At 38.5% G+C, this 288,358-nt stretch overlaps 3 protein-coding genes, 1 non-coding gene and 1 pseudogene across 8 annotated transcripts in view; 2 read left to right on the forward strand and 3 right to left on the reverse strand.

Moving 5' to 3' along the window:
• NAA30 (N-alpha-acetyltransferase 30, NatC catalytic subunit) overlaps window positions 1-19,323 on the reverse strand; it is a 22,983-nt gene extending 3,660 nt beyond the window's left edge. Inside the window, exons 1-4 of the mRNA XM_066273107.1 lie at window positions 19,175-19,323; window positions 18,131-18,902; window positions 13,144-13,267; window positions 10,773-10,828 (exon numbers count right to left, since the gene is read on the reverse strand). Coding sequence (XP_066129204.1) covers window positions 10,773-10,828; window positions 13,144-13,267; window positions 18,131-18,901 — 951 coding nt within the window. The 5' untranslated portion in view covers window position 18,902; window positions 19,175-19,323. The remainder of the gene's footprint in view (window positions 1-10,772; window positions 10,829-13,143; window positions 13,268-18,130; window positions 18,903-19,174) is intronic.
• A 36,637-nt stretch (window positions 19,324-55,960) lies between these two features.
• Window positions 55,961-58,821, reverse strand: LOC136335417 (large ribosomal subunit protein eL36-like; annotated as a pseudogene).
• A 30,702-nt stretch (window positions 58,822-89,523) lies between these two features.
• Window positions 89,524-112,282, reverse strand: AP5M1 (adaptor related protein complex 5 subunit mu 1). Of its 5 annotated transcripts, XR_010731246.1 has the most exons (10): window positions 112,142-112,282; window positions 107,988-108,633; window positions 102,799-103,026; window positions 101,322-101,461; window positions 100,263-100,348; window positions 100,051-100,169; window positions 98,538-98,634; window positions 95,639-96,372; window positions 94,308-94,358; window positions 89,525-94,193 (listed from the first exon to the last, which is right to left on the reverse strand). XR_010731246.1 is itself a non-coding variant. In XM_066275967.1 (8 exons), exons 1-8 carry the CDS (start codon window positions 112,213-112,215, stop codon window positions 96,290-96,292), a joined length of 1,473 nt encoding a protein of 490 aa, XP_066132064.1. In that variant the 5' UTR covers window positions 112,216-112,282; the 3' UTR covers window positions 89,525-96,289. The 5 variants fall into 5 exon arrangements, 1 of the variants encoding a protein (XP_066132064.1); XR_010731245.1 differs by having other exon boundaries at window positions 89,524-94,193; window positions 94,308-96,372; XR_010731247.1 differs by lacking the exon at window positions 94,308-94,358.
• Window positions 112,283-112,651: 369 nt separating this feature from the next.
• EXOC5 (exocyst complex component 5) lies at window positions 112,652-158,640 on the forward strand. Its single transcript, XM_066275966.1, has 18 exons — window positions 112,652-112,913; window positions 125,900-125,994; window positions 126,601-126,748; window positions 128,589-128,783; window positions 129,551-129,615; window positions 133,469-133,497; window positions 134,872-134,981; window positions 136,970-137,014; window positions 137,123-137,263; window positions 138,436-138,518; window positions 140,237-140,446; window positions 141,512-141,659; window positions 146,711-146,819; window positions 150,725-150,845; window positions 152,541-152,627; window positions 155,558-155,666; window positions 155,863-156,078; window positions 156,737-158,640. The coding sequence occupies exons 1-18, from the start codon at window positions 112,887-112,889 to the stop codon at window positions 156,923-156,925; spliced, it is 2,127 nt and encodes a 708-aa protein (XP_066132063.1). The 5' UTR covers window positions 112,652-112,886; the 3' UTR covers window positions 156,926-158,640.
• A 42,236-nt stretch (window positions 158,641-200,876) lies between these two features.
• LOC136336770 (U1 spliceosomal RNA) lies at window positions 200,877-201,036 on the forward strand. Its single transcript, XR_010731590.1, has one exon. It is a non-coding gene; the product is annotated as a U1 spliceosomal RNA (small nuclear RNA).
• Window positions 201,037-288,358: the final 87,322 nt, after the last annotated feature.

Below are 288,358 nucleotides of genomic sequence, written 5' to 3' on the forward strand. Positions count from 1 at the left end.
GTTCTATTGATTTTTGTGATGTTTGGAATTTTTAGTAATGAAGACATAGGTTTTATACTAAAACAAAGACAAAGTATTTCTCTGTGAAGAAAAGTAGTGAGACAAAAAGAAAAAAAACAATCAACGATTTAATTAAATAAACCAGTTTTGAAAGTATTCACATTGATCTCCAACTCCTATTTTGTCATAATTTTCCTGGTGACAACTGCCATACTTGTACAGAGTCTAGATCAGAATCTACAACTACAGCCCTTGGGTCAAATGTGCCCACTGTCTAACTTTGTAAATAGTTTTACTGGAACACAGCCAAGTCCATTTGTCTATGAGGTTTACAGCTGCTTTCTGAATTCACAAGGATAGAATTGAGTAGCTGCACCCGACTCCTATCCACAAAGCCTAAAGTAAAGTACTCTTGCAGTGAAAATCTGCTGAACCTAGACCAAAGGTACCCAAACCTTACTGTTTCTACCCTCAGAGTTTCTGAGTATGTTTGAGGCGGGGACCAAGAATCCACTTTTTTTTTTTTAAAGAATGCATTTTTTAAAATTGCCAGATGATGTTGATGCTGCTGGTCAGGAGAGGAAATTCTGAGAACCACTATTCAGGCATTATAAAAGTATTAATGCCTTCCTGGGTTGTGTTTTTTATTACTAAACCAATTGTCCTGATGATGAAGAACTGATACTTTTGAATATTATGTGATTTTCTTTCCTGTATTTATTTTACATTCTTCTACCGAAATATCCCTCATCCCCCTTCCCAACTTTAATATTCATAGCTCTATTTGCTTTTCCATTCACTTTAAATCTACCTCATTGAGAATTCTTAACACAGTGAGTCCGGGTTACTGTCAGACATCATAACCCTCATGTGTTTGGAATGAGATAAAATAGGCAAATATAATTAAACAGAGGCCCAAGTGAAGCCTTTGAGTCTCTTCCTATTCCAGCACAAGCTATCAAAAAAAAATCTCACAGGAATTCAAGCAAAAGATGCAAATAATACAGAAAACACTACCTCAACTCATCATATCCCAAACTGAACTTATGATCAACTCCTCCTCCATTACTGCATGTCAGGACCATGATGTCCATCCCAACATGCCTCAAACTGGAAACGTAGGAGTTATCTTAGAACCTCCTTCCTCTCCAACCCGTTACATACATCTAGACATTGAGTATTTAATTTTTCTTGAATCTTTCTCAAACTAATCCTGTTCTTTCTACCCCCACTGATGCCACACTCTAGTCCAGGGGTCGGAAACCTATGGCTCGCGAGCCAGATGTGGCTCTTTTGATGGCTGCATCTGGCTCGCAGACAAATCTTTAATAAAAAAATAATAACATTAAAAATATAAACATTCTTATGTATTACAATTCATTCATTTCCTACCGCTCATGTTCATGGTTGCCAGTAGCTGGAGCCAATCACAGCTGTCCTCCAGTACAACACCAAATTTTTATTGGATAATGCCTAACGAACACGGGTCGTTGTATGGCTCTCAAGGAATTACATTTTAAAATATGTGGAGTTCATGGCTCTCTCAGCCAAAAAGGTTTCCAACCCCTGCTCTAGTCCAAGCTGCCATCAACTTTCACTGTAAGTACAAGAGCCTCCTAACTCAAAGGTCTCCCATTCTCTATGAGTAGTGTGATGTTCTTGTTAATTCCCTGCTTGTCCTCAAGATAAAGTCCTTAAGTTAAAAATAATCTAAAGAAATCTAAAAGGTCCTTCAAAATTTAGCCTCTACCTACCTTGCCAACTTTATGTCTCCCCTTTTGCTTTCCACAATCAACACTAACTTTCAGTTTCTGGAATCCACTAAGATCTTTCCTACCTTAGACCTAAGGTATTTTCTCTGTGTAGAAGAATGCTCTTTCTAACGTCCTTGTTTTTGGCCTTTTCTTGTCACTCCAGACTGAGTAGAGTATATCACTTTCCTTCTATACAACCTCACAGCACTCTGCACTGCTCTGCACAACTACTAAACTCGAATGTTAAACTCTCATTTAACATTTGACGAGTATAATCTCTTCTAGTTGGTGAGCTCAACAAGGGTTGGGATCATGGGTACTTCCTGCACAGCTGTTTCTTCTGCATCTAACACACTGCCTGATACATAGAAGTCTCTTCAATATTCTTTAATTATATACAATCTCAGCACCTTTTATTACATAAATTTTAAACAAAAGTAATACCAAGTTTTTAAATGACCAGAGTACTTAAAGAGAAAGCACCATCTTAAGGTAATTAACTATGTAGTTAACTCATAAAAGCAAATCACATGTTAAATACAAACTTCTAAAAGATCTAAAACAAGTAATTAATATTTCAGGATCAAAAGAAAATGTTCCAAAAAAGGCCTGAAATCAAAGCTGTACAGCAAACATAGTGGTTTAAGATAAAAATTTAAAAATCAACAATTTATCTCTGCTCTTAAAAAAACAGAATTTAATTTTTAGTAATGTATGCCACTCAACACTCTAGTCTGGTCAATATAAGTTTTCAGTTTCAAACAATCCTCTTAGGTAATTCTTAGAATTCTGTCTTAGGCCAGCACCTAATTACAGCTAAAACGCTTAAATTAAAACAATTAATGTGAGAAGAAATAAAGCTGCAACAATGCAAAACTTGGAACTGATTTCACAGAAATAAAAGGAGTGACAGTCTTAAAAAAAATAGCTAATATTTATTAAAGACTTACTGAGTGCTATGTAAAGAATTCCACATGCATTATTTAATTTTACATAAATTTGTTATTATGTTAGTCTCACAATAACTCTATAAATATTATTATCTTCAATTTACAAATGAATGGGACTCAAAGCCAGTCCATAAATCTGAACTAGAGCTTAATACTGTTCATTTTTCTAAACCTCCCCCCTGATTATTTTCCAAAGTAAAAACAGTGCAGCAAAGGGGAGCTCTAACCTACTTAAGACATGATGAAGGAGATCTAAGTACATGTTCATTGAGATTTGGAAATCTAAAATCTTCAAAACATCTGCAGATAACTTACAGCTATATAATACTTGAGGTTTTGAATTACATAGAAAAGAATTGCACAAGGGGCTAACTTTAGTTTAAATGAAAAGATTCACTTGGCATACCTACATTTTCTAAACAAAGAGATCATGTATTATTTGACACAATAGAAAATGCCAGAAAAAAGTAACTATGTTTTAATACTTAATCACTTACATTCTTATATTAAAAGAGAATCTGAATTTATACTGGAAATTCACTATAAAACTATTTTTTAGTCCACATCATGGGAATATTATATAGGAAACCAAAAGATAATGAGGTTATTTTGGTTCTAAAGAAACTTGGCAAAGTTGGATTCTACTTAGAAAAAAAGGATTACAGTGAAGTTCCACGGATTCTCTTAGCAACAAACCATTGTTAGAATAAACCAAATCATTACAGTTTAGCAAGTCTTTTTTAATATTATAGGCTGGAAGCTCCTAGAGGTAGGACAGGCTTGTTCACTGCTAGAAGCTAAGCACTATCTCATTACGGGTACTTCAGAGGCTACTTACACTGACATTGCTAATAAACACCTTCACTGCTCTTCATAACATCCCTTTCTTTTTTTTCTTTTTTTTGTATTTTTCTGAAGCTGGAAACGGGGAGAGACAGTCAGACAGACTCCCGCATGCGCCCGACTGGGATCCACCCGGCACGCCCACCAGGGGCGACGCTCTGCCCCTCTGGGGCGTCGCTCTGCCGCGACCAGAGCCACTCTAGCGCCTGGGGCAGAGGCCAAGGAACCATCCCCAGCGCCCGGGCCATCTTTGCTCCAATGGAGCCTTGGCTGCGGGAGGGGAAGAGAGAGACAGGGAGGAAGGAGGGGGGTGAGGGTGGAGAAGCAAATGGGCGCTTCTCCTGTGTGCCCTGGCCGGTAATCGAACCTGGGTCCCCCACACGCCAGGCCGACGCTCTACCGCTGAGCCAACCGGCCAGGGCCCATAACATCCCTTTAAGATTAGAATTACCATCACATTGCAAAGACAAGAAGAGAGACAATAAAAAGTAAAATGACTTGCCAACAATCACACAACTATATGATATAAGATTGATCTGGAAACCAGGCTTCTTATAATCAGTTCTTTAATTAGACTGAATTACTCAATCAAAAATCCTTGGCCCTGGCCGGTTGGCTCAGTGGTAGAGCGTCGGCCTGGTGTGCAGAAGTCCTGGGTTCAATTACCAGCCAGGGCACACAGGAGAAGCGCCCATCTGCTTCTCCACCCCTCCCCCTCTCCTTCCTCTCTGTGTCTCTCTTCCCCTCCCGCAGTGAGGCTCCATTGGAGCAAAGATGGCCTGGGTGCTGGGGATGGCTCCTTGGCCTCTGCCCCAGGCGCTACAGGGGCTCTGGTCGCAACAGAGCAACGCCCCGGAGGGGCAGAGCATCGCCCCCTGGTGGGCAGAGTGTCGCCCACGTGCCGGGTGGATCCCGGTCGGGCGCATGCGGGAGTCTATCTCTCCCGTTTCCAGCTTCAGAAAAATGCAAAATAAAAAAAAAAGGAAAAAAAAATCCTTACAGCTTATACAAAACTCTATTTTACTGTTCTTTATCTAGCAGCCTCAGTCTAATAGCCAAAATGTTTCCACTTAAAACTAAAAATCCTAAACATGATTATTAAACAAAAAATCTTAAAAGTCATATTGTACATTACCTTAAGATGTATGTTACTTTGTTAACATGTAACAGATTTATTATAGGTTATTTAAATAAATTAGGTTACGGCTGGTAGGAATGTAAATTGGTACAGTCTTTATGGAAAACAAAATGGAGGTGCCTTAAAAAAGTAAAAATAGAACGTTCATATGATCCAGCAATCCCACTTTTGGGTTTATACAGCCAAAGGAACGAAAATCAGGATTTCAAAGATATAGTTGCACTCCCATGTCCATTACAGCATTATTCACAACAGCCAAGATATGAAAACAACTCAAATATCCGTCAAGAAATGAATGGATCAAGAAAAAGTGGCATATATACAATGGAATATTGTTTAGCCTTAAAAAAAGAAATTTTGCCATTGTGTCAGCACAAATGAACCTAGAAGTGAAATATATCAGACATATAAAGAAAAATACTACTTGATCCTACTTATCTGAGGAAACTAAAATAGTCAAACTCATAGAAGCAGAGAGTAGAATGGTGGTTGCCAGAAGCTAAGGGGAGGGCAAATGGGAAGATGTGGTCAATTAAAAATGTTTTAAGCTTGACCAGGCGGTGGCACAGTGGATAGAGCATCGGACTGGGATAAGGAGGGACCCAGGTTCGAGACCCCAAGGTCGCCAGCTTGAGCGCGGGCTCAGCTGGTTTGAGCAAAAGCTCATCAGCTTGGACCCAAGGTCGCTGGCTCGAGCAAGGGGTTACTCAGTTTGCTGAAGGCCCACGGTCAAGGCACATATGAGAAAGCAATCAATGAATAACTAAGGTGTCGCAACGTGCAACAAAAAACTAATGATTGATGCTTCTCATCTCTCCGTTTCTGTCTGTCTGCCCGTCTATCCCTCTCTCTGACTCTCTGTCTCTGTAAAAAAAAAAAAGTTTTAAGGTCACATACTGCGTTAAGAAGTTTTGATTCCAGTGTATTCTCATCATATGAGTTAGTACTGAGTATTAACATGATGGTAATCGTCCCTTAACTCTAAAAATAATTTTAAATTTTAAATTTCCAGAGATAAGATTTCAAAGACATCTATAGCTTAAAAAGTAAAGTACTGCCTGACCAGGTGGTGGCACAGTGGCTAGAGCATTGGACTGGGATGCGGAGGACCCAGGTTCAAGACCCCGAGGTCGCCAGCTTGAGTGCAGACTCATCTGGTTTGAGCAAAGCTCACCAGCTTGGACCCAAGGTCGCTGGCTCGAGCAAGGGTTTACTCAGTCTGCTGAAGGCCCACTGTCAAGGCACATATGAGAAAGCAATCAATGAACAATTAAGGTGCTGCAACGAAAAACTGATGATTGATGCTTCTCATCTCTTTCTGTTCCTGTCTGTCCTATCTATCCCTCTCTCTGACTCTCTCTCTGTCTCTGTAAAAAAAATAAAAAAAAATAAAAAGTACTATTCATTGTGCTAAGCAATCACCTGCCCATTCTAATTATTTCATTAAAAAATATATAAAAGTAAATGAATACCATGTGGGCTCATTATTTTAGGTACACAAGTCCTACTTTAAAAATTAGTTTAGAAACTCAATGCTATTTATGTTTTCTTACTACTCCCCTCATGTAAAACACAAACCCAAGATGCTTGTCCTAGTAGCCACTGTAAGTCTGTCAGCCAGAGCAAAGCGTGCGCCAAATTTATGCTGATCAGCAATATGGGCAAGTATTTCTTATTCATGAAGCAATGAATCTACTTGTTTCTTTTTGATGCTATAACTTTTTAGTCAACTCCAAATATATAAAAATGAAAGAGATCTTTAGCTTAGCTGTTTTAACATGTCTTTTTTTTTTTTTTTAAGGGAGAGGCAGGGAGGCAGAGACAGATTCCTGCATGCACCTGGACTGGGATCCACTTGGCAAGCCCCTACCAGGCGATGCTCTGCCCATATAGGCTATTGCTCCATTGCTCAGCAACCCAGCTATTTTAGCGCCTGAGGCAAGGCCATGGAACCATCATCAGTGCCCGGGGCCAACTTTTCTCAAAGTATTTGAGCCACGGCTGTGGAAAAGGAAGAGAAAGAGGAAGAGAGAGAGAAAGGGGGGGGGAGGGAAAAGGAAATGGAAAGGGGGGGTGGGTAGAGAGGCAGATAGTCACTTTTCCAGTGTGCCCTGACCAGGAAGCATACCCAAGACTTCCACACTCTGGGCCAAAGCTCTACCACTGAGCCAGCCGCCCAGGACCTGTTTTCACATGTCTTAATTCCGATATAAACAGTTAGGAAAGTCATTTAAAGCGAAATAAAAACTTCTACTAGACCAGGAGAACATATCATTATTATTTGGGCAAGAATATAATTTACATTTTAACTGTTATTACTAACTTTGGTTAAATTTACTCTGAAGTTATCTTAAAATGACAAGTGGCAACCAAGAGCAATGAAAACATGACTCAAGATCACAAATTCTACAAACAGAATAGAAAGTTAAAATTGACCAGATTTGCATGGTAAGACTTCATAAAAATTTCCAAATGTATCTGTTAATAGGCTCATGTATTTTAAAATATCTATTTTTGTAGGAAAAAAATAGCACAACTAAGTAGTAGAAAACGTAATTTAAAAACCTTCTCAAATGTCTTTCTGATAATTTGTCAAAATTCCTTAACACTTTAAAAGAAAGGAAGGTTGGCCCTCGCTGGGGGTAGCTGAGTCAGTTAGAGCAAGCATCATCCCGATATATCAGGTTGCGGTTCAATCCCCAGTCAGGGCATACACAAGAAGCAACCAACGAATGCAGAACTACATGGAACAAAGTGATGCTGGAAACAAAGAAGTAATCTGTCAACAAAGACTAGTTCAACAAAGTACATTTAGGAACCATGTACTTGATGATAAATGCCACACTAAACTACAGCAGTGAACAAGAAAGGCACCACTGCTCTCCTTAGTGGCTAAGACATAGACCGCATACAAGTAAATTTAAGTGAAGTACAGCAGCCCCCCTGCCTGCGGGGGATATGTCCCTAGACCCATGGTGGATGTCTGAAATCACAGATACTACCAAACCCTACATACACTATGCTTTTTCCTATACACAAATACCTATAATAAAGTTTAATTTATAAATTAGGCAATTTTATAAGTACTATATATTTGTTGTTGCTATAGATCTCAACCTTAACATACAATTTTTTCTCTTTCCTTAAGTCAGGACCTTTCTTTCATCTTTTCACTTAAAGGAAGCACTTTATGGTTTCTCTTTGGCTAACCGAATTGCCATCATCACTGCTCCTGTGCTTTGTGGCCATATTAAGTAAAATAAAAGTTACTTGAACACAAGCACTGCAATACTGCATCAGTCAATCTGACAACTCAAGGTGGCTACTAAGTGACCAACGAGCAGGTAACATCCACAGTGTAGATACACTAGAGCAGTGGTCCCCAACCTTTTTTGGGCCACGGACCGGTTTAATGTCAGAAAATATTTTCACGGACCGGCCTTTAGGGTGGGACGGATAAATGTATCACGTGACCAAGACAAGCATCAAGAGTGAGTCTTAGACGGATGTAACAGAGGGAATCTGGTCATTAAAAAAAAAAAAAATCATTCAGACCTAAATATAAATAAAACGGAAATAATGTAAGTTATTTATTCTTTCTCTGTGGACCAGTACCAAATGGCCCACGGACCAGTACCGGTCCGCGGCCCAGGGTTTGGGGACCACTGCACTAGACAAAGGGATGATTCAGATGGAGCAGTACAGTGACCACACAAGATTTCACCACACTGTTTACAACTTATAAATTGTTTATTCCTAGAATTTTCCATTTAAAATTTTCAGACCACAGTTGACTGCCGGTAACTGAAACTGGAAAGCGTAACCACAGGTAAGTGGGGACAACTATATTACAAAAAGAGAAGTCAAGATATCTCAGGAAGGTTCAACTGATTCTGTCCCCAAGGATTAAAGAAAACTTAAAGAAGCAGAGGAGGACCAAGAAGCAACTGCATCAAGCAAATACATCAGTGAGAAATGAAATGGAGGGGAATGAAATGGCAATAATAAAGTAGAACTAACATGCCACTATAAAAAAATAAATGCTTTTATGGTTAAAACCTCAATGAAAGGGAGAGTAAAACCCTTAGAAAAATAAATGAGAGTTCTAGCTCTTCATACAGCAAATCCTTTATCTGAACAATGGGGGACACAGATAATTTTCTTAAACCATTATGGAAGAGTTCTCTAATCCAGAGGCAGAGCTTTTCAAACTGCAAAACACCATCCACTTAAAACCATACAACTGGAATAAGTTTATGAAACTATTCCCATTTCAATCTAAGATTAAGTGCTACTCACTGCTTCAAAAGTAAGAGAAATCAATCAGAATTAACTTTTTAGGCCCACAATGAAAAGACTATTTCTACCATAAAATGTAGCATTAATTTAGGATTCATCCTTGTAACTAAAATGATATAACCAAAATCTCCACATCATTCCACCAAACTTTCAAAAACAACCAATACTATTGATATTTAATCATTTGATTGGTTAAGTAAAGCATGTCCTACAGACAGTGAGTAGGCTAACTCAGACAAGGCTTAACCATCAGGAACATAATACTCCCTGCTCACTGGAAACCACTGTACTCAGTAGCAGTAGAGGATCAAAACATGTTATTATCAGGCCAAAAATTTCTCCAAACTATTATGCTACTTGGGCGAAGCCTGATTTTCTTCTTGATGAGCTAAGCCAGTGTGGCTATGGTCCAACACACAGACTTATACTCATAAACATATGCAAATTTTAGTTACCAGCCATGTAAATTATCAAGGTCACTGTACCTTTTACTTTTTGACATTAAAAGTTGCGAACAATATGAGATCCTCCACCATGTGTAATTATCTTATTTGGAGTAAAATTAAATATCCTTAAATCCCAGGACTTCTCTGTGCTGCCCAGTATGTCTGTAGGCCTTCTCATACAACCACCATTTAGTGTGATCTGTCAGAATACAAACTAATGTGAACAAGAAGCATGAGAATACTCTGTGGTAAATCTCTATATTCTGACATGGAAATGTATGCATGAGCTATTGTTAAATGGTAAAAGTATAACAGAAAAATAATGATTTCATTTGTATAAAAAAACAGTACACATTTGCATACAGGTGTGCTTAGAAAATGGGAGGATGCATATCAAGAGTAACAGTAGCTATAAGTGGAAAGATGAAGAGTTGAAGAGTGTGAAGACAGTGTCAGAGACTATACCAAAAAATACACACACACACACACACACACACACACACACACACACACACACACACAAAATGGCTAATAACTGCCTCTAGATTTGGTACCCCAAAAAAACTTTAAAAAAGTTATAAAGACAACTGTCACTTGTATTGCTCATAAAGTTAATAAACATAAAAATGCAATTTTGTTCTTTTGAGTTATCAATGCTATATAGATATCTATGCGTCCTGTAATTTATACATTTTCTCTCCTAATTAGTAGTAAATCTTAATATTCCCAACTATCATCATTATTCATTGACCACCTACCATGTTTAAAGCCCAGTGCTATAGCATACAAAGAAATTATGTCATTGGCCTTACAAACAAGCTGAAAAGAGATGCTCTTAAGTTAATACAGAGATAGCTCTACATATAAAAAGTGGTTGTCTTCCCTGCCCCCAGCCTTATCATTATTTAATGTTGAGACGTTTTTCAAATGTGAACTGTCCTTCACATGGGCTGATAGTTGGCTCACAGTTTAAAAAAAAGTTTTATTTAGAGAGAAACTAAGGCTAATATGCAAGTAAATTATAATACAGTTTGCAACAGGAGCTATCTTAAATAACTTAACTGGATAATAAATTCTCTGAATACCAATTATTTACTGAAGATGTCTAAGATTTCACCTTTACATTCTGACACAAAACAAATTTTACCTACCATTATCATCTTAAAATTTGCTCTAGGTCAAAACTCATGTGTGTTTAAATGCTATATGATTTCACTACAAGCTGCATCCGTATAGTAATAGTTTACAATAAAATCTGCAGTACAATTATTATGGGATATTTATTTTAAAAACCCAGCAGAATCCTATCCCAGGATAAAAGGTCTTAAACATTTAGACTTACCTCATCACAGTCTCCTTCAACCATGGCATAAATAGCTTTCTTAACCAAGTTAGTACCTAGAACATAGATCTGAGTATTAATGAAGGAATAAAGTAATTAGTTTCTTAAAGATGGCTAAATTAAAACATCATAATAGGCACAGAATGTCAAATGCTGAGTTCTACCCTGAATGCAGATTCAAGGATTATCTCGTGAGAAAAATTTTAGATTTAAAACAAGGCCAATAGAACCTACATATAGCAATGTAAGTTTCCTCTGGAAAGACCTAAGCCTTGACATATTATTCTATTTTCTCAGGTGTCATTATTTGCTCCAAGCAGGAGTTGTGCTGTTCTGTTTGAACAAGGGAGGGGAAAAAAAAACAGGCAAGATATAGTACAGCTGAGCAACCCAGAAACTTCTTGAGCTGGCCAGAACTAACTGTATGCATGACCCTGAACCAATTTTGTTAAAGATCACACAAAAACGGCTGTGATCCAAAGTGGGCCCAAGACCCTGGTTGGTTCCTACAAACCTTTTAGTAAGCCTGGCCAGACTGAAATCTGGCACTCCCAATAATGTCAGTGGTGTGTCTACAAATGTCTAGCAAAATGTATCCTAGTTTAGGGTCAGCTATATGTGGTACGTTATCGAAAAAACAACTGCCATATGTGATTTTAATAGAAGAAGTAAATCCAAATTTTATAAGAAATCTCAATTCTCAAAACATAAGCAAACACGCATTATATGGGCCAAACAAAAATGTCTGAGGGCTAGGATGCAACCCTCAAGCTACCAGCTTCTGCCCTCTGAAATAGCCAGACAACTGCCTATCATTTGCCATGAGTCCTTATCAGCTATATATTTTTAAAGCATTGAAGTCTCAAACTTGGCTTATTTAACAAGCTTGATTCATTAAAAATCTCAGTGGTGGCCCTGGCCGGTTGGCTCAGCGGTAGAGCGTCAGCCTGGAGTGCGGGGGACCCGGGTTCGATTCCCAGCCAGGGCACATAGGAGAAGCGCCCATTTGCTTCTCCACCCCCCCTCCTCCTTCCTCTCTGTCTCTCTCTTCCCCTCCCGCAGCCAAGGCTCCATTGGAGCAAAGATGGCCTGGGCGCTGGGGATGGCTCCTTGGCCTCTGCCCCAGGCGCTAGAGTGGCTCTAGTCGAGGCAGAACGACGCCCCCGGAGGGGCAGAGCATCGCCCCCTGGTGGGCAGAGCATCGCCCCTGGTGGGCGTGCCGGGTGGATCCTAGTCGGGCGCATGCGGGAGTCTGACTGTCTCTCCCCATTTCCAGCTTCAGAAAAATACAAAAAAAAAAAAATCTCAGTGGTAAACTATAACACTGTAAGTTGGTTAAACCTAATGTATTAAGTAAACCTATTCATAATGATTTCTCATGAAATCTAAAGGCTATATCTTAAATTGAACAATAACACTAACAGTTGCGGGGGGAAAGCTAAAAGTGACAAAACTGCTAGTAATTAAATACTGATGCATGCATCAAATATACTTTCATGAATATTTAGCTTTATAGTACATTTCAGAATTTGACATGTTCAGACAAGTGCTTGTCTACCTGATCTTCCATCTTGAACAAAGAGCCAGTAGGATCTAAACACTAGGACAGGCTTACGTCACAGTCACCTGGGAAGCTTTAGCACTGCTTTTAACAGGACAAACAAGATTCTCAGTGGGAGGGACCTAAGTACTTGTTTTTAAAGCACCCAGATGACTCTAATGACCATTATAAGATTAACTGAAAAATGCCAAAAAAGGCAGACCCAAGAAAGAGATGATTGGGAATAGTAAGAAATCTTTTTCCTTGCCTTCTTTGAATTGTTAATACAGGGGTGGGCAAAAGTAGGTTTACAGTAGTTTGTATGGGAAATAATACAATAATTAATAAGTAATAACACAAGAATAAACTCTGTTTGTGTACTAACTATAAACCTACTTTTGCCCACCCCTGTATATTTGGTAACTAGCACTAAATTGTGGTAACAATTTCTTCATAATTTTTGCTTTGGTTGAGGTCCACTTCACTCAAATATAGACAGCTGCTTGAGGGCTATGATCAAGTGCCCTTATTATTCTATCAAAAACAGCAATACTTAATATAACGCAAAGCATTTGAAGATAATTTAAAAAAAAAGTCTGGAAGTAAAAAATGGTCACCTGCTACTTATTAGAAAGACAATCTCTCAAACAAAACAAAAAATTCCTTTAAAACGTTTTAGAAATATTCTGATTTAAAAGCAATATTAATTTTCTTCACTTAGATTCATGCTCATTTCTACATATTTACATTGAAGTATTTTGCTTAAAAAAAAATAAGGAAAAAAAGAAAAATAACTTATGCATTCTTTCAGTGACATAATATTTTTCTTACCAATGCCATTTCTCCTGTACTTGGAATCCACGGCTAACATGGCTATATAACCTCTGCGGAACATCTTTTTGTGCATATCCAACTTGCAAACGATGGCACCTACACACTCCTCCCCTACCATGGCCTTAAAAATAAACAAAGAGTTATGAAGAACATACTGCCTTCAGGTACTGCACCCAGGGAAACAGCAACCAACCATTGGTCAGCATTTTTGAGGGAGGAAGAGAGCATGAGAATTCTAGCAAGAGAGCAGAAGTTTCAGAAATCTAAATCCCAAAGCTCCTTCAAATGTTCTAAATTTAAAACCTTTCAACATTCTTTAGAGCAGTGGTTTTCAACCTTTTTACCCTTGGGCACTGATGAAAATAGGAGAATTATTTCAGAGACCACTAAAGCAGAAATCACCCTGAGCATAAGTGAATTCAACTAAGATCACTGGGTCTATATTCTTCATTACTGCATCAGGGTGGTTCACTCTTTCACAGATAGCACAAATATTCTGGCGGACCAGCGGGTAAAAAACACTGCTTTAGAACATGAGTTTCTTATGCTTGTTATCAAAGCATAGTGGATAAAAATCAAAATTTTCTCAAGATAAACATTCAAGGGCTTTATAAAAGGTTTCTAATTATAATTAGCTTTATAAGAGGTTTATGATTATAATTATTTGCAATAAAGACCCTATATTTTTAAATTTTTGGAAGGAAGAATATGTGAAAAGAGATTTTAAAAGAAAAAAGCCTGTTTAGTAGGATATGATAAAAATACTGTGAAACTTGCTTACTGGCAGAGTACAATAACTTTAAATTTAATTATAATTTAGCTTTAGTAAAAGATAAGACAACATTTATACTTGAACAGTAGAGTTAGATTTTGATCAGAAAAAAATGTAAAAGATTTGCAGAAAAAGGATTGTTTTAAGGTATTCCTTCGATCCTACCCAAGGGGTTGTTTTTGTTATTGACAAAAATTAGATGTGCGATGGTCTCATTTTTAGGACCTCTTGAGAGTGTGAGTCACTGTCATAAATCTCACAAAATATCTAGAATTCAAAATCAGCTTTCTATTTTAACAAAAATGTACAGCCTTCTAAAGTCATTAAGATTTCCAACGTCACCATTGAAAATATGAAATGTTTTTAAAATTTTATCATTGATAAAAAGTTCTGGTAATACTGTATTCTGGTAAATATAAATAGGACAATAGCTCCAACTGTTTAACAATGTGTCAGCCAGAAATATTTGCTGTAGAGTCCTCTTAAAAAAATGAAAACTTCACATTCTCTCTTAATAAAATTAACTGTTCAGAAGAAACTATTTCAACAACAAAAAACAGAAATGGGTTTAAAAAGTAGTAAGTAAAGCCCAAGTTATACTTAATACTTATTTTAACTTGAATTTGTTGTGAGATTGTTTTAATCCATCATTCTAGAAACTGATCAAAAAGTCCTTGTTTAAAAAAAAAAAACTGGAGAAATCTTTTAGGCAACGTAATTCTAAACCATTTCAATGCAAACCTAAACCAGGTCAGAAATAGCCTCTTGAAGGAATATTAAATTCAACAATCCACACTAATTTGTTTTATCACACAATCCAAACCTCTTTTTGGGCCAATAAACCTCTAAAATTATTTTCATTTTCATTCATGATAAATCAATCTGGTGCTTTCAAAACATTTTGAAAACTAAAATTTTCTTTTTATATTAAGATCTGAAATATACACAAAAGTTGCTTGGTTGAACAATTCTGACAGCATTTTCTAATATGAAAATTCACTTCAAATATGTGTATCGTTGTGTGCGGGTGTGCACCAACTGGTACATCAGAAAAAGAAAGTTGGGCCTGACCTCATTAGCAAGAGAAAATAGAAACCTATATAAATCTATGGTACAAAACTGGAGAACAGCCACTCTTCACAGTTAATAAACCATCCAAAAGAGGAAAAACAAACATAAAACTAGATACAATACAGCTAGACAATACTTTCAAACTAGATATGCATTTCAAACAAATCTGTCCTTTGACCACGCAAGTAACAAGCAAACAAAGTATATTAGCTCCCTCTTGGACTAGATTGATTTCTTCCTAATTAAGAATCTGCAGGAGCTAGAATCAAATTGTACACATCATTTAAAAATAAAAGCCCAATACATGATACATTATAATTAAAAAGATGTTGGTAGTGAGGAAGGCCAATGCTATTTTTTTTCCTGATAAATATATACTTACAGGAATCACTAAACTGCTTGTCAATTTTTCCAAATAAAAGCTTCTGCACATACATTTAGAACTCATGCTATTAAATGTGTTCTTTTTTCAGATGGGAACTGAAATATTCCTGGCAAGATTAAGACTTAAATCTAAAGGTCAAAGGCTTATCAACCTATATATAGTAACTGAAAAATATAAATTGTTTGAAATACAGATTCCCAAATTCCCAGAATACTACAAATAGGAAAGAAGTGTTTCCCGAGGAAGCCGGAAAGTTAAATTTAGAATAAACGGAAGTACTATATACATCACTGGTAATAAGTTTAAGACGTTTGAAAACACACCAACAACTGAAAATATCATGAAAAATTAGGTAAGTACAGAGTAGTAATTCAAAGTGCCTTCCATGTGTATAATACTCTACTTTCACATGTTACAATTATTAGAATAATAAGAAACTGTCATTTCTATTAAGTCAAATAAGGTCAAGTATTGACAGTTTTCTAAGCTTCAACCTCATATATTCCATTTGATCCATTACATACAGGTTACTCATGGAAGCCAGGAACATTTTAGAGGTTTCTAACCACCTAAGATTAATGTTGCTGTTAAGGACTTCTGTGTCTTGATGGAAGTTTAACTTTGTAACACAATGATCTTCTCTGTATGGGTCAAGCATATGCTCTTTTTCAGGTTCTTGTTTCCATGAGGCCAGGCAACCTGGGTTCTAGCTTTACTTTCCTGCCATTAAGTATCTAGAGATTTAAACATTTTAAAGTCACTTTTTTTTTTCATTAAAAACATAAAGTTGACCTAGATTCTCTCTAGGATCCTTTACAGTTCTAAAATGATATGATTTAAAATAAACATACACACTTATATATATTTGTTTTAAATTAATTCTTATGGGAAATTAAAATGTTTAAAATGTCAATATAAAGGCCCCAGTGCCAGATGGCCTCTGATTGTTGAGCTATTGTTTTATGTTCCATACCACTAGATTCAAACTGGCACTAGTAAAATCTTACTTGTCAACCACTTGTGCATATTTCAATTTCTAGATACTCAAAATTTAATATTAAACAAACTGACTCTTAAGGACTAAAGTACAAATTAACTGGTGAACTGGGAGAAGTCTATATAAAATCAAAACTAAAGTTTACAGATTTCAAGCTTATCAGTCTAAAATGGCAGAAAGTTGAGAGTTCTAGGTAATACCAGAACTCAAAAGCTGGCTAAGAATGACATACAGGGGAGGGCAAAAACAGGTTTACAGTTGTTTGTATGAAAAATAATACAATAACTAATAAATAATAATAATACAAGAATAAACTTTTGCCCACCCCTGTATATACACCTATTTTCTGAAATTAACAAATACATACACTATTTCAATTTTAAAAGGTAACTCAGTTGTACACTTTTGTGGGTTAATTTACAGTTAAATCAATCTACAATTTTTAGCAATTACAATGGCATTTGATATGACATTTATAATTGTGCCAAAATATCATTTTCCCATTTTTTGATACAATGGTTAGATTCCTAAGAAGAGTTTCATAGAAAATAAAATAGTTCCCACAGTTAAAACACACTAAACTGAAGTTTAGAAAAGTGAACACAAAAAATAGCAGGGCTACCATTATTTATAATATGGAGGCTCTATTTTCAGATTATCACTAAGCTATAGAATCAAAAAGATGGGTTTCCGAAGTATTAAAACGTCTTGTTGGGAATTACCAAGAGCAACTAAATCAATGCTGAAACAATAAATAATGGTAGTAGCTTTTCCCTTTACATATCATAAAATACTCCTTAAAAGCATGTTGCCTTTCAGTAGAAGTCAATGGAAACAACATGCTTGTGAATACATGATACAAACATATACCTGCAGTTAATATTTAAGTGACAGGTTTCAAACTGAGTGAAACTGGTCAATATATTTGGAAAGAAACTATTCGTACCACAAGCACTATGTAAAGTTTAAAGAAAGTGTTCAGCTTAATTGTAGCCAAGTCTTTTTGTTTACATATAAGCAAAAAATTTCTGTCAATTATACTTAACAAGCCAGTGTTAGTGTGAGTATTTAGGCATATCTATAACGTTTCTTTAAAAAAAAAAAAGTTTGTAACAATTTCACAGTTTCCTACATTTCACAAAGGAGTTATTCTGTTCAAGTTCCAAGAGTTTTTCAACCACCAGAAGTGTTAGTAGTGCCTTCTGCAATCAAGCACCAGAAAGTAGGCTGGCTACAACTGTTAACTGTCCTGTTAAAGTAAAAGGAAATAATCTCCATAATTAGAGAATATGCTGGTAAGATTTAATTCTCCAATGTGGCCACAGCAAGCTACTGAGAGATTCACCAAAACATGTTTATGTATACACTCTTCCCTGATTATAGCTGTAGTTGAGAGATTAATAAGGTCTGTATCCGAACAGAATCATGTTCAAATTAAATGACTGCAAAGTACTTTGCGGATGAGGGAAAGTCATAAAAGAGGTTAAACATGATTATAAACTAATGCAAACAGGATACAAGACTCCCAATGTACAGGCCTGTTGCATTTACATCAGTATCAAGTTAACCTGGATCACGAAGTCTTACCTTCAAAAGTTTCATTAAATACCTAGGAGCGTGAACACGCACTTTCCATCAGGGAACGTACTAGGAAATGCAGAGGGACAGATCCACTGCCACACTCTGCCCTCACACTCCCTGACCTACACGGCCTGGTTCTCTCTGCTGGGCTCACCCTCTTTTCATTCCATCCACTTACCAAGAAACACAGCTGTGGCCAGTTGTGGATAAAATATCTATAGGTATAAATGGAGTAGGGTTCAGACAGATCTTTGGTGATCAGTCTCATGATATCGGGCATTTGTAGCTCGGATTCATAGCGGACGTAATGTATCGTCCGATCCTCCCCAGGCTCAACCTCCCTGCCTGAGCGGCTTCTTAAACTGCAGCTGGCGGTCAGGGATGAAGACAGCAGCCGCACCTGCTCGTCGTCCTCCTCCTCCGGCCCGGTGCCCTCCGCCAGTCCATTGCGGGACGCCGCGGGATCGCTCGCCGCCGCTGCCTCTGCGGGGCTGGGGAGCGCAGTTCTTGCCTTACTGGGGAGGCAGTGAGGGGGGCTGTCGCCCGAGTGTGCCCCGGCTCCTATTGTCGCAGTCGCTCTGGGGGCCCCGTCGGGGGTGGCCGCGGTCGTGGTCGCCTCGGCCGCGCTTAAAACCTTGCTCTTGAGAGAGGCGGCCGCCCGGAGGTGCCGCAGTTCGGGACTGATCAATCCGTTGAGCTGCTGCTGCTCCTGCGGCGGCTGAGGGCACCGGCGGCACGGATGCCCCTTGGCCGCCGCCGTCGCCTCGCCGCCCGCGGGACTCCTGCCGCCGCCGCCGCCGCCTTCGTGCTCCTCGTCGTCCTCCTCGTCCTCGCTGCAGCAGGCGAGGGCGGCCCCCGCCGGGAAGGGACAGCGGGGCTCAGCCACGGCCGAAGCCGGAGGTGCCGGTGGTGGGAGGAGGCTGCTAGGCCCAGGCGGTACCTCCGCCATCCTAGAGGCGACACAAGCCGAGAGGGGAGGCCATGAGACCCGGCAGACGAGCGCAGAACCACGGGGGCGGCGAGCGGGCGCGGGGGGCGCAGATGGGGGGAAACAAAGGCAGAAACCGGCCCTCACCCAGGTCTCCCCCAATTCCCCGGCGCCCCCCGCCTTCACGCTCTTCAGCGCCGCCCCGCCGCTCAGCCGGCCACCGTCCCCGTCCGCCCGGGCCCATCCGCCAGCCCTGTCACCGCTGCCCCTCCTCGTCCCCTCCGCGAGGCTCACCCCGCACAGGTCCCCGCCGCCACTGCCGCCACTCCTCTTTCTCTTTAGCCGCTGCCGCCGCCTCCTTCGCCGCCGCGGCCGCCTCCACCGCCGAGGCTCACACTCAGCCGCTGTCGCCGTAAAGCGCCTCGGCTGTTACCCCGGGTAAAGTTTCCTGGGCCTGCCTTTACGACACTTCCCTGCCTGCCGGCTGCCGGGGCCGAGGGAAAGGGGCGTGGAGGGAGGTGACCTGTGGAGGGGCGGGGACGAAGGTGTCTCCTGCGGCTTAGGGGGAGGCGCCGGCTGATGGGAGGGGCTGTGGGGCGGGGAAGGCGCTGAAGGCTTTGGAGTAACTTGCTCCTAACCGGGTCTCCTCGGCTTTGGGGCCCCTCGGTCCACGCAGTTAGCAACGCGGGGCCGGGGTGGGCTGGGCCGACCAGCGCTCCCGGTTCCCAGCCTGCCGCCCCGCGGAGCTGCCGCAAAGCCCTCTCGCTCCGGGCCTGCTGACCCGGCTGCATATACAAGACGCCTAAAAATGCTGTTCCTTAGCTAGGTCTCTAACGTTTGATCTACCCGGGGCGAGGTGGGGCGTGCGGGGCGGGGGGCCGGGGGAGCGGTTATCCAAGTCCCTAGAGTCTACGGCTTAGACGTGGAGCAAATCGGGAGAAAATCGAAGAGGAGCTTAAAATGTGAATTTAAGTTTAGTCTTTGCGCCTTTAAGGCAAGGGAAGGTGGACAAGTAGTCCTTCTTCCCTAAGGATAGCCCTCTTCACCCCGCCCAGGAAAAGTGAAGGGAAATTGGTTTACAGGTGTTAAATTGGAAGAGAGTGACGACTTAAAAAAGCACATTGCAATATACAGATCGTGTATTATAGAAATCTACATTTGGAACCTACACTTGGATAATATAATCTTATTGTCACCCCAATAAATTTAATAAAAAAGAAAAAAACACATTCCTAAACCTATGACACGAGTTGTAACGGGGCCGGAAGTACCGGTGAAGAAGCGTCCTGAACCTCCTCCCCACCCTCTGCCCGAGGTCCGCCCAAGCGGATGCAGAAGAGATAGAACTGCAGCTATTCACGTGCGTGTGGCTCGCTTTTTCCGCGCTGGTCCACAACTGATGGTTTTCAGCGTGTCTGTTCTAAGAGGAATGCAAGAATGTAACTCACTAACACATGGTGCAAATTAACTTTCTAAACAAGTGATTTGTAGAGCTGGTTAGGTGTTTTCAGATAGATGTTTTTAGAGATACGATTCTGTGACTGATTATGTTTGCAAGTTTTTGCCATAATCTAAACTGTAAAAAGTGGTGTGCATTGAGCATAGCTGCTGTTAGATACAATTGCGAGGGTCCTTGTCACTAAAGATGTTGAGGAAAATCTATCCATATAGAATTAATTCAATAATAATAAATTTGTTACTATGCACCATGCACTGTTCTAAGTATTTTACATGTATTTATTACACTTGATCTTAGCCAAAAGGCCGAGAAGCAATTCTACATATATCTATTAACTCATTTATAGGTGTCTAAAAAAACCTGTTTATAAATTTTTATAGAAATACTGACATTTGTGCACATATTGATGTAGAAGCTTATTTATTTTAGCCTTGTATATTATAGGAAAAAATAATTCCAAACCACCTAAGTATCTGTCAATACAGGAATGACTAAATAAACTTATAACACATAAATACTATAGAATAATATTGTTCATTGTCATTGTTTAGACATTGAAATAGATATATAGGTACTCTTCCAGTTACTCTGGCTGCAGTGCAAATTATCCTACAACATAGTGGTATCAAACAGCCATTTGTTATGTTCACAGATTCTGTGGGTCAGGAATTCAGACAGCACAGCAGGGACGCCTTTTCTTTGCTCCATTATCCATATGGCCTCAGCCAGAAGACTTGAAGGCTGAGAAGGGGAATTATCTGAAAACTTTCACTCGTGTTAGTGATAGATGCTGGCTGGAGGCTGGAGACTGGAGACCTCAGTTCCGTTCCATGTAGATCTCTTTGTGGTGTCTCAGTATGGACAGATTTGGGCTTCTTCACAGCATGATGGCTGGGTTCCAAGGATGAGAGAGAAAGGAGAGAGGGAAGAACAAGAAGGAGGAGCAGAGAAGGGACGGGAGGGCAAATTACATTTTATGGCCTAGCCTTAGAAGTCAGACAATGTCAACTCAGTTTTGCTGTATCCTGTTTATCCACACCATTACAAAATCTCATCCAGGGTAAGAGGAGGGGGAATAGATCCTACCTCTTGATGGGAAGAGGTACAGTTCTTAAAGAGCATATGAGACCAGAAGTTTTGCTGTGGACATTTTTGGAAAATATAAGTTTGCCACAGGTGCTTATATGGAAAGATCTCCTAAACCCCTTAAGGGGGTAAAATAAGCGAAATGCGTAATAAGTACAACGTGATACCATTTGTGGTTTTTAAAAAGTACAAAACAAACCTATATTTCCAAATGTTCACACATTGTTTAAAGATACACATTTTTCAAACGACATGGTTTATAAGTGTAACCTGGAGGTTCAGCCAAAGAAACAATCTGTTCAAATGATGCAGGAAAAGCTGACCAAGATGGCCCCATGCAATTCCTTAAGACATGTTTTAGGGCAATTTTTACTTACAGAAATTTTTACCACTCACTGACTGTGGAATATAACCCTCTTATAAGAAAGATGTGACTCAGGCTCTGGCCGGTTGGCTCAGTGGTAGAGTATCAGCCTGGCTTGTGGAAATCTCTGGTTTGATTCCTGGTCAGGGTGCACAGGAGAAGTGACCATTTGCTTCTCCCCTTCTTCACCTCCCTGCCCCCCCTCTTCCTTCTGACTCAAATGGTTCTAGCAAAGTTGGCCCCAGATGCTGAGGATGGCTCTATGGCTTCGCCTCAGGCGCGAAAATAGCTCAGTTGCCGAGCAATAGAGCAATGGCCCGGGATGGGTGGAGTAATGGCCCAGATGGGTAGAGCATCACCTGGTAGGGAGATCGCCACGTGGGTCCCGGTCAGGGCTCATGTGGAAATCTATCTCTGCCTCTCCACCTCTCACTTAATAAATAAAAACAAGAAAGAAAAAAAAAAAGATGTGGCTCTATTGTAATGAGTAAGTGGTTATAAGTCTTCGTGTTCTTTTCATATTGTCACTTGGCATTGAGCTTTCTTATGCTCGGGGGCTGACCTGCTGTTGCAAAATTATTTTCAGAAAGATGAGAGTTATAAAGACATTTATGAAGTCAGGGACTGAGTCTTCTTTGCATTGAATTCACACATCTAACACATCAAAGGCGACTTGTTAACTGTATTGACTGAATTATACTACTCTCATTCAGCAGTCCAGGATGTTTGTAATTAAGCAAAGTAAATTCTGGTCTCCTTACTAATTAATAAGCTAATAAGAGTTCTGATACCTAAGCTCGAGTGACTCCACTTTATATCCCAGTAGTGTTAAAATGCCAGTAATGATCTTCTAGGTCAGATGACATCTCTAAGAAATCTATACTTACACTTATGAAATTTTTTTCTTTTTTACTCATATTTCTGAGTAATATGTTGATATGATGGTAACATAGAAATTAAATTAGTTCTCTCATGATTTAGGCATAATTGTTTGTTATGAGACTTTGAAAAGACAACTGTCTCTATGGCAATGACTTCATAGGAAGGCATGGTCTCAGAGCAGGTGAAGTATAACCAGTGATATTCTTCTATCTAGATAATTGGTATGTTCATTGCTTTGTAATATCCTATGATGCCATAGCCACTTGTTTTTTTGTTGTTGTTGTTATTATTTTTACCATTTTCTTTGTTCTCTTTTGAACAACAAAAGGACACACCTTAATTTTTTAGAAGAAATAACTCTTCATTAAATGAATTAAGATAACCAATAGCAATTTCAAAACAAAATCCTAAAGCAACTTCCTGCAATTATCCTAGGAGAAGATTTCCTTCCTAATTTTTCTAACAACTAGATATTTTTCTTATTGGCTGGGTTTAGAGGGGAAATTTAGCTGTGTACTTACCTGAAAAATAACCGTGGGAATGAACACATTAATAATGGAGACATGCTTTAAGTTTCCTTGACTTCGTAGGATGACAAGTTATGTGCCATAGGCACACATACTGAATAATTTAAATCTTTATGTAGTTTTCTTTTGCGTGCCATGTGGTTCCTAATCCTACTAATCCTATCTATTATACATAAGGCCTTGAATATGAGTACCCTTAATTTTGTTTTATCCTAGATGAGAGAAAATGCATACATCAAATTTGAGGGCCATAGAATTTAATCAAAAACTAGATATTTGTATATTGTTTTACTACCTGTAATCATGCAACACTGTGAGATTCCCAGGTAAACTGCTTTAATTAACAATATGTTCTTCTTCCTTTTGAATTTTGGGGTGTGACAATCTGTTCCTTAACCCTCTTTTCCTTTGAGAACAGTGATTGGCAGTTCCAATTGTATACACAGATTTTGTATGTAGAACTGAGGATTCAGGTGAGTATTACGAAGCAGAGAGGATTGGTTCAATGGTCCCTATTTCTATTATTTTTAACCTCATACCTACTTTCATAACCTATCTGAAGACATGAACAGGCTTATTTTCATATTTCTACCTGGGCTTCTGTGTAATGCTGGAGAGAATCATATATCCCTACACAGTTTAAGCCACTGGAAGTTCTTGGTCTCCAACTTAGTTATGCTGTAGCTGTCAGAACTCTAGAATTATTTCATCTGTCTTCCAGGCTAACTGTATTCCACAGTGACTATTCTCGACCACTACTTGCTTCTTTCTCTCAGCAGATGACCCTGCCTTCATTTCACTAGAAAAATGAGCTATTTCAAAGATGCAACCTCTCAGCTTCCACTCCCTCCCCAAACCTATAAATACATCTATATCTGAACCTACACTTACCTCCTTCCCCACAGTCTTAGAAGGGAATAGATAGCCTGATTTCTCAAGACCAAGCTTCCCTCTGCCTGTGGGCTTGATGCCATCTCTTTCAGTATCCTTTGGGATCTGTTCCATCATTGTTTCGCTTTTGATTTTCTTTTTATTTTTTTCTTTACAGAGAGAGGGATAGACAGGGACAGACAGACAGGAACAGAGAGATGAGAAGCATCAGTCATTAGTTTTTCATTGCGCATTGCAACACCTTAGTTGCTCATTGATTGCTTTCTCATATGTGCCTTGACTGTGGGCTTTCAGCAGACCAAGTAACTCCTTGCTTGAGCCAGCAACCTTGGGCTCAAGCTGGTGAGCTTTTTTGCTCAAACCAGATGAGCCCGCACTCAAGCTGGCAACCTCAGGGTCTCGAACCTGGGTCTTCCGCATCCCAGCCTGACGCTCTATCCACTACACCACCGCCGGGTCAGGCTCTTTTGATTTTCAACAATACCTTTGGTAGCTACTGCCTCAGGGTTTATAAATGTGCTCCATCTGGAAATTTTCTGTTACCATCCTTTCTTCTTCTCTTTTCCACCACAGTGAAACTGCTAATTTGAAATAGGTAGGCATTGTCTCCACTCAGGTGCAAGTTTGCTCTTCAACCAGTAGGCTGGCTTCCACTTCAGCTCTTCCACTAACCTCTCTGTCAGAAATCACCCATTATATCCTAAAGGCTAGACCCATTAGACTCTTTTCAACTCTCATGCCCATTATTCCTCCATGGTACTTGATGCTGCTATGCCCCTTTGTAAACTCTTCCCTTGGCTTCTGTCATACCACTCTCTTTTGCCCTCATTCTCTGAACATCTCTCCTCAGTTTTTCTTGTTAATTGAAGTCTATAATTATCATGGTAGCAGCTAGCATTTAATGTGGATTTTTCATGCATTGGTATGTTATACGCAATAGCCCATTTAGTTATCATAATAACCCTGTGAGTATACAGTATGAATTTGTGGTTAAGAGCCAGACCAGAATTGGGTAACCAGCATATTCCTGAGGCAATCACTGGAAAGGAGCTGGGTTTACTCACATCAATTAAGCTTATTTGAGGCAGAGAGTAAGATGAGCTGCTTCTGCTATGTGTATGTATGGCTGGAGTGAAAGAATATCCATAACAAAATTGGGATTGCCACTTACTAGCTTCATGTTCTTGGATGATTTAATGTCTCTGGGCTTCAGATTCTTCTTATTGAACGTGGATAATATTACATGCTTCAGAGGACTTTGGAAGAGTTAAATGAATTAATACATGAACATGTTTAGTACAAATTACATTGTAAGCCTCCAGTAAAGGAGCTAGTCGTCCATCCCACCCATCTATATTCAGCAATTCTGCCACTGCTGTCTTCATAAAATGCAAACTGATAATAATGCCAGTTTGCTGCTTAAATGTCTTCAGTGACCTCTATTGCCTAATAATAAAATCTAAACTTTGGTTAGGGTGCTTTGGACACAAATAAGAGAAAAATCAACACAATCTAGCTTTAAAAAAAAATAAGGAAATGAATTAGATCATGTAAAACACTACCAGAGCCAGTGTAAAGTTCAGGGTTAATTGGTCCAGTGATAGTATTGAGAACCCGTTTCCTTTCTCTCTCTCTCTCTCTCTCTTTCCCTCTATTTATAAATTTAGCTCCATCCTAAAGCTAATTTCCCTCATAGTTATAGTGTGTTTGCCATAAAGGTTTGGGGCTGTTTTTTGTTTATTTAATTTTTATTGATTTTAATTTATTGTGTTTACATAGATTCAAGTGTCCCTCCGAAATATATCCCTCGCCCCCCGTGTTCCCCTCGACGTCCCTGATATGTGTTTATTGAAACATGCTCAGTAAGAGGAAAGGAGAGGCTTTCACTGACTTATGTGAGTTACTTTTCCTGAAACCCCCAGCAAACCTCTTTCAGTGTCTTATTGGTCAAAATTAGTCCATGTTATTCCTGACTCAGTCACGAAAGAGACTAAGTTTACCCCCATTTAGGATACGTGGGTGAGCTTCTTTGGAGGCATATGGATGTGTGGGAAAGTGGTGTATACTAAACAAAGTTGAGTTTCTGTTAGAAAAAAGAATGGGAGTGGATACTGGGAAGACCACATTCTATGTTCACTGCACAAACAAGGTCCTCTTGATGATCTTACCTTGAAGCACAAGTTATTTTTGCCATTTACAACTTCACAGTATTCAATTAATGATTATTGTATATATGAATGAATGAACTTTGAATGAAGCTACTACTTGTAGTTCTCAAAATGTAGAAGATGAATTCTGGTCTCTATGTCTGCTCATGCTACTACTGGTCCTAGAAATCATTACACTCACCACGCCTAATCAGTTTCTCTCTCTCTCTCTCTCTCTCTCTCTCTCTCTCTCACACACACACACACACACACACATACACTTCCTCACTACTTGCAAAACTGACTTTTTCTTGTTGTGAGTGCTTTAGATTTCAATGAGAAAACTTGTTTACAGCACTTCTTTGCATATATGCGGCTTCTTCTTGAGTGGAAGCCTTTTAAAGGTGGGAATTAAGTTTTTTCTTTCTTACTGACATATGCATAATACATTATCATGAATGTATGAATCAAAGATTGACCTTGCTCTATGCCTTTTCAGATAATAGATCTTTCTCTTGGTATAAATGCCTTAAAACAAGCTTATTTATATTAGACTTCTCATTACTAAAGTAATAAAAGTGTCTTCTAGAGTCTTAAGAGTTTACTGTGTCTTCTATGGTCCTTTGCTTGAGATTCTTTTGCTTAAAATAGTCACTTTCAGATACATTTTATATTATTAAAAGAAATACTTTGAGGCAATGTGTTCAATGACAACACCACAATCTACGTACACACGACTGACTGAATTGTTTGGGCTACAAGTCACCACAGCCTGAATGAAATGCTTTAGTGAAGAAATGATTTCATCATTGTGGGGATTCAGTCTGTGAAACCAGTCCAGGAAAGTGATTTTGTAGCTTTGATATCTTATTAAAACACAAACTATGTGAAGCAAAATGCTTGTTTCATTTTTTTCTGAACAAGAAAATATAGACACAATCCAGACACTAGAAAGTTAGGTTTACAAAGCACAGAAAGAACATAATGCTATGAATAGTGCTGCAGTGCTCACTGGGGATGTGTAGGTCTCTCATCCTAATATATTTTGATTTGTTTCTCAATATGTATACAAAACTCTAAAACTTAAATGCAACCATAGTAAGGTATTAAGAAGAATATGGCAACCAAGATATTTGTCATGTTATATTTATACACTGTAATGGAAGTCTCTGAGTAATCTATAAACTCACAGCTGCTTCTTGGAGTTCCCATAGGATAAACCTTTGAAGTTCGGGGAGTGGCTAATGGTTCCTTTGATCTTCTTAGTCTTTTTGCACTTCAGGGAGATTTGGAGGCGGGCAATTTTGCTTATCACTGTAACTATTGTTAAGCAAAAGAAAAAGCAACTTCCTAGACCTATTGAGATAGGTGGTGCAGGTGAGGGACTTTCCCAGGCTAGCTGTCTGAACTGCTGCTTCTGGCTTGTTTCAAGGGGTAATTCTGCCGAAGTTAGCCTCTCCCCAATCCACTTCAAGTAACTACATTTAGTTAATTGCCTGTAGCCTATCCTTCAGTTTTTTTTTAATGTCATTTTTTTTTGTACTCGGCATGATAAAATATGCATTATTTTACTTCAAAACCATTTCATAAAATACTCTATAGTGAAATTGTCTTCTCTTGAAAAAATATGGAAAACTCTAAACAAAGATATTTGGGAAGTCAAATTCAAGATGGTTATAGTTTCTAGTAGTATAGTTTCTAGGTTATCATCTTCTAGTGGTATCTGCATTAAAGGTCATTGCATTATTAAATCTATTCAGTATAAAATAGTTTAAAATATGTATGTGCTTTATGAAAAAATATTCATGCCTATCCTTTAGTCTTAAAACAATTTTTCAAACAACTGCCTACACATCAAGGAATTAATCTCATTATGAAGAGTTTTTGACAACTTTTGATATTGTAACAAAAGTAATGCATGCTCATTCTAAAGAGAAATACTGAAAAGTTTAAGGAAGAAGTGATGATGCTCAGAAATAATCACAATATATTTTTGATGCATTTCCTTCCAACCTCTTTATTATGTAAATATATACAACATGTACCTTTCTTTTAAAGTGAGAAATATTAGCTTATTCTGTATATGTAGTTTGAATATTTTAAAAAACATCATTCTATTATTAATATCATCATATTATTGTTATCACTTACCTAAAGATTATTTATAACTTTTATTAAATATAATTTATTTACTTCCCTATTGTTGAATGATTAGAAACAATTGGCCAAAAATTCAAAATTTTTTTCAGGAGGGACTTGAAAAATCTTTTGAAATATGTACACACATACACATATATCTGTTAATTGAGGACAAGATATAGGACTTCAGTGCTAAATTAAGAACTCGCAGCATCACAAGACAACCACACTCATCTTTATTTTGGTATGGACTTGCATCAATCAGAGTAGGTACCTTTTTAAAAAAAGTTTTGGGGCCTGACCAGGCAGTAGATAGAGTAGATAGAGCGTGGGACTGGGATGCAGAGGACCGAGGTTCGAGACCCCGAGGTCGCCAGCGTGAGCGCGGGCTCATCTGATTTAAGCAAAAGCCCACCAGCTTGAACCCAAGGTCGCTGGCTCTAGCAAGGGGCTACTCAGTCTGCTGAAGACCCGTGGTCAAGGCACATATGAGAAAGCAATCAATGAACAACTAAGGTGTTGCAACATGCAATGAAAAAACTAATGATTGATGCTTCTCATCTCTCTCCGTTTCTGTCTGTCTATCCCTCTCTCTGACTCACTCTCTGTCTCTGTAAAAAAAAAAAAAAAGTTTTGGGGAAGTTAAATATAGTCAGACTATCTCACTTATTCATCCATTTATTCATTCATTTATTCAGTAAACATCTGTTGCTTCCTGATAGGCATTGTGAGTACCAAGGTGACACAAGGCCTACTTAGCCCTTGCCCTCCCAGAGCCGATAGTCCAGATGAGGACAATTACACTAGAGAATTTAATAACATATTCAAAGGGCTATGATAGGGAAAGCAGTGATTATAATGGGTGCACATGACAGTAGCTGCTACATTTTCCCAATGAAGACAGCGTTTAACTATAGACTTGAAAAGTAAGCAGGAATTAGAGACAGAGTGGGTCCAACTGGAGAGTACACAAGAGACAAAGCCTGGTGAAAATCAGAAGCCTGGAAGGTAGAGTGAGAAAGCCGGAAGGGAGACTAGAGAAGCAAAATGAAGCCAGAAGCAAAATGAAGCCAGATCATAAAGGGCCTTGTCTGCCACCATAAGGAGTTTAAAGTTTAGCCACAAGGGCACTAGGAATCTGTTGAAGGTTTGCTCTTTGAAAAGATTACTCTCACTGACTTATGGAAAATGTGTGAAAGTGGGAGGTAAGGGAGACAGGAGATGTTGCAGAAATGCAGATAGGAAGACCAGCTGATTAGCTACAATCTAGCTGAGGAAGCCCTATAAAATGGCTGGAGATGAAATTCTGTAAACATCCTTCTTTTCATTCACTCATTCATAACATTTAGCTTCTTACCCTTTCAAACAGCCTAACAAGTATTCAGCATTTAATAAGTAATTGTTGCTTTGTTTGCTCTTTTATATTACCTATTTTTCTCTTTTTCCAAAGAATAAAGTGTTGGGAGAAACAGTACCCATCCTAAATACTTTTGCCACTCTTTTTGTGAGCTAGGGGCCCCTCCAACTTTCCTGCACTCAGCTGGATGCTACATCTTGAGCTTGTTGCTGAAGTCCTAGTTTTCTTTACAAAAGCCTTCTAAGCTTGCATAGACATCCCACAGAGAATTCCTGATTTCCATAAAGAGGGCAGTACCTGAATTCTGCTGATGTTAGGAACATGGAGACTTCCCACACTATGACAGTAATTCATATTCAACTTAAAAATGTGAAAAATACTGACAAGTGAAAAATAGAAAAAAAAGACATCATAGTGCCACCCCTAAATGACAACCTCTATAATATTTTAAGACATTTCATTTTAGTCTTGATTTCTTAAAATTTAATATAGAAAAATGTTATTTTAAAAATTACATTAAAATGTTAATAGTTGTGAAAGATTCCACTGTATGATTGTATTCTAATCTAATTCAACACATGGCCATGTTTAGGTTGTTACTGATGTTTGAGCTATAAATTATGCTATGATGAGCAGTCTTGGCGTAAAATTCTGCTCATCATAGCATAATGATGCATAAGGTACTTAGGAATGCACTCTTGAGATAAATTCCTAGAAGTAAACTTAATAATCCTTTTTAAAGGCTTTTAGTATATACTGCCAATTTGATTTACAAAAAGGTGTATCAAATTTACATTTTTAACAGCAACATTTAAGAGTACCTGTTTTAATTAGACAACATTAAAAAGAAAACTTCACTAATTTTTTAAACAAGAATTTTTTTCAAAATAATAAAAAATATTAATAGTGCTTTTATATACCCATAATAACTAAGTAAGCTAAAGGGAGAAACTGACTGCAAGGATATTAAGCCAGACCTATACTAATAGACTAATTGGCTGCATCTTCCAGAACATGGAAATATGAATAGTTAGTACCAGGGTATTAGTATTCCTTGACATTATTCTAAATTTTTCTTTATGTATTTACTTCTGTTTGAGTCTGCTTTTTCTTAACTTTAGGCCATAGTACTTTATAAATTAATTTTGAGATTACCATAAACCCAAACACTAACATTAACTTATGATCTATATAGTTTTGAATATACAGCTTTGAAGTTCATTTAGTAATGAGCTCATTTTAAATGGAAAAGTTAAAAGCTGAGTATTAAATTAATAAAAATAATAATGACTTAACTAGAGAAAACACAAGAGGGCAATCTTGCACAACAATAAAATATGTTTGCATAAGAAATATAATTCAACATTTTTAATCAATCAACTCTGATTTTGTTCAATAAACAGTCTTATCGTATATATTATTAACAGTGACAGAAAGGTGACTTTGCAAAGAAATGTAGTATCAACATCCATACAATAAATTTTGCATGTATTTGAATTATATTTTTTAATCCTGGAAAGAAGTGACTCTATTTTCCATTGACTACTACATATTGCTTGATTTCATTTTATAGAAAAGCAAGGAAATAGATCTGCTGTAGAAAGGACACCAAATATATATATTTTTTCTCCTGGATACACTATATCTATTTTTCAAAAATGAAAAATAGTTTGTTTTTTTTCTAATTAGGAATGTGCAATCCACTAAATCTCAGCAAAAGAGACTGTTTTTAAAAATAATAATAAATTTAGTAATAAATTGCTAAAAGAAGAGATTGGTCTCATGATCAAGAAACATATGATATAATCTTTTCTTTATTTTAATTTCCTGACACTTAACTAGAACTATAATTTATGTAAAATCACTTGGCCCTACAAATCCAGGGCATGAGAAAATGGGAGATCAAGACAACTGCATGCACCGTGCATGTGCAAATTCTCATCAATCTTGATTTTATCTACAAAGCAAACAGGGATAGCATCTGTGCAGTTGTACTTCCCACACTCCCAAACCCCACCTCAAACTAATGTGGAGTTGAGAGTGCCAACCAACATAGGGAAAAAAAAAGTAGAAGTAGATGTTTTTCTAAGTATACTGGTAAGAGCAAGCCTTAGACATTCCATGATCAAGTACCTCATACTTAAAAACAACATAGCATAGTAGTTCATCACATGCAGTTTGACTCCTTATTTTTTTCCACATACTAGCTGTGTAACTTTGGGCAAATTCCTAACCTTTCTGTGCCTTTTAAAAAAAATTGTATGATGGAAGACTTCAAAGTGGCTCTACTAGGAAAGGAGATCACAACTGGAAGAAGCCTATAAGTCATACAGAGAATAATGGATAGGCAGAGAAACATAAGTCATATACTTCAACAAGATAAGTCCTCATAAAAGGTCCTGGACAAATTGGAAGTAATCAAATTACCAGATGCAGAGTATAAAATAATGATTGTTAGGATGCTTAAGGATCTCAAAGCTACAATGGATGAACTTAATGAACACCTCAATAAAGAAATTGTAAGCATCAAAAAGGACATGGAAATCATAAAGAAGAATGAGACAGAAATGACAAACATAATATTAGGAATGCAGACTACACTAGAAGGAATTAAAAGCAGGTTGAATGAAGCAGAGGATTGAATCAGCGACTTAGAGAACAAGATAAGTGAAAACACAGAAGCAGAAAAACAAAAAGAAAAGAGGATCAAAAAGTCCGAGGAAACCCTAAGAGAGCCTCTGTGACAACATGAAGAGAAATAATATCCGCATAATAGGGATTCCTGAAAGAGAAGAGAAAGAACAAGGACTAGAGAAGTTCTTTGAAGAAATTATAGATGAAAATTTCCCTAAATTGATGCAGGAAAGAGTCACACAAGTTCAAGAAGCAGAGAGAACCCCATTAGAAGAGAACCCAAAGAGACTCATACCAAGACATATCATAATAAAACTATCAATGCTAAGAGATAAAGAAAGAATATTAAAAGCTGTAGGAGAAAAACAGTCAATCACCTACAAAGGAACACCCATAAGGATGATATCCGACTTCTCAACAGAAGGGATTGGCAAGAAATATTCAAAGTAATACAGAACAAGAACCTACAACCAAGACTTCCTTATCCAGCAAGACTATCATTTAAAATTGAAGGAGAAATAAAAAGCTTCCCAGACAAAAAAAAAAAAACCTCAAGAAACTCATCACACCAAACCAATGCTTCAGGAAATATTAAGGGACCTGCTGTAGACAGAACAAAACAGAAAATATATATATATATAGTAAAAGAGGAATATAGATTTAAAGAAAAAATGGCAATAAACAACTACATATCAATAATAACTTTAAATGTAAATGGATTAAGGGCTCCAATCAAAAGACATAGGGTAGCTGAATGGATAAGAAAACAGGACCCATACATATGCTGTCTATAGGAGACCCACCTCAAAACAAAAGATACACATAGACTAAAAGTAAAAGGATAGAAAAAAATATTTCATGCAAATGGAAATGAAAAAACAATCTGGGGTAGCAATACTTATATTTGACAAAATAGACTTTAAAACAAAGACTAAAGAAGGTCACTACATAATGATAAACAGAGCAATCCAACAGGAAGAGATAACCATTATCAATATGCACCTAATATAAGAGCACCTAAATATATAAAGCAGATTTCGATGGACATAAGGGGAGAGATCAACAGCAATACTATAATAATAGGGGATTTCAATACCCCACTAACACCAATGGATAGATCCTCAAGAAAGAAAATTAACAAAGAAACAGCAGAATTAAGGGACACACTAGATCAACTGGATTTAATAGATATCTTCATCCTAAAGCAACAGAATATACATTCTTTTCAAGTGTTTATGGTACATTCTCTAGGATAAACCACATATTAGGGCATAAAATGAGTCTCAACAAATTTAAGAAGATTGAAACCATATCAAGCATCTTCTCTGACCACAATGGCATGAAACTAGAAAAACTGAAAAACACTCAAACACTTGGAAACTTAACAGCATGTTATTAAACAATGAATGGGTCAACAATGAGATAAAAAAAAAATAAATTTCCTTGAAACAAATGAAAATGAGCATAAAACAACTCAAAATCTGTGGGACACAGCAAAAGCAGGCCTGAGAGGGAAGTTCATAGCATTACAGACATACCTTAAGAAGCTAGAAAAAGCTCAAATAAACAACTTAATCCTGCAACTAAAAGAACTAGAAAAAGAACAGCAAGTAAAGCCTAGAGGAAGTAGAAGGAAGGAAATAATAAAGATCAGAGCGGAAATAAATGACATAGAGACAGAAAAAACAATACAGAGGATCAATGAAACCAAGAGCTGGTTCTTTGAAAAGGTAAACAAGATTGATGAACCCTTAGCCAGACTCACCAAGAAAAAAAGAGAAAGGACTCAAATAAATAAAATTAGAAATAAGGGTGAAGTAACAACAAACACAGCAGAAATACAAAGGATTGTAAGAAAATACTATGAAGAACTGTATGCCAAAAAAATTAGACAACCTAGGTGAAATGGACAAATTCCTTGAAAATTATAATCTTTCAATAATCAATCTGGAAGAATCAGAAAACCTAAATAGACCAATTACAACAAATGAGATTGAAACAGTTATCAAAGAACTCCCGACAAACAAAAGCCTTGGGCTAGATGGCTTCACAGGTGAATTTTACCAAACATTCAAAGAAGAACTAACTCCTATCCTTCTCAAGCTACTTTAAAAAATTCAAGAGGAGGGAAAACTTCCAAGCTCCTTTTATGAGGCGAGCATAATTCTGATTCCAAAGCCAGGCAAAGACAACACAAAGAAAGAAAACTATAGGCCAATATCCCTGATGAATTTAGATGCTAAAATTCTCAACAAAATATTAGCAAACTGGATTCAGCAATACATGAAAAAAATTGTACATCGTGATCAAGTGGGATTTATTTTGGGGAGGCAAGGCTAGTACAATATTCACAACTCAATCACATAAACAAAAGGAGAGTCAAAAACCACATGATAATATCAATAGATGCAGAAAAAGCATTCGATAAAATCCACCACCCATTTATGATCCAAACTCTCAGCAAAGTGGGAATACAGGGAACATACCTCAACATGATAAAGGCCATCTATGACAGGCCCACAGCCAACAGCATACTCAATGGGGAAAAGTTAAAAGCAATCCCCTTAAGATCAGGAACAAGGCAGGGGTGCCCCCTTTCACCACTCTTATTCAATATAGTTGTGGAAGTCCTAACCACAGCAATCAAACAACAAGAAGAAATAAAAGGCATTCAAATTGGAAAAGAAGAAGTAAAACTATCATTATTTGCTGATGATATGATACGGTACGTAGAAAACCCTAAAGTTGCAGTCAAAAAACTACTGGACCTGACAAAGGAATTCAGCAAGGTGTCAGGATATAAAATTAAAACTCAGAAATCAGAGGCATTTTTATACACCAACAATGATCTGACTGAAAGAGAAATTAAGAGAACAATCCCCTTCACTATTGCAACAACAACAGAAAGAAATACCTAAGAGTAAATTTAACCAAGGAGGTTAAAGACTTGTACTTGGAAAATTATAAAACATTGATAAAAGAAATCAAGGAAGATACAAACAAGTGGAAGCATATACCGTGTTCATGGCTAGGAAGAATAAACATCATTAAAATGTTATATTACCCAAAAGCAATTTATAAATTCAATGCAATTTCTATGAAAATACCAAGGATATGCTTCAAAGATATACAACAAATATTCCAAAAATTTATATGGAACCAAAAAGAACATGAATAGCCTCAGCAATCTTGAAAAAGAAGAATAAAGTGGATGGTATCACACTTCTGGACGTCAAGTTATACTACAAGGCCATTGTACTCAAAACAGCTTGGTACAGGCATATAGATCAATGGAACATAATAGAGAACCCAGAAATAAACCTGTACCTTTATGAACAATTGATATTTGGCAAGGGTGGTAATAGCATACAATGGAGTAAAGACAGTCTCTTTAACAAATGGTGTTGGGAATATTGGACAGCTACCTGCAAAAAAATGAAACTAGACCACCAACTTACACCATTCACAAAAATAAACTCAAAATGGATAAAAGTCATGAAACCATAAGCATCCTAGAGGAAAACATAGGCAATAAGCTCTCCGACATCACTCACAGCAATTTATTTGCTGATTTATCTCCATGTGCAAGGAAAATAAAGGACAGGATAAACAAATGGGACTACATCAAACTAAAAAGCTTTTGCACAGCTAAAGACAATATGAACAAAATAAAAAGGCAAACCACACAATGGGAGAACATATTCAACAATACGTCTGATAAGGGGTTAATAACCAAAATTTATAAAGAACTTGTAAAATTCAACACCAGGAAGATAAGCAGTCCAATCAAAAAATGGGCAAAAAAAAAAAAAAAATGAATAGACACTTCTCCAAAGAGGACTTACAGATGGCCAATAGGCATATGAAAAAATGTTCAACATCACTAATCATTAGAGAAATGCAAATTAAAACCACAATGAGATATCACCTCACACCAGTCAGAATGGCGCTCATCAACAAAACAACACAGAATAAGTGCTGGCGAGGATGTGGAGAAAAGGGAACCCTCCTGCACTGCTGGTGGGAATGCAGACTGGTGCAGCAACTGTGGAAAACAGTATGGAGATTCCTCAAAAAATTAAAAATCAAATTGCCTTTTGACCCAGCCATCCCACATTTGGGAATATATCCCAAGAACACCACATCAACGAGTCAAGAGGAGAATGCACCCTCATGTATATGGCAGCATTGTTTACAATAGCCAAGATCTGGATACAGCCCAAGTGCCCGTCAGTGGACGAATGGATTAAAAAACAGTGGTACATATACACAATGGAATACTATGGGGCCATGAAAAAGAAAGAAATATTATTTTTTGCGACAACATGGATGGACCTGGAAACTATTATGTTAAGTGAAATAAGCCAGGCAGAGAAAGAAAAATATCATTATGACCTCACTCATCTGAGGAATCCGACGAACAACATGGACTGAGGAGTGGAATAGAGACAGAAGCGGGATCAAAGGATCCAGAAGGAAAGTGGACAGAGGGAAAAGGGATGATAGGCTGATAGGATGGGATAAGAGCAGAAAAGCAAATCCTGGAGGGAAAGAGGGAGGGTGTTAAGGGGAGGGGGACGGGAGGGCTGTACTGGAGAGCATGGGGGAGGGGAGGATGAATTCGGGCAGACACTAGAATCTATGTAAACACAATAAATTAATTAAAAAAATACAATCGGCCCTGGCTGGTTTGCTCAGTGGATAGAGCATCGGCCCAGCATAAAAAAATAAAACAAAATAAATGGCACAAAATGGTAGCTATTATAATTTCAGGACATCCATTTCAAATAATTAGAGGCTCCCAGGTATTGCATACCAGATTGTGAATAACTGATGTATTTGAAGCATAGCATATTCTTCACTTATATTTAAAAGCTGACCATGAGATTAAAGGAAATAGGTGGATCTGATTAAAGACTTTTCACCACATAGGAATTTTTTGAAAAAGGTGGAACAAAAGGCTCCATATAGTTAACCAGTTATTTAACACAGGAGGAAATTATTTAGCTTGAAGCACTAGATTTGTCAGTGCTTCAAAACCTCCTGAAAGTATTGTATCCATTTTCAACATTATTTTAATTCATTTTCCAAAAAGTAACCCAAATATCACATTGGACAGCATTATTGTTGTAGTATAGGCACAACAGAAAAGTACTCAGAAGATAATTTAAAAGCCTAAAGTACTTGGGAAATAAAATTCCCTAGTCAATCATGTTACCAGTGAACTAACTCACAGCTACATTTACAGTAGATAAGGAAGGAGATGTATCATTACAGAGATATTCTGACATCAGCTATGGAACACATTCAGCCTAGGTGAGCAGAGAAATTAATTGATACTACAAGAAACATAAATATTTAATAATCATAATTTTACTAAATTATTGTGTTCAGCTTAAGGTGCCCTATGTCCAAAAGGACAAAAAAGATCTAAGATAGCTTAAAAAAAGGCATAAAAAATTAAGAAATCTAGAAAAGAGGTCCTAGGAATAAAGGTAAGGATTATGGTAGTTAGCCAACAAAGGCGAAGTGAAGCTAATATCATTTTTCCTTTAAGGATATGGTGGAATTTTATGAAAATAATACTAAGCATAGTTAAAGAAAAAAAATTGTATGATGCAGTTATAATGGTATATATTTTGTGAGACTTAAATAAACAAAAATATGAATATATATTAGAGCAGTGTTTGGTACAAGCTAAGCTTTATGTAAGTATTTGCTGTTATGCTAGGGAGACTAAGAAAATCTCTAATGGAAATAACACAGATATCGGAATCGGAAATACAAACAGGAACAACTATTGGATTAATAGAAAAGTTGGCAGAAAGAATAAAAATTCAGATTATAACCATTTTCAAGCTACTCTTGGCTCATGGTTTTTCCCTCAGTTCCTAAGAAGAAGGAATTGGCAATTAGCAATAGCAGTTTATTGAATGTTGCATGAGTTTTGCTTATGTTAATCATGCAGAAAACCAAACCTGCTTTTTCCTCCACTATAAAAAGTGTTTAGTTATTCTAAAGTACTCTTATTTAATGCTCATAAAACTCTTTATTAAAGAGCCCTCGAGGTTCAGTGCTTTTATTGACAGGATCTGAACTAATAGCTATTATTTGAACAGTGGATTTAGGATATGGGTTTTCTGAGAGAACAAATGAGCAGAGCAGCACATTATAGAAGGAGATACTTCGGCCCTGGCTGGTTGGCTCAGCGGTAGAGTGTCAATCCAATGTGTCAAAGTCTCAGGTTCGATTCCAGTCAGGACACAAAGGAGAGGCAAACATCAGCATCTCCTCCCCTCTCTGACTCCTTCTCTCTCTTTCCTTCTCTCTCACAGCCATAGCTTGAATGAGCAGGTTGGCCCCAGGTGCTGAGGATGGCTCCATGGCCTCATCTCAGGTGCTGGAATAGCTCGGTTGCCAAGCAACGGAGCAGCGACTTTAGATGGGTAGAACATACATCAACCCCAGACAGGGGTTGCCAGGTGGATCCTGGTCGGGGCACATGCAGGAGTCTGTCTCTCCTCCTCCCTGCCTCTCACTTGGAAAAAAAAAAGGTACTTACTTCAGCAAAGCTTAGTTTTGTCATATGTCTTGTGACTTACAGTGGAAGATTGTTCAACCAAGTAACTTTCATATTCTGAAAATAGTCTCTTTTTAAAAAACCCTAAAACTGGAAACCCACCACATGAATTCTATTCCTACCACTGCCATTGCTGCATTTTGAGACCAGGCAAAGGATTCTCCCTGATTCTGTTTTTTTGGGTGAATTTCTCAACCCCATTACCATGGTTTCTAAGTAGTTTGAAAGTTGGAGTAGAAAGGTAAATGAATCAAAAAGTAAATTGTTAACAATAATTTTACTTTGCGTTATTCCATCTATATTGCAGTTTCAACTTTAGAGTGGTTAAAATTTTGCAATATCTTACTATGAAGAAATAATTGTAGTAATTTAAGTGCTTGTGCACATTTCTACAGAGATCATTTTGGAATATCAATGAAAGTTTCTGTCACAACCTCTTTCTACTTTAGCAATTCTGAGTGCCATTGAGGTTTGAGAGTGTGCTGAAAGAATTTTGCCAAGAAAGGCTGGATTGACTTTATTATATGGTCATTTTATCTTGGTGAATTACACGAAATCTGCAGCTTTAATTTCCCAAGTTCTGGCATTTAATTTCCAGGTTCTAGTCTAAGCGGATCAGACCAACCAAATTCATGAGTCTGATGTATAAATGTAATGAGCACTGTGTAAAAGGTAAATATAATCTTCGTACCCACTGATCTTAAGGAAGAGAAACAGCAAACACAATCATTGTACTACTAATTAATAAATTAAAATCTCTTGAGTAAAAAAGTGTCCTTGGAACTATAGAACATCAAGTAAATCATGAGGAAAGGCACAGTTTTTAGGTTTACAATTTGGCTTTCTTGTTTATTTATTAAATATGCATTACCATATCATAGTCATTTGCTGTTTCTGTCTCCAGTATGGAGGTATCTGTTATACCAACTTATAATTTACAATTAGCTTATTGGGGTTCTCCAACTTCAAACTGCATCTTCAACTTCTGCTTTTTCATACTTTTATACAAGGCACATTCAATTTTTGATATTTTTAAAGGATGCTAATACTACAGGTCAACTTACATAAGAATAAAAAGTTCTCTCAGCCTCAGAGACTTGTTTTATTGTGTTTTTATTTTAGTCAGAATCTCTGAATTTGTACGTTAGTTAGTAACCCTACAAATACTCATGGCAAAAACAAAGTAAACTATTTAGAAGTTAATGTATGTTCTCATCAAAGTCTTGTGCCTTTAAAAGAAAGGAACAGGAAACAGCCACCCAGCTGTAGTATAAAAATTCAAAGCAGCATTATTCACAATAGCCAGCAAGTAGAAACCACCGAAATGTCCATCAACAGATGAATGGATTAAAAAATGTGGTATATCCATACAATGCAGTATTATTTAAGATTCATTCATGTTGTAGCATGTATCTGATACAGATACATGCTACAACATGAATGAATCTTGAAGATATTATGCTAAGTGAAATAAGCCAGTCACAAGACAAATATTGTATAATTCTACTTATATGAAGTACTAGAATAGTTAAAGTCATAGAGGCAGAAAGTAGATAAGAGGTTACCGGGGCAGAGAGGAAGGGAGAATGGTGATTTACGGTTGAATCAGTGAAGAGTTTCTGTTTGGGATAATGAAAACGTTTTGGAAATGGATGCTGGCAGTGGTTGTATAACATTATGAATGTACTTGATATCACTAAACTGTACACTTAAAATGATTAAAATGGTAAATTTTGCTATCTATATCTTACCACAATAAAAAGTACAAAAAATAAAACTATGTGATAAGTGTCCAGATGCTGTCACTACAGGATGCCTTACATATCAATATTGTTTCTATTATAATGCTAAAACAAACAAACAAACAAAAATTTCTTAATTTTTCTCTTCCATCTTTAATCTTTCCACTTCTTTCATTTACCTCACAACTGTTTAATTTTGTCTTACACAGTATTTTCTTTGTGCAAGTAATACAGTATTATTACCATGTCATCATTATTATTGATTCTTAAATTGTTTCCATTGTTCTGATGTGCCATTTATATTGAGGGCTTGATATACCCAGTATTGGCCTATAAACATGTAGAGTAAAAAGAGATTATGTACGGTAGGATAATGCTGTTGACAGTGTAGTAGCTTTATCTAACTCTTGAGCTGTTGTTCTTTCCAGCTTGACCTTGAGTGGGTGCCTGAAATATGATGAGGTCCATGAAGAAACTACGGAACTGAAGATGAAAATGATCCTTCCAATACAAGAAAGATTTTTTTTTATTGGAAACATATGCCATACTTAACACCTACTTAGCTTTGTAAAAATATTTTAGTCACCACAAAATATGCTTATTGCTACATACTGGGAGCAAGAAAGACCTATTTTGATCTATAAGAGGGAAAAAACCCAATTCATAGGTTTCAGAATTAGCTCAACCTCTTAAAGAACTTGTTTTATGACTTAAAAGGATCATAAGAAAATATACCATTATTCTTGAAGTAATCAAAATTATTTCCAGATTTCTTTTATTATTTAAAATTCTTCTTAAATTTATTTTATTTTTAAAATAATTTCTTAAAATTTTTTTTATTGCCCTGGCCGGTTAGCTCAGTGATAGCGCGTCGGCCTGGCATGCAGGAGTCTCGGGTTTGATTCCCGGCCAGGGCACACAGGAGAAGCGCCCATCTGTTTCTCACCCCTCCTCCCTCCTTCCTCTCTGTCTCTCTCTTCCCCTCCCACAGCCAAGGCTCCATTGGAGCAAAGTTGGCCGGGACACTGAGGATGGCTCTGTGGCCTCTGCCTCAGGCGCTAGAATGGCTCTGGTTGCAAAAAAAACAATGCCCCAGATGGGCAGAGCATCGCCCCCTGGTGGGCATGCCGGGTGGATCCCGATCGGGCACATATGGGAGTCTGTCTGACTGCCTCCCCGTTTCCAGCTTTGGAAAAATACAAAAAAAAATTTTTTTTGTTTATTGATTCAAGAAGAGAGGGGTGGGCAGGGGGAGGAGCAGGAAGCATCAGCTTGAAGTAGCTGCTGGTCATATGTGCCTTGACTGGGCAAGCCCTCAGTTTTGACCACGGTTCTCAGCATTCCAGGTTGATGCTTTATCCACTGTGCCACCACAGGTCAGGCTAATCTTCTTAAATAATATATTTTTATTTACAAATCAAACAAGAAAATAAAATAATGAATAAATATGAGTTTCCCACCCTGTTCATATGAGGCAATACCTCCCCTCTGGAATAACCAGTATTAACTGGTCCACCCACTTTTTTATCTATCTAATACAAATAAATAAAAAATAAAAATAAATAACATAATAAAATAATATAGGTTACAAAAATGTAAGAACATAAAGACATTGTTTTATAACTTGATATTTCTCTCATTAACATGTTAAAATATTAAGGAAAATAGATTATTACTTAGATTTGATTTATATTATTTCTTATTTCTTCCTGTGGATAACTGTAAATCATAGAAAGTCATATTTTTCCTCCAAAGAGGAAAAAATATCTTGTTTATGTCTGTCTTGCCAATTTTGCTGCAAAGTCCTTTAGGTTGGAACTTTGTCTGCCTGATCTTTATAGCCTCAGAACCTATTGGCGTGCTTGGCCCACACAAGTGCTCAGTAAATGCTTGTTAAATATTGTTACTCAATTGGACAGTGTTTATTATCTTGACTTGGTAGAATGCAGTCCCAGGATGTGCATCCAGGCAACAACATTGCAGGCAACAACATCGTATTACACTGATAACACAATATGGGAACCTGACCTATCTAAGATAGGCTACTGCTTACCTTAAGAATGCTGGAGTTCAAAGATATAAATCATTCCCAGATAGTGTCTTCTCCCAGAGTTCCCTAATTCAGGGGTAAAGGTGACATTACTCTATGTCAGATTTCTGAAATGCACACCATGGGCTTCAGAATCCTGGGTGGCTATCATAAATGGGAGTTTGAAAGGGCCTTTCAGATCTATCTATGGCAGTATTTCAAAATATTTGTGTTCCTATGGCAATGTTCTTCTACAGCAGATGTAGAATTTTCACATTGTTTACAAATATTCTTTTATCTACTTCAAACAATGTGGCCTTGAATATGGTTGTTCGTATCTCTTTGAGCCCTTGTGTAAGTATCTCTAGAGGATAAATTCCTAGAAGTAGAATTGTTAAGTCAGAGGTATGTGCATTTAAAATTTTGATAGACATTTTTCAAATTACTCTCCAAAGAAGTTGTACTACTTTAATCTTTAATGATAATCTATGAGAATGCTACTTTTATTAAATCTAGGCCCACATGGTATATTATCAAACTTGGATCTTCTGTGTATCTCATAGGTGAAAAATGGTAGCTTGTGTTTTATTGGCATTGCTTTAATTATGAGTAAGGTGATATCTTTTTTTTTTTTTTAAAGAGACAGAGAGAGTCAGAGAGAGGGATAGACAGGGACAGGCAGACAGGAACGGAGAGATGAGAAGCATCAATCATCAGTTTTTCTTTGCGCATTGAGACACCTTAGTTGTTCATTGATTGCTTTCTCATATGTGCCTTGACTGTGGGCCTTCAGCAGACCGAGTAATCCCTTGCTCGAGCCAATAACCTTGGGTCCAAGCTGGTGAGCTTTTGCTCAAACCAGATGAGCCCGCGCTCAAGCTGGCGACCTTGGGGTCTTGAACCTGGGTCCTTGGCATCCCAGTCCGATGCTCTATCCACTGCGCCACTGCCTGGTCAGGCGAGTAAGGTGATATCTTTACAAAATTTTTATACCTTATTCTAAGAATTGCCTATTACTGTCCATTTCTCATTTTTTCTATTGTATTGTTAAGAACTATTCCTGAAGTGGTTAACGAGCTAACAGACAAAACGACATGTTTTTTAAGTAACACTATGAAGCTGTAAGTAGAGCTCAAGAAATTACTTTAGACAGACTGAACTCAGGGAGGTTTTAATGGAGTAGGTGCCATATGAATTGGGCATTGAAGGACAACAGTCCTTCAGTGATTCCTAGGGCTACTATAATAAAGTGTCACCAACTGGGTGGCTTAAAACAGCAGAAATTTATTGTCTCACAGCTCAGGAGGCTGAACATCTAAAATTTAGATGTTGACAGGGCCATATTCCCTCTGAGATTCAGGGTAGAATCTTCCCTTGCCTTTTCCTAGCTTCTGCGATGACCGGCAATCCTTGGCATTCCTTGGCTCGTGGCTGCATCAGTCCAGTTTCTGCCCCTGTCATCATAGGGCTGTCTTCACGTTTTCTCCCCTCTGTGCATGTGTGTGTTCAAAATGCCCTTTTTAATAAAGGCACTAGTCATAATGGATTAGGACACACTCTAATGACCTCATCATAATGGATCATCTGCAAAAACGTTATTTCCAAGTAAGCTCGCATTCACAGGTACAGGGGTTGACACGTCAACATATTTTGCAGGGGGTGGAGAAAAATTCCGTTTTAATCCATAATAATGGATAATATTTCAATAGAAAAGAAGGGGAGACAGTGCATGCTAAGTAGGTATTTTAGGAGAAGAAAATAAAATGAGTCAAGACTGTGAGTGGAAAGCACAAGGCATGTCCAAAACAATCAAGTACTTTGTTCAGCTTTTTGAAAGCATGGAGCAAGTGAGGAAACGGAGTAAGAGAGTCTTATGCCCACTGAACTTTCCAGGGAATGGGTAATTACTGAAGCTTTCAATCAGAGAGTGCCTGGTTCAGTTGCAGGGGCCTTAGGAAGATTATGCTGTAGCTGGGTGGGGGAGGAATTGAACAAAGAAACGAGTGGAGGCAGGAAGACTGGAGAGAAAACTATTGCAGAGGAATATAGAGAGGAAACTGTTGCAGAGAAACACAGAGAGGAAACTTAGAGAGGTCAGGCAGCAAACAATGAACTTGTAAAGACAGTGAGTTAGACCCTCTCCAGCTGGGGAACAAAAGAGCTGCTTGCTTTGATTTGAAAATGTCCATAATTCAGAGGGATCACCCTGTCCCAGCAGAAAAATTACTTAAAATATATCTATGTATTTCTTCATCTGACTGTTGCTTTATGAGTGGCAGTATTACACATTGGCAAAGGTTACATATGTTGCTCACTCTAAAAGCGGCCCCAGGGTTCTTTATGAGTCTTTGGAAGGCCTTTCTTCCTGTTTTTTCCCTTAGCATTTTCAGACTGACTTACCACAACATCTTAGACCAGAAAATGAAATTTGAAAAGCTCTTCTCCTTTAATTTTTTAGGAGCTTTTTCACACCTTTTGCTCAAAAGAGTGTAAAAAATGGGTAATGGGCAAGTTAAACAGTGCCAACCAGGTAGATATTATCTGCATCTGCGGAGGAAGCATGCACCCACGGCTTACCATTGTGCTTGTCTGCGATATGCTTGCAGTTAGGTAGGGGATCCAGCAACAAAGGAAAATAAAAGTCACCAGAAATAGATGAAAGATTCCATTGTATTCCGGAGCAGGGGCTTTGCACACTTCAAGATGTCCTGTTTTCTGCTCCAAGGAGAAGAGAAATTGAGTACCAATAAAGTATCAGTCATCTCCTAAGACTAGGTAATGTTCCTATCTGGGGCTGTTTCTTTTGAGATTTTCAAATTTATTTAGAATCTTCCTGGTTCTTCTTTACAAAGAAAGTTGTACTTGCTTTTCACTTTCTCCGCAATTGACCTTCAATGTCATATAGCCAATTGGCTTGATCCCTAGTCACTTCTGCTGCTGTACCATAACACAATGTGCCAACAGACAGGGAACAAAATGAGTAAAACTTCATAAGCCTGACATAGGTTACCCTGAGCATGCACTGTTGTAAGTAGCTGGCTGATAGTCAAAGGCCACCACTTTACAAGGAGTGGTAGAGCATCTACCCTCACTGGTAGAGCATCAACCCGGTATGTGGATGTCCCAGGTTCAATTCCCAGTCAGGGCACACATGCGAAGTGACCATCTGCTTCTCCCCTCCTCCCCCTTCTCTCTCTCTCTCTCTCTCTTCCTCTTCTGAAGCCAGTGGCTCAATTGGTTGGAGCACATTGCTTGGGCTCTGAGGATGGCTCCATGCCCCCAGATGGGCAGAGCATTGGCCCCAGACAGGGCTTGCCAGGTGGATCCCTGTTGGAGCACATGCAAGAGTCTATCTCCCTTCCTCTCACTTGGAAAAAGAAGAAGAAGAAGAAGAAGAAGAAGAAGAAGAAGAAGAAGAAGAAGAAGAAGAAGAAGGAGGAGGAGGAGGAGGAGGAGGAGGAGGAGGAGGAGGAGGAGGAGGAGGAGGAGAGGAGAAGGAGGAGGAGGAGGAGGAGAAGGGGAGGAGGAGGAGGAGGAGGAGGAGGAGGAAGAAGAAGAAGAAGAAGGAGGAGGAGGAGGAGGAGGAGGGGGGGGAGGAGGAGGAAGAGGAGGAGAAGAAGGGGAGGAGGAGGAGGAGGAGGAGGAGGAAGAAGAAGAAGAAGAAGAAGAAGAAGAAGAAGAAGAAGAAGAAGAAGAAGAAGGAGAAAAAGGAGAAGAAATATATATATATGTAATCTCAAGGTGGTTCTTGTGGTAAAACTGAATTCAAAACAAAACATATGCTAAAAATGCTTGTATTAAGACTAGGATTCTGGAATATCATATGTTCTCTTAATGCAATGTTATATATTCTAACCATTGATGTACTCATTGCCCTCTAGAAGAGTTAGATATCAGTTTTTCAGAGAGTAATTTGACGTAAGTTAGAAATGGCTTTTGTAGACACAAATTTACAGTTTATATATGACTCCATGCATAGGTGGGACATAAAAATGAGACTCAGAGACATGGAGAAGGGTGTGGGGGTTACAGGGTGGGGGTGAGGAGAGGGAGGGGGTTGGGGGAGGGGAGGGCACAAAGAAAATCAGTTAGGGTCCTGGCCGGTTGGCTCAGCGATAGAGCGTCGGCCTGGCGGTCCGATTCCCGGCCAGGGCACATAGGAGAAGCACCCATTTGCTTCTCCACCCTCCCCCCTCCTTCGTCTCTGTCTCTCTCTTCCCCTCCTGCAGCCAAGGCTCCATTGGAGCAAAGATGGCCCGGGCGCTGGGGATGGCTCCTTGGCCTCTGCCCCAGGCGCTAGAGTGGCTCTGGTCGCGGCAGAGCGACGCCCCGGAGGGGCAGAGCGTTGCCCCTGGTGGGCGTGCGGGGTGGATCCCGGTCGGGCGCATGCGGGAGTCTGTCTGACTGTCTCTCCCCGTTTCCAGCTTCAGAAAAATACAAAAAAAAAGAAAAAAAAGAAAGAAAATCAGTTAGAAGGTGACGGAAGACAATTGATGGGAATGCAGCATAATCAAATGACAAAATAACCTAAAGATGTTTTCTCTGAACATATGTACCCTGATTTACCAATGTCACCCCATTAAAATTAATTTTAAAAAGTATGTATCTTTAAAAAAAATTTACAGTTTATTCATTTATTCATCATTTTCATCACCTTTCATTTGTGGGAGCTAAAGTTTGCCCTAAGGTATTCAATTAGCTTTTAAAATAAACAACAGCAAATATCAGCATAGGAAAATCTACACCAACAATGTTTTTTTAAAAACCATAAATAACAACCATATTATATTATCCTGTATTCAAGAACATTGAGCCTGACCAGGCAATGGCACAGTGGATCGAGTTTCGGCCTGGGATGCAGTACACAGATTAGAAACCGAGTTCACCAGCTTGATCGCATGGTTGCTGGCTTGAGCATGGGATCATAGACATGACCTCATGGTCCTGGCTTGAGCCCAAAAGTTGTTGGCTTGAAGCCCAAGGTCACTGGCTTGAGTCCAAGGTCACTGGCTTGAGCAAGGAGCTACTCGCTCTGCTGGAGACCCTACCCCCCACCCCCAGTCAAGGCACATATGTGAAAGCAATCAATGAACAACTAAGATGCCACAATGAAGAACTGATGCTCCTCATTCCTCTCCCTTCCTGTCCGTCCCTCTCTCTGTCTCTATCTCTCTGTCTCTGTCAAAAAAAAAAAGAGAAATAAACGTCACTTTTAAAAGCTGCTTTCCCTTAAAACATAATAACAGAGAAGAAAAGCACTTAGGACCACCTTTTTTAGGACTGTGTGTGCTCAGGACAGAAAGACATTTATTCAAAGAAGTATATACGTATATTTTAAAGTAATAGCCACAATAGTAAGATTTGTAACCACTTCATGTGTGTCCTTTTTTTCCTTTTACCTCCGTCTCTTTTATCTACTTTTCTCTTTTTCTTTCATGCTCTCCCTTGACTTTGTTTTTTTCCCCTTTACTTTCATCTTCCCTTGTTAAATGTTTTTCCTCCCTTCCTTTCTCTTTTTTTTCTTGACTTCTTTCTCCATCACTTTATAAATATAACTCCACATGCAATATAATTATTTTATTAAATATTAAACATATTAAGTGGTTTAAAACATATAAAATAAAATATTTTAATACAACCTTCTCAGAACCCATGCTTGAAACAAAAGAATAAAGCTCATCAGAAAATTAAATTGTTTTTTTCTGCCTCTTTCTCATTTTACCTGTTTACAGACAAATGACTCCACCTTTCTAATTCAAATATCAGAAGGTAAGAATAAAAAGAAATGTGAAGCTACTGTTTAATTAAAGTCAGTTATAGTGAGAATTTCAAAGAAATCACACAAGCTTCAGTGATATTGTTTCTCTTACCTTTATATGACCAAAGATAACACATCTGACAAAATACTTGCCTGTACTTGTCATCCTTGGTTCATAAAAAATTGTGACATTATAGAATAAAAATACGTGGAGACAGAAAATTATAACAATCACATAAAGTTCCCTAGGAAAAATGGTGCCTACAGATCAAAGCAAAGCATTTTAGATACTAGCAAGGCATGGTGGTGACTTCAAAGGTTGTTCTCTAAACTGCTGTGAATCTGCTTTAGGTATAAAGCTTGCAGGAACTTGAGCATCCTGAAAATATTCCAGATTTACTACCCAGTTTGACAGAACGAAATTAAAGACGGATAGTTTGAAACCTAAAGCCCGGAAATTCATTTCTAAGATATTCCTTTCTTGAGGAATCTTTCTCTCAGATAAAAGTATGACTGGACACTCAACATGTCCAGGAGCTGAGTTTAATAAACTATAAATGTCCAAATGGAGCAAGAATGACAGACGTAGATGGATCCTAATTTGTAAATGCATTAAATGCCAAAGAGCACGCCAGTCGCCAGTCGTCCCTGATGTTCTTTCCCTCAGGCTCTGCCGCACAGATGTCTCACCACCTCTTAATCTCTTTCATTACTTCTGATCACATTGCATCAGGCTGCTTCATTGTCACCTTTCCTCTAGCTGCTCACTCTCTGGGACTCCTTCAATATGCTCCAAGGACCACACTTTTGTTATGAAACTGGGGTGTACAGTAAGTATTGCTCAGAATCGACATTTCAGTACAAACACAAAATACTTTTGTTTTCTTTTTTTTTTTTTTTTAATTTTTATTTTATTTTATTTATTCATTTTAGAGAGGAGAGAGAGAGAGGAGAGAGAGAGAGAAGGGGGGAGGAGCTGGAAGCATCAACTCCCATATGTGCCTTGACCAGGCAAGCCCAGGGTTTCGAACCGGCAACCTCAGCATTTCCAGGTCGACGCTTTATCCACTGTGCCACCACAGGTCAGGCACAAAATACTTTTGCATTGAAGTGGAACAAAGGTTCATCCACCTTTGTGCACATCAATTTCTCTCTTCCCCTCCTGTCTCAGTGATGTCATTTTTCCTTCTATTAACCTCAAGAGTCATTGCCCATGCTGTGCCCAGCATGTACCTACTAAGATTTACAAGTTTTTATTTCAATATGGTTCCCTGTCCTGCCAATAGTAATTTTGATTTTACTGTATATTGGGGCTTTTCACTCCTTTCCTCTCATATTATAATGTAACTCATCAAGCGTCTTACAATAATTCATCAATGAAGTAAATGTTTTCTTTACATATTTTGTTTACTCAAAGTAGAATTTTCAAATTAAGAATAAATTACTTTCCCTGGCTGGTTAGCTCAGTTGGTTAGGAGTGTTGTCTCGAAACAACAAGGTTGTGGGTTTGATCCCCAGTCAGGGCACACATGGGAAGCAACCAGTGAACGCGCGACTGAGTGGAACAACGAATGGATGCTTCCCTTTCCCCTCCCCTCTGTCTCCCTTTCCCTGTCTCTATAATAAATTAAACAAATAAGTAAGCCCTGGCTGGATAGCTCGGTTGGTTGGAATGTCGTCCCGAAGTACAGAGGTTGCCGGTTCCTGGCCAGGGCACATACAGAGGCAGCTTGATGTTTCTGTCTTTCTCTCTCTCTCAAGAAAAAAAATTTTTTTTTTTTTTTGCTTTTGTTAGCTGGAACACACACAAGTAAAATAAATACATGCGGAAACTCAAAGGAAGGTGCCAGGCAAACCAGAATGGTTGGTTGAGGTAAAGCAGGAATAGTATTTGGTCTCCTGACTTCAAGCTTAGTGTGTTATTCTCTCCACTCCTACTTTTATCTCAATAAAACTATGATTCACATACAGCACTGTATAAGTTAAGGTGTTCAGCATAATGACATGACTTGAATATAGTGTGAAATGATTACCACAAAATATTTAGTTAACATCCATCATCTTAAATGAATACAAAAACCAATTTTTTTTCCCTTGTAAGGATAACTCTTAGGATTTACATTCTTAACTTTCAAATATACCGTACGGCAGTGTTAACTATAGTCATCATGCTGTACATTACATCCCAGTATTTATTTATCTTATGACAGGAAATTTGTATCTTTTGACCCCTTTTCATTCAATTTTCCCATCTCCCACCCCCCACTGTTGATAACCACAAATCTGATCTCTTTTTTTCATAAGTCTGGGGGGGGGGGTTGGTTTATTTGTTTAAGATTTCACATGTAAGGGATATACACTATTTGTTTTTCTCTGTTTGACTTAATTAGCATGATGCCCTCGAGGGCCACCCATGTTGCTATAAGCAGCAGGATTTCCTTCCTTTTTATGGCTGAATAATACTCCATGGTGCAGATAATTTGCTTTTTCTTCTAACACCATTTATATTCTTGCGCAAACCACATATGGCATCAGCAGTTTGTGTATCTGTGAAAGGCAGAGGACCGTTAGATTTGGTAAACTATTCTTTTGAAATTTAGCATTTTTACTGAGCCCATTGTTGCTATGCCCTAAATAGAGTGGAGAAGTGAGCATGCCAGGCCATTCAGGACATTGAGGGGGCCTGAAGACGGGGGTGTTGTTTGTTGGAAATGGTTGCAGGGCTACCATCACAACGGATATTTCATAACTGATATTTTGATTGATAACTGAAATTTCAGGTAACCTCTGCGTCACTCCCTGCCCATATAACTAGTTTTATCTTCCAGAAATATTGAGACTGTTGTATAAATCAGAAAAATTTATTATTCACCCTCTAATATTATTTATGTCCATGTACTGTCCAACACAACTTTAAAAAGTCCTGTTTACACATCTTTATAAACAGAATTTAACTCTGGACTGGAGAAAGGAAGTCCAAATTACTTATTACAATTTGGAAATTTCCTTCTCTGTGATATGAAATTACTTATTAGGAGCATGACAGTTTATAATACCTGGAAAGTAGATATGACTTACCCATACAGTGTAAAGTAATGCACTATGCATAACTGAAGTCACAAGTTATAAATCATAAGTTTTTATACCTAATAGAAAAAGAAGACATATTTTCATTTTTAAAAGTATTTTAATAATCAAAAAACTTCTTGTTGCACTTATTAAAAAAGAGGTTTGATTTTTTTAAAAAAGATGTATTAAACATTGCTAAACACTCAATAATAATCTTTATAACAAAGGAACTTACCTTTTAAAACTATCTGATACAGGGAAAGCATTATAAATGTACAAATTTCTTTTAGTTCCAAACCTAAACTGCAGCTAATTTCTTTTCTTGGAGATACACGAGGAAGAACTGAAAGACCAAGATAGTCTGATAAATTTGATGAACTCCCCAAGGTCAATGATCAGGGATACATTCTCTAGCAATCAATGACTGGAGGCCTAACATCTGCTAATCTGAGCTACTATTTATATAAGACAGTCATTATCTTACTGGGTCTGAAAAGCAGAATTTCCTTTTAACCTCTACTGTGTCTTAGCAATTGCTGCCTGTGGTATGATCACCTAATAGCGTACTTTTAGCCAGCTGTATGTCTTCATGGGGGTTTGTCTGTCTTGAACATTTGAAAAAAAAAAAAAAAGGAAAGGCTAGTTATACATAGGTGATCTTGTTAGCTAAGATTTAAAGCAGACTTAGATAAAAGCTACTAGAAATACGATGTGCATTGTGGAAGAAAGGGATTGCAGATATAATAATGTGAAAAATCATTTAAAAATTATTTATGAAAACAGGTAAATGACTATGTTAGCTAGTGGTCACATTCTTGGAAGATTGAAGCTATGGAAGGTAATTACATGGTTTTACAAGCGGTCTATTACTCAGAGACAGGAGATGGTTTTTGCCTAATAGGCTGCAGGAGAGGAAAGGTGGTAGATGATAACCATGGAAACACCCCTGGGACACAAGTGGGTGCTCTGAGGGACTGTCAGGTGGCTAGTGCACACAGGCAGGAGCAGGCAAGTATTTTAACATGACCCGTCATGTCCATCGCTGTCAGTGTAGCTACTTCTAAATTGAGTTTTGCTTCTTGCCTATGTTTTTCACTTGGGAAATTCAAAGCAAGCCCAACAAAAGAACTTATGGTATTGGCATGGCTTGGATACTATGTAGAATACATAAAAAGAGTCCTGAGGATTTAGACATTTAAATCAATTCATCTGCTTTATTCCTTGGGGTCTTTATTATTTTTTAAAGCCTGCTCTGTTTTTTATTTCCTGAAGTACTTGTTCCTCTGAAGTTTTATGTGAATGCTACCCACATAGCCATAAAGACATGGCTTCAAATTCATGTAATAAATACTTGTCCTTTGACAGATAATACTTTTGTAAATAGTATCTTTTCTCTTTTATATTAGATACCTGAGAATCTGGAAAGTTTCCCAAAAACATTTTCTTCTATGTCATAGCTCTCAGCAAGGATGATTATGCTTATTATACTTAAAAGAGGCAGAAATGGAAATTATTGAAACAATTTGTCCAAATGATCTAACAAATTCACGATTGAGCTATAATTTAGCCTGACATGCTAGGGCCCTATCTTAATGATTTTTGCCACTGTTTGTTCATACAAAAGAATATTGATTTTAAGGCGCTCACAACTGAGATGTAGTTCATAGTTCTAATAATTTTCTCAGTAATACTGTTTTATTTTCTCACCTGGAAGTAAAGGAAAAAAATGTGTAAATGTGTTTAAATTATGTATTTTGGTAGTACAGTCTCTAGGTTTTCATAAATTAAAAAAATACATAAGATGGAGGCTTAGTCAGGAGTCAAAACAAGAAATTTAAAGTATTAACATACAAGATCCTTTTTATACATTTGTTTCTTGGGGGAATAGGAAAAGAAATCACTAAGTCTCAAGTAGATAGTGAGACTGACCTCAACAGTAGAACAAGTACCTGTGTTTCTATCAAGTAAGCCAAAGCAGTGTTTTGTTTTCATTATTGGCTAGAATTTCAATATGAATTCTTAAATTCTGAATTTGCAAATGACCGTCTTCATCAACGAGTTCCTTTGCTTCAGCTTTACTCTAGTAACTACTTGTAGGCATAGATTATTCACATTGAGCAATGATCACATATTCATTTTCCTAATCAGTGGTAGTCAACCTGGTCCCTACTGCCCACTAGTGGGCTTTCCAGCTTTCATGGTGGCTGAGCAATCAAAGTATTGTATAAATAAAAAGATAGATTTAACTATAATAAGTTGTTTTATAAATATTTATTCTGCCAAACTTAGCAAAAATCCGACATAAAGTACTTGGTAAGTAATTATTATTATATGCTTTAACTTGTTGTAATTCTGCTTTATAAACTTTTTAAAGTAAAGTTACTTCCCTACTTTATAAATCACCATTACTGTGGAACCAGTGGGCGGTTAGAAAATTTTACTACTAACAGAGATATAAAAGTGGGCGGTGGGTATAAAAAGGTTGACTACCCCTGCCTAAGATAAAGAGGGGATACAATAAATTATGTTAGATAAACTCTGGAATACTAAAGAATTATCAAGGTTGTAGTCAGACTTTCATTTTTATAGAGCAGGTAAAAACAATTTTTAAAAATTATTAATGGAGTTTGACCAGGTGGTGGTGCAGTGGATAGAGCAGTGACCTGGGACACTGAGGACCCAGGTTTGAAACCCTGAGGTCACTAGTTTAAGTGTGGAATTATAGCCATGGCCTCATGGTTTCTGGCTTCAACCTTGAAGTCCAAGGTTGCTGGCTTGATCCCAAGGTCGCTGGCTTGAGTAAGGGGTCACTGGCTTGTCTGAAGTGTCCCTCCCTCCATCGAGGCACAAATGAGAAGGTGCTGGAACTATGAGATGATACTTTTCATCTCTTTCCTTCCTGTCTGTCTTTCCCTGTCTATCCCTCTCTCTCTCTTTCTCTCTCACTTGCATGCTAGTGCATGCATGCTAAAAAAAAAATTACTAATTGAAATTAATACAACTCAACAAAACCTGAAAACAACTGTATAATTAAGCATATACAAAGAAATAACACCTTATTCAAAAATTCTAACAGAACATGTAAATTTATATTGGCCTTAACCTTAATGACAAACATACATTTAAATACACAGTTTATGCCCTGGCCAGTTGGCTTAGCGGTAGAGCATTGGCTTAGCGTGCGGAGGACCCGGGTTCGATTCCCGGCCAGGGCACACAGGAGAAGCGCCCATTTGCTTCTCCACCCCTCCGCCGCGCTTTCCTCTCTGTCTCTCTCTTCCCCTCCCGCAGCCAAGGCTCCATTGGAGCAAAAGATGACCCCGGCGCTGGGGATGGCTCTGTGGCCTCTGCCCCAGGCGCTAGCGTGGCTCTGGTCGCAACATGGCGACGCCCAGGATGGGCAGAGCATCGCCCCCTGGTGGGCAGAGCATCGCCCCTGGTGGGCGTGCCAGGTGAATCCCGGTGGGGCGCATGCGGGAGTCTGTCTGACTGTCTCTCCCTGTTTCCAGCTTCAGAAAAATGCAAAAAAAATAAAAAATAAAAAAAAATAAAAAAAAATAAATACACAATTTATTATTGTTAAAAACCCCAGGATCATGTTATTGACAATTATAAATAGTAGCAAGACAAACATTTTTGATAAACACAAACTATCATGCAAATACAATTTGCAGTTGTAGTTTTTTTATCAAAGTGTTTTCACATTTATTATATTATTCTCAATTTCAAAATAATGTCTTATTTTATATCTCATATGTATTCACATAATTAAAAATATCTTTTTTAAAAAATCTCTTTCCACTGAAGAAAAACCAAGCAAATATTCACAGACCCTTCTCCAAATTTTTGGAAACCTAAGTTGATTTTCAAATGTTGTTTGTTATTAATTCCTTTTTCACAGTTTCTACTTTCCCTGGTTTTAGTCTGTGGAATACTGATACTTCAGAAAAATCTTATCCTCATGATCATAATTCTTTTATTTTTTTCTTTTCTCTTTCCATTGAATAGGGCCACTTAATATCTTCCTTGGTGAGTATGGCATATTCTTATTTGCGTTATTATTACAGCAATCATAATGTTCTGCAGCAAGATGTCCACATTGTACTATTCATATTATTTTCCATATTTCCTTAATTTGTACTTTTCATTCAGATCATGAAGCAGAGATAATAAAGATTTAATAAGAAATCAAGTTTAAAATCAATTGTGTCTACTCTATAATAAAAGCTGTGTCTATTTGTTCCAATTTTCAAGATACCAGAAATACTATATGCCATTCTTTATGTTTTTATTACAATTGCTCCTTGCTTGAAACAGTTACAAAAGTATAATGATATGTACTTAATAGCTATTATTGTAAGCAAAAAGTATTCTTTTTTTCTGACCAGATTTTATTACACAGAGAGGGGATGGGACTCAGTCCTTCCTGGCTGCTGTCTTTCTTACGGCTGCAAGGACATTGATCTTCTCCTTTCCTCTTGGCATGAACATGTGTCCCCATGGTTTTCTGGATGAATTTCAGAGCCTTCTTGTCCTCAGGGACCTTGAGCAGCTAGCTCCATGGTGTACTGCTCATAGGAGGCAAAGCCACGCACCTCTCAGATCATGTTGGTATGAACTTGGCGAGCTTGGTGAGGCACCTGTGGTAGCAGTTGTGTCTCATCTTATTCATGTTTTTGGTCACCTTGTGGCTTTTCTTGAGGCACATGGCCATGGGGTAGTGCAGGGCCCTGATCCCTGCTCCTCAATGGCTGATGTTGCAGAAGGGAAGGAAGCTAAAAATACTCTTAAGACGCTGTCTGCCTAATTGGCATCAAAATGTCCATATGAAACCAGAGACCTACAAGATGATAACTTGTTTTATTTTTGTGCTTCTTCATTTAGTCTTTCCTTTGCTAAAGTTGCTAAAGCAAACATCTTATTTATTTCTGTGATGTTTTTACAGAGACAGTGATATCAGCTACTTCTCCAAAATTACTGGTTTTATACAATCTTAGAATATGTGTTGAGCCTGACCAGGCGGTGGCGCAGTGGATAAAGCGTCAGACTGGGATGCAGAAGACCCAGGTTCGAGACTCTGAACTCGCCAGCTTGAGCGCAGCCTCATCTGGTTTGAACAAAAGCCCACCAGCTTGAGCCCAGGGTCGCTGGCTTCAGCAAGGGGCTACTCGCCCACCCATGGTCAAGGCACATGAGAGGGCAATCAGTGAACAACTAAGGTGTTGCAACACGCAATGAAAAACTAATGAATCTCTCTCCATCCCTATCTATCCCTCTCTCTCTGACTCACTCTCTGTCTTTGTAAAAAAAAAAAAAAAAAAAAAGAATATGTGTTGAGTCCATTGGCTTATGATTGTACAAGTTATATCAAATTATAATCTATTAAGTATTATAATACCTATCATTCAATATTTGTGCATTTTCTATTCTCTATGTTCAGTTGTCTAGTCATACTCAGAAATCAGATTACCTACTACTTTATTTCTGAAGTCATTTTGCATGAGAATTATCCAGTTGTGAATTTCCATAGAAATTATCTGTTTCAAGGGACTGACTTGTATCTTCTAGAGCCTTTTGCTTCCATCACTGACCTTGGTATCCTGTACATGTCTCATGATGACTGTCATGGTCCATACTGAAGAATTGTGTGATTGACCATGAATGTCACCTTCACTTGTTTTATATTTTTTAAATTGGACTCTATGAATGAATTACTAAGCATATGTGGATTACTAAATCTACTGCGACATGGCTATGTTATTGATACTTTCACACCATTTTTTCTTAGCAAGTTGTGGGAATGAGTTATCGGGGTACATTTTAAGAGACAGGAATAGTTAGTTGCAAGGGTAATCGTCCCAGTATTATAAACTATTTAATGTCTATATGCTACAGTCACAGACAGTATTTGAACTTAATCCGGTGCTATTTCCCTCTTGTTCAAATGAGAAAATGGCTCTCGTGGGAATTGTTTTGACTGTTTCCACCTGCCACCAGCTATTAGCAGATTAGAGCAAACATTGGGAGGTGGCGTGTCATCTAAGTGAACAATAGCACATTTGTTTGCCTTTCTAACTTCAAGGATATTTGAAGGTTGATTTTCAAAGAGAGTGTTTTGTGAACGTAAAAATAGACAGACACTTGACCAGAAGAAGGTTCTTCCAACCCCATAACTACAAATAAGAAAGAAAGCCTAACACAACAAACCCGTTCACTTTGTGTCTTCTGTTTTAGTGTGCTGAGGGTCTCCCCTACCCACAGACATTTCTTATTCAGAGAAGACCTGTCCTTGAGATGCCCAGGATTACACTGGAACTATGAACAGTGGTCAGCAATCTTAACCTACAGCTGACACAAGAGAAAAATCCAAAAAGGGAAGTGATGAAATAAGTGCTTAATCTCTCCACAATTTTACATTCCATAAAGTACTAAATTGCGCAGACTTCTTGATGTTGTTCCGGCATTGACAATCAACATAATAGCAGTTAAATCATTTTATAGGTGGTTTTCCTGGAATTATTCATGTCCCCATTACATAATAGGGATCTTCAGAAATCATGCAACCGGCCTTTATTTTGTTTTCTGTAAAATGAAAAGAAAAATAGTGTTTCTTTTCCTATATAATAGGATATTCCATACAAGTTTAAGAAATGTTCATTTAAGAAATGAACCCCATGGGCAGACAGTTCTTCCATAAATATCTTATTATTCTCGACACCCATGAAATAAAATGCTTTTTTACTTACTTCTTATTAAGAAAAACAAGGATATTTTTTAAAAGTTGATCTACCATGACAACTGTCAGGATACACTCAAGAGCGGTCTGCTGGATTTTACAGTAAATAGTAAATGGATAATTGAAAGAGTCTGAGTTGTCAGTGGTTATATGGGAGATATAAGTGCTACTATTAGAGGCATGTGGCTAATTCCATATGCCTCCAGGAAAAGGAAACTGCATTTGGCTTCAGTTATTAAAGGAGGAATTATTTTTAACAGATGTGTCATGTCTCATTTTATCATTCATTAAAAAAGAAAAAATGCTCAAGCTTAAAATTGGCGAAGCCTAAGAAATAAAATCTCCATATGAATAAGCATTCAAACGTATACAGAAACAAGGGCTTTCAATGACCAGAGTCCAGTCTTCTTGCTGTGGAGAGTTTTCCAGAGGTCCAGAGGAGAAGATGTGGCCAAGCTTCAGTGAGACGCAGGTGCAGCCGCTTGTCCACAGAGAAGGAACAATTTCGGGAGTTAGCCAGCATTGGTCTGGCATACCCCATGGTGACTGCCAGTCGTTCGCAGGCTTTTGTTTGTTCTTTGTGTACTGCTCAACTCAGCTTGAGCCAAAAGAATCAGCTGCTTGAGCTGGAGCCTACCTTTCTGTAGAGAGAGTAACGTTTGATGTTTCTGGACATTTTTGTAACATGTAACCCCTACCCCGAGGTCCTGCTGCCTTACCAGCACTTCTCACATGAAAGTACAAGACTCAAAAAAACGGTACCTTGCACACACTATACTTCCATTGAGGACACAAGCAGAGAGCGTCTTCTGACAGCTGACTGTCCATCTGGTGTTTGATGTGGTGCAGAAAAGCACGGTGGGGTAATAAGGGAGCTGAGTGTTTTTCTAGATGGCATTGCTGACAGGAGACTCCCTGGGGCTCCCTGTCCTTCTGCCCTGAGCTGCCTCTCCCCACAGGATGGCAGAGGTGCTCTTAGTGTAGCGCAGCTAAGCTCTATGTCCCTACCTGGCTTTTCATTGATTTGCAATGTCTTCATCACAACAAATATTTCAATCCTTTTGTTATGGCGCTGTCAGCATGAATGCATTGGAAAAGGTTTCTGTTTTTGTTTCTTTTCTTAACACCGATTCTTTTGCAACTTTTATTTGTGTCTGAAATTCTCTTGGATTTTTATTCATTTGGAGACATTTTCTAGCCTCTCTGTTCTAGAAAATGAGGAGGAATATGGATGCTAGATAAAAAGCAATCACTTGGCAAACTGTCAGGCCAAAGATAATTTTTTAAAACTTTGATGATCTTTTTAAGTTCAGTTACCAACGTACACATCACTATATTATACAAACCCAGTTTAAGAACTATTCAGACATCTTTCAAAACAACGACATTTGAAAAAAATTTTTCTTGGTGTCTACAAAGATGTTTTCACTTTTGACAGAATATTGTTACTTTAAAAGTAATAAACCACAAAGAAGCATGATTATTCAAATGTCAGAATTGTCTGAATTCCCTTATTACAAATAAAATGACTATTTTTAAAACAATGTGAACACCAAACTTACAAAAACCAATCACATACACACTTTAAACATAGAAAATATTTAAAATTTTATTTTCAATCTTAGTGTGTGACCTGAAAATCAGCATCACTTAAGATTGACTAAAGAGAAGTACTCAGACACTGTGACTTGAAACGGAACAATTCTCTGAGCTGTGATTCTTAGGAGATTTATTCCAGGAGGAAGGAGAGGAGCATCATAAGGAGTAGCTGGCCTGTCCACTGATGTGGAACACTCCTTTGGGAGAGATGAACATTTTGCTGCAAAGATGATGCCAACCTTTTTTCTCTGTTTCTTTCCATTCCTCCTCACATTCTTTGCCCATTGGCAGTGAGAGTGAGGCCATCATTATTAGCCATGGTTTGGCATCTGGTTTCAGGGATCCTTTAGTTCACAAGATGGGAGAAAGTCCAGAAATGATCAAACTCAGCCAAGCCCACTCTGGGCCTTCCTCCAACCTCCTATTTTGAAAAAAAAAAAAAAGAAAGAAAGAAAAAAAAAAGCCAACTGTTTTTGTCCTTTCCTAGTAGACAGAAGGAAACAATGGGTTGGCTATTCTTGCTGGTTGTGAGGCCAAATCAGTTGGATGTGGGGGATAGCTATGGTTGCTATCAACATGGAAAAATGACTGATAAAATTAAGGTTTCCACAAGTGAACTGAGGCTACTTCTTGGATATTAGGACATTGCTATTTGTCTTATTTAAAATGGAAAAAAAAAATCTCTTTCAAGAAGCACAGTTTTAAGAGACCCAACGAGGCATCTAATATTTATAAGTAGGCAGATTGAAAGGTAAATCAAGAGAAGGCACACAGTGGTTCCTGTTCCCACCACTCTGTTTAGAATGTTTTTGTTCTCTGCATCTACTGAGCAGTTCACGGATTTGACCTACCCTCCAGTGAAAGCTAAAAGATAAACAAGCAAAAAAAGAAAAAATTGTACCACTACCATAGTGGTTTTTCTTCAAATTTTGAATTTTTTCCTTAAACTGCCTTATTTATTTATTTGTTTGTTTGTTTGTTTGTTTGTTTTTACTTTTCAGAGTCTTTGGATAGTTGATTATTATCCTTCGTCCAGAGTTTTTACTTATATGTATTATCTTCAATGGGATATAGAGAAACATATGACGTATTATCTTGGCCATTTTAGACTAGTGAGATTATGTTTTTTTCCCTCTGCTTTCTATTTTCTAAATGTTTTATAGCACACCTTCTTCAACCCTTTAGATTTAATTTTTTCTCTTTTGAATCTTCGGTTAGTTGAGTATTTTCTAAAGGATCATGTAGTTTATGACCATTAGCTACCATTAAACCAGCTAGATTGCTTTCAGCTGCAAGAAACAGAAATTACCAACTCAGTGGCTTAAACAATAATCAAACATATTTTCTCACATAATAAAAAATCCACAGGAAGGCAGCTACAGGGTAGGTTGCCTCTGTAGCTCGATCTCATCACCTGCCATCCTTATGTTAGGCTTTGGCCTCGGGCCGGTTTCCTTCCTGGTTTCACGGTGGTGGTAGCAGGTCTAGGAATCACTTCTAGACACAACCACAAGAAGAGGCTTAAATGAACCATCTCTTTCTTTCAGTTAGTTGTGATTGTAAATAACAGGAAACCTAAAATAATAGTAGCTTAAGCGTGATATCCTTTTTGTTCTTTCATCCATGGATTCTATTCCCAAGGTCATTTAAGTAGTTATTTCATTTTCAGCTATCACATCCACATTCCACATAGCAGAATAAAGAAAAGGAGAAAGAGTAGGTAAAAGGCATGTGTTTCTCATCTAATAAGGAAGATTCCCAGGAATTGCCACACTGTACTTCTGCTTTTCTCCTATCAGTCAGAATGTAAGAGGCCAAAATGCACTATGCAAGAGGCTGAGAAATATATTCTTTATTCTGGATGGCTATGTACAGAGGTAACTTTTCTACTTTTATGGACTAAGTAGAGCATGCATAGTAGGGAACAGTCACTGCCACCTACATTTTTTTTTTTTTTAGATTTTATTTATTGATTTTAGAGAGAGGATAGAGAGAAAGGCAGAAGAGAGAGTGGGAACCATCAACTCATGGTAGTTGCTTCTCATATGTGCCTTGACCAGGTAAGCCTGGGGTTTTGAACCAGCAAACTCAAAATTCCAGGTCAATGCTTTATCCACTGCACCACCACAGGTCAGCCACATTGCCAAATTCTTGTACCTCTCAACAAACTTCCTCAGAAGCCACAAGCAGATTTTCCTTTATGTCTTATCAACCAGAAGAGAATTGCATGTCCGTGCCTAAGCCAAAATCCTGGCAAAGGAATGGTACCTCCATAATTACCTTATATTAATCAAGATTCACCGTCTAGGTTTTGGGCTTAGGCCATCCTTCCAGCAGAAAGGCAGATAGATACCTGAGTGAAGTCAGATTTCTTAGGAAGGAGGAAGGAGTGTAGAAAAGGGAGGGGTCCAGAGTGGATCTGGTAAGCAAATCACCTGCATGCTCTCTCCATGGAGTACAACATGCTCATGTCCCTGACTTCATTTTCAGTGCCATCGAAATGTTTTTCTGTGATAGCCCCTGTCACCTTCCCATTTCTTCACAGCTGCTCATGTGGAGGATGAGAGAGGAAAGTGGAAGAAAGCCCAGTAAAATTCAATTACTTCTAGTGGCTCCCACAACATGCATTCTCTCCTTCTACCTAAGTGTTCATTTGAATTAAATCCTGGATATTGAAGTTATTTTTATTCTGAAGTGCAGATTAGATAAGTGTCTCAGAAAAAAAAATGTGTTCCTTTCTTACGGGTGACTAAGAGGATCCTTAAAGAGAAGAAAGTGAAGCAAATAAGTTGGCATTTAGAATTTAGGGTGTTTTGATTAGTCACTTCCACTCTTTCTTTGTCATACACAAAAATTCTGGGGAGGAAGGAAGCGAGCATGTGAAAAAGGATGGATGGAAAAATTAGATGGAAGAAAATGGTGATGAATGAAAGTAGGAGAAAGAGAAACAATAACAGGGCATGTTTGTGAAAGGGAGGGAGGAAGCTGTGTGATTTTGTCACTATTATGTTGCTATGGTAATGAAGCAAAATTAGGCTGATATTGCTCTGTTGTTTTTGTTTTAAATAAGGGACCAAAGGCGTGTTAGCAGAATGACAAATGAAGTCTTTAGTAAACCAAAAGGACCGTATATCTGTATTTCATCTAAAAATTCAATACAATTTTTACAAGGACTCCCACATTGCATTGACATAATATCTAAAGAAGATTCTGAAGACTTATATAATAATTTTGAAGTTTTCTTGTGTGAATTAACTTTGAATTAAAATTTCTCAGTTATAAAATATATAATCACTGTAGGAACAAGGCAGATGATAAAAAAATAAAAAATAAAAAGATGTCTGAACCTATTCGTTAATGTTTTGATGTGTGGTTCTTCAGTCTTTTCGTTTATATGTTTTCACCAACTGGGATTGTACTTTATGAAGGTTGAATGTTTAGGTTAATCCCAGTTTTTCATTGTCTTAGTCAGGTTGGGCTGCTATAACAAATTACCATAAACTCAGTGGCTTAAACAAGAAACATTTATTTTTTCTCACAATTCAGGAGGTCCAAAATCAAATGTTAGCAGATTCAGTGTCTAGTGAGAGCCTTCTCCTTGATTTACAGACAGGCACCTTCTGGTTGCATCCTCACATGGTGGAAAGCATAGGAAGAGGCTGAGCTAGTTTCTTGTCTATTCTTAAAGGGCAATAATCCCATTCGTGAGGTTTCCATTCCCATGATCTATTCATCCTCCAAAGTTCCCATCCCAAATATTATTATACTGGGGCTTGGGGCTTCAACATCGGAACTTTGAAGGGACACAAATATTCAGTCCATAGCACACTGTTATAAATAAGATTTTAAGAAAAAAAATGTACATACTTTTTTTTTTGGCATATTGTCAAAAATTACCTAGAGCTACTCTTGACACATTAGAAGCCACATGTATTTCTTTTTGCTGAGACACTTATCTAATCTGTACTTCTGAATAAAAATAACTTCAGCCCTGGCCGGTTGGCTCAGCGGTAGAGCATCGGCCTAGCGTGCGGAGGACCCGGGTTCGATTCCCGGCCAGGGCACACAGGAGAAGCGCCCATTTGCTTCTCCACCCCTCCTCCACACTTTCCTCTCTGTCTCTCTCTTCCCCTCCCGCAGCCGAGGCTCCATTGGAGCAAAGATGGCCCGGGCGCTGGGGATGGCTCCTTGGCCTCTGCCCCAGGCGCTAGAGTGGCTCTGGTCGCAATATGGCGACGCCCAGGATGGGCAGAGCATCGCCCCCTGGTGGGCAGAGCGTCGCCCCTGGTGGGCGTACCGGGTGGATCCCGGTCGGGCGCATGCGGGAGTCTGTCTGACTGTCTCTCCCTGTTTCCAGCTTCAGAAAAATAAAAAAAAAAAAAAAAAAAAAAAAACTTCAATATCCAAAACTTAATTCAAATGAACTCTTAGGTAGAAGGAGAGCATGCATGTTGGGAGAGCCACTAACAGTGACTCTTGAGTCATTCAACAAATAGGAGTTAACATTATCACTAAAAACCATACCTAAGTGTGGTGTTTTCAATAACTGTTTGTTGATTTATCAACTGGGTTGCTCTTCAAATGTTACAAAAGTTGCCTGGGTCCAGTTCAAGGGTATGGCTGGAAGGGTAAATAAGTCTCTGCCAGAGGGTTCTAGGTGGAGTTGACTTTTCTATGGCTTTCACACCTGAGGTTTTACAGAATCTGCATCCACCTATCTAATCAGAATTTGGAGATGCCAACTCACACAACTACAGCCAGCAGAAATAGCTGAATTAATACAAGTTCTAATTGACAACAATGAATATAACTGCCGGAAAGATGGTGCATTCCATCTGCACAACCAATATATTCTCTTGGAGTCAAACTGCCAAAAAGAAAATCAGAAAGTTATTAAAAAATAAAATCAGATAAGATGAAAATGTGTATGCAGCCTTGCCATTCAGGTAGATCACTTCCTTTCCTGACCAGTTAATACAGTCTATCTCCAGTTTTGCTACCAAAAAATTCACTATATAACTTTTTCTTTTCCAAACACACTTCCCAGATTACCTTGATTGGAATTGTAGGGGTTCTTAATTGTGGGAATTTAAGTCACATTTTACAAAGTCTTGGTTAACTTTTTCATGTTCATTATATGTGTAAACCCCTGGTTTAACTCTAGGGGTTACTGAGTGCACTTCTCATTATCGTTATATTCATCAATGATCCCTGTTGGATTGGGCATTTTACTGAAGGTTTCAGTCTATCTATTAAAATACTTACAGAATAAAATTGTAAAAGTCACAAATGTAAATTGAAAATATTATTGCTGGACAAATATCTATTAAATACTTAATGAAAAAAAAAAAGTGAAATAACTCATCAAGTCCAAGAACTGTAGATTTCCCTAATGGCATGGAGGAGCTGTGATTTTAAAATTGTGATAATGTTCACCGGCATTTTCTGAATTTTCTAAGGGTAGAGGAGAGGCTTTGGCTCAGAAACTCAACCTTGGGTCATTTTAAAACTATTTGGTTTGGGACTATGCAGAGGTGGTGTGGGCAAGACAACTGAGAAACATCTGAACTAGGACATGTTAGGGAGTATATGAATATTGAGATCTCAGTTCAAGGAATCATTCCTGATGGCCATGGTCCACCATCAGGCTGGTCTATGTCATTTATGAATTTCTTGTGATTCTATACAGACCAACAATCAGACCAAATATGATGAGCCTTGTGACCCAGACTGGATAAGGAAAGTTGGGATAAGGTTGGTACAATGCAGAAATGAACAAAGGACTGCAGACTGGAGTCCTGGATGAAGTTGAAGATTAGGTCAAGTGCATGTATGAGATTGAGAGTGGTAGAGATAAGTGTGGAATGGGAGAAGGCTATGGTAAGAGAATGGATTTCCTGAGGTGGAAGAATTCCAGAAATATACATTTTCAGGATATAGTCATGAGAATGGATTCTTATTCAGAAAAAAAAATCTTAGGTCTGTGCTAGGGACATTTGTAGCTTTAAATAGCACCACTTCATCCTTTGGGATATAATCCCTCAATGTAAATGGTACTGGTGGAAGCTGCCAATCAATGCAGCCCACCCTCTTGGCCACAGAGTTGGGCATATTATCCGAGCAATCAGAATTCTTCCACAGGATTTTTTAATACTTGGTTGGGCAAATGAACAGCATAAGGAAGAAGGTAATCCCTCTCTTGGGCACTGACAGGTGAAGATATAATCCTGGAACATTGCTTCAGTTCACTCCCAAATCTTTGTCTCTAGTTCTACTCTTCTTTATCCTCTAGAATCCTTTAGACATCTCCGTCTGAATGTCTCCTTAACCATGGCCCAGAGAGAATTCTTCACTTTTCCCAACCTAAATTGATCTCCATCCTTTGTTGTTGTCCGTGGCACCAGCCATTAAGCTGGATGTTATCCTTAACATTTCCCTCTGCCTCACTGTCAAACACAATCAATCGCTAAAACCTGTTGATTCTACTTTATAAATATTTACAAATTTCTTCTTTTCTCTCTATTTTCACTGCTGTAGACTTAGTACAGACTTTTATCACAAGCTCTTAACTGGTTTCTTGCCACCAGTCTTAAAAATCTTAGGTCTGTTTCCCTCTGTTCCCACCACCCTCACACCCTCATCCGGGGTAGAAGGAGCTTTTTCCTTCAGCACTTCAAGCCAGGGCTGATTCTTGCTCCCTCTGAGGCCCTTTCTCTGGACACAGCTCTGCTCTCCAGCCATGATCGACAGCTTGCTGTTGCCTGACCCATCCATGTGTTCTTTCCTGCTCTAAGCTTTAGCTCAAAGACTGTTCACTTTGTGTGAAATGCCTTCTTTTTTTCATGCCTAACTCTTATTCATGCTTTAAGATGAGGCTTGGGTGTTGCCCCCTCTGGGCATCTTTTTTTTTTTTTTTTTTTTACAGAGACAGAGAGAGAGTCAGAGTGAGGGATAGACAGGGACAGACAGACAGGAATGGAGAGATGAGAAGCATCGATCACTAGTTTTTCGTTGCGCATTGCGACACCTTAGTTGTTCATTGATTGCTTTCTCATATGTGCCTTGACCATGGGCCTTCAGCAGACCAAGTAATCCCTTGCTCGAGCCAGCGACCTTGGATTCAAGCTGGCGAGCTTTTTGCTCAAACCAGCTTAGCCCGCACTCAAGCTGGCGACCTCGGGGTCTCAAACCTGGGTCCTTCCGCATCCCAGTCTGACGCTCTATCCACTGCGCCACCGCCTGGTCAGGCTGGGCATCTTTTGGTGACATTTTCACCATTGCCTCCCTGGCGGAGATCATCCAGGCATGCTCTCTGCTCACTGTGGCACATGCTAGCAGAGGATTCACTGCTCTGCTGTGAAAACAGATCTGTTTGCCGTTCCTCCCCAATAAGCTGCACGTTCTGTGAGGGAAAAGACCGAGAAGTTCATATTCTATTTCCTGCCTTGGAGTCTGACACATAATATACGTGTCAGACTTAATAAATACCTTAATAAATACCTATCAAAGACTAAACAAATGAGTGAAATTCCACAGAAGAAAAGTCCATGTCTCCTCTCATCTGTCTGGGACCATGGACATGGGCTCCGAGCTGGGATTGGCGTCGTTGGGTGATGCGCCTCTCTGGTAGGTTTTTATAAAAACCATCCACAAGTAAGTCACGAAACAGAAGTATTTGGTGCTGGAGGTGGTAGGGTGGGTGTTCAGAAAGTAACATGCAAAGCTGAGAGGTGTTTCCACTATCATTTTTCATAATCATTTAGGCTCTTTTTTCCAAGCCAAATCTGATTTTAGTGCTTGCTTCAATTTCCTTTTTTTCTTCCATTCTCTGTCTCTGCCCCCATATGTTAAAATGGTCTCCCCTGATTTTTCTCCAGTTTATTTTTCTGATCACTGTACTTAATGCTTGTGGGATTTACACACATTTAGCAAGTCGGCTTGACTGAGGTTTTCTTTAGTTATATGACATAACAGTTAAATATTTGATATTTTTGAATTGCTGGATTCAAAATACTGTTGGGAATTTTACATTAATTTTTACACATAGATGTTCTATAGATGGTCAGTCTGCCTTTTATCATTTCTCAGATGTTTTCATATTTCTTCTTGCAAGTGATTGTTAAGGGTGTTTTTATTATCTTCCCCTCACAAAGGAAAATAGGTAAGAAACCCATAAGCCTGAACAGTAAGCAGCAAGCTGATGGTGAACTTTTCAACTAGTGAGGCTTTTCTAGGTTCTATTTTGAACCACAGATTTTATGCTGTGTGTGTGTACATATATATTTGTATATAAGTGTGTAAAGTATAGCTACGATGCATGCTTATTGGGATGTTATATCAAAGCACCCTCAAAAATATTCTTGACTAGTGTTAGGAACAATTTTGAGCTCTGGGGAGAATTCCTAGGAAGCCTCATTAAAAATTATTGGATGAGCAGATACTGCTTTTTCATGTCAAGTATTTATCACAGAATTTTAGCTTTCTTAAAAAAAAAAAAGGTGCTCTCAATGTTTACCACTAAAACCTTTTGAAACAATTCCTTTCTCAATTACAGTTGAGAAATAATAAAAATTCTAGATGATGAACCCATGGTTTATGATTACACACTAGAGAAGAAATAATTCTGGAACTGATGATGATGCATTTGAATTTTATGGCGGCTTTCCCTGTCAGGTGGAGGTCTGAGCATCCTCACAGATTTCTGTCCCCTGCTATTCTTTCCCACAGCCTTCAAGAACGCCTGTCCTGGCAGCCTCGAGCTCCCGGTAGGGGTTGCTGTTGTCTAATACAAGGCCTATGGTTCTCACTAGAATTTGGTTATCGTGCCAAATGATTTCTAACCTTTGCCCTTTCCCAGGATTTAATCTGTTTAAATTGATATTGCTTATTTGCTCTTGAGTTTACTGTGAATTTAATCTTCTGTTACTGTTTAATAATCGAAGTGCTATTTTGGTTGCTGCCACTGCACTGATTAGCATTAATTTCCCCCCAGAATGTGTTCAGAATATCAGTGAGCTTGTTCAGGAGAATGAATGATAATTTTGTTGTTTTAAAAACAGTGAAATATTTGATTACTTTATAAAAATGCGTGAAGTGAATTTTGATGAGACTCGTTCTGAAATACAGCTAAGACTTTCAGAGGAATTAAAACATTGGCCTTAATATATAAGTTTTGCCTTTAAAATTTTATTTTCTTGCTTGTAGAGATGCATTATATTTGCATTTTTGAGCCTGAATAATTCTAATTCCATTTTTATTGTACAAACCCAAGAGGAACATTTACTTTGTTTTCACTGATTAGTATACAATCATTCTTTTCAGATAATACATGGGCCATGAACCATAATATTATATTCCTTACTAATACATTTTGGTACAAGTATTTACATGAAAACATAATACATCAATGTAATGACTTTCTCAAATGAGTACATTGCTGCCGTGAAGCAATCACCTTTATTTAAATACAAGTAAAATTCATTAAATTTTTCTCAATTAGCAAAACAACTTTTTCAAATGAACTAGTGAAGTAAAAAACATTGCCTGTTTTATCCTAACCCAGCTGATTTGCCTTTATTACCAGATGCCTATTTGGAGAGAAGAAAAGAAAGGATGTTTAATTTTAATAAACTTGATGCCATGCTGACTGCTGGGGGATTAGGCATGGTTCTGATGCACTGAGTTCTTTTCAGTTGGTTTCAAAGTAGAAGTTAGGTTTTGAAGGCAAAATCTTTTGAAGCAAGAATACTACCTTCAAGACTCTCTCATGTTGAAAGGACGAACTTGCAGACCCAAATGAACAAATCATTTGAATTGCAAAACTCATATTTAACAAAAAAGTATTTTATTTTTCACTTTTACTAAAAACATTTCAATCCCATCATAAATCTAATAACCAGATTCTGTCATTTGACACAGACAGCTGAGTTGAGCCTTGTATCTATAAATACAAATGTAGCTTTTAGGGGGAAAATACAATTAACTTTGAATTCACATTTATGTAGTATAGATTTCAGAATAATTTAACTTAAGTACCTCTTTCTGAAGCAATTTTTTATTTCTAAGGTTGGCTAGTCATCGTGTGTGTAGAGTGAAAATGTCTCTCCCTCCCCTTAATATAGGTTTTTAAAAAGTGACACTAGCTATGCACACACTGAATGACTCAGAGTATGGCATGTAAAATCTGTTAGGTATTTCTAATAAAAATGCAAAGACTAAGTAAGAGTGGTAACTATCCTATATACTTATGGGATTCCTGCTCTTAAAATAGTTCATATCACTAAATCTCATTCTTGGAATATCTGTTTAGCATTCTCCAGATAGATTATAAAATGTTAGTTAAATAACATTTCTAAAGGTATAAGGTTAAGCCTGAAAATTCCAATTTCTAGTACTGTTTTTCTAGGATAAGGAACAAGTAATATGGTCTCTGTCTTGTAGTAAGGTGTTACATAAAGTTTACATCAATTCCAAGGTAAGTTATCACTATCTTTCTCCTTTCCTGGTATTCCAAATAGCTTTTAAATTGGGGGAGGTCCTAAAAGATCACAATAAATTAGGGGTGTGTGACATTTTCTAATGAAAGGAAGCAGGATCCTTGGAAAAAATGGCTGATTATAGGGTTGAGAAAGAGACCATTCAAAATGAACCTGGAGCATCCTGTAGTGCCCAAGAATAAGGAAGTGCTCAAAAAAAAAAAAAAAACAAAACACAAAACAAATAAACAATTAGGCATATTAAAGGAAAATAGCAGTCAACTTAAAACAGCTACCAATTTAGGAAACAAAATACAGTGTGTCCCTAAAGTCATGGTGCACTTTTGACTGGTCACAGGAAAGCAACAAAAGACGATAGGAATGTGAAATCTGCACCAAATAAAAGAAAAACCCTCCCAGTTTCTGTAGGATGATGTGGCAGCATGTGCGCATGCACAGATGATGACATAACACCGTGTATACAGCGGAGCAGCCCACGGCCATGCCAGTCGAGATGTGGATGGTACAGAGGAAAGTTCAGTGTGTTCTGTGGCTCGCTAAATTAGAATCCGTGACCAAAGTGCAACGTGAATATCAGTGTGTTTATAACAAAGCGCCACCACATAGGAATAAAATTACTCGGTGGGATAAGCAGTTGAAGGAAACGGGCAGTTTGGTGGAGAAACCCCGTTCTGGTAGGCCATCAGTCAGTGACGAGTCTGTAGAGGCTATATGGGATAGCTACCTAAGGAGACCTAAAAAATCTGTACGTGAGCCCACATCAAACTGCATTGAATAGGTATGAAACTAGGAGAGTTTTCCTTTTATTTGGTGCAGATTTCACATTTCTATCGTCTTTTGTTGCTTTCCTGTGACTGGTCAAAAGTGCACCATAACTTGACGGACACACTGTACATAAGATAGGATTAAATTATAATCCAAAGTATAAAATAAATATCCAGGAAAACATAATTGAACAAGTAATAAATAAATAGGAGAGAAATGCTCAAACTGAGGGGCATTGTACAAAATACCTAACCAGTACTCAAAATGGCCAAAGTTACTAAACACAAGGAGAATCTGAGAAAGTCACAGACTGGAAGAAGTTAAGGAGTCATAATAACTAAATATAATGTAATAACCTGGAATATAATCTTAGAACAGGGAAAAATTTGTGAAAAAGAATAAACTGTGGGGTTTACTTAATAGTAATGTGCCAAAAATGACTCCCTTGTTGTGACAAATGAATTGTTATAAGATGTTAACAATAGGGAAAACTGAGTGAAATGTGGATGGAAGCTCTCCATACTATTTTTGCAATTCTTTGTTATAAGTTCCCAAGAGTATTCTAAAAGTATTCTAAAATAAAAAGTTTATTTTTTTAAAAAAAGTTATTTTAAAAAATGTTATTTTTAAATTTAATCACAAATCCATACTCAGTTAACTTAAGTTTGAAAAATGGTGGCTTGTTGGCTATGTGCTGGAGGAGTCCAGTGGCAGAGTAGCTGGATAAATCAGAACTTGTTTTTTCTCTCTGTATTTAACTCTTAGCTCCTGGATGTTAACTGCATTCACTCTTGCAGCACATGGCTGTCCCCAAGGTTCAGGAAAAATGGCCACAAGATGCATGAGTCATACATTTATATTATTCTGATAGCTTGCCAAAGAGAGAGAGAAATCATCACCCCTTCTCTGGCAGTGAAGTTCCAAGAAGAACTCTGGACCAACTTGGGTCACATATCCTTCTTGATCCCCGAACCTCACTGTGGTCAGGAGGTAGAATACTCTGATTGGCCAGGCTTAGGTCACATAGGGATTGTGAGGTTGCCCTCACTTGTACTACATAGATTGTATTTATTGCTTAATTTTAGAGAGAGGAGAGAAAGAAAGAAAGGGAGGGGAGGAGCAGGAAGCACCAACTTGTAGTAGTTGCTTCTCATATGTGCCTTGACCAGACAAGCCTGGCATTTTGAACCAGCAACCTCAGCATTCCAGGTCGACGCTTTATCCATTGTACCTCTGCAGGTCAGGCAGAATCTATTTTCTTGCCTTTTCCAGCTTCTAGAGGCTGCCCACAATCCTTGGTTCATGGCCTCATCACTCTGAGTTCTGCTTCTTTTGTCATATTTTCTTCTTTGACTGACCCTCCTACATCCTTCTTATAATGACCAGAATAATCAAGACCCTAACTTAGTCACACCTGCAAGATCTCTGTTGCTTTACAAAGTAACATACAGGTTTTAGGAACTGGGACATGGATATTTTTGGGGAGGCCATTATTCTGCCTACTACAGTAGTATGAAATAAAATAATGTCTGTGATGTTCTTAGCATTGTGCTTGCCACATAATAGATATTTGACCAATGCCAATGTGCAATTTTTAAGTTTTAACAATCCATATACCTAACTATGCATCCTATCTTGCATTAAATTCTTAGATGTTAAATATCCTAATGGGGGGTGGAATACATAATGTTATGTTTGCAAGGACACCAACCTAATAATTTTTTTTTTTACATTTATGAGTATATGTACTGACCTAAGAAGATACTTTCTGTCCAAAAAATAAAGGACAGTCCTTGAAAGGCACAATTTTAAACAGCAAAATAGTTAACATGACGTTCTCTTCAGTTACTCTTTTTTTTTTGTATTTTTCTGAAGCTGGAAACGGGGAGAGACAGTCAGACAGACTCCCGCATGCACCCGACCGGGATCCACCCGGCACGCCCACCAGGGGGCGACGCTCTGCCCACCAGGGTCCGATGCTCTGCCCCTCCGGGGCGTCGCTCTGTTGCGACCAGAGCTACTCTAGCACCTGGGGCAGTGGCCAAGGAGCCATCCCCAGCGCCCGGGCCATCTTTTTGCTCCAATGGAGCCTTGGCTGCAGGAGGGGAAGAGAGAGACAGAGAGGAAGGAGAGGGGGAGGGGTGGAGAAGCAGATGGGCGCTTCTCCTGTGTGCCCTGGCTGGGAATTGAACCCGGGACTTCTGCACGCCAGGCCGATGCTCTACCACTGAGCCAACTGGCCAGGGCCTTCAGTTACTCTTTAATGAAGACCAAATGCAGCAAATAGGTTTTAGAAACTTTTCAGAGAATGCACAATGTTCTAAAGAGTGTTACAGCTTATAAAAGATGGGGAAAGGGTTATTTCACTGTTATGTGATAGGAGGTCAAGGTTTGGCTTACAGAGGTTTGTGCCTCAACAAATCTCCTCATTTGTATTTCCCTGGTCCCCAGAGTGACCCAGTATCTTTTTTTTTGGGGGGGAGGGTCCTGTTGACTCCAAATTGTAGTGAGCACAGCCTAGTGGCCCTGAGTCAGAATGGTGGAGGCTGAATTTTAATGTTTTTCTTCTGGTTCCTTATACTCCAAGAACTTCACAGTGGCCAAACAAGACTCCCCATCACTTTGAAGAAGGTGTGTGGTGGCCTCACCAAAGATTCATGAAGCTCAGTTTATATATCTCAAGAAAAAAGATTAAGGCTTCACTAATATTAGTGGGGGGGGGGGAGAGTCAGCACCCATGATGATACCTGAAGGGGTCAGTCTTTGCAGTAATGAAGTTTATATTTGATTTGATGGGCCATCCCAAGTATGTGTTCTTTGTGATTAATAATAATCTTTGTTTAGTAGTCCCTCTCCTGGGAGGGAATACTAATGTAATACTCACTGAGTTTTCTGCTACTGGCTGGGAATTCTCAATAGGTCATAAATAAACTACCACCACATAGGAAAGACAATACGATTATAAATACTCCTACTACCTCCAATTACAACGAGAGCAACAATTATAAGGCTGTACTCCAACAGCCACCCTAGGGAGAAAATGAGAGAAAAATGTTCCATTAGCTTAATGAAGGGAGCACAACAGAGCTCCAGTCGACTTCTCTCACTATTAGCACCTATGGTGTTCCCCAGCACAGGGGGAAGCTCAGGAGGCAGGGAACAATTAAATTTTCTGACAACGAGTCCCTGCAATGTATGCTCCCCGAACCAGAAGGAAATATTGCAAAGAATCACATTTACTTTTTTTTTTTACTTCTTCCTTATGAAATTTGAGTAAATCCTTTGCTTGTGCAAATGGAGAGAGTCAGGACCAAAAGTCAGTTTCTGCAGATGATTCTCAGTTATTGTTAGTAGGTTTGCTGGAGAGCACACATCAACTGAATGGCCTCGTTTGTGAAACGGGAGGATTAAGAAAGGTGGAAGCAGAGAAGTGTTCACACCAACCTATTAGGGAAAAGATGTATTGGATTAATGTGAGTAATCTAGCTGCAGAGTACCACAGTACCTGTGCTAGGAAAAAGACCACAAGAGGAAAAGAAAAAAAAAAAAATACATGTGAGGGTTCTCCCTCCAACTGCCAAAAAAAATGAGGTTTGCCTTCTGGAAGGTGCTGTGTTAGAGGAAGGAGAGGTGGCCTCAGATTGTGACTTCACCATTTTATGTAGTAAAACTCCAATTTTCCTCTTCTGCAAAATGGAGGTGCCAAACCTCCATGGGTTATTGGGAAGATTAAAGAGAAAATGGCTAGGGATTAATCGATGAACAGAAAGTGCTGAACAAATGTTAGTTATTATTATCTATGTTCAGAACCAGCCTAGAACATTATGAATTTGTATGTGTAAGTAAATATTTATGTGATAATGAATGCTCTGAAAATTTTCTTTTATAGACTAGGATTTAAACTTTACTTGGGCGGTAGACAATGAAAAGTTTCTTGGTTTCATCACCATTTAGGAAGTAAAAAGATATTTGTGCAATTTGAAGATGTCTCAATTGCTCTACAAATTATCTATAAATATATGGATAAAAGTGAATAAAGAACGGGATCTCCCTTTCCCCTTCCCATTATTCAGAGCACAAGGGTCTTCTGCTTAGGTCAACTTCTTTACCAATGAAGCAAAATATGACTGATACTGATCATGTCAATCTGCTCCTGCACCAGTCAGCCCAGTACGTTTGGGTCAGGACTGGTTCAGCCAAGAACCTTCTCTCTCCCCATTCTTCCCTGGAGTTCACACCTCCAGGAATTGGGCAACTTCTCAGTCGAAACACTCTCAGAGGAATTTCTTGTATTGCAAATTTCCAATTCTGATTTCCAACATATGACTGATAGAAAGCAGAAAAAGAAAACTGGCCTGTCCAATAGCAGACTGTATCTTATTGAGAAGTAGTATTTCCCTAGGATACTGTGTTTCAGGTGTTATTACGATTAGTGTCTAAATTTTGCTACTGTGTCAGAGGTTAGTTTACAACTGCAATTAGGCTTTAGTTGTTTTGTGAAATTACTGCCTTTGTTTTTAAATCATTCAGTTTGTATCAAGATACTGGGTTTGAGAAGTGGGATTACTTCTCAGTTACACAACTTCACCTGTTCTTATGACACCTGCTGTCCTTGTGAGAAGCATAAACCTGGTCACTTCTCTCCTGAAGGGTGTGGTTGTGACTTTTCACAACACCTGTTGCTCTTTTCCTGATTACCAGAAAGTTCACTTTTGCCACCCCCAGCACCCTCCTTTTTGTGGAAATTATGCATTCTATTGTAAAAATTGTACCTACTTCCATCCTCCCAAACTCCTCATTTTCACCCTTTCCTTGTTTAAACTCCAAAGAATTTAACCCTACCTGAAAGACTACCTCTTTTATTGTTATGACCTTGTTAAATGAGCATTTGTTAAGTAGAGCCCCAGGATGTGGGAGAGTGAGTAGAAGGTTCAACATAAGACCTCAAGGGAAAGTGAAACAGAGAAGTTTATTATTCACTGGTCCTGGAGGAGGTACAGAGAAGGCCTTGAGGGGCCACAGGGGTGGGAGGGGCAAGGCAGGGTGCAGGCAGAGAGAGCAGCAGAACCTGGAGCTCATCTTTATGAGGGGCCACAGGTGGAGTGCTTTGGGGTTCCTGGGCTAAGGCCTGATCAGTCCATTGAAACCAAAAAGAGTGGGGTTTTGGTAAGCTCCATGAGGTTGTTGAGAGCCATGTCACAAATTTAGGCCCTAGACGGATGGATGGCTTAGTTGGTTGGCGTGCCATCCAGAAGCACAGAGGTTGCCGGTTGGATGCCTGGTCCAGGCACATACAGGAGCGGATTGATGTTCCTGTCTCCCTCTGTCTTCCTCTGCCTCTCTCATTAAAATCAATCAATAAACATTTTTTGGAAAAAAAGAATTTAAATTTATTTCTGACTCTGGCCTGTTATCTAGGGTATGCACCTACGGGAGGGGCTAGTGTCAGATCAAGTCTTCTGCAGGTGGCCTGGCCACACACAATCATATCACAGCAGCAATATTCTGGAGTAGATTAGCTAAACACTCACACTTACTTATTCTGTCTTTATTTTTTATCTCCCTTTACATAGTATAAGCCCCATGGAGACAGAAAGTTTTGTTTTATTCATTGTGAAATCCCAGTCCCTAGAATAATGTCAAACATAGCAGATGCGTCATCGATAGGTGTTAAATGAAAGATTCTGTGGGTAGAATTTATCAAAATCTTTTCTATATGTGTGTGCATGAGACTCAACCAAGAAAATTCTGTAAGAGAAAGACTTTTATACTTCCACAGCTTCCCTTCCTAACCATTAGCCTTGAAATCATTGTCACCACCTGTAAAGCCAGTATCCACAGCCACCATCACAGCCACCTGGCCCATGCAGGTTCGCATTGGATTCGGACAGACGGTAATGAAACAACAGAGCCACAAACTGGTGGGCCATTATCTTTTGCACCCGGCAAGCAAGTAAAAACACACACTGGGCTCCAAAACTCACTCATTCAGTGCTCATAAAGCTACTGACTTATCCGAGTTTCCTAGAATCAAAGGTTTCTAACCTCACCTGTCTCATTCACCTCTGTTCTCCAACTCTTTCTCTCTGCACAAACTGTGCACAAACTGGCTTCTCCTTCTCATTCCACCATCTTGCCTGCTTCTCCTGGCCTCCTCCACGTGGCCTTACTCTGCTCTCCTCTCTAATACTAATCTCAGGAACCAAGAGAGAGCAAGCTCCCGGTCTGCCCCCTTTTATAGTATAGAAATCAAAACCTTTAATCCAATATACAAACAAGGAAGTCTCTGATATAAAGTCACTTATCTGAGGCATAATGGGATTCCTTATGAGACTGTACCACAGTACATCAAAAAGGGTGGGAAAGGCTTAGTCTTAAAACTAAGCCTTAGGCTATAACATCCCTGCCTGCTTACAGCCTGTCCCCCACACCCAATGCAAACTATAAGCGAGCAAACATATATATCATATTTACAAACTTATTTGACCAACACTGGGTGACGGGCTTCTATGTGGGCAGCACCATCTTTAACAAAGTGAGCATAATATATTTTATCTGCCCAATACCACCATCATTTTTTCCTATTATTAACAATTTATCTCATCTGAAATTACATGGCTACACATGATAAAATTTAGTTTATATAACATTTGGTTTATATATCTATCTATATCTTTATCTATCGATCTATCGATCTATCTATCTATTTATCTATCATCTATCTATCTATATACAGTAGGAGCAAAGAAGATGTGGAAGGGACCTTAGAGATCAGTCAACTATCTTGTCTTATTCCCATATTTTTCAGTGGAGAAAATTGATAACACTCGGGAACAAAATTATTTTTCATTTCCTGTTGCATGAGATTTTTGAACTGTTTCTATATATTTCTGCATTGCTGATTCCAAATCTAAAATTTGTTTTTTGGTGCATGCTCTAATTTTTATGCAATTTTAATTTCTTCTTGTTACAGTTAATGGCATGCATTGGTTTTTAAATTGGAGTTAAAGGGCAATGACTCTTGGATTGAACATAACCACAAGGCAATTAATGTTTTACAAACACCACTTTTACATAATTGTAGTTGTTTTTAAATGTAAAAAATTATTATCTGATAAAACACCCTCTTATTTTGTTTTAAGATTGAATCATGGCTTCTTCGAGTAGGCGTAAATGTAAGAATAGTCCTGACATCTTCTGTTATATATGTGGCTGTTACACACTTCAATGTCAAAGGTGCAATATTTCATCATTTGTGATACATGCATATATTGCCTATTTTCAAGTTCCCCTTGGTGATCAAGACAAGAATTGGGCTCCTTATATTGTGTGTCATAATTGTGAGGAAATGCTTTATGACTGGACAAAAGGAAAACACAAAGGAATGCCTTTAGGTATTCCCATGGTCTGGTGTGAACCTAAGGACCACAGCAGTGACTGTTATTTCTGTCTGATCCATACAAAGGGCATTGGCAAGAAAAAACAGCATATGATTGCATATCCTAATATTCCTTCAACAATATGACCTATCCCACACTCTGAGACACTCCCAGTTCCAGTTTTCAATGGTTTTATTTCTTCTAAGGATGAAGAAAGTGAACATGGTGACCAAGTGTATTTTGATAAGATGCATGAGGAAATGGTTGTAGAATCTGAAGGGTCTTCTTCTGATGCCAAGCAGTCATTAACCTCTCAGCAGTTTAGCCAACCTGAATTGAATGACTTAGTAAGAATGACATAAAAATTGTCCTCAACTTTCTGAAGTATGAGGAGCATAACTGGATCATTTGTGTGTATCTTAAAATGATAAATTTCCTGCTAGGACAACAGAGAGGTTTCACAAAGTATCCTTGCTTTCTGTGTTTGTGCGACAGCCAAGCTCAGGAGAGACACTGGACACAGAAGAGTGGCCAAAATGTGAAACTCAGGAAGTAAGGATGCAAAATATTGTGAATGAACCTGTAGTTAATCGAGACAGGATCATTTCCCCCCCACTTCACATCAAACTTGGCTTAATGAGCAGTTTGTTCAGGTTTTGAATAGAGAAAGTGAATGCTTTCAACATATTATTTCTGCTTTTCCTGCCTTGTCTTTCAAGAAGATAAAAGCAGGTGTATTTGATGGATCTCAAATTCGAATCCTCATATGTGATGAAGAATTTGCCAGGAAGATGAATAAAGAGGAGGAAGCAGCATGGCAGTCTTTTGTGGCAGTTACAAAGAACTTACTTGGCAACAAAAAAGCAGAAAACTATGAACTTCTGGTTCAAAGGATGCTGTTGGCTTTCCACGACCTTGGGTGTAACATGAGCATTAACATTCACTTCCTGAACAGTCACCTTGATAAGTTTCCTGAAAATCTTGGAGCTGTTAGTGATGAGCAGACTACTGCTGGAGCATCAAACAAGATGGTCCTCAATAAGTACACAAATGAAAGAGCTACAAATGCAAATTTTTGCTTGAATAGAATTTAAATAAGTTTTGCACAAATTTTATTATTAAAATAAGTGTTTTAATATGTTCTATTTCAAAATTGTGAACAAATTTTGATGCAATCATATCTTTTAGTGTATTAGTGTATTTGCTGCATTATATAAATTATTATATTTTCACAAAGATGATGCCCAAGAAGACATTCTACTTCATTATGTTAAACTAAATGTTGAAAACTTTGCAACAAGATGAAAACCTAAAATCTTGAATTGCAGAAAAAACCCCGTAGCTTACAGAGAAAAACTAATGTCAGATTTGAGACCAGCACACTCGAATTATGTAAGAACAAGTGTTTTTGTGGATGCAACAAAAATTTTGTTCCCCAGTGTAATGTACTCATGATTGATTGCATAGCTACCAACACTGACAGAAGCTCAAGGTTTTGTTTTGGTTTTAGAAGTCTTGTGACTTTATAAAAAGATTTGAAAACCTGTCTTCAGCAGGATAGAAGCTTCCATAAGCTCACAAGCACTAATTCCTCATTTGTTGTCATAAGATAATCATTTGGGCTAAGTCACCTTATCTGAGTGGACCACATGAGTAAGGAGTCCTTGATGTAGTATAATCTGAGAGGGAGTACAGAGGCCCTATAACCCCAAATACAGAATACCTCCAATGTCATATATTGCACCACTGGCCTTTGCACTAAGCTTTGCTCACTCTGCAATCCTATTTGAAAAACAAATCCTCTGAATGGTGAGACAAACAGATTCCTAATACTTTAGTGGGGACACAAACTTCAAAGAAAGACCCCAGAAATCGAGGACCATGGGAGCACTGAGATTCTAGGTGTGGGAGAGAACAGAGTGGAAACTAGAAACATGTTCAAAGGTAAAGCAAAAAGGCTAAGTGAAGTCATCTGCCCACTGACAGCCAGCTTTGAGTTTCCTCTCCAGTTCAATGTTGGTTTGTTTTGTTTTGTTTTTTGTCTTTTTTTAAAATGTTCTTTATAATGTAAATAGTGGGATATAGTGCAGAATAATCATGCATAAGTTATGTTGTGTAAGAGTGCTGGGATGCAGTGATGGGGTTATTTAACAACTGTTAATTTTACTAATGGATAGCACCCTAATATCTCCTACTGATGAGTACGTAAAGTGGACTCTGAGATTGGTGAGGGACACCTCTGAGTGTTTTCTGCAGTTGAGATATGTACACAAAACAAAGCAGGTTTTGTGGGTAGAGATGAAATTAGGGTGGACAGTGTTGTATTGCAGACAGAGTGGTTCCTCCTGATAAAATCATAAAGGGGATACCGCGTCCATAGAGAAGCTAACCACAGGAATGAGATTGACCAAAACTGGATCTGCTTTTTATTATCATCATGTGCCAACAATTCTAAACAGTGATAGTGATGAGACAATCCTCTTTCAAAGTTTTATTAGTCTAACTTCTAAGCAATTACAAGCAGTCCCCAGGTTATGAATGAGATAGGTTCTGTAGGTTTGTTCTTACATTGAATTTGTATGTAAGTTGGAACAGGTACATTTGCCTATTAAATGCAACTTAGGCAGATATTTGTCTTAGCGTAGTATTTATTTTTACCTTTCTGTGCATATAAATACTTAAACATCTTCAAATACAATCTTAAACAGTCTTGGATGATGCAGAAGGTGATAGACTTGTTGGAGAGGATGGGATTGGTGTTAGATTCTGCTGCTGGTGTCAGTTTCTTGAAGTAGCATCAAGGGAGGTTTGTACAGAGCTTTTCTTTTTCTCATAAATGGCCTGTAGCATCTCAGGCCTTCAGTAACTGTACAGTAAACTTTGGTGAACCTCTCTGTGTCAGGATTTTGCCCTTCTAACTTTGCTATTCCTGCTTCAATGAGACAAAAAGCATCAGCGAACTCTTTTGTAAAAAACTTTATCAATTCTGGTCCTGTTTTCTTCCTAAATGCTATCATCTGCTCTCTAGTTCCACAGGGTCTTCATTAGTTAGTTCTTTGCTGTGGGAGTTGAATAACTCTATGGTATCATTTTGACTGATTCCAGCTGCAGTCGATTACCAATAGCCCTTATGGTGCTCCATTTGTAAGTACGAGCTGTATGTGAGTTGGATGTTTGTAACTTGGGGACTTAATGTGTACTGTGGCAATTGTTGATTTGAAGAAAAATATATGAAAGTTTCAAATTAGCACAAAAATTTGATAATTTCTTCTTTCATAAACCTTGCATCTTGCATGTAAGTTGATTTGGAGAAATCCCAGTTATACCATTAGCCTCTACTTGGGCTGGGTTGTACACCTTTCTCTCCAGAGTCATAATGATGGCAGATCATGAAAGCTTGCTTGCTCTGAAGGAATTTCTATCACTAAACTTTGTAGTATTACATAACCCTATGTTTAAGGAGTATATTTGAAATGAATAATTTAGCAGTGATTTGAGAGATGAACAGACAGAACTTTGATTTGGTCATTCTTTGCAGTTTTTATTACAGTAGAGAAACAGCATGCTCACTTGAGATGTAATGGTTTTGTTTGATAAGTGTAAAACATTATTTCAAACCTCAAATCTTTTACTAAATTTGTTATTTTATTATTTGTTTTAAACTAAAAAGTAACTCAAGAAAATACAATGTTCAGTCAGCGATATAATTTAGTTGTCTAAATTGAAATTTTTGCAGATATTTTGGTTTTGTTAAAATTTACTTATCAGTTACTGTAATGTTGTTATGCATTACCATGGCAGACCAATGTGTAAAATATAAATTTGTCCCTTTTCAAAATACATTCATGTAATTTAAAAGTATTAGGGTGTGACCCTGGCCGGTTTGCTCAGTGGATAGAGCATCCCAGGTTTGATTCCCAGTCAGGACACAAAAGAGAAGTAACCATCTGTTTCTCTGCCTCTTACTCTCTCCCTTCTCCCTCTCTTCCCTTCTCACAGCCAGTGACTTGATTGGTTCGAGTATTGGCCCTGGGCACTGAGGATAGCTTGGTTGGTCCAAGTATCAGCCCCGGGGAACTGAGGATAGGTCAGTTGATTGGAGCATCAGGCCCTGATGGCGTTGCCAGGTGGATCCCAGTCTGGGCACATGTGGGAGTCTGTCTCTCTATTTCCCCTCCTCTCGCTTAAAAAGAAAAGTATTAGTATGCTATTCCTTATTTGTTCTGTAATAAATAATTTTATTTTGCATTTTTACTGGCATGATTATGATATATGTATACACACACACATATATATGGTGTCCGTGTATATATATGATATACACACATACATACATACATACTCACTCAATAAAAGACAATTTTCACTATATGCAATCCTTTTCTGGATATAATTCTTATTTCTTTCATGATTATTACTCAAAATAATTTTGTTATATGGAGGTGATGGGTGTTAAAAATAACCCACTCTGGGAGTCACACACTCTAGGTATGCCACTAATATCTACTACACTGAGATTTTCTCCCAGGATCTGTAGTAACTAGTTGCAAACTTACTTGTACGTTGGTTGATTTTTATTACTGAGCCAGCAATGGCCTCTATAAGAACAATTTGAGTTCCATTTTTAACTCCATCAGCAGATAAGAATTCTTATTATTGTAATTACTTTGTCTTTACTGGTTAAATTAACAGTCAGCTCTTGGGGTTGCTGTGCAATATGCGATATTATTTCACCTACTGTGTGTTCAAAGCAGTCTTGTCACAGTAACAGCATGCTGGCATAAAAAGCCTTATAACAAGTAGGTAATCCACGTCTTTTGTGAATTAAAAGGAGGTAATTATGTCAGCCTTACTGCATTCGTGGGTGAACCGCTAAAAATAATAGAAGCAAAAATGTCAGGAAATGTTTAATATTAAGTAAAACCATCACAAGATTGTCAGAAGCACGAGAATGACCTATCAAAAACAATTTTTAGTTTCTCTTACTTGAGTACCCTAATTAGAATATAAAAACACATGCACAAATACTTTTATTTTTCTTTCATTTTAAGCAGTCCCAAGCCTATATTCATAATACAGGCACAATTGCTATAATTTTCTTGTCAAAGTAGATCTTTGCTATTAAGGACCCCCAAATTATTATTTTTATTTAAAAATTTATCTTTATGCTTAATACAAACAGACTTCAAATAAATCCTGATATTGAAAATATTTTGGCTCCCTAGAAAGGTAGGATTATGCTGTATGAAATGTGCTTATTATTGAGAGTCATTCGAAAATGAACACACCAGAACTTGCGAATGAGCTTCAAAGTATTCTCTGGTTAACTGTACGCTTAACTCCATGATTCAGTCATTGTGTCAATTCTGAGAATTCCCTTTTCTTTATAAATGACCTTCAAACTATGTGGCATATTCTTCCAAATATTTGATTTCTTAAAATTGAGTCCCCTGAACATAAGATCATTGATTAAGCTAGGTAAAGTGGTTTTAATTAAAAAAGAAAAGAGGCAATCATAAGGTTTATTTTTCTTCTGTAGCTTCTGTATTAGCTTTGAAGGCTTTTGCAAAGGAAAGTTCTCAATATTTTCTAACTGCGATGGTTTCACAAGAATCATCTCTAGAGAAGACTAATTTCAAAGACAATATCTATTTGAATACACGAACTGGTAGAATTGCTAATGTTGTTAGTGTTATTATTTTTTTTAAAAAAATAGTCAAATAGATTCTAAAGGATTTTGAGGTAAAGCAGTGATTGGTGGCATAACTATGTTAGCTGTGTTTGAGCAAGAATGAAATGCTTCAAGTTAGAAGTCACCAGAGAACTGTCTGACTTAGTTTTGGGATCATATTAAAGTTTCTCTAATCTTTGTCTCTTACATTTTTGCTAGAACATTATTGGCGGTGGATTAATAACACTATTTTGCATATGTAATTATTTTTAACCTTTTCCCAAAAACGATTTGAGGAAACTAACAATAAAATATATAATAATATAACATTAATAACTATCAATGTAATATGAAAGTATAGTACAATAGGATGCAATAGGATAAAAAAATAAATAACTTGAAGTAAAGGGAAAATAAAGATAGAATAGTAAAACATATACAATACAAAGACGATAACCAAAAGTGTATCTGAAAATGCTCTGGAAAAAGGACATTTCAGCTCGCAGTTTTAAGTTACCAAAGCAGAGAGGAAAATTACCCGTTACAAGAATTATATGCCTGAATTCATTTTCTTTCTGTGTGTACACGAGCAAGAGAAGCAGTGGGGCTGGTTAGTGTGACTAGATAAAAACCTAAATCTGACTCTGCCATTAACACAGGCATTTAATTTTTCTGTGCTGCAGTACCTGTGGGGACTTACTACTTTTCTTTTCCCTACTTTGCTAGCACAGTACAAAAAATGGAGTGTAAATAATTGGGATCTACTTCCAGTTCATAAGTCTCTAAGAAAATAGAAACAGCTAATATCTTATTCCAGGGAGAGGCAAAGGAGACATAGGAGCATCATCTATGTCTTGTTCACTTTACATGTGCTGTCATTTAGTTCATACACCAGTCTTATGAAGGTTTCTATTTTACACAAGGACCCTGGGTCCAAGATTTACTCAGAAGCAGTTTGAACTGTGTCTGCCTAACCCCAAATCCAGAGTATATTTTTCCCTAATGACACTGCTTATTAACTCCTCCATAGGATTTCCTGAAAAACTGTCATTAAGTAGCATACTGAAATTATCCCTCTTTTAGATTTTCTAAGCATCAATCTTTGACTTTGAAAATGCCCAAGATGGATGTGAGGGCGATCTGGCTGCGACATCTGTCACCCCATTGATCGCCAGGGTTGATTCGGCTGATCTGGCTGGCTAGGCGGGTGTCCCCTTCCTCCCTCACCGCTCCATGTGCGTCCCTCCCGAAGCTGCGCGCTCGGTCGAAGAGGACGACCTTCCCCCATAGAGGAGAGGACCGTTCTTCGGTCAGGAGTATACGAGTAGCTGCGCGCTCCCCTGCTAGAACCTCCAAACAAGTCTCAAAATGCCCAAGATAACTTTAGTACACTTACTTGAGTTTCAACCTTCCTGTTAGCCACATAGCACCTAAACTATTTACTCAATATTTTTTCTTTATGTATATTCATTTTAAAATTTAAAAAGGAAACTTTATGTCACAATTAAAGCCAGTGTTTGCTAGAAATAAAATGAAGCATAAAGAGAAACAGTAACTATTAAAAGATGTGAACCCATACAACCCTCAGGAAGCTCTCGGACACCACCCACTGGGCATGTGTAGAACTGGGAAGTTAGAGAGCTCCACCCCTCCTAGGGTGTAGGGGCATGGTCTTCAGCACAAGTTTCCTGAGGGTCAGAGGGGCTTGGCATTGTGGCAGAGACTCAGCCCCAGAAAAGGTGAAGAAATATGCCCACAGCTATTAGAAACTTGCAGCTGCAGCTTGGAGTACTTTATTCAATAAAACTAATTTTGGCAAAAGGGCTGATCGAATGAAATAAAATAAAATGTCCCTATTCTATGAGAAGAGAACAAATGACTTTCAGACTTTTAGCATTATTAAGATTTAAGTGCTCCTGTCCTAAAACTTCAGATTTCTAGTAGGCTAAATTTGACAACTCGAATAATGTTTCATTAAGTCAGTCAAGCCGTCTGACATTTAAAAAAATTTTTGTCAGTTAAATCAATATTTTCCTATTATTTTTAGAAAAACAATACTTCAAGAAAATCCAAGAGATAAACAGCTTAGACTTAAAGCATTTCTGTTTTCTTTCAAATTGTAAATTCTGGGAAAACAAGCACTTAATCATTATTTTTTTCCCCCGGAGCCGAATACGTTACATAATAAATGAATATGTTAGACTATTCTGAATGCGTTCATTTCCTTACCAGACATCAAACTCAGGTTTAATCTGGTTTACCTTATGAAGAAATGACTTCCACTCATAGCAATTAGTTATAAATGGCGCAGACCACATCTTGGACAATATAAAGAAGTTAATTGAGCTCTATTAATAGTTTGCAGGGTATCACTGCATTTGTTCAATGTTCCTGTGGATGAATTTCAGTTTTATTCAATCCCACTTTTGGCAGACTATAACTATTTTTTTTCAAACCTTATGTGAAGTTTGAGTAAATGTCTTTCCATGAATAATGATGAATTGTTAAACTTCAGCAAACCTTTATAGAACACTCACTCTCACTTAATTCTATGGCTGTTTTAACTCCAACGACCCATTCAAGCAACAGAGTAGGCATTTTTGCAATATAATGTACAAGTGAACATTCAGAACCAAGGTCAAATGGACAATTTATATAGTTGTGATAATTTGAAGGCATAATTATCTAATTATAGGCAGAATAGTTGCATGAAAAGGCCATCTTTAAACTTTGATATAAAAGGGAATGAATATTGATTGAATACCTATGCACTTAGAACTTGCTATCATTCAATGCTCACAATAACCCTTAGAAGCTAGGGGGAAAGTGAAGACCACAGAGCCTCACTGACGTAGGACCACCCAGCTTGTGAACAGCAGAGGTGGGATTGGAAGTCAGGCCTGTATGACTTCAAAGATTGCGTATCTCCTCTATACCACTCGGCCTTCATGGATGATGGCAACTCTATTTCATCAGTATATGGGAATCACTGAAAAGCTGTGGCTTTATGGGGTGAGGGGAGTCATAACATATCAGGTCCTATTATATTGAAAATCAGGATTGACTCTGGTGAACAGTGGGGAGCTCACAAAGCCATTGTAGGGTGAGATCCAGAAAGGAATTTCTCTAAGATGGGAGTGCCAAAGCCTTTAAGGTTCACTGAAGCAGAACTGCAAAGAATGTGACCTATGGTGGCAGCTACTGCAGGCCTTGGCTGTTGCCAGTCTAGCAGGTGGAGCCAAAGCTCTGCACAGCGTGTCTGAAGGGCAGTGTCATAGTGACACAGTCTGAATAGTGTCAGAGATGGCAATCAAAGGGAGAAATCACCTGTGCTTCATGTGCAAACCGCTGTTTGCACAATGGACTTTTATACACACGTGCAAAACAATCACTAAAACATCGCTGACTTGTTTTAGGTGGGAAAACAACCTACTTCATTACATATTTAATATTTTGCTACCTTACTGAATCAAGACTAAGCTTATTTTGTTCCTGGTGGCACTGAGAATACAATGACGTGAGGATGAATGTTGTCTTCAGGAAGTTCAAAATATTGGCATGAGAGATGGAGGCAAAATTTGTAAACTTCTAAATATATATAAAACCAGAGTTCTAGAGCTCACATTTTCTTTATATACATACATACACGTGTATGTATTATATATACACTTAACTGATTCAAGGCTAAGAATGTGCTCCAAGGTAGAAGTCCTACCGTAGGTAAACTATTCTGAACAAAATTTGAGCTTATCAATTAATACATATTAACAGATTATATAACAACTCACTTATATAGCTTCCTCATAATCCTATTTAGTCATTGCATTTTCTTCACTGGTAATGCAGGGATCAATCTCATACTAGCACATGTGAACATGCATTCAAAATTATCGACAAAGGGAGGCAGAAGGGGAGACAGCGGGGCAGTGTACATTTCATATGTAGGAGTGCCTTTGTATTTCTGGGTACATTAGGCTGGAAATTAAATACAGTAATTCCTTTCCTTAGAAATACATATTTAAATACCGAAGCCTCAAACATTTGGAAGCAAAAAATATTCCATTGCTTGCTTTCTCTTACCATAGAAAATGTTTAGGTTTCTGGGATTCTGCTTGTCAGGCAGACTGTGGCTAAGATGTTGCCCCTAGGATGCCTTCTTTCCTTTGTCTGCCTGGTGAACTTCAACCACGCTTATTTGGGCAATCATCCTAGCAGTTATGTACCATTCAAAATCAGGCACTATTTTTTTTTTCTTTGTCTCGTTCTAGAGTGGCATATAATAGGAGCACAATTAAAGTTTAACAATGAGTTTTTATTGACCAAATTTAGGTGTCTATTTTAACTAGATTACTCAGCAGTTTTTAATTCAAAGTCATGCCTTATGTTTGAGTTTAGGCCTTAAAAATGAAATAAAATCACATATGCTACTTTGTTTAAGAGAACAACCACATATTATGGGCATGAAGCCACTGATACATTAATTAGAAAGTCCTTTTGCCATTATTAGTTAACAAGCTATAAGCATCACCAATCACTTCTGGTTACTTCCTTAACAAAAGGAGAGTTAGTGGCTTGCCATTTGCTTTATTTTAGATTCAAAAATTGTTTTTTAGGTTATAAAAAAAGATTGAAGTTTCTTAGGAAAAAATGTTACTGATACAGTTAATTCACATCTTTGAAACAATTTTTATATAACCTTTTTGGATTTTAATTAATATGATGCTCTATAAATATATTATTCACAGGGTAAATAATGAAGTATCAGCTAAAAGGTTTTAAGAGCCTATAGTATGGGCTAATAATCTTTGCAGTGACAGATAAAAAATTTTAGGCTGAAATATGGAAGACTGATAACTGTTGTTGAATCTAATAAAATAGTTCTTCAAAAATTAGTCCATAAAAGATTACAGAATTCTGAATTGTATTCAATAACACCTGCTAAGAGATCAAGTAAAATATGATACATTAATCCATTAAGTTACTTCTAAATGCAACTTAAGTTATATACTTGTATACTTCTAAAATGCAACTTAAGTTGTTCATTTTAGACAGGAGAAAGCATAAACTTTATCTGAATTTTTAACTAACTTTTCCCATATTTTACCAGTACATATTAAATTTTTCAAATGTCAGATTGGCATCCCTGTTTTCAAGTGCTGTCTAATCTCTCGATTTAGTTTTTATGAAATAGCTCAAGATAATTGCTCACAAAAGCTGTTATCAAGCTGTTTCTCCAGTGAACATATTATATCTTCAATTACCCACTTCAGTAATTTCACAATTGTTTTTATTTTTTAAATTTATTTTGAATTTTTCAGCTTATTTCTTATACATTGTAGTTTCTGGGAGGAAAGTTAAAAAAATGTATATGGAAATAATTGAATTGGTTCTTGGCCTTTTGGCTAAAATCAGGTGTGGAAATATATAATTGGAACGTATATTCAAGCAAATATTTTTAAATGGGATACAATTCCCGAAGACAGAAATCTTTAAAAGGTAAAGTATTAAGTTTGATACTTGATATTTTGAAGATAGTTCATTCACACTTAAATACCCTTTATTTTCTAAAATGTACAAATAACATTTTTATTATCACTCATGATCTGTAATAGCAGAGAGAACAGCAGGTTGAAGATGCAACAAATATTCTTTGAACACTTCAATAAACACAATGTAAACATTCACTTTAACAATGTTTCCTTTGTTAATGCAAAACAGAGTGCATTTTCCCCTTCTGGCTGAGCTTCATCTAGCTGAGTAGCAACAGCAGAGTGCTGAAAGAATTTTTCAACAGCAATTTGCTTGCTCTAATTTACTTTTCAAGGTTGATGATCAGGATTCACTATGTTGCTTGCAAAAAGATTTATTTCTATTAATTTGTTCCAATCGTTCCTCTTGTTCTCATCATATTTAGGTTCCGTGGCAGCTTCAAGTGAATCAGAAATGCCACCACTGCTTAAGTTCTATAGTTTTACACACAAAATGAACTCCTATATTCTTTAGAAAGAAATCTGTTATGCCCATTGAGAAATGAGTACTGAAATAAGTGACTTAATGTGAAATCTTTGCCCTTTGCTCTTCAAACAGAAATACTTTCTAGTCAATAGACATATGAAACAGTAATGCCAGAGCAGTATCTGTTCAATCCTAATTTTGTTTAAATAAATTCTAAGTTTTATTTTAGCTGAAACACACTCATAATTCATCAATAACATTAAGAAATAGAACTCATATAAGTAATTTAAGATTTTTACATGATGCATAATGAAAAAGGCTTATTTCAAATGTATTAATATTCTAAAAATATTATGGGAAATAACCAAGTTATTCTCCACATCTTCACTAAATTTCAAAATAGCTCAAATTTTCCAATCTCCATTCTGGAAGGGATTTTACATTAGTTCCAATGTGTATAGTTCCAACATTCAGAGTGCTAGCTAAGTGATTAGGAAAATTTCAATGGTATTACAGTCTTCACAATGAACACAAGTGTAAAACAAGTCAGGAAAAGAAACTCTTCCCTCAATCACCTGAAAATTAACAAAGTTAACAATATAAAATAGGTCACATTTATGCAGGCTACGCTTCTAAAAGGGAAAAATCACAGGATTTAAAATGAAATATAGTCATTAATTATCTCTTCACAACCTGCAGAGGGCACTCAAGTCCCTTAAAAGAAAAAGTAAACATTTTAAGAGGAATAACAATTATTCAATATTTTCATTTTTGTTACTGAAAAGTGTTATCTAAACCTATTTTTAGAAAACTATCACTTAGAAAGACATTTAAAAGGAAACACACTTTAGCTTTAAATGTTTAATAGATTATTAAAATATACAAAATTTCATATGTCCTATTGAAAACACAATTCAGCAGGTGGTTTTGAGCCCACGGTCATCTGTAAATGCTGGGCATCATATATTAACACCACCCTGTCAACAATTATGCAGATTAGCCAGAGCCTCAGAGAAGTCAACCTGGACCTCCAAGTACCCTGCTTACAAGGCAGCAAACTAAACAGATAAGGCATTGCACTGCTACAGGCTATATCTGGACAATATTATCATATCCATAAAATGGCTTTTGAAAAAAATTAGAAGCTATCTTCAGCTCGTAATCATTTTGTAAGAGTAATCTCATGAGTTCTTTGGCAATTTATATTTTAATGAAGTTTCTCATTACTAACATTGTGTTTGGAGGGAAGATCAAATGTTCTTCCTCTGACATGATACTATTTCGTAAGAAAACCCACCAAGTCACACACACTAACATATGTATTATATACATTACATATACACACATGTATATGTTTTATATAGATCCTGTGATGGCATATTTCGAAATATATTGCAACATTTTATTAACTAAATAGTTACTGCATAGTGAATTATTAAAAACACTAGTTTCTTAGCAACATAGCCAGGGGATCCTAACTTTCATCTTTTATTTTTTCCTGATCCTAAATTTCTGTGATTAAATAACTTGCTATCAAAAGATACCTGAAAACAGGTTGGTTACTAAACTGAAACTTGAGAGGCTGGTACCAAGGTAAATTAGACATGTAGTTCTTTAAAGGAGTCACTGTTTTAATTTCAAAACTGGGTCACAAAAGATTCTTGAGCCCAAAGAATTTATAAGAAAATTATGTAAATGCATAACTTGTATTGCAAACTGCTACTAGAATAATGGACAATTATAAAGCATTATAAACACTTTATAATAAAATTAATCACTAATAATAATTTAATATTTAAAAATAAATTTTGTTAAAAATCATTGCTTTCTTTTTTAAGGATCTTGAAAGATATGAAGACCAGACCAACAAATTTGATATCTTATCAGATAAATACTGACATTTATAAGTTTTTAAACATGAAGTTTTTGAGAAACTAGCATAAAACACATCTTAAAATTTTATTCTTAAAATGTGCAAAATTCCATAGAATATTTAGAAGTTTTAAATTTATGAAAGAGGTACACAGTTAAATGAAAAGGCAGGAAAATAGTAAACAATACTGTGGGAAATGGTTATTGTGATGATTTAAAATAATTACTTAGAAGTGTTTTTGTAATGGCATCATTTACCTTTATAAACAAAAATCTTCACTGTGAAAATGAATGCAATTATTCTTATGATGGGTACATAAGTTGTTTTCTTCAAGAAAGAACAAAGTTAACAAATATAGCTTTGAAATCAGAAGTCTTAGGATGAACAGTGTGTTACATGTTTTCCCCAATTGGATTTACCACATAGCATGACATTTTTTAATGGGAAGAAAACTATGAAGTTTAATGATACAGAAGCATTTTCTCAACTTAACTTGTAGCCACTATTTTGATTTTTGAGTTATCTCAGAGCCAATAAGCATACTCTCCAGTACAAGAAACAAAACTAGAAGATAGCCTTAGAATGTAGTCTTTGTTTCTTCTTTCTTCAAAGCCTATGTTTCCAAAAAGCATTGTCAGGCAAAGCAAAAAGAAATGTTTGTTCTATTACGTAAGAAATAAACTTCATTTGGTATTCAATTGACTTTCTAACTTAGCAGACAGGACTTTACATCTTCAAATACTGAAAATAAATTGCATTCTTGGCCCTTGCTTTAAAAGGTTAGAGAGAATAAACGCACACCCTGGTAGTGTTCTAGTGATCGCCCTAATCTCAGTTGCACTTTGTCAGAACGAGGTAACTGGTAGTTAAGTGAAATACCCTAGATCAAAGGGGGATTAATCACCAACTGAATCCTTGCTGAATAAACCTGTCATTCAAGAAAATTATTTCCACTGAACTTAGCAGAGGATTGAAGGTATTTGCATAACAGGGACTGACTACTTCAGCCAGGTTAAAAGGTTCAGAATTCATCCTATGTTTAGCTTTTTGCCTCCTTTTCCTTTCAGCAGCGTGGTACAATGGTTTCTAATCTGATAATACAGCTAACTATCTAAATGATGTCAGAACAGGAAAGTATTGCAAAGTTTGGATGAGGGATGGATCAATTTCACTTTCAGTAACTCCTAAATCTGATTTGTTGGAATTTAAGATGTAATCCTAAAAAAGTCCCTTAAACCTGAGGACTGTTTATTAACATCCCTTTTCTGACCTTTGTCTTAGAAACAACCATTCTGCTGTGGCAGCAGTCCCTGCAGAGTCTGGATGAAAACTCGAACTACCTACCACTCAGGCGTGGTGCAGGAGTCTATGAATGTCTATAGTGTGGTCTGAGATACTATAATAAAATAAGGGGAAAAAGTATTTGTTGTTATTAGTATAAAACGGTGCTTTGAGAAACCTTAAATTATACAATATATATAAATTCACAATAATTTAAACTCTTAATATATAAGAGTTGGTGTAAAAATCTTAAATTTTAATCAAGAAAACATTTTTAAACAAATACTTCTCTTAAGAATTCTGGACAAGTCTATTTATGTCAAACCTGATATCGAAATAAATTATTTTTAGAAAAATAAAAAAATGCCCACCTCTGTAAGGGTACTTCTGGCTTTAAAACGTTTTAAAAATATTGTTGAGAAAAGAAGGGTTTTACCAAAATCATAAACCATCTTTTCTGGAGCACATTTTCAGAAATCTAACACCTTTTGTACCTTTTGGGTCTACTGAAGAATAATTACCTATATGATAGACATCAGATTTCATAATCATATTTTGGCACTAAAAGGGAATTTAGCAATTTTGCATCTAGAATAGGTCTAACACCATCCAAATCTTTGGAAGTAGGTGCTCATATTCATTGCAAACGCAAAGCATCTTTCAAGTTAAAAATGCAAAGAATAGTTATCAAAGAAAATGAATAAAATCCATAGTGAGATAATTTTTTAGAAAATGATTGAAGTTTTAACCCAAGAAAGGACTCTTAGAGTGTCTTATAGCTTAGAATAAGAACATGTCAATCACGATTAAGCCTCTGGAATCGGAATCCCTTTGAAATGCAGCTGTTTCTTCTTTAATTGTGGCAGCGGTCTCTGAAGAAAAGAAAGGTCCAGCCTTAAAGATGAGTAAGGAATACAAAATAGCTCAGGATTAGTTGTGGAGTTCAAAGGTCGCTAATTACACTAAGGAGTTCCCAGACACAGGGAAAACATTAAACAGGTCACCTACCGAACGGGAAACAGACTTTGTCTTCAGAAATTATCCTGAAGTGACAGGTTTCTAGACAAAATCAAAAGCATCACAATGTGTCCAGCTGATCTCAACAGGATAAAAACATGAGTTGGTTTTAGTTCTGTAGTGTTATGTTAGAATGGAATGGCAACAGATGGCATCAGGTTGCCCATGGCCCCTACACTTTTCCAGGACTCCCTGGATTTTCCTCACGTTTCTAGAAATGTCAAATCAAAGATTCATTGGTTTTTCTGATTGTTTCTAAAGAAAGTATGCCCTAGGGGACTATTATACTGAATCTCTGCCTACTTATTAGACAAATGAATGCTTCTTGCCTATCTTACTGTACTTTGCTAAACATTTATATAATCAAGATGTCCAAATGGTTCCATTCATATTAACGTAAGTTAAATGTTAAGCTTCCCTTGAGTTTAAGAGAGATTAAATAACTTAAGGGGAATAATTTTTTTATTCTTTCAAAGGGAAGGTTTTTACTACCGATTATCTATGATTAAGCTAGAATAACAAGTTCAAGTCCTGGTCAGGCAGTTATTTCATTTCCTTTGTTACTTGGGATAATTTGAACAGAGAATATTATGCTATGATAATGCCTTGCAGAAAATGAGAATTTATAATGAGTAGGATTGACCTTAATTAAAAAATCATATTTCAAATCCTAAATTTATATGCTATATCCCTTCAAACTATCCTCTCGTTCAAGGAGTTAGCAGCTTTTTCTAAGCTTTTCCTTAGGCAATTCATTAAAAAATAAAAGCCAAGATAGAATTTAATTGAATACTAATCTGTAGTGAATATTTTTTCCATAACACTTCTACTTCTGTTCTATAAAAAGAAACTTGACATGGATTAAGTTTTAAGGATCTTGAGATTTCATCTTTTCTTGAATGGTCACTTAAAGTCCAACTTGACAATAAACTGCCTTGAAAACAGTAGGACATATAATTGTTAAAACAGATAAAGAATAAAGAATATGACTAGATGGTTCCTGAAGAAACCAAGAGAATAACTATTAGTGAGAATGAGGCATTTAAAGAAAATATGCTACATGAGACTGAAATACGATTAAATGATACACCCTATTCACAGAATGACTTTTGAATCTTACCTGCATTCATTAATGAATTTAATAAAAAATAAATAAAAGACCAATATTTTACCTAAATTTATCTTTAAAAATTTGGCTGCACACAGTAAGTAATCAGAAAACACTATGCTCATCTTCTGAAGATATACCACCTCTTTTACTATTCGTATTGATGCCCTAAGAAAATTGTTATTGTAGCAGATTAATATGATAATAAACTTACCTGAAAAGTAACTCTAGAACAGAGATAAACATCTTAAGTAGAATTATGCATATTCTTTATAAGTTCATTGGATAGTTATAACTAAGGGCAGGCTACTATTTAAACAATTTCCCTTTGTTTTCATTGGCTGTTTTTCCAAGAGAGTTATAGTTGTTTCTATGTGATCTCTGGCATTCCATAACAACAAAATGTTCGAGGAGCTGAGTATTCAGGTTTGGAAGAGCAAATAGTTTATCTTGCAAGTCAGTTACAATCCATCAGGAGTGGCTGCCTGTAGCTCTGCATTGAAGAGGAACGTAAGCCTGTATCCAGGAAGCTCAGTAGAGAAATAGGGTTCGGATTGATTAGCCATGTCTGCCACAGGCGCACGAAGGAACATGAGGCAAGATTACCCAAGACTAGTTCTAAAATGAGCCTGAAATGAGTCATTTTTGGTTTATGCTCTGAATCATATGTGGGTAAAATCAAAGAATAATAAAACTAGCGACATTTGTCTTTAAAATACTGACTAAAAATATCAAACATGAGCATTTTTATAATAAAATCATTCAATGATTTCTCATTCACAGGTTATCCATATTAAAAATAAAAGATTATGATTTAATTTAGGCTATGTTACTATTGTATAAATCCTATTTAAACATGAGCTAATTACAGCAGTAATGATCCATGTGTTATTGGAGCAGGGGCTTTAGAATTCCAGATGTAATAGTCAGAAGAAATTAGTTTCCGGTCTGAAAAAAAGGGAAGAAATGATAAGATTATATTATATTAACAAAAGTTCAGCAAGAGAGCAAGTCATGTTATTTTAAAATCATGGAAAACAATTATTTCAAGGAAGGCAATCCTTTTAAATATTCATTTTATCTTGACTTTATCAAGGCATCATTATAACTTTTACCATTTTAAAAATGTACTCATTAAATATTTAAATAATCTAGCTTTAAGCTTATTTGTGACAAATTTAGGCCAACATCCTTCACTTATGCCAAATCTTTTCCCTCACATTTTCCCTAAATTGTTTCTGATGAACTATTACTTCCAAGTACAAAAACATTAAAATTTTTTATTGGTTTCCCTTTTGTAAATCTGACAGAGGTCCTGATTCTGATTTTGCAAATTATCCTCTACCTATCCAAAGTTTCAGTGGTTGGAATAAATACCCAACTTTCTAAGAATGTTTTAAAAAGATTGCTTCAGTGGTTTCTTAAAATTCTGATCAAATTTAAGCTTTTTGCTTTAATAGCTTTGTAGCTTTGGACAAATGACAGCCCGCTTTGAACTAGTTTTCTGATACATAAAATTAAGATAATGCTCATTTGGAGCTTACACATGTGAATTCTTATTGTCACATACATCAGTAAATATCCAGTTCTGCCTTTTTTTACCTTTCTTCTTCATACCCTTCTTCATAATGAAGAAGATATAGGTAGGATAGGTGGGATATACAGTATTACCTTATCTCCCCGCCTCCAATTTGGGAACTTAGTAACAGTGAGAGGCACACAGCATATTGATTAAGTAGCCAGGCTCCAGAGCCAGACTACTTGGGTTTGATTCCCAGTTCTGCCATGGGACTAGTTATGGGACCCTAATCTCTCTGTTCTGCCAAATCCTCATCCATAAAATAAAGGTAACAACACTTAATAGAATATTGTAAAGATTAATAATGTTAACACATAAATACTTAGAACTCTGCCTGCAACACAGTAAGCCATAAATGTTAGCCATTATTATTTAAATGAACATTTTGCATTCAGTATCCCACAGATATATAAAATTAAGATAATGCTAAAATATTGATCTGTTTGAGTTTAGAAAAAAAACATTATAAAGACTATTCTGTATATATGCATCTCTTAAAAAAAACAGACATAAACACAGTATAGGAGAAAACAGGAAAAGCCTTTGGGAGGTAAAGAATATGACATACTAATTACATTACATAGAATTTATTATTACCCTTTACAAGTAATTGCTTAGCATTCTAATTATTTTGAAATTTTCAAGTGAGAGGCCCTATCTTTCTTTCCTATTTTAAAGACTCCAGTCCTTCACTTAAAAAATACTTATCTAAATATAACAGCTTTATTCTCCTTAATATATGAGGCAAAATGTTTCTGCTTATGTTTTGCTAATCCTACCTTATTCTAGCTACTTTTCTGTTTTATGCCACATATGTATGTGTATTTGATCTGAATTAAATAATTTTGAACTCATTTATAAATTGCTTTTTGTCTCCCAATATTTTCATATATACTATATACATATATATTTTAACAACCAACAAACTCACCAAAGGCAGGAAACCTTCTTTCTACTGCCCTCTTATTTGTAAAATAGAGGGCACTAAATAATGCTCATTGACCACATTTGCTAGAAATATTAAAATGTTAAATAATCATATCTACATTTATTGAATCCATGCTACATGCTAAGCATCATGCTTGGCCAATATAATTTTATTTAAACCTCATAACAATCCTGAAGCAAATATGTAATACTATTATTTCCATTTTATAGGTAAGGAAACTAAAACTTTGTAAGTTCACTAAATCGTCTAAAATTATACAGATAACAAACTGTCTGAGCAGTTGTCTGTCCAACACTAAAGCCCCTAAATAAAAGTGTGTATTATACACAGAGCAAAATAAATCCAGCTTTACACAAAGGCCCATCTCTATGTCAACACTCGCTCATCAAGAGAGGTTCATAAACAGAAAGAGGCAGAGGGCAATGTAAAGTCCACAAACTGTTACACAGAATAGGATTAGGCCAGAATTTTTATAATTGGGATTATTCCCTGATCTCTTTCTGTTACATTTTAATTTTGCCTTAGGTAATAACTGAATAACACCATTTTAATTCCTTCTAGTTAGTATGGATCTACACAACTTACGTGTACTGATTTTTGGTTTTCCTGATGCAAAAACTTGAACTGAATGCTGATCTGCGTAACACCCAGTAAGTGTGTAATCTAAGATCCTAAAATGAAGCTAGAAAAAGAAGAAAACTGTATCAAATTGAGGTAATTTTTTTGGTAAAAATAATGATCACATTTTCCCTCTTGATGCAATTCTAGGAATTTACTTGACACAGTTTGCAAAATTACAATCACAAATACTGAACCTGAGTACACACATACACACCACTTCCCCTTTGCATTTGGGCCACTTCTTTGTAAGGGTGGCATTATGAATCCTTCACACATACCAGGCACCTCACTAATAGGAACTCTAACCCATACTACAAAGTATCCCTATCATATAATGAGGAAACTGAAGCTCAGAGGTGAGGGCAATTAGCAACCCAGCATGTAAGAGCAGAACTGGCATTTGACCTTAGACCTGATTGATTCCAAAAGCTGGTGCTCCTTACCCTATGGTAATATTCGCTTTTACCTCTAGGGCTGTGTGATTGTGATATAGTCAGATCATAATTCTTCTACAGGCAGAAACTTATACATCTTCTACCAAAACATAACAGTGCAATTACTAAAGGAGAAACGTCAGTTTATTTTTGGTGTTTAGAAGAAATGAGATGCTCTACTTAATTTTCTGAAATCACCCCCTCTCTCACCTATTAAAACTTTTCTAAAATATAATCCATAGTTCCTGAATTTAATTGATAATGTGGCATCATCAGTATAAATGCCAATTATTATGCTGCACTATTAGAAAGGGCCATTAGTACCTTCTCTGAAAGCACAGCGCCGGGTGCCTGAATCACACTGCTATTCCCATTAACTACAGAGTTCTATAGCTTACGGAGCTCCAGCTCCTTTCGCTGTGCTCCTTCCTCTTCATCTCTGCTGCTGAAAGCCCCTGATTCTGCAACATCCTGATATCTTTTCTATACTTTTTTCCTCCTATCTCCCTTCCCTGCAAAGTTCTCCTATTTCCCAACTTTCTCCTTTTGATTACCAAACCAACTTATCATTTGCATAGAATGTAATTTTCAGATCTTTGCAATTATTTTCCTGTTGCAGCTCATATTATTTCATTAGTAAAGAGCTTTGGCTTGCTTGTTGTGACAAGGCTGATTTCCACAAAACTAGACATTATAAAAATAAATCTATTCTAGGAACACAAATATGTAGTACATGCTTTCGATTAAATTGTAACTGATTAGGTGATGAAAATGAAAAGACCTAATCCCTACCTTTGAAAAACATCCAATGTAGTAACATCCCATATTTTTTCCTGAAAAATATCTGAAAGCAGGAATTTTTATAATAATCCTTGAAACTAAGCTCATGGACATAGTTGAAACCAAGAGAAAGAAATGAATACCCCAAGTGTACTTCTAGCTTCATTACCATTTCCCCTAATGCTTTTATGTATAGATTTCAAGCTCTCTTCTTTGAGACTATTCTATTTAGGTTTTCCTGCTAGCCATACACACATATTTACCTTTAAATATGCTGTACCCCCAATGCAAATGTGGTCAAATGGCTGCTTCTCATGGTTCTTGGCTCCGAAAGTTACAGTTCCAGAAAGATTAATTTCCATTGATTTTGGGAACCTCTGTCCTAAAATTGAAAACACATCAATCGAATATCCTAAATTAAGTAGATTCTACAGCAAATAAATGAAAAATAATTAATATACAAAACCTGGCTCACCAATGATCCAGATCAATAAGCTTTTCTCTCGAAATACTTCAAGCTGGCCAAAACTTACTTTGTATTCCACATGTGTGATTGGACCTCTTTAATAAAGGAATACAATGCAAAAAAAAAAAAAAAAAAAAAAGAAAGAGAATCACAGGTTCAAATCTTGCTACTGTTACTTAATACAAGAAAAGCATAAAAGCATTTCTATATTCAAATTTGCAGAACAGAATAGACGAAATAATATTTTAAAAAATGTCAGAAACACAGTAAACATTTCTGGTGATAATATACATTTTGTTATTAATTCTGAAGACATTGTTGGTGATGACATACATTTCATGATCAATTCTAAAGACAAATATAAACTCATAGAATACACTGTCACATCAATTGACATATTAAAACTATGATTTTACTACACATTTGGATAACTTTTGAAAATAACTATGTTGTAGAACAAGTTTAAAAGTAGAATTGATGAGAAAGTACAGTTGACCCTCGAACAACACTGGTCCCTACACATTCAAAACCATGTTGTTCGAGGCTCAACCTTTTCACTCCATGAATGGGAATCCAAAGGTGTGGAGGGCCAGCTGTGGTTAAGTTTTTTTGTTTTGTTTTGTTTTGTTTTTGGTTAAGTTTTTGAGGAGTTAAAAGTTATACATGAATTTTCCCCTGTGCCAGGGTTGGTGACCCAGCCCTTGACTGGTTCATGGATCAACTGTAATCTTATGATATGATTGACGTAATTCACTAGATTGTCAACAGTTGGGCTTGATGTGTATATAGAGTACAGAATGCTAGAAATAAAGCCAGAAGTGAAATCCCTGAGAAAGCTAAATTGGCTTAAGTTTATATTTACTAACAAGTTTAACCAGAAAAATGAAGACACAATTCAAGGTAAAGATAATTTTTATGACTATATTGTGGTTTAGAATCAACATTTATTTGAATAACATATAAAAATCTTAAAAATAAGGTGAAAAACAAAGACAGGTAACTTATTGTAGCAGTGGAAATGTACAAAGGAAGACAGAAATCATGACATCATGTTATTTTTATTCCTACCTATTGTAAAAAGGTATATGAGCTTCACAGAATTCAAAATTATTTTTCACACTTTCATGAAGTTTTAAATTAACTGTTATTTTTAGTTGTAATTCTTCTTCTTTCATTTGATAAAAGCCCAAAATTGGTGGGACAGGAACCTGGAAATAAACATAAACTTTTATATAGTTCTCAGGTTAATGGGTCTAAAATATCAATGGTGATTGAGAAAAAAGTCTTACGGTAAATACTCATTATGTACAGATATGTCTTTAAGACTAATGAGTTACTTTAAGTTGTCTGGATGCTCGATTAGGGAACTACATTCATTATAAGGGCAGGAATGCTTCCAGTCTGTCTTCGGAGGTGAGAAAGGTATGCAGTACATCTTATATTCTTTTTCCTACTCTGGTTTGTCCAGGTTCCCTTCCTTCAGGTTCTCTACGACCTGCAATATAGAAGATGCATGGACACCCTGCCCAGAGTTCCTGCTGCCCGTTCGTATATTGTGACACTTCCCTCCCCGTTTTCCCAGCTCAGCAGTAACTTACTAAATTGGTTATCAATGACTGAATGAAAGGGAGACAACCTGTAAGCTGGGGTGAGCCAATCACTATTTCTGGTACATCTGAAGGAAGAAATAGGAAAGAACTGCTTTTATAGTATGACAAGCTAGTGCTGGAAAACCTGTGCAGACAGAGAAAGCAGGTGGAAGAGAAGACTGAGAAGCAGAGATGAGACACACTGTGTAGACCTTGCGTATAGAATGATTTTAATTTTAATTTTTTAATTCCAGGTCCAGTATGGCCTGGGTTTACTTCCTATCCTTGAATAACAACGAGATTGCCTCTTGCATTCTCAAAATAAATGCCCTTTACTTAAGCTAGCTTGAGTAGGTTTTTCTAAATTACTGATTGACAATTATAACAAAAGGCAAATGGTACAGTAAAAAAGATACTGACTTTTGGAGCCTGAAATTTTGGGTTCAAACCTAGCTTCTGCTACTTATTGTTACATGACAAGTCATTCAGTTTCTCTGAGACTCTCTTCATCTGTAAAATGGGGCTAATGATACCTACTCATTAAGGGTTTTAAAAGTACTAGAGAAAATGCCTATAAAGTGCCTAGGACAATGTCTGACACACAGTCATTATTCAATAAGCAATAAAAAGTTGATTATATGTTTGTAACAACACTTGTCTAGGATTATTGGCATTTTTACATGTTCAGAGTTCAAACCATGACTAGATCACACCAGGATCTTTTTTAAGACCATAACTTCTTATTAAAGAACATTAAAAAAATAACAAATCCCATGAATTAGAAAACCATTCAGTGCTGTTAAGAGACACTAGATATTAAGAGGCATTCTATTCAAAGAACTGAATTTTCATCTTCACTCTTCAATTACTGTCTGGTAAATAACTCATGAAACGTTTTGATTCAGACCAAATATATAAATGATTTGCAAAGTCTCAACATTTCCAAGGTTACTTACCTGGGAAGTGTAGTAGCATAAGTTGAATGACTCTAACGGTGGAGTGAATGGAAATTTGTAAGGTCCGCTAAATGCAGAATCATCCATTGCATCAATGCTACTAGAAGTCAGAATGGCAGAGTCAAGAGAAGTCACACAAGGATGAACTAGAATATCCTGAAGTGGAGATCCATTGGTGGGGAGACTCAAGCTGATGGTAACATTTGGCATGATTCCTTCTAAATCACACTGCAATACAAAAGGAAACATTACTAAGATCTTAGAAGCATATCTTCAGCGTGAGGCTTTTGAATTTACCTGAGTCATTTCCTACAACTTAACTCACTTTTCTCTCAAGATTTTGTTTTCTTTGCTTTCTGTTCTCGTTACAAGTTCTATCATGCTCTCAGACACCCAAGGTGGAGACCAGGAGAGTCTCCCTGGAGTCCTCCTGCTTATATTCAGAACCCTTAAAAAGCTATTTTAAACCCATTCCTGTTTAAAACACATTTTTTTCCATTCCTGTTGCAAACACATTGGTATTGGCTCTTATAATTTTTGTCCTAGTCTTTTAAATGTATTTAGAATTTATTCCTCTAATCAATCCACCTCCATCAGTATCAAGTTACCTTAATGAGGAATAATTCTAATTAGATTGTATCCATGCCCAAAACCTTTCAGTAGTTTCCGTAGTTTTGGATTCCTTTTAATACCTTTTATTGTTTAGCTCCCACCTACCTCTTTAATCATTTTTTACCCTGCCACCGATGCTATAGACATATTGGATTCTTGAATTTTCCTGAATAAATTATAATGTCTTATACACCTTCAAGCTTTTATTTATTTATTTTTTTCTTTTTGTATTTTTCTGAAGTTGGAAACAGGGAGGCAGTCAGACTCCAATATGCGCCCGACTGGGATCCACCTGACACGCCCACCAGGGGGCGATGCTCTGCCCATCTGGGGCATTGCTCTGTTGCGACCAGAGCCATTCTAGCGCCTGAGGCAGAGGCCATGGAGCCATCCTCAGAGCCAGGGTCAACTTTGCTCCAATGGAGCCTCGGCTGCAGGAGGGGAAGAGAGACAGAGAGGAAGGAGGGGGAAGAGGTGGAGAAGCAGATGGGCACTTCTCCTGTGTGCCCTGGCCGGGAATCGAACCCGGGACTCCTGCACGCCAAGCCAATGCTCTACCACTGAGCCAACCGGCCAGGACACGCCTTCAAGCTTTTGTATGTGCTATTGCCTCCAGCTACAATCTTTTCTCTTTGTAACTGCAGCTCATTTGATGCTTTGTGAGTCCTTATGTTTTGTATTGTCCCCTCCATAGCCTCCTGCTGCAATGCAGAGAAGCCCAGCATCTTTTTTCCTATGTGGTCAGGCTTGCCAATGAGAGGTACTTAGGACACTTGCATATGGAAGGGAAAGAAAGAATTGTAGGAAGGCCATGGAAGCCAGATTTGACAGCTTCACAGACCTGTTTTCCTTCACATCTAGTGTCTAGCACACTGCTATGCACAAGAGGCACTCAAAAACTGTTTGCTGAATGTATACTGTTTTCTAATTATGGAGTCTATCTTTGTTTTCCATTCTAATATGAAATGTTTCACCTTTTTGTTTTATCTACTGCTTGACATATGTGTAAATTCAACAATGTATGTTCTATAAAATGTAAGCACTTGGAAAGCAAGTAGACATATAATCAGCACCATAATTAGTATCTTACAAAGGTTTTGGTGACAGTTACAATATCAATCATATCTGAACATAAAAATACCAAGTAATCTTACAACAAAACTTACAAAATATATTAGTGTTTCAACTTCTAAATCATTTGCTACTTTTCTCTCGTTATATGTGAACTAGCAAGAACAAAAAAAGTTTTGTTTCTGACAGATATTTATGAAGATAATAAAGTGTGCAAATATTAATAGCAAATACTATTAAAATTTTTAAATATTCAGTTTGTATTTATTAAATTAGCTTCTAACATTCTTCCAGGGATCAGAAAATTGCAGCCATTATGGAAACCACCAACAAATTATCTGCTTCCTAGGCATTTAAAATACTAGATCACCAGTCATTTACTATAGAGTGAGAACATTCATTTTAGAAGAAATCTATGCATTACCCTTTAAACCAATCTGGCAAATGTAAATGTGGACTTTTAGCTAGAAATGATAAAAACAGAAGAGACCTAGGAACTTATCTGATTTTAAAAATGAGAAAAAATTTTAAAAATTAGAACTTTTCCAAAGATATGTAAAAAATTAGTGGTAGAGTAGGGAATAGGACTTGAATCTGTTGGCTTTTGGTTGTCTACTAGGACTAAGATACAATGAAGATAATTACTTCCACTTACATAGGCCTAATAGAACTCCTTTAAATACTAAGCTCCTAAAGTACTTAAAAAAATATTTGGCTAACAGATATACTATTTACATACAAGTTTAAAGAAACATTTAGTATGTGGATTAAGGTATATCCCTACTCTTTATTTTTAGAAGAAAGGTTTTTAAAGAAGAAAGTTTTCCATCATAATAATTTGTTATCAGACAAGAAATAGGAATTAATCCAATATTCTCATATGCAATAAACTAGGGTCAGCTTATTAATGAGCTGAGACATTTAAACACTATGATCTTAATTAATAATAAATTATATATATATATAATATATTCCCTATTTGTCACAGCAAGAAAAAACAAATGGTGAATTTTCTACTTTTTTTCTACTTTTACCTTATAAAAAAGTAGGATTCAACTACTTTAAGACTTACAAATAACATAAACCATGAACACCTCAATTTTGGAGCTATTTCCAATACTTCTAATAAAACTTATTAACTGCTATGTATTTTTAATCATGATAAAAGTGAGTTTAAAACAAAAACTCTTGGCCCTGGCCGGTTGGCTCAGCGGTAGAGCGTCGGCCTAGCGTGCGGAGGACCCGGGTTCGATTCCCGGCCAGGGCACATAGGGGAAGCGCCCATTTGCATCTCCACCCCTCTGCCGCGCCTTCCTCTCTGTCTCTCTCTTCCCCTCCCGCAGCCAAGGCTCCATTGGAGCAAAAGATGGCCCGGGCGCTGGGGATGGCTCTGTGGCCTCTGCCCCAGGCGCTAGAGTGGCTCTGGTCGCAATATGGCGACACCCAGGAGGGTCGCAACATGGCGACGCCCAGGATGGGCAGAGCATCGCCCCCTGGTGGGCAGAGCGTCGCCCCCTGGTGGGCGTGCCGGGTGGATCCCGGTCGGGCGCATGCGGGAGTCTGTCTGACTGTCTCTCCCTGTTTCCAGCTTCAGAAAAATGAAAAACAAAAAAAAAACAAAAAAACTCTTAGATCACTTTAAAGTTAAAAGGGAAAAGAAAGACCCAATTTGTCAGCCAGGATTGTTCTACATCTCTGTTCTTGAAATCACATTTGGCCCTAGCTGGTTGGCTCAGTGGTATAGTGTCAGCCTAACCTGTGAATGTCTTGGGTTCAATTTCCAGTCAGGGCACATGGGGGAAGCGACCATCTGCTTCTCCACCCCTCCTCCTGCCCATTCACTCTTTCTCTCTTGCCCTCTGGCAGCCATGGCTTGGTTAGACAGCATCACCTCAGCTCTGGGCTCCATGGAGCCTCTACCTCAGGTGCTAAAATAGCCGAGTTGTGAGCATGGCTCCAAATGGGCAGAGCATTGGCCCCAGACCGGGGTTGCCTGGTGGATCCCAGTCAGGGTACATGTGGGAGTCTCTCTATCTCCCCTCCTCTCACTTGGAAAAGAAGGCAAAGAAAAAAAAAAAAAAAAAAGGGAAAGAAGAAAAGGAAATCCACTTTTATCTGTAGGATTTGTACAAAGTCACTTAATATTAAGTTTGAGATATAAAAAATTTATATTCATTAGAAAATAAAATATCAGAATAAAGATAGCTGAGAATATTAATATGCACTATAACAATTATACCTGGATGGTTTTTATTTTGGATCATTATTCAACATGGTACTGATCATTGCTAACTGTATTGTTATTTCATTGTCTTTTCTGATTTTCTAACCAGAGAACCTTACATGAACTCATTGACTTAAGTAAAACAGGAGCCTTTAAAATGGTTTTAGATAGTAAATCAGAGGCTTGTCAATTTCACCCCTTTCGAAATGGAAAATAGACATGGTGGTTTCAAAATATTTTCACAAATGACTCTTTTTAAGAGGCGGAGTTTAATTCCATCTCCCCGGAATTGTGGACCAGACTTAGTGAGCTACTTCTAACGAAAAGAAAATGCTGGTAGAACTGATTCTATCTAACCTCTCAGTCTTGGTAATAAAAAATGTAGCTTCTACCTGTGCTCTGTGTCTGTCTCTTGTCTAATCATTTGATCCACAGGAAACTAGTCACTAGGCTGTGAGGACATTCTTGAGCAGCTTGTTGAGAAGCCCACATATAATATAAAGGAGCTAAGGCCACGTAAGCGAGCTGCCCTGAAAGCAGGTCTTTCCAGCCCCAATAGAACCTTCAGGTGGCTATTGCTCCAGCTGAAATCTTTTTTTTTTTTCATTTTTCTGAAGCTGGAAACAGGGAGAGACAGTCAGACAGACTCCCACATGCGCCCGACCGGGATCCACCCGGCACGCCCACCAGGGGCGACGCTCTGCCCACCAGGGGGCGATGCTCTGCCCATCCTGGGCGTCGCCATGTTGCGACCAGAGCCACTCTAGCGCCTGGGGCAGAGGCCACAGAGCCATCCCCAGCGCCCGGGCCATCTTTGCTCCAATGGAGCCTTGGCTGCGGGAGGGGAAGAGAGAGACAGAGAGGAAAGCGCGGCGGAGGGGTGGAGAAGCAAATGGGCGCTTCTCCTGTGTGCCCTGGCCGGGAATCGAACCCGGGTCCTCCGCACGCTAGGCCAATGTCCAGCTGAAATCTTGACTGTGATCTTAATAGACTCCACCCTAGAAATTCCAGCTAAGCAGCTCCTGAAATCCTGACACACTGGAATGATAAGGATATTGTAGTTCTTTATTGAGACAATGAGCAATTTATTACTTCGCAATACATAACGCAATTAGTAAGGACTGCGAAAAGGTAACTAACCAAATTTGACATGAATCTAACATCTGATGACTGCTTTTTATTATAAAAATAAAAAATGTCATATAACAATGTAAACTAGAGTCAGTTTTACTTTTCTCCATAGATGTTAAATGATAAAACAAGTACCAGAGAAAAATCTCACCTTGCATGTGACAGTTCCAACTACTTGCCATGTATCTGCTATATCCTGTTTATCATATTGCATGGATTTTACCTTTTCAGTGATAGAAATAGAAACTTGTGGTTTTCCTTTGTATGTTCCAACTTTCCAGGCTGGCTGTTTTTGTGGATGAGCCACAGAAGCTAAATTAATACTGTCCAATGAATTCTGTAAGTTGGCATCTAACAAAGTTCCAAACGGGCAAGCCTGCAGAAGCAAATCAGGCAATTGGCTCAATTTTGTGTGTAGTTCAGCGTCATTTTTTTGATTTGAGTAAAGAAAATCCTGTACTCCAAAAAGAAGTTCAAAGCCTTGTGAAATTGCACTGATGCTAATTAATGGTGGACGAGGGGATAAAGTTTGTTCAACTAGTGGAACACAAGCATATACTATGCCATTCTTCAGAAAAGCAACAACTGGCCAGAGTTCTTCACCTCCTACTTTAAGTCCATAAACAGATGTTTTATTGATGCGAGAACAGCTATCACGACTCTCCATGAAGTCCTTATCTTCATCCAATAATCTAAGCTCGAAGAGGAGTGATTGAAGAAAGGGACCATCTTCAGGAATAGGCACATAACTTGCTCCATTGAAGACTCTGGCCCGTTTTTCAACAGTTGGATACCTTCTGCACATGGAAACAAAAACATTACAAATGATTCTTCCAAGTAAAATAAAAATGGTAGAATCCAAACACAAAAACAAACTCAAAAATGAAGGTAAACAGTAATAACAAAATATGCAATAACAAATACATACACACTCACAAAAACCACAACCAAGAAAATATATTACATGTTATGTTCTGACTATAGTAACTGAATGTTGCATACTTGCTATATTATCTCAACTGATAAAGTATCATTATCTATTACTAAGAATAATTCAATTTAGTTACATTTTTTAAATAGGTACAGTACATGGTTCTAATTAGAAATCCTAATCTCTTGGCCATTCAGATTCCCATCTGGCTGGCAGAGTGTATACCTGAACACATTTTAGGTATCTATAAAAACCTTTTTCCTGATTCCATCTTAGTAGAGTAGGAGCAAAAGAAATGGTTCAAATTAACCCTCTACCATTTTGAATTCATTAGCTGAGATGATACAATTGTAAAAGGAATGTCCTATTCTATTCAACCTATAGTGAATAACAGGTACCCTGAGTTTTCTTGCTAACCTCCACAAAATATATGAGCTTTTCAGTAATACTGGTTTACCTCTCTGGCCCTGGAAGATATTATGAGGTAATGAAAAAAAAAATCTGAATTATCTTTTATGATTTGCGTGCTCTACACTGAATGGTAAGTTAGTAATTCATCCCCTTTCGGGGGGGAATCAGAATAGAAGGTGCTTTTTGTTCATTTACAAAAATGTTTCTTGGTTCCAAAAATACATGCTTTCCCTATTCCTTACCTCTCCATTTCACAGTCCAGAACAGAATCATCTATTGGTTATTAAATTCTATGCAAATCACCTAATTTCCCTGTCTTTTTTCTTATTTGTGAAATAAAGGGGTGGCTAAAGAACATACCAGTAATTCTCATCAAGGACCAAGAACACACCCACCTGGCCAAAAGATTTTTTTTTTTAATTTTTCTATTTATTCATTTTAGAGAGGAGAGAGAGAGATAGAGAGGGGGGAAGAGGAGCTGGAAGCATCAACTCCCATATGTGCCTTGACCAGGCAAGCTCAGGGTTTCAAACCGGTGACCTCAGCATTTCCAGGTTGACGTTTTATCCACTGCGCCACCACAGGTCAGGCTCAAAAGATTTTTTTCCCCACTAATTCTACTAATAAAATATTGATGTTTACTAATATTCTTTAAAAAGAAAAATAAGAATGTATTCAAAGTTATCAGTGTATTAGTGGAACTAACTCATTTACATTCTGATGCATTTCTTGGTTAGAAGGGGAAAGAATTAGCCAGCACTCCAGTAATGGAGTGATAGGTCAATGCTATTTCTTTCTCTGAGTTTCTGAATAAGAATAGTCAAGAACTTTGGACTAAACTCTATTACAGTGCCTTATCTCCTAGTTACCTAAAGAATAATTAAAGTTCTTAAGCATAAGAATCTCACAGCTAAATGTAAACATAAGATTTTAATCTGGGACCTTTACAATGTTTCAATATGTGCTCAATAAATATTTTTGTTGGATGACTCAACCTGCCATTTCAGATTTAAGTCTTTTCTAAAATATTAATAGGACTATACCTTAAATGGCCCTACAACTATGAGGTACAATACCAACCTCAGCCAGACTTAACCTGATACTATTACTATCTATCTGGGCAGCAAACTTCTAAAATAGAATCTAAACCAAGTTTGTTGTTGTTGTTGGGAAAAAGTAGTTAGATACAGGAAAGATCATTTGCCTTTTAAAATCTTGCATGATGGCCATTATCTTGTGGCATATATGTGGGTAAGATGCCAGTGCATATCTGTTTAGCCCTACCACCAGCCCCAAGAGGTCAGTAAACATAAATTAATAAAACTAATCTAGTTCACTCAACAACACAAAATTAGTAAGTGATAAGTGAATTATCTGAACCCAATTTGCTGCCTGCATAGAGATATTGAACCAACCACCCAAACATATCTGAACTTTTCTTCTGAAATATTCTGAGCACAGTGGGGAAAAATACTGAAGACAGGCATGACTTCTTCAAGGAGCTTATTTTTTGGAAACAGGAAAAAAACATTACCTCCATGGGATATTGAGATAGCTACAAAACCACATATATATATATACATAGAATATGGTATTGGTACAATAACAAAGTAGTAGAACTGAGACAGAACAATATTTATATGGGAAACATAATAAACTAATATCCCCACAAATCAATGAAAAAGATATGTATTGTTTGGAAGACGATGTTGGAAAACTGTATAGAGAAAAACAAAATGGGATTCCTATATTAACACTGTACCCAAAGATGGACTATAGATAAAAACCTAACAGATAAAATTATACAGTTAAGAGAAGATAACGTAGGAAGATATCCTTGGGAAACAAGGGTAGGGAAAGACTTCAACTAATTTCCTAAAGCACTAACTACTTTGCTTGCAATAAACTTAGTGATTTCTGTTTAATCAAGGGCAACATCAAGTTAATTGGCAATGATAAATTAAGAGAAAATAACTATACTAGTTAAAAAATGACATAGGACTAATGTTAAGAATACAAACCGAGGCTGATGAATCATACTAAAGAATACTATTAACCTTTTCGCTTGCAGTACAACAAATGTAACTGGGGGTAGGGGAATAGGAAACTCCAACTCTGTTGCCCTTAGTTGCAAAAATGGTTTAGGTTGCAAAGTGGGAATTTCATATCCACATTGTTAATCACGTTTCATTTAAATTACACTCATCTTTACCTGCCTCAATCTCAATTCAGTGTCACCCTACTTCACTGTAGAGCTTTTCTCAGGGAAGACTGAATTTGTTGGCAAGATATAACTGTCAACAGTCACTGAAAATAAAAGGTGAAACAAATTACTCAATTGCCACCCACATTTTATGAAATTATTGTATAGCACTCTTCAGAGTTATTTTCAGAAAATGTGGCAAATATAAAAATGAAACCAGATCAGCTTAAACCATCTAAAAAAAAGTGTGGCGTGTGTTGGCCACATGAATATAATTTAATTTTTTAATCTTTTTTCAATTTTCTTCAACAATCAGTAATGTTAAACCATCTGAAAATTTCTAGTAATGAAAGATGACAATATGAAAATAACAGTCTGATATTGCTCAATAAGGGTTTCCCAGAAGAATGAGTTAAAATGTCATTGACTTATTTTTATTAACGAAAGATAAAAACTTAAACATGTATAGTGCTCAATGTTTCCTTTCTTTCATCTCCATGTCAAAAATTAATTTTAAGATACAGTGATACTAAATAACACTGTATTAGAAAACACATAATACTTAATGTTTGCCAAGCATCAACTCATTTAATTCTCAGAACACTGAGGTAGCATCACTAAAATACTTATTTAGCAGGTGAAACAAGAGGTTAAGTAACTCGTCCTAGGTGGCGGGCCAGGGATTCACTGCAACAGAGAATTATGCCACATGATCCACTCCTCCGCTTGATCATCCCTGAGAATTCCAATTTGCATTTACCTGGAGAATCTGACGGTGCCACAAAGTGGAGTTCCTGGTTCGTGGCTTATGAGCCACACTGCTCGCTGGGCCATGAGAAGCCCCTAAAGCATCAGATCACCCGTAAGGCCGCCACGGAGGCAGAGCGCAGACCGGCTTTCTCAGATGGACTCCTATCAGAAGCCCGGAGGCTTACTCATCCGAACCACCTTCTGCCTCACCACAAACAGGTCGGGCTCAGCAGAGAAGTTAGCTACTTCAGAAAAAGTGAACAAAACCTCTGAGTTCGTCTTGGCCAACACATGCCACAAAAACTGTGAGTTCGCACCTAGAGTATCGAAAACTTATCCCCCAGCAACTCTAGTACTAGCTTCCTCTCAAGTCCACTTCCGGGATGGTGGCCCGCGAGGATCATGCTTTCTCACTCGTTCGAGCAACAAGCCTCTCCGTGGTGCGGCCGCTGTTCGCTCCGCTCGCCGGCCCCTCCCGACTGCCGAGCCGGCGCGCGCAGCTCCACTTCCGGCGTACGAGGCGGTGACAATGGGAGCGGCGCGGGCGGCGCCGGGAGGCAGCTGACAGGCGTCTGAGGCTCTGCTTCATGGCCGCTCTCCCTCCCCGCCTGGTCTCGGTGGGGAGTTGGGGAGCCTGGGGCGTCCGGGAGCCGGAGCTGGCGAGCGCAGCGGGGACCTGTGCGCGGCGCCGCTGAGGCGCAGCATGTGAAGAGGAGACGGCGTCCAGCGCGAGGCGAGCCTTTCAGCCGGCCGGGATGGCTACGACGGCCGAGCTGTTCGAGGTGGGTCCTGGCGGCTCTCTAGGGAGTGGCAGGCCGGGTGCCGGCGGTCAGGTGGGAGGGCCGCGGCCCGGGAGCAGCCCTCGGAAGAGAGGTGTGGAAGCGGAGCGGTGGGGTGGCGTGGCGACTCCGGGGTTGGCGCGGGCGGGGCGTGAAATGGGGGAGGGGCGGCTTGGGGGTCGGGTCGGGGTGGGGGGGGCGGCTGGCTGGGACGGGATCCCGGAGTCCTAAAGCGGAGGGGAGGCGGGAGCCTGGGAGGCTGGGGATGTACTCGGGACGAGAGGTGGGAAGGGCTGACTCAGGCGCGGAGAGGGGTCGGGAGCCCCGGGCTGGGCGAGTCCCGTGTAGTAGCTGGGATGGATCCTCGCGTAATTTCTCCGGGGGCCACCTGAGATCGGGACGATTGGGGGCTTCTTGTTGTTTGTGATCATTCCGTTAGTAGAGAGAGGGGGCTCTCTTGTGCATACCGGTTTACTCTTAACACTGGAAAAAGGTCTACGTATTTTTTAGGACAATAACGGCCTACTTAACTCTTCAGACTGAATGGGGGCCAAACTAAGATTAACAGTAGTGCGCGGGTCCCGGGGAATTGTGGTGTTCGTGATACCACCTCACTGCTAGCTAGAGAACACTGCTGATGTTTCCGTGAGAGCTTTCAGTGGCTAAAACTTAAAAGTTGATCTAATGAAATCCAACGTGACAAGCTGGGATATTTGAGATAAGAGAATTGAAAAATAATAATTGGACCACAAAACAATGAAACGACCATTTGTGAAAGAAGTGAAAACAGAGGTATGAAGAAAAAGGAAGGAAGGACCCTTTTTGTGTGTGTTTGTTTCATATTGAGTAACAAAGTAAGTAACAATTGAGAAGACTGCAGTTGAAAATAGCGAATTTTTCCATACGTGAAAACTGGATCCTTTTTCGGGTTAAGATTCAGCGCGCGTGTGTGTGTGTTTGTGTGTGTGTGTGTGTGTGTGTGTTGGTTTAAAGTGGAAACGCCACAGTTTTTATTGAACTTTTCACATTTGTTACTGTTACTATAGTTTGGGTATCTCTCACTTTTGGATAGATAATGCTTTTGTTGAGCAGAATAACATGCCATTGTCATAATTTGCAATAAAATAATTTGTGAGTGAAGAATTTATAGTTACAAGAAAGAATTTGGAAGTATTAATTACATTTTCTCAGATTTAAGTGTTGAGAGATACAGTGCCTTAACTTCTCTAATTCCATCTGTTTATTGATTGACACAGGAGCAGGGAGACATTCTTTTTGTTAAAAGCTTTTACTGTGTGTTGCTGGACATGATTCTAAATAAGGAGTTCTATAGTTTCTTGTTTTATTTTTTACATCTTATGAAGGTAGAAAACTATAAAGTTGAGGTCTTTAATTTACTTAATGAAATACTTGACCAGCTAGCTTTTAATAGAAAACTTATTTTGTTGTACAATTTATAAGCATTGATCTTTGAGTTAATGACTACTGCTTGACATTCCCAGTGGTGTTTCAGACCATAGTATGTCCATTTTTTTTTAAGTGTTTGACCACATGAATCCACATAACTTATTTGAAAGTGTGCCTCATTTCTGATCCCCTGCAGTGGTAAGAGGAGGATGTAGAGAAATGATATATAAGGTCTACCGGAAAGTTCTGTCCGTTTCTATCACAACAAGTTTCGACACGTAAGCACATGTTTATTTGGCACATGTGTACCTCTCTATTTTTATCACTTAATGTATACATACTGACGTAGCAAATTAAAACAAAATTGATTCACATTAGTCTTATGTGTGAAGCGATAGTGTACCAATGGCTACTGATAAAGTTCATTTACGCCACTGTAATTTTTACGAATTTCAACAAGAAAGAAATGCTACAGAAGCATGTCTGTCTCATCCACCATATTCCCCAGACTTAGCACCCCCCGACTATCACTTGTTTTTGTCCTTACAAAATTTTTTGAAGGGCAAAAAATTCAAAAATGAAGAAGATATCAAACAAGCACTGGTTCAATTTTTCGCATCAAAAGATAAAACATTTTTTATAAATGGGATATACAAATTGGCCTCACGTTGGCAAGAAATCATTAATAATAATGACAATTATATTATTTTAATAAAGTTTATTGACGGTAAGAAAAATTTGTATTTTGTTTTATTCCAAAAACGGGCAGAACTTTCCGGTAGACCTTATATTTTGCTTTCTAGCATCTCACAATTTAGTAAAGTAGCCAAACCAAATTAGGGTTTAACTTAACTCAGTGTCTCCAGTTATGTGACAGCTGCTAATATGGTAATATTCACTTACTGATAGAGCTGCAATTTTCAACTGGTGCACTGCAAGAATTTTTAAAATGGTTATGTCTGACTATTTAGTCAGGGACACTGGCTTCTTTTCCCTTAGATTGTCAAATCAAAAATAACAGCCAACACAACAATAGCCATCTGCTATGAATGAATCAAAATTATACCTATTTTTGTCAGATCAAAAATATATATATATTTTTTGAAACACTGCACACAGATCCTTTCAGAAACTTTTGTTAACAAGGGCAGAAATTAAAAAGGTATTCTGTTTTTATGTGAATTTTAGTAATTTATGTGTGCCATGAAATGAAAAGAGTTGAAAATCATTGCTGATAGAGTGATGATGATAGGCTAGTTCTCTGGCCACCAGGTTCATATAGCAATCTTAAACATGCTTATGGATCTTAACTTACAGGATTTTCTTTTTCCTGACCATATGTAGCTTGTTTCATCAATATGAAAAGCATTACATTAATAATTACAATTAAATGTTAATAGTGTGATTAAGAAATATAGTTATCTTTTCAACCCTACAGTTGGCTCATTGGAAGTTTTCATCCCTAAGAGAAAAGTTGGTCTCTTTGCTTTAGAGGGACGAGGGGGGATAAAAAAAAAAAAACCAAACCTCCGTCATTGCTGCTATTTCCTGTTGCTACTTCCATAGTATCTAGGTTGAAGGACAGATCAGGGAGTGATTTTTTTTCTCTTGCTTCCCTTTCTTCATCACAGTTGGAGAACTGTGGGAAGCAGAGGTCAGGAGTAGTCAAGATATTTTGGTTTTTATGCATCCTGGTTTTAATGCGCTATTAAGTTGAGTTATGCTTTCATTTTTTCTTATTGATAGAGGTCATATCAGTGCAAAATTATGCCTTAAATTCATGAAATTTCATGTGTTAACTCTGTTTTAATCTTATTGTTCCCATGAAACTGCCTTTTTTTTTTTTAAACATAAACATTTTCATACAATAAAATCGACTGTAGGGTATTTTCTCAGTTGACAGACATGATTAGTAATAGATTACTCAATTATTTTAAAAGTAAGTATCCTGGAAATTGAACAGAATACCTTTTTAATTTCTGCCCTTGTTAACAAAAGTTTCTGAAAGGATCTGTGTGCAGTGTTTCTAAATCATCACCTCAGGATACACATTCTAAACAGGATTTTCCAGGTGATTTGGATTAATTCCTTCATATATAAAAAGTGGCTGTGGTAGTAAATTCTTTTTCTGTTATTGCAGATTTTTTTTTTTCTTATTGCACTACTGAGGGCATTGGACTCTCTTCTCACTTTATATTTTTTTCTCTTGTTATTCCTCTGGTGTCTTCTCTTCTTTTGGGGCAAGTTACCTTAATGGGGAATTCTTTGTTAACTAAGGTCAATTACCCATTTATTCAACAAATATTTGCTGCGTAACTATTAAGTTCAAGATAAGGTGCCAAGATCAATGAAGCTGCATGCCTTAGAAATATTAATCATATGTTATGTTCTACAAAAACCCCAGAGTGGGTCAGAGGCCAAATAGGTTTTGCAAATGGGCATACTTTGTTTCATTAGAGATTTACAGTGTACCTTAGTGTATTAAAAATTCTGAGTTCTGTTTTCCAAACTTTTAACCATGAGACTTATTTTGTAATGCTTATTAATTTTGTAAAATCCATCAAACATATATTGGAAAATGTTGAATTATATGTATATTACCTGCCATTATTGTTAAATAGAGGGAGGGAAAATAGATATATAACTACATACTCCTGAAATAAAGTTATAAATGGTGTCAGAGAGGTCTAGATAAAGTGCTAAAAGAGTTGAGAAGATGGGAAGATTGCCTGTAGAAGTGCGAATGGATTTGGAGGTGGTATTTGAATGATATACAAAGAATCAGTTAGGTTTGTGTTTGTGGAACTGGGTGGAGGGATTTTCTAATAAAGTGGACAGTAAAATCCAAGACATAAAGGGAAGTAAGTGTAGACCCTGGAGACAAGGAAGAGTTCATTTTGCCTGGAGTATAGTGTGCATGAAGAAGAAGAATACATGTAAGGTAAATTGGGGTTTAATTGTAGAGGTCCTGAATGCCAGAATTAGGAATTAGGTTTTTTTCTTTACTGTAAATCTTGGTGCCTTGGTAATAGTATTTGAGGTCGTGTAATTTGACTGTGGTGCCAATGGCTTTTTAAATTTCAGATTAGAATTTGAGTAGCCAAGAACACATATCACAAACAAGTGTATGTCTCATAGATCTTTAAACTAAGTTACAAAAGTTACAACTAGACTTATCAAAAGATTTCTTGTGGCGTTAACTAGCTAAATATATATTAATGAATGTGAGATATATAAGTAAGGTCCACTCTTTTACCTTTAAGGTTATGAAATGCTGCATGTTTCAGCCGTATTAACTGTTCAGTGTTTGTGGAACCTGGCTACCAACTACAGTATTGTGTGTTTGAGAAAATATATTCATTAAGCAAACATTTTATTGAGTATCTTACCTGCCCTAGGCCAGAAGTCTTTCCACATACTGGAGTTAAAAGATGTTTTGAGTTGCCTGACCAAGCAACGTTGCAGTGGATAAAGTGTTGGTCTGGGATGCTGAGGACCCAGGCTCAAAACTGCGGGGTTGCTGGCCTGAGCATGGCATCATAGACATGACCCTATGGTCACTGGCTTGAGCCCAAGGTCACTGGCTTGAGGAAAGGGTCACTGGCTCATCTGGGGCTCCCCAGTCAAGGCACATATGAGAAAGCAATCAATGCACAGCTAAGGTGCTGCAAGTATGAGTTGATGTTTCTCATCTCTTCTGTCCCTGTCTCACTTTAAAAAAAAAGGTTAAAAATCTAGTTGAGGGAGTGAAAGGAAAAGACTCTTTCATCTCTCAACCCTCTACCACTAGTCTAGATGCTTTGCCTCTGACACTGGATGTGTGGGGATTTTTCCCGCAGCAATTTGGTTTCCCAGTAGACATGGACTGGGTGTCCTACAGTTTGATTCTGACACACTGTACCTAGAGTTAGCATCGGATCCCACAAGTTAAGGGCTCAGTCCCAGAAGACACCCCCATTTCACATACTAGTTGCAGTTCAGGTTGTTACTTACCTGTGCTTCTGACTGACTGGCTGTGTATTGGGAGTTTTCATGACCCCCACGTCAGATTCATTAATTTGCTGGAACAGCCCGCAAAACTCAGGAAAACAGTACTAGATTACTGATTAATAATAAAAAGATACAACTCAGGGACAACCAGATGGAAGACCTGCATAGGGCAAGATATGTGGGAAGGAGCATAGTACTTCCATGCCCTCTTTGAGTCTGCTACCCTCCCAGCATCTTAATTTGTTCAGCAACCTGGAAGCTCTTTGAACCCCAAACTTCAGGGATTTTTGTGGAGACTTCATCACATAGGAGTAATCAGTTAGTTATTAACTCACCATCCTGGAATATAGGGGTTGGGGCTGGAAGTTCGAGGGTTCTCATCATGCTTAATCTTTTTGGTGATGAGCTGCCATCCAGGAGCAGCCAAAAGTTACTTGAGTGGAACAAAAGACCCTTCTATCATCTAGAAAACTTTAAGGAATTTAGGAGTTCTGTGTCAGGAACCAGGGTCAAAAACCAAATATTAGAACAAAAGGTGCTCTTAGCACCTTTATCACTTAGAACCAAAATATATATTTCTTACATAACAACATCACAGGGAGAAATTCATTAGCAGATAATACAGTGCAGTGGGAGTACCAGAATCTCTTCCTAGAATAATTAGGAAAGGTTTTATGTAGTAATGACATATAAATTGTGTGTTAATAGATGAATAGAAACTTTTTGGAAAAGGGCATTCCAGTTTGTAAGGTGAGGTGTATTCAGGAAACACTATAAAGAGATAGGATCTTTATATGCGTACTTTCAGTGTTGGAGTGGTGGCTCATAACAAGGCATTGAGATCACAGGGACAGTTGGAAGAACCTTTGAGAAGGCTTTATACTCCATATTTAAAGGAGCTGATGTGACTTTTTGCGGGGGGGGGGGGGCAGCTGGGGGAAGGAGTGAAGAGACAGATATGGGTGGTGTAACACATTGTATTGGATCTATTTTGGGAAAGATGCTATAAGAAAACACAAGTTTAGTTGACTCTCAAAGGAACAGTGTTAAATTACAGATTTATGCTCCTGTTTAAGGGCTTAATGTCTTAATTTTTTAATAGAAATGACCACACCCCATGTTTTTCTTATACTTGATAGCATATGTAAGGAGTATGAAATTAAGTTTAATAGAGCAACACAATAACCAATTATTTAGAGCTGAATTTAATAGGATAGTATTTTAGTCTGTAGTGTATCCTTCAGTTTTTGTTTTTGTTTTGGCAATTTTTGCTTTTAGTTACTGTAGTAAAATAGAAGGTGAAGATATGCCTTTGTCAGGTTCATGTAATTTTAAAAGACTTTTGAAGAGTGCTTGTTTACAAGTATCTGAGAATCCTCTTGGTAGGACTTGCCATTTTGAGGTCTTAGAGTTTGTTAGTTTGGCTTTTATATCAGTGTAAATGCTTTGTTTGTAGCAAGGTTGATGATTAGAAAGCTGTTGAGATTTATTAGGTTTTATAAGCAGAAAAATTTTTGTTTAGGTTTTTGCTTTTTTGGAACTGGGATTACATTAGATCAGCAGCTGATTTATCTTATACTTTTGTGGTAAATGATTTCCTCTGAAGGTAAAACCTGCACATTGTTTCCAGGATACCATTCTCCCAATTTTCTTCCTTCACTGGTCCCTCCTTTGTTTCTTTTGTTGGATCTTTTTTCTCCTCCTATCTCCAAATGTTGGCATTCTGTTCATCCTTCTAGATGATCTCATCCAATTCAGAGGTTTTAAATAATATCTTTAAATTATATCTGGCTTCAGTTTCTTCCTTGTATGCAAACTTATTTTTCTGACTGTGTGCTTTAACTTGTAAATCTAATAGGTGTCTACAGCATATCAGATGCAGAACAAAATTGTTGTTCTCCCACTCCCTCTTCCATCTCTTTCCCAATGTTCAGTAAAAGGCACACCCACCATTCACACAGTTGTTCAGGCTGCAAACCTCTGAGTAACCACAATTCCTTTTTTATATTACTCTCCACATTAACCCATCCACAATTTGTATGAGTACATCCTTTAAATGTCACGAACCTCCTCCACTATCAGCATCCTCACTACTGTCACTTACATCTGAGCCTTTATCATCTCTTGATTAAATTACAGCAGTGTTGCTGGTCGAGTTCTCTGAGAATACTTTAAGGCAGAGTTTAGTGAGCTGAAAATTGATTAGGAAGTACCCTTCGGATGAACATATGTGGAGTGGCAAGGTAAGGAAGCAAGATTGGGCCTGCGGGAAAGTAGAGCGACAGGTCTGGCCCAGTGACAGTGTTGGTATTCTCTTTGGGGAGTTTTGGAACACGGCCTGTCAGGGTGGTCAGGCTTTTACAGTCCCCACCTTAGTCATTCATTGGGTATAGACCACGTTGGGAAAGGTATAACATTGAGTGAAGTGGTTCTCTGCAGCTTAGGGTGTCTCTGCAGCTTAGGATATCTCTGGAAATACTGCCAGATGGAGGTTTTCTGAGCACAGCACTGCTAGGAGCTAGGGCAAGTCCCTTCTTAAAGGGTGATCTGGATGGTCCATCATCTACCACAGACCAACCTAGTGCCACCAGACTCCACTTTATATACATTTGGGGAGCAGCTCCACCAGCTTTCCAGTTGGGGTTCTCATCTTGGAGGAAAATTAGAAGTTTAGTGGAATGAATAGGAGTTCTTCCCCCTCTACCCCCCCACCCCCAATTTCACCTTCAGCTAGTACCTCTGCTATTCTTGGTGGTTTAACTGGTTACCATACCTTCCTTAGGTCAGGGTTGCTACATTTGTCTGTGTAATTTAAAATTGGTTAAGGGAGTAGCAAGAGATTTCCTTGAGTAGGTCTATGTGTCAAACATATTATTCCCTGTACTCATTGTGTAATTGCAGCCCTGCTTCCTTATGATGATTCGAGTCCATTGCCCTTGACAAAGATGGTCACTTCTCATCTTTTATTCTCTGATTATAAGCAGTCAGGTGCCCAGGCAACACTTGTAGTTACAGTCTAATGTGACTTTTATTATGTCCCCAGTCAAGGGTTCCCCCTTTAGAGTGCAAGACCTCTAACCCTGTAGGTAGATCCCAGAATTAAAGGAATAGCAAGCACAAATTCAGGATCATTATAAGCAGGACCACTTCTGCTTTTACTCATTGTTCCTAGACTCATGTGTTTTTTACTTTTGGGGACACAGCATCATACAAAGGTTTTTAGCTCAGAATGTACACTACATCTTAAAGGGGTAGTGCTGTATCTTTATAGAGTATTGGCTCTGAACTGGTGCTTCAGCTATGCTTCTGCAGGCTGCTCCAGTGCTGTCAGTCTGGATGGTGTGGCTTGTAATATGATCAGTGGATCCTATGGTCATTCCCTTTGCTGAAGAATAGGTCTCTTGGTCTGATGTGATATGTGGGATCTCATGTCAGGGGAACAAACACTCCCTCTAAGGAGAGTGAAACCCAACTTGGAATGTTCTTAATTTTTGTTAGAATGAATTACTTTTCTAGACTGGAAAAGGTCCAGTGTAGTAAACTTGCCACCATATGACTGATTAGTCTATCAGTGGTCAGTAAACTCATTGGTCAACAGAGCTAAATATCAACAGTACAACGATTGAAATTTCTTTTGAGAGCCAAATTTTTTAAACTGTATAGGTAGGTACATTGTTATTAACTTAATTAGGGTACTCCTAAGCTGGCCTTTGCTAAAAACGTCCTCAATCTGATTGAGCCACATGTGGCTTGCGAGCTGCGGTTTGCTAACCACTGGCTTGAAGGATGGGGCTGGTTAAGGCTCAGAGTTGGTCTCTCACTGTTAGGCTTTGACAGTAGCTGGATCAGCCTTGATAAATAGGGCCTCGTGCTGTTGGGGCCATGTTGTATCTGTACTGTGTTTGCTCTGTTCGGTGTGCTAATGCTGGGCAGAGACTGCCTGATGTCAACTGGCAGAAACATTTTGTCTTCCTCGTTGTTTAATTCTTCTTCCATGGTGAATGTGTATCCTCTGGGGATTTTAACATGTGATACAAAGCTCTTCATATTGTATGCCCACTCGCATGTATCCATCCAGAGGACTCTACCCCAGACTTCCCTGTCTTTAGTCTTCTAATCTGTGCCCTCTGCTAGCCCGGCATTTTGCCGTTGTCTGCAAGTTTGTGTATATTCTAACCTCAGGTCAGTTCTCTCTCCACCCAAGAGGATGACCAGATATATTTTGCAAATTTTTACTTATTTGGAAGATACTTTTCTGTTTTCTGAATTTCATGGCCACCCAAGTGAGGTTGTAATTGCAGCTGCTGTCCATTTTTAGTAGGCACTCACCTGCCTGGCTAACTTTTCATGAACCAAGCTCAGGCTTTTTCCTTGTCCATCAGCTGGTTGTAAAAACTCCCCCATAAGGCCATAGTTTAAGTTGAGAGAGGGATGCTAGTGCATTAGTGATGAAAGACATGGGAATTCGGGCTACCTGCTTATGCAGTTTGCTTTCTGGTCCTGTCCGCATGTTTGATTCTGGGTTTACTACCTCCATTTTATAATGGATAGTTCAATTAGCTATGTACCATGAGTCTGGGAGATACTACATTGGTCAGTTCTGAGGTAGTTATCCTTCAGGATTTGTCTGGTTTCTGCAAAACCCAAATGGATGAATTAAATGAGAAAAAGATGGGAGATCACTCCTGCATCTTTTAGATTAGGAGTCAGCAAACTTACAGCTCATAGGATAGATGCCTATTTTTAAAGTTTTATTGACACACAGCCATGCCCATTTGTTTATGTATCATCTATGGCTACATTTGTACTGTAATGGCAGAGTTGAATGGTTGTAACAGAACTATTTGGCCTGTAAGCCTAAAAATACATATTCTCTGGCCTTTAAGAAAAAAATTCACTGATTCTTGCTTTAGAGCTTTAAAAGGAGAAATAATTTTTGCTATTCCACCTGATTTACTACATTGAGTACAGGGGGGTAATTTCAGAGACTTTCATTTAGATTTCCCCACTGTAATATCCTGTATTGTATAGACCAATGGTTTTCAATGGCTGGTCTGCAGACCATCTGATGTTAACTTTTTTGCAGACCTGCATGAAATTTCTGGTGGACCGGCACTAGTCTGCAGACTGGCAGTTGAGAAACACTTGTGTAGGCGAAGTGCTGAATGTGATAATGATGATTATAAAATGTAGAAGTTATCCATTGGTCTTTTTTTTTTCTTTTTCCAAGTCCGAGGAGGGGAGATAGACAGACTCTCACATGCACACAGATCAGAATCTACCTGGCACCCCCCTTCTGGGGCCTGTGCTCTGCCCATCTGGGGCCAAGTTCACAATTTAGCTATTTTTAGAACCTGATATGGAGGCTCCAAAGAGCCATCATCAGCGCCTGTGGGTGACATGGTCAAATCAATGGAGCCATGGCTGTGAGAGAAGAAGAGAGAGAGAGAGAGAAAAATAGAGAGAAGGAGGAGGTAGAGGGGTGGAGAAGCAGACGGTTGCTTCTCCTGTGTGCCCTGACCGGGAATTGAACCTGGGACATCCACACACTAGGCCGAAGCCCTACTGCTGAGCCAACTGGCCAGGGCCATCCATTGGACTTGTTACCTCTCGCTGGATTCCTTTCACACGTAGTTTCTGTGATCTAGTCCATGCTTACTTCTCAGTCCTCGAGTGGGTTAAGTTCTCTCTGTCTTCCTCTAATGACCTGGAGAGCTATTCATTTCGTTTTTGTCTGGCTGATTTTTCTTTTTTCTTCTGGTCTCAGCTTAAGTATCACATTCTTAGAAAGTTTGCTTGTTGTAGCATCCACTTCTTGCCATTCTTTTTTTATCCCTCACTATCTTCCTGTCCTCTCTCTTTCTGTTATAGAGGGGTAGGCAAAACTAGGTTAATGATAATAGTAAATAATAATAGAAGAATAAAAACTGTTTCACGTACTTGCAACTGTAAACCTACTTTTGCCTACACCGGTATACAGACCATCCAGGACTTTCTCTTTCCTTCACATTTATTACAACTTAATTAGTCATTTCTGCAATTGTTTAATATTGCATTCTTACTTAGAAGATCATTTCTGTAAGGCCTTGCAGTGACCCTGTCTATTGAATTAACATCTTAGTGCCTACCACAGTGCCCAGCACATAGTAGGTGCTTTGTAAACATTTTGCCGACTTAATGAATACTCTGTTTCCATCTCCCAATTACCTACTGAGTCATAACAACTCACTGAACAATTTTACTTATTTATTCATTTATTTATTTATTTGTGTGTGTGTGCGCGCGTTTCCTAAGTTAGATGCAGGGTGGCTGTCAGACTCCTGCATGAGCCCTACCAGGATCCACCCGGCATGCCCACTAGGGGGCAATGCTCTGCCCATCTGAGGTGTTGCTCCTTTGTGGCCGGAACCATTCTAGCGCCTGAGGCGGAGTCCATGGAGCCGTCCTCAGTTGTCCGGGCCAACTTTGCTCCAGTGGAGCTTTGGCTGTGGGAGGGGAATAGAGAGATAGAGAGGAAGGGTGGAGAAGCAGATGGGCGCTTCACCTGTGTGCCCTAACCAGTAATCAAACCCAGGACTTCCACATGCCAGGCCAACATTCTACTGCTGAGCAAACTGGCCAAAGCCACTCAACAATTTTAATCCTGAAGTTTGTGTATGCAGTTTTTTTTTCTTCTTTTTTTTAAAAATTTTATTTATTCATTTTAGAGAGAGGAGACAGGGACAGATAGAGAAGGGAGGGAGGAACAGGAAGCATCAACTCCCATACGTGCCTTGACTAGGGAAGCCTGAGGTTTCAAACCAGCGACCTCAGTGTTTCAGGTTGACGCGTTTACCCACTGCACCACCACAGGTCAGGCTGTGTATGCAGTTTTTAATTTTACTTATCACATACTATTGCAATCATATATAACTTTTCCTTTTAGACTATGAGTTTCTTGGGTATAATTTGTGCTTTATATATCTTTTTATTTCAAATCCTAACAGAGTGTTTGACACAGGAAATTTTATTGTTCAGTGAATGTTTATCAATGAAAATATTTTTCAAGTATGATTAACAAATGCAAAATTTTACAGATACAAGATTTTAAACTGGAATCACCAGCAAATGCTATTAAGTCACATCCTAAGTTATAGGCAATATATAGTAGTCATTTGCAAGGTGGTAGTATGGGGAATACATAAATTAGTGTGTATTATCCTCAAAAGGTATTATCAGCTGGTGATGAATATTTGAATATTTTTTATTGGTCCTTCTATTCTAATTTTTTTCTTTTGTAATCCTTTTTTCTGAGAAAATATTGTATGCTGCCTTACATATTATTTTAAAAAGCTGTCACTTGGTGAGATAAAAAAGTGATTTGACTGTATTTTATAGTAAAATTGCATATTTTTTCATGTTTTTTGACCATTTGTATTTCTTCTATAAATTATTTGTGTCCTTTGCTCACTCTTTTATTGGTATGTTTTAACTGATATTTGTAATTTAATTTAATTTCAAGTTCTCACATAGTACAACCTGTTTCATATTTGTAATGGTATTAAGTTATCTTTTATGAAAAAATTTAAAAGACCATTTATTTTGTAAACTAGGAGCCTTTTGTGGCAGATGAGTATATTGAACGTCTTGTATGGAGAACCCCAGGAGGAGGCTCTAGAGGGGGATCTGAAGCTTTTGATCCTAAAAGGTGAAGTAAATATTTTTTTCATAAATGTAGTCTTGTACAAATTTGTGTTTGAAATAGATGTGACTGTTGGAATTTTTTTTAACATTCATGTAAAAGGATTTTAGTTGACAGTTGGTTGTTAAAAGATAGAACCATTAGAAGTTTTGGGATTGATTTATTTTTTCCCTTTACATTTAGTTTAGAGAACTTTAACTGGTATGAGGGAATGGATTTTGTTATATAAATTTAATATTTTCCCCATTGGTAATAAGTTAGAAAGAGTTGGTAATAATAAAAACATGTTGAATGTGTTGTTTTAACTATAGTTTTAAGTTGAGAGACCAGAAAGTCACCATAGCCTGGAATGCACAATATAATTTTTATGTAACACATTTACCTTTTGACTGTTTCTTTGAAATTGATTTCAATTTTGGGAGTTAATGGAGATTCTGAGTGAGGTTTTCATTATGTCAGAGATAATCCCTAACAAGAAGTTATAGAGATTAACATGATCATCCTTAGTTCAAGAGTGTTTATTAATAGTTTATTTACAATTATAAGTGAACTGGTTGGTTCCTAAAATTAATCATAGATAGATTGATACATATTCTCATTTTCCTCTCTTAGGTTATTAGAAGAATTTGTAAATCATATTCAAGAACTCCAGATAATGGATGAAAGAATTCAGAGGAAAGTAGAGAAACTAGAGCAACAGTGTCAGAAAGAAGCCAAGGAATTTGCCAAGAAGGTACAAGAGCTCCAGAAAAGCAATCAGGTAAATATTTAGCTAAGCAATGAATAGTTTATATAGGCTATACTATCTTTATTTCCTTCCAGTTTTAAATTATTAATAAAAATCTAGTCAAATGATAGTAACCACTCTGGGTTCTCTCTACTGCTCCCATGCTGTGGGATAAAATGTTAGTGAATTGTTATCAGACACTCTTGGCAGTGGCTTACTACTGAGTGTTGGTTTGGGAACACAGTACTCCCTTCTTAGGATGGGAATACAGTGTGGTCCTTACTTACCCTGTAACAATACAGCCTTTCAGGAATGATACTTCAGAGGACCTGTCTCTTTAGGGATTCACTGTTAGCTTGGATATTTAGGTAGTCATTTGCATTCTCATTTAATCATAAAACAAAGTAATACCAGACCAACTATTGCCTGGATCAGGTTTTTCCCTACAGGAAACCTAGTCTGGGAAGTTGCACAAAAGTCCTGAGGTATGTGCCCTCATAAAAATTCTAGTGTAAGTAACTCTGGGAAAAATGGATGCAGAATTCTTCCTCTATTTTGGAGTAAAAACAAATTAGACTGGCCCTTCGGCTAAGTAGGTCGAGCTTCTTAGCCATTCTTAGGCCCTAGACTTGATATGGAACCTCTGAACCGCTTTCACAGCCTGGGCCTGTTCTAGAACTTGAGTGCTCTTCATAAATGTGTAAGTTTGAGGAACATTGTTTAGCTCTGCTGCCTTCTGGAGACTGTTTATTTTTTAGTGTTAGGGATTAGCAAACTGATCTCTGCTCAGATTTGATTTATTTAGATTCTTTCACTTAAGCATGTGTGACTGTGAAAAATATTTAATAAAGAAGTAATTTACATAAGATAGAAAATGTGTTTTTAAGTAATTAAGATGATAGATTCCAAATACTTCTAGTGCAGTTTTCCCTTGGTAATAATAATATTACTAGTTAATCTAACAAGTTCTGGAGCCATTGTGCTCTGCCAAATATTAGCTGTTTTATCTCAAGCAACTCAACCTTTCTGTGCCTAGTTTTTTCATCTACATATAAAACTAGTTGTTGTAAAAACTAAGTAAATACATGTAATATGCTTAGAACAGTGTCTGGCATAGAGGTAGTCCTTAATAAATGTTTGCAGCTCTCCCCCTTCAATTTAAGGTGAGAACAAAAGTACCATACTGAATTATCAACAATTTTGTTATTGGCAATTCTAAGGCATTCATGGTACATATTTTTATCACAGAACAATCAGTGTACCCTGGGAAAAGGGGTATTCTAGGAAATAGTGTACCTTTGTCTCAGTAGAATAATTGTAATCTTTTGTTTTCAAAACTGGCCAAAAAATGTTTTTACCTTATTTATACTGGCATTGCTCTTTAAATATTTAAAATAAATTTTTGTTAAATATTCTTTTTAATTATTTTTTTTTACTTCTAGCATTATTAAAATTTTTTACTCACTTTAGTGTAATAGTAACAGATTATTCAGGTGACTGATCCCTTTGATACTTAGTTCATGGTTATCAGAATCATTATTTTTGAGTGAGTGGTACTGGAACTTCCTAGCTATTTTGTTGATTAGCAAATGTATTCATGATAAAATATGATGATTTTAATAATTAAAAGTATAAAAGTATGCAACTTTGTTAAAAAGTTTTTAGGTTGTGTGGTGATCTAATGGGCATGAATTGTTTTTGTAGATTATCTCATATATAACTTCTATGTTATCTTTAGTTAAATTTGAGAATAGTGATGAGTTGGTGGTATAGTTTTGATAAGAATTATAAGTTAATTCTAGGTGCTGCCATTGTATTATAAGTAAAACTTGGTTCTATCATTGTATTTTATGCTTATGCACATTTTTTCTAGGTTGCCTTCCAACATTTCCAAGAACTAGATGAGCACATTAGCTATGTAGCAACCAAGGTCTGTCACCTTGGAGACCAGTTGGAAGGGGTAAACACTCCCAGACAACGGGCAGTAGAGGCTCAGAAGTTGATGAAATACTTTAATGAGTTTCTAGACGGAGAATTGAAATCTGATGTTTTTACAAATTCTGAAAAGGTGAGCACTGTCAGAAGGGTAAAAGCAAGTTGCAGCATTAATAACAATGTCCTAATTATAAACTACAATCATTACTTCAAATCACTGAGTAGCTGACTTAGTAAGTTTTTATTGTTCTGAAATGTAAATTAGTCTACTCTCCTCTAGATTGCTGATTGTTTATATTCCAATTTTTAATTGAATTGCTTGGCTTTTTTTTATGAAATTATGTATGGTTTAGAAATGCTGAGGTATTTCTGTTAATGAGTAGTTTTTCTCTGTAATTGACTTAATATTAACAGAATTTTTATAGTTTTTAAATAGTTAAATTTCATTGGAGGAGGTTGGTTTGACCTAAATCATTGATAAGATGAAGTGGCATTTTTGTTATTTTATTCATGTAGCGTAAAGTGGGATATATGTAGCAGTGTGAGCTGAATTATTTTCGTAAGTCTTCTTTACCCCTTTTGAGTTCATAAACTCAGAAAAAACGTACACTTCTGATTTCAGTGAGCAATGAATTGAAATTTTTCAGAGTAAACGAACTGCAGGTTTCATTGAGAAGGTGATTGTGGCATTATAAAATCCAATATATATATTTTATCAACTCATTGATGATATCCCAGATGTATTGCTGTTGCTCGAAAAGTTTTGTTTATTGTGGATTTTAAAAGAAAGTTGTTTGGGTGTGGGTCTATGAGCATACATAGAGGAATATTATTTTCAAATGTAAACTTTTTGATATAAAATAAGGGTTTAAAAAGTTACTGCTTTTATTTTTTTAATAGATAAAGGAGGCAGCAGACATCATTCAGAAGTTGCACCTAATCGCCCAAGAGTTACCTTTTGATAGGCAAGTTTATTTCTAATAATTGGACGTGGTATAATTTATAGAATAAACTTGTATAATCTCTGTATGATTTTGCTCATTAATTCAACTAGATTTTATTGAGTACCTCTTTTGTGCGTGGAGCAGTATATAATAGTTGAGTAAAAAATACTGTCTCAGTTTCTAAATTTAATAATATACCTTGAAATAATTTTAATTCTCTATTTTCCTTCTGGGAAATAACTGATGAAGTAGAATTTTGAAATTTACTGGTGAGATTTTGAATTTTCATTTTTTGGACTTTGTTAACCAGGGTGGGAGGTGACAGGGAAAGTTTAAACACGTGACCATTCAGCTGCGTTTTCTTCTCTCTAAATAAGAGTTCTTAAGTGTTTTAAGATCCAAGTTACCTTGGAAAAGCTGATGAAAGTTATAAAGTTTCTTCAAAAAATTAAGATACACATAGATCATTGTATATAATTTCATGAAGTTTTATACTCATTAGCTATTCAGACTCCTTCCTAGAGACTTCAGGTTAAGAACCCTTGCTTTAGCCTCAAGGCCTTAGGGCCATTGCTAAGTCAAGTGTTAATGGTTTCATCCTTAAAGAAAATTCATTGAGATGGAAATTTTTGCCTGGTTTCCTTTAGACTATGCAATATCAGACACTTTAATAAAATATTGATAGTAGTAGTTTTCCCATGTGAATATTGAAAGAAGGCCCTGGCCGGTTGGCTCAGCGGTAGAGCGTCGGCCTAGCGTGCGGAGGACCCGGGTTCGATTCCCGGCCAGGGCACACAGGAGAAGCGCTCATTTGCTTCTCCACCCCTCCGCCGCGCTTTCCTCTCTGTCTCTCCCTTCCCCTCCCGCAGCCAAGGCTCCATTGGAGCAAAGATGGCCCGGGCGCTGGGGATGGCTCTGTGGCCTCTGCCCCAGGCGCTAGAGTGGCTCTGGTCGCAACATGGCGACGCCCAGGATGGGCAGAGCGTCGCCCCCTGGTGGGCAGAGCATCGCCCCTGGTGGGCGTGCCGGGTGGATCCCGGTCGGGCGCATGCGGGAGTCTGTCTGACTGTCTCTCCCTGTTTCCAGCTTCAGAAAAATGAAAAAAAAAAAAAAAAAAAAAAAATTGAAAGAAATATGTCTTCCCATATAATAGACAATATATCTGTTATTCTTTTGGTAATACTTGAAGCTGCTCTGGTGTAGGTAGAATATAAATGTATTGCTATACTTGAAGTTTGACCATTATGTCCCAAACAGAGAGAGTGAGTTTGAGTTCCCTACTCTGAAAATACATCTTTATTTACTCTCAACTCTGTCATTATAACGGATTAGCAGTAATGGTCACCTATCACTTAGCTATTCTTTTTTTTTTTTTGTATTTTTCTGAAGCTGGAAACGGGGAGAGACAGTCAGACAGACTCCCGCATGCGCCTGACCGGTCCACCTGGCACGCCCACCAGGGGCAACGCTCTGCCCACCAGGGGGCGACGCTCTGCCCCTCCGGGGCTTCGCTCTGCCGCGACCAGAGCCACTCTAGTGCCTGGGGCAGCGGCCAAGGAGCCATCCCCAGCGCCCGGGCCATCTTTGCTCCAATGGAGCCTTGGCTGCGGAAGGGGAAGAGAGAGACAGAGAGGAAGGGGGGAGGTGGGGGTGGAGAAGCAAATGGGCGCTTCTCCTATGTGCCCTGGCTGGGAATCGAACCCGGGTCCCCCGCACGCCAGGCCGATGCTCTACCGTTGAGCCAACCGGCCAGGGCCTAGCTATTTTTTTTGTTTCCTGAAGTTGGAAACGGGAGGCAGTCAGACAGACTCCCACATGCGCCACACCGGGATCCACCTGGCATGCCCAGTAGGGGGCAATGCTCTGCCCATCTGGGGCATTGCTCTGTTGCAACCAGAGCCATTCTAGCGCCTGAGGCAGAGGCCACAGAGCCATCCTCAGCGCCCAGGCCAACTTTGCTCCAATGGAGCCTTGGCTGCGGGAGGGGAAGAGAGAGACAGAGAGGAAGGAGAGGGGGAGGGGTGGAGAAGCAGATGTGCACTTCTCCTGTGTGCCCTGGCCGGGAATTGAACCCGGGACTCCTGCACGCCAGGCTGATGCTCTACCACTGAGCCAACCGGCCAGGGCTTCACTTAGCTGTTATTAATAATCTCATACTTGTCCAGCATGTTGAGTAATGACTTTAAAAGCGATGCATAAAAACCTCTCTTTTAACTTTTATCTCATTTCATAGTTGGGCCATTTAAATAAATGAGTAAAATGTGTGGCTCACAATAGGTGCATAATAATTGTTGGCTGCCTCTCCCACCCCTTGCTATCTTCTTCCTCTATAAAACACACATGCATATACTTACCTTCTCCCACTTCTCAATTGTACAATTACATACTTCTCTTACAGTTTTTTTTTAGCTTCTCTGCCAAGACTTTAAGTTGGATATATATCCTAATCAGATTTAATTTTTTCCCCAAAGATCAACATGGTCTTACATGCATTTTGTGACTTTTATACAGTCATACCCTATATAATGATGTTTTGGCATTCCCCCCAACCACATATATAGAGATGGCTTCATAAGATAATAATGGAGCTGAAAAATTATTATCACCTAGTCACACTGTAACCATTGTGACATTGTAGCACAGTGCATTATTCAGGTGTTTGTGATGATGCTGGTGTAAATAAACCTGTGCTATCAGTCATATAAAAGCACAGCACATAAAATTATGCACAGTACATAATACTTGATAATGATAATAAACAACTGTGTTACTGGTTTATATATTTACTATACTTTTAATCATTATTTTAGAGTGTATTCTTTTTACTTATAAAAAAGGTTAGCTGTATAACAGTATGCCAAGTAATACCAGCAGCAGCCTCGTACATCTCAGGTTTATTGGGTCCCTTGATTGCATAATTTTTTCATGTGATTTATTTAATCTTGTGTTGTTTTGTACAGTAACATGCTCTACAGACTTGTAGTCTAGGAACAACAGGCTATACAATATAGCATAGATGTGTAGTAGGCCATACCATTTAGGTTTGTTTAAGTGCACTCTATGATGTTCACACAACAACAAAACCACCTACAACCCATTTTTCACAATACATTGCTGTCATTAAGCAGTACATGACTGTATATCAATTTTGTATAACTCTAAATTTTTATTTTTTCATCTGTTTTTAGTATCTCTTTTGCTAGCCACTTTCCTTTCTCTTTAAACTGATTGTATAGGATCTCTCAGTATTTATTTTCCATACTGTGCATTCCCCCTTGATATTTAAGGTTTGAAAAAATTCTAGTGTATGGTATGTGTTATATTTTAGTTTCTGAATTTGCAAAGATTGAATTATTACTCTGCTTGGCACATTGCTGGGTCTTTTTTATGGCTTCTATACTAGTATTAAAATAACTGATTTTTCCATACTTTTTATTGTTTTTCTTTAAATTATAGTAATTGAATTTTATATGAAAAAAAATCCCAACAGAGAGGGGAAATAGGCTACTATCAAGTGAATTTCAAATGCCAGTGAAGATGACTGGGGGCAATAACTCAGTGTTGGGACTGGCTAGATTGTTAATGCCTCGTACACTTTTCCCCTGTTTAACAAGGGAATTGGTTATTTAATGTGAATTTCTTGAATGAGAACCAGCTTCCCAAATGTAGTTTTGCCACCTGGCATGCTTCCTGTCAGTACTCTCTCCCTTCTGGCTTTGTCTTTTTCTTTCTTCCTTTTTTTATGATGACCTTTAGTACAAAGGGTTCCAAAATATCCCCAAACTCAGTTTTCCCTTTTATTAATATTTCACATTACTCTGGTACATTTGTCACAGCTAATGAACTTCATTCATCATCGGTTTTTATCTTTCAGATTTTCAGATGTAAAATCCAAAATTGCAAGTAAGTGGGGTTCTATTTATTTAACTGTTTTGAATAAGTAATAAAATGACTTGTGTAAAAGAAAAAAACATAGTAAAAGGACAGATAATGGAAACAGTGTCATCCTTCCACCCCATTCCTGAGTCTGATTGCTGTTCCTTGAATATTCTTCCAGAGAATGCTATGGATGTACAAGCATAGGACATAAATCATGTGTATATGTGTAAAACTTAGTTCTGTTATCCCCATTTATTTTATAATAGTAGCATACTGTACAAATAGCTTTTACCTTCTGTTTTTACTATAACAATGTATCTTGGAGATTGTTTTGTATTCATATATATATATATATATAAAGCAGGTTCTTTTTTTTTTTTTTTTAAAGATAAGCTTATATGAGTGTTTTAGTATTTATTTAATTCCTTACATGACTAGTTTAATTCTTGCCAATTTTTGGATTATATTTTGGTCAGATCATTCTAGATTTCTGGAAAAGCCATGGAATTGTATGTTCCCGTGGTAACCGGAGTCACCCTGTTTGGGAGACCATTTTTCATAGAAGGTTCAAAGAACTACCTATTTTCCCCAAAGTGTTAGAATAAGGATGACATAGATAGATGGACTTCCTGGCAATGGTTTTGATCACTATAGGTTCGTTCTAAAGTTCAGTTATTCAGAACTGTAATAGCCTCAAGAATGTAGTGAGTTGCCTGACCAGTGGTGGCACAGTGGATAGAGTGACAGCCTGGGACATGGAGGACCCAGGTTTGAAACCCAGAGGTTGCTGGCTTGAGTATAGGCTCATCCAGCTTGAGCATGGGCTCACCAGCTTGAGCATGGGATCATAGACATGACTCCATGGTCTTCGCAGGCTTGAACCCAAAGATCACTGGCTTGAGCAAGGGTTCACTGGCTTGGCTGGAGGCCCAGGTCAAGGCACATATGAGAAGCAATCAATGAACAACTAAAGAGCCACAACTATATGAGTTAATACTTCTCATCTCTCTCCCTTTCTGTCTATTTCTCTCACTAAAAAAAAGAGAATGTAGTGAGTCAAATATCACATATTAAGGTGAAATTTGTTGTTGAATATTTCATTTTTTAAAGTAAAGGCATCTAAACTCAAGTAAAAATTTTGTAGTCCTCTGTCCTTTCTATAATTTCAACTTTAAGACTTTTCCTGTCTCTTGCTATCAGAGATGCCATCCAGTAGGTTTTCCCAGTCATCTGCTTTTTAAAATAATAGTGGTAAGTAGCAGTCAGAGTATGGGAGCTCAGCTGTTTTAAAAGGAGGGCTAGATGTATAGTCATATTTAGAAATAATTCATATACTAGCAAATAACTTGAATACCTGTCTAACTCATTGTAGCTGAATGACTTTCTTTTTATCTTAAGGTAAATACCATGATTTAGAATGCCAACTGATTCAGGAGTTTACTAGTGCTCAAAGAAGAGGTGAAATCTCCAGAATGAGAGAAGTAGCAGCAGTTTTACTTCATTTTAAGGTAAATAGTAAAAATTAAAAATGAAGATTAGTCTTCAAGACTGTAGAGATTCTATAAATTCTATGTATCATAGTCTGTGATTTTCTATTAGTTGTATGACTAACTATGACTAACATGATAATTTTTATTGTTTTGAATAATCTATACATTTTATATCTATCTTTATAAGCAATGTTAAATTTTAGATATTTAATATTATTTAAATAGGGATTTTTATATTTTATAACAATGTTTTATCAAACATCAATATATTTGATATTAGTATATATCAAGCTATATATAAATTTTTATATATAGTTTGATATAGAAAAGCATATTATTGGCCTTCTTGGTTGATAATGTATTTTTTTTTTTTTTTTTTTAGTTAAGCATGTTATTAAATAGGTCAAAAGCACGAACACTTGATGTTAAGTATCTGGAGGAGTGTAGGAACCACGGAGTAAATGGAATGTGACTAGTAGTATAAGGCTTAAGTTAAATCCAGAGGCTCTCAGGTGGTAATACAGCAGAATATTCTATTATGGGACTATCTTCCTGGAATTTGAATTAAGAAGAGAATCCCTGTGTATGAGTACATTTCTGTAAACAAAGTGCTCAAAGAAAATGTGCTTCCTTTAGTCTGTTCTTTTTATATATCAGATTAGGTAAATACAAGCCATTTGTTGGAGTTTTCATTTAAGTACCATACCGAAGTATTGAGAATGGCTCTTGAGGTTGTAGGGCTGAGTGAAAAAGGTAAAGGGATTAAGCAAAACACGAACAAACAAAGCCATGCGACACATTTTACCAGAGGGAAAGGAGAATGGGGAAGGTAGGAGAGAAGAAAGGGGGGAGTAAATAGTGATGGAAGGAGACTTGATTTAGGGTGGTGAACACACATACAATATACAAATGATGTATTATAGAATTGTACACATGAAACCTATATAATTTTATTAACCAGTGTCACCCAATAGATGCAGTTAAAAAAAAAAAGTGGCTCTTGAGACAATATTACACTTTATATTGTTTATCTTGTTTTTATGTATGATGTTAATAAGCAAGAATCTCATTATAGTGAGCTTAATATGACAAATTATTTAAACACATTCTGTTAAAAAGGATACAATTTTTAAAGTAAATTTCCAGAATGTTAGTTAAATACAGCTCTGTTCATATTCTTGCAAAGGAATGCAAATGCTTTTAATCCAAGAGAGGAAAGAAGGAAATACGTATACATAAAACCTTTTCTTGCCCTGGCCGGTTGGCTCAGTGGTAGAGCGTCGGCCTGGCGTGCAGAGGTCCCGGGTTCGATTCTCGGCCAGGGCACACAGGAGAAGCGCCCATCTGCTTCTCCTTCCTCTCTGTCTCTCTCTTCCCCTCCTGCAGCCAAGGCTCCATTCGAGTGAAGATGGCCCAGGTGCTGGGGATGGGTCCTTGGCCTCTGCCCCAGGCGCTAGAGTGGCTCTGGTCGCAACAGAGCAACGTCCCCAAGGGGCAGAGCATCGCCCCCTGGTGGGCAGAGCGTAGCCCCTGGTGGGCGTGCCGGGTGGATCCTGGTCGGGCGCATGTGGGAGTCTGTCTGACTGTCTCTCCCCGTTTCCAGCTTCAGAAAAGTACAAAAAACCTTTTCTCAAGACCTTGAATCTGCGTGTATGCACACGCGTTCTGGAGCTGAAGGAGATGACTAGGTGATGATTGGGTAAAATGACTATAAAGAACTTAGTTACACTTCAGTTTTTTCTTCTTTAAAGTCCTACAACTATTGGCCATTCATTGGGACATAGACATAGCTTTATTACATGCAAGATGGGGCAAAAGTAGATGTACAGTTAGTTTTACAGATGGAAAATAATACAATAATTAAAAAATAATGCAAGAATAAACTCTGTATTTCATGTACTCACAACTGTAAGCCTACTTTTGCCCCACCTTGTGTAATATCTCTTTTATTGAGATTATTATAATTTAATCAGAACAGTGATAATGTATTTCTTTCTTCTTCATAGGGTTATTCCCATTGTGTTGATGTGTATATAAAGCAGTGCCAGGAGGTAACATAACAGTATACTTTATTAGATTTCATTTTATTTTATGCTAATTTGTTTTAAAACCCATTTAAAAATTATGTATTTGCTATGTAAAATGTCTCTGCTATTTAGGGTGCTTACTTGAGAAATGATATATTTGAAGATGCAGCAATACTCTGTCAACGGGTCAACAAACAAGTTGGAGATATATTTAGTAATCCAGAAACAGTACTGGCTAAACTTATTCAAAACGTATTTGAAATCAAACTACAGGTAACTTTAAATAATGAGACTAAGTAGTTCTTAAAGCAACTGATTTTTTTCTCTTTGTTTTAAAAGTTTTAAAATAATTAGATTGTTATACCCATAGGAATAGTAATCTATTCAGTGAAGGGGAAAGGAATGACTGTAATGCTTTTATAAAAATGTTTTGTTGAAAAAATATGCTAATCATTAAATGTTATCAGATTACATGTTTGAATTTTGTTTACCAACAGTAGTAGTAGTAACAGGTTTTAGTAGGATACCCTCAGATTTTTATTTTTATTGGGTCCTTACCTTGCCCTATAGATGGCATTTGTGAAGTTGAACAAGAATTACAAATGCAATTTGTAAGATTTTTTTAGCATGGAAAAAAAATAAATTTAATTTATAATCTTAATGCCCACAGTACTATATATTTTAAGGCGACATTTTCTAAACTATGTTTATCGCTGGATTAAGTTACATTAAATAGTGTTTGTTTTTAAAACACAGTTCAGGGCTTGGCTTTGAATAGTTTTTAGAGATACTAATAGGTTTTCTAGAAGTGAAGGTGTAATGTACAGCATTTTCAAAATTTATTTTTTTATTTTTAAAAAATTTTTGTTGATTGATTTTTAGAGAAGGAAGGAGAGAAAGAGAAACATTGTTTTTTGTTTCACTTATTTATTCACTCATTGGTTGATTCTTGTATTGTGTCCTGACCTGGGATCCAACCTGCAACCTTGGCATATCAGGGCAATGCTATAATCAACTGAGCTACCTGGCCAGGGCTCATTTTCCAATTTTAGAGTAATGCTTATTAATATTTCAAGAGACACTAATGTTACCAAGACCACAGTTTGGTAAATGCTGCTTTAAGGAATTGACTATTTTGGTATAAACTTAGATTTTTTTGGGGGGGGGGTGTTGTTTTTTAAATGTACTCATGAGTCAGGACAGACCATTTTCAATAAAAGGTATTTTCACATTCTTAATATTTCAAGACTGATGTAGATGGACTAGTAAATTCAGTGGTAAAATTTTAAACCTTTTATTTTTTTATATTGGCCTATTTTCTATACATTGCCTTTTTTGTTGAATTATAAGTCAGGATAATTTAAGGATGTGAAGTTAATTTCAGAGAGAAAATGTTTTGAATATGTAATATTTACTTAATTGACAAAATGTTGACTTTTTTTTAGAGTTTTGTGAAAGACCAATTAGAAGAATGTCGGAAATCCGATGCAGAGCAGTATCTCAAAAATCTCTATGACTTATATACAAGGTATATTTTTAATTACTAGAAAATAATAGATCTTAGATATTTTTGGAAAATGGGAAGGTATTCAGGTGTTTTTGCATAATAGTTTGGCAGATAGCAATATACTTTATTGTATAAGAGCTGCATTCTTAGTACATTAATTTAAAGGGATTATATATTATGTTTTATATTAATATACTTTAAAGCAACATAAAGCTTTGCTTTTTCTTGTTTAAACTAAGACTTTATCACTTTGTTTCTGATTTGAGTTGTAAACTGTTCTTTAATTTTTTTTCTAAGAACTTGTATAATTACATTTATTTGCAGTGTAAACTTTAGAAATTGAGGAAGGAAATGATAATTTTTTAAAATGACAATATCAGCCTTATATCTAATGTGAGAATTTGTCTTTTTTTTTCTTTTGTAAAAGGCAGTGTTAAATTAAAAAGATTATATCAGGCCCTGGCCGGTTGGTTCAGTGGTAGAGCGTCGGCCTGGCGTGCAGAGGTCCCGGGTTCGATTTCCCGCCAGGGCACACAGGAGAAGCGCCCATCTGCTTCTCCACCGCTCCCTCTCTCCTTCCTCTCTGTCTGTCTCTTCCCCTCCTGCAGCCGAGGCTCCATTCAAGCGAAGATGGCCCGGGCACTGGGGATGGGTCCTTGGCCTCTGCCCCAGGCGCTGGAGTGGCTCTGGTTGCGACAGAGTGACTCCCCGGAGGGGCAGAGCATCGCCCCTGGTGGGCGTGCTGGATGGATCCCTGTCCGGCACATGCGGGAGTCTGTCTGACTGTCTCTCCCCGTTTCCAGCTTCAGAGAAATGAAAAAAACAAAAAACAAAAAACAAAAGATTATATCAGAAGCTTTTTTTTTTTTTTTTTTTTTACAGAGACAGAGTCAGAGAGAGGGATAGATAGGGACAGACAGACAGGAACAGAGAGAGATGAGAAGCATCAATCATTAGTTTTTCATTGCGCATTGCAACACCTTAGTTGTTCATTGATTGCTTTCTCACATGTGCCTTGATTGTGGGCCTTCAGCAGACCAAGTAACCCCTTGCTCGAGCTAGCGACCTTGGGTCCAAGCTGGTGAGCTTTTTGCTCAAACCAGATGAGCCTGCGCTCAAGCTGGCGACCTCGGGGTCTTGAACCAGGGTCCTCGGCATCCCAGTCCAACGCTCTTTCCACTGCGCCACCACCTGGTCAGGCTATATCAGAAGCTTTATATGGAGTTTTTACCTAATCCCTATTGTTTATTTTGGGAGGAGAGTTTTCAAAAGTAACCATAATCTAAAAGTTCATGTCAATAATAACATTATTATGAGCCTATTTTCAATAATGGAAAACAGAAAATTAGAGGAAAGTCCACATGGACAAAGACAAGAGAACAAACAGATAGTTGACCTCTCAGCATTCTGACTTGTGTACCATATGATGAATGACATTAGAGTACGCTTGAAGCCATTCTGCCACTTGTGGCCATTTCTAGACTGGTTGGTTGCCTCTTTCTTCTCCTGAATCATCCCTAGGAGTTTATGGCAGCTTTCAAAACTAGTATTTTTGTAATATTCTACATTATATATAACCCTATACAGCTTCTCTCTATATCCTAATAAGTACCTTTCCAAATTTTAAGAAATGTTGGTTTAACGTGTTACTGAAGTCACATTGTAAAAATATACATTTCTTAGTATTGTTACTATACCTAAAATATATATTAATCTTTTTTCCCCTTTTCCATGAAAAGAACCACAAATCTTTCCAGCAAGTTGATGGAATTTAATTTAGGTACTGATAAACAGACTTTCTTGTCTAAGCTTATCAAATCCATTTTCATTTCCTATTTGGAGAACTATATTGAGGTGGAGATTGGATATTTGAAAAGCAGAAGTGCTATGATCCTACAGCGCTATTACGATTCAAAAAACCATCAAAAGAGATCCATTGGCACGGGAGGGTGAGTGTTTCTATTAAATATTATATAAAAATATTAAGAACCTTGTTATATGTGGACAAACTTGACAAATGTTGAGTCATTAGAATTTCCTATTATGAACTCTTTTAACCTAGTTTGTTTATACCATTGATCAAATGCTTTCTCTTGAACCATATATTGAAAATGACCTAACATAAAATTATTAAAATATAAAACATAATACCAGTACTATAAGATCTCTATAGAGTCTTTTCTATTTTTAAACTTTAGTATTCTAGGTTATTAACCAGGAAGCACATTATTTTTTGTTGATTGTTATAGATGTGAGAGAAAACCCAGCAATTTAGGTATATAATCAGGTCCACATACCCACCCACCCAAATCAGTTTCTTATTTCCCAGTTTGTCATTTATTAAATAATGATCAGGGAAGAAGTTATAATTAGGAATAAAAACTGACATCTGAAAGGCAGTAGCAAGTAAAGGAAAGAAAGTTAAAGAACAATGAGAAAATTTTTTTATAAACTTTTTCACCGTTGTCCAGAACTACATATTCTAGGAGCAAAAAATTAACTTTCCAATGCTATCACCAAATAAATTTTTAGAGTGACCCTAGTCATTAAGGAAAGCTAAATTGTTTACTGTATCTTGTTTAATTAATGAAGAAGTGCACAGTATGTTTATTGAGATTATTGTCACCATTATGTTTCAATGGTTAAATATATTTTAACAACATTAAAGTTTGTTTTAAGCAGAATCATTTAGTTATCTGGAATATTAACTGATTTGGAATAGCCCACTTCCTACAAAACTGAACAAGGAATTTCTGGTTATTGAGTTAGCATTATAGAGCTGACAGAGACTTGAGAGATCATAACTCCAAATATAACTTTTTAGATATAAGTTTTTGTTTAGAGATTTAAGGCTTACTCTCTTTCTAGAACTAATTTTTGGAATTACAACTTTATGTCTCCTCGCTGTTGGTCCATTTTGTTGTTGTTGATATCTACTAATTTTGAAAGTACCTGAAAGTGAAATCTATGTATAGTGAAATATTCTTTTTTAATTTGTTGATATGATGCTCTAGTATTCAAGATTTAAAAGAGAGAATTAGACAACGTACCAACTTACCATTGGGGCCAAGTATTGATACTCATGGGGAAACCTTTCTATCCCAAGAAGTGGTGGTTAATCTTTTACAAGAAACCAAACAAGCCTTTGAAAGATGTCATAGGGTAAGAGTAATTATAAACTTATTTTGTTTATATATAGTTGTGCTTTAAGTTTTGCCTTGACAACCATTTTTGTAGTAATAATAGTGTATATAAGATTTTTGTTTTAGAGAACAGAATTGCTATAAAACTATTTAGAAGATCATTTGTAAAAATGTTACATATGACACACCTGGGTGGGTAATGAGTATAGTTGGTATAGCAATATTTTTAATTTTCTGAATGCTGGGAATATGTTAAAATATTTTTTTTTGTTAAAATATTTTTAAAGCCTGAGAATCATGCAACATGAAGCTGTCAACGTTATATGTATTTATTGTTTGAATCATAGCAACTAAGTCTAAATCATGATCTTCTCTCTAGAAAGTCACAAGATTGAAATTCAGTTCAATTCAGTGCAATCCAATCTAATAAACATTATGTGTTTGCTTGTATAAGCTTCCATGCTAGACATTGAGGATATTAATATTAGCTGTATATAATATTTTTGAATAGTGTGGAGAAAGAAGGTAGACATATAAAGAATTAGTGCAAGGTAGGTCTGTGTTACTGTGACCTAAGAGGAAGAAGCAACCAGCTCTGCCTGGTTAAGGAATTGAGGAAGAGTATCAGGTAAGTTTTCAAAAAGAAGGAGACATTTGATGCCTGCGTCTTCACAGCTAAATATGGTATCTTTAAGAAGATGATTCTGGCAGACTGTTTCAGGCAGAGAGAATAGTGTACATATTAAGACATATACAAAGATCAATCATGCAGCATGAAATACTTGAAATAAAAATGTACATGGGGAGATTATTAAGAGAGGAAGTTGAAAATGTAGAGAAAAACTCTTTACATACCATGCTTAGAAATTTGGACTTGACCTTGTAGATGAGAGTAGCTTTAAAAAGGATATTAAAAAGGGCAGTGTGGTCCTGCTTGGTTCGCTCAGTGGCTAGAGCACTGGCCTGGCATATGGACATGCTGGGTTCGATTCTCAATCAGGGGACGCAGGATAAGCAACCATTTGCTTCTCTCCCCTTTCCCATCTCCGTCTCTCCCCTCCTGCAGCCAGTGACTCCAGTCCATTTGAGCAACATTGAAGATAGCTCGGTCGGTCTAAGCATCAGACTAAGGCACTAAAAACAGCTCTGTTGATTCAAGCATTGGCCCCAAACGGGGTTGCTAGGTGGATCCTGGTCAGGGCACATGAGGGAGTCTGTCTATCTCCCTTCCTCTCACTTAAAAAATAAATTAAATAAAAAATAAAAAGGTCAATGTCATGAGCATGCAGATTGTTTTTTTTTTAAAAAACACTTTGAGATATAATTGACATTAAATAAATTGCATATATTAAAACAATTTGGTAACTGATAAATTATGTGTACATTTTTGAAGCTATAACTGCTGTCAACAGAAAGATTCATCATACCAAAAAATTCACTGTTGCCCTTCTATAATTTTCTTTTCCCTCTCCACTATCCTTAGGCAACCCCTCATCTACTATATGTCGCTATAGATTAATTTTTTAAAACAAGGGTACATTTGAGGACTAAGTCTTGAAAGCTAAATAGGATATTTTTAAGAAATTGATGGTAATTTCTAGAAGTTTAAAAAAATATTTAGAAAATTAAAATTTAACAGGGTGATATTGATCAATAAGAGTACATAGGTTTCAGGTAAACATTTCTATAGCATTTGAACTGTTGATTATGTTGTATACCAGGGGTCCCCAAACTACAGCCCGCTGGCCACATGCGGCCCCCTGAGGCCATTTATCCGGCCCCCGCCACACTTCCGGAAGAGGCACCTCTTTCATTGGTGGTCAGTGAAAGGAGCACATTAACCATCTCATTAGCCAAAAGCAGGCCCATAGTTCCCATCGAAATACTGGTCAGTTTGTTGATTTAAATTTACTTGTTCTTTATTTTAAATATTGTATTTGTTCCCGTTTTGTTTTTTTACTTTAAAATAAGATATGTGCAGTGTGCATAGGGATTTGTTCATAGTTGTTTTTTTATAGTCCGGCTCTCCAACTGTGTGAGGGACAGTGAACTGGCCCCCTGTTGTATACCCATCACCCAAAGACAAATCTTTTTTCGTCACTGTTTATTTGTCCCTCTTTACTCCCTTCTCCCCACTTTCTCCCCTACATGCCCCTCCCCCTGGTAACCACTTCACTTTTATCTCTATCAATGAGTCTCAGTTTTATATCCCACCTGTGTGAAATCATATAGTTCTTAGCTTTTTCTGTTTAACTTATTTCACTCAGTATAATGTTCTTAAGGTTCTTCTGAGTTATTGGAAATGGCAGTATGTCATCCTTTCTTATGGCTGAGTAGTATTCTGTTGTATATATGTACCACATCTTTTATAAATGGAATTATAGTATAGTATAGACATATGTTTCTGGCTTCCTTCACTCAGTGTAATTATTTTGAAATTCATCCATATTGTGTATATTTATTAGTATGTTCCTTTTCATTGCTGAGTAGCATTTTATTGTATGAATATACCACAATTTGTATATCCATTTACCTAATGATGGACATTTAGATTGGTTCCCATGTTTGACTATTAGGGATGAAGTTGCTATGAACATTTATGTGTATGTCTTCATGCAGACAGTACAATACTTTCATTGGCCTTGGGTATATGCTTAGTAAAAATATGGTAGTAGTCACTAAGATACTGTCTTTTCCAAAATTATTTCTTTTGACATTCTTACAAATACTGTGTGAATGTTCCATTTGTTTCACATGATCTCCAGCATGTGGTATGAAGAGTCTTTTTAATTTTAGACAGTTCAATAGAGTGTGTAATGATACCTCATTATGGTTTTATTTTGAATTTTCTAACAACTAATGATGTTGAGCATCTTTTCATCTGTTTATTTGCCATCAGTGTATTTAAAATTTTTTTAATGTATTTATTGATTGATTTTAGAGAGAGGGAGAAGACGGGCGAGAGAGAGAAAGAGAGAGAGAGAGAGACATCAGTTTGTTGTTCCATTTATTATGCATTTATTAGCGGATTCTTGTATGTGACCTGACCAGGCATTAAACCTATAACCTTGGAGTAACAGGATGATTCTCTAACTGTGCTACCCAGCCAGGTCTTTATTATTATGTATTTTAAAAATTGGGTTGTCTGTTATTGTTTTTTAATAGTTCTATTTTTTTTTCCCCTCCAAAGTTAGAAGCGGGGAGGCAGTCAAATTCCCACCTGCGCCTGACTGGGATCCACCCAACATGCTCACCAGGGAGTGATGCTTTGCCCATCTGGGGCATTGCTCTGCTGCAGTCGGAGCCACTCTAGCACCTGAGGTAGAGGCCATGGAGCCGTCCTCAGCACCTGGGCCAACTTTGCTCCAATGGAGCCTTGGCTGCAAGAGGGGAAGAGAGATAGGAAGGAGAGGGGGAAGGGTGGAGAAGCAGATGGGCTCTTCTCCTGTGTGCCCTGGCTGAGAATCAAACCTGAGACTTCCACATGCTGGGCCAACGACGCTCTACCACTGAGACAAACGGCTGGAGCAATAGTTCTGTATTCTTTATGGCTAATTAAAGGCATCTCTTGTTGAGCTTAGTGAGCAAATCAGGCAGGTAAGGGTTGTAACAGAGACTGATGGAGGGTGTAAAGTTTGGGTGGTAATAAGAAGACCAGGAAGGGAATTGAGTAATACCAAATCAGTATTTATAATAAGTGGAGATTAAGGGGATTTAAGAGGGGTTATGTACTTCAATTCCTAGCTATATGTAGCGGATATTAAGCATTACTCTGAGAGGGTGCATGAAAGGAGACTACAACTAAGCAACAACCAATTGATACACAATATAAGAAGCAATTTAAAAAAATTCAGAGGTAGTTTTCTAACTTTTTAAGAGGGATTTTGTTAGCATAACTACTAATGATTCTTTTTTTTTTTTAATGTGAGAAGAGGGGAGATAGTGAGACAGACTCCCACATGCACCTTGACCAGGATCTACCCGACAACTCCTGTCTTGTGCTCGAATCAGTCAAGCTATTTTTAGCACCTGAGGCTGACACACTTGGACCAACTGAGCTATCCTCAACATCTGGGGCCAACACTGGAACCAATCAAGCCCCTTGCTGTGGGAAGAGAAGGGGGAGAGGGAGGAGGACAAAAGCAGATGGTTGCTTCTCTTATGTGCCCTGACTGGGAGTTGAACCCAGGACGTCCACATGCTGGGCTGACATTCTATCCATTGAGCCTGCTGGCCAGGGCCATAATTCTTATGAATAATCAGCAACAGCATCAACATCAAATGAACATTTGTTATTGTGGGTTTACTATACTGTGTTAAAGGTACTTTATATGCATTTTCACATTTTATTCTCACCTCCAGGCTAGGATGTAAGTATAAGTACAATTCATATTATTCCCACCTTACAAACGAAGAATTTGAGGTTTTGTAGGATTAAATAACATCTCAAGTGTTCACTCAACCAGGAAGTGATGAAGCTGGGATTTGAGCCTTTCATATTTTATAGTGCATTAGTTTATTGATTTCCCCATCCCACCCAGCCCCTAATAAAATAAAGAGTACTTTTGTTCTGAGTATTGCTAGAATAGCCTTTGTTCAGTTAGTGGCTCTCAAGTTTTATTTTGACCGTGCCTCACAATAAGAAATGCATTTTACATGGCAGCCCAGTTTACATTTGTCATATGTATATGTGTACATGCACTTGTGTGTGTGTGCATTTCATGAAACTATATTTGGTTTTACTATGTATATTAAAAGGGATTTTGTTATACTTTATTTTCTATTGGTCCTTCTCTTTTCTTCTCTTCTTTTACCACAATCCACTAATGGATTTCAATCCAGGTCAGGAAAACATTGATCTCTAAGCCAAGAGAGTTGTAAGCAAATACAGAGCATTGTATATATGTGAGAGAGGCACTAAAAGTGGGGAGGAAGAGGTATAAGTTATTATTTTGATACCTGAGTACTGACTATGTCTTATACAAAGTTGATTGCTAAAAACAAACAAAAAAGTTGCCTTTTTTGAAAGGTAGACTTGAGGAGTGATGTATTTGGTTTTTGTTTTTAAAGCTCTCTGATCCTTCTGATCTACCAAGGAATGCCTTTAGGATTTTTACCATTCTTGTGGAATTCTTATGTATTGAGCATATTGATTATGCTTTGGAAACAGGACTTGCTGGTAAGTATATTTATTCGTGTTATAATTTGTATTAAATGCTTTTGATCCTGCTTGGTTAAACTATAAGCTTAATATTTTCTATATATTTAGCTCTGTGTTGGATTCAATTCAGTGCAATGAATAATGCTTTTAGACCTTTTGTAATGCAAGGATTTGTCAATGCTGGAAGCTTTTAAAGACAGGAGTTCTCTAATATTGCTTAACATTAAGCAGGACAGGGTGAGCTATATAAGTCACTACTGAATGTAATACAGTGCTATAAATTATAAAATGTCAAAGGAACAGAAATGAAGATGACAGTAATTTTGGTTGAGGCAATTGAGTAATGAAAGTAAAATATTCCAGAATAAGTCAGGAAAGGAACAGATTCATATCAGAATTTTTCATTTGCTTTTGGTCTTTTGGATTTAGTGGTATAAATAAGATAGTAATGACTTCTTCCCTAAATTCTAGTTATATTAATCCAGTTGCCTCCTTGACCTCTTCACCTGTTCAGTGTGCATCTCAAATTTAACATATCCCAAATGAAACTCTTACCTTGTTCCTCTCCCTTTCTTCCCCTTGCCTTTATAAGACATGACTATATACCAGTTGTTCAAGTGCCAAACTGAGGAGTTGCCATAATTCTTATTTTTCACCAACGCCTGATATACACTTCTAAACATAACTCAAATTTATCTACTTTTCTCCATTTCCACTGATGTCAGTCTAATTTAAACACTATCTCTGTCTGCTTCTAACTGGTCTCTGTATTCATTCTTCCTTTTTAAGTCACTGGCTCTTTTTCTTGTTTAAAACCCTTGTGTGGCTTCCTGTTACTCTTGGGGGAAAACAACAACAAACTTAAGAAGTATGGTTTTTTTAATCTGGTTTCCTCATCGTACTCCCTCATCTCAGTGTATTTCCCTCCACCACCTTTGCCATTTTGCCCTTCATTCTTTCTCTTCCCTCAGGCTCTAGGCACTTGGTGTGTCCCAAGCCCCCAAATCTAGCTTCAGCTTTTCTCATACCTGGCTTTTCAACTTTCTTATCTCAACAAAGATGTTACCTTCTCAGAGAAGCCTTTGCTGATCATCCTAGCTATAGTATCCCCCCCTCCCAGCCTCATTACTGATGATTTCATCATTGGATCAACTTTTTTCATAGCACTATCACAATGAAATTTTCATCTGTTAATGTATGCCTCCATTGACCAGAATTCATTTATACAGCACATACTTAAGTCTATACTCCTGCACTCATGAAGCTTACATTCTTGTAGAAAAGGTAGACAAATGACTACAAAGAAAAATAAAATTGTGTAAAGGATAGACAAGGAGTAGTAATAGTGAGGGGTGATAGGGCATTCAGGTACAGAGAGCAGAAAGGCTGGTGAGAGAAGGCCTCTCTGAGAAGAGCTAAATGAAGTCAAGGAGTAAACTGAATATTTAGAGAAAGCATTTTAGTAGAGAGAACAGCCTATAAGCTCTTGTGGGTAAGACTCTGTGTCTTATTCACCATTATAGTTTAGCATGTAGAAAACACAGCAGACACTCAAAAAATATTTATTGGTGTATATGATATTCTATAAAGCTTCTAACATTGAAGCAAAATTACCTATAATTTAGTAACCTTGTGGTTTATTGTTACCCCCATTTTTATATATACAATAGTTGTCCTCATGATACAGGTAAACATTTGTATCCTGCTTTTTCTGTTTATTTGTTTCTTAATTACAGCTGATCCTTGACATCAAATATTTAACATTTACCTTTTGCAGATGACTTTAAAATGTGGCAATTTGTATTAGGATAATAATACCTCAAAGATGCAAAGATTTAAAAAGATAATGAAAAAAAAGTAACATGAATTAGAATCCATATATGTAGTATAAAGGATTTGTTGTTTAGCTAGAATGGTAATCTAGCAACTTCATTTTAATAACAGTACTCACAATTTGGAAGGGCTTAGATAATTTTCTGGTAGGATAAGAACATCCCTTGTATTCTTCAGTATTTTCCATGTATCTTTTGATATTTAGTGTTTCTAGTGATTGTGTAAAATTCTGTCTTAAGGCCCTGGCCGGTTGGCTCAGTGGTAGAGCGTCAGCCTGGCATGCGGAAGTCCTGGGTTCGATTCCCGGCCAGGGCACACAGGAGAAGTGCCCATCTGCTTCTCCACCCCTCCCCCTCTCCTTCCTCTCTGTCTCTCTCTTCCCCTCCCACAGCCAAGGCTCCATTGGAGCAAAGATGGCCCGGGCGCTGGGGATGGCTCCTTGGCCTCTGCCCCAGGCGCTAGAGTGGCTCTTGTCGCAACAGAGTGACACCCCGGAGGGGCAGAGCATCGCCCCCTGGTGGGCGTGCCGGGTGGATCCCGGTCGGGCGCATGCGGGAGTCTGTCTGACTGTCTCTCCCCGTTTCCAGCTTCAGAAAAATACAAAAAAAAAAAAATTCTGTCGTAAGTGTATATTATGAAGTTACCCATACCTATTATTAGACATATTGAATCTTTTCAGCAATTTAGTAATATAAATAATGAACATTGCAGAGCTTAATGTATTTTCTTATTTTGAATTATTTTTATTTGATAAAATCCCAAAAGTGAAATAACCAGATCAAAATGTCACAAATTTTTTAAATTTCTATACATATAAACTGTTTTTCTAAAGGCTTTTTCCCCTACTAATTTACACTGCTACTGGCAGGTATGACTGTACTGGTTTTTCCGAACACCATTGAATATTATTTTTAAAATTTTAATAACTTAGTGGCTAAGAATATGTATACATAGTGCCTTAATTTTCATGTCTTTAATTAATAATAGCAAAGATTAATATTTTCTACATGTGTATTGACATTACTTTTTTCTCTTGTAAGTTTATGTTGGAGCCTTTAGTTTTCATACCAATGGGTAATTTTGTCTTTTATGGGAAAATAAAACACCTCTGATTTTCATTTTTAAAACTTTGAAAAAATAACATCATTCTATAAAGAACTCTTGGTATTAATTTTTCATTTTCTTATTTGCTGTAAATATTTTTCCTAACCCCATATGCATTTTAATTTTAGCTAGAAATATAAGTACCTAGGTTTATAAGGACATTAGATTTTTTAATCTTTTACTCTTTTACAAAAAAAGAGAATTGAAATTCAAAACAGTCAGCTGCCATGTTGGGGGCCAGAATATGGAATGGCTTGAATACCATACTGAAAAGAATTTAATCTATAGACAGTGAGGAGAAGAAATACTTTTGAGGCTGTAGTAGAGAACATGGAGAATGAAATGAGTAAGTTTAAATATATTGCTAGGCATAAATATAAAGAGATTTGAACTAGGAAGCTATTAAGAATACTATTTTAACTGTTATCAGAGATATCAAGGCCTGGCTATAAGAAAAACCGTAGCCTGACCTGTAGTAACACAGTGGATAAAGCATGGACCTGGAACGCTTAGGTCACCAGTTTGAAAGCCCAGGCTTACCTGGTTAAGGCATATATAGGAATTGATGCTTCCTGCTCCTCCCTTACCTTCTCTCTCCCCACCCTTCCTCTCTAAAATGAATAATTAAATAAATTTTAAAACACAAAAGACAAAGAAAAATGGTACAAGTGTGTTCATGGCTCAAATGAATCGTTGGGTACAAGAGGGGGAAAAAGTATAGTTTAAGATGATTTATTTTTTGGTTTATCTCAGTAAATAATGAAGAATAAATAGATGGTGAAAATTTATGCATAAAAACTTTGGATGAATTTTATTACATTATTAACCAGTTTAATTTTACTCTTCAGTTCAAAAATTAATTGTTGATTTATTAAAACAGCAGTTACTTTTATTCATGTTGTCTGTATAAAACCACATTCATTTTTCTGTTGCCAAGATGAACTTCTTAAAGTATGATTCTAACATATGCATGCCTTCCAATTTAGGTATTTCTTCTTCAGATTCTCGGAATGCAAATCTCTATTTTTTGGATGTTGTGCAGCAGGCCAATACTATTTTTCATCTTTTTGACAAGCAGTTTAATGACCACCTTATGCCACTAATAAGGTTAGTCAAATTTTCATTGGTATTTCAGTAAATATTAAAATATTCTATGTATCTTTTTGTTAAATATTGAAAGTAATACATGTTCATAATAACATCAAACAGGACAGGAAGGTGTGAAATAAAAAGGTCCCTCTTCCTTCTGTTGTATTAATTATGGTTTATTTGAAAAGACTAAATCTGTCATAAACCTGTATCTGATATAAAAGAGGACCTCTGGCTTGTACCAACTTATACAGACATACAACACATTTTATGAGATTAATAGGATAGGTTTTGATAAAGCATTAAGTAAGTTTGGTTTATATCTCCCTAGCAGTTAAATGAATTGAAAAAAAATTTTTTTTCATTGATTTGGGAGAGAGAGAAAGAAGGGGGGTGGGGAGAGAGAGAGAAGCATCAACTTGTTGTACCACTTAGTTGTTCCACTTAGTTGTGCACTCATTGGTTGCTTCTCATATGTGCCCTGACAGGGGATCGAACCCGCTACCTCAACATGCTGGACGACACTCTATCCACTGAGTCACCCGGCCAGGGCCAATTATATGAACTTTTAAAGCACATGAGGATTAAATAAAGTAGTGTATGTGTTAACATGCTTTATAAAATTGTCTGTGCAATACTATTATTATTAAAGAGAAAAAATATTCGTGTAAGAGTTAAAATTCTAGATATTTTGCTATAAACATTGATATTCCAAGAAATTAGTCCAATCTCAAAGATAAAGATAACTTGTGATCTCTAAATCACACTTTGAAAGGAAATTTACTTTTTAAAGAGCTATAATGCCACATAGCAAAGAATTTACATAACTATTAGGGACGGATACAATAATATTCCTTATTATTTTAAGTGTTTTTGACAATTAGGTAGCATTCAGAAGGCAAGTATGACTGTCAAGGTTTTTTTTGTTTTTTTTTTAGTGCAATAAAGCTAAATACAATTATTAGTCTCTAAATTTTAATTAGGGTAATTTGCTATGTTTTTAAGACTGGTGATATTCTGTGACTTTTCTTACTGTTATAATAAATATTTAAACCATAGGGAAACCAAATATTGTAATTGCAAATTCCAAAACCACATTTTTGTGTTCTTAGGGGATGTCTTCTCAGAGATGAAAGTAACAAATCTAAATCTTCCATTTCTTTATTAACTGGTTAAGTTTTCCTAGTGTGACTGTTATAACAAATACTAAATACAGTTGAGCCTTGAACAATGCATGAGCTAGGGGTGCCAAAAGCCCCTTTCCTGCCCCTGCTGTCGAAAATCCATGTATAACTTTTGACTCCTCAAACACTTAACTGTACTAATAGCCTACTGTTGCTTGGAAGCCTTACTGATAAGATAAATAGATTAAAACATATTTTGTATGTTTTATGTATTGTATGCTGTATTCTTACATTGAAGTTAACTAGAGAAAAGAAAATGTTATTAAGAAAATCTTAAGGAAGAGAAAATACATAGGCAGTACTTACTGAAAAAAGAAATCCAGGTATTAGTGGACCCACACAGTTCAAACCCATGTTTTTCAAGGTCAGCTATAATTACTTTACTACTTACGTGTTTTTTGGGCTTGTGAGCATATTAAAATAATGTGAGTGTGTATGTATGTATAGATGTAAGTGGCAGTCTATGAATATGATAAACTTAAGACTTGTAAGGCTACTAATTTGATTTTTTTCTTTAAACCTTTAATAGCTCTTCTCCTAAGTTATCTGAATGCCTTCAGAAGAAAAAAGAAATAATTGAACAAATGGAGATGAAATTGGATACTGGCATTGATAGGCAAGTTGTTAGTTTTACTTTTTCTTAACATTTTTAAAAATTACAAAAACACCATTACAGCAGCATAAAAAGTTTTCAGAAAAGAACAAATTCTTTTTTCTTTTTTTTTTTTTTCTAAAGTGAGAAGCGAGAAGGCAGAGAGACAGACTTTGCCCTACTGGGATCCACCTGGCATGCCCACTAGGGGGCGATGCTCTGCCCATCTGGGCCATTGCTTCTTTGCAATTAGAACCATTCTAGCAGCTGAGGTGGAAGCCATAGAACCATCCTCAGCGCCTGGGCCAACTTTGCTCCAATGGAGCCTTGTCTATGGGAAGGCTTGAGAGAGATAGAGAGAAAAGAGAGGGGGAAGTGTGGAGAAGCAGATGGGCGCTTCTCCTGTGTGCCCTGGTCGAGATTCTAACCCGGGATGTGTACACCCTGAGCTGACATCTACCACTTAGCCAACCAACCAGGGCCCAAAGTCTATCTTAATTTCACCATCCTGCTATTTGACTTTTATTTTTACATGTTAATTTCATCCATATGAGAATGTTATTTTTATTGGATCTTTAAGCTTATTATTTCTGGATGTCAGTATGTTTAGATTTACTTTTAAACCAGATTCAGTTAAAATCTTTTTTTGTATCCTACCTACTTCTACATGCAAGCTCTCTCTCACTTTCCAAACTCCTTAAAAATGGTATGTAAAAGAGTTTTATTCTCATTTAGAATTTTCAGGCCTATATATGAAATTCTTTAAATAAATATATAGATGAATTTTCTAAAGGTAAATTCCATTAAAGGAATGCAAACTCTACATTAAAAATATTTTTGAAATGTTTATTTTAGTTAATTTCCTATTCATAGTATATAGAGCAATGGGTCTCTCTTTTTTCTTTTGAGATGAAAGTGGGCATATATTTATTGATGATTATAATAGCTACCATGTATCAAGCATTTGTTATTTGCCAGGAACATTGAGAGGATCTTTGCCTGTATTACTTCATTTACTAGGTAGGAAATAACTTTCCATTTTACAGATGAGGAAATGGTAGCTTAAAGAGATTAAGTAATTTGCTCAGGATCACTCAGTTGATGTTGGTAGAGCTGGGACTCAAACTCTAAATAGGTTTGGGCAGATCATTTTTATTTACTGTAATTCTGTTCCTTTTTCCTTTACTCATGAAAACATATTTGAATGCAGGTTGGTTACCATGCTGTTATAAAGAAAACCTGGAATCCACTGTATTTCATAGAAAAGTAAATAATATTTACTTTATTAGTAGTAACAGACTTGCAACTCATTTCTGAATTATCTTCTCACTAAGATCAGAAACTACCATAGAGTATGTGATAATACGGAAAAATAAAATTGAAGAATAAAACTGAAAAAATAAAGATGTTACAGAATTAATTACTGAGACCAGTTTACTGAAGAATTAAATGTTTAGAAGAATTCTAAGAACTAGTCTCTCCCTTAGTTTTTAGTCAGACCACATGAGATTATATCAACACAAAAACTCTTTTACTAAAATTATAATGTATATGTATATATTATATGCATTATAATTATTATTTCAAGAAAGTGTGTTTTTCTAGCCTAAATCCCTCATAATTAAGTTTTTTTTTTTGGTCTTGCTTTGCCTCAGAATATGTGAAAATCATATTTTGGGGGATTAGGAAGTTGAATATATTAAGCCTTCAAAAGTAAAGGAAATGCAGATATCCTACTTGTCTTTTTAATATATATTAAGTAATTTCTTTTCAGCTTTCCATGTAAGCCTTAGCCTCAGAGTCTTTGCTTTAGTTATCTAGTTGAAGGCACAGTGGTCTGTGGTGTTCTCTTGAATGTGAACTTCTAATTCTCCTTTATCCATGTATGGTGAGGCCAAGAGGTGAGCTCAGCAGTCACTTGCATCCCCACTGATATTTTCAGAACAGTATCCATCTGCTGTTAGGCCAGATGCCTTTTGCTTTGAAACTCACATCATCTTCCCTTTCTTTTTGATGTCTGTCACTCGTTTATGTCAGTTTCTTAAATTTACAGAGGATTTAGGCATCTGTCTCACAATTTTTCTTTAAACCTTAAGTCTTAGGTTATTTCTATGTCTGTGACACATCATTTTCTTCATCATCTCCACTTTGGTTACCTACTTTCATATCCTGATAGACATTGTTACCATTGGTAACAAAAAATCTTGAACCTGAATATTCCACTCAGTGTTCACAATCTTATTCTTCCAACTACATAGACCTGCTTTCTGACCTCAGCAGAACTCTAGCCCTTAATATGATACCTTCATCATTTGCTATTCTTTTCCCAGCTTTACTTTAATCATTACTGTACTTAGTATGCTTGGTCCATCCTTGAATTACTTTCATAATTACCCTAAAATTTATTGTCTTTAACCATACATCTTAAAGATCCTACCTTCTGGATCATTGCAGTCTTTTATTCCATAACCGGGTGGCCGATTACTACTGGGACTATGACGAAACTCGGACATTTTTGGTGCTGTTGTAAACCCCTACTCTTCATTTCTCCACTGGGTCTTCAGTATCACTTGTCTCCAGACTCCTGCTTGTTTGTCTTCAGACTATCAAACTCAAGCTCTTCTAAACTTTAGCTGTTCTTCTTCAACCCTCTATTTTTCCCCTTCCCTAAGCATTCTTTATATGTCGTTGTCAAGGAAATAAAGTAGTGACAGCTTCTAAGATTTTTAAGATTTAAATGAAATATTAGGCAAATGAATCTTTACCCTGTTTCCAGCAGGAAGCTAATAAAACTAAGAGTTCTTTGACATCAAACCTGGATTTTATTTTTTCTAAAATCTAAAGTCTACCCATAGTAAAATAGTTTTATGATGATATTGAAGTAATTTTAATTTAATTTAAAATAAATAATATAAATTAAATGGACAAATAACATGCTGTGCTTAATTCTCTAGGACATTAAATTGTATGATTGGACAAATGAAGCATATCTTGGCTGCGGAACAAAAGAAAACAGATTTTAAGCCAGAAGATGAAAACAATGTTTTGATTCAGTATACTAATGTGAGTAAAATGATTCAATAGGCTTATAAAACTATCTGCTTTCTTACTACTACTGTGAACATTTTCATTAGTGTATTTTACCATAATCTTAATTTTTTTCTTTTATACTTAGAGATTAATGAGAAACGATATGTATTTTCTCCTTAACTAACATAATACACATTTCTATGTAATAAGTGTAGAAAAAATTTTACAGGCCTGTGTTAAAGTCTGTGCTTATGTAAGAAAACAAGTGGAGAAGATTAAAAATTCCATGGATGGAAAGAATGTGGATACAGTGTTGATGGAACTTGGAGTACGTTTCCATCGACTTATTTATGAGCATCTTCAACAATATTCCTACAGTTGTATGGGTGGCATGTTAGCAATTTGTGATGTAGCTGAATATAGGAAGTGTGCCAAAGACTTCAAGGTATGTATTCACAAATATCAAATTTATAAATAGGCACAAGAACATAAGTCAGATCATTTAAAATCATTTAAGATCATAATGGCAATATACTGAATTGCCATTTATGAAAAGTTTATAACTTCTGTTGATATTGTAATGATAAAGAACATTTTCAAACTGAAAAAGTATTATTCTAATCATATTTCCAATATTAACACATTTTTGCTTTATGCTTTATTTTAGACAAAGCCATGTTTCTACTCCCCAGTTTATATGACATGTTGACTTCTGTCACTAATGCTGTATCTGTCACACATCAGCAAAATATGTTCTTTCTTCATGCATAGCTCTCTGAAATCACTTTTTCTTAAGGCTTAAATTATTTAGGAAAAGTGCTAAATTAATGATAACTAGTTCTAGTACACAAAAATATAAATTATTGTTACTACTGAAAAGAAAATTGACAAAATATGTTTCTTTTCAGAAATATTATAGCCAAATTTCTGTAACAATTGAAATATATGAATTTTAACACTTCAGGAGCTTTTTAAAAATCTGATCTATTAAACTCTCCCATATTAGTAAGTCTTGACTAAGTATATATGTGAGATGAATTTAGAAACCAATTGTAGAACTAGAAATTGTTTCAATGTTTTTTTCTTCTTTTATCTCAATTTAGATTCCACTGGTATTACAGCTTTTTGATACTCTGCATGCACTTTGCAATCTTCTGGTAGTTGCCCCAGATAATTTAAAGCAAGTCTGCTCAGGAGAACAACTTGCCAATCTGGACAAGAACATTCTGCACTCCTTTGTACAACTTCGTGCTGATTATAGATCTGCCCGCCTTGCTCGACATTTCAGCTGAGGTTGAATTTATAAGGGAAACGTTGTACTTCAGCAGGCCCTGGTTGAGAGAAAGCACAGGAGATTTCTTATGACATAGCCAACACTTTATGGAATAGTGACTGTTTAGAAAAACAGCAGCCATACTTACCTTTGAGATTTTTTTTTTTTAATGTGGACACTACTAGCCATATTTTGTTTTTTTCCCTTACCATTGATTTTTAATACCATTTTTGAACATGTAAGTTTCAAATTCTGTGAAACTACATGTCCTTGTTTTAATCCTGGAAAATCTTGGTGTCAGAGGCAAATGAGATATTATCAGTGTTTCAGTTCATATTCCTTAACACTTGCCATTGGGAAATTTTACCATCTGTTTTGTCAATATGACTTTTTCAGCACTGGTAATTGTTAATCAAGTTATTTTAAGTATTCCTAGAGAACTTTTAGCTTTTTTCAAAAGGTTAACAATTGAGCATAATTTCTGTAAACGGTTGATTGGATTTTTCTGAAGTACAGCTATAATGCTATTTCAAGAAAAAATGTTATACATTAAACTGAAGTGATGAAATGTTTATGTAGTATTAGGAATGGACCGGAATATATATGCTTTCTGGGTTAAAAAAACAAACAACAAAAAAAACAAAGTTTAGTATTTATTATTTGGTAAACAGATTTTAAGTCAATGCTAGCAAGAAATTAATAAAACTACCTTATTTTATATTTCATTTAAGATAAGGTGGAGGACCTTAAGGCCCATATTTGGTCACTATTTTACTATTATAAGGAAAGAAAAAAAGTGAGGTATAGTCTAAATGGTGCATATGAGAAAATAGACAATGCTTAGCAACAATGCAACCTTTAATATGTCTATCTTAATGCTAAACTGGAATAAGATGGATGGCTCTCTAGTCTTCTCTTTTAAGAGGAATTGGAAATTGATAGATAACATATATTCTAAGTCTGGAGATGATGGGTTTTGCAAAGTTAGTTGCTTTTCAAATTTATAGTTTGTCATCTTTTCAAAAGCATTTCCGAAGTAGTTACTACTGAATGTAGTTAATTCAATTGGCTTACTATGGTGACATAATAAATCACTTATAAAATTTTAAACATCAAGTAGACATTTAGAAAGGCCAGTCTATATATTTGCTCTATGAGAACGCATTCTTAACTATATGTAGCATTTTGGCTTTCATTGTGTTGTTCATAGCCTAATAGGAACAGATAAACTTTAATGTCCAACTCATTCTTGGCATTTTTTTCCTCTTAACATAGGCTTTCTACCCTAATTTAGTAAACTACTTTTCTCGAGAATGTTTCTGAATGGTCATCCACTTTACCAAAACTTTCAGATCTAAAGCTAGCTACTGTTGACTGTATTTTCTTCATTTTCTGGTTAGCCCAGTGTTATTAAGGTAAGCAAGAAAAATGAAGTATACCAACTTTTATTAAAGCATTTATGGAAATAGTGGCAGCTTTAGTAGGCTGTTTAGTTTTCTATTCTTTAGTCAAGGGAGAGCCAGGACAGGTTTTGGATACTAGACACATGCTTGTACTACTGCCATTTTAGAAAGCTCTGATGTGAATTCAGATTATACTTCTGTTATTTAAAGCCAACAATTTTGAAACAGTAGTTTTACTGGCCATTTGAACTCTTTGTATACAGTGTCAATTTGTAAAAAAAAGGGGGGGGGATGGATCTCAAATAAAACATGAGAGAACATTTTAAGACTTCCAACTAGAAGCGCTTCACATTATTTTGTTTGGATTAATTTTTTTAATGTATAGCATATACTTGTTGCATAGATATCTTGTTAATTATTATCTCCATGCTTGAGTTCTGTGCAATATTTCCATTATGTCCATTGACAGGGCAGTGACAAAGGAAACTCCTAAGTGAATACTTAATTTAGAAGTGTTAACATTAATGCTCAATAAACAAATTCCCTGCAATTGTTTTTTTTTATTTCACTTTATTTTTACATGTAAGGACAATTATACTGGATTTTATAAATTATTTTTTATTTAAATTTTTAAGATGTTCCTTTTTTTCATAGCATAGATCTTACTTTCTTTTTTAGCAGAAAAATACTTAGCTGCATAACCAAGATTAGAAATTTTACCTAAACAAATTATCTAAGAAAAAATTTTTTGTTGTATAAAGCAACATATATTCTTTGTATTCCAGTTTTTCAAATATTTTTGATATTCACAGTCACTAAAAAATTTTGCCCAAAGTTTATGTCTCAGAAGAGATGATTAATAAGTAAAATGTTTTTCCTATATACGTGGTAAAATTTTAGGTAGCAGTAATGGGCCTTTGCCGTCATTTGAACAAAGATAATCTTTGCAGTTGTGTGCAGCTCCACATGAGCTAACAAGCAATATTTAGGTAATGTTTTGAAGTTGCTATTCTCTAAAACACTGAAAATTATTTTTCTAAAACTTGATTATATTATATTGGCATAAAATGGTACTGAAAGGGAAATACAAAACAGATTTAATAAGGAAGTCTAGCTACTGTGAGTTATAATATTAAAAATAGACAACCAGATTAGATAAATGATCCTTAAGAAGAATTATTAAATAACAGCTGCATGGATCTTTAGACGAGTTGCCTGTCTGACTAGTCCTAGACACTTAACTGGCCTCACTTTATGAGCATCACCATGGTCATAAGGCTCTAGCTCCTTCCCTGTTTCCAAAAGAGCTGCTAAGTTGGTTAATTTAAGGCACATTTTAGGCCATTTTCTTTTCATCTTAAATATTTCACTGTTTGAATATCAACCTTCTGGCTCTTAGTGAAATAATTGAATGATTAGCCAGTAAATTGATTCAAAGTAGGGAATGTACTGCTTCCTTGAATTGCCTTTTTCTCATCTGTGATGTTGAATAATTACAAGTATCCTGATAAAGAGATTTTGGTTACTGAAATGCCACAAAACACCTTACTGCGGTCCTGTTTATGTGGCAGTGTCTGAGGCATGCTGGAACTGTATGTGAGACTAAGTAAGGTTCACACAGTGCTTAATTTGTTACTTAAAAAGCTCACATCTAGAAGTTTAACTTTTTTTAATGCAAAAATATTCTGTGTATTACCAATATATTGCCCATTGACTCAGAAGTGGGAGATGTTTTCTGGTACCATACTGAGCTCTGACTTCTAATGGAGAATTTGATCACAAACATTCTGTACTTTCATCCACTTAACTTAATTGTATTTAGTTCCTGTACTACTTCTTTCTGCTTGAGAAAGTCTGTCCTGAAATACATGTGTACTTTGGAGGAAAAGACCAGTGCATGTTGTTAGAGTAAATAATTCCACATAAAATAAAAAGAGCAATTTAAAATTTTTGATGCATAATAAAGATAATTATAGCTATATTTATTGACTTAGGTGCCATGCACTATGCTAAGTTAAGCCCTGTGCTTATATTATCTCTTGATTCCAAATCAGACCTAGGCTTTGGATACTGTTATATTACTATATTATATTACTATTATAAAAGGTTAAGTTGAAACCCCTTTCTTGCTCACTCAATGTTCTATACACTGTTCTCCTTATGTAACTTTAAATAGATCATTTTTTAATAGGCTCATTAGTTTTGTTTGATCTAATTTTCTTTAAATGTTTAATTCTCATTGTAGTGTTTAGATTTTTTAATATGTCCAATGTGTGGTCATACTTTTTTTTAATTTTTAAATTTTTATTTATTGAAATTAGAGAGAGACCAAATCATTGATCTGTTCCCATATGTGCCCTGACCAGGAATTGAACCAGCAAACTCTATGCTTGAGAGTGATACTAAACAACCAAGCAATCCGGCCATGGTAGTTTTTAAATGGCTGATGCTGGAGTGAAAACTGTAAGAGAAAATGTACTCAGTTTATTAACATTAGTATATGTGCTGCTGAAGCGAGCACTCAGTTTATTAACATTAGCCATTTTTGTCAAACATGCGTGTTTAATCTTTTTAAAAGTTGCCTTAACTCCTTTATTCCTACCACTAACCAACCCTCTCTTTTTCTAAATTTAGGGGAGAAACAACCCCTCAAGTTTAAATGAGAGAGAAATATGATAAATTAGGAAGTAAGAATTTTAATTGGTGATTTGGAGCAGCTAGGCTGATAACCCTGGGCTTAACAAGATTGATAGTTTTAAACTAGGTTCTGAATATTTTAACACTATTATTAGAGAGTAACAGTAAATTTCAGTTCTTGTGATTAATATCTCTTTTGGAGGGAGAGAAAGTAATTAACCACACTTGCTCATTTTCTGAGTGGTTTGGAAGAGTACAGTCTGTCTCACCATACAAAGCCAGTTTAAATATGAATATATCATATCAAACTCCAAACAGCAAACAGCTTCAGGGGAAAGTTATTTATTCAGAAGGCACAGATTTGTGCTGGACAGCAGTGATGCATTACAAATATATAATTATTTGCACTAATATTTGAGCAGGTGGAATGGATTAGAACATGGTCAACATTATGCTGCTGATAACATGTATTTTTTATATTAATATGTACTGTGCAACATGTATTAAAACTGTCAATAATTCATTTTAGCCAAGATACTAATATTTATATTGCTGTATTGAAGAGACAGTATCCAACTGAGCCACTTTTAATTTAAAAGTCCAAAACTGGAATTAAGTTTACTTTCAAAAACCACTTAAATTACTTTATAATCACTGGAAGGTCTGTAAAGCCTAGAATTATCAGTGACTAGTGATGTCACAAGAAGAAGTATGGAAGGTTAAGAACAGGAGTAGAAATCTGGAATTAGTTTCATTCATTGTTCAGATGAGTGACTTCCTATTGTTTTCACTATTGGCAATGTTAAAAGAAGGAAAATGTCTTATCCCTTCCAGAGTATCTTCATATTAATAAACGAAGTCTGAAGATTGGATGGAACCAACTCCAAGGAATAAATCTCCAGTGGTGGACTTTCAAATTTTTTAGGTTAAACTTGCAGAGGTAGAAAACATTGATGCTCCTGTTATCTTAAAAAGGCAGGTGCTTTGAGTCAGGCCATCTCTTTTTACCTGCCTATCATTTTCCTATTCATACTGTGGGTAAATTTGGTTCCTTTGAATTTTGGTGTTTTGTTAGGGTAGTTCTATCAAACCTGCAGCCTTTAGCTATAGAGAATATTATCCAAACAGAATCTGGAAAATGCTGACCTAAAGAAAACTGAAACTACCTCTAAGTATATTGTTTGCAAATGCTTTGTGCTATTTAGAGTAAGTTCACATGAATTTATGTGAACTTACTTTATAAGGAATAAATGCTAAGTGCCTCTATATTAGGATTCTCCAGTGGGATGTATTTTTAATTTTTGCCACATGAGGGAGATGTTATTTTTATAGGAATACCTACATTTTTGTTTGATTTTAAAAATAGAACTCACATAGCTTCTTTCTACTGAACAGCACTGGTGAACATGTCACAGTCCTAACAGGAAATGTGTGTGTGTGTTTCTGAAAGTTTTTTTGAGAAAAATTTCTGGGTGAATTAATGACACAAAAGTTTTGAAGAATGTGTACACAGTGAACACAGGAGTTTGACAGAGTTTATTGTAATTAAAGTTTTAGAGTTATATATCTCATGAATTCCTTAATCAACTCTAAGAATAGTAAGAATCTATGGATTGATTTTCTGCATTTTGCTTTTTAAAGAAAAATTTTTGAAACAGTCTCAAACTTACAGAAGGGTTGTAAATACTGAATAAATAAAAAATTTCCTACTTTGAGAGTAAGTTGCTGTCATCATGCCGTTTAGTACTTTTATATTTCCAAAAAGAAGCAGTTCTAGATCGCTGTGATACAACCAGCAAAGTCGGGAAATTAACATTTGATTTATTACTCCCATCTAATCCACAAACACTGTTCAAGTTTCACTAATTGTCCCAATAATGCTTTATAAGGATTCAGTTCAAAGTCATGTATGACCTTGTTTCTTTCACTTTGAACAGTTCTTCAGTCTTTCCTTGACTTGCGTTATCTTGGCACTTCTATAGACTATAGGCCAGTTATTTTGTAAAATGTCTGTCTCTAAATTTTGATTTATCTGTTTAATCATGATTAGATTCCAGTTATGCTTTCTGGCAGGGATATTACAGAAGCAATTTTGTTTTCTCATTGCATCCTACCACATAGTGTAAAGTTTCCGTTTGCCTCATTTCTGATGATATTCATTTTGATCATTTGCTTAAGCTACTACCTGTCGGGCTCTTTCACTGTAAATTTATTCTTTTTCCCTCATTAAGTATTTTATGGAGAGGTAATTTGAAGCGGTGTATATATCTTACTCCTAATCAGAATTTTATTAGTAGAAAACTTTTTTCTAGTCAGTGGATTTATTTTGACTCAAATTGTCCCACATTTAATAGTGGGAGCTCTCTCTTTAAGTTGGCTCCTGCGTCCTTTTAACATGTTGTCATCAGTATTTTCTTACTTTTGGGCTCACAGGATTTTTCAAACTCACCTTATACTTGTCTTGCCTCAGCTCTGGAATCAGCCATTTTTACACATTTTAGTGGAAATTGGTATTTAGAAACATGGTTTGTGCATGAGTTGTGCTTATTATGATTGAGATGTCACTGCCCTCACTCATCAGTGGACAGTGCTAGGGGGCTTTATGTGTGAATACAGCACACACATGTATACATTTTAAATTTACAGACACTCCATTGTGTGACACCATTCTCACCCCACGGGAATTCCAACACCCCATGTTGGTTTTTCTTTCTCCCTGCTCAGGAGGAAGACTTCCTCACCCCATTCAGCCACCAAAGCTTTGGCTTTAGGACAAAGTTGGGGGAATGAAAATGGTCATTACAGAACACATGTAAAGATTTTTAAATCTAAATAAAAATTACTCATAATTTTATTCAGGAACAAATGGTTTTTTTTATTTTTCTTTTAGTGTAGTGAGCAAATTAGTAAAGCTGAATTGAGAAGGGTAAGGTGTTTATTCCCAAAACTTGGAACTTATATCTTGAAGGAATTAAATTTTAAATGCATGCCATCTATTTTCCTATATCTCCTTGCTACTTTGAGTAGTTGGTAATTAATGATAGATAATATCAGAAACTCTGAATGGAAATCTGACCATTAAGGACTGACTACCAACAGGCTATTTTTACAAGTAAAGTTCAAAAGAAAAACAATCACACAGTTGCTGTTTTATAGGCCAAAAAAAAATGCATTTAAGTTAGAATTTGTTTAAGGAAAGAGTATATCTGGATTGTATTTAATACATGTTAAAGTTTATGTGAACTGAAAGTATATACACAAGCAAATTACTCAACTTTCAGTTTCCTTGTTTAGGTGTCTATGATCATTGCTAGGGCTAAAATTTCTGTAACTAAATGCAAGAAAATGCAGGCTTTCTGTAAAGAGCTTAGAGTGCTGTCAGAAATAGACTAGGTAAGGAAGTCATGTGTGAGCTTGGTATGCTCTTGAATCACAAATGGCGCGTGTACATCTTGGCTTTGTTACTAATTTTATGACTTTGAAACTGTTGTAAAGTGGGGAGAAAAGACATTTGTTGTCATTTTCTCATTCTCACCACTTTTTGAAGGTGTTTCAGTCCTATATAGGATCACTTCATTCAGTCATTCTTCATCTGACAAACATTGAAATTCTGTTTTTTTGTCAGGTACTGCATTAGAAGTTAGGGAAACTAAGATAAATATAAAAACGCTGCCCTCAACAGTCTAGCCTAGTGAGACAGTTAAAGTATGCAGCAATTTATAGTACTCTCTAATAAGTGTCATAATAGTGTCATGGAAGCAGGTACTGGCAACAGTTATTAAACTTGTGGGCTAGTAGGGGTTGGAATATTTAAAGCTGTTAAACTTTTATTAAACACCTACTAAGTGTCAGGCATCTTACTACGAACATACTACTCTTAATCCTCACCCTGGGACTTAGGTACTATTATTCTATCCATTTTGCAAGTGAGAGAACAGACAGAAAAGTTAGTTAACTTGGCCAAGGTTATATATCTAAAAAGGAATAGAGTCAGATTTCACACTGTGCCTGCAGGCCTCCATAGCCAATGCATTAACCATTTTGTTCTATTACCACTGAGATTTCACAAAAGGAGGTTACATTTCAGGTTACATTACTTTACAGAGGCAAAGAGCATTTCAGGAAACGGGGCAGGGGAAGAGGCATTCTGCCTAGAAGAGAAGCTTGTTAAGGTGTGGCACACGAGTCACTGGTAGAGTCACTAAATAGGATGATTCCTAGACTCCTATGAGTAGAGCTCAGGGTGTGCGGTCTGTCACAAAAGGCAAGTGAAGCTGGAATACTTGTCATGAGATTAGTTTATTAAGTCTTAAGAGTTATCATAAAGATTCCAGAACCAACTACTGATGATTAAGTAGATGAATGACGATCAACTTTTTAAAAAGATGACTGATGGGAATGGATGCACTGGATGAGAGGGGAGAGGAAAGCAGAGGTAGGCCATTGCATTAATCTGGACGTTGAAGGCCTGAACTAGAGGAGATGATGGGTTCTGGAACTACTTGGAAGATTAAACCAATCGGACTTCCTGTTGCTTATTGGATGTGGAGGGTAAGGAAGAAAAGGAATGAAAGACATTGACTTATAACAGCAAAAGTAGAGTTAAGGGAAATGTTTGTGCTGGAAGAACATTATTCTTCTAGGAGAATTTGGTTAAGGTCATGTAAAAAAAAAAACTTTTTCTCTGCATATTTCTCAGTGATACTAGAAATGTGGTAGGAGAAAAAATTTGTTTTCTTTTATGTCTTTGGAACATATGGGAATGGTTTTGAAATATGAATAACATTATTTGATAAATTAGTAATTATTGAGTTTTGATAGAGCAAAAAAGAAAAAAATACGTTCTAGCATTTTAGTATATATAGTGGTTTGACTGTATACAAATGGAATGACACCTGTTCCCCCTGAAATCAGTCCTTTAGAAAGTTTAAATTGGGAAATATATATGTAGATGATTTCCTATAGTGGACTATTTACAAGCTAGGGTTACTTTATACCTTGATTCCCAATTCTGAGCCAGATTTTTCCATGTTAATTCTGAGAGTGTCAGGCAGCTGCTTCTGGGAAAACACTGCAGATTTATAACATAGCTCTTAGCCGTTAATAGTTGACGGTAGTCCCAAAGAGAACATGTTTCTCTCAGTAGGATGAACAACAACGACTCTGCAAGAAGAGTATGGGGAAAATGTAATTACAAATCATGCATATATCACAAATTTTCTTGTATATATTTGCTGGTTTTCACACAGGTGTTTTGAGAACATATTTTGGGATCTTTTAGATGTTTAACACAACTGGGTTGTCTAAAGGAGGCTGTTAGTTAACCAAAGGATTAGTAAAATTTTCTAGAGGTAATTTATTTCTAAATCTGTTAGAAAAATCTCCACAGATTGTCATCCTTATATTTCAGGTGCTTCCTATTCTGCTTTAGCAATTTTATTACCACAAGAAATAAAATTACTTTTGTTGTAATTACTAATGGCTTTAATAAAAGAACATTTACAGAATATTAAATTTTTTAAAATAAAAAATTTATGGATACAAATTTCATCAAAATTCTAAAATATTTAGTAAATATTTTAATTTTAATACATATTTAACTTTCATCAGTAAAGAGATGTGTCTTTAAAATTTATTTTTAATTTTTCTCTAAAGGAGATTATATAGAAGTAAATGATAGTCACAATCACAGGATACACGTTTACTTCAAGTGCACATAGAAATTTACAAAATTGATTATGTATAAAACTGCAGTGTTCTAACAGTTTTCAAAAATATGAAATTTTTTAGAGCAGGGGTTGGGAACCTATGGCTCATGAGCCAGATGTGGCTCTTTTGATAGCTGCATCTGGCTCGCAGACAAATCTTTAATAAAAAAATAGTAACAAAAATATAAAACATTCTCATGTATTACAATTCATTCATTTCCTACCACCCATGTTCATGGTTGCGGGTGGCTGGAGCCAATCACAGCTGTCCTCTGGGACAACACCAAATTTTTATTGGATAATGCGTAAGGTACACAGGTCATTGTATGGCTCTCACGGAATTACATTTTAAAACACATGGCATTCATGGCTCTCAGCCAAAAAGGTTCCCGACCCTTGATTTAGAGTATGTTCTGTGACTGAAGTGGAATTAAGCTAGAAATAAAAGTTCACTAAATTTTTTCTTACACATGGAAACTAAATTTCTAAGTAACTTTGGAGTCAAGAAAATTACAATAGAAATTAGAAAATATTTGAACTGAATGGTAAAAATGCAGCATAGCAAAAAATTTAAAGCCTTAAATGATATATAGGGAGAGAGGCAAAGGTGGAAACAATTATTTTTCCATTTTAATAAGGTTGGAATAAAGCATTAAAATAAACATAGAAGGGAAAGACAGAAGTAAAAATAATAAAATATAGGAGAGAGGATCTGTAAAAACCAAGTTTTATGTTCCATATACGAATGAAATCATACGGTTCTTGACTTTTTCTCTGACTGACTTTGCTTAGCATGATCTCAAGATCATGTTGCACATGGCAGTATTTTTTCTTATGGCTATGTAATATATAAAACTGAAAGCAACAAATGAACAAGACAAAACTCATAGACACAACAGTATGGTCGTGACCAGGGGCAAGGGGAGTGGGAGGTAGCAGAGAAAAGGAGGTCAAATATTGGTGACAGAAGATTTGATTTTGGGTACTAAACATACAGTGCAATATACAGATGATGTATTGTACGTAGAGTTGTACACTTGAAACCTATATACTTTTATTAACATGTTACCCCAATAAATATAATAAGATGGTTGATTTTCTGAAAAAAAAAACTAATGAAACTGATAAACACACCTCTGCAAGAACTGACCAGAGAAAAAGAGAAAGCACAAACAACCCATACCTAAAAAGAAGAGAGAAATTTCTGTAAATGTTCTACAAACATTAAAAAGAAAAAAGGTTAATATGACCAACCTTTTGCCAATAAAGTTTTAAAATTAGATTGTTTATACTTCAAAAAATGTTCAAAGCTGAGTAACATATAAAATAGAAAACATTAACTTTTTATCTAGTAAAATAGTGAATCCAAAATTAAAGACTTTATCCTGTGAAGAAAACTTAGGCTCAGATGACTTCCTGAGCCTAACATTAAAGGAAAAAATAATACTGATTTTTCACAAACACTGTAGAAAAGGAGGAAAAAGTTCCCAGCACTTTTATGATGTCAGCATAACCTTGATGCAAAAAACAAGGACATAAGAAAGGACAATTATATAGGACAATCTCATGAGCATAGATGCTAAAATTCTAAACAAAATATTAATCCAAACCCACTAACATGTAAATAGGAAGATATATCACAATGGTATTAGGTTTATTTTAAGAATGCAAAGTTGATCAAATATTTGTGATAATAAAGCTAGTGAAAGACATGCAGGACAGCTATGCATAAAACTAAAACACTGAGAGAAAGGCAGTGAAATGGTATATTCATGGATCAGAAGACAATATTATCAATTTTTCACAAAGTAATATACAGATTTAACAAAATACTAATAAAAATTCAGCTGGCTTACTGTGGAGATTGATAGGCTGATTCAAAATTTATGTGGAAATGCCAAGGTCCAATAATAGCCAAGATAATCCTAGAGAATAAAGATGTGGAGAACTTTCACCACAGATACCAACAATTATTTCAAAGTTACCATAGTAAGACTGTGCAATTCTTGACAAAAGAGTAGAAAACTAGACCAATTGAGCAGAACAGATGGTCCAGAAATAAACTGACACATAAATACTTGATTGATAAAATTGGTGCTGAGGAGTTTATGTACATATGAATCTTGATCCCTCTCCTTAATACCATATACAAAAATAAGTTCTAAGTGGATTATGCACCCAAATGTGAAAGATAAAATGCTTCTGGAAGATAACAGGCAAATATCTTTATGAATGTATAGGCCAGGGGTCCCCAAACTATGGCCCGCGGGCTGGATGCGGCCCCCTGAGGCCATTTATCTGGCCCCTGCTGCACTTGAGGAAGGAGCACTTCTTTCATTGGTGGTCAGTGAGAGGAGCACTGTATGTGGCAGCGCTGCAAAGTGCGGCGTCGCTCACTTACGGTACTACTTCCGGTGATGTGGGACGCTCGCGTCATGGCTCTGGAAGCGCGTCATATTACTGTTACAGCTAACAGTGACAAATATGGAACTGGACATTGACCATCTCATTAGCCAAAAGCAGGCCCATAGTTCCCATTGAAATACTGGTCAGGTTGTTGATTTAAATTTACTTGTTCTTTATTTTAAATATTGTATTTGTTCCCGTTTTGTTCTTTTTACTTTAAAATATGTGCAGTGTGCATAAGGATTTGTTCGTAGTTTTTTTTATAGTCCGGCCCTCCAACGGTCTGAGGGACAGTGAACTGGCCTCCTATGTAAAAAGTTTGGGGACCCCTGGTATAGGCAAAAACATCTTTCAAAGTAACAGAGAATTAACTGTTGGATTACATTAAAATTAGGAACTTCCAATCATGTTAAGGCCTGTAAATGAATGATTTTGCAATTAGGAGTGAGGGGATTAGGAGAGAAAGCCTCTGAACCTCTGGGGCCTAGAGTTTAGAAAACTGGATTTAAGGGGACAAAGATTCTTGAAGAAATTTGGTGATGGGAGTTAAACTGAAAAGGCAAAAGAGCAGGAAAAATATTTACACCATGCATAATTGGAAAAAGATTCATACTCAAAATATGTAAGAAACATCTATAAATCATTAAGAAAAAAGACATTCCAATAGAAAAGTGAGTGAAAGATGTGAAACAATTTACAAAAGAGGTTATCCAGTGCTCAATAAGCATAGAAAAGGCACTCAGCCATGTTGGTTATCTAGGAATTGTAAATTAAAATCACAAGAAAGTACCATTACACATTCCCCAGAATGGCAGAAATAAGAAAGTCCTGACAATTTCATGTGTTGGCAAATGTGAAGCAGGTGTAATTCGTATACATTTGTAGTGGGAAAAGATATATTTCTCTTTGGGTAATTATTTGCTATGTTGTACTGCATGTGCATACCCAGCAATTCCACTCTCTGCCTTTGAGAAGAAGGAAAGGAGGGTAGTGTCTCAAGAGCATACTTCTGAGGTGCCGGTTTTTTCTTGGGCACAGTTATACGAGTGTGTCCAACTTTAAATAATTCATAGAGAAATATATAATTTGTGTGCTTTTTTGAATCGGTTATATTTTAATAAAATGGGTATCTGAAAGAAAGTAATTGAATGTAACAGAACTTCAGTTTTGTATTCATAGCCTTTAATGGTGCTGTTAAACATACTGTCGGATTCAGAGGCACATTTTCTAGAACTTTCTGGAGATAATACAACTTCTGGCTTGTGCTGTTTGTTGAATAATTAACATCATCTGACCTCAAAGGATAAAAATCCACTCTAGTAATTTCTGTGTGGATGGATTAAGATATGTATATATAATGTTTTTTCTCTTTTTTAATTCCTAAAGTATTGCATATATGCTATAAATACTTAAAATATTACAGAAATATACAATGAATAATGAAATAACCAGAAATATATAGTGTAGTGTACACTTGCTTTATTGGCTTGGTCTACAAAAGTTCAGTTTTTGAAAAATATTAAAATCTTAACTCCAGTCCAACACGTTGAATTCTTCCCATCTAAGGTCCTAGTGGTTAATAAAGCTTTCCTGTATGCTTGGGGATAACCAAAGAACAGCTCTAAAAGTGATTCAGTCTGCCATTGGTGGTGATTTTTATCAGGTTCCTGAGCCTGAAATTCAATATCAGGGACCCTGTGGAGTCAGCCTTCCAGATGTTGAGGCCAATTTAATGCCCATCAACAAAACTCCAAGAACTTGCATGCTCCAAATCCAGACTCGAAGAGTCTCTTTCTGCTCCACTCCCACATTCCTGATTCCAAGGCCCACTTAGTTTTCTGCTTTAAAATGATTGCAAGAGGGACTAGAAGGCCAGTCACAGTAGACTGGATTTCTCAAAGCCCAAATTAGTTTACTTTAATAACACCACCTAGGAACACTGAGAGTCCTATCTAAATCTACATTTAGGAATAGCATTTCTCCAGTGCTTCAAGAGCCCGGCACAGCCAACACCATATCTAGTTACTAAACAGAACTAATGATGATAGCTAACACTCATGGAGCATTTGCTTTGTGTCATGTGTTATTTTAATGCTACATTTATTTTATTTTTTTATTTTTTTTTATTTTTAATGCTACATTTAATCTACACAAAAACTCTGAGGTAGATAGCAACATTGTCATCACCCTTTATGGATGAAAGAGTTGAGGCATGAAGAAACCCAAAGTAAATCCATCCAATTAGGGGCAGGTAGAAACAGGATTGAATATAGGCAGTCAGGCATTAGTACCTGTATTCTTAAACATTCTGTTGTATTTCTTGGAAAATCTGCTGCTCAGATTATAACATCTGGATTTGGATTTATAATGATTTCACTTGTTTCTCCAAGCTCAATTGATGAACTCTTGATTTTGTGTAACAAAAGACTCTGTTCTGGATAATTTTCCCCAAACGAAGGGTACATCTCAGAATATAATGTATTTATTATCTATTACCAGAAATTCAAACTACCCAACAACACCCAAAAGTCAAGTCATTTTGCAAAACAAATCAGAACACTTAAAAAGTGAAAAATCCTAGAACTGCTTAGAGTTCAACTCTGTTAATAGTCATACCATGAATTTTGATTGGTATAACCTCTCAAACTTGTGGGGGTTTTGTTTGTTTTGTTTTGTTTGTATTTTTTAGAAGTGAGAAACAGGGAGGCAAAGAGACAGACTCCCACATGTGCCCAACTGGGATCCACCCAGCATGCCCACTAGGGGGCAATGCTCTGCCCATCTGGAGCATTGCTCTGTTGCAACCGGAGCCATTCTAGTGCCTGAGGTGGAGGCTATGGAGCCATCCTCAGCGCCCGGGCCAACTTTGCTCCAACGGAGCCTTGGCTGTGGGAGGGGAAGAGAGAGACAGAGAGGAAAGAGAGGGGGAAGGGTGGAGAAGCAGATGGGCACTTCTCCTGTGTGCCCTGACAGGGAATCAAACCCGGGACTCCTGCACGCCAGGCCAATGTTCTACCACTGAGCCAACCGGCCAGGACCTCAAACTTGTTCTTATACTTTAAAATATCCATACTTTTCACACTTAAATATGCAGCAAGTTGAATATTGATGTGGCTCTTCAGAGCATGAGCAGAGTTTGGAGATAACCTGAGCCAACATAAAGAATAGAGAGAGTGAGCCTTTCCTTTGTTATTTAGAGCCAGTGGGTCAGAGTTAACAGGCCATTTGATAATAATGTTATCTAAATGTGGGGCAAAACAGACCCAAAGCTTGATCCAAATTCAAAGATGGGCCATAAGGACAACTTGGACCCATTGTAAAGTAAACCCAATTAGCAAACCTGCAAATGAGTGGCACTACAAGCACGTGAGTGGAGAGAGCCCAATGTCTCTGTTGATGCAACACATTTCCAGTAAGGAAGCACCACAAAACTTGACCTCAGTGATTCTCAACCTTCGTCAGCTCATGGCACACACAAACTACTAACATTTTGCCAAAGTGACAAAAAAAAAAAGTGTAATTTTGATTTATTCACATCAGGTGGTTATTGTGTCAGCTGTTGTCATTTTTTCTATTTGACAATCTAAGGGAAAAGAGGCCCATGCCCCCCACTAAAGAGATACCGCATGTTTTAAAAATTCTTGTGGCACATAGATTGAACATTGCTGCTCTACCCCATAGGGTGTTATTGTTCTAGGACAGAGGCCCTATCAGCACTGGAGGGTTCATTTTATCGTTCACTCAATTCAATAAATATTGACAATACATTAGAAGGTAAGTGCTTTAGGGGGAAGTAGGTCAGGATATAGAGTGAAAGAAGAGATGGCAGGGAAAAGTTTCCTCTTGAAATACAGAGGCGAGGATGGCGGGGTTGGCTTTGTATGTGCGCAATTTGTGCAGCTGCACAGGGACCTCTCAGAAGAGACCGCACATGGTTTAATAGTCTACCGACATCATCTGGAAATGCCTAATGTTTTTACCTCTGAACTTATGTTTTCTAAGTGAAGTTTGATGGGACAATGGAGTAAGGGTATGAACAGAAGAGACAGGAACAACCTTGCTTGTCTGCCATGTCTGTGGAGATTCTAATTGAAACTGCATTACATTGGTATATTAATCTGGGGAGAATTTGCATTTTTGGAATATTAGGTTCTTTCCATCCAAAAAGCTGTTATGCTTTTCTGTCTGGTTTTATTTCCTTCAGTGATGTTAAATATAGGGTAGAGCAACAAGGGGTTTGCAGTTGTTCAGATGGAAAAATCATACTATAATTAATAAATATTACAAGGACAGTTTTTGCATACTCAGAACTGTAAACCTACTTTCTTATTTAGGGTCAGCATATTTCTTTCTTATTTATTTGAATTTAGACTCTATTTGAATTTATTCTTAGGACTTTTCTAGAAGGACAGCAGCTACAATACAAAGCACTGTTATATTACTTTTTGTCCTTTGACTTATAGAATAATTAAGTTTTGGAGCAACAACTGCAAAGCATAGTTTATTGTTTCTTGGCATATTGCATCTCTAGCTGTCTTTTGCTTGCAAGTTATTCTTCTCGCTCAGACCATTTGGAATAGGATAAATAATCCCTTTCAGGGAAAAACAGATCAGTGAGTCTCAAAGTCAGAAAAGTAGTAGACAAGACAAGGCCCACACTGGCCATGAGAACAGACGCCCTGTGTGGTTACTTGTTGGGATAGCCACGGTTGTCAACGAGGCCAAAGAGAAGTAGCCAGAGAGGTCATGGCCCCGTGGCCTCTTGGGTGGGTTCTACATATTTACCTTTGACACTGATGGTCAGTGAGGACTGAATGCAAAGATCAGCAAAAGTAGGGACCACAAAAAAAAAAAATGTATCCCTACAGCAGCTGATGTGATGTGTGGTCCAGGCCTGATTTGTGTAAACCAGGGAAAATGGAGCTTAGCCCACATCAACGAGGCTGGCAATCTTATTGGAAACTGCAATAGATACACTGAGGCAGCAAGAATATTTTCACCAGCACTGTGGAATGTGCAAATGCACAGAGAGGGGGCAGCTAGATCAAAATCAAGAGCAAAATCTGAAAAACAGCAACCGCATCCTGACAGACATAGGAGGACACTCGAAACTTAAATGAAGTGGGCACAGAGGTATTTGGCATGCTATTGCAGTCTAGCAGCATATTGCTGGAGACATGGAACTTACAGAAGGCCATCAGCCCGGCAAGGACAAGCCTGGCTCCAAGAGGAGACAAAGAAGAGGGTAGGTACAAGACTAGGCCTCAGGCTGTTTCTGTCTTCTTTGGACTGGAGAAAAATACGTAGCCGTAGAAAAAGTATGTGGAATCTAGTAAATTAGTTGTGTTGAAATGAACCAGTTTTTGGCCCCGGCCGGTTGGCTCAGTGGTAGAGCGTCGGCCTGGCGTGCAGAAGTCCCGGGTTCGATTCCCGGCCAGGGCACACAGGAGAAGCGCCCATCTGCTTCTCCACCCCTACCCCTCTCCTTCCTCTCTGTCTCTCTCTTCCCCTCCTGCAGAGAGGCTCCATTGGAGCAAGGATGGCCCAGGCACTGGGGATGGCTCCTTGGCCTCTGCCCCAGGCGCTAGAGTGGCTCTGGTCACGACAGAGTAACGCCCCGGAAGGGCAGAGCATCGCCTCCTGGTGGGCAGAGCGTCACCCCCTGGTGGGCGTGCCAGGTGGATCCCGGTCGGGCGCATGCGGGAGTCTGTCTGACTGTCTCTCCCAGTTTCCAGCTTTTGAAAAATACAAAAAAAAAAAAAAGAAAGAAAGAAATGAACCACTTTAGTGGGCCCACATGCCATTTACTCATATAGATGTAGTTTCTTACCAACTCATTCCTTTGTTTACAGTGGCAAGGAGATCTTCATTTAGGTGTTAAAACCCAGTATAATCAAATGACCCTTTGGCAGCCCCTGAATATCAACCATGGCATTGGTGTCCACCAGAACATCTCATCGTCAGACCCCAGTTTTGTGGGCCCTGCAATTGTGGGGCTACAGGAATGCAGAGTGGGAGGCTGCTGTTGGGATCCGGAATGGAAACACTGCTCTCCTTGAACGTTCATTGTTCAGCTGACGTTGTGTGAGCCACAAGCAGGGAAAGGGTTAAGTATGTCAAACTGCATCCGAGAAATACAGAGAGAGACAGAAATGTTACTAGCATATTTTAAAACAAAAGACAGGAAAATGGCAGCTCTTCTGAGTAGAAAAAATTTTTCCTTTTCATACAATACTGACAGCCAGAGGGGGTTATTGAGAATATGAGTAAAGTTACTGCCAGCTTCTGCGGGTACTCATGTTTAAAAAGAAACTATGGAAACCAGGAGAAGGAATATTAATTAAGTTCAAATTTGGAATGTCTTTGCCAGGAGTGGATGAATGAATTCAATGAAGCGACCTATTGGGTTGTAATTCAGTGTTTTATTAGCAATTTAATAGAATGTCAGACTTTTCATAAATTAACACTTTGTTTTAATAATCTTATTAAAATTTTCTTGATAAGATTAGTGCTGGAATGTGATTTTGTTTTAAATTTTAAGAACGAGTATATATTTTCTTTTTACAATTTATATAACTACACAAGTGGTCATAATTAAAAAATGTTTAATACATTTACATGTTAAAAATAAAAAGCACAAAATAATATAGATAAATGTCTTTCTTATTTCAGACCCTCAATCTTCCCTCACCCTTAAATAAAGAAACCTGTTATTAGTTTCAGATATTATTTTGATATTTCTTTTGTACAAATTCACAAAATCTGTTGTTTATTAGACCTATTATAACTTTTTAAAAGTTCATATATATGTATACACACACATATATTCAAGGCCCTTTGATAATTACATTTTTGAGAATTATTCACTAAGAACACGTGCCTCCTAAAACAATACTTTCTCACAGTGAAAGTAATACAGATGTCTAAAGAGAGTAATGCTAATGAGAAAATGCAAAATGGGAAAATGATTCACCTGAATAAACTGGAGAGTTTACAAGTAAAGCTTCACTGGTCACTGCAGGGTTTAAAAGAAGTTTCCTCTTTACAATGTGAATATGTTGTGGTCCTCTTCGTTCCTAGACTAATTTGCTTCTTTGTGGTTGGGAGGGTAGCAATGTTGAGAAAACACTGACTAAACCAAAAATCAGCTCTATTTAAATGTGAAGCTCTGTTGTGACCACAAGCATGGTCTGGTGAAGGGCTCTGAACATTAAGCTGTGTGCCTTGCTGAGTTTTATTCCAAATAGACAACTGCAGATGGTAACAATGCACTTCCCAGAGATGGTAGGAGGGAGGCAGTCTTGTTTCAAGTAATACTATTTCTGGGCGATAATCCAAAATGCACAGTAGTCAGAAGTTAAAAGGAAGCACTTGCTTTTAGGTTTTTAAAATATATCCCTTAATCCTGGGTGATGATTGACAATCATGATTTAGAGTATGAGGGGCCTCTCTTTAATCTGGCAAGTTTGATGTTATTTGCGTATCTAGTAGGGCTTTTATTCAACTAAAACTAAGTGGAAGCCTGTGCAATTGATTCCGCATTTTAGAATTGATTCCTGGCTTGGTGCTCTATTTACAGATTAGTAAGTACACAGGATCCATCCTCCTTCTCATCTTTTTGAAATTTAAAGGCTCTAAAAGGCACATTTACAATGAAAATGTTTCTTTCTGTGTAAGACTATGACCAAGAGATGACATTTTGTTTTGTTTTTTTTTCTCTATAGTTTAATTTCTTAAGAGGAGTCAGTATGATTATAATAATCCTGATTTGATTCTTAAAATACAATGTTAGCTGTTGATATTTGCAGTGATTAGAATGTCATTACTGGCTTCGTGTGGGTTGTATAAGATATCTGGAGAAATTTTAAGAAATACCCTCCAAGCCTCCTCCTGGTGTTACAAGTTTTCTAGTGAAGCTTTGCTAAGGAGTAGGTCAATAATTCAGCATTGTATTTGTTGTTTTATTAGCTGTGACAACAAATTGATTTAAAAGCCCTGGCCTAGGAGCTCAGTCAGAGCATCGTTCTGATACACCAAGGTTGTGAGTTCGATCTCCGGCCAGGACACATACAAGAATCAACTAATGAATGCATAACTATGCGAAACCACAAATTCATGTCTCTGTCTCTCCCTCCCCTTCCTTTCTCTCTAAAATCAATCAATAAAAAATTTTTGAAAAGCACACAGTATTTTTTTAAAAAGCACACATTATTAAAATACAGTTAACTAAATCACAACCTCCAAAACAAGACAAAACTAGGAAAAGAAGATGCACAGGAATGAAGTTAACAGATGGGTTTTCCGACAGTCACCGTCGTGTTTCTTACGGAGCCACTTCAGCACAGCACAGTGGGCTTATGAGAAGCGAGGAAGAGCTATCTGTGAAGACCAAGTAATTTAGCGTTTGACCTGTGTTCTTATTATGTGTTTAATTATGTAACTTTAGGAAACATCTTAAGAAGTAAAACACGCATTAAATTTTTGGGAAAATACAGACAATCGCAATTTTCTCCGGCAGTTGCAGTCGGATATTTCCCCCTTATCATTTTGTGTTGTCAAAGGTCCAGATTTAAGGGCTGACCTGCACTTCCCAGGAGACATCCTGGCTCTGGGAGCACCTGGAGGCCTCAGTTCCTCGCAGCCTATGGAGTGGGGTGGTGACACACAGTGCCACAGGTTGTGTCTGCGTTTCGTCGCTGCATCAATAGAGTTTTCTTACAGAAACCTCAGTGATGGGATGCTTTGGGTTTAGACTATATTCTAACCTGATAAGTGGATGTCTATAATACTTCTTTCTGTTAGCATTTCAAAAGCCTGTTTTTTGCCGCAGAAGTATGTGTTGGATATGTAAAAGCTAACAAAGTAAACCCAAGTGATAGTAAAAAAAATGTATGAAAATCATATTGGCATATCTGTTGCAAACAGTCATTAAATCCAAATTTCCTTTCTGCCTTTGGACTTGCAGTCTCTTGCCAGGGGATGATTGAGTGATTGCAAAAAATGGAAACAGCTTTGCTAAATTTATTCATAAGAATTGCGTAGGTAACTTATCAAATCTTAATGAGGATTTTCTGAGAAGTATAGCAGGCAAACCTAAGTCTATAGGCCCAAAAATTAAATCCCAACCCCTCAGAATGCCAAATCCAGGGAAAAGTCGAGTTTTGGTAGGAAGTAAAAAGTTGTAATAAGACTTAGTGCCAGAAATATAGTTGTGCTCAGTAAATGGCAACACTATTGTCTTTGTTGCTTATTATACAGAATACATGGAAACAACCAATCCAAACAGCATTAGTGACATCTGACATGATATGAGGGCTGGATTGACATTTGTGAGCACTGTGGGTGTTGAAAATGCTTGTTTAACATTCGCTTAGTGAGGAGGGGTCAACACTGGCAAAAAATGCTTTTCTTTTATCTCCCTCTTAATTTATTCTGAAAGTTCATCTACTTCAGTAGAAAATTGACTGTGTTACCTTTTGCTCTTACATTAGGAGGTATGCCGAGGAACCCGAGTTCACTGGCAATACATTCTGTAGTATTTTCACCACTTCTAATATATTGATACCATCGGCATTCATCTGGTTGGTTCATATCATAACCTAGCCTAGCTGTATAAAGATTGATATGACAAGTGCCAAAAGATGTCACAAGGTCCAGGTGATCTACATGGCTCAGAAATTCTCAACCTTTGTTTTCAATCAACTCCTTTGGGAGAGTTTTAAAGATCTTCAAATCCCCAGCACCCAGTCTCAGAGTTTCCAATTCAGGAGACCTGGGAGGTTGTGGTTAGCATATGTATTTTTAGGAAGCTCAGCCCTGTGGGTTGGGATGTGCAGCTTATGTTCAGAACTAGTGAGGCATGTATGTAAACACCTTTTCAGTGTCTGGCATATAAATGTAACTAACTACAAACTTTCCTTACCCTGAACCCTCAAACAGGATGGCAGACAGAATAGGGAGTAGGGATTTATTTCCAGCCCCATCGGAGGGAGAGGGAATCTGGCTGTGGATATGCTAATTGGTTTCACAGATATAGTTCAGTAGTTCACAAACTTGGCTTTCCTTTGGAATCATCCCAGGGGAGTTACAAAAATATAAAATAACCTGCGTTGATTGGCAACACATTTCTTATAATATTATTAGAACCCCTAACATCTTGATGCCATGGGCTCCCAGCTCTAGGGACACTGATCTGATTGTTCTAGTGTCTAGCCAAGGTAGCAGAATTTTTTTAAAGGTTCCATGTGATCCTAATGTGCAGATTTGAAAACCACTGGTCTGATTGAAGAGATTGCAGCAGATGTCGGGTAACTGACTCTCTTTGGCAATATCCCTTTAACAAAGGTTTCCTCTTTTTTTTTTCTTTTCTTTTTTCTTTTTTTTTGACAGAGACAGAGAGAGAGTCAGAGAGAGGGACAGATAGCGACAGACAGATAGGAAGGGAGAGAGAGAGAGAGATGAGAAGCATCAATTCCTTGTTGCAGCACCGTAGTTGTTCATTGATTGCTTTCTCATATGTGCCTTGACTGAGGGGCTTACAGCATAGCGAGTGACCCCTTGCTCAAGCTTACAACCTTATTCTCAAGCTAGCGACCTTGGGCTTCAAGCCAATGACCTTTGGGCTCAAGCCAGTGACCTTGGGGTCATGTCTATGATCCCACACTCAAGCCAGTGACCCTGTGCTCAAGCTGGTGAGCCTGTGCCACTCAAGTTGGATGAGCCCACACTCAAGCCAGCATCCTTGGGGTTTCAACCTGGGTCCTCCGTATTCAAGTCCAACACTATCTACTGCACCACCGCCCAATCAGGCGCAAAGGTTTCCTCTTGAGCTGATTTTCCTGCCACTACCAAAGTCTAACTCTTGAAAATCAGGTCTTTGTTTCAAAGGCAAGGAGAAAAAGAGACATTTCTAAAATGTAGGAATCTCTGGTTTTCTGGAATTTCTAGCTAGGACCTCAGGAAACATTTTTGTGGAGGCCTGTCTTTGTTTTATACCTTTTTTCTACCTCTGTTCTCACTAAGAAAGCTCTTTCCCTGAATTTAATTTCCTAAACTAAGATGTAGGCTAGCCAACAGGAGTAGTCTATTTAGCAATCAAAGATCGCAATAAAATGGGTATGTTGGGTTATGACGTGTGTGGTATATTAGTATGAGCCACCTCATAAAGGCCTGGTCACTCTCAAGTGCAATGATAAAACTGTGGTTGAGAGCCCACAAAACTGAGAACCAGACCTTGCTTTCTCAGTGATCCCCCCAAACTGCCACCCCATGAAATCTGCTCTGCGATACCCAGCTTTAATCCATCTCTTCATAGGAAGACCGGGGACTGTCATCACAACACTTACTTACCATGTTAAATAACTTGGGGCCCCTTACTGACTTAGATGAATTATGGAAATCACGGGCAGATATTTGAATCAGGTCTGAGAGGAAAAGAATCTGACAACATGAAGAAAAAGCAGAGGTAACTGAAGGATCTAAGGGTAGGCAACATGAACACCGGCCAAAGGGTACTGCATCCAAGAGGCAAACCATGAGATAGAATGACCTTAAGCCAAATGCACATCTGATGGATGCTCCAGTCATCAGTCCCATGAAGCTCACTAGTGAAGATGAAAACCATAGGCTATCCACCCTCATGGGTGATTTCAACACAGGGGTCCTCTCTTCTTCCCTCCATTTCTCACTGTACTCTGCATCCATCTATGACCTGCTTGAAAAATCCCATTATCAGGACTTTATTATGGTATAAATTACAAATCTTTCCAGAAAGAGTAATTTAATAAGCCCTCTCATGAATGTATAGGCAGTGAATCTCCATCCTGGCTATGTGTTAGAATCACATGAAGAATTGTTTTAAAAAACACTGAAGCCAGAGCTATATTGTCAAAGATTCTGATTCACTTGGTTTAGGATAGAGCTCAGGCATTAGTATATATATTTAAAAAACATAAAAGTTGATTTTAATGTACTGCCGAAATAGAAAACCATTGGTTCAGAGGGAAAATTTTGATCATATCCTTTCTGGAAGGCAGATTTTGATTGGGAAGGAGAGAAACTGAGTCCTTGGGTGAAGGAAGGTGGGAGGAAACACCTGGGGTGTTTAGAGGAGGGTGAGGATTAGGGATGTGGAGGTGCTGCGCAAAAGTGACTTCTATTTGTCAGTTCTGCCTCGGGCTGGCTCTGACCCAGGACTCCGAGAGATAAGGAGCAGGAGGCGAATGAGCTTAGGAGGGAAGTGCAGCTCCGTGCACACATATTTAAAAACTGTCTCAACGAGCATTCTCAACATTGCAGGGCTTCAGAAATTGACCACCTCCAACAAAGCAGTTTTAGTTCCTGTAATACTGGTTCTCTGTAAAAAATCCTAAAATAAAAACTAGTGCAAAATTGAGTATTAAAATACGTCTACAGGAGTAGGGGTGAGTGAGGCGTCTGAGTAAGGGTCCTCAGGATAGTTTATGTAACAACCTTGAAGTGTGCCCTCAGAAATGTCTTTTTTTTTTTTTGTATTTTTCTGAAGCTGGAAACGGGGAGAGACAGACTCCCGCATGGGCCCGACCGGGATCCACCCGGCACGCCCACCAGGGGGTGACGCTCTGCCCACCAGGGGGCGATACTCTGCCCCTCCGGGGGGTTGCTCTGCCATGACCAGAGCCACTCTAGCGCCTGGGGCAGAGGCCAAGGAGCCATCCCCAGCGCCCGGGCCATCTTTGCTCCAATGGAGCCTTGGCTGCAGGAGGGGAAGAGAGAGACAGAGAAGAAGGAGGGGGGGGGTGGAGAAACAAATGGGCACTTCTCCTATGTGCCCTGGCCGGGAATCGAACCCGGGTCCCCCGCACGCCAGGCCGACGCTCTACCGCTGAGCCAACCGGCCAGGGCCAGAAATGTCTTATTTAATTACTGTGAAATCACTGTGTAAGTAAATGTCTTTTTATTTAAAAAAAAAAAAATCCCAATTTATCTTGTTTTTGTTTGCTTTTCTATCACTTGCTGGCCAAACCAGCTTGCCCCTTGTCCTGTGCACTTGTCACTTTGCTTGGCGTGAAGAACTTTAGTTTTGCTGGTTGTCTTACTCATTTTGTTTGGGACATGGTCCAGGGCTGTTGCTGTATATCTGAGCCATGGCCTCCGAGAGGCAGCATGGTATCATGCATTGGGTTTGAATCTCAAGTCTTTGACCTGGGGTAAAACTCACCAATGTCTATTTCCTCATCTGTAAAATGGGAATGATGCAAATACACTTGTAAAATTTTAAGAACCAAATGACAGTACAGGTGAAAATTAATTTTCAAGCTATAACATGTTGTCTGAAAGATTTCCCCCACCCCTTCATCCCCCCTTCTTAGGCCCAATCCACAGGGAAGACCTGTTAAGTCTCTCAGCGTCGCATGGAAGGGCTGGATTATTGGGGATATATTTAAGCCATCTCCTCTTGGTCTGTGGGTTATTTAAGAACACATGCGCTGAGATCATCCTCTGGCCTGTTGGATGCATTGGCTCGGGAGTCGGTGTCACCAGCCTCGGGATACGTCACTCATCAGGTGTCTGCCTACAAGTCAGCAGTTTGTAGGGACTGCTGTGTTTGTGGGTCTCATTTTGGGCAGGGCTCTGTATTAAGTCTATTGAGTTTGTGATAATCAGAGTGAGCTTTGAAAATATCGGACTAGAGTTTCCTCTCAAGCTCATCACCTTAGCTTTGGGTCCACCTAGCCCCTCAGCCCTTAAAGGCCCCTTTCTTGGTCTGCAATTCCCTGGGAATGTGTGTCCTAAAACATCAATCCCGGTGAATCTCTGAGAAGAGCTCATGGTTGTTCGTCAATACTGTATGATGGAATCTGCTATGCAAATACAATTCAGTAGGGAATACAGGGGTTTATTCATCCTTTCCTGGTCTAAGATTGTCCTTGTCTTGATATAGGACAGGATTCTCAAAGTGTGATCCCCCAGACCAGCAGCTGCGGCATCTCCGTGGGAACTTGTGAAAAACGCAAACAAATCATTGGCTCCGCCCCAGACCTTCTGTGACGCTCACTAATGTTTAAGGGCCATTGATCTGGAGGTCGGCTACCTAGGAAGCTGTGACCACCAGGGTTCATTACAGTTAGAAACGGCGATCGTCAGGGACTTCCCTGAGGTGCCCTCACTGTGGTCACACAATGAGGCGCTGTCACCCAGGGCACTCTGCTCCGAGAGCAGCGAGCTGGCTGCCTCTGGGTCTCCGTCCAGCTGGCTGCACTCTCACGCCTTCGCCTCATCCATTTCCTGGGTTCAGGGCTTTTCCTTTCAGGCCGACCAATTTTGGAAAGAGAAGCCTATAATTTCTCTTCCTGGATAAATGTGCATTTTGTTATCTAACCTCAAGAAATAGCATGAAATTAACTTATTTCCCCTACCCTTGGTTAAAAGAAATGTAATTTTGTTCTGTGACTCTTCACACGTTTGGTAATATCTGACCATAAATAGTTTTAGGACTAGAGAGGGTCAAGCAAATAAAACAGCCTTGCCCAGAGGCTGGGGGCAAAATTTCTGCCCAACAAATTTAAATTGCCTTTCCTTTGATCCTAATGCATATTGGTGGCCTGAAGGAGGCTAGTGCCGTGTGCTGAAGGCTAATATTTCCATTTCTATCACTCTTTCTTTATCCACTGGAGTGGCTATCTGAAGGATGCTGGTCATACTCCCTAAGTAGGGTTTTGTGCCAGTTTCCACTTTCAAAATGTGCTTGAGATCTGAGTAAAAACGGTACTTTTTACCAATAGACAGTAATGTATATTTTCTCATTTTGCATATTAATATCGGAGTAACCACATTAGGAAGACATGGGGAAACTATTCCCTTATCTTATTATTGGTCTTGAGCCCTAAATGATTGTTTCTAATTGATAAAGCAAAGAGACATTCAGTATCTACAAATTCAAAGGTGGTTCTTGGCTGATACTCAACTCTAAGATTCAGTGAGCATGGTTCTACATCAGACAAGATGCTCTCTTCATTTGGTCAGAACTCAAGATTCTACTGTGTGGCAATGAGCCCTTCACCAAAAGCTTTATCAGTAAAGCCAATATGCTAGATTTTTCTATTTCCTCACCACCAAATACATCAGCTGAGTGCCGGTAATATTTAGCTTTTCACCCCATTTAAAGCCAACTTTTGTCAGCATTACCCGGCTCACATAAGTGGGGGCTGAAAAGATAAATTGGCTGAAATGTGAGTGACAGATTATAAAAGAATGGCCAGGGCAATCCTGTTCAATGAGCTGCAGGGTACTGGGGAGAAATGAACAGTACGAATCTAGCCCTTTCCCACTTCGGTTGACACAACCTGCAGTGGCTTCTTACCCTGGCTTATACATCAGTGTGGGTAATTCTGGATCTTGTGGCTGTCTGGTACTGACAAGACAATGACAGTAATTTCTCAGATACCCCAGGTAATTCTCTCTACTCGCATTGGTCCAATGGTGGGAGGATATGAGAATGTGGGGCCCTGCCCTAGGCTTCCCTGCTTCCTGTTGTTTTCCCCTGCAGCCTCACCCCCTCCCCACAGATGGCTGGAACCAGCACCATTTGTGAATGAGGGCTGGAGGGAGACAGGAGTCAATAGTTGATCTTGGTCTATCCAAACTAATTGAGGTTTTCTGTTTTAACATGGTCAGCACACTCAAAGTAAGAAAAGGTTCCATTTATGTTTGATATATTGAATTGAAAACACATACTCCAGCCCTGGCTGGTTGGCTCAGTGGATAAAGTGTTGGTCAGCATATAGACATCCCAGGTTCAATTCCTGGTCAGTGCACACAAGAGAAGTGACCATCTACTTCTCTCTCCCCCTCCTTCTCCTTCTTCCCTCCCTCTTCCCCTCCCGTAGGCAGTGACTTGATTGGTTCAAGCATTAGAGTGGCTGCTGAGGATGGCTTGGTTGATCTGAGGACATCAGCCTCAGGCACTAAAAATAGCTCAGTACTTGAACATTGGCCCTAGATAGGGGTTGCCAGGTAGATTCCTGTTAGGATGCATGCAAGAGTCTGTCTCACTATCTCCCCTCCTCTCACTTGAAAAAAGAAAAAGAAGAAGAAAAGAAAACACATACCCTTGAAGAAAACTCTAATTTTTATTAGAACTAACTTTTTAACAATTGGTCTTTATCTTCTACTTCATTTTATTCCTGCATCTTGCATTTTGATAGGTTAGGGCTTCTTTCATGATCTACACTTTTCAGGTGAGGAACCTGAGGCACAAAGGTAGGCCTTGGATCGCAAAGCTAGACAGACACAGAGATGAGACCCACATCGCTACTTGTGATTTCCAGCCCAGATGCTTTTCTACCTTGGCCTTGGAGCAGTGAGTGTTAAAGAATATGTCAATTACATAACTGAGATGCTGCAAACTGTAGTCTCCTTCCCCTCGACCAAATGAGTAATACAAACAATAACATCAATAAAATAGAAACATCTTTTTCTTTTATTTTTTATTTATTTTATTTTTTTGTATTTTTCTGAAGTTGGAAATGAGGAGGTAGTCAGACAGACTCCCGCATGCGCCCAACTGGGATCCACCCAGCACGCCCACCAGGGGGCAATGCTCTGCCCATCTGGGGCGTTGCTCTGTTGCAACCAGAGCCATTCTAGCGCCTGAGGCAGAGGCCACAGAGCCATCCTCAGCACCAGAGCCAACTTTGCTCCAATGGAGCCTTGGCTGCGGGAGGGGAAGAGAGACACAGAGAGGAAGGAGAAGGGGAGGGGTGGAGAAGCAGATGGGAGCTTCTCTTGTGTGCCCTTGCCGGGAATCGAATCTGGGACTCCCGCACGCCAGGCCGACGCTCTACCACTGAGCCAACCGGCCAGGGCCAAAACATCTTTTTAAAAGGGAGTAAAATAAAATGAGAAGCATACTCAAAAGAGATCAGATTTTTATGCATGCACCCGAGGGTTTTTGGAGATGGCTGTATTCATAGTCATGAGCTTAGCACATGCTTTATTAACCTCCTAAACTCTGCTTCTTCAACACGAGTACAGTGAGGGCTTGAGGAGCACCCTTTTATCTCCCTTAAGTTCATAGGGGGGAAAAGTATGTTTCATTTTGTTCATTGTGCATGTTTTGGAATTGTTTTCTGTGTCTAGAAGATATTTTGCAAGAGCAGACACCACTAACTTATATTTCTGTTTTATTATTCCACACACTGGTATTTAAACGAGTAATTATTTAAACTTAGTTGAAAGTATTGCTTTTTTTCACTCTAAGGAAAAATAAATACTTATCACTATTTCTTTCCCCAACTCTTTTCTCTTCACCTCCAAGGAAATGGAGATTTTATATTAACCCCATGAGCTGCTTTTTTTCTTTTCAGTTATTCTTCATTATTTAAATCAACCAGGCAAATATGTACTCTTGCTAGTCTGAGACTGTGAGAATAAAAGGTGATGATTTTATTTTATAATTTGAGTAGCCCCTGGAGAAAGTAACTGGCAAAAATATCTTGTTATTTAGTTCAAACTGGAGTTTTCAATAATTGACTGTGAAGTGTCTAAATTTATTTTATTTATTTATTTTTATTTATTTACGTGAGAGGAGGGGAGATAGAGAGACAGATTCCAGTATGTGCTCTGACTGGGATCCACCTGGTGACCCCTATCTGGGGATGATGTTCTGCCCATCTGGGGTCATGCTCATAAGCAAGCTATTTTTAGCACCTGAGGTAGAGGCTCCACAGAACTATTCTTAGTGACTGGAGCCAACACACTAGAGTCAATTGAGCTGTGGCTGCAGGAGGGGAAGAGAGAGACAGAAAGAGAGAGAGAGAACGGGAAAGGGGAGAAGAAGAGAAGCGTATGGCCGCTTCTTCTGTGTGCCCTGACCAGGAATCAAATCTGGGACTTCCATACTCTGGTTGATGCTCTACTACTGAGCCAACCAACCAGGGCCTGAAGTGTCTGAATTTAAAAATCACCTATTTGGAACAATCTGCCCTGAATTCTGGACATCAGAGGTGGTGTCTTTGTTTGCCTTCAAGTAGACCTACCAAGAGGCCTCCTTTTTTTTTTTTTTTTTTCTGAAGCTGGAAACGGGGAGAGACAATCAGACAGACTCCCGCATGTGCCTGACCGGGACCCACCCGGCACGCCCACCAGGGGCAACGCTCTGCCCACCAGGGGGCTGCTCTGCCGCGACCAGAGCCACTCTAGCGCCTGGGGCAGAGGCTACAGAGCCATCCCCAGTGCTCGGGCCATCTTTGCTCCAATGGAGCACTGGCTGTGGGAGGGGAAGAGAGAGACAGAGAGGAAGGGGGGGAGCAAATGGGCGCTTCTCCTATGTGCCCTGGCCGAGAATCGAACCTGGGTCCCCCACACGCCAGGCTGACACTCCACCGCTGAGCCTACTGGCCAGGGCCAAGGCCTCCTTTTGGTGGTAAAATCTACATGGTAAGCTATGTCCCCTATTACTCAGCTAGGTCAGGGGTCAGCACACTTTCTGTAAAGGAGCAGGTAGTAAATATCTTAGGTTTTTCCAGTATGGTATAAGAAATATATTTGATATTTATCCTCAGTTTCTGTACAAAGCTCCTAAAAAATCTTGAAATTCCTGAGTGATATGGGGGCTTAGGAGCATCTTTTGTTCTAATATTTGATCTTTGACTCAGATTCCTGACGTAAGAATGTCTAAGGCCCTAGGAATCTCTGCAGCGGTAACGGTGTCGTTCTGTGTGCTGATGAGATGACTGGCGGCTCAGGGCACCTAGATAACTTCAGCTGGGGGCTGGTCATCAGAAAGACCAGGCCAGGATTCGAAGCCCAGAACTTTCAGCCCCACGCCCGGTCCTCTGGACTGGAGATTGAGTTAATAATCAGTTATACCAACATGATGAGACCTCCATAAAAATCTAAACTTGAGGGTTTGGAGAGCTGCTCTGCTGGCGAACACATCCACACGGTGGGAGGGTGACGCACCCAACTCCACACGGACAGAAGCTCCTGCACTCGGGGCCTTTCCAGACCCCGCCCAGGGTACCTCTTCATCTGGCTGTTCATTTGTATCCTTTACTATATTCTTTTAATACACCAATTAATCTAAGTGGTTTCCTGAGTATATGAGCTGTCCCAGCAAGTTATCAAACCTGAGGAGGGGGTTGTCGGAACCCCAGGATATAAAGGGTTGGTCAGAAGTACAGGTGACAACCTGAGACTTGTTGTGATTGGTGTCTGATGAGTTGGGCAGGCTTGTGGGGCTGAACTTTGAGCCTGGGATCTCTGCTAACCCTGAGTCATTAGTGTCAGAATTGAATCATAGGACATCCAACTGGTGTCTGGGGAGTTGGACAGTTGGCTGGTGTGGGGGAAAACACGGACACACTTGGTGTTAGAAGTTGTGGGTATAGAAAGGAAACAGTTTTTCCTTTAAGGGACCACATGATCTCTGTCCCAAATACTCACTCATCTTAGCCATTGCAGTGTGAAAGTAGGTAGACAATATGTAAACAAATGGGCATGGCTCTGTTCCTGTAACACTTGATTTACAAAAACAGGCAGTGGGCTAGATTTCAGCCCAGGGGTTTTGGCTTGCTGAAATCTGATCAAGGAGCTTCCTGGAACAAATTTATTCTTTAGAACTTTTTAGAATATAAAAAAGTCATTCAGTCATACACAAGTTAGCTATCATTTTATGATTCTGACTCCTCTGGGTCATTCTCCAGAACTTTACCTTTGCAAGAGAGAGGGACTTCCTGTCCTCACATCAGGTCTCAGGATGAACAATTAAAAGAACTTTATTTAAGTGCTTCGTTTTCAAATACAGCTTTCAAATGGGATGTGTTCCTTTTGAAAATGTATATTACTTATGTGCATGCTTGCATACGTATATTCGTATATATTGTATCTGTTTCTAATATACTTATATCTAGTATGCTGTGAAACCCTACAACAAGATTTTCAAACTTTACTTTTAGTAACTACTTTCACAAATCATAAGACTGAGTCCCTCCTTGTCTTTTCTAGACTCCAAGTGGAGCAAGCATCCCAGATCCCTTACGTCTATGATTGCCGGGGTGGTCTCTTCCAGGCGAGAGCTATGTCTGGGGACAGTGAGAGCATGGGTATGTGTGACTCTAAGGCCAGCCTTCGCCAAAATGACTGTTTGCCAGGCTGTTTCATCAAGGTAAAGGGATGATAATGAAGGCCCAGGTCATAAAGACAACAGCTGGAATCTGGTAAGGGGCATCAAACGGGAAGGTCAGGTAGGTAAGTAGACAGGTCTAGCTCACTGAAAGGTGGAACAGGGTGTGGAACAGGCAAGAGGGCAGTTTGGGCCTGACCAGGCAGTGGCGCAGTGGATAGAGCGTCAGACTGGGATGCGGAGGACCCAGGTTCGAGACCCCAAGGTCGCCAGCTTGAGCGCGGGTTCATCTGGTTTGAGCAAGGCCCACCAGCTTGGACCCAAGGTCGCTGGCTCGAGCAAGAGGTTACTCGGTCTGCTGAAGGCCCACGGTCAAGGCACATATGTTGAAGGCTCACGGTCAAGGCATAAGCAATCAATGAACAACTAAGGTGTCGTAACAAAAACTGATGATTGACGGCTTCTCATCTCTCTCCGTTCCTGTCTGTCTGTCCTTATCTATTCCTCTCTCTGACTTTCTCTCTCTCTCTCTGTAAAAAAAAAAAAAAGGCAGTTTGGGTAAAATTCTGCGAACCTTGGGCATCTACTGGGACAGCCTTTCTCAAGGAAGCCTGGGCACCTTTCCTGGCTGGAGACAGACTTTTGCAGTGACCCTATCCTGTGGGTCACTTAATGACCCATTCTAGGAATTTATAGAGTCCTAAAGGGTCTACTCACCTTGGATCTCACAGCATCAAGTTGAGTGGCCAGAATGGAGGCCAGTAGTACTGTCATCAAACCAGTATTAAGCACAGAATCTCCTTTAATTATTTGATAAAGTAGCACTTCAGTGTGTGCTAGGGCACTGGATATCCTTGGAGGCAGTTAAAAGAAAAAGACTCTGAATTTCAACTGTCAGGGTTCAAACGTTGGCTCCAGGCTTATTAGCTGCGTAATGGTTCTGTGTAAAATAACCTAATCTCTCTAAAATTGTTGACTCTGTAAGATAATCTATTCTTCTCTCTAAAATGGTGTATGCTCCTGCCTGCCCACTCGGCTGTTCCCCCACCCCCCACCCCACGTATTTTTCGCTGGCTGCCACAAATTGCTGGATGGAACCATATGAATTCTAAATTACTTTTTAAAATTGACATTACTTTGCTGCAAGCCAACTACTTCATAAGCTGTGTCAGCTAAAGGTCTCCTCACCAGTTAGTCTGAAGAAGTTTTTGCTGTCATATCTGTCCTGTTAATTTAAGCAGAAACTGTAATTAGATGTAAGTGGTCCTGTTCCCACAGAAATGAATGGCAGCATCTGTAGAGAGACAACCGTTCCAAACCCTTTTGGCTACCACTGCTCTACAAGTTAGCAGTATGGAGTGAGGCCCAGATCCAGACTTCTGTCGGCCTAATTTTATATCTGTGGACGCACAACACTAAATCCAGTATTTCTAATGCCTTGCTGTGATGGGTGCAAAGCCAAGCACATTCCAGACTTTTATGCTGGTGGCTCCTCCTGAGAGGGGCACACCACTAGTGTGTGTGTGTGTGTGTGTGTGTGTGTGTGTGTGTGCTTTCTATTTTCCCCAGTCACTTAGCATAGATGAGAAAAACAAACAGAGGTTGGCTAAGTAGCTAGACACACAACCAGAATATCAGGAAAAGTAGAAAGTTGTGTTTATTACGAAGCAATGGAATCACAGAGGTATTTTGAATAAAGATGTTTTGTTCTTTTGTTTACTTTTCTGATAAGGGATTGAACCGATTGCATCCTGAGAGTGTGGCCAACGATAAAGCCAAATGGGAGAGCCCGCTGCAAATGTGAGAGCGCACAATGGGGAGGGGTATTGAGGGTAGACAGGTTTGTATCCAGGAAGTTACAGAAATGCGTATTAAGACAATCCATACTCTACTAAAGCTTCAACAGTACAACAAAAGCGGAAGTTGTTGAACATTTCCCCCTCCTCCATACCACACTGGGGTATACAAGAGCTAGAGAAAACATGATTCCTCTGCCTGCTGAGCTTGCAGTTTGGCTGGGGGTTGAAAAATACAAACTCAAAAATAACACTGTATAAAATTGACTGCAGTACTAAGTATAGCTCTCTTCATGATGAGGGAGACATGGTCCCCAAAATTCACTTGCTTAAAACCTGGCATCATAATGCAAGATTAATGAAATGACCAGGGTGAGGTTGCCCAACTCGCCATCTGGGAGTTCCAGGGGCCTGTGCCATCTAAATCCGCCTGGTCCTGGCCACAGTTTGGTGCCACCTAGTGGCAGTTGCCTACTCAAGCTTAAATATACCTGGAATGATTCTGGGCCCTCTGGTTACTGGGACTTCCAGGAAAGAGACAGTAATTCCAGGAATCCCCCAGATAGTTGGCAGCTGTTTCATGAGCTCGATCTGGGAGAACTGTGGACATGGAGACCACCCTTGGCTTTCCTGCTTCCTGATGGGTTGCCCGCATAGGCTCTTCTGAACAGCCAGTCTTCCTACCCGCCATCTTTGAGAACAGTGCTGGGCAGGCCATAGCAGCCAGTCATTACTTTTGTCGTGTTTAAATTTGCCTTTTAGTGTTTTATTTTCTTAATTTTTTTTTTTTACTTTACAAATTTAGAGAGGAGTTATTGCAGTGTAATATGTAGCAGCAGAAGTTTCTTGAAGGAAGTTAGGCGTGGACCTTAATGGAAATCTGAATTGTAGTTGTCCCAAGGGGTAATGAAGGCATTTCAAGGAAGACAGACATTATATGAATCTAGTAAAGAATATTCTCCTAGCTGCTAATGCAGTTTTCAAGAAAACACGGACCTGGATTTAACATGTATTTGACCAAATAAGATACATTTGGGGAACTTTGGATCTTTTGGGGGTAGTAGTAAAGAACAAGAGTCTGTATTGGCACCTGTCTGTGTTTTCTGTTTTCAAAATGTTTTATGGACCCTCAGCACTTTTGGCAGTACTGGAGAGAAAGGTTTTTTTTCATGGGTATATATTTAGCTGTACTAATGTGTGACATAAAACACCATCAACGGTGCCCTGCCTGTATAGCTTAGTTGGTTAAAGAATCGTTCCTATGTACAAAGGTTAAGGGTTCAATCCCCAGTCAGGGCACATACAGAAAACAGACCGATGTTTCTGTCTCTATCTCTCCCTTCCTCTATTTCTAAAATTAATCAATAATTAAAAAAAAAAAAACCACCATCAACTGTGACATGTCTGAATGTGAAGATGAGCAAATGAGAATGAGAGAAAGACAGAGATGACAGGGAGAGAGAAAGAAAAAGTGCCCCAATGCTCACCTAAGAATTAAGTTACTTTGGATTTTTCTAATTTAAAAAATGGATTTGCCCTTTATAGAGACACAGCAGCTTTGCCTGTAAATTCAGTTTTAGCTGAGTCTCAATCAGGTAAACTGCAGAAACTCCAAGTATCGAGACAGAAAATTTAAGTTCATATCCATCACGTAGCTCATTTTTAGCAAAGGCTTACCTTCTGCCTGATTCACTTGTTATTACCTCTTCCTTTGGTGATTTCCCTGTTCCTCCCTATGGTTAATACTTTACTTTTTGCATGTAGTGCATTTTAATTTTGAAAGTGCCATGCAGGCAAGAATTAATCTTCGGTGGAATTTTTCCATCTTGTTGATGGAAGAAATAGGGAAGAAGGTGTATATAGATTGCCTACAACCTCCAAAGTGAAATATTTTCAGAGCTATGATTTCGTGAGCAGTTCAAGCCCTAGAAATCCTGAGGCAGCACTGACATATCTGTTTGCTCCTGGACTGTAGAGCCTCGTGAGCCACATTTGTAAGTATATAAGTTTGTTTCAATTGATCCAATTATTAAAAAAATCTACACCCAAACAAAAAACCTGATTGTCTGAGATGTAATAGAAAGAGCTCAAGGCAATCACTTTATCCCTTTGGGGTACAGTGCATATATATATATATATATATATATATATATACACACACACACACACACACACACACACACCACAACAGAAACCAAGACAAGAATGTTTGTTATGTATTGTCATATGCTTGAAACTGAGTTAGGGATACTCATAGTGGTCACTGAATTTTCCTGAGTCCAGTATCTTAGAAAAAGGAGACTCAGAGTGATGCCTTAGTTTGTTCATGAGCCTTAGTTTATTTGACTTTGAACAGAAGAGTCTAGTTCTTGGACCCAGATCCAGTACTCTTCCTGTCCCAGCATAGCTGCCTCAAAGGAGAGGGTAAGACTCACTGAGCTTGCGTGTCCTGTGTGGATGTAACATGGCCCCATGGTGCCTGAGAAGGTACACTTCAATGATGAGAAATGGTTAAAGAGCAGCTTGTCACCTTGATGGTTCACCGAGTCTATAGCAGAGGTTCTCAACCTTGACATCACATCAGCATTACCTCATGAACTTACACTCTCATGTTCTCCCAGACACACTGAAGGATGAGAGAAGGGTCCAGACATCAGTCTTTTCAGATTTCCCTGAGTGATTTCAATGCGCAACTAAAGTGCCATACAACCGCTTTAGATTCAGGAATCCATACCAATGAACTTTCTTTTTTGAGGTCACTCACCCTGTCCTGCATCCCATCTCCCTTTGCTCTTGCAAGCCAAGGGGGGGAAGGACAGCACCCTTCAGCTTCCTGGCTTGTTCTCCTTATCATGTTTGCTATAGGGGAGGAGAAAAAAGAAAATTAATAACAACAGGCATGAACAACAAACATTGGCAACAGGTCTATTCCTGACAAAGACTTAGCAGTGCATAACCATGACATGCCAAGACATTAGCAAGGAAACTACTCACGCGTGACTTGCTCGGGTGGCTTTGCCAGCAGATATCAACGGGCTCTTGGGAGTCGCTTCCATCCAGCACAGCTCCTTAAATAGAAGGTGTTGTAGCTTTCCTCTAGGGGGAGAAACAAGAGTGATGTGCGACGTCAAAGTATTCCCATGTTCAAAATGACCCAACACCATATGGGATTCTATGAGCTAGAAAATAGTTGATTAAACTTTCAACCCTCTTCACAGACCAAAAGAGATTTGATCCCCAAATCTGGCATATTTAAACGGTAGCTGTGTCTAGAGATGGATTATATCCTCATGAAAATGGGGCTTAACAATTTCCACGGGTTCTTGTTCAGAGGTAGGCCACTATTTTGGAATCTGATTGCAAACTCTGACAGATGGAAATCCACACTTCTTGAAACAATGAATCTGGCAGAGTTATAAACAAATATCCAGATCATGTTATTTAGTTTAAAATACGTATGTATTTCAATAGTAATGTGAGAAAAAAATAGGGCTGGGTAGCATTTGATAAAGTATTGCCAGGCTTTTTCTAGATTCTAAATATGTAAATAGTAGTTTTTAAATGAGCTCATCTTTCCTAAGTGTTTGCACCTGAGTGAGAGGAACAGTGAATGTGAAAACCTAAGTGTTTCCAAATTTTGAAGTTGATCCCCTGACTCTCAGATTATCAAAAAGAGTAAAGAAGCTCTTTAATTTTCACCAGTATTTAAATTTAACTTCTAATTATTAATGAACAATGAAAGGTTAAATTTTTTTAAATACTTTTTTTTTTTGCTTTTAATAATTTTTAACCATTTTTACTGTGAAACAGATAAACACACCAGAAAACTGCAATTAACAGTTCAAATGTTATGGAGATGTTCACCTGAAACCCATGTACTCTTATTGATCAATGTCACCCCGTTAAACTTAATTCCTAAATTAAAAAAATATATAAAGAGAAAAAAAGAATGTTCAGACCACCTGACCAGTGGTGGCAGCTGACTGTGAAAAATTCCTAAGAGTAAAAAAGAAGGAAAGCACGTCAAGGGGAATTGTGGAGTCCATCTGAGTTGTCAGGGGCCCATCTCTAGATTCAGCAGAATTTTCATTGCTGCCTGAACATATTTCAATGACTTTCCCCCCTGTTCTTTACTCTGTTTGGGGAACACTGACTCTGTGGAATGTTAAAAGGGAGTTTATAAGATCTTTCCACCAGAGGCTTATATAATTAGGTAAGTTAAGTATTAATTTGTACAGTAGCCAAGACATGGAAACAACTTAAGAGTCTATTAATGAATGTATAAAGATATATATAGCAAGAGACAAGGAGAGAGAGAATATTATTCAGCCATAAAAAAAAGGAAATTGTTCCGTTTGCAACACGGCTGGACTTTGAGGGCATTATGATAAATAAAATATGTCAGATAGGCCCTGGTCGGTTGGCTCAGTGGTAGAGCGTTGCCCTGGCGTGCGGGGGACCTGGGTTCGATTCCCGGCCAGGGCACATAGGAGAAGCGCCCATTTGCTTCTCCACCCCCCCCCCTCCTTCCTCTCTGTCTCTCTCTTCCCCTCCCACAGCCAAGGCTCCATTGGAGCAAAGATGGCCCGGGCGCTGGGGATGGCTCCTTGGCCTCTGCCCCAGGCGCTAGAGTGGCTCTGGTTGCGGCAGAGCGACGCCCCGGAGGGGCAGAGCATCGCCCCCTGGTGGGCAGAGCATCGCCTCTGGTGGGCGTGCCGGGTGGATCCCGTCCGGCGCATGAGGGAGTCTGTCTGACTGTCTCTCCTCGTTTCCAGCTTCAGAAAAATACAAAAAAAAAAAAAAAAGTCAGATAAAGAAAGACAAATACTGCATGATCTTATTTATAGGTGTAATTTAAAAATAGAACTCAAAAACCAAACTTATAGAAAAAGAGATCAGATTTGTAGTTATCAGAGGTGGGAGGGATCAGAAGAAGGTGGTCAAAAGTAGAAACTTTCAGTTATAAAGTAAGTACTGGGGATGTAAGGTACAAGGTGATGATCACAGTTAGCATTGCTGCACAGTGTATATAAAAATTGCAAAAGGAGTAGATCTTGAAAGTTCTCATCAAAAGAAAAATATCATTTTTTCTTCCTTTGTAACTGTGGGAAGTGATGGCTGTTAACTAAACTTATTGTGGCAATCATTTTGTATTGTATGTAAATCAAGTGATTGTGCTGTACACCTTAAACTAAAAGAGGGTTATATGTCAATTATCTCTCAATAGAATGGAAAAAAGAGAAAGAATGGACCCAGATAGCCCATTCTCTGTGAGGAGTTACATTCTATAGTCCAGCAACCAAAAGAAATAAAAGGAATTCTAATTCTTACTGACATCACTTCAGAAACATGTGCGTGGTATATTTCATATCCCACAGTGACTGAAGTCCCCTCTTCCACTTTTCCACCTCAGAAATAATTTCAAGACACATTCTACCATTGTATTTTATCTCTGCCCCCACTTTCTTTTTCTCTGTTTTTTATTGTGTAGAATATTTAGATCATTTGTGTTGTTTTTTAAAATATTTCTTTTAGCTTTACCCATCACCTAGATTTTCTTCAACAAAGGAAAGCAATGGAAGTGGAATCTAGCAAGATTCTTTACCATTTTCCTCTTTCTTTGGGGTCCTTTTTCTGTCTACTCACTCCATGAATTATGTCTCACAAAAATCCCAAACTTGTTTGGAAAAGGCCAAGATATGCTTAGAAGATAAGAGAGTGGGACGAAGTGGCCAACATTCTTTTAGCTGTGAGGGCAGTAAAATGTGTGTACAGATAAGATTGGGGTGGGGACTGGGATTACTCATGTTAATAATATGCCTTATCCCAGAAATGGGTCATTTGAACATGGGAATACTTTGATGTATATCATTTTTGTTTCCTCCCACCACCCAATTGTTTTGAACTGAATTTAAAAAACAATATAAACTAAATGTGAGTAGGAGTTAGAGATATTATATCTTAAGCTTATATAAAGAAAAGAACAGTCTCTTAAAAGATTAAAAAGTATTAAAAGACTGGCCTGTGTTGGTGGGTCAGAGTTGGAGAAAATGTTGTTTTGACCATGGAAGGTTCCTGAAGACTTGAGTGGAGGTAGCTGGGACAGAGAGATCTGAAAGAAAGGAAAAATCAACCTGGGTGGTAAATGTGATGAGAATGAAAAAGTGGCCAGTCTTATTTTGTATTGTAAATGTATTGTATAATAAATATGTATTTTCCAATGGCTTTAGGTGATCCCTGTGTTTTGGTCGTTCTACCCCTGCCGGGGTCGCGACCCCGCTGATCTAACGAGTGTTTACTTCAGTCATTGCTCTATGGTCCTGGAGGGATGATGGCAAGGTCATCCTCTTCTTACTCCTGATAGCACTGATTCTGAATTTGTAGTGCCTCAGTTTATGACTTCAAGTTATGACTGACTGTCATTACTCATATTCACCAGACTTTGAGAAACGACAGATGGATTCAAGTTGTCCAATCCAACTTCCCTTTTCTTGTCAGTGGGACCACAGATTCATAATCTAATCTTTTTATCCTTAATGTTTCCATTTTTTTTTCTTTTTTTGCTTCCCATATTTCTGGAATCTGGAAATGCACCTATCATTTGAAAAGTAAAATAATAGTGGCATACATGTACTGTATCTAAATACTTAAAAGTTCTAAAAAATTGAGATCACACACTGTGGAATAAAATATGTTTCCTGCATAAATAATATCTTCATTATCATTCAATATAATAATATGAGTAAAGCTATGGTTTATATGTGACTGAAAGTTGGCATAATGTCAAAGACGACCGAATTTAATTACTATAATTTTACATGTCTGGGTGTATTGTTGATGGGCTGACAATGTTTAGATGAGTGCTAAAATAAAGACATGCACATTTCACAAATTATTATGCATGTATTTTATAAAATGTTTTTGTCTTTTCAGCAAAAATCACCAATAATGTTGTTATAATCAAGATTTTCACATAATTTGTATTCTATTAACAGGGATGATCTAAATGATTAAAAAATAAAATGCAATTGTATTCAAGTGTACAAAATGTAAATATATTTTCAGCAAAAATATAAATTAAATATTAAAAATTACAATTAATTTGAAAAATTATTTTCTAATATGTTTTCAAAAATGTTTTCTTCTAAAATATTAAATTTAGCTATTCATTTAAAAGATAAAACACAAATAATAAATTTCAGTATTTAAAACAAAATTATTTAGCTAAAGCTAACCTTTTAATTTTAAAGTAAATTCAACTTTATTAAGTATTTTTGTCAAAATGGAACTAATAATAGTAAAAAATTTTTATTGCATACATATATCTAGATCAGGGGTTTCCAAACTACAACCCACGGGCCACATGTGGCCCCCTGAGGCCATTTATCCAGCCCCCGCTGCACTTCCAGAGGGGCACCTCTTTCATTGGTGGTTAGTACTGTATGTGGTGGTGCCACAAAGAGCGGCAGCGCTCACGTACAGTACTACTTCCAGTGACACAGCACATACACGTCACAGCTCCGGAAGCATGCCATATCACTTGTTATGGCTAGCAGTGACAAATATGGAACCGGACATTGACCATCTCATTAGCCAAAAGCAGGCCCATAGTTCCCATTGAAATACTGGTCAGTTTGTTGATTTAAATTTACTTGTTCTTTATTTTAAATATTGTATTTGTTCCCGTTTTGTTTTTTTACTTTAAAATAAGACATGTGCAGTGTGCATAGGGATTTGTTCATGTTTTTTTTTTATAGTCCGGCCCTCCAATGGTCTGAGGGACAGTGAACTGGCCCCCTGTGTAAAAAGTTTGGGGACCCCTGATCTAGATCCTCAAAACAATATGAATTGTTTCATATTGCAAATTAGTCTTAAATTTCTATGTGCAATTGTTTTAAAATATACACTAATTTACAGGGACTCTGAAACCACAAATTGGAACACAAAAGGAAGTCAGATAATGGATGTTCAACTTCCTAGGAAATATATATTTTTAATGCAACAATCTATTATGTTTAAGCTGAGAGGAAGGGTTTTATAAGTTACTGTTTGCTCCTTTTTAAAGTTTATCTATTATTAATATTTTACTGTATTTGCTTGTTATTATATTTACATTTTTTAAAATTAAATTTTAGGGGATAACTGGTTAATAAGAGTATATAATTTCAAGTGTACAATACTATAACACAATACATCATCTGTATGTTGCATTGTGTGCTCATCTCTCAAAGTTTTGGCTTCTCCCATCACCATATATTTGACTCCTTTTACCCTCTTCAGACTCCTCCAATCCTCGCATTGTCTGTTCTTGAACTTAAAACTCCTGTACTCCAAAGCAGTGTCTGCTTCCAGTGGAGGCAGTAGCAGAACTGACAGCCTTCACTGTATTGAACACAGGCGCCCGAACACCACTGCATTTTGTTCTAAGGGCTGAGGGTAAGAAAGATACAAAAGCCTTTCACTGGAACCTAAGAGGTATTAGTCGGCACAGTGAATATTGAGAGTTATGGGTTGTGCTGTGCTATGCCAACGCAGAGAACTGGATTCAGAAGGACATGTCCATGGCTCTACTAAACTTATCATGTTTAAAATGTTGTGATATATGGGGCCTTCTAAAGCTTGAGATCCCAGTCCTCTTGCCTGGGTCTAAGTGTGAAACTGTTCTGATATGTCTCTTCCTCTCCGTTTCTTTGTTCCGGTTCTAGTTATTTTAGCTCTTGATATTGAAATAGTTCTAACCACCTATGAGTTCTTCTCTTTGCCAAGCCATCTGAGCCGTCTAATTTGTCTAATATTCTGTGACCTACCATGTAATTTTTTTGTATCAGAACTTCCAGTAGTTACCAGCTGCTTACTGGATCAACTTCCAGATGTAAACAGACTATTGATGTCCTCATCAAATTGATGTCCTTTGTTTACTTAAATAATCTTTGTTTCACCAAGCTGTTCTCTTTGTATCCCCAAAACTTGTAGTTCTCGTTTTTTTCTGAGTAAGTTTGCCCACGTGCATCCCCACTTTTTTTTTTTTTTTTTTGTATTTTTCCGAAGTTAGAAGCCGGGAGGCAGTCAGACTCCCGCATGCGCCCCACCGGGATCCACTCGACATGCCCAGAAGGGGGCGATGCTCGGCCCTTCTGGGGTGTTGCTCCGCTGCAATGGGAGTCATTCTAGCGCCTGAGGAGGAGGCCATGGAGCCATCCTCAGTGCTGGGGCCAACTTGCTCCAATGGAGCCTCGGCTGCAGGAGGGGAAGAGAGACAGAGAGGAAAGAGAGGGTGAAGGGTCGAAAAGCAGATGGGCACTTCTCCTGTGTGCCCTGACTGGGAATCGAACCAGGGACTTCCACACGCCAGGCCAACACTCTAGCACTGAGCCAACAGGCCAGGGCTGCATCCTCACTTTTTAATCAGTATAATCTTGGCTAAGATGATACCAGCACTTTCCGGCTGACACACACCAACTTCTGTTGAATGGCTTGTGGACATTTTCCAGCTGGATTGTATCAATATTTTATCTTCCTAGGTATTAGTTATATAAAAGTATAGTAATTTTATTCTTCTCTATTCTTTTAAAACCATAATTATATTTTCATTACAAGAGTAATTATTTTAATTGCCAGAGTAAATGTTTATTTTTTAAAAAACTTTAGATGTCTATGAAGTAAAATGTGAAACTTTCTTTATCATGTCTACTCTCATTCCCCAGGAGAGTGTAGTTTGTTGTTTCAGAGCTTCTCTATGTACAAATGCTTACAAACATCTCTGCATACATCATTTTTTTTTAAAGCACAAAAGAGATACTATGCTCATCCTAAATACTCTCTTTTATGATTTTCTTTATTTGCATAACAATATATCATGGACCTCTTTCCATGGCAGCACATCAGACTATCTCGTTCTTTAAAAGCTGGACATGTAATACTTACCTGGCCGGGAGATCCCATGATGAGGAAGGTGGTTCTCCCAGGGTGAGCTTATCCAGTGCACTCTGGGTGTGCTGACCCTACGATTTCCCCAAATGTGGGAAACTGACTGCATAATTTGTGGTAGTGAGGAACTATGTGTGCTCTCTCCTCTGAGGAAGAAAAGAAGCTGAACTAATATATAATATATGACTATAATCCAATTAATGAGACTACTAGTATGTATTTTAAAGAGTTATGGTGGGGATTGTAAAGGTCAAGACATTTGAAATGCTTAGAACTGTATTTAGCACATGGTAAGGGCTAATATAAGTTACTTATTTAATAGTAAAAGCAATGATAATAATAATAGCAATTTTGTTATTAGTTTATTTGACCATTTCCTGCTGGCAGCATTTATGTTTTCTCTAATTTTTCACTTTTACAAATAATGTTAAAATGAACATCCTTACATATACTCTTGTTCAGCAGACAATGCTAATTCATCTTTCCAATAACAGAATAACAGTTTGGCAATTTTTAAAAGTTTACTGTATTTCCGATTATAAAAGTAATACTTGCTCATTGTAGAGAACTGGAAAAATATTTAAAACGTCAAAAGACTAAACCCAATCATAGCCTACCATTCACAGATAAAATTACTATTAGCATTTTAATGCATTTCATTGGGGATCATTCTATTGGATAAGTTTATGTGCTTTTTTCATTAAATATTATAGAGAAAGCAATTGCCCACAGCATTAAACATTTTGTCACACAAATATACAATTTTCTTAACTGTTTTCTAGTTGTTGGATATTTAAGTTATTCCTAATTTTCACCATGTAAGTTAAGTCTGCGGTTAACTTCTGAACATAAGTTTTTGCTCATGTTTCAGTTTTCTGAAAATGTGAGGAATACAAAAACTTTTGGTTGCCACAGTAGTTTCCAGGAAGGTTGTTAGCAAAGTAACAGAGGGCCTGTTCCAGAAATGCAGAAGTCAGCCTCCACTTCTCCCATCTGGAAACTTCCACTGGATTGCTGCCTCTCTACCCTCCCTCCAGGGCCAGGCCAATCCTGGTGAGCTCAGCCACAGACACCCTAGACGCTCTATTCTACATGCAGACGCTGATGGTCCGTATGCTGGACTCTTGTTTTGTGTTCAGGGCTTATCTATTCAATAGTAATAGCATGCCTTACTCTTCATTGTCTTCCTTTCAAATTCTTTATGGCAACACTTCATCCTCTTTTTGGGTATCACTTCAGTGAACCACAGAAGATTGGAATCTCGGTGAATCTAGACTCTAGTTTCTGCTTGGGGTGGGGACGAGCTGTGTGACATTGGGGAGTGATTGTTCCCCTTTCTAATCAGCAAACTAGAAGGTATGCGAAATAGACCTTTTTTGCAATATAACATTTTTGCCATAAACAAAGTCACTACAAAATAGTTTGAAAGGTAGAAATTCACATGTAAGTATGCTTATAACGATCATATATGGCTCATCATTTTGCTGTCCCGCCAAAGGAGAGGTAAAGCTGATTTTAGCATCTCTTTATTGTGTGATGTAACATCATAACGAGGTTGGCAGTAAGAAAAGTGCAAAAGGGGGGGGGGGGTGGCCAGCAGGTAGTGACTGAAGGAGCTTGGAGCCCAGTCTACCAGTCAGGTGTGTTGATTGCTTTGGTCAAGAATTCGCATACCAGGAAGTCAGGTACAAAATAACACAATTTCTTTGGCCACAGGCAGAGCGTTTGTGGGGTTCCTTTCTTCCTGCTTTCATCCATATGCAAGCAAGCGATAACATGTACTAAGTTAAATAATGCACGGTGCTTCAACTCTTCTTCCTTTCTGTCCTTTGGTTATTGTAATTACATGTAATTTTGTGATGGATTTTCTATTTTTTAAGAAATCGCACTTTTGTACTTGATCCAGCTAACAGGATTTTCTTACATTACTTCATAAAGAGACCATCTTTTAAACTTCTAATGTTATTTCTTATTCATTAGTACATTTGCCTGTGGGGTATGTTCATAAATGGGTTAAAGTTACAAAGTTATGCTTATAAAAGCTCATGGTAATTTGGAGTATCAGGAGGATTTATTAATTTTGAAATCTTAAAAGAGCAAAAGCTAAAATGAGATTGGATTAAATATATTCTTGCACACAGTTATTCTAAACACCCTTAAGGACCAAAGACTAACTTACAGAGGACATTATGCAAATGTGAATATATCTCTAAGTGCCTGTAGCCTTGCTGATGTAATACTGTATTTTACATGGTTAGTTAACGACATCAAGTGAAAGGTTTGACCTTAATAGAGTAGAAAGGTGCTTATTTCAAACATTCCAGTTGTTTTCCAGGCCATTCCAGAACAATCAACATAAAGTGAGTAAGACCTAGAATCTCATCATCAGTGTCTTAGTCAGCGCTCTGTCTGCTTCACAAGAGACCAGATATATTCTCTATAACACACCCATTTCTCCTGTAGTCATGTTTGCCATCGAAATGTTGCACATGATTGAATGCTTCTTCAGGACTGCACTGTTGCAATGTGAAGAAATCGTTCCCAGACATTGCTGATCCCAAAGTTCAAAGTTTCTCGTTTGTTTGTTTGTTTTAATTTAGGTCCTCAGGTCTCACCAAGATTCAATCAAATTTTTGTTCTGGGTTTTTTTGTTGTTGTTTTTTTTGGGGGGGGGTGTTTTTGTTTTTGTTTTTTGAGGGTGAGTCGAAGAATCATGCACTTTTTAAAAGAGCTTCCCTACATGAAATCCATATCTGGTTTAGGAACCACCACAGGCCTCATAAACAGCGGTCAGCAGACTGATCTGCTAATTTTTGTAACTTTCCTTTTGGCCACATTATCATCACAATATGATAAGAAGTAGATATGCTTTTCTAGGATTTATAGTTTCTATATTAATATGAGACTAAGAAAGTGTTAATAGAGGTAATATGATTTAGTCTCTAGCAACCTGAGACAAAGTGATCATTTCGGTATACTGGGCTCACCCATTATTAACCGGCATAGATGGTGATGCCTGTTTCCAGGGCTGGCTGATCGTAAGAAAAGCATTTGGGAAGGAGGAGTTAAGAGACGTTTCAAAGAAACCTAGACATTCATTACCTTACCTCTGCTTCAAGTGGAGTTTTTTCCCAAAAAGAACTTGAATAAAACAATTGATCACTAATTTCTATTAGCATTCACTTTTTAAAATTTGGTCAATAAATGTTTACTGAGCATTTATAGGGAGCATTTATAGGGTACAGTGCTTGTCAAAGGGTCAATAGTTTTAGGAACTTCTAAAATATTCTTTGTCCTGTTCATTAGCAATGGGCTAGGAGATAGCAGAGCATCAATCAGATGAACAAACTTATTTTAGATGAAATTATCCTCAATGTGTCTGTACCGGGAGAAACACGAATTCCTCACTTTGACCTAATTGCTTTCTTCTCCATCTTAACAGAAAATATTGATATTTCTTTCTGATCTTTTTAAGCATCACTAATGCCCCAGCAGACTACAATTGGGGACAATGGGACAGTGGAGAAATGGATAATGGTAGAAGCAAGATGTAGCTTCTTTCACTATAATTCTCCACAAGCTGTGCAAACTCTCCTCAGTTAAACAAACATTTTTAAAGACAAAGATTTTACATTTTCATCCAAACACTGCTGGTAACAACTGCTCATTTTCACTCTTTTTGGAGCCTTCCCAAACAGCCAGGAGATTTGCATTTTCTTTAATAGTCTCAGCTGTATGCTGCCTTCCAAAAAAGGAGAAAATGAAAACCTTGCATTTCCCTAAATACTGAGTAAAATAACAGGACTGTATTCCAGGTGGCCTAGGCAATAAATATGCAATGATTATTATTGTTGTTATTTAATGATTTATACAGGAAACTTCCCAAGCATTTGAACTTTACACACTACCATTTAAAATGATGTCAGAGGCCCTGGCGGGTTGGCTCAGCAGTAGAGCGTCGGCCTGGCGTGCGGGGGACCTGAGTTCAATTCCCGGCCAGGGCACATAGGAGAAGCGCCCATTTGCTTCTCCACACCCCTCCCCCTTCCTCTCTGTCTCTCTGTCTCTCTCTTCCCCTCCCGCAGCCAAGGCTCCATTGGAGCAAAGATGGCCCGGGCGCTGGGGATGGCTCCTGGCCTCTGCCCCAGGCGCTAGAGTGGCTCTGGTCGTGGCAGAGCGACGCCTCGGAGGGGCAGAGCATCGCCCCCTGGTGGGCAGAGCGTCACCCCTGGTGGGCGTGCCGGGTGGATCCCGGTGGGGCGCATGCGGGAGTCTGTCTGACTGTCTCTCCCAATTTCCAGCTTCAGAAAAATACAAAAAAATAAAAATAAAAATAAAAAATAAAATGATGTCAGAGCCTGCATACCAAAAGGAGAGACCTGAAGATGACTGTTCCCAATACCCAGTGGATCCCTGGGCGCTTCCTCACATTGGAGTCGGTGCAGCAAATCCTATCCAGAGCCGGAGAGAATTCAGAGGAAGGGCATATGCGTAGAACGTGGACTTGAATTGCTGTGGAGGGTTATGGGCTTCTAACTTAAACAGTTGTGTTAGGGGCAATAGGATATTTACAAAGAATGAATGCAGATGTTTTATTTCTCTTTAAGAAATATTAGCTACAATTCCTAAAAATGAAGGCTCAGTGTGGGCAAAATGAATAGGAGAAGAATGGAGTATGAGTGACAATGTGGGTAATTATGTCCTCCCAGCATGCAGCGAGCGTCAGTATGGTGCAGTATGAGTTTCAAATCTCAGTTCTACTCCTTGCCTGCTCAGCCCCTTCCCCAGCCTGCCGCTAGCTCTTCCCTTAGCTTTTTGTCATCCTTTACGCCCCAACTTAAAAGTCACCTCCTCAGAAAGGCCTTCCCGGAGTAGCCCATAGGAAGGGACTTCCTTCCCTATCCCCTCTCCATCACTGTTCCCTTCTGAACACTGATCCCAAGCAGTAACTACTATTTTTGTCTGTTTGTTCTCTTCCTTACTGTCTGCAGAAGAACAAACGCAGAGACCATGCTGGTCTTTTTCAGGCTTTATCTCTGGTCTGAGCCATTGGTCTGTCTGCAGGGCAATCTTTTTAAGAGCCACCTGCAAAGCCACCTCCTCCTCTGTGAAGCCTGCCTCAGGCAGAATCAATTTCCACCTCCAAGGTGCCACCCACTGTACCCTGCGCACATCCCGGTTACGGAACTTGCTATTCTAGGGTATAACTGCTTCTCTCCACGCCAGGCTACTCTGCTAGCACACAGCTCTGTGAGGTCAGGGACTAACACTTATCTCTGCAGACCCAAAGCCAAGCAATGGTACCCAGGACCTGTGTGCTCAGTGATGGAATGGAAACAACCCCAGTTACTCAGCAATCCTGGTCTGCATTGGGGAAGGGAAGGGTGGGGACCAAAGACAGGATCATCGGATTCTTCTTTAGCTTTATTTGCTATGTATATTGATAGGGTAGGGGTGAAAGAAGAGCTTTATAAACAGATGACAGAAAACAAGTAAACTTGCAAAGGAAGAGAACAAACCTATTTTCAAGTATTTCAGATTCCATTAGTAGCTTCTGGTGGGTAACAAAAGAGAAAGCTACTAGGGAGAACCAGAAGACAGGTACTTGACAGTATTCCTTTAATGCTTTTCCTATTCCTTGATGCATTGTCTTCTTGTGGAAGTATCAATATTGTGTGTAGATAGGGGGGAAAGCATCATCTTCAAAATGTTGTGAATCTAAAATGAAAACAAGCCACACAGTTGGCCAACACTGCTTTAAATTGCACATCAAGAACACTCCCAGTGACAAACACTTTCAAGGCAAACAAACCAAACAGAAATTAAAAAATCTCTGTGGGATATAAATATGTAATTACACTCACACAGGGAGCATTTTATCAGGTAAACCATCCTACTTTGTTAATTGAAATGCTTCAGTGCTGGGCTTTTTTGACAAAGCGTCTGAATATGTATGTGCAGGGTGTAGACACGCTGCTTCGCTGTAGCTCTTCCTGGCTGGGGTGCATCGCCTCAAAGCCATTTTCGCGTGCAGCTGGGAGGTCAGTTCTTAAGCCTTCCTTTTGTTTGTTTGCTTCTGTTTCCATCAAGCTGAATGTTGCCGGGATGCAAACTGGTTTGGAATTCTAAGTATCTGTCTAAAACACAGGTATCTTAAAGATTAAGACTCACAATCTACTTTTATATAGCTCACTTGAAATATATAGACAAGCAAGCCTTTTCAATAATTTAGAAATGTTAAGACTACCAAAAAAAAAAAAAAAAAAAGAGCGATTCCAGTACAGTATACATTAGTTGGATGTGGTGGGAGAATGTTGGGCTAGCATTCCTGCTCCTGATTTCTACTTCAGGCTCTGCTCCGACAAGATATATGACCCCGAGCCATCAAGACATTGTCACATTTGTTTTTTCATCTAAAATATAAGTTGGTCAATGATTGCTAAACATTGCTTTCTATACCTAGAAGGCAAAACATTGTTTTTCCTTGAGAGGTTTATAAAATTTTTTGTAGCAGTTGAATTATCAATTAAGTGTAGGAAAAGTCACCCAAATGTAGCCCCACCTCCGTCCTCTGGGTGGTGGGGGTGCTCTGGCCTTTCTCCAGGCCCTGACTCAGCCACTGATGGGCCACAGGTTCAAAGCCACCGCTGCAAGCTTACTGGGCGCTCTCACAGCTCTACCCATGAACACGCTGCCAAGGTCATGTGCAAAAGGGGAGTTGGGGTGGTTGGTATTTGGGCATTGGTGTTGAAATCTAAGTCACAACATACAGATCATATAGTAGAAATAGAACTCACTCCATAATCTAAGTCCCAACATACAGATGATATAGTATGATAGAACCCACATCTGTAGATTTTCTAGGTCCCAGAACTAATGTGTTTGTTTCCCAGGGCTACTGTAACAAAGTGCCACAGTCTTGGTGGTGTAAAACAGCTGAAATTTACTGTCTTATAGTTCGGGAGGTCAGAAGTCTGAAATCAATGGCAGCACTTCCTTTGAAGGCTCTGAGGGCAATCTGTTCCTTGCCTCCTCCTGCTTCTGTGGCCACAAACACTCCCTGGGTTCCAGTGGCACCATCCCCATCTCTGCCCCCACAGCTCCATTGCCTCCTCTTCTGTCTCTTTGTGTCTTTTCTTCTTTTGTCTGTTATGAGGACACTTGTCATTGAGTTTAAGGCCAACCCTGGTAATCCAGGATGATCTCATCTCAAGATCTTTATTTAGTTTAGTTACATCTAGGATTCTTTTTCTAAATAAGGTAGCACTCAGAGGGTTCTGGGAATTTGGATGTGGGCATATGTCTTTAAGGCCACCATTCAACTTGTTATACTTAATCTCTGTTCCAAGGCCTCTAAGCTAGTGGCATAGAAAGTCTGGGTCTAGTGATTAAAGGCTTACATAAATGATGATCATATGATTCACTTCAAAACCAGTTTAGCCTATGCTTTCTTTGTGAGGAACTGCTGGAAAGTGGCTGGAATAAGACATGAATGTATTTGGGATTTAAGGAGTGAGAGGAGAGCACAGGCATTTGGTCCGGTATTAGGCACTTATGATCTCCGGTAAGTAAGCACCATGACTGCAACAAAGATGGTGGTATGCTTGAGCCACTCACAGTGCAGGAGAATGATCTGGCATGAGAACCAGAAACATGGAAAAAAGGAAAGTGAGATCATTTTCTAATGAGGCAAGTCAGCAATTAGGCTTCCCCCAGCTCTCAAATTTCTCTTCTGAAATACACTTTAGCAATGTACTACTTTTTCCTGGGGGTGAGTGGGTAGAGAGGCAACTAGAGCACATCTTCTCCAGAGACAGCCTGACCAGAGCTGTTGCTTGTGGGGGTCCCTGGGAAACTGAATCTGAAATGAAGATTAGCAGGCAAGATGTTTATTAGGAGTGCTCTTGGGATCGACAACTGTGGAAGGGAAGGGTTGGGAAAGAAGAAGCTGGGCTGTAGTGTAGACTCAGTCAAGGTCTCAGTTGACCTCCAGGATGCTCTGGAGCAAGGATGGTCCTTCAGAGTTGCGCCTCAATGGGACAGGGCCTTTGAACCTCACAGCATCAGCCCCTGGCTATGTACTGCCCCATGGGAAGATGCTCCCTTCATCCGGGATATTCCCAGAGAGGACTGCCAGCTAAGGCTGTGAGCCAGCAACTCTCCCCGTCCTGAAGGACGACGTGGGCTGGCATGTCGTGGGGTCCACTACATATCCTTGCTCGGGCTTCCCTGTCCCCATGCTCCATGTCACTATTCCACAAGCTTTATGATTATTTAAAGATGAATCTCACTCAAAAGTTTAACACTGTCCACATAGGTTATTCTATCTGGTTACATTCATAAGTTTGTTCTTGAAGAGAGCAGGACCTTGTGCCATTGAACAAAGCTATGACCAGCCAAAGACATTCAAGGGAAAAGAAGCTTGGTCCTTAAAACTTCTTGTTGCACGCATTCCACGCTCTGCTGGGTGAGACAATGGGACAGTGTCTCTGGGCAGGTCCACAATTGTACCCTGCCTTCTTACTTTTACCTGTTTTCTTTCTCTAGACAGTGAGCATACAATTGAGAAATTCCTTCAACCTTGAAAGAAGGAGGGGAATTCTAGTAATGAGTTCTATCGCAGGTCAGAATTTAGTGGAAGGAACATGGGATCAAATGTCAGGTGAATATTCAATCAGTGTTCATCCCTTGCGACCCCTCCCCCTTCTCTCTGTTTTCTGGGGGCAGCTCTTTCTGCTCCTCCCAGCTTCCCAGTATGATCCTGGAGGCCTTGAAGATTCTAGTTTCCTATTTTGTAACATAACTGGTCATAGTATTTACTCTTCCAGGACAATCTACGTACACCTTTGTCTGCCACACTGCTTGGGTCCTGGCTGTATATACTCATATCCTGTTTCTGTTATGTATACACTGATTGATCATCGGCAAATTAGCTCACTCGCCTTTGATACAGCTCCATTTTGTAAAATAGTGATAGTAATAATTGTGTTATATACACCCACACATACTTATAGATGTAGTATACTGTATATTAATAGAAGTTAATGTATTGTTAAACAACCCAATTCCCGGCTCAAAATAAGTGTCCAATGCTGGCCATTATTAACGACCTTATTTCACTTTCACAACCATCAAGTTGCCCTGTGAGGCTGGCAGTTGAGGTCTCTGCTTCCTCATCCACGCTCACTCTTTGTTATCACCTCTGGGCTAGTTTTCTGCCCTCTTTGTGGAGATTGCCTCGGGCATCCCAGGGCACAGCCATCTCCTCCACCTCTGCACTCCTGTAGCACTGTCCTCATGAGTAGTTATGATATTCCATGTGCATTTGGTCAAAATGAAAAGGAGGTCAGACATTGGCGATGAGGTGCTGAAACCCATGATATTGAGATGATTATAAAAGGACAGGTAGCTGTTTGCAATGATTTCAAGTCTCCCCGCCAAGGTAGATTATGCACTAACTGCTCTGTTCCCTATGTCATTCCCTTCTTTGCTTTTCCCGCCAGAGCACCCTACCTGGGCAAAATTTCCTGGAGACACTTTATTGTTTCCCTCCTTCCCTTTTTCTCTCTCTAGGTCCCTTTCTCTTCCTGTCCCCTCATTCCTTCCTTCATTTCTTTCTTTCACAAATATTTATTGAGCAACTATGTGCAGGTCACTGGAGACCCATCGGTGAGCAGGATAAGTTAAGGCTCCAGTCCTCCTGGCATTTACAATTCAACACAGAAAACAGAACTAGACAGCAATGCAGTGGGACATGTGCTTTCAAGGGAGGTTTGGTGAATTCCTTGGAAAACGTTTTGGCTTGTACAGAGAAAATAAAAAATGAGAAAAACTAGAGACATAGTACATAGGTGGAGATAGGATGAACTTTTCCAAGACCCTTCCCAGTTTCTGATTGCCTATTCTTGAGCTTTCTTCCACAACTTCTAAAGACTTGGCACCTGTCTTTGGCTCATTCAACAAATATTGAATGACTGTGGTATGTCAGATACAATACTAAGAACAGGGATTGGGCCAGTGAATAAGACAGGAATGATTCCCTGCTCTCATGTAGCTCAAAGTTCTATCCTGAGATTTGTGACTAGGCCTCAATTTGGTTATTTAAAGGATCATATGTGACCTATAAGCATTTCACATATATTAAGTAATTTAATCCTTATACTAGTTATAGGTGGTTAGTACTATTATTGTCTTTGTTTTATAAATAAAAAAATACCTGAGTCACAAAGAGGTCGAATAACTTGCTTAAGATTCTATGGCTAGCTTGAATCTGAACTCTGCCGCTTATGAGTTATGTGATCTTAGTCAAGTTACTTATTCTTTAAATCATATAAGGTAGGGATTATTATTATTATTATTATCATGTACATTTTATAAGTTAGAAACTCAGACACAAAACTCAGTCAGGTAATTCATCCAGAACACATAGTATGGTGCTTAGTGGTGGCTGCTACACTTATTCCTTAGGGAAAGAAAGAGAGGGAAATGGAGATGTTCTAGAAATCTAGAGATGATCAAATGTGGTTCCAAATTTTCGTACTTGTTTTGATTCTACCAACTAGAACTTGATGAGCTGATACATGTACTGGGTAAGGTTCTGTTACTTTTGGCTGAAAGAATTATGCATGAATCATTTTAAAAGTAGTACTGAGCACTTGCTGTCACAAAGAGCAAGTCTCTCCACCTCCTCTTTCTCACATAGCATTAGGTATGTTAAATAGACATGGCTTACCAGCAACATATGAATGGGGGAGAATTAGAGATTTTGACCCACCGGTTTATGTATTAGTGTGCTTATGCTACCATCATAAAATATCACAGACTAGGTGGCTTAAGTGACAGACATTTATTTTCTCACAGTTCTGGAGGCTAGAAGCCCATAATCAATGTGCCAGCAAATTCAGTTTCTGGTGAAGCCTCTTCTCCTGGCTTGCAGCTGGCCACCTTCTCATTGCACTCTCTCCTTTCCTTTTCTCTGTGGCACAGAAAGAGAGAGAGGGAAATAGACTCTCTTCTTCTCATAAAAACACCAGTCCTATCACCTGGGGCCCCACCCCTATGGTTTCATTTACCTTAATTATTTATTTAAATACATTGAGACTAAGAGCTTCAACATAGGAATTTTTCAGGGGCACAATTCCATCCATAAAACACAACATTTGTCACCAGTGTAACGTAGCTGCAGAAAACAGCTACCTACAGTTAAGGCATTGATATATTCCATTAATAGAAGGACAGTACCCCCAAAGCTATATTTTATCTCTTTTGGTTATGGGTCCCTCACTTTAAGATGGGAAGGGAGCACAATCATTTAGTGATCATCTACTACAATTGATGCTCTATTAGGCTGTATGACAACCCTGTAAGTTGTTTGCTATTATGGTTCCCACTTGAAAACATTGGCGAGCATCCTGTTACTTAAAATGACATGGCTATCAATCTTGAAAAAGAAGAATAAAGTGGGTGGTATCACACTTCCGGACATCAAGTTATACTACAAGGCCATTGTACTCAAAACAGCTTGGTACTGGCATAAGAACAGGCATATAGATCAATGGAACAGAACAGAGAATCCAGAAATAAACCCACACCTTTATGGACAACTAATATTTGACAAAGGAGGTAGAAGCATACAATGGAGTAGACAGTCTCTTTAACAAGTGGTGTTGGGAAAATTGGACAGCTACCTGCAAAAAAATGAAACTAGACCACCAACTTACACCATTCACAAAAATAAACTCAAAATGGATAAAAGACTTAAATGTAAGTCATGAAACCATAAGCATCCTAGAAGAAAACATAGGCAATAAGCTCTCTGACATCACTCACAGCAATATATTTGCTGATGTATCTCCACGTGCAAGGGAAATAAAGGACAGGGTAAACAAATGGGACTACATCAAACTAAAAAGCTTTGCACAGCTAAAGACAATATAAGCAAAATAAAAAGGCAAACCACACTATGGGAAAATATATTCGACAATATATCTGATAAGGGGTTAATAACCAAAATTTATAAAGAACTTGTAAAACTCAACACCAGAAAGATATACAGTCCAATCAAAAAATGGGAGAAAGAAATAAATAGACACTTCTCCAAAGAGGACATACAGATGGCCAATAGGCATATGAAAAAATGCTCAACATCACTAATCATTAGAGAAATGCAAATTAAAACCACAATGAGATATCACCTCACACCAGTCAGAATGGCGCTCATCAATAAAACAACACAGAATAAGTGCTGGTGAGGATGTGGAGAAAGGGGAACCCTCCTGCACTGCTGGTGGGAATGCAGACTGGTGCAGCCAATGTGGAAAACAGCATGGAGATTCCTCAAAAAATTAAAAATTAAACTGCCTTTTGACCCAGCCATCCCACATTTGGGAATATATCCCAAAAACACCACATCGACGAGTCAAGAGGAGAAATGCACCCCCATGTATATGGCAGCATTGTTTACAATAGCCAAGATTTGGAAACAGCCCAAGTGTCCGTCAGTGGACGAGTGGATTAAAAAGCAGTGGTACATATGCACAATGGAATACTATGGGGCCATGAAAAAGAAGGAAATATTAATTTTTGCGACAACATGGATGGACCTGGAAACTATTATGTTAAGTGAAATAAGCCAGGCAGAGAAAGAAAAGTATCATATGACCTCACTCATCTGAGGAATCTGAGGAACAATGTGAACTAAGGAGCGGAGTAGAGACAGAGGAGGGATCAAAGGATCCAGAAGGAAAGCAGACAGAGGGGAAGGGGATGATAGGCTGATAGGGTGGGATGAGAGCAGAAAAGCAAATCCTGGAGGGAAGGGGGGAGGGCGTTTTGGGGAGGGGGACAGGGCGGATGTACTGGGGAACATGGGGAGGGGAGGATGTATTTGGAGGGACACTAGAATCTATGTAAACACAATAAATCAATAAAAAAAATGACACAGCTATCTTACTAAGGTCAGCCAGCTAAGGAAGAGGTGAGGCTCAGATGTGAACCCAAAAAAGAGGAATGGAAATAGCGGGTCTCAACAAAAGAAACTCTGAAGAAAGGTTGAAGATACTATGGATGATTATCCTGGGAAAAGGACATTTTAAAAGGCTCATTAAGTGTGATTTCAAAAGATGTTACATAGATAACTTGATGAAAATAACAGAGCAGAAGGTTTGGATTTAATACATGTAAAAATTTGTAAAACTCTACAAATAGAGTAGATTATTTTAGAAGGGTGTGACGTGCTGCTCACTATTGGAGGTAGCCTAAAGCTAGAAACTCGTTTTGGAAGGCAATGGAATAGAACCAAGCATCAGATGGGTTGGGATGGCGAAAAGGGTTTAAATGGTCTCAATTATTCCAAGCTTGGTGAAGTTTTTTGTTATCAAAGAAAAAATTCCAAAAGAGCAAGTTTTGGTACATGAAATTCTAAACAGTAACCCATGGGCAGTAGAGCAGTTCAAGAAATGTATACAAAATAAAATTGAAAGAAAAATATTTATTTGATGCAAAACTGTTGCTAATTGGCTTTTAAATATTTTCACAATGAGAATGCAGTCGATATGAATCTATTTGAATTAAGATATTAGAATTAAAAAAAACACATGACAGCCATTTTTCTCTTTATGACAGGTGGAAGCCATCTCCCAAGGATGCCCTTGTAATTACATTTAGAGTCGCTTATCTGGGGCACATCAAAGAATTAGACAAAGTGGTCATTGCACTAATGAAATGCTTATCTTCCTCTGCTCATCATGCTGAAGAGCTTTCAGAAATGCCTGATATTTGGACTCTTCTTCCATTATTAATTAATTGAATGGGCATCAGGACTCCCAAACTCTATTAAATGAAGTGAGACTTAGATTAATTCTGTTTTTATACAGTTAAGTATGTTTGAAAGCTAACAATCTTCAACAGTTGTAAAATAGATTGTCTGGGATGTTCAAATAATGGCACTCCTTCCTTCAAAGATGTCTGTTTCATAAAAAGTAAAAGCAAAAAGGACCTTGAGATTTTGTGTTCTTGTGAGGACCTGATATTAAATTTACATTATTGCCCTTATAATAAGTATCTTCTGTAAATCTGAAACATGTGTACATTATTACAATTTGCCAGGTGCACTTGTACTTCAGTCTCGAATTCTGAATGTGTTTGTGTCTGACAGCTCTTGGTTAAATCTATTGTGAGACAAATATACTTTGGGCTGCTTTGGCTGTCCCACCTGTCCAAATGTTTCTGGCAAATAAGCTCATTCGGCAAGAGCTAACATCCTCCAAGAGCTGCTGGCCTGGGGAAACTTTTGCCAAATTTTGTCCTTAATACCGTAATAAATACTGGCTTTAGTAAGAAAAATCGCAATAAGCTTTCTCAATTGGAGAACATTGGAAAATAAAACAAAATTTTCAACTGAAATGGAAGATGGTTAGACCACTAAAACATATTCAGATGGAGTAAAAGTTTTGTGGGGTTTTTTTTAAAAGATTTCATTTATTGCTTTTACAAGGGGCGGGGAAGAGGAGCAAGAAGTATAAACTCATAGTTGCTTCACGTTAGTTGTTCATGGCTTGCTTGTTGCTTCCTGTGTGTGCCTAGAATAGGCAAGCCCAGGGTTTCCAACCAGAGACCTCAGGGTTCCAAGTCAACGCTCTATCCACTGCACCACCAAAGGTCAGGCTGAATAAAACTTTTAATTCACAAGAAATTTTGGCTTCGTATGGCCTTTTATTGTGTCTTGAGGCCAATTTTTGCTTTTCTTAACTCTGCTTTATACTGTGTCAGAAAATTCCAGCCTCCTGTCTCCACCTGTATCACAAGCCGCCTCTCCCTGACGGTCAGCCCATTTCTTTATGTAAAAGACAGCTTCAAACATCTAGTCCAGGCAAACACTCTGCATGGATCACTCTGCATGGGAACTAATTAGTTTAAGCCACATTTGTTTGTTGTGTTTTACCTGCTGGGGTGAACCTCACTTCCCAAGCAAGCTGCCACAGGCAAGCTTTTGCTTAGAACTCAAACATGTTGATTCCACCATGACCCAAAGACTTAGTGAGGGAAACGCTGTAAGTTTAGTGTTACCACCACACTGCAAACCAAATATAATGTCAGGTTCTGACAGTGGCCTTTGAAGAAGTTAACCCCTGACTGAACCTAGAGGGAGAAAATTTATACTCAATTGAGTAACTCCATGCTGATGGGAACAGTGAGACTATCATTGACAGGTGAGTAATTTGAGTGACGCTGGAGGGCTCTATGCTTCATTTCCAGAAACTCTCAGGTTGGGTCAAGTATACAGGCTGATTACTGCCTGGTCAGGAGGCAGGGAAACCTGATATACAAATACACCTGCAATTTGATAGACTCCAGGCATAACCTTTACAAGCAAATTGCTTCTTCAGAACTGTTGTGTGAAATTGCTTTTATCTACTTTTCTTTGAGGACGAAGGGCTGAGTGAGAAATCAATAATCACAGCGTTCTGTCTGGACAGCCTGTGGACCGAGTCTGTGAGGCAAGCAGTTGTATTGTGGCTTTTGATGGGCTCCAAAGATTCTGTTCTGCTCCTACTTCTGCAAAGAAATAGTAAGATCTGGCCAACTTGCTATCTTTTCTTACTGGCAGAAAATGGGAGAACACAAGCAGAAAATATCTTGAAGGTTTTAGAAAGGGGGGAGAAATATAAAGCTAAATTCATTGACATGGGGATTGACACCCAAGACTTAGGACTCAAGATGAGTCAGTCTTGTGGAGCTATTTCTAAGAGTTTGCTGAAATTGTTCCTTGACACCTGGATTTGAAGATGGCTCCTGGAACAAAGTGGAGATGCTAGACTTCTGTGGCAGAGGAAGGGGTTAGAAGGTTCAATGATGTGAGAATTTTAGAATAGAGTTATGATGTATAGACTCACAACCCATTAGCTGATCGTATTCCCTAAGAGTGTCGAAAGGACACTGTGTTCGTTTTAGAAATAAGAAATTCGCTGGTGAAGGAGGCACTCTCATCTTTGATACGTTTGGTAGTGGTCCTACTGTATAGTCGTGCTGAGGTTCAGAGAGGAGGGCACTGCATTGGAACTGGGCCCTATACTCTCAAATGGGGCTGAGGAGTAGCAAAGATCCGATAGAAATTCTTAGCTATTGATATATAGAGGAGATACTGTGGTGCTCTGCCTACATTTTTTATCCAAGACCAATACACCTTGCTTCTGGGCATATTGGCTACTAGCAGCTTCCAGATGTGTCTATCACTGGGAAAAGCCTTCCCTGTTGGTCTCTGGCTAATAACTAAAGGTGTGGAGGCACAAAAGCCTGGCCGCATTGCTTTATTTAAAAAACAATTCTGAAGGGCCAACCTGCTTCTAGACCTCTCTGTGGAATCAACTGAGGCCTCAGAGACTATTGCATTATGGGTCAAGTTCATCTTCTGCTCAACTCCTCACTCTTTATTTCCCACAGCTGTATCTCCTCAAGGCACTTCCCAATGAACCTCTGCACACAATGGGTTTTATCTCAGAGTATTTCCAAAGAACCCAAAACAGTTGGTGCCATAAGTGTCCCAGGAACCAAACTCGAAACCAAATTTAGGAGCTGGCTCAATCTTTAGCCAACTAGCAGTAAGAATTCTATCACTTATAGTAGGTGGAATACGGTTAGCCCTCACATGCTGTCACAATACAACTGTTAACACTTTCATAAGTGGTAAACTGGGATGGAAGACCAGTGGGGGGGTGTGCTCCCTGATGCAATATCTCTGCTTAAAAGGTTTGGAGAAATGGTCCCATGAAGACAATGGAATTGGTAGCTATTGTTGAATGCCATTGATTAGGTGAAGATAGAAAATGTCAGGCTGCAGTTATTAAAGACCAATTAAGGCAAAATGTGAAAGCTAGAGGGCCTGCTTGGTAGCAGAAAGATGGAACATGAGACTTAGGACTTAATCATAAAAGTAGTGGAGAGTCATGCCATGGCCAAGGTGGGGCATTGTGACTGGGAGTATGGATATCTAGGTATATGTATCTCAAAAATTTGAACTCTCAAATTCCCTGAAGCCACTGGGCCTGCAGAAGAGGTTTCTTCTTGTCACAATAAGATGGAGTCCCTCAGTTAAAGAATACACAGAAGACTGATATCAGGCAAGTGCCCTAAAGACCATGCCTGCTTCTCTCTTCCCTCCCTCCCTGTGCTCGAGCTCCCCTCTAATAGCCAGACTAATAACAAAAACAAAATCTCAGCGCAGCCTGGTTAGGGATGTGCTAGACTGAAAAAGGAGGAGAAACTCAATACAGAAGGAGCTGTGGCCAGGGGTGTATGCTTGGGACTTGTTCTTGGTGGTGCTGAATCAGGAAAAAAGAACATAAAATTGAATAAGAGAGGATTTATTGAAATAGAAAAAAAATCTCTTGTGATACAGGGTTTAATGGTGTGCCAAGGACTCCAAAGGCTGTGCTAATATAGTACTAGGGATGCTACAGGAAGCTTGGAGAAGTGATTGCCACACTAAGGGAAGAAGTCTTAGGACTGCCATGGCAGGTGGTAGAGGAAAGGATCAAAAGGCACAAAGAAGTGGGTGTGTTAAAATTGATATACGGCACATGCCTAAAAACTCCTATGCTACCTTAATACATTCTACTTTCTACAAAAAGGTAAGGGGCACCAACGTCCTTGAGAAACTCCGGGGTGGTTGTCCTCTTCTCTAGCTTAAGTCAGGGGTGGTGGTGGAGATGCTAGTATAGAACGGGGCTTTCTGAGAACAAAGGGAGTTAGAGTTAGCAGTCTTTAAACATCAGAAGCAATAGAGATGCAGTTACCTCAATTAGTGCCGAGGTCAGAGTTAGCGCTAGGAGGGGTCTGACTTGCAAGGAGCTGTGAGATGGTTCATTCCCAGAGGCAGGTTGGGCTGCTGCTACACAGTGAGGGCTGGAAAGAACATGGTTCTTGCTCAGTATACTCATTGGTGTGTCTCTTGATGCTTCCATGCACAATTTAAACAGCGAATGGATAAGAACAGTAGCCCTGGCCTGAGTAGGGCATGGTAAGCAGAGACTCGAGTCCCTTAGAGATGAGAATCTGGAGGACCCTACCTGGCGAGCCACCTAGACCAGCAGAAATTGAAAACAGGGGTGAAGGAGGGGGATGATGAGTACTCATTATGGCATCCTAATGACACCTGAGTTGTCCACTCTCTGTGGAAGGAAAGGTGGCTTATATGTGGATCTCTTAGGCAATGGAAAATAATTTAGTTGATTTGTGAGGGGTTTTAAAAGACTAGCACTAGATGACTGGTGATGAGCAGTCTGGGGAAGAGGTACAGAGAAACCCTGAGGGAGTGGCACAATGTGTGTGTACCTTTGAGTCTCATATAAATGCCTTCCACAGAAAGGCTCTCAACAAACAGTTTAAAACCTTGACCTATGTGAATGTCCGTTGGCCTATCTTCTTAGCTATCCTGATGCCTTTTTAATGACCCATGAATATCGTGATCACAGTAGAAGGGACTGAGGCTGTGCATGGGTCCAATACCCTGGGTCCCTCTCCTTAAGTCTGTGTTAGCTCTTGCCATGGCTGAGTCCAACATGTCAGCTGCAGAAAAGAACACTGAACCCTCAGCCTGCCACCGTTCCTCAGGGAAGCCAACCAGCCACACGGTGGTCAACTACATCTAACCCCTTAGACCTGGGACAGGGGTGTGGTTCATCTTTCTTGGAGTCAACACATACTTTGGATGTGTGTTTGCCTTGTACTGCCTCCATTAGCACCATCTTCTCATCCATCCAAGTATCTTTCACAGATTGCTTCTGGCCATGGGACCCATTTTATGCCCCCACCCCAAAAAAAGAACTCATGACCAAAATGATTACTATGTACTTTGTTCCACAAAAGTTACTTGCTGGGTCAAATGGTAGAACAGCCTGTTGAAAGCTCGGCTGAGGTATTAATCGGCTGGGGGACAACTATCTCCTGGGAGGTGGCATATGCATCAAACCATTGGCTGATAATACTTGATCTCCAATAACTAGAAACATATGGGTCTGTGAAGCCAAAGTGGAAGTAAGGGGGTCACTACTATCACACTCGAGGACCTACTTGTGAAATTTGTGCTTCCTGTTACCCTGATATGTATATATTATATATAGTACATATGTATGCATACATGAATTTGCACATACACTCACACTCACACACACACAAAATGAATATATTGGTAATGTGTAAAGCATACATTTCAAGACCCTGGAGATTTCAAACATGCCTTCCATTTAAAGCAGTATGTTTCATTTATGCCGATTTAATCATTAACGTTAAGAGACCAATTATACTGTTCAAGAGTAAGATGTTTTACGAGAAAAATGACAAAAAGATACATGTAATCATTGCAATGCCAGTTTACCATCAGATAGGATGTGCAATAATCCCTTTAGCAAGCTTAAGCTTTTACATATTAATGGCAATATTGGAGAGCAGGAAGACGCCTTCTAACAGCATCGCAAAGTCCTTGCAATAAAGAAATGCTTTTGTTGCTTGGCCCAATTACTGGTATATTCTAGGAGAATAATGCTGTTTTGTGGGCTCTTCCCTCCTCACTACTGGGGCCTGGGGTGGTTTTTTAAAAAGTAATGCTGTGTAGCAATTAATAATGAGGAGGGGAAAATTCATTTAGACGTTTGGCAACATCTTTGTGGCACTCTGTGTGGGTCTCATATCGAGTAGGTGTGCCCTGCAGAGAAGCGCTGGCGAGGCTTTATTCTTACACCTGCGATGAACCAGCGGCCAGAGACAATAGAACATTTACAACTCCCGTTCCAATGACCCATCTATAGGTTTCAGAGCTACTAAAATGTATTGAAAGTGAGCTGCAGGACACAGTCCATGCTTCCTCGAGTGTGAAACAAAGGGTTGGGGTTACAGTGGGGCCTGGGGGATCTCGTTCTGGGAGACAATGCTTCACAATGTGAAGGCAAATAAAGCAGCAAATGAAAGCAACCTGTTGATTGAGGGAAGTGAATTCAAAAAACAAATTAAAGAAAATAAATCAATAATGAGTCCAAAGGAAAATGTCTATCTTGGCTAAAAAGTTAAATCTCCTCTCATCCTTTCTGAGGGATAAGTTGAGGAGCCAACTGAAGATAGACACTCTTGGGGTGGATCTACTGGGCATAACATCAGCCTTTTCTTTGGAACTCGGAAATTATAGCGAAGACAGCCCAAATGTCAATCAGCAGTGAAATAGACAACTAAATGGCGAAGTCTACTTGGCAATGGAAGTGAATAAGGAACAACACAGATAATCTCAGGAACATGACACTGAGCGAAAGAAAGTCAGAGAAGAATATATACAGCATGAATCCACTTGCTACAGTTCCGCAACTGGGACAATTGGATTATATTGTTCAGGATGCAGACGTGTGGTGGAGTTCTGGGGGAGAAACAAGGCAAGGAGCGTCATAGCGCTCAGGATGGAGATCACCTCTGGGATGGGGGGCCGGGCGGGGTTGCGGTGGGGGCAGGGCCCTCGGGGCGGCGACAGTGCTCTTACTTTCTCTGTCTTAACCTAGCTGGTGGTCACAAGGCATTTGCTTAATCATTGTGAAATCCTATAAATGCATTTTATGCCCTTTTCTGTATGTACACAGTTTCACAAAAATACAACATATGGAGGAAAATATACTTAAAGCAGTATGTGCATTATCAGAATTACCTAATTTTAATATGTGATCCTTAAAAAAATAAAATAAATGGGACCCCATAGGTAAGAGTAATGTCTCCCCAGTGACATCCCTGGTACCACCCTCCTCCCTCCCCATTTGAAGCCACTACTACATGAGCTTGGTGCGTTCTTCCTATTCTTGTTTTAGAACTTTCGATACATGTGTTTCCATGAATGACATATTTCCTTTTATATTTTGAATTTACATCAATTCTTTGATACATGTGCTATTCTGCCAACTTGCTTTTTATACTCAACCTTCTTTGTGAGATCCATAAAAAGGGGCTCTGCTTCTTTGTGCCTCAGTTTCCTCACCTGCATATATGATGATAGTAATGGTTTCCACTACACTGTGATGTTAATGAGGTTGAAATGAGTTAATATTTATAAAGCACCTGGCATATAGTAAGGGCTATATGTGCTGACATAACTAATCTTATTACATAACTAATCTAATTGATTTGTTAATCAGCTAATCTAGTTAATTTTAGCTGCTGCATACAATAAATACCATCACTTCATCCATTTATGTGTACAATATATTTCTTTTTGTGTGTGTGTGTGACAGAGAAAGAGAGGGACAGATAGAGACAGACAGGAAGGGAGAGATGAGAAGCATGAATTCTTCATTGCAGTACCTTAGTTGTTCATTGATTGCTTTCTCATATGTGCCTTGACTGAGGGGGGAGGTACAGCAGACTGAGTGACCCCTTGCTCAAGCCAGTGACCTTGGGCTCAAGCTGGTGAGCCCTGCTCAAACCAGATGAGCTTGTGCTCAAGCTGGCAACCTCGGGGTTTTGAATCTAGGTCTTCCGCGTCCTAGTTGTCCACGACACCATATCCACTGCCCCACCGCCTGGTCAGGCTACAGTATATTTCTTATGATGAACATTTAGGAATTTCCGGTTTTTAAAATTATAAATAAGGCGAGGGATAACTATATTCCTGCCTTTTAAAAACATTTCTGCCTGACCTGTGGTGGCGCAGTGGATAAAGCGTCGACCTGAAAATGTTGAGGTCGCCGGTTCAAAACCCTGGGCTTGCCTGGTCAAGGCACATATGGGAGTTGATGCTTCCAGCTCCTCCCCCCTTCTCTCTCTCTGTCTCTCCCTCTCCTCTCTAAAATGAATAAATAAATAAATAAATAAATAAATAAATAAATTAAAAAAAAAAAAAAAACATTTCTCTGGCATTTCCCCAGACCATCAGGGTCAGTGTGTCTCCCGGCTCTCTGACTTTGATAGGAGCAGGAAGGAACCCGTGAACAGAGCCAGGCCTCACGTCTTTGGAATTCAAAGGCAGTTGTTAAAGCTTCAGGCTTTTAAGGATGAAACTCAAGAGGACTTGGGAGAGGTGGCAGCCACTGATATCAACTGGGCACTTAGCCTTAAGTATTTTGTCTAGTTTATCTCATTGGTATAGATGGTAGATTTTATTATCTCCACTTTTCAGATAGGGAAACTGAGGCCTTAACAAAGAACATGGTTAAGATCACACAGGCGGTAAGAGGAGGAGGAGCTGTGATTCAAAAGATCTAAGGAAAAAATGGAAGGAAAATTGGGTCAGGAATAAATGGGTCAACTGGTTAGCTCAGAAGGGAGAATAAAAAAAGGATAATTGCATCGACCCCCCACCCCCACACCAAAACCTGTATCATATAAAAAACCCTGTCCCACTTGGGTTGAGGTCCAGGCAGGATTCCTCTCTCCGGATGACCCTGAGCCTCGACCGGCATCTTGGCCCAACTCTGCCCTTTGCAAAGGCTCAAATGGTGCTTGGATTTTTAAGGCTGTGGAGAGGGGGTGGGGGAAGAACTGGGGTGGGAGAAGAGAAAGGGATATGCTACAGAGATGATTATTGAAAGTTGACAGCTGCCAAACACACTGTGTCCCTGGCAACACCTGTTGAGCCGGCCGCAGCGGTGGTGAGTCAGAGGAAGAAAGACAGCTGTCGCCATGCCAGCAGCAGGACGCTGCGCTGGGCCCGTGCTCTGCCAGCAGAAGATGTGCCAGACTCACTGGCCCCGGTTCAAATGGCTGCGTGTCCACTTGGTTTGCCAGAGAATAAGCCCAGGGAATATATTTGCATTAACACCACTCAGCCACCTCCCCCTGCTCCTGCCTCCCCCGCCCCTCCCCCGCCACACACACCATCGTCCCTCTTCCCAGAATGTCATCTTCAGGCTGCTTTTCAGAACCTGTGTTTCAGTGGAACATGAGCTAAGCCAGATGCTGTCCTGAATTGCCTTGAAGGAAGCCAGCATCAGCCATTGAGAGCAAGACAAAAAAAAAACTCCATTTCAGGTTTTTGGCAGTTGGCTAGAAAAATAGGCTGGGTGATTTTAACTTGGTGTGTGTGTGTGTGGGAAAAGAAAGAATAGATGGGATTTTACATTTTATCTCATGCAAACATTATGCTCACCCCGACCCTTCCTTAATTTAAGCACCTTGAAATTTGGGGGATTCTCTGCTAAACTGGGAGAGATTCACAATTGCAGTGGGATGTTATAGGAAAGTGTGGTTCTGCCTGCAAGATTGCTGCCTAGGATGGAGAAGTGTCAGACATGGCTAATATCTTTTCATCTTTTTTCAATGCTCCAGGGATACCCTTGAGTAATAAGAAGCCTCAGATCTAGATGAGGGAGTTTTTCTCTGTACAGAGAAAAAACTATATATATATATATATATGGCATATTTATTATAGCATATATCATTTCAGACACTTCATGCCAACGTGCAGAAGAGAAGGTGTGGGAGAGAAAGCCTTGCGGAAGAGAGAAGCTTTGTGGATTACTGTTTTTGATAGCTGTTGCCCTGGAAGTCTCAGTGAGTGATCAGACTTCAAATGGTAAAAATTACCCCATTCTTCTTTCTGACCTTCAATGTTGTGGGTGTGTGCACACCCACCCATCCAGATACACACATTGTACTGTTTGTGAAGGAGGATCATCAACACTTATTTTTTATTCCCTTCCCTCTTAACTATGGTCTTTCTTAAGTAACTTACAATTGAAATAAGTCATGACAGAAATTCCCACTTAAGCAACATGTTTAGAGTCAAAATTTTATTTTAGGAATTCATCTCCCAGATATACTTACATATGTACAGAAAGGCACATATACAAGGATATTCTATACAATATATTTTTTCAAATCATAACAAATGACTGGAAAAACTCTAAACAAGCCACAGAACATATCTCATTGATCATACATTGATAAAAAGAGCACAACTGTTAAGAAGACCTTTATATAACTTATGAAGTGATCATTCAGATAAGTCTAGTACCTACCTGATACCATGCTAAGTTTTGTTGTCTGTTTGAAGTCATTCATGAATGTGATGTCACACACAACTACTTCGACCAATATTACAGATTAGTACCTTGATTAGTGGAGTTTGACTGTCTAGTGACTTATTAGAAAATAAGAGTCAGTGTAGTCAAAATATTCGTTATGTGTATAAATTGTGATGGGGTTCTTTTTCTTCCTCGGCCACAAAAGTCAGCTCAGATGAATTGTTACTTACCACAAATGAAATAAGATTGCTTTTAAGGACTTCATTGCCATAATTCTGCAATAGCATTGGAGCCCCTAGTCCCTCGTGTTGCATTTAGAGAATACTTTCAGGCTTTCAGCTTGCATTTATTCCTGTGTATGCACATTCACATAACTCCATTTATAATAACTAATGAGAACTGGTGAGAAATTGCATGGATTCAAGACTATATACTTAAAATGTTCATCTACTTCCACATCAAAAGGCTTTTACTCTCCTCTCGCTCTCCCCCATAGACATATGTCTGAGAAATATATTGGGCAAGGGGAAACTTTTGCTTTCCTCTCCTAGTCTCAATTCCATATAAAATGAGTGCAATAGTACTCATCTTGTGGGAGCATGCAGAGGACAAAATGTGCCAATGGGTAATGAAGAAGCACCTTGAAACTGTAGTGCTCTATTGGTTATTTTTTGTTGAGTATCATGCTAATTTGGGGTAAAAACAAAGTGGATTTTGTTTCAAAGTTCTTTGCTGAATCTGATTTCTGTACAATGGTTAGAATGGTTAGACATTTTCAAATTAGTCTGTATGTCTATCACTGACAGGCATCCTTTAAAAGCACTGGTACTGCAGCCAATCAGAATGAGCCTAAACTGAGGACGAGGCACATGGTTAAAGCAAGTAACTCCTAGACAACTGGACTGAGCCCATTCTCATGGGTTTATGTGTGCATGAAAGCAGAATCCTGGAAAATGCAAAAACGTTTCATGAGATGGCAATTTTTCACTTACATAATCTTAAATCCATGCAAAGAATTTTGATTTAGACAGTTTGAGTAAGATGTAAGTGGGGTCACCTGATCATGTTGCTTAGAAATAAGAGATCAGAGTTTTGACTTACCAAATACTACCCTTAACCTGAGTAGTTTTGAATGCATTTTTATTTGATAAACTTATTCCTTCTCTGTATTTCTCTTCATTGATGATATATGGTATCTTCTATGGAAAATTAAATGTTAAATGTAGTGGTTTTAAGTTAGAACATAGCTTTTAAGGCATTATGCTTCATCTTTCAGAGCAGTGATTTAAAACCACATATTTTTTAAATGGCAGAACATCTTGTTCAAAGGAAATAATAGATATCCAGCATATTAAAATGGGAGGGGCAAAAATGGAGCTGGAAAGAAAGACAGAGAGAGAGAGAACGTGTGCAGGGTCTGAAGCCCAACTTACTGAGCTGACCTTTCTCGAATGCTCTCTTGTGGCCATTTCTATTAGAGGCTAGTGAGAGCTAGTGAGTACTCTCACGATGTAGAATCCTTATGCTGAGGCTGAGCTGTAATAATGAGTTAGATTAATGCTCAACCTCTGTATCTCACACAGATGTAACATGTCAGGGGACAGAAATCTTTCCCCTGCCATTGCTTTTACAGCTATCTGATCATTATGAATCATACAGGATTACAGAGTTTGGGATTTGAAGATATTTATAACAGAAAATATGGTAAGAGAACTTGTAATGGCCGGGTGGAAAGACATGCTCACAGGAAAAAAGCAGGGCATTTGGAAAAATAGTTCATTTCTGAACTTCTGTGTACAAAAGTGAAGTGGAAGTCAGTCTATATTGAAAGGCACCGAGAGATGTTCAGTTTCTTCTGTAGCTAAAACAATCTACTTTATGTTGTGTATTTTGAAATTTTTATCTATGTGTGATTATATAGTGACACTTTCCTTACAGGCCATGAACTACCCACCGTCTCACCTTAGCATAATATAGAACTAATAACTATTTATCATAAAATGCATGTTAAATGAAGATTTTTATGGCCACGCTCCTCTGCTCAAAATAAAACATGTATGGAATGAAAGGCAATTTACACATAGCATTGTTAGTCTCCTATATCTAGGAAAGGCATTTACATATTTATTTTGCAAAGAGGAACTAAAAGAAATATTGAAAGGCTTCCCCGTCCACTTAAGGAAAAGCAGAGTTCACTTCGTAACTCCACTGAAAGAGGACCATGTGCGTCTCCTGGCATATTTAACATAAAAAAATATCAAGTAGTAACTTTGTTTAACTTAGACTAAGTGTTGGGGATTATCTATTGTAAGCTTTTCATCCTAGGAAAGCTTCAAATAAAGCTCAGTTAAAAATCTTCGCTTACTAGTTATATCTTTGTTCTCATCGTTCTATTCTTTGCATAGCCTTAAAACTTGATATTTAATTATATTTCACACTTTATCTTTTTTTGCTTTGGTTGATGTGCTGCTTCAAAAATTTGTAGTGTCTTATATGTGCATATTCTATCTCTACTACTAGATCATAAGTTCCATAAGGGCAGGACTTGTTCTGCGCCCTCAAAGGATGCCGAGCCTGGTCTTGGGTACCAGATGATGTGGGCAGAAAGTGTGTGGCTATTGCCACGTGGCACACTCTTACTTCTAACTTCTCCTTAACTTGGTTAGTTTGCCCTCAGAAAAACAAACTGATTTCCTAGTCAGAAAAAGCAACATTTAATAGGAAGGCAAATCCATTGCTGCAAAAGTAAGCTAACTGACACATGAAACAAAATATAAGTGGCCTTTGCATTATCCACTATCTGTGGTCCTTAAACAGAAACCTTTATTATCTGATTAGGATGACATTCATTATGAAGATGCAATGTTTCTGTATAGATTCCAAACCCCCATGGCTTGAGAAATGTTTGGTATGCTTTCATACATTTTTATAAAGTGCTCTAATTATTCTGGTAAAGCCAAATAATTATTCTTTAAAGCCATTGCAGGTTTTAAAGTAGCTAAATATGGTTTAAGAATAGTTATTATTTGTATTGTTATTTTCTTTTATTTTGTTATTTTGTTGTTATTTTTAAATTTTATTAATTGAACTTATTGGGGTGACATTGGTTCACATAATTACAGGTTTTGGTTGCCCAATTCTACAACACATCTCTGTACACTGTATTGTGTGTTCATCCTACTGTATTGTTATTTTCAATGTATGTTTTTTATCTTGTTGCATTTGTCCATAATATATAAAAGAAGTCCTGGGGTTTAAAACCAAGAGGAAGAATTCTGCTTTCCTGGGTTGAATTTGTCAGATCTGGTGGGACCACCAGTGTTATTCAGCCTCCCTCTCAGCAGCAGATTTCGACAAGAATGTACCACGTACAAGGCAGTCAGACCTGAGTGTGGATCCCTCCTACCCTGCTAAGTGGCCACAGAACCTTTGGCCAGTTTCTTCACTTCTCTAATCCTCCATTTCCTCATTTATAAAAGGAAGATCATGAAGATTAAATAAGATAATGAGTGTCAAATACTTTGTACTTTTGTAGGTCCATATTAAGTATTTGGTAAATGTTAGCTGGTCTGCTGAGCAAATGCTCCTCTAAGTTGTAATTCAATTCTCAGCAAGGATAGCTCTGCTCTCCAACTCCAGGCCACTTCTCTGGACACAGGTCATGGAAAGTGTGCTTGACAGTAACGTTGGCTTTATTAGGCCAAGTCTCTGATTCTCGCCATCTTCATTTACAAGGAAGAACCCACAGAAATCTGCAAGTGAATGAAAATCGCTGTCAGCATAGGATCTTTGGAAGTATATACTTGCAAAAAAGCAAATCTTAACAGTGGATTGTGTTTGAGTAACAGCAACATTTAATGGGAAGCTCATTGAATTGTGATGCTTGGATTCCAAGCCATGGGACTTCTGTAGAAGTCAGAGCAATTTTCATGGAAGAGCTTTGATACCTATACCTCTTAGGGCAGGGGTCAGGAATCTTTTTGGCTGAGAGAGCCATGAACACCACATATTTTAAAATGTAATTCCATGAGAGCCATACAACAACCCGTGTATGTTATGCATTATCCAATAAAAATTTGGTGTTGTCCCGGAAGACAGCTGTGATTGGCTCCAGCCACCCGCAACCATGAATATGAGCAGTAGGAAATGAATGAATTGTAATACATGAGAATGTTTTATATTTTTAACATTATTTTTTTTATTATTAAAGATTTGTCTGCAAGCCAGATGCAGCCACCAAAAGAGCCACATCTGGCTCGCGAGCCATAGGTTCCCGACCCCTGTCTTAGAGGGTATCTGAAGTAGATTACCTTGGTCTGAGCCTTACTTTGTACTCAGATTTCTCTACCAAGATTTCCATGGTATTTTCAGCTTGCTCCACACCTTCTTGTTCATCTCTCAATCCCTAAGGTACTTCCATTTGGCTAGGAGATCATCCAGTCTTTTCCCAAGACCTCAATCAAAATCATGTGAACTAAAGCAGTCACAGATATCCCTTCACATTAACAGGGATGTCCATCTGTCAGCATGCAGATCTGATTACTAAGAAATTTTAAAAGTTAAGTTATTTAGAACTGTTTAGAGAAAGAACCTAAAAAAGAAGCCCACTGTTTCTTGATCCTCCTGCCTTGTTGTATCTTAGCTAGCCTCAATTTTAACACTAACAAGTAGATATTCACAAAGTCTTCCTTCACTGTTCAGGTTGCCTCTTATCTTCTTTTTAAAACTTAAAATATTATTTACTTGTTTATTTATTTATTACAGAGACAGAGAGATTGTCAGAGAGAGAGAGAGAGATAGGGACAGACAGACAGGAATGGAGAGAGATGAGAAGCATCAATCATCAGTTTTTTGTTGCGACACCTTGGTTGTTCATTGACTGCTTTCTCATATGTGCCTTGACCGTGGGGTTACAGCAGACCAAGTAACTCCTTGCTCGAGCCAGCGACCTTGGGTCCAAGCTGTTGAGCTTTGCTCAAACCAGATGAGCCCACCCTCAAGCTGGCGACCTCTGAGGAACCTGGGTCCTCTGCATCCTAGCCCAACGCTCTATCCACTGCACCACTGCCTGGTCAGGCTTATTTATTTTATTTCTGAAAATAAAAAAAAATGTTATAAAAATTTTTTTTATAACTCTACCATCTATAAATAACAACTGTTGACTAGTGGCCCCCCTTTTTTTGTGGTGAGAGAAAGAGAGAGAGAGACAGGCAGGAAGGGAGGAGATGAGAAACATCAGTTCTATCAGTTCTTCATTGCGGTGACTTAATTGTTCATTGATTGCTTTCTCATATGTGCCATGGCTGGGGGGCTAGAGCAAAGCCAGTGACCCCTTGCTCAAATCAATGACCTTGGGATCAAGCCAGTGACCTTGGCCTTCAAGCCAGTGACCTTTGGGCTCAAGCCAGTAACTGTGAGGTCATGTCTATGATCTCACACTCAAGCCTACGACCCCGCACTCAAGCTGGATGAGCCCACACTCAAACTGGCAACCTTGGAATTTCAAACTTGGGTCCTCTGGGTCCCAGGCCAATGCTCTATCTACTGTGCTACCACCTGGTCAGGCTCTAGTCGCATATTTTCTATCTGTATTTTTGAATAAGAAAAAACATCTCACTATTGTTATAAAATTGAAGCATTCATATAGAAGACAATTAGACATTGAAAAATATTGGTAAATGTAGAAAAATCACCTCAAATTCAATCACCCAGAAATAATATTGTTAATATTATATTAGGTGAACATATTTTCAGATATCTTTTGGTGTATATACACACATCCAGAAGAGAAAGAGAGGGAGGGAGAGGAAGAGATAGAAATGTTTTTATAAAATGGGGACCATAATTTAGAACTTATTTGTAATAAAACAAACACACAAAATATATAATGTTCTTTAATCTAATGGAAGAAAAAAAAGAACTTTAAGAATTGTGGTACTTTAATTAAATGTTTTCTCATGATAAGAATTACTATTTTCTAAATGATACTTCTAAATTTAAGGAGTTAACAAACTTTGAATAGGAGATAATATGCATTTCAATATTAAATACCATCAATTAAGTTTTTCTATGAAATAAGAGGATGTTAGTATTCTTACATGGTTTTTCATCTCTTCTTCCCTCCCTTCCCAATTTTTATGTTATTATCTGTATAATGCCCATGTTTATAATATGAAGATTCACATCTTTTAAAATGCATTATATGAATTTATTTAAAATATTTAAATGAATATGACACTCACTGTCCTTTTAAGATAGCTTCCATTTGAGTTATGAATTTTGATTAACCTCAGAATAAGGTGAATTTAATTGTCAAATATTTTCAAGAGGAGTGTACAAAGGCTCTATTTCTGAGGATATTTTTTACTAGTTTGAGAATATCTACTTGTAGCTTTCATATACGACATTTGCTCATTGGATATAATTGTTTTGGGTCACATTTTCTTTTCTTTAGAACTTCGATCAGCATGTGTAGATTTTGTAACCACCATCACAGTCAATACATAGAGCTCTTCCATCATTACAAAGACTTCTTTTGTGCTGTTTTATAGACACACTCACTCCCCTCCCCCACTACCCCTGAACCCTGACAACCACTCCTCTGCTTTCCTTCTCTATAACTTTGTCATGTTGAGAATGTTAAGATTGATTTCTTTTCCCTCAATATGATACCTTCTAGATCAAGTTAGGTCATTTCCTTTATTGTGCAGTGGTCATTCACTGGTTTTCCTCTTTTTTCTTCTGGTTAGACCACACTGATTTTATTTTTGGAGGATCACTCTTTCTCCATTTTCAGTTTACTCATGACCAGAACCTTAAACCGAGTCTCCTGGGATAGCCACATGACCAAAACCCTGTTCTCAAATTGCTCTCAATATGAGTGGGCAAGGCCAGCATGACGACAGGTATGATACTCTCTCTATAGTACCTTATGTTAAGTCTTCTCTGTGAAAATTTTATAAGAAACTTGTAAAACCTTCCCAGAAGAGATGTTTGTGTTGAGTCTTGAAGGTTGAGTAACACTTTTCTAGCAGAGAAAGTAGAGTGGGCAATATAAATCATCATCATTGCCAGTGAAACATTAAGAAGAGATAGATACACCCATATGTTAAAACACATATAGAAAACTATATGAAGATTATGTGTAACATTAATGAAAATACTACTATAAGTGAGAACTCAGAAAAAAAAAATCTATGAATTAAGCATCTACTGCTACTCAGTTTAGAAAGATAACTATTTAGCTAAGATTTCCTGCTTTGATTACAATTAAATTATGTTTGGATTTGAGAAGTTTGTTCAAGTTTCATGAAAGATACATATCATATTAAGAGATTCAAATGATAAAAAAGGTATCTCATTAAAACTTAAGGATTTGTTTGAACATGCTGAAGTGAAAAGAGAAGGATAATTAATGAACTTACTGACTCTTCTCTCTGACCTGTTCAGTATTACACATTCCGCCCACCATACTTCTTTCCCCCCATCAGCCTTAGCATATGAATGGGAACTCTGCAGAGAGGGGTCACAACAGTTACTACACACAGTAGTCATAGGAATCTCTCAAAATGCTAACTGATATTCTTCTACTTTAATGCTACTCAAAGCAGCATATACTTTGGATTAACCCACTCAACATTTCAACCTCTTTTTTATGTTCTTTCCCATACTGCAGAAGCTAGACATATGAAAACTACATTTCTTAGACTCCTTTGCAGCTAGGGACTCAACTGTAATTTGGTTTCATCAATCTGATATGTTTGCCAAAGACATGAATACAGATGTGGGTTAAGAAGAATCAACATGGCCCTGGCCAGTTGGCTCAGCGGTAGAGCGTCGGCCTGGCATGCGGGGGACCCGGGTTCGATTCCCGGCCAGGGCACATAGGAGAAGCACCCATTTGCTTCTCCACCCCCCCTTCCTCTATGTCTCTCTCTTCCCCTCCCGCAGCCAAGGCTCCATTGGAGCAAAGATGGCCCGGGCGCTGGGGATGGCTCCTTGGCCTCTGCCCCAGGCTCTAGAGTGGCTCTAGTCGCGGCAGAGTGACGCCCCGGAGGGGCAGAGCATCGCCCCCTGGTGGGCAGAGCGTCGCCCCTGGTGGGCGTGCCGGGTGGATCCCGGTTGGGCGCATGCGGGAGTCTGTCTGACTGTCTCTCCCGGTTTCCAGCTTCAGAAAAAAAAAAAAAAAAAAAAAAAAAAAAAAGGAAGAAGAAGAATCAACAGATCTGCTGCTTTGGGCTGTTCCTAGAAATTCAGCCTACAGTCTGTTTCTTTGGCCATCTCACCCATTCCATAGCCATGTTACACAGCATAATAAATCCATTTCTGCCACGGTGAACCAATGTAGATTTTCTCTGTTATTGAACTCTGACTAACAGTGTCGCTGTTGATCAAGGTTTCGGCATTGATTTTTTTAAAAATATAATAATTATTTAAGTATAAATTATATGTTAAAAGTTAAATTTGGTCCAGAGCACCCAAAATAGTTTTTATTTTAAAATAAACCACATTTCTTTTTTGTTTAAAATGAAAATAAATTTGTGCTTATAATAAATACTTACATAGCGGTAAAAAATAATGAGAAAATAAATGACAAAACTTTATAATTTTTGTCTCAGATAAAACAAAGAACATGACAAAAATATTGTTTCATAATATGCTTTTCACCTGGTATATTTTGAACATTTTTTTATTATTAATTTTAATGGGGTGACATTGATAAATTAGGGTACATATGTTCAGAGAAAACATCTCCGGGCTATTTTGACATTTGATTATGTTGCATACCCATCACCCAAAGTCAAATTGTCTTCTGCGTCACCTTCTATCTGGTTTTCTTTGTGCCCCTCCCCTCCCCACCCCCTCCATCTCCTTTCTCCCCCGCCCCGTAACCACCACACTTTTGTCCATGTCTCTGAGTCTCATTTTTATGTCCCGTCTATGTATGGAATCTTAAAGTTCTTAGTTTTTTCTGATTTACTTATTTCACTCAGTATAATGTTATCAAGGTCCATCCATGTTGTTGTAAATGATCCAATGTCATCATTTCTTATGGCTGAGTAGTATTCCATAGTATATATGTACCAAAGCTTTTTAATCCACTCATCCACTGACAGACACTTGGGCTGTTTCCAGATCTTCGCTATTGTGAACAATGCTGCCATAAACATGTGCATTTCTCCTTTTAGAACAGTGCCATGAGCCCTGGTCGGTTGGCTCAGCGGTAGAGCGTCAGCCTAGCATGCAGAGGACCCGGGTTTGATTCCCGGCCAGGGCACACAGGAGAAGCGCCCATTTGCTTCTCCACCCCTCTGCCGCATTTTCCTCTCTGTCTCTCTCTTCCCCTCCTGCAGCCAAGGCTCCATTGGAGCAAAGATGGCCTGGGCGCTGGGGATGGCTCTGTGGCCTCTGCCTCAGGTGCTAGAGTGGCTCTGGTCACAACATGGCGATGCCCAGGATGGGCAGAGCATCGCCCCCTGGTGGGCAGAGCTTCGCCCCTGGTGGGCAGAGCGTCGCCCCTGGTGGGCAGAGCGTCGCCCCTGGTGGGCGTGCCGGGTGGATCCCGGTCGGGCGCATGCGGGAGTCTGTCTGACTGTCTCTCCCTGTTTCCAGCTTCAGAAAAATGAAAAAAAAAAAAAAGAACAGTGCCATGGTTGAACATATTTTTATATCGAACCTTTATCACTGTTATTAAATTCTTTGTAGACATTCTATAAACCTCTCATGGATTTTTATAACCCATCCCCCATTTTAAGTATGCAGGTTGTTTTTCATTTTCTGCTGTCATGAGCAAAGCCAAAATGAACATTTAAAAAATTTTATCACCTCATTGTAAATTCATAGAGGAGGAATTTTTAAGTCTATTTTATTTATTGATTTTAGAGCAAGAGGAAGAGAGACAGACAGACAGACAGACAGAGACATCTATCTGTTCCCTTATGTGCCCTGCTCAGGGACTGAACCCCAACCCTTGTGTCTGGAGTGATGCTCTAAACAACCAAACTCTCGAGTCAGGGCTCCAAGTCCATTTTAAAGATTTTTGATGTGAACTGCCAGATTGCCCTCTACAGAGATTGTTCCCATTTGCAAGGCCACCCGGCAGCTGTGCTAGTGCCCATTATTTTGCATGTCACCAACACTGGGTGTAAACAGTCTGATAATCTTATAGGATAAAACAGAAATCTAACTTTGTTTTTTTTTTTTTTTTCCTTCTTCTCCTTCTCATTGAAAAAGAAGAAAGAAAAAAACAAAAGACCCATTCTGTAGTTGTATATACAATATTCTGGAAGATCACTGTTTTATGTTTTGTGTCTTCTTTAGTTCAGGGTTATTATCCAGTCACTTCCTTATCATGTTGTTAAAGTAGAAATGGGTTTAAAGGCTGCAATCATTCTTCAAGGGTTTTTAAGTAGCATTTCTAAGGCCAAGGCTGACTCCGATGGCACACTTCTCCTTCCTTGGCCTTTATCATTTCTGTAGCATTCACTGCAGCAACGCTCCAGGACGTGGAAGGGCCAGCGTCGCAGCTTCAAGCATTCAGGCTCATGGAGGACAACCCCGTGGCCATCTGAATCCGGTCAGCGGTACAAGTTATCAGAGCTTGTTTGATTGCTACTTCTGCATACACGCAGTCTCTCTTCAAACAACCACAGGGCGCATTGCTATTATTAATCTGTCTCTGTTGCCAGATTCATAGCTTCAGAGAAAGAAAATATTATCTGAGCAAATATTTAAGCAGACTTCTCTACACCGTCATGCTTCATTAAAGAACAGCTTCCATTCAGTTTGTTCTGGAGTGAAGTGAAATGCTCCAAATCAATGCACACTCCAGTTTTTCCCTAGCATTTTTTTTACACAGTAGGAAGACAAGATCTTATCAGGAAGAAAGGCTTTAGGATAAGGAGCCCTCCTCTCTTATTCACACCCCTCTCCCAGAATTCTGTCCATGCCGGGGAAGCACTGTGACTGAAATGGGTAAAATAAAGGACGTTTGTGTGCAGCGCACCCCTGTGCAAAGTGGTAAAGATGAGTGGCACTCTTCTATGAACTGCTGAAACATATGCTTGGAATTGGAGCACTCAACATCCAACCTCCTCCTGGTGGGCTCTCCCGTGTTGCAGAAGTTTTCGGGTATTTGGCCTGATTAGAAGGCATCCAGATGCCATCTGTGTGATGTCCTATGGTAACAGGTTCCAGGATGCCTATCCTAATACATTGCAATGGTCTTCCTTCTTTTATTGGTTGTCCCTTTCTTACTCATTGGTTGAATGTGCATGTTATAGAGAGCAACTGATACTGAAATTATTAATCTGGATAAGCCGTGCTGGTAAAACAAACTGGTGTGATTTGGCACAACAACAAACTTCAAAAGAAGTGTTCTTAAAATTTCTAATCACTAATATTTTTGAGGGTATTGGGAGACTTGTCTGGCTGATGCGGTTCACATGGATGTAGGTGATTTGAGGAAATTTTCATGTTGTCTCTTCAAAGTAGTTGTTTCAGGAGCAGTGTCTTTCAGCTGGTGCAGTTTAGGTTGATATGGTTGATAATAACCTTGTACAGGTGGAAGAAATGTTGATGAGCTTCTGCAGAGCGTTGGACTGACGGACCCTTCAAACTCCTGTTTGGCCCATCTTGGGTAAGGGAAATCGCAGCCAAGCGACCACATTCCTTTTCTCTTAAGAACTTTTTCCTTTATGTTTTTATATCCATGCCCACTGAAAAATGACTGTTGCTAATTCCACCCATCTTATTTTCTATTAAAGCTTTGTGGGACAAAGGTCATGGAGTTCTGTTTTCAGTCTCTGGAGAGACCACACTATCAGTATCTTCAAACAGATGAATCAGTTCTATCATTTAGCAACTTCAGTGACAGTCGGGGCCCAATTGTGTAATGGATCACCTGAGAATCTGTTGGCATTGGGTTCATGCGGATGTTTTCAACGCTCATACTGAAGGAAAACTACAATTTCTTATTTCGGATCACAAAATTGTATTTAGAATTACAGATAAAACTATCAGACTTTTATCTTATATTTAAAAATAGACATTTTATGATATTAAAAAAACATCTAGCTCTATCTTCTTATTTCTTTATCACAAAGAAGAGAGAAGTGAAATCTGTATTTAAAAGGCTGCGGAACATTGTGCATTTAAAGTACTCAGCACGTTATTCCCTAAAGCACTCCATATGATATGTAAATCTTTTGATCTTTCACAAAATGCATGAATACTATAAAGAATAATGAGTACAAGCTTGGAAAATACAATATTGACTGTCATTGCAATGCACTTAGCCACAATTATTATTTGTATGGTTCTTGCAACATAACTGGAGGGGATACTTCTGTGAATGTGTTAAGTACATGCCAGTGTCTGCTAAAGAAGATTTAATTTTATAAGAAAGACTTTTTTTCCCCTTTTCCCTTCCACCAGTTACTCTTCTTTTGAAACCATTTTCTTAAGATGGAAAGAGTCCTTAGGAAGGGTGGAATTGACTAGAATTTAAAAAGAGAAGTGCTGCTACACTGTTGTTATTAATTATCTTATGATGGATAAAGTAAGTTGTCTTTAGAAAGTAGCTCTCTATGATACCCTGCAGAAAGACTATTTCAGTAACAGTAAGCTTTCCTTTACAGAAATTTTCATGTAAAACAGTCCAGCAATCTAAATGAAATTCTTTTCTTCCAGTTTAGTTTGGATAAAAGTTTAATTGACATTCCTGAATGTTTTAGAAGTTACAAATTCGATCTGAACTTGTTCCACACCCATTTATTTGAAACAAACAAGTCACAATCATTTTTTATTATCAGTTAAAATTTGATATTTGAACTCACTTGGTTTTAGTCAAAGTAACAATTTTGTTATGGTGCTTGGTTCTGTTTACAATGTGATAAGACCTAGTTAGTTAGTCCAATCCTGAAAATATGAGCTGCTTGCTAAGGACAAACGGCTCACTGGTAGAAGCAGGATGCCACATGATTTGGAGGTAATTGATGTCCAAGTGGTAAGAAAAATTGATTCCTATGATAAGATATGTGATCCCAAGATGCTAGTGTCTCAAACTACACAGGGACATGCATGAAACTCTACTTACATGCGAAGAACTCTATTTGGATGCATGGCTGTATTAAACCATTTAAGCTTCAGTTTTTTAAGAGTTTGTGAATAGACTTAACTATAAAATCTGTATGGAAATGTAAAGAACCTTGATATCTAACAGCATCTTGGAAAAGAAATACAAATTTGGAGGTCTTCACTATCCGATTTTATGAGTTATTATAATGTTACAATAATCAAGGGAATGTGATATTGGATACAGACATAAATAGACAATGGACAGAATAGAGAGCCCCATACTTTTAGTCATTTGAATTTTGATAAGAGCACCAAAGTAGTTCAATGAAGAGAGAAAGTATTTTTGGCAAATGGTGCTGGAACAACTGGATATCCACTTGGGGAGGGAGCCGAACCTTTGATTTTATAGTACACCACACACAAACATCAATTTAAGGTGGATCATAGACTTCAGTGTAAAAGTTAGACCTCTAAAGATGTTTGAAGTGTAGGGTAATACTCTTGCAACTAAAGGGTAGGCAAAAGCTTCTTAGACAAAACCCAGAAAGCATAAACGATAAAAATAATCTGATAAACTGGGTTTCACCAAATTTAAAACTCTGCTTATCAAACAGCATCATTAAGAAAAGGAATAGGCAATTCACAAGTGAGGAGAAAATATTTACAAAATATATACCAGATAAAGAATTTACATCAAGAATGTGTAAAGAACTTGCACATCTGAGAACACAAATATGAACAACCTAATTTAAAAATTGGAAAATAATTAAAACAATAACTTGACAAAGGGAGACATACAAATGGCCACAAGCGTGCCAAAATAAAGGGGGGGGCATCTGACATTCACAAAGGAAATGGCTTCAGTAAAATATTATTACACACCTGCCAGAATGGTTAAAATTTAAAACTTTTTTTTTTTTTTTACAGAGACAGAGAGAGAGTCAGAGTGAGGGATAGACAGGGACAAACAGACAGGAACAGAGAGATGAGAAGCATCAATCATTAGTTTTTCGTTGCGCATTGCGACACCTTAGTTGTTCATTGATTGCTTTCTCATATGTGCCTTGACCATGGGCCTTCAGTGGACCGAGTAACCCCTTGCTTGAGCCAAGGACCTTGGGTCCAAGCTGGTGAATTTTTGCTCAAACCAGATGAGCCCTCACTCAAGCTGGCGACCTCGGGGTCTCGAACCTGGGTCTTCCGCATCCCAGTCTGACGCTCTATCCACCGCGCCACCGCCTGGTCAGGCAGAATGGTTAAAATTTAAAAGACTGATATTACTGAGTATTGGTGAGGATGTAAAATGATTGGAACTCTCACGCATTGTTGTTGGGGGTGTAAAATAGTATAATCACTTTGGAAAACAGTCTGATAATTTCCTATAAAACTAAACACATATACCTTCCTTATGTTTCAACAATTCCATGTCTGGGTATTTGTTCAAGAGAAATAAAAACATATTTAAAAGAAAACTTTTACAAGAATAATCATACTAGTTTTATTCATAACAGCCCCAAACTGAAAACAGCCCTGGTGCCTATCAACAAGAAAACAGAAAAACTGTGGAAAAATCATTAAAAGAGTAGCTAAGGCAATGGTACGCTACTCAGCAACAGAAAGAAGCAAACAACTGAAATGTATAGTACGTATGATTTTCAAAAGTATTGCTTTGAGTGAAAGAAGCCAGACACATAAGAGCATATATTGTACGATTCCATCCATAGGAAGTCCTAGAACATGCAAAATTAATCTATGTTGCTCTGGGGGAGGGATATTGATAATGTCCTATATCTAGATAAGGATTTGGGTTATACGGGTGTGTGCATTTGTTAATACCAATTAAATGGCACACCTCAGATCATTTAATTGCATGAAAATTTTACCTGTGGGATGTGACGCTGGAAATAACCAACTGACCGTTCTATATGTAGGCGGCAAACGTGAATCAGATCTCCCAGTGTGAGTGTATGCATTCATGAAAGATGTAGGTCAGAGTTCTTAGCAACACCAACATTTAAGACTGGGGTAAATGGGAGGAAGTGTAGAATCACACACCAGCCGAATCTGTGTTTATGGTATGATCCTTGGTGTAGCTCCAGCCTCTTGCAATTGTTTCCCCTTGGACCGAGGCACACATGGAAGACGTAAATATTAAGCTTCAGTGCGGAGGCCACATTTCTGAGGTTTAGCTTCTTGGTTTGGTTTCCACAGTTGTATAATTTCTGCTTTTTCAAATGTCTAATCACAAGACCCCGAAACTAGATCTCCTAACAAGATACAGGGTGATGAGCAGGTACCAACCCTTTCAGTGTGTGTATATTTCTATCACAAGGATCCTTCTGTGTGTCGTTTTGCACCTATGCACTGACTCAACTGACCCCAAAATCAAAAAGGGAAGAGAGACAACTTAAAGGATATTTATACCAAGCCACTAGAATATTTAGAAAGATAAAATGGATTTCTTGCTGCAACCCCAGGGCATGAGAAACCTTTCATGCTGATTTGTTCTGCTGCTTTAAAAAATGCCTCATTATTGCGGCAAATGCTACATCAGAAGCTCTTTCTAGTATTATTAGCAAGATGCAGAACACTTTCTTGAAGAAATACAAGTAAATCTTATGCACTTCTATATATCACAATGTTTTCAGGAGTCAATTTTTTTTGGAGAAGTCGTTTTTTGTTTTGAGTGACAAGTCATAATTATGCCAACAAACACTACTGTTCACTTTAGCAACCAAACAGATGGGTACCCAGATACACCCACTGAAAAATCAAAAAGACTAAGATCCAAATTTCTCTGTGGGTTATTTTTTTTTCTTTTTCATTTGAATTTATTTATTTAATTTTAATTTTATTATTATTTGTTGTGGTTGATTATTCTAGTGTTGTTGAACCTGAATTTAGAAATCCTCAATTAAAAAGTGTATTATAAGAAAAAAAATTATTGTATCTGGATGATTGATTCTATTTTAACTCAGTCAACAGTTAATGTTATTTAGAAATAATTACATGGGTTTTTTTTTTTTCATATTCTTGTTTGAATGAACTATGTATGAAAAAACACCACATGTTGGAATGTTAAGAGTAAGAGTTGTAATTTAGACTTCAGGATTAGGGTTAGGAAGGGAAATATTCTGAATAAGTTCATGTTTTGCTTACTAAATAGAACAATTAAGATACAATGAGTGATGGTGATGGAGGGAGACTTGACTGGGGGTGGTGAACATACAATGTCACATACAGATGGTCTACTGTGGAATGGTGCTCCTAAAATCTGTATAATTTTATCAACCAGTGTCACCCCAATAAATTCAATAAAGAACTTTTTAAAAATGATTAATATTCTAGCTCAAAAGTACTTACACTTTTAAGCTAATAACTTTTCTGATGTATTGGAGAAGTTCAGCCCACTTGAGATAGTTTTAGTTAGTGTAGAGGTTGAACTGTTTTAACAAAGTAACCTTAAATGTAGTGGCTTAAAGAAGGTAGTCCTAGGGAGAATATTCCAAGGAGGTAAGAAAGTTCTACTAAACATGGTCATTCAGGAACCTGCCATCACTTAGGGCATTATTATTGGCAGCATAATCAAAGCACCGGCATGGTCCACTTCCACATCCCAGCTAATAGTAAGAGGAAAGAGAGGTGTACTGAGACAAATGGCTTGTCTTTAAAGTTGGAGGTCCCAAAAGTTACACACATTTCATTGGCCTGAACTTAGTCACAGAGCCATACTTGTTTGCAAGGGAGGCTGAAAGTATAGTCTCTAGTTGGGCATCCACCTGCCTGGTTTAAGTTCTAGTGTTATTGAAGGAGGAGAGAACAGATTTTGGTGTTTTCTGGTCTTTGTGGGACACTGATAGAAACGTTCTAATGCTGAGCTTGGAAGCACTAGCTTCAAAAGACGGAACTTGTGGGTCAAACAATAGTTAAGTTGTACTAAAAATCATATTGCAGAATAAAGGAAATAGAATGCAATCTATTCCAAATGAATATTTTTGGGAGAAGCAGTAATGCAGAAAGATAGTAAAAGGCCCAGAGCTTAAATAAACACATTTGAATAGGAGGTGATGTGTTGCAAGACAAATGAAAATCAGTTGATTTACTATGCCGCTATCCAAATGAAAATAAGGTCACCCCTGATTCTGAGAAGTTCATATAGGAAAGGAAAAGAATTCTAATTAGGATTAAGAACATTATCTCTCTCCAAATGTCTGCAAGCATAGAATACTGGTTCTGTCTATGGCTATACCTATAATTTTGCAATATGACTTTTTTTTAAAAGTAGGAAACAATTTGGTAAACCGATAACTAATTTAGATAATGCTAATTGTATTGGGTAGAAGATGATTAGGAGAGTTATAAAAGAAACCTCAAGTGTGCTCTGCATGGGATATTATTGAAAACATGAATATTGTGTAAAGCTGTTATCCCTTCCACAAAAGAGAGATGATTCCTGGATGCGCTTCTATAATACAAAATTAGAAGAGGAGGAGCTGGGGCAGGGGTGGAGGGCATAATGTTATGCTGATTTTGCTATACTCTGGAATCCCTCTTGAATTCCCTTCTATGAATGGTGCATGCACACATGCATACATGTGACCTAATTGTGTAAAATTATCACCTGGTTCTATAATCACAAACCATACTTTGCATGTGGATTATCAGTACAAATTTACTTCCAGTTAAATGCAAATAGCCTTAGATATTAAATAAGCTTTCTTTATTTTAGCTATTCACATAATTTTCTGCCTTAGAACACTGTGGAAGTTATGTATCCCTTTCGGTGAAATGGTTGCTATCATTGAATCAGTTTTTGGAATGTTAGACAAATATTTGTTTTTCATTTTAAGTAAATAGCCCTGACCAGATAGCATGGTTGGATAGAGCATCATCTTGAAGTGCAGAGGTTGCCGGTTCGATCCCTAGTCAAGGCACATACAGGAACAGATCAATGTTCCTGTCTCTTTCTCTCTCTCCCTTCTTCAAGAAATAAAAATTAATAAAAGAAATAAACATAGTGCACTAATCTCCACAGTATGGTGTCCTATATAGAACCTGTTTACTGTTATTTGGAATAATCATATCTTCTTAATGTCTTGTAATAGTCACCAGGAAAGACATGATAACTATCCCATGAACACTCAATCAATCAAACAATCAAAGAAAAAGTCCTTTATGAGATGCAACAAACCCTCTTCCACTTCTGAAATCCAAGTCAAGCAAACCCTTCTGAGCTTGTTAATTTCTGTCTTTTCCTCCCCACTTGCTGGTCCATTCTCTACTTTTCTTGACCTTGCTTTGTGCCATTGGAAGATGACCCTTGTGGACCATATTTCCTGAGCTTCTTTACTGGTGGACTTATGATTAGATTTGGCCAATCTTTAAAGATCGTAAGGTGATAGTAAACGTTTGGGGTCCTTCCTCCTGGCCCACTCCTTCCTTCTACTCTCTGTCTCAGACAATAACATTTCTCTCTGTGATCATAGCTCCCACTGGACTTTTCTTTGCTCTTTCATGTCTCCTTGTGTTCTCGAATTTTGATTTCTTCCCCTTGTTTCTTCAGTTGAGAAGGAAGTAATGACTTTCTATAATAGCTAGATCCTGGGTGCCTCATCATCTGCTGTTTATTCCCTTAATGCAGTATTCCATAAGTAATACTTTCCTTTAGAGTTTCTTTATTTGAACTACCCGGAGTGAATTCTGTTTCCTGCCACAGCCACAGCAAGGATGTTGCTGATAAGCCTTTGTGTTGACATACATTCAACAGGTTCTGGAAAGAGTCATCCATGCTGACTCTAATTTCCTTTCTTCGTTTTTCTCTCTGACTCATTCCAAAAAGTCATTGTCCCATCATGCCACCAACTCTGCCCTCATCAAAGTCACCAAGAATGTTAATAATAATAATCCAATGACCAGTTCTCAGCCCACATTTTACTTTACCTTTCAGGAACATTGAACATTGGACCCAGTTGACCAGTCTCTCTGCCTTAAAATCTTTTCTTTAGATGGCTTCCTGAACATCATACTCTCCTGACTTTTCTAACACCCCATCAGCTAACCTGTTTCAGTCTCCTTTGCTGGTTCCTCTTTGAGACAGAGTCTGGAAAGCTGCTTCCTAAACATGCTTTCGATTTTTCATGAGCATTTAGTTCGACTGAATTTCTGAACCTTCCTGCAATTTGGAAGGGCCATAGGTACCACTTCTGGGTGTGATCCCAAAATCTTTCTATGCACTGTCCTCTATGTTCTTTCCCTTTCTCCTGTCATGATGCAGATGTTCACGATGACCTTGGAAAACATGTGTTGAGGATAGAGAAGCCACAGAATGGAAGGAGAGTCACCCACCCATCAGAACATCTATTTTGGACTTTATGTGACTGAGAAATACACATCTATTACATTTGAACCATTATTTGTTTCTGGTTTTGTTTGTTACAGCAGGTAGCATCGCCTGGATTAATCTGGCATTTCTCTCCCTTTATCCTTAACTCTGAGTGCCCAAGGCTCAGTCCTTGGATCTCTTATCTTTCTACACTTTTTTCCTGATGACCTTATCCAGTCTCACACCTTTAAATACCATCTATATTTTCATTAGCTTCATCCTTTCAGTTGCTCAGACTAAAAATCTCTTCTTGAAACCACATCTGATCATTCAATTAATCCTGTTGGTTCTACCTTCAAAATACACCCAGTATCTGTCTCCTCACAATCTTCATAAGGATTATTATGCTGGTCTAATAGCTACACCTGGAATACTGCAATAGCTTCTTACTGGTTTCCCTAGTTCTGTTCTTGCTCTTTTATGTGTATACTTAACCTAGTCCACAGAATGACTTGTTTAGAATGAAAGTCAGGTCATGTTACTCCTCTGCTCAGAAACTTTATAGTTTTTTATTCCTCTCTGCAGAGACACAGGAATCCTTGCAATGGCTTACAAAGCCTTGCATGAGCAGCCCATTACCTCTTTGACCTCATTTCCTGCAGCTCTTCATCTCAATACCCCTGCTACACTGGGCTCCGTGCTGCCCCTCCTTGCACATTCCCACCCCAACGTATCTTTTATTTTTTCTATTTCTCCCCCCCATATGGTCCAACAGCTTCCACTCATCACCTCCTTGACTCAAATAGCACCTTGTCAGTAAGGTTTCTATGCCCACCTATTTAAATTGCAGCTCCTCCATACACACTTACTTCTCCTTTCCTCTTCAGTCTCTCACCATAGCAGTTATCACCATCATGCATAGTATTCATTTGATGAGATCATCTTGTTTTCTTGGCCTTCCCTCCCTAGGATTTAGCTCAGTGCAGGCCTGGGTTTGATTTGCTTTGTTCCCTGCTGTATTTTAGCACCTGGAACAGAGCCTGGCACACAGAGTAATACTCAAGAAATATTTGAGGCATGGATGGATGAATAAATGAATTTTCTGCATTCCTTTTAAATCAGATGGGAAAATTCAAGTTTTAATGTACTTCTTAAAAAACATATCATAAAAAAAAGAAAGGGAGAGAGAGAGAGAAGGAAGGAAGGAAGAAGAAAAGGAGGAAGGAAGGAAGGAAGGAAGGAAGGAAGGAAGGAAGGAAGGAAGGAAGGAAGGAAGGAAAATAGAAAGGAAAAGGAAAAGAAGGAAGGAGGGAAAAAGGGAAGGAGAGAAGGAAGAAAGACAGTGATGGCCTCACAGTCAATCTAACAGAAAATACCAACCAGAATTTTCTCACCCTCAAAATTGAATTCATCCCAACAATCATGCTGACAGAGCCATTTGCAGAAGAATGGGGTCTTATGACCAGCATTCTAAGAACCCATGTCAAGCAGGCACTTGAAACTAATGTTGTTAGGTATAACATAATATGTTAAACCATGTGTGTCTTTATTTTATATACTATTACCAAATGGTTATAATTTTACAGATTTTAAAATGTATTTCTAGTTCTCTGTAAATATAGTATTCAGTAAACATAATTTGAAAAACGTAATAAAGGATAAAGAAAAAAAAGAATGAAAGAGGAAAAAAAGGAAGAAATACATGTAGTCACAAAGACACACACAATTAACATACTGGTGCATGATCTACAATCTTTTCTCTTTACATTTTTTTGAGAAAAGTCATCTTTCAATAGCTTAGTAAGTTTAATACATTAGCCTGAACCTCAGTGCACATAACACTAATCACATCAGATGCTAAACCAGACCTGCTCTTGTTTCTTGCTGCACACTTGGCAATCAGTTCCCACGATCATAATTATCTTGTCATCAGCAGCATTTAATGACAGACAGGGCCATTCAGGCTTTGTAAACTGCCCAATGTGCAGATTTCAGTTATCTTTTTATTTCAATGTGGAATAACAATACCATTTATGTAGCAGTAATGAAACATTTCTTAGTGAAAAACCAGGAGAGATTAAACATTGTTTGGGGCCTTGCCTATAAGTAATTATGTCAAATGATGTCATGGGGTAATTATTGTGAAGACTTAATTCCTGTGTCACCAGGTATTTATAGGTATACAAAGTATTTTACTGATTAAACAGCACTCACGGTGACAAAACATCAACTGTGATTGACAGTTTACAGCTCAGAGAGACTAAAAAGATTAAATAACATTAGAAGGTGGCAGGTGACTTCTTTCCCCTTGGGGCACTTTGCCCTGCGTGAAACGATTGAGACTTCTAATAATATTGCTAACAAGTAAGTTCTGTGCTGTTTGCTTGCAGCACTCATATTCTGAGAAGGAATGCAAATCCTGTTATGCACCTTTTTCATCTCAGTGAGGTTGCAATGGCTATAAAAGTTTGATATAAGGTAACGGAAAGTATAACTTCCCTTCAGACTTAACCCTGAAACATGTCCAGCTTCGAGGGGCAGATAATGTTTCAAAGCTGTTGGCCGAGATCAACTTATTTTATATCTGATACAGTCTCTCTCAGAATTAGAGCCAAGATGACCCCAAATTCAGTTATTCAGAATTTCAGGTAACCAACATCGCTGCTCTATAAAATTTCTCCTGCAGCTGAGCCTTCAGTTATGTCACATGATTCCTGACTATACACCTATGTATGCCTTACCTCAGCCTCTATCCTTTTTTCTTTCTAGAAGGTTCAGGGGAGATTTTTCACAATCTTCTCTTTAAGCTGGATAATACTACTTCCTATAAAGTCATAATCATAAAACCTTATGTGCTTGTTATTCTTCAAACTTTATGAAATAGTCCTCCTTTTCCCTTTTATCTCATGGGAGTAACAGCACCTATGTACAAGGTTCTTATGAGAACTACATGAAAGAATGCATGAGAAGTGTTTAGTACACTGCTTGCTCATAGAACTTGCCAAATAACTGTAAACCATTTTAATTAAATAATTGACTATATTTCATTCCAAGACAGCTTGATAAGGTTGATAAAATAAGCAGTATTATTTTTGTTTAACGAGTGCTTTTGACTTGAAGGCATAAAGGTTGAGTAGCTTTCCTAACGTCAAGAGACTTTTGAGGATCTGAGTCAAAATTAGAATCCAAATCTGCTGTTTTCCAACCTCAGGTATGTTCTCTAGAGTGTTTGAGACCACCTCATGGCTCTGGGTTGAGAGATGGCCCTCAACTTCTCCATGGCTCATCTCTTACGGTATCAGAACTACCACTAATGCTCCAGCTGTGCTCCCATTAGCTCCTTCAGTCCCTTTTCTGCATTTTGTGCTCATTAGGAACGTAAGCTTTGCTCTTGGTTTTGAATCCTGGTTCTGGCTCTTAATAACTATATAGAAAAGGAACATAGATTTGTTGTGAGATTTAAAGAAAGTGAGATATGGCCTACACAGTACCTGGCACATAGAAAGCACTCCATAGATGTTCATGGTTATTATTATGATTCCTAGATAAACTCCAGAGTTGTGTAGCTGTACCTGCTGCCATAGCCACATCTCCCTGCCAGCTGTCCACTTGGGCTCCAGCCAACCCAGCTCATGGCCTCCATTGAAACTACTATGCTTCCCATCAATAAATACCTCCTTCTGACCAATCCAGGCCCTCCTTCCTGCTTGGCGTGCTGTGGACTCATCCCCCTCCATTGAATACTTCTCATTCTTGCATCAAGGCACCCCATGCCAGTGTTTTCCTCATACATGGCTCCCTAATCCCCTAATGGTACCGCTTCCCATATCCCACCCTTCTGAGCTCTGCCTGTCCCTGCAGGCATAGTCTTGGACTAATTATTCTCCTCTTCAGCTGTACTGTACAAAGATCATGGTTTTATTTACCACTTACCCCTCCATATTGACCACCCTGTAGTCACCGTCTCTGCTTCTAGAGCAATTAATTGGTTTATTTCCATATCTCATATATATATATATGTGTGTGTGTATATATATATGTGTGTGTGTGTGTGTATATATATGTGTGTGTGTGTGTATATATATATATATATATATATATATATATATATATATATATATATATAATTGTGTGTCTCTTATGGCTTGGTGAGTTAAAAGAATGTGATTAACGTTGGCAGGAAGAAAGCAGGAAAAAGCCTAAGCATCAGTTACAGCTTTTTATCCTGTACCAACCTTCAAGGGGCAGTCAGGGAAGCTGAATGGGTCTCATCACGTGGGTGAAGGCCTCCAATGGCAAATCAGTGAGCAGTTCTCCCACCATCTCCTTTCCACTCAATGTCTTAGAACCTCTTAAAAGGTTAGAAAGTTATGAATAAGGAAGGCATAGCTGCAGCGCTGGTGTCCCATTTGGAGTCTCATTAAGACAGCAGTAAAATCAAACTCATATAAATGCTCTGGCCCTGCTGGGCACCCTGGAACTAGTGAGGTGTAGCCATCCTGTTTGCATAGCCACTTCTGCTGCCACTATCTCAGCACATAGTAAATAGTTATTATCATTGCTCTGTGCACTCTGTGCAGTTATATAGTGCTGGAAACTCCTCTAAAAACCTCAGAAAACCCTTCCAGTCTTGTCTCTTTCACACCTGTGTGCTATGACCCATCTCACAGTACAGCTGTTACTGCTCCACTGTGTGTCATAGATTAGGGTGTTGTGTTGATTCCTCAGCATTCTGTATGCCTTGTTACAAAGACACCGGGACAGCAAAACTGTGGCCACAGACACAAAGTGCTTCTAACAAGGAAGAAATGTGGGGGCAAAGGGTGGTAACTCTGGAGCCTCTTTCTCCTCCTCCAGTTTGGTGCCTGGAGAGCCCCCAAGTATGGTATAGACATGCATGTCAGTGCCCTTTTACATAGAAAATAGGAAATGAATTCCAAACAATACTGGAAACAGCTGACCCTTTTAGCACAATGCTTAAATATGCTAGTGCTGAGCCAAGGCAGCATGTGCAGAGTAAATATTTTAATCCCTAATTAATCACTTTGGTTAGATTGGTAAAACATAAGTCTAATGAAAATAATTTAAAATTTCCTTCATGAATAATTGCCTTGTTCAGGGAATTGTGGGAAGAGTCAACTGACTGACCTTCCATTCTTACTCAGCTGTACTGCTCTGAGACTTAATTTGTGTCCTTCAACCCCTTCCAGGCACCGTCACGAGATTACAAATACCTTCCGTGCAGTTCGGCTGCAACTATGCAACATGACAGTCAAGTCAGCAGAGAGGTAAAGAACCAAGCCACTCCTTGCTTCCTCGCCACGGAACCTTACAGTACCCAGTAGAGGGGAGAGTGTCTTCGCGACCTTGCATTCTTTTATTAGGTTGTAAGCATGATGGATTGCTCCAGGTTATTGAACTGTTCCTGTTCTTTTTTAATTAAAAACTTGAATAATAAGGTGCCCAGGGTTGGGGCATTTACAAAGGGGAAAGAATTTTCCAGCTCTGAGTGCTGATGAATGCTATCCTGATTAGCTCTGTGCCACCAGATTTAATTACTTCTTTGAGTAAATCACATTTTTCTTAGAGGGCAATGTTCCTGGGTGTGCAGAGACGAAAGGTTAAGCCACCTTACTAGTTACCTGTTCAGACATGTTGGAACCTGTTAGGTGTGGGTTGTGAGCATGCTCTATTACAACCTTATTCTATCCTGCTTGCCTGCCTGTTCTCTCTAACTTCCTCCCTGATGCCCCTCAACCCCCTTCCAGCAATATATTGCTTCTCTGGTTGGAATGTCCCTAGGAGTGATGACTGGCAATGTGCCATATGACTGGTGTGCTTTGGCTCAGACTGCAATTATTGCTAAAGATTGCCTGGTCCACCATTCACTTTGGCCAGTTCTGTGGACTGTCAAGGTCCACCTGGTGGACCATCTGCCACCTCCCTCTGGAAGTTCCTCCTCTCTTTTGTTTTCCACTCTGGTCTTCCTCTTCAATCTTGCTCTTCTGTTTGGAAGACTCAACTATTTAGGGAGAGATTTTGCTTTTGCTTCTCAGTAATCAAGAGAACATGATGATCTTCGGTTGCTGAAATGCATTTGGATAATAGCACCTTAAGTCTTTGCTGTCCTGTATTTGCCTTACATAATGGCCCATAACTTACTTAGGAAACTTGGCTATAGAGTAGAAAAACACCATTCAAATGGAGAAACATAAGGGCAGGCAACTTGTAACCCAGGTGATAATTGAACCAAATTTTGGAGAAGATTTATTGTCTCTATTCACAAATTGAATTAATCACATTCCATGCCAAAAAGGCTATGGAAGTCCTCCCATTTTACAAGATCAGAGGCATAGAGAATTGGAAGCCAAACCACTGATTCTCGATGCATTTTGACCATAGTGTATGTGTGAGGCATAGACGTCCAACAGCGTGATAATATGGTTAAGCACGAGTAGGTGAATGGACTGTTGTCCTAATGATAATCTTTGAAAATAACTTGGGTTCCTCTAAAGCAGGGGTAGTCAACCTTTTTATAACTACCACCCACTTTTGTATCTCTGTTAGTTGTAAAATTTTTTAACCACCCACCATAATGGTGATTTATAAAGTAGGGAAGTAACTTTACTTTATAAAATTTATAAAGCAGAGTTACAGCAAGTTAAAGCATATAATAATAATTACTTACCAAGTACTTTATGTCAGATTTTCACTAAGTTTGGCCAAATAAATCTTTATAAAACAACTTACTATAGTTAAATCTATCTTTTTATTTATACTTTGGTTGCTCTGCTACCGCCCACCATGAAAGGTGGAATGCCCACTAGTGGGCGCTAGGGACCAGGTTGCCTACCACTGCAGGGATCCTCCCCAGAGCTCCTGCTACCAGTCCTCTAAATCAAAGAGCTGCCGGTAACAAGTCTAGTTCAGGCAGAATGGCAGAATGGGGATACTGAGCTGCAGAAGGCAAACTTTGACTGCTCTATCCCAGATTGGGTCCTGCTGTTGACATCTAGGCAGGGAATGTGAGCTAGAAAAGGAGCAAAACTGATTGCTCCCTCTTCCACAACTCACCTCTGCAGCAGGACCACCTTTCATTCTAGCCACACTACCCTGTGCAGGAGCTCTGCAGAAAACACACCTGGAATTGTTTGTGGAATTGTCTGTCTGAACTCTTGCTTTTCTCAACTTCAGTGATTACCTTTTTTTTTTTTCGCTCCATAAGATGCACCTGACCATAAGACACACCCAGGGTTTTAAGGAGGAAAATAAGAAAGAAAATATTCTGAACCAGATGATGTGTTAAAATATTTAATAAAATACTGTATTTTTTGCTCTATGAGACGCACGGGCATTTCCCCCCCCACTTTTGGGTAGGGGGAAATGTGTTTTATGGAGCAAAAAATATGGTAAGTAAGCAAGGTCAAAACTCACACAGACATCATAGTATAACTACTACCTGAAGGGGCCTTGTGGCTATCTGATCCTGTATTTCTAATGTCATTGGATAGGATTTGGATTATGGCGGTGGACCTCTTGCAACTTAACCCTACACTGGAACATACTCTATTCATCACCTGAGAGTCTTCACTTATTCACTGTTGTTTACTGAACACCTACTAGACACCAAGTACTACCGTGCTGGGCACTGCCCTAATTAAATGTACCCCAACCCTATTTAAGTTTTTCTCAACACCACCATTTAATTCTTTTTTCCCACCTCTAGTTGTTTTAAGATCTACCATGAGTTACCATTTATTTGACCATTCATACGATCCTGCCTTCTCTTTAACATTGTTTACTTTAGTCTTAAAGCCCTCTAGTGGCTGAACCTAAAACCACAGTGAAACTGAGATTATACAGGATTACTATGCAGAGATGGATATGGATATATGAATACAATGATAGAGGCCAGTATGATGTATGAATAGAGATATAGAGATGATAGATAGATAGATGATAGATAGATAGATAGATAGATAGATAGATAGTTTTGGTATTAGCTGCTAGGTGGCAGAGACACATTAAATTGGTAGAAATAGAAGTCCTATAATCCTTTCACAGAATTTTACAAGTTTAAGTGACCTTCTCAAGGTCACTTTTAAAGTTGAGACTAGAAAACCGGCTTCTGACTTCTAGTCATTGCTTTTTCCAACACACAATAATCCTAAAATCCTTAACCCACATAATTTGAGGTCTATGCTTTGATCACTTCTGCTATCCAACCAGTAAGAAATAGATGCAATATCAAGAAAATTTGGAAAACTTTAGTAATAATAATAATAATATAGTAGTAAAGCATGTATGAAACCTCTTGATTTTAGCATGCCCAGGATATATTCACAAAATGCTGGAAACTTTCACGGCTGTTTCCTTGGGATAGCTGTTTCAGGCAGCAACCCAGAACTTGGCTGTTAACCCTGGAGAAAATTTAGATCTTTTCATCTCTTCTCCTGTCCTGTTTAATTGCTTTAATGGTATTTCCTCATCGGCTGAGTTTGAATGTTAGACTGAACACCTGGCCCAGCACCAGAGCTGCCTCCCGGACTAGGAAAACCCTGGGTCTGAGTTTGGAAGTCGACAGGTGAGTCCCGCTTGGCGCCTCCTCGGTTTTTCATAGTGAAGAGTTCCAAAGAGAACCCAGACCTTTCCCGTTTTATAAAGAGGCCCAGTTACCAGAATCAGCCCATCAAACCTGAGGCAAACTAGATAGCTGTTTTGGACAGATATTTCATGAAAGTTCCTTTTCTCTTTTCTTTATTTAAATCTTAAATGCAGGTTTTTTTTTTATTGACTTGCTTCTTGTCTTTATCACACTAGCTGATATTTTTTAAAAAAGAGAATACAGTTATGATTTCCAAAAATAATCACATATTGAAAACCTTGAGGCCCTGGCCAGTTGGCTCAGCGCTAGAGTGTCAGCCAGGTGTATGGAAGTCCTGGGTTCAATTCCTGGCCAGGGCACACAGGAGAAGCACCCATCTGCTTCTCCACCCTTCCCCCTGTCCTTTCTCTCTATCTCTCTCTTCCCCTCCCACAGTCAAGTCACCTTTGGAGTGAAGTTGGCCTGGGTGCTGAGGATGGCTCCATGGTCTCTGCCTCAGGTGCTAGAATGGCTCCAGTTGTAGCAAAGCAATGCCCCAGAGGGGCCAAGCATCGCCCCTTGGTGGGCATGCCAGGTGGATCCCAGTGGGGCCTGTGCAAGAATCTGTCTGCCTCCGTCCCACTTCTCACTTTGGAAAAATACACACACAAAAATAAATAAATAAAAATAAAACTTTGAAGAGTTTGGGTATGCAACATCAGGTTGCCATTGACAGAACGCAGCACACAGCCTAGCACCTAGGCACACCTCCCACTTTCCTTTGTTGTGGGGAGGTGTTGTGAGAAGTTGGAATTTGGTGGTATGAGGTCAGTAGGATATGCTGTCAAGGTAAGGAAAGTCAAGACAGTGGATTGGAGAATGAAGAGCAAATTGGACATTAGGTGGTCTGGGGGGATTGAGGGCTGCCTAGTATGTTACTGCTGTGGAAAATGATAGAACGTCGCTGCTTATCCTCAGATCTGCTTCTGGTGGCGCTGCCTCATGGGCTTTCAAATCCTGGGCCAATTTGTGTCCCAGCTGGTTCATGACAGTGACCCTTGAGCATTTTATTTGGAAAGATCAGAGGAAAGAGGAGAAAGCAGAGCCCTTGTACTCATCTTACCCCAAATGCAAATTGGATTTATAGGGAGACAGGTTGGCGCTCAATATGAATAAGAATGTTTTGACAATTAGTGAAGATCAGTCAACTGATCAATGAGCTGAACAAGGAGCTTTCTTCCCTTGAAAGTAAGAAGCTTAAAGACTATCTTTCAAAGATTCGGAAAGGGGTTTCTATTGGATAAGAAGTTGCATTAGATGACTTTGAAGGGTCATATAACTGAAATGGCTGTGATTCCCTGAATGACTTTGTTCACATAAATCTATGTCATATGAATATCATTTATTCCATTTTAAAATAGCCTCGTTAGTGTATATAGAGGCCAAGGGCAAGGTCAGAATAGGCAACTGCTTCTAGGACTGGCTTTTGGGGGCCTCAGGAAAGTTCCACTGATTAGACACAGACACAATTAAAGCCTCAGTCTTTTGCTTAAGGCTGTGTCCTTCATCTGGGGAGAAGCAAAGCACTAAGTGTTACCAATCATCTTGTACCCGTACTCTGAGGCATAACGACTGTAGAGTTGTTTGATTAAGAGAACAAACTTTACAAGGAGACTTCCTGGGTTGGCATTTTAGTGTGAATTTTGGCAAATCCTTAACCTAGTCTGCAAAATGGAAATAAGAATAATGGCTAGGGTTGCTGCAAGAATTAAATGACAATACATGTGAAATGCTTAAGACCAGAGCCTGGCAGAAAGTAAGAGATAGGGAAATTCCAGCTATTGTTCACTCCTTGTTTTGAAGGTTTTGGTTAGACTCTTTTGAGAGTAAATTTGGCTGTGTAGATGAGGGCAAGGAAGAATTTTTGCATTAGGGACAGTGTTTTCTGTTTGTTTGTTTTCATGGGCTGGAGATAGGAACCAGAAGGGAAGAGGCTAAAGAAAGCAGAAACAGAGCGCAGAAAACAAACACTTCCTACTTAGAACGTTGCCCAAGAAAGTCCACCCTGCCTGGTTTCCAGAGTTTCCATGTTGATGAGTCAACCCTGGATAAAAAGTCTGCAGAACTCAGCTGCCTCTTAACTCATCAGACTGAAAAATGCATAGGAAACCCACCAGTTTTTTAGAATAAGCATTTTCCCTTTCAAGACACACAAATCCAGGAAGAATCAAAACCCCCAAACAGAATGCGTTTGCTATAAGGGCCTGATCTACTTTCTGGAAAATTGTCCATAAATTTTAATTAAGTTTTTCTAAAGACCAGTGAACCCCGAGGGCTCCAGACAAAGAGGGTGAAGCAACCCGCCCCGGGACGCTCTCTTGGTGCCCATTCACCAACTTCTCAGAGTCAAGTTCCGGTGAACATCCCCCCTCCGGTCTTGCTCCGGTCTTGCTGTTGACGGAGCCCAGCTTTATCACAACGTAAACCAAACTCATGTTGCGGGATGAATGAAGTCTTGGGTGCTTTCATGTAATTGTTTTAACAACACGAGACAGCTACTTCGCTGTTAGTTCTTTCCCCCAGCCCTCTCCACCCCACCTCACCTTCTGCTTGTGTGCGGTTTAAAATTAATTTAGAATACATGAGATCAGCGGAACAAGGGCATTAGATGTTGTCCCCAGAAATGGACTTGTTGTACTCGGAAAATGTTCTTAGAAACACATGTGAGTTTCTTTGCACTCAAATTAAGGAGGATTAGAGCAGCCAGACAGTTGCTGCTCAGTTCCTTTGGATCATGTGGCCGAGACTCAGAGCTTTAAGTTGCTGGCAGGAGCTGAGGTCAGTTGCCTGATCTCCAAATTAATTTTTAAATTAAATAATTGTCCCCACCTTCTCTTTTTTTCCTTCTAATTGAGACTTCCATTGAAAAATGCTTAGCAAACAGATGGAAACCCCCAGAACAAAAGGCTTTTATGAATAAAGAAATGCAGGTCACTTGAAACAGTTTTAGGTTAACGCTAGAGGTTCAATTAAATCTTTCTTTTAATCAGATTTTTATTAACCATAAAAATATTTTAAAATAAATCATCAGCACTATAGGTAGAACCTAAAGAATGATTGGGAAGAGCATATATCATTTCATAGTTCACTGTGTGAGCTTCTTCACAAACCCACAACAAAGACTCAAAGGCAGAATAGCTTCATGTTTAATTTTGAAAATAGACATGACATTACCTTATAAATCTTACACAATGTTTTATGATCTGAGCACTTGTAAAATGTTTCTGTAATATAATATAAAAAGAGAGATAATTTTTTAAAGTCCCAAGGTGAGAAAGAACCATATACTTAACAACATGAGGACAAATGTTTTCATAAGAAAGTGATCGTTTGAAAGTAAAGGTTTATGGGAAGGGGGGGAGGCAAAGTCCTAATTTTAAGAATGTGTAAAAATGTCAATTGTGCCAAAGGGTTAGATTCAAAATGTTTAATAGAAAACTTCACACTGGAAAAGAAATGCAGTATTGTGTAGTAATGCATATTTGAAAAGAATTTAAAAGCAACTTGATCAATAAAAACAGTCTTAAAGCTAATAATTATTGGCTGACAGTGATGTAAACAAGTTAACCAATCAAATTTTAGACCTTTCACCTTCCATCGGATGCATACCAGGACTCTTCATGTGTGAAGAGTCTGGAGTTTTATCACTCTGAAGACCTCTTTATGGTTGAGAAAAAGTAAAGGAATAGGTGTGAACAAATACTAATTCTGACATGGGATTGGAAAGGCTTCTTGTGGCTTAATGAGTTATAATCAAATTCTCAGAAATCTTAGGATATGGTTGTTACACACAGACAAGGTGAAGTCATAGTAACGTTAATAAAGGGAAATTATAGGAGGGTGAAAAGAAAAGACAAGTCCTTGGAACAGCAATTAAAAACCAGAGCTGCTACTTAAACTTGGCTATTTCTAGGTTCTTTAACTTTGGACTCTAAAATGTGGACTGTCAACCCCTTGGTAATTAACTTGGATGAAAACACTAATAGATCCTTAGTGGTTAACTTATATATCTACCTATTTTTGTCTTGCTATATACAAGCTCTTCCTTTGCTGGTCCATTTGAAGGGAAGATTCTTTACCTGCTCTCCCTGTTTGCAGAAGACGACACTAAAGAGAACCTGAGATAGGTGAAGAGATGATGAGAATAGTCAGTAGTCCTAAATTAGTTTGTTGGTGTCCTGATCTTCAGTCATTCATTCAAAAGGTATTAACTGCATACCTATTATTTGCCTGGCAATGTTCTGGGTTCTGGAGATGCATTACTGAACAAACCATACAAAAATACTGCCTTCCTGAAGTTTACATTCTAATGGAAGTTGAAAGAATAACAGATAATAAGCAAGTAATTATGTCATAAGGTGGTAAGTACTATTGAGAAGAGTAAAACAGAGAAAGGCAAGAGTAAATGCTACAGGGAGAGAGGTAGTGATTGTGATTTTGAATAGGGTAATCAAAAAAGGTTCACTGAGAAGTGCTAATTCAGCAAAGGAATGTGGAAAACATCCATGTAGACACTTGAAGGAGAGCCATCCAGGCAGAGGAAACAACAAGTGCAAAGACCCTGCATTGAGGTGTGCCTGATCTGTCCTGAGAGTTAGCTAGAAGGATAGTTTGAGCCCAAAGATATCTCAATGAACCAACCCAAGTAAGATGGAATTTAATAGAGTGAACAGACGTGGAAGGGATGATAGATGAGGTTACAGGTAAGAGAGGAGCCCATTTATACAGGGTTATATAGGCTATTGTGGAAACATTTTAAGGTCCCTCAGAAACAGCAAAGGAGATTGATCAACCACTATTGATTATGTAAGCAATAAAATGGAAAATGGAAGAGAAGTAAAAAATGTTAGAGGCGAGCAATGTCTGAAGTTTAGAAAATAGAAGTAGTTGGATTCTGCAAATTATATACCAGGCTTTTAAAGTAAGGGATTAGAGTAAATATGATAGGCTTTGCGGGCCATCTAGTCTTTGTCACAACAATTTAGTTCTGCCTTTATTGGATGAAAGCAGACATTGGCAATATATAAAGAATTGAGTATGGCTATGTTTAATAAAGCTTACAATAACAGACAGGCCTGTAGCCATAGCTTGCTCACCTGTGCATGTAGATCAATGATTTGTGAGGACTTTGGTGAGAAAGTCCTCATAAGAATAAATTATGGCAGAATAATTTTATTTCTTCATAATGAAGCTATTAGTCCTTGTCCTTATCCTCTTAAGATAAACCAAATGGAGTTAAGATTTTAGATCTGGACTTTACCAGGGCACTTGACACATTCTTTTCTTATTTTCTTGTAAGGAAGATGGGGAAATTATCTTAGATTCAAGAATGTTTCTGTCTGATTGGTGGTGGCGCAGTGGATAGAGCATTGACTTCAAACTCTAAAGTCTCTGGTTTGAAATCCTGAGGTCACTAGCTTGAGTGGGTCACTGGCTTGAGTCCAGGATCATCAATATAATCCCAAGGTCGCTGACTTGAAACCCAAGGTCATTGGCTTGAGCGAGAGGTCAGTGGCTCAGCTGGAGACCCCACCCCACCCCGGTCAAATCAGGTACAGGAAGCAACCATGAATAACTAAAGTGAAACAACTACAAGTTGATGCTTCTCACTTTCCTTTCCTTTCCTGTCTTCTCTTTCTCTCTAAAATCAATCAATAAATTAAAAAAAAATGTTGTTCTAATCACAGAGGCTGACCTAAGCCAGCTGTGTTTCCCAAGTTACTGTGATAGCTGGCTCCCAGCAGGGTCAGGCCAATGGCAGGAAGGAAGACGTGGAGTTCATTTCTTCCCCTCCCTCTGTGCCTCGCGGGGTAGCTCCGGCAGAGCCGCATCTCCTCCCTGGCTCCAGTTTTTACTGCTAATCCTGTCCCTCGAGTACTTCAGTCTGTGATTAACAATGACTTCCTGCTATTGCCATTTTTGGTTGCCTTATTGTTCCCTGGTTGACTTCTCGGATCTTTCATCATCTGTGGAGCAACTCCCCTGTCTTAACTTCTCTCTGTCTTAAATATCCAGGGTGGTTTCTGTTTTCCTGGTGGGTCCCTGACTAATACAGGAGCTCTTTATGAATGTCCCCCTAGAGGGAGGTTTAGATTCCTGTGCCACGGGGCTCTCTTCTCTGCTCTCATCATTTTTATCAATAACTTGGACGATGGTGTAGTGGGTATGCTAATAACATTTGCCAATGGCTGGGAGCTGGTTGGAAGAACTATTTGCTGGATGGCAGAGTCAGAATCTAAAAATATCTCAGCGGTCCAGATTTAACAAAAAGAAATGTAGTAAGTAAAGGGAAAAAAAAAGTAAAATCCTGCACTTGAGCCAAAAATCAAATATAGAATAAGGAAATTGTGACATAATAACACATGATTGCTTCAGGAATCTGTACTGACATCAAAAGAAGGCAAAAATTTACAAAAAAAAAAAATGTTTAAAGCCACAGGCAGCACTGGTTCCATTAATACTTTAATTAAGAAGAAAAAAAAGGGAGTTAACTAGATTATTCTGTTTTCTATTTGTCAGACCACGCTTGGAGTGTTATATATATTTCATTTGGGGCACAATATTTTAAAAAGTATGGATAAGGCATTTTGAGACACAGTAAAATCACAGAACAATAAAAAGAAGTGTAAGTTGTTGAAGGAAACTAGAAAGAAGCAGCCAGAGAGAAGGTTAGGAATAAAACAGTCCCATGTCTAACAGGGATGCGGTCAACAGCAGTTGTGTAGAATGAACACATCGCCGGCACCTCTTCTATGAAAAGGGAGAGGTTGCATAGTCTCCCTCCTGTGGACTCTACTATATTACTTAATTTCATATTAGGGAAATTTTCCTTTCGTCTATCCTGAAACTGCCTTGCTCTAGTGAAAGTCTCGATGCGGTTTGAAACAAGAGCTCAGTTTTGTATTTAACCAATGGCTCAGGAATCAGACTTATTTTTATTCTAGGCACTGAATCCCTCTGAGGCATTAATTGCCTCTAATTTCTCACACAAAAAAAGAAAGACAAGAAAGAAAAAGGAAGGAAGGGAGGGAGGGAGGGAGGGAGGGAGGGAGGGAGGGAGGGAGGGAGGGAGGAAAAAAGAAAAGAAAAACAAGAAATTTTAAACTAGGTTCTGTTGTACATTTTGCAAATACTAGACTTCCAAAGCTCAGAAAAGCTTCTCTCGCTTCTTACTGTTTATATGTTTTGCAGAAATTAGAAGCACCAACACCTGGGGTTGCTATGCAGATGTGATGAAAAGAAATTAGTAAGTCAAGTAGGACAAAGTAAAGAAAGGTGGCCTTGATACTCCACGCAGGAGTTGGCACCCAGCCTCATGAGAACTGCTATCATTGTCCTTAGGTTACTGTAGGTCTTTCCCAGGTGTCTTCTTTTCTTGAGTTGGTAGACTTTTTTGTAAACTTGAATATTTAGTCTGCATTGTGCTCTTACAGAAACTTCAGGTAATTCTGAACACCAAGCTGTTTTTTTCCTTGCACTCTGATTCTTAGCTATCGGATGCTTTTGGTCTGGCTTGCTTACCTGGTGACCACTTTCTTCTCCTTTTTGTTTGAGAAGAAATGTAAAAATTGACTGACATATTTTCTTCACAGACAGACTCAATCAGCAGAACAAATAACTTACAGTCAGAGTTTCCTGATGTCGCCTACTAATGCTAAACTCATTAGCTCTTCTGCTGGATGACGTGGTGTATTTAGCAGATTAAAAGAAAAAATTTTTAATAATGCTTACCTCGATATTTGGTGCTGTTTTGAGGGATTTAAGAAAAACCATGGGTGTTAGTGCTCTAATACCTAACATGATATTAGCCTGTTCTTCTAATATCTTCTAAAGGTAACATAAATTATTAAGTTTTCTTTGTGATACAGTTGTCATGCTTGACAGCTAAAATTAAAATAATGTAGTTCAATGAGAAGAACGCTAGGTTTATATAGCATATGCTATTGTTAGCTTTAAAAGTTCTGCACCCGGAAGAGATCTTAGTGATTTTGCAATTTCTGTTACAGATAAGTAAACTGAGGCCCAGAGAGGTGAGGTGAATTCCCTGGGGTTGCTGGCAAGAGTGAGACTTGGAGTCTCTTCCACTGAACCATCCCATAAAAGCTCTGTTCTTTCCCGATCCATGATCTCATGTGGAGGCGTAAAATGCAAATCAGGTGTTCACTGGATTATTGTGGTGACAATTTTGCCATATATACAAGTATCAAATCATTATGTTGTGCAACTGAACCTAATATAATGTTATATGTGAATCATACCTCAATTAAGAAACATTTTTTAATGCAGTTCAGAAATAGTTTTAGAACACCATAGAACAATAGTTCTATCAGCTCCTCCTTGGGACTTGCCTATATTCCTGTTCTGGTGAACAGAAGATGGATGTGGATTTGTACATATCACCTATTACATTACAAAATTTGGGGTTTACTGATTTTTTTAATTAATTTTAATGGGGTGACATTGATAAATCAGAGTACATATGTTCAGAGAAAACATCTCTAGGTTATTTTGACATTTGATTATGCTGCATACCCATCACCCAAAGTTCAATTGTCTTCTGCCACCTTCTAACTGGTTTTCTTTGTGCCCCTCCCCTCCCTCTTCCCTCTCCTCTCCCCCACCCCATAACCCCCACACTCTTGTGCATGTCTCTGAGTCTCATTTTTATGTCCTACCTATGTATGGAATCATATAGTTCTTAGTTTTTTTCTGATTTGCTTATTTCACTCAGTATAATGTTATCAAGGTCCATCCATGTTGTTGTAAATGATCCGATGTCATCATTTCTTATGGCTGAGTAGTATTCCATAGTATATATGTACCAAAGCTTTTTAATCCACTCGTCCACTGATGGATACTTGGGCTGTTTCCAGATCTTTGCTATTGTGAACAATGCTGCCATAAACATGGGGGTGCATTTCTTCTTTTCAAACAGTGCTATGGTGTTCTTGGGGTATATTCTTAAAAGTGGTCTAGCTGGGTCAAAAGGCAGTTCTATTTTTAATTTTTTGAGGAATCTCCATACTGTTTTCCACAGTGGCTGCACCAGTCTGCATTCCCACCAGCAGTGCAGGAGAGTTCCCTTTTCTCCACATCCTCGCCAGCACTTATTCTGTGTTGTTTTGTTTTTTTTTTTTAATTTTTTTTTTTCCATTTTTCTGAAGCTGGAAACAGGGAGAGACAGTCAGACAGACTCCCGCATGCGCCCGACCGGGATCCACCCGGCACGCCCACCAGGGGCGACGCTCTGCCCACCAGGGGGCGATGCTCTGCCCATCCTGGGCATCGCCATGTTGCGACCAGAGCTACTCTAGCGCCTGGGGCAGAGGCCACAGAGCCATCCCCAGCGCCCAGGCCATCTTTGCTCCAATGGAGCCTTGGCTGCGGGAGGGGAAGAGAGAGACAGAGAGGGAAAGCGCAGCGGAGGGGTGGAGAAGCAAATGGGCGCTTCTCCTGTGTGCCCTGGCCGGGAATCGAACCTGGGTCCTCCGCACGCTAGGCCGACACTCTACCGCTGAGCCAACCAGCCAGGGCCTGTGTTGTTTTGTTGATGAGCGCCATTATGGCTGGTGTGAGATGATATCTCATTGTGGTTTTAATTTGCATTTCTCTAATGATTAGTGATGTTGAGCATTTTTTATATGCCTATTGGCCATCTGTATGTCCTCTTTGGAGAAGTGTCTATTCATTTCTTTCTCTCATTTTTTGATTGGATTGTTTGTCTTCCTAGTATTGAGTTTTACAAATTCTTTATAAATTTTGGTTATTAACCCCTTATCAGACGTATTGTCAAATATATTCTCCCATTGTGTAGTTTGTCTTTTTATTCTGTTCTTATTGTCTTTAGCTGTGCAAAATCTTTTTAGTTTGATATAGTCCCATTTGTTTATCCTGTCTTTTATTTCACTTGCCCGTGGAGATAAATCAGCAAATATTGTATATTGCTGCGAGAGATATCAGAGAGCTTACTGCCTATGTTTTCTTCTAAGATGCTTATGGTTTTATGGCTTACATTTAAGTCTTTTATCCATTTTGAGTTTATTTTTGTGAATGGTGTAAGTTGGTGGTTAAGTTCCATTTTTTTGCAGGTAGCTGTCCAATATTCCCAACACCATTTGTTGAAGAGGCTGTCTTTATTCCAATGTATGCTCTTACCTCCTTTGTCAAATATCAGTTGTCTATAAAAGTGTGGGTTTATTTCTGGGTTCTCAGTTCTGTTCCATTAATCTATATGCCTGTTCTTATGCCAGTACCAGGCTGTACAATGGCCTTGTAGTATAACTTGATATCCGGAAGTGTGATACCTCCCACTTTATTCTTCCTTTTCAAGATTGCTGAAGCTATTCGTGTTCTCTTTTGGTTCCATATAAATTTTTGGAATATGTGTTCTATATCTTTGAAGTAAGTCATTGGTATTTTAATCAGTATTGCATTGAATTTATAAATTGCTTTGGGTAATATAGGCATTTTAATGATGTTTATTCTTCCTAACCATGAGCACGGTATATGCTTCCACTTGTTTGTATCTTCCCTGATTTCTTTTATCAATGTTTTATAATTTTCTGAGTACAAGACTTTAATCTCCCTGGTTAAATTTATTCCTAGGTACTTTATTTTTTTGGTTGCAATGGTGAAGGGGGTTGCTTCCTTAATTTCTCTTTGTTTACTGATTTTATATTTACTGCAGGACCTCATTTAGACTTACTTAGACATCACTTTCTAGAATGCCTTACTCTTGTGTAGAAATGAAAAGAAGATACAAACATACAAACAAAAAGGTATCTCTACAACTTCTTCCTATGCAGTGTTCTGTTCTTCTGAATCATTTTTGCCCTTGTCGTTGTTACTATACAGATTTTTCACCCAGTGTTCCTTTTGCCACCAAGACAACCAATAAGGCGGTGCTTCTGAAAAGAGTGCTCTATTATAGTCTTGGGGTTTTTTTCACAGACACCCATTCTGCATATGCATTTTAGTGCACATGCCCGGGTAAAGACAACCGTTTCACCTGCCACCTGGTGACAGCATGTTTAAGATACTTTCTGATGTTAAAGGAGGTAAGATGTGGACCATTTTAAAGAAAAACAATTTAAAGAAAAGAAAGACGAAAGGAAGGAAAAACAGAAGGGATCTTAGAAAGAATGAAATATGGCATGTCATTTGGCATTTCTAGCATTCCCTCTCTGTTTAGTATATGAGAGAGAGAGAGAGAGAGAGAGAGAGAGAGAGAGAGAGTGTGTGTGTGTGTGTGTGTGTGTGTTTGGGAACTGCTGGCAGTCATCTTTCAAAGACTCTTTGAGGAAGGACATTTGCAAGAGAAGAAAATGAATGAGACCCATATATAGAGAAAGATAAATCTGAGAGACAGAAAAAGTTTAACACTTGCCCTGGGATTTAGCTATACCTGAAGCTACATTGCACTTTTCATTCAAGTGAGCCAATCAGATACCTTTCAAGGCTTAAACTAGCTTGACCTGGCTCTGCTTCACTAGAACTGCCACACACACACACACACACACACACACACAAAGAGTCCTAACTAATCCATGGGGCAGACCAATGCCTATTCAAATACATATATAGTCTATAGATTTAAACATTTATAGGACAGAAAAAGAAAAGAAAATTAAATCTGCAGGTAATGTCAGATAATTTTCTTCATGAGTATGAACCAAAAGAATATTGGGAAGACAAAAAAGAAAGGACCAAGAAAAATGGCAAAGTTTATTAAATAAAGCTGAAGTTTTAAAATTTCACTGGGAAAGTACACTCTGAAACTCACGCTGTGTTCACCAGTCGAGCTAATCCAGAGCCCCTCCTTGCGCAGACGCTGCCGCCCTGGAGGGCGAGGTGTGGCACTCTGTGCACGCCAGCGAGGACGAGGGCGAGGGAGAGGGCGAGGACAAGGGCTCGCAGTCTCCCACAGGATGCTTCCCTAGACCCTGCCACTCACTGGCAACGACACACCTCTGAAACCCTATTTGCCATCCTGGCTAACACAGAACAAGTGACTATTAAATGCTAGCTTGCTTCCTTTCTCCCACTCAGATCAATGATCACTGCCCGTGATTTCAGTAGAAAGATTAGAATTTCGAATCTAGAACCCCCTTTCCCTTCCATTGAAACTTATTGTAAACCCTGCCCAGGGTTTCTTGAGGAGACATATCTTTAAGGAAAGTTCAGGCATTTCATTGATAGTAACAGTAGTGTATGTGTATACTCACCCAGTGGCTAGGGTAATTATATAATTTATACTCTTAAACAGGCCATGTTTTAGTTTTGTGATCGAAAGGGGACAGGAGTAATAAAGACTCAGAACAACAGGTACATGTGGACACTTGTTAGTAGGTCTAACTTGGATAATGCTTTGTCATTCAGCATTATTTTCTCATTAGTCAAACTTCTGTCATCTACTAAACTGTGAGCTGATGTGAGGACAAGATTCAGGTCTTCATGTCCTTGACCCAGTAGAATGTACAGGTGCTCAGTGACTGTCGTGTATCACAGAAAACATCCGAGCAAGAAGACAATAATAACAGATAACAAGCATGCATAAAAACAATACCCCTTTTAATTTTTCAAGTGGTGAGTGGCCACACAGCCTTCATGAGCTGACCCCTCAGAGGACTGGGCAAAGATAAGCAGTTTAGAATGGCAATCCAGAGCTGAAGATATAGGACTAAATCTATCTGACACATTTACATATACACATAGGTGTGACTGTCTTGCCTGGCCACTGGGCGTCCATGTGAACAGTTCATGTGACTGACACACATTGCATCCAGCAGAGGGAGGGGAAATGAAGCAGGAAACTGCTGAGACTTCCCCAGGTACCTATACTCAGATCCTGGACCCTGGTTCGGGAAAGGGGTCTCCTTTCATGAGAAGAGGCTGCTCGACCCCTTGGTGTTACAGGTGGGGACAGGGAAGGGCTTAGGTGTTCACAATGCTGGTTTAAAGTGGAGTGGCCTCCCCTCTGCCCCATTCCTGTGAGGCGTGTTTCCTCATGGAAAGAAGCCAGAACCTCAGAGTCAGGTAATCCCGGTCTTCAGAGCCACACACATATAGGGAGTAGGGGAAAGAGGGACATGAGAAGCACCACTGAACCATTTCCTGTCATCATCCCTGGCAGGAGATCCCACAGTATTCCTTTTCCTCTCCTATTCTCCCCTCCCCCACTCCTCCCATCTTCTCTTCAAAGTTCTTCACCCTAGTCTCCTTGGGCCTGGAAGTTACTACCCACTCTAGCAAGATGAACTTATTTCTACATTCTTTCCTTTTTTTTCACCTCTTCTCTTTCCTTTCTTTCCCTATGGAAGTGAAAGGTGAAGCCAGAAACTGTGGTGGAAGTCTGTGACCCAACTCTCATCTTACAGACAGCTGGGGCAGGTGCAACAGGAAAAATCAACCCGTGTTCATGCTAAAAACCATGACAGGTTCCGGACAGGGTTCCCACTCATTGGAGCCGGAGTGTAGTGGGGGTAAGACTCCCTTATCACAGGAAGAGAGACCATGAGAGGTGGCCTGACTGGACCCGAGAGAAGGGGTCCTTTAGGAGGCCAGGCACGGGGCCAAATGGGAAACCCTACTTGAGGCTAGCAAGAGGCCCCAGAATTGAAGGCGTGAGTTAAGGCAGTGTTGGTAGAGGACCACAGAGGTTATGGCGAGAGGAAGGATGGGCATGGGTGTCATGGGACCAAGATTTTAGAGCCAGTGAAAATGGGATTGAGGTACCAGCAAGAGGCCAGCAGAGTTGGGGAGCACGGTCTGGGTGTTGGACCCTGACTGCTTTGAGATTTTCCTTCATAGGCCAAGAGGATGGCTTCACTGGTTTCTAGATCAATATTGAACATACAATATTGAAAAGGTTGGGGTAGGAAGGGAAGAAGCATAATTTATAAGCAGGTGATGTTTTCTCTTGAAGTCCTCACCTCTCTGTCTAATGTTGCTAGGTATTCATTACTGAGGGCAACGCTGGCTGACAAGAAAGCTGAGGAGTCCTACTGAGGCTCGCCTTCCTAGGTGGGCGTCTTGACTAAAGCTCGTCTCTCAGGCCCTGCCTCTTGTCTTTCCCATTCCTTCAGTCAGTGTTTTTAACCTATTAACATATAGCTCGCAGAAAGATACAATCTGAAAAATAAAGACACTTGGTACTAAAAAGCAACGTGAATTTTGGAGTTCAGTTGACCTGGATTCAAATTCTCATGCTCATTGTAAGACCCTGAGCAACTTTTCAAATATTGCATCTATGCAACTGGGAAACTAAAGTTTACTTACTCGGGATTGTATAGAAATTGCTTAACCTAGTGCCTGGCACCAAGTAGATGCTAATTATCTGGCCCTTTGCTCCTTTCAAATTCCTCAGAATCATAGCTTTGTGTTCCCCATTTAATAATTAGTAAATACAGTAATTGTTTTCATTTGGCTAAAGTCCACTTCAAGAAATGAGGTCAAGTAATCTTAGACATCAGATTAATTTTTAAAATTAACTTATTGGCCATTCTGCCTCAAATTACATTATTTTGATTATTTGGAGTAGAGCGATAGTTAATATTTAGACTTTCCCTTATAGGATAAAATAATAGATGATTTTATCTGTTTCTGAGCATTTTTAACAGTAAAAACATCAATTAGTTATGTCCTGTCATTAACAAAAGGGCCATCTGGCTGCTCTGTAGCAAAAGCAACTGAGAAAACAAGGACAGCAGTGATTTCTATGACATTGTTCTCTAAAGAAAGGTAGCAAAGATCATGAGTAGCTGTGGTTCACAGTTTATGATTACTAGAAAGTTAAAAGGAATGCAAAGAGAATAAGATGAAGGTGGTCAAAAGATACAAACTTCCAGTTATAAAACACATAATCTACAACACGATGGCTATAGTTAACACTGGGGTGTGATATACTTGAAAGTTGTTAAGAGAGTAGATCTTAAGCATTCTGATTCCAAGGAGTAAAACAGTTCTCTCTCTCTCTCTCTCTCTCTCTCTCTCTCTCTCTTGTATTTATGTGACATGCTAAATGTTAACTAAATTTATTTTGGTAATCATTTCACAATATATTTATACATAAGTCAAATCATTTGCTCCTTAAACTGATACAGTTCTGGATGTCCATTTTAGCTCAATGAAACTGAGGCAGGGAAAGATGTGAAGGTATTTATTCTAAATGGAAAATCAAAAGTCTTCAGGCACATGTAAAAAACAGGCTCTGAGCTCTGAACACACAGGCCAAGGGCATCTTTCTTGTGCGGTTTGGCAGAACTCTGTTTTATTGATATTCTTTCTATAAAAACCATGCATCAGTAGGTATATAAATTCATTGTCTTATTAGAGCAGGGTTAAGTATTCACTTCCCTAAAGAATTATCCAGTTAACGTTTTTTTAGCTCATATCTGAGAGTTAAGGGATTACAAGGAAAGAAAGGATGTAGAGATGGTTCTAGGAAGGCTGTGAAGGAGAATTTCTGCAGCAGCTCACCCCAGATAGGGCACAGAGAAAAGCCAATTCAGTGACAAGGAAATGTTTAGTGAACTTCTCAGAATACCTCACCATTGCCCACGTTAACCAAATGTGCACCAAGTTGATAATAGAGAAACTACTGGATTCGGCTTTGAGAGGCCTTGGTTCTCATCCCCCTTATGTAAAAGTTTCTTTTTCCCTTTGACAGACTTTCTTTTCTGAAAATGTTTTCAGTGGGAGATAATGCGCAGAAGGTGTACAATACCGCTGGTGGTCAAAGAAAAGGAGCTCGGGTCCCTTCTAGTGGGTGGTAGGTAAGAATTACTAATCCAATCTGCTTGAATTAACTCAAAACAAGGATTAGTGTAAAGTTCCAGAATATGTTAATCTTCCTTTATAGAAGTAAACTTCAGCACTGCCACCAACCCCATGGTTTATAGTTCCTGGGAACAATGAGCCAATTAAACTTGAGAGGGGAAGAAGGATCTTGCCCAAGTTTACTGATTGTTACCTAATACTTTGAGTTGCTTTGATTCTTGATTATTTGGCTTTGTGTGTCAGACACAGGAAATAAAACATCATTTATTATTCATTAGAATGTTCTTAAGTACAGTATACCTCCTAATTAAACACATACTCTTGTGTACTGGTATTTTTCATCTCCTTCCTTATTAAAGAGGCTCTTTGAAATGGTTTTTGCGTATAGCTGATGTTGCTTTGCCAAATATGTCTTTCAATATTAATAGACTTTTTTCAAAAATACATTTAGAGCTTACGTGATTAATGAATGGAACAAATTATAAATTATTTGGATGCAGATGCACTTGGTAGACATTTTCAAATGGAATATAGATTTTTATTTTTAGAATTAAAAACGTCATAACAAAGACTGCAAAAATATCTCTTTTTCTCCCTGCCAATCTGAGTCTGCTATTTTGGGGAAATTTTAGGACCAAATTTATTGACAACTTAATTTTAAAAATACTTTAATAGCTGTAAGCATTTTGAAATTATTTGCTTTTGTTTGTTTTCTATAAGTAATGATTGCCTTGTTTTATTGAAATATATAGTAAAGAATAGAAGTTATAGAATATCAATTACTTTGATAATGATATTTATCTGGATTACATATTTATCTAGAAACTACTCTAATAACTAAATACCAATCAAAATTTGCTAAACACTAAGCACATGGCCCTTTACATATATAGTTCTTTACTAAGCAATTTAAATTAATTTTAAGGTTTAAAATTACTTTGGAGTTTGTGCTGCATGTAACTTATAATAGGAACATATCCTTGTAACTCAAGACATTCTGAATTAAAGTATGTGTTAATATACTTTTTATGGAAAAATTTTTAAAAAGAGTTTAATGGTAAAGTCTAATTTTTTAAATCAATAAAATTTGCAAACAGATAAATATACTTTGGAATTTATATCTTTCCAGAGATGTTTCCATTATTAGTCTAACTTTTAGTGCTAGACTCACTTAAAACTACTTTTATTTAAACATATATATTTAAAGGTTAAATAATAACTTGATTTAACATTAGCTGAATTTTATTTTTCTATACCAGTTTTCTTGTTTTGTTTTGTTTTGTTATAATTTTCAGCATCAGAAAGTTAGAGAAACAAAAGTTTAAAAAGTACTGATTTAAGTTTTAAAAAAATATTGATTCTGTTTTCTCATCACTGTCCACATGTAAATTTCCTACACACCAATGAGAACAAAGTCTCCCACAAACAGGCTTACATGAATGTTTCCAGAATTTGGGCTTTGTAGTACAGAAGATCTAGCAATGTTCTTGAAGAACTAGAAAATTGTTTATATTATGAGTATATAAAAACTTCTTGTGTCATTTTTTAAAACTTTTGGATTTTATTTGCAGTATCCATATACAAATTTATTTATTATAAATTGAGTCTCACTGAAATGAAAATGAAAAGGCAATACCATTTCTTTACAGTGGTTCACTGAACCTGTTCACACTTAGCTACAACTGATGCTCAGTAGGGGTTTGCCAACACCACATCTACTCAACCCTTGATGATTGTGGAGGATTAAATTATAATTGAAAATGGTTTTTTATAAAAAGCCAAAATCTAATCCAAAAATTGATTTTTTCATAGAATTTAATAATATAAAAGAACAAGATTCTATGACTGACGTGAAAAATGTCGGCACTAGAAAATAAGACTTTGGCTCCCAGCTCAACCCAGCACCTGTGTAGATGCTTCTTGATCTGGCTTCTTTCACCAATTTCATGACAAAGAAACTGGTCTCATACTGAGGCAGGTAAATACATTATGAAATAAGGACAGGCATTATGAACTATACAAACCATGTGAAACAAAAGCAAAAACAGGTTTCTTCCTTGCTAGTACTGAAACGGAGATTTCCCCACATCCAAAGTCTCTGAATTTTAGACTTTTCCTCTTGGGCCTGCTGTGAAATGTAAAGTCTCATGTAGTTAAAACAGCTCAGCAATGGTTTACCTCTCAGATGGGTCGCCTTTATTTACCACTCACAATGACAGAAAAACCACAGGAAAGAGTGAGTGAGGTTTCCCACATCCACTCTTTTGGCTCGAATGCCGCAGTGAAGGGCCATGATGTGTGCATGCTCTCTGACTTATTCAGAATATGAACCTCAAGATACATTCAAGTAAAAAGTTAGCAAATTATTTTTTTAGGTGTGGCATGTGTTTCTATTGTATTGTCTGGATGTAATAATCCATGTTCTTCTGAGAAATTTGATATTTTTATTTAGAAAAAATGGACAGTGATAAAATACACAGGTTTATAAAACAGTATGCACTTAACTAGAAGAAAAAAGCCACTGCTAAAAGTTCAAAGGAAGCGTGGCCAGGCGGTGGTGCAGTGGATGGAGCATCTGACTGGGACGCGGAGGACCCAGGTTCAAGACCCCAAGGTTGCCAGCTTGAGCGCAGGCTCATCTGGTTTGAGCAAGGCTTGCCAACTTCAGCCCAAGGTCGCTGGGTCGAGCAAGGGGTCACTCAGTCTGCTGTAGCCCCCTGGTCAGGGCACATATGAGAAAGCAATCAATGAACAACTGAAGTGCCGCAACGGAGAACTGATGCTTCTTATCTTTCTCCCTTCCTGTCTAACTGTCCCTCTCTCTGACTCTCTCCGTCTCTGTCACAAAAAAAAAAAAAAGTTCAAACGAAGACTATTTGATAGCAGATGTGTCCTACATATCAAACCCAATTTTCCCATTAAGAGCCAGGAAGATTTTATTATTAAACAGTAACTCCAATGTTCCTCAGCCAGGCCCCCCACTAGGTTCTACTGCAAATAAATAAACAATCCCCTCCCTCCCCAGTGTCCTGGTAGCCCCTGACCCATGTGCCTGCGCAGCTGACTCACCACTTGGGGTAACACTAGTAATAATGTAGCTGATGTATTATGGTGCTGGACCGAGGGAAGAAGCAGATCATTTGCTTGAAAACATGACCTTTTAATTTAAACAAAAGGCTTGAAAAAATAAAAGTGGGTCTTAACTGCAGTTTAATCAGTCAGGCGAGAGATGTCTAATGAAGCTGCCAGACGGATTTGGGGCCGGGCTGTCACATCGGCCATCATGTTTATAGCTCTGAGAGTGAGATTAGCCCCGTGCAGCGGCGCAGATGAGGGCAAAACTTCCCGTGTTTGGGATGGCTGGAAATTTCAACAATTTGATAAATTATTTTGTTGCAGGGATGATGGTTTGGAAAACCTGACACGTAAGAATTTAGTTCCTTGAGAGACTTCCCTTCTCTCCAACTGGACCTAGAGAGGATATTGTATCAATGCAACAAGGGTAGCAATCTTTGAAAAAATATACATGACATACATTATATATATACTATATACGTTTATATGCCAAAACATTGTTAAATGGATTTTTACATTTTCTTGCTATGTTTTCTTGTCCAGGATTTTCAAGAGAAAAAAAGCCACTTTGGCTTGCACTTTAGCTAAAAGTTCTTTCTAAAGAGTTTTTGATTAAGGAAAAGTCACCCATATCATGTTATAGTTATTAAATCGTTCTCCTACAATTTGAATTTCCATTGCATTATGGCTTTTGCCGCCACAGAAGATCTGAGTAGGTTTTGAAAAGTCCATCTCTGTTGGAGATTTACAAAATCTTGGGGCATTTCAGTCAGTCAGTATTTTACTGTTCTGGTATCCTTTATAAGTACTATTAGACATGCAAATCTTAATTTTTTTTTGAAACAAATATTCACTGAGTTCAGGACAAGCAGATGAAAGGGGTGTCAGGAAACTTACAGAGATTATAAATATTTTATTATTGCTTTTCAGAAATATTTTTCAAAATGGAAAGTGAAAGGAAAGGGAATTTTCTCCCTGGGGAAAAAAAATACAGTTGATTTTTTTTTAATTTGCCATATTTATGTGCTGAAAATGGCATGCAGTTGTGCATAAACACTAAGATTGTCCACTTTGTTTCCTCTTAATAATGTAGGGAAGCCTGAACTTAATCTCTCACTCACTTCATGCCGGAAGCACAAATGTGTTGCTTTTGGTTTACTACAGTTTTCATTACATCTGTTGGAAGCCTAGTATGTCAATATTTATCACATTTATAAATTCTGAATCATTCAGGGGAAAATCACATGGCGGGGGGGAGGGGACATACGTACTTATCATTCTTTCTGGACTATTTTAAAAGTTAAAAGTTTGTCTCTGCGACCCTGGCTGGGTTGCTCAGTGGATAAAGCATCATCAGGGTACACAGAGGCCACAAGTTTGATCCCCGGCATGTACCAGAAGCACTCAGTGAGTATACAAGTAAATGGAACAAGTTAATGCTTCCTTCTCTCTCATTCTCTTCTTCTCCCTCTCTATCTCCTCCTTCCCTTCTCTCTTTCTCCTTTCCTCTCTCTCTCTCTCTCTCTCTCTAAATGGATTTTTTTAAAGTATTGTCTCTGTGATGATTTAGCTCTTTTGATTTAGCAGCTTGCATGATTTTTAAATTAAAAAAAAATTTAAACTGTGTGTTTGCAAAGTTTTTCACTTCCCCCAAACCTCTCTATAATTGCCTTGTTATGATTATCATTTTCTTTTCACTGTTGCTGTCTATGGAAGCCCCAGGAAAGAGTTCCTAAAAATTAAATTTCATGCTTGCATGTGTTTCTGTGATCTGCAGCGTGTATGATCTCTGAGTGGAAAACTTCTCTAAAAATAAATGGATTACCCTTTTTACTACACTGTCTGATGTCTCTTCAACAGACAGCACTGCTTCCCTGTGATCTCTAACCCACCACAATTGAAATGACAAGCGTTGAAATGGGAGCCTCACGGTGGCGCCCTCTACTCTACCTTTGCCGATCCCTTCTGCTGTAGGGAGCGGGTCACTCTGCAGAGTGCTGGTTCTCAAACTTGAATAATGGCTGGCTGTACCCCTTTCTCAAAGACAGAACAATAGTCACACACCCCACAGTACATCATTAGTGTCCACTTTGGAAAACACTGACTTGAAAGTTAGAATCTTATTTTATAACAAGGTCTTTTGATGGGGATTATATCTGTGAAGAAAAGTTCTATCTCCGTAACTTCTGAAAGGTTGAATGTTTAATCTTCATTCTGTTACTGAAATAAAACAAAGATATTTAAAATATCCTAAGAAGTGTTGGAATCCTGAAAACACGTCCTTGGACCCCCATTTGAAAACCTGGTTTCCCCTTTGCAAGGAGATGCGTCACTGCTTGGCCGGAGCTGTGCATTTGACCTTTTATGAACTGCTCTGTAAATATCATCTTTGCTTAGTTTGTAAAAAACTAATGTGTTTCCACTAACAAAACTGTCTTTCCAGGGTTCTTGCTTTCTAGAATAATGCTTGTTTTCCTTCTGGGCTTTCTGTTGCTGGCATTTTTTTAAAGGCAACTAAATTTGTCTAAGGGATTGTTGCACTTTGAAACAATCCAAAGAATTTTAATCAAGAACCAATGAGAAAGTCAAAGTCTCTAATGGAAAAAATTGTGACAAAGTAGCAGACCTCAAAAATACTGACCAAGTGGATTTTCTAATAGTTGATGCTTTATCTGCAGGGGTCCCCAAACTTTTTACACAGGGGGCCAGTTCACTGTCCCTCAGACCGCTGGAGGGCCGCCACATACAGTGCTCCTCTCACTGACCATCAATGAAAGAGATGCCCCTTCCGAAAGTGCAGCAGGGCCCGGATAAATGGCCTTAGGGGGCTGCATGCGGCCCGCAGGCCGTAGTTTGGGGACGCCTGAGGCCAACTGTTTTTTTAAAGCATATCTTTAAACAAATGTTAAAAAGAAATGCATATTTTTAAATGAGATCATTGCTCCTATACTGAGTGATATCAACGAACAACAGAGTTGACCTTTTTCCCCTCCTAGCAATCAACAAGTCAGACTTTCTTACACCAGAAAAAATGATGTCTCTAAAGGGTGAATTACAAGGAAGTGATATAGAGACTAAGTTTAGAACATTGGCATTCCCATAACTAACTCATTTGTTCTTGTTTGTAACAGAGGAAGGGCACAAATGAATTAATAGTCCTATTAATAAGTAAGCTTTGGCCTGACCAGGCGGTGGCACAGTGGATAGAGCGTCGGACTGAGATGTGGAGGACCCAGGTTTGAGAGCTTGAGGTTGCCAGCTTGAGCGTGGGCTCATCTGGTTTGAGCAAGGTTCACCAGCTTGAGCCCAAGGTCGCTGGCTTGAGCAAGGGGTCACTCGGTCTGCTGTAGCCCCCCAGTCAAGGCACATATGAGAAATCAATCAATGAACAGCTAAGAAACCACAATGAAGAATTGATGTTTCTCATTTCTCTCCCTTCCTGTCTGTCTTTATCTGTCCCTCTCTCTGACTCTCTATCTTTGCCACAAAAAAAAAAAAAAAAAAAAAAGTAAGCTTTGAATTAAAGTCTTTGTCTAAGAAAATCAAGCCATATTGCTCAAAGGCATTAGAGTCTCCTTTGGTCCTTTAAGGTCTTAGAATTGTAATAAGCTTATAGCCCCAGGTGAAGCTAAGGCTAACACTGATGTCTATCTCTGAGTCAACTCACCTCGAAAACAAATATATATAGTTACTCATGTGCCACCATGGGAATGTACCATAAAACCAACAGAAAGAAAAATAATAAACATGTCATATAATAAGTGCATGCTGTGAAGTGTAGCTTCAAGTTTTCAATAGCTGATCTTTTATTGTGTGTGTGTGACAGAGACAGAGGGAAACAGAGAGAGGGATAGACAGACCGGAAGGGAGAGAGATAAGAAGCATCAGCTTCTCATTGCAGCACCTTAGTTACTCAGATTGCTTTCTCATATGTGCCTTGATGGGGGGGGGGGGGCTACAGCAGAGCGAGTGACCCCTTGCTCAAACCAGTGACCTTGGGTTCAAGCTGGTCAGCCTTGCTCAAACCAGATGAGCCTGTGCTCAAGCCAGCAACCTTGGGTTTTGAACCTGGGTTCTCTGTGTCCCAGTCTATCCACTGCGCCACCGCCTGGTCAGGCAATATAGCTGATCTTTATTACAATAACCACAACATGTACAGCTTTGGGAAACAGAACAATGGGTCAACATGTTAGGCAAAAAAATCCGTCACTCAAATGATCTTTTCAAAATACAGCTATCTGTGTTGAGCTGGAATTAAGACTTGGCACTAGAAGACTTTATTCATCTCAGTAGCTTCATAGAGAAAAATAAAACTAGTAAGTCTGAATCAAAACTCTTTTTTTATGTCAAATAAGTTTTGAAGGTAAATCCTTTGTTATTAATCCTAGAAAATATTTTATGTTAATTAACCTGGTATGCGATCAGGCTATTTGTTCTAAATGACCTCAAATAATCTGTCATAAAAACCTAAAAATTAGGAAAATGAGCATTTCCTAAAAGGCTCGTTATTCCTCATATGTGAGAATAGAAAGTTCTTTAATGCGATGGTTATTTGGTGGTTTTAATATACTGTGTTAAAAAGATACTTTAAAATTTTTGTATGAATGACAATTATGTTCTCAATTTACCATAGTGTTATTCTTCATTTCAAATGTTCAACAATAGCCCAGAACCAGGTAGCTCAGTTGGTTAAAGCATCATCCCCATACTCCAAGGAGATAGGTTTCATACCTGGTAAGGACACATGCAAGAATCAACTAATGAATTCATAAATAAGGGGAACAACAAATTGATGTTTCTCCCTCTCTCTAAAATCAAGAAATAAATAAATCTTTTTAAAAATATTTAACAATAATTCAGTAATAAAGTTAATCCTTTAGCAATTTCTTTTAAGTTAAAAATATAATGCTGTATGCTAGTGTTATTTTTATTTATTTATTTATTTATTTTTATTTTATTTATTCATTTTAGAGAGGAGATAGAGAGGGAGAGAGAGAGACAGAGAGAGAGAGACAGAGACAGGGGAGGAGCTGGAAGCATCAACTCCCATATGTGCCTTGACTAGGCAAGCCCAGGGTTTCGAACCGGCGACCTCAGCATTTCCAGGTCGACGCTTTATCCACTGTGCCACCACAGGTCAGGCTCTGCTAGTGTTATTTTACTAAACCAGAATGTGGTAACCAGGACAGGAATTTTGTTTCCTCTTCCCATGTACCTAGATCAGTGCCTGACAGATAGTGGGTGTTCAATAAATATGTGTTGAATGAATGAGTGAATTTCATGCTACGCTAATAAAAGGTACACACTTCAGTTATATAATTACATGGAGATTGTGATTATGGTTATCACAGTAAAAACAAAGATTGCGTTTTGATGTTTGTATTTACCTAAAAATGAACATGGAGCACCAAGCCCTTTTCAATACCTGTATCATTGCTTCAAACAGAACTGATTCTTCTCTGACCTGAAAAACTTTCTGCTTCCAAAAAGGATCTTATTGAAATGAATGTTCATCAGGGAAATGTCTATTTTTAAATAAATCATAAAGGAAACTATTTAGTTGGCATTATCGGTACTTTGGTTCTTTTCCAAAATATGTGTGTTTGCATGTAAAATAAGGACAATGGTTTACCCATATTCTGCAGAATTAAAGTGCAGTGCGTGTTTGATGTGTAAGAGCTCCAACTTGGATATGATGTATTATCCACCTTACATTAGTCTTTAGGTATATGTGCAAATTTGTTGGCAAACAATGAAGGCTCTACTAGACTTCTAGAAAAAAGTCACATCTTAATTTTCTTAGAAATTTATTCTTTTACAGCTCTAGCCAGTGGCTCAGTAGATAAAGCATTGGCCCAGCATATGGATGTCCCAGTTTGATCCCCAGTCATGGCACACAGAAGTGACCATTTGCTTCTCTCCCTCTTCCTCTCCCTCTTCTCTCCTTCTTTTCCTCTGGCAGCGAGTGGCTCAATTGGTTCAAGCATCAGCCCAGCCATTGAGAATAGCTTGGTTGGTCTGAGTATGGCAGCCTCAGGTGCTAAATATATGCTCTGCTGATTTGAGCATCAGCCTCAGATAGGGGTTGCCGGGTAGAACCCAGTCAGGGCACATGAGGGAGTCTGTCTCACTATCTCCTCTCCTCTCACTTAAAAAAAAGAAAAAGAAAAAAAAAGGAGAAATTTATTCTTTTTTTTATTTCTTTCTTTTTTTTGTATTTTTCCGAAGCCAGAAATGGGGAGGCAGCCAGACAGACTCCCGCATGCGCCCGACCGGGATCCACCCGGCACGCCCACCAGGGGGCGACACTCTGCCCATCCCGGGCGTCGCTCTGTTGTGACCAGAGCCATTCTAGTGCCTGAGGCAGAGGCCATAGAGCCATCCTCAGCACCCGGGCAAACTTTGCTCCAATGGAGCCTTGGCTACGGGAGGGGAAGAGAGAGACAGAAAGGAAGGAGAGGGGGAGGGGTGGAGAAGCAGATGGGCGCTTCTCCCGTGTGCCCTGGCCGGGAATTGAACCCCGGACTCCTGCACGCCAGGCCGACGCTCTACCACTGAGCCAACCGGCCAGGGCCAAGAAATTTATTCTTTTACAAAATTTTAGAATTCAAATATTTCTTTTTATTTTTCTGTGACGTTGAAAAGCATACATACTAAGGGCAAGCAAATGATTGGCAGCCATCATAATATTTGACAGTGTAGTTCAGGCAGAGGAGAGATATTTCATCAATAAGTATTTTTAAGTATCCACTGTTCCCAGACCTGTATAAGGCACTTTTGGGAATTCAAAATAGAGGAAAAGAAAGGATCTGACTTAAGGGACCTATTGTCAATTGAGGAAGTAAGGCACACATGCATGTTCGTGCACACACACACACAAATTAATAAGAGAATAATTAAAAACAACACACGAATAATAATAATTGCAAGATGGCAAGATTAAAAGCTTATTTAGAAAATCATGAGTACAAAGTGCTTTCTGAGAGTGGGATTCGTCAGGAAAAGCCCTCTGAAGTACTGGGATTTGAGCAGAGCTTGTTAAATGCAATATTTTTATGTTGTCTTTTATTCAACAAATATTTGTGAAGGGCCTCTGTGGGCTGGGTCCCGTGTTAGCTAAAGTCTGGGGAGTGAAGATGAATGAGACAAAGTCATATTACCAAGTCTTATTGTTCACTTTGACCCTAGCGCATCCTGTGTTCTGTGTCATATCAGATTTTTACTTGACTATTTCTAGATCTAAGGAATAACACTGACTTACTGCAAAACCCAGGAAAATTAAAGGAATAACAGAGGCTGTTACCGAAGGTGTATCATCAGAGCTAATGTGCAAAGGACACCCCAAAATTCTATACCAAAAAGAGCATAAGCAAGGTCTGAGGAACATATGGGCTTCTCAAAACCATCCAGCAGTTTGGTCTATTGTACCCCAAAGTAATCAGACCAGTTATTTGCCATTTTTGCTTACAAGAGAGTTGCTTTATTAAACTTTTCCATTGGAAGGGTTGTTGATACAGAGATGCAGATTTAAGTGTTTCCTTTAAATTTCTTCTGATTTTTTTCAATCTCGAATACTGATGATATTTTGTTAAAGATTTTTAATTTTTTCTCACGGAAGAAGGTTTTGAGGTTTTTTGTTTGTTCTTTTTTTCAACTTTTCTTATTGCCACATATCAAAAAAAAAAATTGATGATGAAACTGACCTCCCTCAACCTTTGGGAATCCCATGTTCTAGCTGCCACACCTGTCTCTGACCACCTTCTGTGGAGGTTTCTCAGTTCCTCTTCCCCCAGAAGCCTCCAAGTTACTTCCCTTCACCCTTCTAGTCTTTTCTGGTTGCATCTAAATGCTGCTGTCTCTCAAACATCTTTGCCTAGTTCTGCTGGTGCCTTGTATTTCCAAGGCTGTGTTTCATTGTTCTGCATCTCAAAATCAGTGTACACCATATGAAATTTACTATTACTTTCTCCCAAACATGCTCCCTTTCCTGCTCACCCAGTCTCTGTCCATGTTACCGTTCCCCACCATCCAGCAGGAGGGGACCACACTTAACTAGCTTTTCCCCACCCTCCCTTAGAGATTCTCTTCTGCCACTCATTCCCTGAACAGGAGTGTTTGCCGGGGTTCTGGTCTGCTTTTTCCTTTCTTGTCACCCCCATGATCTTGCGTGGTGAGCTGTCTCAGACCTATGTCTCCAGCCCAGGTCCCCAGCCCAGTGTACCCCAAATCATATTCACCGTTTCTCTCCAGTGTGGCTCTCTCTTCACTCACCACGTGCTCCTTCCATAGAGTCGGTAAGTGCAAGCACATTCAGCTGGCCGTCCATTACCAAAGTCTGGGGACCACCCTTCACTCTTTCTCTACATAACTTCATTCAGCCAATTCTATCGGCTCAACCACCTTATTGTTGCAGAAGGATATGCTTTTGTGTCCACCCCTATTACCAATGCCTCTCTCATGCCCTCATCATTTTTCATTTAGATTCCTAAGATACCATCTTAGTTAACACCTATAGCAGCCCATTTTGCAGAAGAGAAAACTGAAGTTTAGTCAGATTAAGTAACTGTTGCTTGCAATGATAATGGTTGTTACCAGTATTTGAACCACAAATTATACTGCTTCTTTACAACTCTGTGGTCCAGAAACCCACAACATCACATCACCTGGAACCTTGCTAGAAATGCTGAAAATCAGACCCTCTCCAGGCCCAGTAGATCAGAATCTGCATTCAACCACAAACGTGTCCAGAGGACCCCTGGGCCCTGCGCTAGGCCAGCTGCTGAGAGTAGTATGTCAGCTCAGATGATTAAATCCAATGCTTGCCTTCATGTCCCTGTTCTTTATTTCCCTCTCAAATGAACTTATATGTGGTTTGAGGTGAGATTTTCCTCCTTTAAGACAGAAGCACTCCTAACCAATGGCAAGGCATCTTTTGAACACAAAGATGTGAGGAACTAGGGTCACAGCTGTGTGACCTGGAGAATATATGCTCCCTCTGGGGTGCCAACTCCTTGCCTGGCTGTGCCCGCAACTATTTACTACCTATACTAGCAGGAAAAGGTATAAACAAAGGCATTTTTCAGCTAAGATAGAGGAAAAGCATAGCCCTTGCCATAGGTTTATTGCACTGCCTGGTGGCAGACTCAACCTCATTTACAGTCATGAAAACAGAGGTGGAGAATAACTAAGGTTCAAGTGCACAGTGAGTTGGCAATAGATGTAATCACAAGACCCAAGAATGCCTAGCTCCTACTCCCTGGCTCTAGCGACGGGACCACACACGTGAAATCATCTTTTGTACTGATTATTGAGTCCTCCTTTACAAAAATCTCGCCCTGGGAACACTTGTCTCCATTTCTGAAGCCACGCACGTGGAGGAACTCATGAATGCCATCTCGTCTGCTTGTGGAGGGGAGATTTACTTTCCGTATTTGCACTGACATCTATAGCCTGTGTCACTCTTCTTTGATGCCTCAGCACTATATCCAAAGACCGCTATTGTCTTACTACCGCTATAAGAAAATCCTTATCTTGGCTTTACAATTAATGCCGAAGTGCAAAATGACCATACTGATGAATGGGGGCTGGGCGGGGGGGGGGGGGGGGGCAGGGGCAGAAGGTTGGGAAAAACATGAATGGATTTCTTTTATTTTAAAAGACAGACTCAATGAAATTTATATCCCTGAATGCAATCCCTTTAAAACGGGTTGTAAAAAAAAAAAAAAAAAAAATTAAGTTTCCATGCCGCTAAGTTGCTTTTTATGTGGCTGTGGCATCTCTGCACACAGGGTATAGGTTTGTGATGCTTGGGTTCCAAATCAGGCGGGCGCAAAGTAGACCTCAGAATCTGCTGTCTGCACTGGGGAGTCTTCTGAGAGAAACACTCGCCAACTGGATCTCAGTCTAAGAGACACGGGAGCCTTCAGATGGGGGAAAAGTGTCACCAGGCACAGCTTCGTAGATCCCTGTAACTCCTCGTGGAGCCCACGCTGCAGGACACTGACAGCGGGAACCGATGACATTGACCCAGTTTGCCAGAACAAAGGTAGGATTTATTTTGGTGGTTGTGAATTTTCCTTCTTTATTAAGGGAGAGGAATTTAATGAACATTGTTGGTTCTTAAGGAAATCGGAGGTGGAGAGCGGAAGGTGGAACCCTGTCTTTATTCTCTGTGTCCCCTGCCTGGCCCAGCCACCAGGCCTCAGCCACAACCTTCACAACCCTTATCTGTCCACTGAAGTGGCAGACTTCCTTAACCTTTGACCTACATTGTGTTTAAACCTTCATTTTGAGGAAGCAAAGTTTTAGAACATTAAGCCACTAAAGACTTCAAAAGACCCTGGATTTGTGTCCTGTTCTTTATCAAGAATCCCAACACCCTTGTCTTTGACCAGCAAATACAGTGGAATCTGCTCATCCCAATTCTAGCAGAGATATGCTGGGGAAAGGAGTTTCATCTGAAAGGGGGGGTTGATTTTGTTTATTTGTTGTTTTCGTTTCTTATTTCTGTTCACAAAATAAATGTAAACATAGTTTAAGAAAGACTTCCATTTCTGCCTCCCTGAAAACATCTATGGGCATCTGAAAAGCAAGCCATGACAGTATTTTAGGATCCAAATGTAGAAATTCCAAAGTTAAAATATCTTGTAATCTTTTTAGAACAGGTGGCATTTGAAATAACGATGGTCGGTTTAATGGACTGCCCTTTGTATTTCCAGTCAAGTTCATGGGGGACTTGATCTTCACCACATATGCACCCAAAAGAGGAGAAGCCTTGGAGGGAATATGGGAAGGGCAAAGTAAATCTGAGAGGATTAACAGTAGAATGAAACCCAGATGAAATCAAACAAACAAAGAAAAATTAGTAGAAGAATAAGAAAGGTTTTAACGTCTGCAACTGGGAAATACCGAGCTCAGAGCATTGAAAAAGGAAGGACACCCAGCTGACTCAAATCAAAATCCAAAACTAACTTTGATTTATATTTATAACTCTCGTGACTTGCTCTTTAAAAAAAAACAATTTACATTAGTTATATTTGTTCTGTCAGTTAAAGTAACGGAGGCTGCCAAAACACTGTCATTTCTTATAACTGATTACTGCCCCCTCCCTTCCCCTGGCTGTCATCTGTGTCTCAAGTGCATTTGTCTTTGGAATGTTGTGCCTTTATTGCCTTTTGTGCGACCTGTCTTACTCTGGCATTTTTACTGCGCTAGACACATTGCTATATTACAGTTGGCCAAAGGTCATCTACTCAGCCATCAATTCTAAGCATGATTTTTTGGTTAATAAAACTAATTTTCTTAGCTGCGGACTGCTTGCTGTGAGAGAGATTTATATTTGCCAGGTCGTTTGTTTATTTTTTTTCTAGAAAGTGATAGAATGCCAACCACTAAACTATGATATCATTTATGATGCTCTAGCTGTTTGTCAAAATGTTTCTTTTTTAGGATATGGGGTTTAAGTACAATAGGAAATGTGAGGGTATGTGTGAATGACATAATGAAGAAAATATGTGTTCTGGGAGACTATGTAACAAGTGTGATTTTCCTCCTGGCTCAGAAAGCACCTAGGCACAGAGAACAGAGGTGGAGTGCTAAGAGCCAGGATTTAAAGCCAGAGAGATGTGAAGTAGAAAACTGCCTTAGCCGACTGCAGTGGTTTTAGGCAACTTAATTAACTTCTCTCTGCCTAGGCTTTTTCATCCATAAAATGGGCATGACAATAGTACCTGTCTTCTAGATTTATTCAGAGGATGAAATAGTATATGTATAAAAAACGACTTAACTCTATAAAGTGTATCAGTCAGTCTAGGCTGCTTATACTGCATAACAAACAGGGCTTAAAACAAGTGTTTCTTGTTTATGCTACATGTCTGCTGTAGGTTAGTGGAGTGGGGGTGGGGTCTGCTTATTCAAATCATTCCAGTATTCAGATGAAAGAGCAGCCATCATCTCAAACTCTGTTGGCTCCATGCAGAGGGAAAAAGAACTCTGGAAATTTCATGCCAAGAAGGAACACACATAACTTGTTTTCAAATTCATTGGCCAGACCAGCCATATGACCCCACTTATTTACAAAGAGGTTGGTAAGGCATACACTCAGGAGGCAGAGAGCTGGAAATATTCTATAAATAGCACTAGTAAATAACACGAAATGTTTTATATACATATATATGTACATGTGTACAAATGTATATATGTAATGTGTGTGTGTATATACAGGAAGGCACCCAATTCACTTTCTTTCTAAGGGTGAAGCAAGATGAGTTACTTCAGGAGATCAGTATCCAAGTAAGGACACCCGGACAAGCCACATGTGGCAGGGGCCACACTACCAAATGCCCCAGGCAATTTAAGGAAAGGGGTCATATTAAAAAGCCTCTTAATGCCTGACCAGGTGGTGACGCACTGGATAGAGTGTCGGACTGGGATGCAGAGGACCCAGGTTCAAGACCCCGAGGTCGCCAGCTTGAGCGCGGGCTCATCTGGTTTGAGCAAAGCTCACCAGCTTGGACCCAAGGTCGCTGGCTCGAGCAAGGGGTTACTCCATCTGCTGAAGGCCCGCGGTCAAGGCACATATGAGAAAGCAATCAATGAACAACTAAGGTGTTGCAACAAAAAAGTGATGATTGATGCTTCTCATCTCTCTCTGTTCCTGTCTGTCTGTCCCTGTCTATCCCTCTCTCTGACTCTCCCTCTGTCTCTGTAAAAAAAAAAAAAAAAAAAAAAAGCCACTTAATGCGGCTGGGCCCTCTTTCCGAAGGAAAGGAAGGTTTCCCTAACTCCATAGAGAAGAAGCCTTTCCACCATTTCTACTAGATATTCAAAGGGACACTATCATTCAAAATAATCCTTTCTTTTAGTAAGTGTATGTGGTACACATAAAATAATTTGCAAAAAAGATGAGTTTGTATGAGTGACCATCAACCAAATGCCACATAGGGTGTTGGGTCATAGGGCACTCAGCTGCAGTCAGTGGGTAGGGGCTAACTAACTCCAAGTCCGGTGTGAAACTTGGCCAGTCACTTCACTTCCCAGATCCTTAGTGCCCTCGCATGTGTGGTGGGGATAAGACTTGCCTCTGCAGCAGGTTTGGGTCACAGAATACGGAAGTGATTACACGGGAACTCAGAAAGCACAGAGCCCGAGGCACACGATAGGCTCTCAATCCTATTCACTTGTTCATTCATTCATTCATTCATTCATTCATTCATTCATTCATCCATTCATCCATCCCACCCCTCAGGCATCACAGAGCCTCTCTCTCTCCCTCAGCTCTTCAGAAAATGCAACCTTCTTCTCACTTCTACTCATAAAATCATTTTCAGAAGTGGGGCTTTCTGAACAAACTCTGCCCTGGTAATATGGTGATATGCACAGGATGGTACAATGCCAAGGGCCTCGCTGGCGGGCACTGGGGTCTGACCTAGTCAGGTATCCCTGGGCGCTTGGCCACAGTCAAAGTTGCCTTCCCCACCCAGTTTGTAGGTCAAAACTAGTCAGGGGAAGTTCCAACTCAGCAACCCACTCCACTGTCTCCGGCGGGTCTGAGCCACATGCCTCTCTCAACATAGCCAGGTCCCGGGGCGGGGGGGGGGGGGACCCAAGGGCCTTCTAGAACTGGGTGCTTAGTAGAAGGAATCTTGGGCTGGAAGTTGGTAAGACATGAGCTCTGCTCCTGACTTTGCTGCTGAGTAACTTTGTCCAACCTACTTAACCTCTCTGGTCCTCAGTTTCCTTTTGTGTAAAGTATGCGATCTGAATTAGGTTGGCGGGTTTTCAAAGTTTGTTTTTCAGAACCAAGGGAAATCTTGTAGTCCCCAAGGTGTGTGTGTGTGTGTGTGTGTGTGTGTGTGTGTGTACATATACCAGCAGAATTTCTCTGAATTCCCAGAGGGATGAGCTCCAGAGTCCCGTCTGACCTCACACATGTTTTCACTCTGAAAAGTTTCTTCAGCTTCTTAAATGTTTCCCTTCACACAGGCTTCTTTCTGGTGCCTGAGAGCCAAGAACATTCCTCTCTTTATGTAGAGACTTAGGAGCCTTTAGCAGGATGTGAAGGGCTCACATGTTAATCCATTGTCCCCTTCATTGGGAATTAATTGGTCAGCCCTCCTTCAGCTACCTCTGTACAACCAGAGGGAACAGAATACAGACTGGAAAAATAAGACGAGGGGACATGTGCCCCCGCTTCTCTGAGGAGACCTGGGGCAGGGGCAGGATGAGAACAGCTTTCCCTCAGCTGAATCAGGATCACATTAAGAAGGCCTCAAGGACTAAGGGGTTGTGAGAGACGAGTCCCCCGGTAATGTCCGCACACTATCATTTTGCCCAAAGCCAACCCTTCCCTCAGTAGTAGCCCTCCAGCAGTTGGGAGCCAGTTTGAGTCAGGGAGCAGGGTGACATCAGCAAATACCAATCTTTTTTTTTTTTTTTTTTTTTTTTTTGTATTTTTCTGAAGCTGGAAACAGGGAGAGACAGTCAGACAGACTCCCGCATGCGCCCGACCGGTATCCACCAGGCACGCCCACCAGGGGGCGATGCTCTGCCCCTCCGGGGCGTCGCTCTGTCGCGACCAGAGCCATTCTAGCGCCTGGGGCAGAGGCCAAGGAGCCATCCCCAGTGCCTGGGCCATCTTCACTCCAATGGAGCCTTGGCTGCGGGAGGGGAAGAGAGAGAGAGGAAGGAGGGGGGAAGGGGGGAAGAAGCAGATGGGCGCTTCTCCTGTGTGCCCTGGCCGGGAATTGATCCCGAGACTTCTGTACGCCAGGCCGACACTCTACCACTGAGCCAACCGGCCAGGGCCGCAAATACCAATCTTTTCTCTTCTGAGCAGGAACAGTAGTCTCCATCTCCAACCGCAACTTCCCCTCTTCTTTGCTTCCCTCAGGAAGCAGCCTGTGGCAGTGGCACGTGGGCGGCAGCCACTTTGGACAAGCCCCACGCTTGGCAGCTGGCACACGTGATTTTAGTTAATCACCAGCGACCCTCTAAGGAGGGTAGGGGCTGCTACTCTTCCCTCAGCCTACCATCTCTAGATGACAAAACAATTTTAAAAATCAGGAATTGAAAAAATTTACACAGCCAAAATTTAAACCTCACATGTGTCCTAATGTAGCTTCTTTACTTCTATTTTTTTCTTCTTTTTCAAGTGAGAGAAGATAGAGAGACAGACTCCCGCATGGACCCTGACCAGGATCTACCCAGCAACCCCATCTAAGGCCAATGCTCTGCCCATCTGGGGCCATGTTCACAATGGAGCTATTTTTAGCAACTGAGGTGGAAGCTCCACATAGCCATCCTCAGGGCCATGGTCTACATGCTCAAATCAATCGAGCCATGGCTGTGGGAGGAGAAGAGAGAGAGGGAGAGAGAGAAGGGCTGGGGGAGGGGTGGAGAAGCAGATGTTCACTTCTCCTGTGTGCCCTGACTGGGAATCGAACCCAGGACTTCCACACGTCAGGTTGACACTCTACCACTATGCCAACCAGCTGGGCCATACTAATATTTTTTTAATTAATCTACTCTCTTCTTTCCCATTTGACATCTCTTCATCTTCCACAATTAATCATTTAGAGAAAAACTTAACTTAGAAAAAGAGCATACAGAAAAATATAAGATTGGTTTTTTCACTGATCTTGCCATATGCATCTGTCATGTGTTCTCCCTAGTTAAACCTATCTTTGACTTTCTAATGCTTAGATAGAGTTTTGTCTCCTGAGTCTTGTTTTCTAGGGTCTTTAGGCTTTGATGCCACACCTAGTCCAGGTGTATTTGACCACGACCGTGTCACCAAGCACAGTGACCTGCTATCTAATGTCTTGCTATTTCCCAAGCACAACATGTGCCATCATGCTCCTGTGCCTTTGCTAATGCTGTTCCTTCTGCCTAGAACTTTATTTTCTTGATTATTTGCTTGATGATTCTACATATATTGAGCTCTTATTATGGGCCAGGCCCTAGGGCTATGAAGTTGAATAAATCCAAATCTCTGATTTCAGCCAGCTTACAGGCAGGTGAGATTCAATTCACCTGCTAAGGTCCTGCTCATATGAGGTCTCTCAGGTTGTCCTTACCTTCTGTATCCCTTAGTATGATTTTGCTGGTAAGTAACAAAAAACTGAACCCAAACTGGCTTAGAAAGTAAAATCTAATAGTGGATTTAGGGTACTGACAAAAATCCAGCCTGGACTTCAGGCACAATTTTATGAGGGCTTTGGGTCAATTCTTCTCAATCTTTTTCCTTTGGGTTGGATTTGCCCTCAGATTGACTTCCCTCTTATACTTATGTTGTGGACCGTAAATGGCAAAAAACCTTTGTAGATTCGAGGCTTAGCAAAAGGCTAAGTTCTCCCCTCCCCCCCCCCGCCCCCGCCATCACCTCCATATTGGCTATGATGCTGAGTATTTGCACCCACTTCACTTGCTTGCTTAAGTTGCTGGAAGCAATTTACATGCCCTTCCTCTGACTCTTTTTTTAGATGTTTTTGATTTCACTTATGCATGGTAGGGGGATTCCTGTTTATGCCTTGGGAGAGTTCCTTTTTTAGCCTTGGATGTGTAACTTTGTATCAAGGACTTCCTTGATT

Source organism: Saccopteryx bilineata, chromosome 4, assembly GCF_036850765.1.
Source record: "Saccopteryx bilineata isolate mSacBil1 chromosome 4, mSacBil1_pri_phased_curated, whole genome shotgun sequence".
Lineage (NCBI taxonomy): Eukaryota > Metazoa > Chordata > Mammalia > Chiroptera > Emballonuridae > Saccopteryx > Saccopteryx bilineata.

What these genes read in the sequence shown, in the direction of transcription:
- AP5M1 (XM_066275967.1), bottom strand. Translation starts at nt 112,215, where the DNA reads ATGGCCCAGCGAGCAGTGTGGCTCATAAGCCACGAACCAGGAACTCCA. An exon ending in TTGGAACTGTCACATGCAAG is followed by an intron (nt 103,027 to 107,987) that starts GTGAGATTTTTC and finishes TTTGTATTGCAG; the next exon opens with TGTGATTTAGAAGGAATCAT. An exon ending in CTTATTGATCTGGATCATTG is followed by an intron (nt 100,170 to 100,262) that starts GTGAGCCAGGTT and finishes TTTCAATTTTAG; the next exon opens with GACAGAGGTTCCCAAAATCA.
- EXOC5 (XM_066275966.1), top strand. Translation starts at nt 112,887, where the DNA reads ATGGCTACGACGGCCGAGCTGTTCGAG. An exon ending in CTCTATGACTTATATACAAG is followed by an intron (nt 138,519 to 140,236) that starts GTATATTTTTAA and finishes TTCCATGAAAAG; the next exon opens with AACCACAAATCTTTCCAGCA. An exon ending in CACCTTATGCCACTAATAAG is followed by an intron (nt 150,846 to 152,540) that starts GTTAGTCAAATT and finishes AACCTTTAATAG; the next exon opens with CTCTTCTCCTAAGTTATCTG.